This window comes from Hemiscyllium ocellatum, chromosome 36 (genome assembly GCF_020745735.1).
Source record: "Hemiscyllium ocellatum isolate sHemOce1 chromosome 36, sHemOce1.pat.X.cur, whole genome shotgun sequence".
NCBI classification, from domain to species: Eukaryota; Metazoa; Chordata; class Chondrichthyes; order Orectolobiformes; family Hemiscylliidae; genus Hemiscyllium; species Hemiscyllium ocellatum.
The window spans coordinates 5288508-5576865 of NC_083436.1; the positions used below are offsets into that span (position 1 = coordinate 5288508).

Below are 288358 nucleotides of genomic sequence, written 5' to 3' on the forward strand. Positions count from 1 at the left end.
ATCAGGATCAATATTTTAAGATGACGACCCTTTTGGCTGAATTGGAAGATGTTTGAAATGTAATGGCTTTTAAATAAGCTCCAGAGACAGGATATAAAAAGGATTTTGACATTTTCTCTCACTGGCTTCCTCATGGACAGAAGATCTCTGCAGACTTTTTTTAACACTGCTGACAATTGTAAGTAGTTTGTGGAAGAGAATATTTTGATGGGCCAAACCAACTGTTTTGTATCATTTAAAGTCAACTTTCTCTACCTGCATAGTCCAAAATAACTTCTCCTATGGAAAAATCTGAGAGCACAGGGGTGAATGTTGTGAAGTAGTGCTTCTATTGATAGTCTGAACCGGAAGCATTTAAGTCATTATTTTAAGAGACTAGAACGAAGAGCAATGGTTAAGAATGTCTTCCTTTTCAGACAGAGGTGAACTATTTTTTCTTACAGAAGATCATTCATCTGTACAATTCTCTTTCCCACAAATAGCGGAGACTGTATTTTTATACTTTGCAACAGCAAGATTGGTGGATTTTTGATAGGAGTCAGGGGTTATCTGTATAGACAGGGGGGTAGAGGCCACAACCAGATCAATCATGATCTTATTGAATGCCTGGGCAGGGTCAAAGAGCCAAATGGTCTCTTGTTCCTTCAATCTTGTACACAAAATGCTTTGTGCTGGTACCCCTCTCTCTTCGTTCAGTTTTAACACTCTCTCACAGTACAAGTTAACCTTCACACAAAGACCTTACAACAAATGCATTGACAGGCAAACGTCCAACCGAAAGGGGTCCCAACTGCACCAGAACTGCAGGAGTTCCTCAGGAAACTGTCCTAGGCCCAACCGTCTTCAACTACTTCATCAATGATCTTCCCTCCATCATTAGACCAGAAGTAGGAATTTCAGCACTGATTGCACAATATTCAGCACCATTCACAACTCCTCAGATACTGAAGCAGCCCATGTTCAAATGTTACAAGATCTGGACAACTTCCATGCTGTGGCTGATAAGTGGCAAGGAAAGTTTAGAGTCATAGAATATTGGACGTATACAGACCCTTTGATCCAACTCATCTGTGCTGACCAGATATCCAAAATGAAGCTAGTCCTATTTGCCAGCATTTGGCCCATATCCCTCTAAACCCTTCCTATTCAGATACCCATCTTTTTAAATGCTGTAATTGTATCAGTCTTCACCACTTCTACGAGCAGTTCATTCGATACGCACATCACCCTCTGAGTGAAAAAGTTGCCCCTTAGGTCTCTTTTATATCTTTCCCCTCTCACTCTAAACCTTTGCCCTCTAGTTCTGGATTCCCCCACCTCAGGGAAAAGATTTTGTCTATTTACCCTGTCCCTGCCCCTCATGATTTTATAAACATCAAGAAAGTCACTTACTCAGCCAACAATGCTCCAAGGGAAAACAGCCCCAGCCTGTTCAGCCTCTCCCTATAACCCAAATCCTCCAACCTTGCAACAACATCCTTGTAAATCTTTTCTGAACCCTTTCAAGTTTCATAACATCCTTTCAATAAGAAGGAGACCAGAATTGCACACAGTATTCCAAAAGTGGACTAACCAATGCCCTATACAGCTACAACATGACCTCCCAACTCCTGTACTCAATACTCTGACCAATAAAGGCAAGTATACCAAAAGCCTTCTTCTATCTACCTGCGACTCCTCTTTCTAGGAAATATGAACCTGCACTCCAAGGTCTCAGTTCAGCAACATTCCCCAGGACTCTACCGCGAAGTGTATAAGTCCTGTCCTGATTTGCCTTTCCAAAATGAAGCACCTCACATTTATCTAAATTAAACTCCATCTGCCAATTCTTTGCCCATTAGCCCATCTGATCATGGTCCCATTGTACTCTGAAGTAACCTTCTTCGCTGTTCATTACACCACCAATTTTTGTGTCATCTGTAAACTTACTAACGATACCTCGTATGCTCACATCCAAATCATTTACATAAATGATGAAAAACAGAGGACCCAGCACTGATCCTTGTGGCACTCCACTAGTCATAGACCTCCAGTCTGAAAAACAACCCTCCACCACCACCTTCTATCTCCTACCTTTGAGCCAGTTCTGTATTCCACGTGAGCTGAAAATGTGTTGCTGGAAAAGCGCAGCAGGTCAGGCAGCATCCAAGGAACAGGAAATTCGACGTTTCGGGCATAAGCCCTTCATCATTCCTGATGAAGGGCTTATGCCCGAAACGTCAAATTTCCTGTTCCTTGGATGCTGCCTGACCGGCTGCGCTTTTCCAGCAACACATTTTTAGCTCTGATCTCCAGCATCTGCAGACCTCACTTTCTCCTGTATTCCATGTGATCCAACCTTGCTAACCAGTCTACTGTGGAGAACTTCGACGAATGCCTTACTGAAATCTATATAGTTCATGTCCATCACTCTTGCCCTTTTCAATCCTCTTTGTTGCTTATTCAGAAAAACTCAATCAAGTTAGTGACACATGATTTCTCATGCACAAAGCCATGTTGACTATCCCTAATCAGACCTTGCCTTTCCAAATATATGTTAATCCTGTCCGTCAGGATTTCCTCTAATAACGGTCGATTAGCTCAGATGTTTAGAGAGTGGTGCTAATAATGCCAAGGTCATGGGTACCATCCCTGTACTGACCAAGTCTGTAGTCACAATTTGAAAGTTGCAAATTCACACTTGCAGTGTGTGCAACTGTCTTTGCTTTGGGCGGCACGGTGGCTCAGTGGTTAGCACTGCTACCTCATAGCACCAGGGACCTGGGTTTGATCCCAGCCTTGGGTGACTGTCTGTGTGGAGTTTACACATTCTCCCTGTGTCTATGTGGGTTTTCTTCATGTGCTCCAGTTTCCTCCTACAATCCAAAGGTGGGCAGGTTAGGCGAATTGGCCATGCTTGATTCCCCATAGTGTTCAGGGATGTGTAGGTTAAGTGTATTAGTCAGGGGTAAATATAGGGTAGGGGAATGGGTCTGGGTGGGATACTCTTTGGAGAATCAATGTAGACTTATTGGATCAAATGGCCTGTTTCCATACTGTACGGATTTGCCCACCACTGTTGTCAGGCTCACTAGTCTATAGTTCCTTACCACTTTTCTTAAATAATGGCACCATGTTAGACAACGCCCGGCACTTCACCTCTGGCTATCAATGTTGCAAGTGTCTCAACAAGTTGCCTAGCAATCACTTCCCTAGTTTCCCACAGATTTTAGCTTACACCTATTCAGGTTCCAGGGATATATCCACCTTTATGTATTTTAAGATGCCCAGCACCTCATCCTCTGTAATACGGACATTTATCAAGATATTGCTATTTATTTCCCCACATTCTATATGTTCCATGTCCTTCTCCACAGTAAACACTGATGCAAAATACTTGTGAGTATCTCCCCCATCTCCTGCAGTTCCAGGAGTCACACAAATACAAGGCAATGACCACCTCCAATAATCTAACCACTATCCTTTGACAATCAATGGTGTTACCATCACTGAATCCCCAACTATCAACATCCTGGTGGTTTCCATTGACCAGAAACTCTCTCTTGTAGGGGATGGACTTGCCATATCAATACTGTGGCTGTAAGAGCAGATCAGAAGCTAGGATGGCCTGGATGAGTTCAACACTCAAGAAGCTTGACACCATCCTGGACAAAGCAACCCACTTAACTGGTATGACTCCCTCCACTACCAATACTCAGCCGCAGCTATGTGTACTATCTACAAGATGCATTGCAGAAATTCACCAAAGATACTTAGACAGCACTTTACAAACCACATCTACTTCCATCTAAAAAGACATGGCAGAGGATACTGGAGAACACCACCAATGGATGGAGGTTCCTTCTGCATTTAATTGCCATTACTGATGCAATGAGACCATCAAAGTAATGCAGTAAAATCTAGACATGACGTCTTAGAAATTAATTGTACTTGTGGTTCTGTTCGCCGAGCTGGGAATTTGTATTGCAGACGTGTCGTCCCCTGACTAGGTGACATCCTCAGTGCTTGGGAGCCTCCTGTGAAGCGCTTCTGTGATCTTTCCTCCGGCAGAACCACAACAATAAGCACCCGAGCTACAAATCTTCTCACAAACTTTGAATTAATTGTACTATTCACGCTTTATGAATGCAAAATGTACACTGCTACAACTTATAAAGGTTATAGCCATTAAAATCGGACTGACTCAAACTCATTGATATTGATTCTCCTCCTTGTAAGGGATAGACAGTCCCTTGAGTAATTGTGGCATTAATGGATAAGATTATTTATCTCATTAAGAACTGACTGATGGTAGTTCTGATGCCAAAGGACCTTATGAGAATTTACTTCACATAATGTTCTGTCAGGTGATCATCCCATTCAGCACAGATCAGCCCTGGTTCCATGGCTTTGCCTCCCAGCTACCCTGCCACTGGTGACCTGCTTGTCCTGTTCTGTTTTACAATGATCAGACTGAATACAGACTTCCTCCTCAGCACCATCTTCCCCATCTCTATCCTCCTCACAGGTTGGAGCTCTGTCCATGGCCTCATGGTCATTGAGTTGTAGGCCTCTCTGCTGCACAATGTAGTGCGGCACACAGCAGAACACAACTGCTCTTAATACCCTTGTGAGGCAATAATACACAGTTCTACCAGAGATATCGAGGCACCTGAAGCACTTTTATAAAATTGCAATGTCTGCTGAACAGTATCCCAACAATGACATAGTCGCTGTTATTTTACACTGTGCTTCAGTTTGTAATCACCAAATCGCCAACTTCTTCAGGGATGGCCCTTAATTTTTTTGACAGTTATGAAATTGTTGAAACATCACAAATACTAGTTGTGGTCACAAACTACCTGGATATTTTATGAATGGAAGGATGTCCTTTTGTTTATTCATTGTGGGTAATGTATGCATTGCTGGAAGAGCCTGCATTTTGAGTTGGGACCTTTATCGCAAGGTGGATGCAGTGAAAAACACCCCACACTAGAAGGACACCTGAAAATTTGGCAAAATCTGTAGTTCTCTGCCCCTCTGGTACCAAATCTGCAGGAGAATGAACATGCTCCCACATGAGAGAAAGCAGGAAATAACTTCCCTAATGAAGTATTATGCTACTGACAGGATGTTTTTCTATAATCACTCATGCGAAGTGGTTATTGTGGCTGGACCAACACTTATTACCAATTCCTAGTTGACAATGAGAAGGTGGTTGTGAGCTGTCTTCTTGAAACTTTGTTGCTCTCGTGCTGTCGTGAGGGAATTCCAGCATTTTAACCCAGTGACACTGAAGGAACAGTGATATGTTCTCAAGTCTGGATGCTGAGTGGCTTGGCAGGTACTTGATGCTGATGGTATTCCCATGTATCTGCTGGACCTGTTCTTCTGGAAGGAAGTGGTTTTGGAAGATGTCGTCTAAAGAGCCTTGGTGAATTTCTGCACTGTATCTTGTAGTTGTAAATTGCTTTTTCTGAGTATTGCTGGTGGAGAGAATGAATATTTGCAGCTATGGTGCCAACCAAGTGGGCTGATTTTTCCTGGATGGTGTGAAGCTTCTTGAGTGCTGACTCCTGAGCTGTGCCTTGTAGATGATGGACAGACTTTGAAGAATCAGGAAATGAGTTACTTGGTGCAATATTCCTAGCCTCTGACATTGTTTTGTAGCCACAATAATTATATGGTGAGTCCAGTTCGGCTTCTGGTCAATGGTAACGCTCTGGCTGTTCACAGTAAGAGATTCAGTAACAGCAATACCATTGAATAAGAGGGGTAATGGTTTGGTTCTCTCTAGTTGGAGATGAGCGTTGCATGGCACTTGTGTGGTGTGAATATCACTGACCACTCATCAAGCAAAATCTGGATATTGTCCAGATCTAGTTGCATTTAGAAATGGACTGCTTCAGTGTCTGAGCTGTTGTGGATGATGCTAAACATTGCACAGTGAACATACCCACTTCTGACCTTGCAATGGAGGGAAGGTCATTGATGAACAGGGTGAAGATAGCTGGACCTAGTACATTCTTCTGAGGAACTCCTGCAGTGATGTCCTAGGGCTGAGATGGCTGAGCTCCAATAACCACGGACCATCTTCCTATTTGCCAATTATGACTCCAACCCAGTGGAGAATTTGCCCCTGATACACATTGATTCCAGTCTTGCTACAGTCTTTCATGCCACACTTGGTCAAATGCAGCCTTGATGTCATGGACTCTCAGCTTTTGCATCCATGTTTGAACTAGGGAGGTTAGAAGTTGAATGGCCCTGGTGGAACCCAAACTGGGCATTAGTGAGCTGCTTGATAGCACTGTTGATGACACATTCCATCATTTTGCTCATGATTGAAAGTAGACTGATGGGTCAGATTGGATTTGTCCTGTGTTTTGTGTACAGGACATGCCGGGACAATTTTCCACATTATCAGGTATGAAATTATAGAGTAGCTACAGTGTGAAGTAGGCTATTCAGCCCATCAAGTTCATACCAACACTTGAAGCACATCCCACCCAGATCCATTTCCCTTCCCAATACCTGTAACCATTCCTTTCCCATGACTAACCTGCCCAGCCTGCACATCGTTGGACTATGGGAGGAAACAAGACCACCTAGAACAAGCACATGCAACATTGGAAGAACATGTAAACTCCACACAGATGGTCGCCAAGGCTGGAATCAAACCAGGACCCTAGCGCCATGAGGCAGCTCAGAAAACGTGCCGCCTTGCTGATTGGTGCCAGTTTTGCAACTGTACTTACAGCTTGGCTTAGGGGAAATTAAGAAATGGAGCATAAGTCTTCAGGGTCACTGCTGGAATGTTGTCAGGACTCATAACATTTACAGTTTGCAGTACCCACTCATTTCTTGATGTTACATGCAGCAAATCACATTGGCTGATGCTGGTGAATACTGGACAAGAACGAGATGGACCGTCCACCCGGCACTTCTGGGTGAAGATTGTTGCAAATGCTTCAGCCTTAAATTTTGCAGTGATGTGCTGGGTTCTTCCATCAATGGGAATGGGGATATTTGTGGTGACTCCAGTGAGTTGTTTAATTGTTCACCATCATTCATGACTGGATATGGCAGGACTGCAGAGCTTACATTTGATCCATTGGTTGTGGGATTGCTGTCTATCACTGGCTGCTTATGCTGTTTGGTATGTAAGTAGCCCTGTTTGGTGACTTAACCTAATCGACACCTCATTCTTAGACAAGCCTGGTGCTGCTCTAGGCATCTCTTCTTCAAAAATATAATGGAATTGTGAGTAGGCTGGTTGGAGATCCTGAGGTAAAATATTTTCTTCCTGTTTTTTGGTTTCCTTAACACATTCTGCAGATTATCACAACTCCTATATCCAGGAGTATTCTCCTGTAACTTATGCATTTGAGAGTGCAGGTGTCACATAAGGCTGGTTACTGAGGACAAGGGTTACCCATGACTCATGATACCATTGTACAAGTCTCTTACTGATGTGAAGCGCAGGTTCAAAGCTGCTCATACTTTAACTGGGGCCATAGTGGAGCAGACAATAGGGCTGCTGAAGATGTGGTTTCACTGCTTGGACCAGTCTGAGGAAGGCCTTCCCTCGGAACAGAGTGCGCCATATCCTCCTGGTATGCTGAATCGTGCATGTAACAGGGCAATGTCCTGGAGGCAGAAGAATTGATGGAGTGGGAGCAGTCTTCAGAGGACACTGGGGTAGAGGAAGCTATCCTTGTCTTTGACAGAGCTTAGCTGCATCAGGCACTACAGGCCAGACAGCATCTCACTGATACCCGGTTTCCAACAGAAGACAGCTGAATGCAGCAGACAGTCATTAAGTGTTGAATATTTATTGGTCACAATGCTGAAATTAGGTTTGCATTGTTGAGACAAAGGTCACGTTCTATTGGTTTTGTTTGTCTTCCAATTTGCTGTATGTAAATGAAAGCTCGTGTTTCGATTTATCTGATTACTTCCCAGCTGTGATATCCCTTCTATAGCTGCTGTGGTATAGCTGCTGGGCTGTACTGAGCACTGGAGACAGGGAGAGCACTGACTTAGACACCGTAGTCATGCTGTATGTAGGTGCTGACATATAAAGCATGTGCCCTGGTTGTTAAACAGCAATAAGAATGTGCGAATGGGCTTGGATGTTTGAGGGAGTGTCAGACACGCTAGCTTTGTGCCATGGACAATGTGATTTCATGGCTGCTGATCCATATTATTACTAGTGAGGGGAAACACTGGAATGTCCTGGTGCAGAGCAGCCTTTCAAAGATGGTGCAAGCACATGGAGTGCCAGTCATTTAGTGGGCATCTACTCAGCGGCATGTTTTTGTGGGAATGGATGAGGTAAGCTGGGGGTGGAATCAGAGATGGCAGATGCCGTAGGGGTCTGGTCGGCAATCAATGCAGCATGTTTGGTAAAATACAGTGAGAAACCTGGCACAGCTTTCACGGCAGAAGACCCTCCAAAAATCTCAAGACAACTGGGGCTGAGCCAAAACAAAAAAAATCAACACAAAGATGTTTATGATTCTGGCATTTTAACAATCGAACTTAGCATCAACAGTAAAAAGTTTAACCTGTTGTCTCAGGCAGGTGACAATGGTTGCATAGACAGCTGCAACACTAACACGGAGATTTCTCCAGCATGCCTTTCTTTCTGTGTTATCTTTTTAAGTGCCTGTTCACAGGTTAACTGTGGGATTTCAACTTTACTCTCTTCGGTATTATTTTGAAACAATGTGTCACCAACAAAACATTGATAAGACTGAAGAGTCTGGACGTAGTGTGTTTAACCTCAACTTCTCTGTACAAGATTAATGTATAAGCTTCAAGGTCAGATAACTGAATGTCGTGAGAATGTCTGTGAACTGCTGTGACCACTATCAACACACTAACATGTATATTTTTAAACAGTGAAGCTTTTTTTTAAAATTGTTTTATAAAGAAAATAATGACATTAGTGAAATTAAATGAAACGTGGCAGGTTTGAGTAAGTGTCCATCAAAATACAGCAGTCAGTAGTGGAACAGACTGTTAATAATGAGAAGGGCAGCTATATATGGAATCTAACATAGCTATATAAGCTATAAAAGTAGAAGTTGAAATAGATCTACATGTGTTTTGTTTAGTTCTGGAGATAGAACAGCTTTAAGATATTTTGAGTCATGGGAAACATTCACAGTTCCTCCACTACCTTAGTCCAGTCTATAAAAATAAAACATCATTATAAGATGCTTGAAGAAGTAAACCTGCATACTGTAGATTATTGCATTAATACTAAAACAAATGAGGTCACAATACATCACACTTAGTTGACACCCCCTCTGTTAGAGGCCTTTTATTTGGTTTGAATCCTGTACATTTACCACCCCCTCATTCTGTCCCGCTTCCCCCCCCCCCCCCACCAGCCCCAACATACACACAACTAATGCTTACCCCAGGAAAGATATGACTCTAGTACTTGACAAAGTGGAGTAAAATTTCCATTAGGTCAATCGGGTATTTCCAGTTCAATTCACCCAAAATTGCCAAATGAGTGTGAATGATTGAGGAACTAGTTTTAAAAGATATTGCTCATAACACTGGCCACACCTCGGTCAAATAAGTCCCCATGGGGGTTATTTCCACTGACTGCATTTTGAGGCCTTTGAAGTGGCTTCCAAACTTAGGCTGATGTTTGTAGACAAAAGGGAGCTAATCGTTACACTTAAAAAATAAAAAGTTGTTTAAAAGTGTTTTTATGTTTGTGATAAAACCATTGTCAGATGTATGTTATAAAAAGCACTTGAAATTAAATAAATTAGATAAAATAATTATTTTAAATTAATTTAAATACAAAGTAGAAATTAATACAGGCACATACAGTTCTAAACTTTTGGCTTAATGACATCAATCCACGGAAGATTATATTCTTGATATGAAAATGAGTTTGAGTGAGAAATTACACAAAAACTTTCATACCACACAAAAGTCAATCAATGGCCATCACCAACAAGAGGGAATTTAAGCATTGCCCTTTAACATTCTACGGCATTACCATCACTGAAACTCCAATATCGACATCCTGGGGAAGAATATTATTAAATTGGAAAGTTGCAGAAAAGATTTACAAGGATATTGCTAGGACTGGACGGTTTGCATTATAGGGAGAGGTTGAATAGGCTGAGGGTTTATTCCCTGGTATGTCGGAGGCTGAGGAGTGATCTTATAAAATCACAGGAGGCCTGGATAGAGTGAATAGCCAAGGTCTTTTCCTAGAATGGGAGAGTCCAAAACTAGAGGGCATAAGTTTAAGGTGAAAGGGGTAAGATTTCAATGGGACCCGAGAGTTAACTTTTTAAACACAGAAGGTAATGCGTTTATGGAACAAGCTGCCAGAAGAAGTGGTTGAGGCTGGTAAACTATAACATTTAAAAGGCATCTGGATGGGTATATGAATAGGAAGGTTTTAGAGGGAAATGAACCAAATGCTGGCAAATAGGGTGGCACCATGGCTCAGTGGTTAGCAATGCTGCCTCACAACACCAGGGTCCCAGGTTCGATTCCGGCTTCGGGAGACAGTCTGTGTGGAGTTTGCACATTCTCCCCGTGTCTGCGTGGGTTTCCTCCCACAGTCCAAAGATGTGCAGGCCAGGTGAATTGGCCATGCTAAATTGCCCATAGTGTTAGGTGCATTAGTCAAAGGGAAATGGGTCTGTGTGGGTTACTCTTCAGAGGGCCAGTGTAGACTGGTTGTGCTGAAGGGCCTGTTTCCGCACTGTAGGGAATCTACTCTAATCTAAATGGGACCAAGTCAGATTGGGATGTATAGTCGGTGTGGGTGAGATGGACTGAAGGGTCCGTTTCCATGCTGTATGACTATGTAAATCCTATGCCTAGGATTCTACGATGAGTAGCACATCGTCTGTCTCACAAGTAGCTATCTGCCATCTACAAGGAATATATATATATTCCTTTGTGTGTGTGTATATATATATATATATATATATATATATATACACACAATGGAATACTCTCCACTCAAGTGGATGAGCTCAGCTCCAAAAGAACTCATCCAGTTGTGTGATACCATCCAGAAAGAAACGCAACCGAATCCGCTACCTTTAACATTCACCACTTCACCATGAAGCACAGCCGGTAGCAATGTATACCGCATACAATGTGCACTGCAATAACTTGCAAAGGCTTCTCCAACCTCACCTTCCAAACTTGAAACCTCCATCATTCAGAAGGACAAAAGCAGCAGATGCTTGAAAACATGTTCCCCTTCAAGCCACACATCACCCTGATTTGGACTGATCGGAAATCAGTTGTAAATCCATTTAATTTTTCTATCTGCTGTTTCCCAACTTGAACCAATAGATTATAGAATGTCTGTAGGTGGCACGGTGGCACAGTGGTTAGCGCTGCTGCCTCACAGCGCCAGAGACCCGGGTTCAATTCCCGACTCAGGCGACTGACTGGAGTTTGCACATTCTCCCCGTGTCTGCGTGGGTTTCCTCCGGGTGCTCCGGTTTCCTCCCACAGTCCAAAGATGTGCAGGTCAGGTGAATTGGCCATGCTAAATTGCCCAAAGTGTTAAGTAAAGGGGTAAATGTAGTGGTATGGGTGGGTTGTGCTCCAACGGATCGGTGTGGACTTTTTGGGGCTAAGGGCCTGTTTCCACACTGTAAATAATCTAATCTAATAACCAAACAATGTGGATCTGAGAGTTATGTAAGTGGAATGTATATCTTAGTGCACCCAAACGTCACTAAATAACATAAAACGACTTTTTTTAAAAAATAAATGTTTTGTTGCAAGGTTTGTGAAGGTTTGTAGCTCAGGTTGAGGTTTAGGGTGTATGTTTGCTCGCTGAGCTGTAGGTTTGATATCCAGACGTTTCATTACCTGGCTAGGTAACATCATCAGTGGCGACCTCCAAGTGAAGCAAAGCTGTTGTCTCTTGCTTTCTATTTATATGTTTGTCCTGGATGGGGTTCCAGGATTTGTGGTGATGTCATTTCCTGTTTGTTTTCTGAGGGGTTGATAGATAGTATGTAGATCTATGTGTTTGTTTATGGTGTTGTGGATGGAGTGCCAGGCCTCTAGGAATTCTCTGACATGTCTTTGCTTAGCCTGTCCCAGGATAGATGTGTTGTCCCAGTCAAAATGGTGGGTTTTCTTTCCTCCATGTGTAGGGCTACGAGGGAGAGAGGGTCGTGTCTTTTTGTGGCTAGCTGGTGTTCGTGTATCCTGGTGGCTACCTTTCTTCCTGTTTGTCCTACATAGTGTTTCTGGCAGTTCTTGCATAGAATTTTGTAGACGACGTTGGTTTTGTCTATGGGATGTACTGGGTCTTTTAAGTCTGTTAGTTCTTGTTTGAGAGTGTTGGTGGGTTTGTGTGCTACTCGGATTCCAAGGGGTCGTAGTAGTCTAGCTGTCATTTCTGAAGCTTCTTTGATATATGGTAAGGTGGTTAGGGTTTCTGGCTGTGCTTTGTCTGCTTGTCTTGGTTTGTTCTTGAGGAATCTGCGGACTGTATTTTTGAGTATCCGTTCTTCTCGAATACGTTGTATAGGTGGTTCTCCTGTTTTCCAAAGTTCGTCTGTGCTGCAATGTGTGGTGGCTCGTTGGAATAGTGTTCTGATAGAGCTTCGTTTGTGTGTTCGGGTGGTTGCTGGTGTAGTTAAGTATTTGCTCAGAAAACGAATAGGAAATGACATCACCACAAACCCTAGGAACCCCATCCAGGACAAACATATAAATAAAAAGCAGGAGACAACAGCTTTGCTTCACTTGGAGGTCGCCACTGATGATGTTACCCAGCCAGGTAATGAAACGTCTGGATATCAAACCTACAGCTCAGCGAGCAAACATACACCATAAATGTTTTGTTTAAGATGTCTATGTACTTACATCTATGGCAGTGGATTTGCATTTCTTTGCTTTGGATAGAATGTCCTCTGTACCAGATATACAAACTCTTGAGTGCAGATGGTAGCTTTGTGTCAGCCACTGTCGCTACAGAATTTCTCTGTCCTGTTAAGAATAGCAGGAACCTCATACTTGCTGACATTGCTGATATCTGGAAAGTCTGGGTCAGTCAGGAAAGCAGCAGGTCATCCTCTACTGACAGAAAATTTACTTTTGACCTTTTGCTACAATTGCTAACCGATGCTCCAAGTGTGAAAAAAGATACATCAAAAATGAGAAAAGTGGTGATATATTTCTAAGTCTGGATGGTGGCTTAGAGGGGAACTTGCAGATGCTAGTGTTCTCACATATCTGCTGCCCTTGTCCTTTTTAGGTGGAAGTGTTTGTGAGTTTCAAAGGTGCTATCTCAGGATCTTTGGCGGATTAGCTCAAAGTAAACTCCCACTGTCAATGTGATGATTATTGGATCATCTTTCTTTGGGGTGTTGATTGAAGGATAAATGCATTGTGCATCTGCACATGAACTGTATTGGTTCAACTAGGCAACCCATTAGCACCTTCGTAAGAGCAACTAGGGATGGGCAATAAATGTTTGCCAGCCAGTGACACCAATTTCCTATGAGTGAGCTTAAAAAATGGCCAGGATTCCCTTGCATTTACTCAAAATAGTATCATGGAATCTTTTACATCGACCCAAGGTAGCAAATGGGACCAGAGTATAAAGTCACATCAGAAGACAGGCACCTCCTTCAGCATTTCACTGCAATGTCAGCTTAAGAAGCCTATGAGGTTTCAACCCAGAACATTCTGATTCAGAGAAAGCCACAGCTCACACAAGTCCATGGCATCCCTTGTGTCCTACTTTTGTCCTTCCAGCTATCAGAGGCTGCTGGTTTGGAAGGTGCTACCAAAATGAGTCATACTGAATTGCTGCCTTACTACTTTTAATGGTCCTCTTTGTTGTCTCCATTATTTGCGAGTAGGGGAGGGAGAGATTTTGCAGGTGTTAGAAGGGATGCTGACCAAGCAGACTGCTTTGACCTGGATGGTGTTGATCTTCATCAGCTTACTTAGAACTGCATTCATCCAGACAAGTGAGAGTTATTCTATCAAGCCCCTGACTTGTACCATGTCGATGATGGCTTTGGAGAGACAGATTCCCAACCTCTGATCTACTCTTGCAGACACAGTTTATATGGCTGATTTACTCAGTTCATGGTTATTGTTGACCTCAGTGATGATAATGCCTGTAAATAGCTAGCAATTTTGGTTAGATCCTCTCTTGTTGGAAATGATCATTGACTAACATTTGTGTGATGTGATTGATACTTGCCACTAGTTAGCTCCAGCCTGAATGTTGCCCAAATCTTGCTGCATTGAAGTATAGACTGCTGCAGTATCTGAAGACTGAGAAATGGTCTGAATAGTGTGCATCAGTTATTCATCAATTCATTCTCCTCTGCCTTGAGGGAGGAATGATGAATAATATAACTGTAGGACCAACAGAGACAGGATGAAGTGATTGTTTAGCTGAGAGTGACATTATTGATGTGTAGGGGTGAACAAAAAGCACAGCAGATGTATAATAAATGTGGGGATATAGGAAAATGTAAAATGAACATATGTGGGAAATTGGAGTGGGGAATGGTTTCAATGGCAGATGTTGATGATAGTGAACTTGTGAGATAGTTGGAAGATCTGTGTGATGAGTGACAAAGAAGCAGTCAGTCTTGTTCACGGGTTACCTATGGCAGCCATGAAAAGAGATCAAGAGGATCCCAACTGACATGATTCCCCAGACATGGTGGAATAGATGAAATGCTCCAAATTTATTTATACATGTAAGGCATTACCCACAGCAGCCTGAGGAATACCTGCAGTGAAATATTATACTGCTGCCTTGTCTGAACAAGATGCTCACTGGTCAGGATACTGCAACAATTTCCTTTCTCGCTTAAATATTTTAAGAGGTAACACACAAAAAAAATTGTGTAACCTCCAACTGACAGGAAACACTGCACTGAAACATTTCAGCTTGATCTGGAAAGCTGTCTCAAAGTGTAAAAAAAGGATAGGCAAAACAAAGATTTTTGATTACTACCTTAGAATATAGAACATAAAAAAGTAGAATAGGCTCTTCGGTCCTCAATGTGCCAACCTTTTATCCTACTCTAAGACTAAACTAATCCAAATGCTATTAATTTTGCTATCATCCATGTGTCTATCTAAGCGTCACTTCAATGTCCTTAATGTATCTGACTACTACCACCGCTGGCAGTGCATTCCATGCACCCACCCTCTCTGTGTATCTATAGAACATAGCTGTATGGATTTTAATTGGGAACTCACCATTGGCTAATGAGAATCTTACTATGCCGCTAACTACGTGTCTTGTTTCTCTGTGCTCTGCCTCACTTGATTACTAACCCTCTCCCTTGCTATAGACTTACCTTGCCTCAGTTCTTGAACTGGCCTTGAGGTGGGGGAGTAGCAGGAGGAGCAGGTAGTATGTTCCAACATTTACAGGAGTGCAACATTGTGGTTCCTGTGATTCTGGATATTTCTAAACAACCTGTTCAAATGTGCTTTGATACTCATCTGGAGAAGGTAGGACTTAAACCTGGACCTCCTGTCTCTCATGCTTCTACTTTTTTCAAAGGTAAAACAGCCTACTAGACAGTCAGCACTTTTCAATATAAATAGAAAATAGAACAATGGTACAGGGGGCCAGATTAGTTTAAAAGGGTCATTGTTTTCATGATAAAGTGCTCGGCAAATCCTGTTTTATTTGGAGAGGAATTAGACAAGTTTATTTTTTTATTTTATTGTTACATGGAAGTTGTGTAATGAAGTGTTTTAACATGAATGAATCACTAAAGAACATCTATAAACTTTTTCCATGTGAAAACCACAAAGACAAATACAAAAGAGGAAAGCCCTTCATTTGATTCTGTTCAGCCTTCTGTCGAAACGGACATGAATTAATAATTACTGAAATTCCAAGGCAATATTTACTTTTGACACCAGTTTAAGGTGGTTACTCACTTATACCTAAACTATAATTGATTGTATTTGTCAATGCTTGTTGGTTGGCAAACAAATAAACCAGACTCTTCCGGAACAATTTTTTGCCAACCTTATTGTTCACGTTGAATATCAGGGTGACCGGTAAACACACCTAAGTTTTGAAAGTCTCCTGCCTAGTGACACTCTTTTTAGAACAGGCCTTGAGATGTGCAGCTCCAAGCCAATTATAGGATATACAGTACCATGATTTTGATGACAGGAGTAGGTATCCAGAATATCCTGTCCGTTGGTTAGATTAGATTAGATTAGATTACTTACAATGTGGAAACAGGCCCTTCGGCCCAACAAGTCCACACCAACCGTCCGAAGAGCAACCCACCCAGACCCATTCCCCTACATTTACCCCTTCACCTAACACTACGGGCAATTTAGCATGGCCAATTCACCTAATCTGCACAATTTTGGACTGTGGGAGGAAACCAGAGCACCCGGAGGAAACCCACGCAGACACGGTGAGAATGCGCAAACTCCAAACAGACAGTCGCCTGAGGCAGGAAGTGAACCCGGGTCTCTGGCGCTGTGAGGCAGTTGGTATTAGATAAAAGCCAAAGATACCTAAAGGAATTGCTGCAGGTTTTTTTTAAAAGAAATTATCAGCAGAATCTTACTAGACTCTGAATAGCATGGGTTAGAATCTCTACAGTGTGAAAACAGGCCCTTCAGCCAAGAACCCTCTGAAGAGTAACCCACCCAGACTCATTCCCCTACCCTATATTTACCCCTGACTAATGCACCTAACCTACACATCCCTGAACACAATGGGCAATTTAGCAAGGCCAATTCACCTAACCTGCACATTGTTGGACTGTGGGAGGAAACCAGAGTACCTGGAGGAAATCCACGCAGACACAGGGAGAATGTGCAAACTCAACACAGTCGCCCGAGGCAGGAATCGAACCCGGGTCCCCGGATTGTGGTGCAATGAGTGGTAGAATCAGGTGAGATGCTTGTTGAGGCCCATCTCGACATCGAGATCATCTCACCATACCTTGTTCAATTCTCTCAAGCAACCTAGTAAGATTCTCACTAGCCAGTCGTGAGTTCCCAATTAAAACCCTTACAGCTTATTAAACGAGTTGCAATCTTATAAAATAGACTTGCCATACAAACTAGCCATTGGGAAAATTCAGCATGGAAACTGGAGCAGGTTCTAGTGAGTTTGACTTGCCCAGGAGATGCACGTTGTCCATAGACAAACTGGATGGCAGGGCTCTATCCACTAGTACCAGCTGCATATTCCATCAGCACCCACTCATTGTTAAGGCAATAATGTCTGCATTCACTCACTGACATTAATTGGACAAATAAAACTAAAAGAACTGTGGATGCTGGAAATCAGAAACAAAAGCAGAAGAACAAAGAAAATTTACAGCCCAGGAACAGGCCCTTCGGCCCTCCTAGCCTGAGCTGATCCAAATGTGGAGAAATTGCTGGATAAGCTCAAAAGCATCTCAGAAATCCACATAGTATTTTAGAACATAGATTGCTGGACTGCTGTGAGATTATCTAAAGTCTGGTATCTGTAGCCATGATGGCAGCATTCGGAGTCTGCATTGCACTAAGCTGGGTTTTCATGGCAAGATCCCATATAATTGATCTCAGGACCTCAGTATGATCTTTCACTGCAGTTTACAGATATGGAGTGGCTTCTGCCTGTGTTGCAATGGAAGCCAAGAAATAAGTCATCTAATTCCCTGGGCAGAATCCTCCAGGTCTGGAAGGGGGCAAGGAAACTTAATTATGAATTGGAGTAAACAAGAATCCCTTCCTATTCCTGGTTCTACCCAAATATTGTTCAGGGTGGGAAAACACATGCTCCATCTTCATTCTTCCAAATGAGGCCCTGACCAATTAAAGACAATTTAAGGTGAGTCATTCCGCCAGTGCTTCAGTTCATTGTATGAGAGATGAGAGAAAGAGTCGACCTGCCTGCTGAGATGGGGAAGCTCCCTCAGGCTGTATAAATCTGCACACAATTGAGGGAATGGACCAAATGGAAAGGGATTGACCATTGAGGACCTATTTATTGGCTTGCAAACCCCTCAGCATTCATTCTAAATTGCTCCATTATCTGTACTCTCTGCTGCCAACTCATCTGTAGGGAGTAACCACATGAACTATCTTATCCCACTAACTTTGTTTTAGCCAAGTCATGTCTGTGAATTCTCTAAGATACGCATACTATCTATATCTGAACAAGTGACTTTGAGTGTCTGATCAAGGAAAAACACTTCCTCATGAGGTCTGGTTTTGTTTTTAACTTTTTTGCTGAGGCCGCAACATCAGACAGCAGTTCTTCAGCAAGTGAAAGTAGAAACGCAGAGAGAAATCTTATGGTGTGGAAGGAAGGTGAAATGGAATCCAAGGTATCTCTGGCCATACCATATGAACCTTGTACTTCATGCCACAAAGCCAGACATGAATGAGATGGGATTTTAACAGGGCCTTGGTGCCAGGAGGTATCATCGTCCTCAATGGTCTCAGTGATGCTGCGTGGATAATCCTCAGACAGTCATCCCCAGGAGGCAAAGGACCATCTGTTCTTGTGGACTCAGTTAGATACTGGCAGGCCCTATCTCAAACCAACTCTCTGCTGCCCTTCTGGTCGTGTGCTCTCATGTCAATGTTATGCCACTTGAATATGTTGAAAATGTGTTGCTGGTTAAAGCACAGCAGGTCAGGCAGCATCCAAGGAACAGGAAATTCGACGTTTCGGGCCAGAGCCCTTCATCAGGAATGAGGAGAGGGTGCCAGGCAGGCTAAGATAAAAGGTAGGGAGGAGGGACTTGGGGGAGGGGCGATGGAGATGTGATAGGTGGAAGGAGGTCAAGGTGAGGGTGATAGGCCGGAGTGGGGTGGGGGCGGAGAGGTCAGGAAGAGGATTGCAGGTTAGGAGGGCGGTGCTGAGTTCAAGGGAATCGACTGAGACAAGGTGGGGGGAGGGGAAATGAGGAAACTGGAGAAATCTGAGTTCATCCCTTGTGGTTGGAGGGTTCCCAGGAGGAAGATGAGGTGCTCTTCCTCCAATCATTGTGTTGTTATGTTCTGGCGATGGAGGAGTCCCAGGACCTGCATGTCTTCGGTGGAGTGGGAGGGAGAGTTAAAGTGTTGAGCCACGGGGTGGTTGGGTTGGTTGGTCCGGGCGTCCCAGAGGTGTTCCCTGAAGCAAGTAGGCAGCCCGTCTCCCCAATATAGAGGAGGCCACATCGGGTGCAGTGGATGCAATAGATGATGTGTGTGGAGGTGCAGGTGAATTTGTGGCGGATATGGAAGGATCCCTTGGGGCCTTGGAGAGAAGTAAGGGAGGAGGTGTGGGCGCAAGTTTTACATTTCCTGCGGTTGCAGGGGAAGGGGCCGGGAGTGGAGGTGGGGTTGGTGGGGGGTGTGGACCTGACGAGGGAGTCACGAAGGGAGTGGTCTTTGCGGAACGCTGATAGGGGAGGGGAGGGAAATATATCCCTGGTGGTGGGGTCCATTTGGAGGTGGCGGAAATGACGGCGGATGATACGCCTCTTACCCGCCCTCGATCTATTTATAGCAGTCTCTTACCCGCCCTCGATCTATTTATAGCAGCCTCTTACCCGCCCTCGATCTATTTATAGCGGCCTCTTACCCGCCCTCGATCGATTGATAGCACGCAACGCCTCAGGTGTCTCCGCCCCCACGCCGACTTTTGTCATCACGCGTAACCCCGCCCCCACGCCGAATTCCATCACCATGTGTAACCCCGCCCCCACGCTCACTTCCGTCACCACGCGTAACCCCGCCCCCACGCTTAACCCCGCCCCCACACAAAGCTTCGTCACCATGTCTAACCCCGCCCCTACGCCGATCTCTGCCCCCGCCCCCACTCCCAGCTCCAGTCCCACACCAGGTCCTAGCTCCCAACCTTGCCGGATCTTCACCATCCCTCCAGACCTCCCCCCTCTGAGGATGAAAGATCAGTCCTCAGCAGAGGCCTCACCTTCATTCTCCTCCGCCCTCGGATTAATGAGTTCAACACGCGGCGAGATATTGAACAATTCTTCCGCCGCCTTCGCCTCCGTGCCTACTTTTACAACCAAGACTCCCGCCCACCCTCTGACGACCCCTTTCTCCCGCCTCCAACACACCCCATCCACCTGGACACCCCGTGCTGGCCTCTTACCCGCCCTCGATCTATTTATAGCCAACTGCCGCCGCGACATTAACCGACTCGACCTGTCCACCCCTCTCACCCACTCCAACCTCTCACCCTCAGAACGTGCAGCCCTCCACTCCCTCCGCTCCAACCCCAACCTCACCATCAAACTGGCAGACAAGGGAGGCGCAGTAGTAGTTTGGCGCACCGACCTTTATAACGCTGAGGCCAAACGCCAGCTCGCGGACGCCTCCTCCTATTGCCCCCTTGACCATGACCCCACCTCCCACCACCAAACCATCATCTCCCAGACCATCCATAACCTCATCACCTCAGGGGATCTCCCATCCACCACCTCCAACCTCATAGTCCCACAACTCTGCACCGCCCGTTTCTACCTCCTGCCCAAAATCCACAAACCTGACTGTCCCGGCCGACCCATTGTCTCAGCCTGCTCCTGCCCCACCGAACTCATCTCCGCATACCTCGACACGGTTCTGTCCCCTTTAGTCCAAGAACTCCCCACCTACGTTCGGGACACCACCCACGCCCTCCATCTCCTCCAGGATTTTCGCTTCCCCGGTCCCCAACGCCTTATCTTCACCATGGACATCCAGTCCCTGTACACCTCCATCCCCCATCACGAAGGACTCAAAGCCCTCCGCTTCTTCCTTTCCTGCCACACCAACCAGTACCCTTCCACTGACACCCTCCTTCGACTGACTGAACTGGTCCTCACCCTGAATAACTTCTCTTTCCAATCCTCCCACTTCCTCCAAACTAAAGGAGTTGCCATGGGCACCCGCATGGGCCCCAGCTATGCCTGTCTCTTTGTAGGATGTGTGGAACAGTCCATCTTCCGCAACTACACTGGCACCACACCCCCACCTTTTCCTCCGCTACATCAATGACTGTATCGGCACTGCCTCGTGCTCCCACGAGGAGGTTGAACAGTTCATCAACTTTACCAACACATTCCATCCCGATCTCAAATTCACCTGGACTGTCTCAGACTCCTCCTTCCCCTTCCTAGACCTTTCCATTTCTATCTCGGGCGACCGACTCAACACAGACATCTACTATAAACCGACTGACTCCCACAGCTACCTGGACTACACCTCCTCCCACCCTGCCCCCTGTAAAAACTCCATCCCATATTCCCAATTCCTTCGTCTTCGCCGCATCTGCTCCCAGGAGGACCAGTTCCAATACCGTACAGCCCAGATGGCCTCCTTCTTCAAGGACCGCAGATTCCCCCCAGACGTGATCGACGATGCCCTCCACCGCATCTCCTCCACTTCCCGCTCCTCTGCCCTTGAGCCCCGCCCCTCCAACCGCCACCAAGACAGAACCCCACTGGTTCTCACCTACCATTCCACCAACCTCCGTATACAGCGTATCATCCGCTGTCATTTCCGCCAACTCCAAACGGACCCCACCACCAGGGATATATTTCCCTTCCCTCCCCTATCAGCGTTCCGCAAAGACCCATCCCTTCGTGACTCCCTCGTCAGGTCCACACCAACCCCACCTTCACTCCCGGCACCTTCCCCTGCAACCGCACGAAATGCAAAACTTGCGCCCACACCTCCTCCCTTACTTCCCTCCAAGGCCCCAAGGGATCCTTCCATATCCGCCACAAATTCACCTGCACCTCCACACACATCATCTATTGCATCCACTGCACCCGATGTGGCCTCCTCTATATTGGGGAGACGGGCCGCCTACTTGCAGAATGCTTCAGGGAATACCTCTGGGACACCCGGACCAACCAACCCAACCACCCCGTGGCTCAACACTTTAACTCTCCCTCCCACTCCACCGAAGACATGCAGGTCCTTGGACTCCTCCATCGCAAGAACATAACAACACGACGGTTGGAGGAAGAGCACCTCATCTTCCGCCTGGGAACCCTCCAACCACAAGGGATGAACTCAGATTTCTCCAGTTTCCTCATTTCCCCTCCCCCCACCTTGTCTCAGTTGATTCCCTTGAACTCAGCACCGCCCTCCTAACCTGCAATCCTCTTCCTGACCTCTCCGCCCCCACCCCAAAATGGCCTATCACCCTCACCTTGACCTCCTTCCACCTATCACATCTCCATCGCCCCTCCCCCAGGTCTCTCCTCCCTACCTTTTATCTTAGCCTGCTTGGCACCCTCTCCTCATTCCTGATGAAGGGCTCTGGCCCGAAACGTCAAATTTCCTGTTCCTTGGATGCTGCCTGACCTGCTGTGCTTTAACCAGCAACACATTTTCAGCTCTGATCTCCAGCATCTGCAGACCTCACTTTTCACTTGAATATGTTGACTTGCATTCAACACCCACCATCACTTCTGACAGGAATCAGTAGCAGGCTGCAAAGTGTAATCGAGTCAATTCCAAGTCAGAATTTTCTGTCCATCTGACATTTGAAAGCAAATGGTATTGGTGAGAAAAACTACCCTCATTGATTTTGCACTAATGCTATTTCAGAGTTTGCAAGTTTGTTACATATTCTTGGTGAACCTACACTGGTGCATTCTGTTGGGAACAGGATTGAAAGCTGAATTCCTGGTTAAAAGGCAAGTAGCTAATCACTGGAGTGTATGACTCATCAGTAACAGATTTGGCCTGCAAAAAACCTGAGGAAAATTTAGAAATCAAGAGGTAGATTTACGTTTCTGCAAAACAGATTAATTAATTTTTGCATTTTTTTCTGAAACCAACATTTATAACAACAGAAACTCAGCGTACTCTGACCAGTAAATAAGAATAAAAGAACTAGGAGCAGCATTAGGTAATGAGCCTGCTCTACTGTTTAATATTGAAAAGGTGAGTTCAGCGCTTTATTTTCTCTTAGACTATTTGGAACTCAGGTTTCTTTGTTGAAGTACTTATTCATGCATGCAAGGCAAATGTATACTTCAGAAAATAGTGTAAAGCTCAAAGTTTACGGCAAGAAGAAAGGCTTTATACTATTTTTCCAGATAACAAGCTTCCAATCACAGGCTACACATTTACTTGCCTCTATCTCCACCTAATCATGTTGCACAGCTCACATTCCAAGTTAGTACACCTGACCATATCATCCAATCACATTGAAATGAATACATGTGACTATATTATCCAATCATATTCAAACTAATATATATGACTATATCGTCAAATCATATCATACCATGTTCACATCTCAAAATACCTGAAGAAGGGCTCATGCCCGAAACGTCGACTCTCCTGCTCCTTGGATGCTGCCTGATGCGCTTGGATGCGCTTTCCCAGCAACACATTTTCAGCTTTTTAATTACCAGTAGACCTACACTGTTTACCCCCTACAGTCCCTCCTGTTGCCTGTATCATCTATTTTCCATTTCAATGAAATCATGACTGATCTCATCTCAGCCTCAATTCCACTTTCCTGTCCACTCCCCATTGCCCTTTGGCCTATCAGTAGTTAAAAATCTGATGATCTCCTCCTTAAATTTACTCAATGTCTGGCATCCACTGCTCCCTGAGGTAGTGACATTGACAGATTTACAAACCTTTGAAAGATGTAATGCCTCCTCATTTTGTTTCAAATCTGCTGTCCCTTGGCCTAAAATTATGGTCGCTGGCTTGCTCCAGGCTTGCTGGCTTGTGATTGCTCCACAAGGGGAAATATCTGATCTACTTTCATATTCAGGTGAACAAAGTTCAAACAAAGGTGTATTTTGCATTCTCCACTTTTTTTGTGCCTGTTGCCATGATTTCCTTTTGGCACATGTTCTGGTGCGGCCCTGCCCCACACCTCAAATGAGAGTGCAACATGGATGCTCTACACTAGGCTATTACCATTGCTGCAATTAGTTTTATAGTTCTCTCAGCACAAATGCTACAAGATTGTTGAGTATTCCCAGCATATTTTGTTTTTATTTCAGATTTGCATTATCTACAGTACTCTTTGTTATATGATTTGATGTTCACTCTAATGTAATATGGCATGATAGCTGATGATCTTCAACTATCATGATGTAATACTTAGCTCCTGTAAGATGCAAATGAGATGTGGGTTACATAGAACTGAAGAAATCAAGTAAGTTTTATTATAGCACCTGGCATCTGCATATGTACACTCACGAGTACTTTAGTGCCTGATTTGAGGAGGAGCAATTTGGATGTACTATAGCACACTTCACTCAGCATGTTATGCTCCAAGAGAACTCATCGCCACATGGAACTATGGTGGCAGCTTGTGTAAATTTAAGGCTGAGATAGATAGATTCTTGATCAGTAGGAGAATCAAGAGTGATGGAAAAGGGCAGGAAAATAGATGTGAGGAACTTCGAATAAGCTATGATCTTACTAAATGGTGGGCCACGCTCAAGAGACTAAATAAGCTATTCCTGTTCTAATGCTTATGGTCTTATTAGGTTACATGCCATTATACAATGATGACAATATTAGCATGTACTTTAAAGTTATATTGTCGAAGAGTGTGGTGCTGGAAAAGCGCAACTGGTCAGGCAACATCCGAGGACCAGGTGAATTGATGTTTTGGGCATAAGCCCGTCATTTGGGCTTCTCCTGCCCCTCGGATGCTGCCTGACCGGCTGTGCTTTTCCAGCACCACACTCTTTGACTCTGATCTCCAACATCCACAATTCGTACTTGCTCCTTTAAAGGTATATTGTATATTTCCTGCAGACACAAACAACACCCTCTTGCAGGGATGCAGTTGTAGTCTATTTGTCTTGCTGGAAGGTAGCTAAATTCGGAAACCCAACAGAGAAGGGGTCCGTCAAATTACTATCCTCCCCCTTGTGGTTCTCTTCTCTTGATTTTTCCACAGCCTGTGATTAAAAAAAAGCAAATTATTCAAATATTTTCCTTGACTTAGCTCTGTAACTGAGCGCAATACAAGTGAAAAGTGATGCTTGGCTTTCTTAACTCATGGTGTTGTCCTCAGTCTAAATTAGATTAATCCATGACCAATTTTCATTTGATGTACCAGGTTGAATTTCAGAATATTAAATTAATCTTGTGAACTTCAACAATCAATTATAGTTACAGGCCCACAGGTTAAGAACAGTCCGTTCTCTCAGAGCAAGGCAATTATAGTTTGGTCCTTCCACATTTTTTTATAGATTTATTTCTGTTCCATTATTGTAATGCCGTACTGCTAAAGATAAAATAAACTGATTAATCAGACTGCTCTGCACAACAATGCCAGAACTCAGTTTGAGTGTTCTACAGTTTAAAATAGCAACATGCTGGTGACTGGCAAACCAAAATAAAGTGAATCAATTTCTTTGGTCCTGAATTTAGACACATTGCCTCATTTTATCCTTTGAAAGCTGCAAAACTTTGCTGTCATCTAAAATTAGGCAGTACAAACACTCTCAAGATATGCAGGCCAATGCTGCCTGAAATACGTTCTTATAACGGTAAATGAGGAAGCCTGGTTGATGTAATCGTCAGTTTAAACTTGTACTCCCTTGCTCCAGATGATATTGTGCATGTGTTTAACTTTAGGTACATTTTGAAAAGTGATTATTTTATATGCAAAAGAGATTTTTTCATGGCATACCTGGTGGGCTAGGAACTGGTCTAGACACAATTTCAAATTGTTCAGATGAATTAAGTGTGAATCAGGAACCTGAGTGCAAGTTCACTAGAATAGGGCCTTCCAAAGGTACAAACAAGAGCAGAAGAAGGTCATTCAGACCTCGAGCCCGCTCTGTCATTCAATAGGATTATGGCTGATCTGGTTTGAACCTCAAGTCCACATTCTTGCAAATGCATGAGAGCCTCTCAAACCCTTTCTTATTGGGCATCTATCCATCTCATCGTCAAAAATAATCACGGACTGTGATTTCACCGGCTTTTCAAGAAGAGAGTTCCAAAGATTCATGAATCACTGAAAGAAAAATATTCACCTCATTTCTGTTTTAAATCAGTAATTCCTAATTTTTCAACTGCCTCCTAGTTCTTGATCCTCTTGTAGGAGCAAACAACCTTCCCAGACATATCAAGAACACCTTCTATATGATCTTCTATATTTCAAGAAAGTCACCTCTTTCTCTTCTAAAATGGCGTGGATTCTGTCCAACCTCTCTTCAGTTCAAAACTTGCTCATTCCAGCTGTTAGCCCAGTAAACCTTCTCTGAATTATTTCAAATGCATCCTTCTTTAAACAGAATTTTGAGCATGGTAAGCTAGGTGTGGTCTCGTCAGTTCCCTCTATAACTGAAGATTAACCTCACTATTTTTGCAATAAAAACAAAAATTGTGCTTGAGAAACTCAGCAGGTCTGGTAGCATCTTTGGAGAAAGAAATTATTACTATTAGCTTTCATAATTACTTACTGTACCATCATACTAACCTTTTATGATTCAGGCACTAGGTCACCCAAATCCCTCTGCAATTCAGAGCTCTGCAAAATCTCACCACTTAGATATGATAATGCTTTTTCCTTCTGACCAAAATGGACTATTTCACATTTTCGCACATAACATGCCATTTGTCGTATCTTTGCCAACTTGCCTAACCTTTCTATGTCGTTCTTTGGCATCTTTATGTCTTCTTTACAACTTACTTTCTTATTTATCTTTGTGTCATCAGCAAATTTGGCAACCATACTTTCTGAATAAAAGCAAATTACTGTGGATGCTGGAATCTGAAAGCTTTGACAAAGGGTCAGTTAGACTCGAAACGTCAGCTCTTTTCTCTCCTTACAGATGCTGCCAGACCTGCTGAGATTTTCCAGCATTTTCTCTTTTGGAACAATACTTTCTGCACCTTTATCCAAGTTATTCATATTAGTTGGAAACAGTTGTCCTTGAACCGATTCCTGTGGCACACAACTCATTATCTCTTGAATCTGAAAAACAAAACCATTAATTTATGTTTATTCCCTCCTTCCTGTTAGCCATCTAATGGTGTATCCATGCCAATATGCTACCTCCTATACAATGAGCTTTATCACATGTAATAACCTTTGATGTGACACCTTATCAGGCTTCTGTCAACCGAGGTACAGTACATCCACTGGTTTTCCTTTATTCCTGGTTAGAGGCAAAAAAAAACTGCAGATGCTGGAATCCGAGGTAGACAAGCAGGAGCCTGAAAGAACACAACAAGCCAGGCATCATCAGGAGGTGGAGAAGTCAACAGAACTGGCAGAAGGGTTACACCTGAAACATTGACTTCTCCACCTCCTGATGCTGCCTGGCTTGTTGTGTTCTTCCAGCCTCCTGCTTGTCTACCTTTCCTTTATCCATTGCATGGGACTGTAATAGCTTGATTTAACATGATTACTTTTTCATAAAACTTATCAAAGTTGCCTTCATTAATTTTAGCTTCTTTCATTTTCTCTGACAAATTTTAATCTAACTGACCTGTCATCTCCTGCTTCCTGTCTCCTTCTCTTAGCGAATAAAGCAATTACATTAACTACCTTCCAATCTAAAGATACCTTCTCCACATCAAAAGAGTTTCTTAAGTCTAAAATCAATGCATTATTTATCTCACTAGCTGTTTCTTCATGATCCTGGGTTGAAGCCCACCATGCGCTTGCCAACCCATTGCTCCAACAATTTATTCAGTACTACTTTTCTGGTGATTGTGATTTTCCTGAGTTCCTCTCTCCTTTCCATTTCCTGGTTCCTGCAACAGTAACACTCCATGAATGAATAAAAAAATTACAGGCTAGTTTTAAGTATTACTAACCAATCTTCCCCTGCTCTTGATGAGACCAGCTGAATAATACCACATGTCACACTGGCTGACATGCATTAATCCTGGATTATGACCTGTGTCTGTTTACAGGATCTGTCTATCTTAGCTCCCATAATATTTATTCTCATTTTGTTTGCTGCATTTCTTCTTTCTCTTTTGTTCTCAGTTTTGCTGAGGGGGGTACATTCAGAAAGATTTAAAGTTTAAACAATTGGTGGAAATTCTCTCGCCTGTGCTTATAACTCCTTCCCAGATGAGTCAGTCCTTTTGCAGTAAAGTAAACTGTACAGTGTTTACGTTATAGGCCCTGGTTAACAAAAACAAGCAGTGGCACCCGGTCTTACTAAAGCAGCCTGTGAACTTTTATCTTGGAGCTGAGACCGCAGTTAGTTTGGAAACATTAAAATCAGACCTCAACTCATTGTGGCATGACCTCAAATCAATTCAAATGAAACATTCTCAAGAACTGAGGAGTTAAATCCAAATAGCTCCATGTCAAACAATCTTGTTTAAACACGAGATGACAAGGTCTGATGGGTTCTGTTAGTTCCTGATAAATAGTTCTCATGAAATCACCCCCATGTGAATTCACCAGAGTGTGAACCTAACCAGCTCTAATTTGTTTTATCTGCTCCAGAGTTAAACTGGGTGATTAATTACTGTAACATTCAAAGGATCATTTATATAGTTTGTTTTAGAGAAGTTACTGGTACATTTCTACTGCATTTGGATTATTGTAAATGAAAGGCCAGAGCAGTATGATTAGAAAGTTCGACTTTGAGCCTTTGTAACCAACAAAAAATGGGAAATACTGATCACCAGACTAGGAGAACATATCATTAGTTCAAAAACCTTTCACAAAAGACACAGGCCAAAAGATGAATGACTGTAATTCTGTGAAGATCCAGGTAAGAAGCACACAGTCATTGTGAGACAGAAAGGTGCTATGGTCCAAACTGGCAGACCATTAGGCATTTAGGCGCTAGGCCTGAAAGACGCACTAGGGCTCATGAATATTCACATCAGCTATCTAGCACACCCATTTGGAAGTCTTTTCTGTAATACTACATTGGCCTAAACATAGCTGGCTTAAGTCCAGTTCAACATTTTGTAACGACTGTTATAATGGTAGGCCTCATCTGGAGAATTGTGTGCTGTTCAGGTCACCACACTACAGGAAGGATGTGATTGCACTCAAAAAGGTGCAGAAGAGATTCACCAGAATGTTGTCTGGGGCTGAAGCAGTTTTGCTATGAACCAAATAGGCTGCTGTTATTTTCCTTCGAGCAGAAAGGGTTTAGAGGGACATCTGACTGAGGTGCACAAGTTCTGAGGGAAATATGATAAGGAGGTATCGGTGTTGGACTGGGGTGGACAAAGTTAAAAATCACACAACTCCGGAGGGGGGCTCCATGATGGCGACAATCTAGGAAGGTCGGATTGCAGAGCTCTGCACCGCAGCATGAGCGGGGCAAACTTTTAACCCACACAACCCGGACCACCCCAATATCCTGGCACTCTGGAAATGTCATGGAGTCCCAGCAAACCGTTGAACATCAATTTACCTGCGTTTTCGCCAAAGAAGGGAGGAGGTGCGTCCGAGGCCTGGCCCACGGCCAGCCAGCAGGATCCTCAGACTCGATTTCTTACCAGGCCCTGATGAAGGAGCTCACAAGATCACACAAGATGTTGGGGAAGCAGATAGAGGAGAAGCTGGTCCTGATCTCTACCATGCTGCAGAAGCATGAACAGCAGCTGGGAGACCTGGGGAAAAGGATGGATGAGGTAGAACACAGAGTCTCAGTGGTGGAATCTTATACTGACTCTTCCAAGGAGAGGATCCAGGCTCTGGAGATGCAGGTCCACAATTTGCTTGGCCAGGTGGATGACCTTGAGAATAGGAGCAGGATAAAAAATATTCGGATTTTCGGTCTGCCGGAGGGTAAGGAAGGTGAGCGGCTGGTGGAATTTACTGAGGACTGGTTGCCAAAATTCCTTAATTTGGAGGCTGGAATGATAAGCTTGAAGATTAAGAGGGCTCACCAGGTCATGGCGCGGAGGTCAGGTCTGGGTCAATGTCCTCCTCCTATCTTGGTGCGGTTTCATCTTTATAGAGATAAGAATTATGGAAACTTCCAGAATCCAGTGGAAGGATCTGAAGGCTGTAGTTTACGAGGGCTCTAAGATCATGTTCTTCCAGGACTTCTCAGCGGCGGTGATCCAGAAAAGTAAATCCTTTGATGGCGTCAAGAGAAGACTGAGGGAGCTCGGGATCCAATATTCTCTGAGGTGTCCAGCGGTGCTTTGGATCATCTCAGATGGATCTGGACATCTCTTTGACACGTCAGAGAAGGCAAGAGACTTTGTGGACAAATTAACCTCATCTGAAAAATTGAGTATGAATAAGTAATAGTATTGCTTGGGTATGTCTTTGTTTTTTCTTTAAAAAACAAAGGAAGTCCAGTTGGGGCTTTCCTTTCCTGTTTTTGTTAGTAATAATCTGGTCTAAGTTATGCTCGGAGGTAGTTGAGATGTACTTTCAATTTCAAAATTAATTTACACCAAAGGATGGGTGGGGTCCGTACACTTTTTTTCAAAATTTCTTTATTCACATTGTTATTTCATGGTGTATTTTCTTTCTTTTCTGCTTGTGTTTGCATGCAGCTCTAGCTAGGAGGCAGCAAAATGGTTGGGATTGCGAGGTACCTACTTGTGGGCAGTTTATACTCTGTTCAGGTATTTAAATGCCCTGGCTGCAGTGTTGGCAGCGGGATGGGAAGTTGGGTTTTGGGATGGGTAGTTGCTCCCTTTGGACAACTATGTATTCGTACTGTTGGCACTTTATATGTTGGTTTGGTTTTTGTTGTATATAACCTTGAAAGCTCTGTAGGTTTGTTAACTGTAGTGGGTTTAGTTTCCGTTCAATGGATCTTGCGACACGAAGGCTCGACAATTTGCGGTTCAAGTGGAATCTAAACATTACTGCAGAAGGTTATGGCTAATGACATGATTAAATGGTGTACCTGGAACATCAACAGTCGTCACTCACCAATTAAGAGGTAGAGGTACTTTTGAGTCTTAGAAATGAAAAATATGTTTATTATTTTGTTACAGGAGACACACTTGGATATTAGGGAACTACAGCAGAATGGCTTTGATCGGGTATACTTTTCATCTTTTAATATCAGAAGTAGAGGAGTAGCTATATTGGTGAGGGTGAATGTCCCATTTAAATTACCAGAGTGTGTTAAAGAAACACACAGGGGGTTTGTAATTCTGATAAACAGGGAAGAATATGATGTTTTAATGTTTATTGCACTCCAGCCCATCCCCTCAAATTTCTGGTAGATGCGTTCTCTAAATTGATCAGTCTCGAGTCCCGGCATATCATTACAGGGGAAGATTTTAATTGTCTTATGAATCCCACAGTAGACAGGTTGCCCAAAGGCCTCCCGATACCCTCTGTACAAACTAAATAATTAGTGGATCTGTGTGTGGAGTTAGGGTTGGTGGATGTCTGCAGGCATCTCCACCCTACAGGCAGAGATTTTACGGTTTTTTACCAATCCACGCAGATGTCACACCAGGATTGATTTTTTTTTCTGACCCCTATGGTAACTCTGGACTTGGCGATATCTTGTACAATTGGTAATATTACCTTCTCCGATCAGGCTCCAGTTGGTTAAAATTCAGGAAGTTACAGTGGGTCCGAGGCACTGGCAAATGGTTCCCTTTATCCTTAAAGATAATAAGTTTGTAGAGAACTTCTCTAAGGAATTTAGGGTGTTCCTCAACATTAACTCAGGCTTGGTTGGTAACCCATCCATCCTTTGGGAAACTGCCAAAACCTATGCTGGGGTGTTCGTTATTTCCTACTCTGCCAATAGGTATGGAAAATAAAAGAACATGAAAGCGTGGGAAGGGTTAAAGCACGAAGACCACTGGCAATCTGTGGTCTGTGGAAGGCAGGATGGGATAAGAATAATGTGGCAGAGTAAGGTTAAGGCTGAAAGGTCACTATGGCGGGATGAGATAATACTAGTAATAAAGCAAGTTTCTCTGTTAAGTGTTATTATGACAGGATTGGGACCATAAATATTTGGGAAATGACATTAAATTATCTAATTAATAGTTAGTAGAGTCAGCTTGAGACAAGAGACTATTGTAATAGAGGGAGTAGCTAAATATCTATCATGACAGGTTAGTCTGGAATGGAAGATCACTGTAGCAGTGTTAACAATAAGTATCTAACTGTGACATTAGAATAACATTAAGTAGAATGTACAACTAAAGGACTAGCATCACTGGTTTACTGTGTAGCTAGAGTGAGGTACTTTGATTAATATAGTTGGACATGCTGATAAGCTAACAGAAACATGATTAAAAAAGATATAAAAATCCACGGACCCTGAGGTTCGGGGGCATCCGAAAATCTGCTTTCTCATTGTCACAGTTTTTTGTTTGCAAATAAAAGACCTACTTCATGAAGAACTCTCTGCGTCTCCTCGTGATTCTTTATATTTTCTCCACGATATAGGAAGTGGCAGAGGGTGAGCAGCAGTGTCTCTTTGAAGGATGGTTGAAGACAGTGAGAAGGCTTACTTTAACAGGGCCTTGTTGGCAAAGCTATGGAGGAATTTGGTGCTGCCGTCTGCATTGAATTCTGTGCTCATGCAAACCGCAAAGAAGGAGCTTACATTCACAAAACAAAGGTTATATGAGCACAGTGACAAGCCAGCCAAGTAGCTAGCAGATCTCGCTAGGAAAAGGAATGCCCCTCAAGCCATTACATCGATAGGGAAGGATCGAGGAACCTAACATGTGACTCCAAAAAGATTAATGTGGCGTTCCAGAGATTTTACTCTGAATTATACCAGTCTGAGGGTTATGAGGAGGGGCAGGCCAAGATGAAGTCCTTTTTCAAGGATCTGGTGCTCCCGGGTGTGACCCCCGAACAAGAGTCTTTTCCGAATGCCCCCTTATCAGAGCAAGAGGTGCAAGAGGCTGTGAAGCAGCTTCAGAGTGGAAAGGCACCCGGTCCTGATGGAATTCCCAGCGAATTTATAAGCAAATTGTCAGGCTCGATGCTCAACATATTCAATGACTCGTACAGTCATGATCGTCTCCCGCCATCCCTGAGAGGGGCCAATATTTCACTTATTCTTAAGAAAGGGAAGGTCCCGGAGGACTGTGCTTTGTACAGGCCCATCTTGCTCTTAAATGTGGACTTTAAAATCCCCACTAAGACTCTCGTGTTAAGGTTGGAGACTGTGTTACCTTTTATTATTAAAGAGGACCAGACAGGCTTCATAAAGGGCCACACACCCTCCAATAATATTAGGAGGCTGCTTAATTAATTCAGGCATGTCAACAAAAGTCAATACAGGGATTGATGATTTCTCTAGATGCAGAGAAGGCATTTGACCGAGTTGAATGGCCGTACCTCTTTTATACTCCGGAGCGGTTTGGCTGCAACCGCAAGAAATGCAAAACGTGCGGCCACACCTCCCCCCTTACTTCCCTCCAAGGTCCCAAGGGATCTTTCCATATCCACCACAAATTCGCCTGCACCTCCACACACACCATTTACTGCTTCCTCTATATTGGGTAGATAGGCTGCCTACTTGCGGAACGTTTCAGGGAACACCTCTGGACACCCGGACCAACCACCCCGTGGCTCAACACTTCAACTCTCCCTCCCACTCCACCAAGGACATGCAGGTCCTTGGACTCCTCCATCGCCAGACCATAGCAACACGACAGCTGGAGGGGGAGCACTTCATCTTCCGTCTAGGAACCCTCCAACTGCAAGGGATGATCTCAGACTTCTCCAGTTTCCTCATTTCCCCTCCCCCCACCTTGTCTCAGTCCCAACCCTCGAACTCAGCACCACCTTCCTAACCTGCAATCTTCTTCCTGACCTCTCCGGCCCCACCCCCACTCCGGCCTATCACCCTCACCTTAACCTCCTTCCACCTATCACATTTCCAACGCCCCTCCCCCAAGTCCCTCCTCCCTACCTTTTATCTTAGCCTGCTTGGCACACTTTCCTCATTCCTGAAGAAGGGCTCATGCCCAAAACGTCGATTCTCCTGCTCCTTGGATGCTGCCTGACCTGCTGCGCTTTTCCAGCAACACATTTTCAGCTCTGATCTCCAGCATCTGCAGTCCTCACTTGCCCCTTGCGCGTACTATACACATACCTGAAGGATCTTTCTCAATGGTCTCAAACCAGGTGGATTTTAATAGAATATAAATCTCTCCTGTCACTGACAGCTCCTAGCTGCTGTGTTGGAATCTTGATCACCACGTGTATAGTCAATGACATCCTGAATATGGGGAGCCAGCGACTACTGTTTGAAGCCAATTGACATCTCCATTTGACTGTCACAATCGATGACGTATTGCATTCAGTTGCTGATGCTCTTCAATGTAGCTTTCTCTACCTTCATGCTGCACTGAATGGTCTGCAGATTGGCAGATACCACATGTGTACCCATTGAGTGTCTGAAAGAGCCTGAGGTGTAGAAGTTGAGAGCCACAGTGACCTACGACACCACTGGGCATTTGGTGTCCACTAATTCCAATTCTCTTGCAACATCATGCTGAGGTCAGTGGCTACCTCACTGAACAGGTGCAACCTCTTCATTGACACTTGGGGGAAGTTCAGCCTCCTGAAGTACATTGTTTCTGGGGAAAGGTATTTCTGTACACGTCAGTATTAGGATGCCTTTTTCTACCTTTCTTTGGTGTGCTGACCCTGAGGCAGACCGTGAAGCTGGTCATACAGTTGATGATGATTCCCCACCAACCCCACCTAATCTCAGCCTGTGTCAGTATTTTTCTTCTGCTGAGATGTATCTCCTAAAGGAGCCAAAAGGCCTAGATGAATTGATCACATAGCAGGTGTCCCCTCTGTTTCCTAAGTTTACTATCAGGGTGCTCTTCATCCCATAAACCAGCTGCTGAGAGTTCCTCTTCCAGCCTCTTCCTTTCCTGTCCCTATGTGATTTTGGTTACATGCCCCCCATTTCTGACTCCTTCTATGCCTTACTGTCAACATTTAGCATTGTCCTTTGCACACCACTCATCCTGGCACTCCTGATGGCTTCATTGGAGACCCAGCAAGTTTCCTCTATTTTCTCAGCATTTCCTGCTCATTTCACTGGATACATTTCATGTAAATGATAGCACAATGTTTTCCTTATTCATTCATGGGATGAGGGCATTGGTGGCTAGGTCAGCATTTATTGCCTTTTCCTAATTTGACCAGAGAGCTATTAAGAGTCAACCACATTCCTGTGGGTCTAGAGTGTCATGTAGGCCAGATCAGGTAAGGATGGCAGTTTCCTCCCCTAAAGGACATTAGTGAACCAGATGGGTTTTCCAACCAAGCGGCAATAGATTCATGGTCAACATGAGACTCTTAATTCCAGATTTTTAAAGATTGAATTTAAATTTCACCATCTGCTGTGGCAGGATTTGATCCCAGATTATTTTCTAGGTTTCTAGATTAACAGTCCAGCAATAATACCACTAGACCATCACTACCCCATGGAATGAATGTAGTGTTTTTAGTATATGGAATTTAATGGTAATAGAGCTTTAGTAAAGCACAGTGAATCATGAAAAAAAGGATAAAATGTTAATATTAAAGATGCCTTATCTGAGTGCACATAACATTTATAACTAGGTAGATAAGTTAATAGCACCAACAGAGATAAATGGGTCTGATATAATAGCCAGTACTGATCCGTCCTCATGCAGGGAAGGTTGAAGAACAAGTGAACACCCGAGGTAAGGGTAAGAGAGAAAAGAACCAATGGCTTTGTGAAGAAAAGCTTTCTCCTGCAGTGAGTGATTCGGAACTGGAATGCTCTGCATGGGAAAAGGCAAGGTAACCAATAATTAGGGCCAAAACTGTATTTAAGTATTAATTTTAGAAATCAGCACACAAAGTTAGCAACTTTTTCATTCTTTGACTAAAATGAATTCATGTTTAACTTCATTGTGCTCGCCATTATCTTCTATTAATCATTAGAGTTTATCATAATAATAAAATATATTTTTTTATATCTGAGAATACATTTTCAAGAGCTTTGGTTTCCCTTTTATTTTGATGAAACAGTGGAGGCTTCAGCAAATTATAATATGTTTAATTATTTTTCTTTTATCTTATTACTGCATATCACCATAAGAATTCTTCAGGGTGGTATCCTAAGGCCATCCCTCTTCAGTTGCTCAGCAGATCAGGTTGAGAGGAGCAAAGTTAACTTTTCATCAGTACAATCTTCCATTTATAGCATCTCCAAAACGTATGATCTCCACTACCTGGATGAACAAGAGCAGCAGATGCCTGGGAATGCTACCATTGCAAGCCTCTCCAAACCACATGTCATCTTGATGTGAAAATATATCAATCTTTCTTCATTGTGGCTGGGTCAAAATCCTGGTACTTCCTCCCTAACAGCACCATGAGTCTACTGTTAGAACTCTCACTGATTTATCATTATTTTTATTCTATTCTTTTATCATTTTTTGTTTGAAGCTGGGAACTGTGAGCTAAAGATAACTCCAGCCTGTGTTTAAAGGAAACAGATGAAATAAGCTTTTGTTTATTCATGGTATTCCAGGCATGGAAATTAATTGCAAATTGGTTCCTGATCAAGGTTTTAATGATGCTCTTTCAACTTGAAAGAGGTTTATGTTTAAACAGATAACACAAGTTGACTATTAACAAAGTGCCCTGGCAGAGACCTTCTGCTCAAGCAGATGGCAGATGATGAATTGTAAGTGGAACTGCATGAAGGAGATGGTGAGTCTGTCAGGGAATGGTCAGAGTTTAAACTGGGGTTTAGACTCTGTTTCCTAGGGAAAAGGAATCTGGCTGTTGATGTTACAGCATGAAGATTTGAAAGTTCCCTGCCTAACCTCCCATAAGTAGCTCTTGGAAGCTCAATGGCACGGTGGTACAGTGGTTAGCATTGCTGCCTCACAGCACCAGAGACCCTGGTTTAATTCAGGCAACTGTCTGTGTGGAGTTTGCACATTCTCCCAGTGTCTGCAAGGGTTTCCTCCCACAGTCCAAAAACTGTGCAGGGTTAGCTAAATTGGCCATGCTAAATTGCCCCTAGTGTTAGGTGAAGGGGTAAACCTAGGGTAATGGGTCTGGGTGGGTTGCGGGTCAGTGTGGACTTGTTGGGCCAAAGGGCCTGTTTCCACACTGTAAGTAATCTAATCTAATCTACAGAATAGAAATCTAAATTATACATATCACTGCCTTTATCTGATTGAACAATAAAGATGATCTGGATCGATATCTTCAAAAGATTAACAAGAAACTATCTATGCCTGTGAAAAAACACGTCATGAAAATCAGTTCAGTAATCTAGCAAGTTTGTTTTTTTTAAATTTTATTTCTCCTTTAACTATGTTTGTTTATCTGTCTGTCTTTGAACAAGGCTGAAAACAAAAGCTTTCTGGGTTTCTAGCATAGGCCAATTAAGTTAACTTTGTTGTTTATTGTTACCGTAATAAAGTTACTAAATTGTTAATTAATTTGCTTTTTTTGTTTAAGATAGCATCTTGTGTCTGGACTTGATTATTCACAGAGTCTGGGATTGCAATTTCAAAAGTCTTGTTAGGAACCATTAGGGTCAATTTTGAGGGCCATTGAAGATTTTAATTTTACTGTGTCATGAAGACAGAGATAGAAAGGCTGATTTTGTTCAGCTGTCTGTCTCTGAATCTTAATATGACTGACAACACATGGATTGCAAGGGTTCAAGAAGGAAAGGCAATGAATATTTACCCAGCCAACGATACTCACACACAAAGGCAAAAATATATATATCAATATCAATGCTTATAATTTGCAAACTGTGGTATTTTGCTGTATCTTGTGTAAATGTTTCAGTGTATTTTAAAATATCTTGTAGTTCACCATTTAAAATTCATGAACAATCATTTCCAGGTTTTAAAACATGAGAACACTTCATTAAATTAAAATTTATTGTGGAAATTCTTACCAAGTTGCTTAGAAACAAGTCTTTCTTCTAAAAAAAATTACAAATAATTGCAAAGCTGTTTCCATGACTGTATTGACGATTGTAGAAGTTATTCAAATTGTAATGACCTACAGAGTATCGTAATTGATATTTAAACACAGACTAATGTGTTTAAGTATAGAACATATCTATTCTCGCAGTTTTCTGCTAATTTCAATGTGCATTCATTCAACATGACCTTTCATTACTGAGGTGAACTATGGAACTCAGCTACAATGTGGTATTTACAGAGATAATTCCTTATTTGTGGCAGCAGATACAAGAAGGGAAAATGAATTATGCAACATCTATTATAGACTCTGAAGTTAAAAGAACGTGGCCTGAAAATCTTGCTAAACTTACAATGCAGAAATATCAGCAGGGCAGGATCTTGTCAGATTGGAGAGTTGAGCTGCTAACCCTTCTAGAACTTATGGAGTCGGCCTCATACCAAACTGATTGGCAAACCAGTAACACAGTACCAGTGTAACACAGGATTAAATCTATGGGGAGGAAATCCTTTTGCTGAAGTTTATAAAAACTGACAAGGATTGTAACAGTTTTACAAGTGCGTAAAAAGCAGATTAATCAAAATTATTTTCTTCTAAATAAAATGAACCATTTTACTGAAGTATCTTTCTTGTTTGAGCACAGATGGAATTGAGTGGCTTTATATTGCAAAGATATGATTGCAAAGTGACCAAGGTTGGGAACAACACACTTCAGAGATAAACAAAATAGAAATGGAAATAAACCTGATAGTAAAAGTAAAAAGAAGAACTCTTATTTCAGAGTATTGGTAACTGGAGTCAGTTTGGATAGAGAGGACATATAAAAAAAAGGGGGCAAAGTTATTTTGGAACGGGTATTGTGCAGGTAACAAGGGATAGTTAATAACCTTATAGAAGGAACCCTTAGAATTTTACAGTGAGTTTGCATATGATTTAGTTAATTATGAACCAAGCACTTAAATATAAACAAGTTGAAGTTGAGGTGTAAATTGACTAAAGCAGATTGGAAAAGTGTAATCTGTATGTAAACCCTTGGAGAAAGTTCCACTTAGGACAACACAATAAAGGAGACAGAAGAAATAAATTGGTGAGAAGAGCTCTGGTGAAGCAAGCAGGAAGACCTCAATTCTAAATAATCTAGAGTCATCTCAGGTTGACCAGTTGAGTGGTAGTGGTAGGATTAAAATTAGACTAATTAAATGTGTCAATAAAGGTTTTGAATTTTGTAGTTCTGTGTCTCTAAACTTAATAAAAGAAGTAATATCATTGACAGTCACTGCAGTATAACAGTTAGGAGTAGTGCTGAGTTTGACAGGCACAGACAGAGCTATTTTGTTCCTTGAAGATGTAGATTATCATGAATATGGTGCTATATCTTTAATGCTTATATGCACATTATGTGGGTTGATGTTGTCCATCCTTCTTGCTGCTTTTCTTCCTTTGCTTTCATTGGTACTTCTCCTTTGTGATGAAATCATTCTGAAAGGACCAGTCCATTGGGAAATCTAAACATTTCTTTGGTGTCCTTCACCATGGATGAAGATCATAATTATATTGATCACCAGAGTCTCCTACATTGGCAGTTTTAAGTGCAGCTCAATACTTCTCAAGGCAGGTACAAGATAGACCTGCAAAATGGACAGTTTTATTCATGTTTAAATGGATCACTTTCATTTAACACACAGTCTCATGAGAAGGCTAGCTGCTTATTAGTTAAATTGATATCAGGGCTAAAGAGGGCATAACTGATGAATATTTTGATGTCTTGCACTGTGTAACTGATTAGGATGTGCATAGCAAAGTAGTAGCTGTAGAAAATGCCACTTTCATCCTGGTGCAAAGAGAAATGTGTGCAAAGTTGATGTTAAAATGCCCCTCAAAACATCGTTGCCTTAACTTTACTCTCATAATCTTAACAAAATCAGCATTCAGGTTTTAGGTTCTGGATTTCATTCCTTTTCCCCCTTATTCTCCTGAGGAATTAATGCTGGGGATTGACAAGCTTCCAGTGCCTGCCCCAAAGGGCTCATCTCAAAATACTACATCAAAGTGTTATGAGCATTTTTCAGCCTTGGAAAAGGTGTCATAGCTGAACTGTTTTCTCAACTGGTGCCTACATACAAATCATTTCTCAGTAATAATTTCACAAAATGACTGTAAAGAGGGAGAATTCTGGCTGAGTATTTCTTTTTCTTTAGCTTAGCAACACAAAAGCTAAGGGTAGCTACTATTCACCAACTAAATTGCAGTCAGTTGATTTCACACAGATTATGAATCAAATCTTCAATCTTCCTAGTCTGCTTTACTCTGACTATGTCAGGCAATGTGCTTATACCTGGTTACTGGGAAAATGATCTAATGTTCACTCAGAGAAAATCTAAAAGGCTGGCATTGTGATATTTTATATATTTTTTAACCTTTTTAAAGGTTAGCTGAGTTTTCAACTGTTCTTCATTGCAAATCCTGTTCCTAATTCCTGTTGCACTGATTAGAAGTTACAAATAGAGATTTTTATAATGAAGAGAATCATGCCTTGGCAAGCAAACAATGCAGATAAGAATAGTTACGTTACTATCTTGTGTTTAATTACCTGGCCTTGGGCTTTGTGTATACGGAAGGCTATTTAGCTTTTTACAGAATTTAATTCTGTTTGTTACTCATGAACTATTTGCTTATATCCACAACCAAGTATAGAGAAAAATATCTGGATATTTGGAGATTCTGAAGAGTGAACAATTTTGTCTGATAGTTCTTGCACTCAATATTATTAAACTTCTGTATCAATACCTGCTGAAAAAAATCGCAATATAATTTAAAACAAAATCCAACTTAACTGTGGTTGACCTGAAGAAAAAATAGTTGACATTTCAGGCAAAAGCCTTTCATCAGGAATTCTTGACTCTAATCTCCAACATCTGCAGTCCTCACTTTTGTCCTGAAGAACGAATACGCTGTTTTGCATGCTGAGAATAGGCACAGTTTCACATTTTAAGGTGCATCAAACTTCCATCTCCTAAATGTACCAAGACTGAAAACAACATCTTCCAAATGGAGTTAGTCGGTTATTCCTACCTTCACTTGTCTTCATTGAGGCAGAGACTTGATTATTAAAAAAAGACTTAATATCTTGTGTTGGTTTCCAGTGGTTAAGATCAGGGCCAATCGCTCATGTATAAATTGATTTAAAAAATGGAGAATGATAGGGGCCTGAATTTCCTTATTCCACATTGAAACAATGTAGGTTCTGCTAAATAACTCACAAAATCTTCTGACTTGCTATGTACAAGTAGCATTGTAATGCATAAAGGTATTGCATTGCTTTCTAGTTTAATATTTGATATAATCCAGTTGGTTCTTTTGACAGAAGGAAATTATTCATATGCTTATAATATTTTTGAAGAATTGCATGTACAGAATCCATCATAACAGTTGTTTAAAGATAATGAAATTTAACTTAACAAAATACCTTTCATGGTCTTTAATAATTCCTATTGAGCACAACGTGTGAAATAGATTACAGCACAAATGCTCAAATGTTTCACATCAATATTATTTTATTCATTAATAACTATTTAAGGGCATAATGGTTGAGAGCTCCCTTGTTAATGATACCCTTCACCCATTTTCCCCAAAATCTCTGCAAAATAAGATCAACACTCAAAGAAGTGGTTAGCACTGCTGCCTCACAGCGCCAGGGACCTGGGTTCAATTCCCACCTCAGGCGACTGACTGTGTGGAGTTTGCACAATCTCCCCGTGTCTGCGTGGGTTTCCTCCGGGTCCTCCGGTTTCCTCCCACAGTCCAAAGATGTGCGGGTCAGGTGAATTGGCTATGCTAAATTGCCCGTAGTGTTAGGCAAGGGGTATATGTAGGGGTATGGGTGGGTTACGCTTCGGCGGGTCGGTGTGGACTTGTTGGGCCGAAGGGCCTGTTTCCACACTGTAAGTAATCTAATCTAATCAATTACGATTGAAGTTCAACATCTGAATACACGATTTGGAATTCATGTCTTTCGGGCCAATGGAGTTCTCTGACCAATACATAAAAAGATGCTGTGACAAAGACCATCACTGTAAGTTCATGCTACCACAACTAGCTGACAGAATACCACTATCCCAATGAGAATACTCCAAAAAGCTTGGACCAACCTAAAGATTCCATCTGAAGCTACGAATACAAAGTGGATTCAAGGCAATGCATTTATCGTCCATCATTGACTCAACTACAGATATAGGCAAACCTAATAAGCAAAGGTTTGCTCTCATACATACATTTAGAAATTGCCCAGCCTTTAATTCGGTATGCAAGGCATATGGCACTAGAAGCACCAATGCAAAAAGCAAAAACCAAAAGAGAATTCATGAACTGAAAACTTACAAGTACAGAGTCCAACCCAACAAGACCTGCTATCGAACAGTGTCAAGAGAAGCTCCACAAAATGTCTAGGCAAGCTATACACTCAGGTAATGAGACCATGACCGTGACTACACAGGGCGAGCTGACATTTAGCAAGGTGAACATCAAAGCACTTTTGTGGTTTGATTGGCACCTGCTACAACGACAGTACGCAGCAGTAAAGTGATCTCCTGTCTGTCAGGTTTTCTTAAAGAGAGCTACCACTAGAAAGTCAATTCCATTTCTTTTCCTGTTTAAACTTCACAGCAGGTAGATGCATCCATATTAAGCTCTCCCAGATTAGAACTGTCTTACTTTGACATGGCATCTGCTAGTTGTATGTCCAATGTCCAATCATAATGGTAGGATGGGAGTAGGATTCCTATACCATACTAGAATCACAAACACATGGTATGGCTTGATAGTTATTTGACTTTCACACTAATTAATTTGTTACATGTGAATAACTGAGGCTATATATTAACATCATTGTCATCTTAATACCAACAGAATACTTTGCCACCATCCAGATTTTACACCATTGATAAATGACACACAAAACTGGATTTGGTGTAAATGTGAAATTCCTTGTAGTTTATACACGAGTGAAATAGCAAACAATGAATCAATCACCTACTACCAAACCCACCATATGCGATGATTTGGGAGATTTTATCAAGTGTTACTACAAAAACTCAGGTTGGTCATCCCAGATATTTTGTGTTGAAGGCACAGTGGCCACAGGCTTACTGGCATGCAAGAAAATGTGTTTGCTCACCATTCATAGAATAGCCAAGACAAAATAAAGGCCACAGTCCATAAGGAGCACCACTGGAAATCCTGTGCTCACAGTGCAATGAAATCACATAACTCAGCAAAGCAGGTTGCCAGCCAACAGGCTCAGGGGCACAATTGAAACCAAGAACGCAAGCTTATACATTTCATTGCATTATGGAAATCAATGCAAAATTGCTGTCCAGCAGACAACTGTGCACAATATTCCCTAGTCACCACATACTTCAAGAGTATGTAATGCATTACTCAATAAGGAGAAAATGGCACATGGGTAATTAATTAGTTAACCTGAACATTGGATAGAAAGTTCGAGTATAACACCCACAGTTGACACATGGAATTCAAAAGAAATCATCAACAGATGCCCAGAATCAAGATTGTATTAAGAGCACGACAGTGCAATGAAACAGACGTCAAATAATAACAACCACAGCCAGAAACATTGAGTAATCCTATTGTGAACAGATCTGTGACTCAGACAGGTGGTGGTGAGCTGACTTTCCAAACAATGCAGTACATTTGGTACATCTAAAGACCCTTAGAGAGGGAGTTCCAGCCTGGTGCATAAACAGTGACCAGGGTGAGAAAATGGCATTGTACATATGAAGAAGTGTCAACAGTAGAAGCTATTTGCATTGTGACTTCTAGTGCTTGTCTGGTGCATAGTGGTCTTTCAAAGATGGTGTGGTGCTTATCTTTTGGCAGCGTGGCAAGTTGTTCTGGGAATGGTTAATTGGGGCCAACATCAGATGTGATGGATGCCATTGCAGCAGGCAGGGAATTAATGAGGCAAGTTTCATAAGATACGAGAAACCTTGTTGGGCCTCACAACTGAAATTTCTTAAAAAAACCTAAATTAAACTTGGATTTAGATAGTAAAACATAAGATTCAGCCTATGCATCAAACTTATATTTCACCTTGGTTAGAGTACAGTGAATAGTTCTTATCTTTGTTATGGACCCAGCCAGACCTCCTCAAATCATTTCAAGAAAGTAGACTGGAGCCTAACTTTGCTAGTTGTTTTAAGCAGGTGTAGTGCTGATATTCCAGGAGGGATGCAGTTGGCCCAACCATTTAGTTTTAAATCAAACATTTAGATTTAAATCTTGTAAATCTTATTTACAAGATTACTGAATGAAACACAAACTAAAGAAAACAGAATACAGAAAAATTCAAGCTATCTGAAAACCCAACATATTATCTTAAATTAATGATGTTGTTCCAAATACTTGCAACAATCCCCATAAACACCGCTTTGGGTCTTACAGGAGAGATGTCAGAGAAAGAGAGGATCAGCATGGGCCTGCTTTTTTAGGTCCAGCAGCTTCACAACTGACTGCCAACTAAAGAAAAACCAAATCCAAACCAGAGAAAAGCTGAGCTGGGAGAACCGGCCACTCCCCTTTCATTGGGGTACAAGTGTGCTTTTTCATTTGAAAGCCTTTTGCCTGAGACAGTATCTGTTAGTTATAATCAAACTGGCCCTAAAACCTAGACCTCTCAGAGTCTCTGTGGTTATGACTGGTCTGAAAAAGAAATTAAGGACAACAGATTGGGACAGATTTTTCTGGAGAAGAGAAGCCTGATAAGAGATATTAAGATTATGAAAGGTTTGATAAAGTAGGCAAAAATGAAATGTTTCTTCATGGGGAATCCAAAGGTAGGATTAAAAGTACAAGATAGTGACTAAAATTGTAACAGGTAATTCAGGATAGTTAAAGGTGAAACTCATTGTTTCAAGGAGTGGGATAGTGGAAGTTAAATAAATATATTAGTGAGAAAAGAGCAAAAGCTTATCTCAAAAGGATCAGAGGGTAGAAAGTGTTTCATAAGCAGCATAAACACTAGCACGGACATGTTGGATTGAATGATCTGTTTCTACATTATACATATTGTGATGTTATAATTTTAACCTTTTAACTTGTATCACTTGTAGTTCTGCAATTAGTAGCTACAATGTGGTGACATAGTGGCCCAGTGATTAATACTGCTGCCTCACAGTGCCAGGGACCCAGGTTCGATTCCCATCTTGGGTGACTGTGTGGAGTTTGCACATCCTCCCCATGTCTGTGCAGGTTTCCTCCAGGTGCTCCAGTTTTTCCCAAAGTCCAAAAATGTGCAGGTCGGGTGAATTGGCCATGTTAAATTGCCCATAGTATTAGGTGCATTAGTCAGAGGGAAATGGGTCTGGGTGGGTTACTCTTCAGAGGGTAGGTGTGGGCGTGTTGGGCTACATGTTCTGCAGTGTAGAAAATCTAATCTAAATGTGATAGACTCCCACACACTTCCTTTGCATGTTGAGTTCAGAAATATTATTAATTGAATGAGTTTTTTGAGGATGTGACCAAAAATATGGATGAGGGCAGTGTGTTAGTTGTTGTCTACATCATCTTTTGTAAAGCCTTTGACAAAGTTTTGCATGGGAGACTGGTTAGTAAAGTTAGATCACTTGGGATTCAGGGAGAGTTTGCCAATTGGATACAAAATTGGCTCTTCCTACTGAGGAGACAAAGGGTAGTGGTGGAGGGTATTTTCTCAGACTGGAGGCCTGCAACCAGTGGTGTTGGGTCCACTTTTGTTTATCATTTATACTTGGATAAGAATTTGGGAGGCATGGTTAGTAAGTTTCAGGATGACGCCAAAGTCAGGATGGTGTTGTGAACAATGAAGAAGCTTACTGAAGATTACAAAGGGATCTTAAACAATTAGGTCAATGGGCTGAGGAGGTGTAGATGGAGTTTCATTTGGATAAATGTGAGGTATTGCATTTTGGTAAAACAAACAAGGGGCAGGACTTTACAATTAAAGGCAGGACCCTGGGGAGGGTTTTAGAACAGAGACCTAGGGCTTCAGGTATATGGTTCTTTGAAGGTTGCATCACAGGTAGATAGGGGGATTAAGAAGCCATTTTGCACGCTTGCCTTCATTGCTCAGACCATTAAGTATAAGGGTTGATATGACATGTTGAGGTTGTACAGGATGTTGGTGAGTCCCTTTTTGGAGTACTGTGCACAGTTCTGGTCGCTCTGCGACAGGAAGGATATTGTTAAATTGCAGAGATTGCAGAAAAGGTTTACAAGGTTGTTGCTGGGACTGGAAGGTTTGACTGGAAGGAGAGGATGGATAGGTTGGGACTTTTTTTCACTGGAGTGTAGGAGTTTGAGGGGTGACCTTAGATAATCATGAGGAGCATAGATAAGGTGAATAGCAAAGGCCTTTTCCCTAGGTTAGGGAAATTCAAAACTAGAAAGTATCAATTTAAGGTGAGAGGAAGAAAATGTCAAAGTAACCTAAGGGCCAACTTCACACAGAAGGTGGTTCACATGTGGAATGAACTGTGTGAGGAACTGTACCTGTGTGGATTCAGTACAGTTACAACATTTAAAGGATATTTGGACAGGCTAATGAATGCAACAAGTTTAAAAGTGTATGGGCCAAACACAGATAACTGGGACTAGTTTAGTTGGGAAATTTGCTTGGCATGGACAAGTTGGACCAAAGGGTCTGTTTTTGTGCTGTTTGACTCCAAGACTCAATGACTGTTGAAGAGATGTTTTAGCACTTTAGGTATTGCCCTTGGCTCTAGGCCAGAAATTCTGGGTTCAAATCTTTTTGTTTGCCATGGATAGAAAATTCCTGATACAGTTCAAACAGTTGGTCATCATTCTTCCAACAGTTCTCTGAAGGGAAAAGAAAGTGTAGATGCAAAATAATTGTGCACCATTTATGTCTCCATCTCACAGTTTTACTATAGATGTAAAAGTGTACAATACAACTCTGCAGAATGTTTAATTCTGATTGGAGCTTTAGTCCCAATTGTCTTTCCTGCTAGGTCTATCTGGTTTTCTTTTGAGCTACAAAATTTTAGCCTCTACATTTATAACAAGTTACATTAAAACATTATTAACTGCATACTCTATATAATTTTTATTTCTAGATATATATGCTTGACAATATTTAAATACATAGACACAACTGGCGCTGATTTTCATTGAATGGCTCCCATTGTTCTATATAATTCCAAGATATGTGGAATGAACCCCAGTGATTCATTTGCAGATTGTTTCTGAAAAGTACCCCATTTTGAGCTTTTAACATAATATGTGACCCATACACATCAACACTCAGTCATTTCAAATTGCACTCGCCTTGTACTAGCTTCATGGAGGTAACTTTCCAAGTTCACGCTGCTAGCAGAGAATCTTAGTTATAGAGTTATAGAGTCATACAGCTTGGTAACAGATCCTTTGGTCCTGCCAGTCCATGTCAAACATATTTACAAACTAAACTAGTCCTACCTGCCTACCTTGGCCCATACCCCTCCAAACATTTCTTATTCATGCACTTGTCTAGACATCTTTTAAATGTTATAACTGCATCGACATCCACCACTTCCTCTGAAAGTTCATTCCATACGCAGTTACCAGCATTCAGCTCATAATTATCTAATATCTGTCACAAGTGAGTAAGATCCTTTGATGAATATTACCCCTTTATATTCCAGTTATTTTTGGTACATTATCTTTGTTGTCCAGAGGAGATCTTCATGATCTCCCAGTAGTCTGCTGGGATATCTTATTGAATTTAAGGTGAGTGATCAGACAGTTCCAACAAAAATGCTGATACATTTCTTGAAGTACTTTCATATTTAGCTCTTCTTGGGAATTGGCCATCACTAGCATTGTGGGCCACTCAAACAAATGGATTCAGTGCAAGAATAAATTCGTTAGCCCCTCATGCCTGATCCAGCAATCAATGGGACCATGACCGATCTGAATGTGGTCTCAGGTCTACATTCCCAACTACTACCAACAATTGTCAAGAACCTATCTGTCTCTGCTGTAAAAATATTCAATGACACTGTTTCCATCACCTTCTGGGGAAGAAATTCCAAAGACTCAAACACTCGGATAAAGAAAAAGAAAATCTCATCTCCATCTTAAATGCAAGACCCATATCATGAAACTAGCCTTTTGACCTAAATCTTTCTCACAGAGGAAAACATTCTTTCAGTGTCAATGCAGTCAAGCTCCTCACCATCTTACATGATTCACTCAAACCATCTGTCATTCGTCTAAACTCCAGTGGATCCAAACCCAGTCTGTCGTTATAAAATAACATCATTATATTCTCTGTACATTCTCTGTATTGTCTTGGATGGTGTTAAGCTTCTTGATTGTTATTGGAGGACAATTACTTCATACTCCTGGCTTGTACCTTGCAAATTAGTGGATAGAATTTGGGGAGTCAGGTAGTGAGCTATTCGCCAACAGAATTCCTGGTTTCTTACCCACTTTTGTAGCCACAGTTTGTATGTACCTGTTCCAGTTAATTTTCTGGTCAATATTTACTCTCAGTATGTTGCTAGGAGGAATTCAGTGGTGGAATGTGACTGTAAATCAGTGGGTGATGGTAGATTCTCTCATATTGGAAATGGTCATTGTCTGAGCACAATATTAGTTGCCAATTGTCAGCCCAAGCCTGGATATTGTGCAGATCTTGCAGCATTTCAACATAGAATCATGGAGTCATAGAGCTGTACCATGTAGAAACAGACACTTCAGTCCAATTCGTCCATGTCAAGCTGATATCTTAAATCAATCTAGACCTATTTGCCAGCATTTAGCCCATATCCATCTAACCCCTTCATTACTCATTACCCAACCAGAAGTCTTTTAAATGTTGTAATTGTACTAGTCTCCACCACTTCCTTCGGCAGTTCATTCCATGCACGCACTACATTCTGTATGAAAACATTACCCCTTGGTTCCTTTTCATATCTTTCCCCAATCACCTTAAACCTATTCCCTCTAGTTTTGGATTCCCCTACCCTGAGAAAAAGACCTTGGCTGTTCAGCCTATCTTTGCACTTCATGATTTTATAAACCTCTATAAGGTCGCCTCTCAACCTCCGACATTCCATGGATAATAGCCCCACCCATTGAGCCTCTCCCGGGAGCTCAAGCCCTCGAACCCTCGCAACACCCCTGCAGATCTTTTTTACACATGAACTGCTTCAGTACCTGAGATGTTGTAAATGGTACTGACCATAATGAAAATGTCATCAAACATCTCCACTTCTAATCTTATGGTAGTGAGAAGGACATTGGTGAAGCAAACTGAAAATGGTTGGGCTTAGGACATTGTATTGAGAAATTCCTGCAATGATGACCTGGGTCTGAAACAATTGATCCCCAACAATTACCATCTTCATTTGTGCTGGGTATGACTTCAACCAATGGAGAGTTTTCAGTTTGATTGCCATTGACTCCAATTTTGCAAGTGCTCATTCATGTCACATTCAATTAAATAATATCAAGGACAGTCAATTTTATCACACCTCTTAGGTCTTCAATCTCATCATTTCAGCAGTATGCTGCTTTGGTATCCTGCAATTCTGCACTTTGTCACATCACAACACATTTGCCGTTTTCTTGCCTACTTACTGAAATCACCTATGTTCCTACCTGCCTTGCAAGCAGTCAAGGCTTAGAAGTCAATGGGAAGAGAACTCCAGAAGCAGAAGGCAATGGAAATGTCAGAAAGTAAGACTTTAAGGCTGTTGATGATGCGAGCTGAGATAGCAGTTGTATTGGGGAGATATCAATAACTTAAAATAATAATGATTGAATGCACAGAAATTTGCCAAAAGGAAAGTAGTTACATGTATCAGCTGAGCAAGAGACTTTAAAAGACAGAGATGATATCCCACTGAGGTTTGAATGTCTAGAAGGATATTGTTGAGGAGAAAATGAATATTTCTTGCTCACATTTCTACTGATCTGTGGTGAAGAATTGAACATTTCAAATAGAATGTTATTCTTCAGTTATATAGGGCATTGATGAAATCACTATACTGTGTATAGTGTAAGTTAAGAAGGGATGTGAATGCATTGGAGCCAGGTCAGAGGAGGTTTGCTGCATTGATATCTAGAATGAGCAAGTTTTCTTCTCAGAACCACTTGTCAGGTTGGCCTTGTTTCCCTCAGAGTTTAGAAGAGTGAGGAGACAATTAGTTGAAGTGTGTAAGATCCTTAATGGTCTTGGCATGATGAACATGGAAAGGAATTTTTCCTTTTGTAGGTCAGTCCAGAACTAGAGGGAGGTACTGTTTTAAATTTACAGTTATCTTTCAGCTCAGAGATGAGATTCTTTTTCATTCAGGGTTATGTGACTTTTGGAACTCTCTGTTTCAGAAGACAGTGGAGGCAGAATCATTGGATATTTTTAAGACAGAAGTGGATAGATTCGTGTTAAGCATGGGAATCAAGATGTGTCAAGGTACTTGGCAATGTGAAATTTGGAACACAAACAGATCCACCATGATTTTATTAAATAGCAGAGCAGGCTCAAGTGAACGAATGCTCTACTTCATTTCCTATTTCATATGCTTGTCTGTTTATCTGTCCTTGCCTTTCTTTTGTGTGAAAAACATTTTTTGTTAAAATTGCATAGGCAGCCTCTTGTGAATATATTCAAAGACTGTTCACCATGGTAAATAAAAGGAAAATGAATTTTATAGTTCATTCAAACACAATTCACTCAGGGTGTGACTTTCCAAGTATTACCATCAGGTGGAATCATAACAACAATCCTTAGCTAGACATGAATGGTATGGCTTTCCCTTAGAGTCTTTATTTCTGGATTATACTTTTTTGTTTATTCTGAAACCATAGAATCCTTCAGTATGGACACAGGCCACTCAGACCATCAAGTCCACACCAACCCTCCAAAGAGCATCCCATCCAGAATGTCCCTCCCGCTCTATCCATATAGCTCTGCATTTTCAGTGGCTAATCCACCTGGCCTGCACATCTTTCGACTGTGGGAAGAAACTGGAGCACTTGGAGGAAACCCACACAGACACAGGGAAAATTTGCAAAATTCACACAAACAGTCACTCAACGAAGCAATCGAACCTTGATCCCTGTCATTCTGAGACAGCAGTGCTAATCACTGAGCCAACGTGCCACCCTTCCATTCCACAATGTCCCCATAAATGTGCCACTGCATCTCTACTGCTCTGTCCCTTATCTAATTTCCCACTTCATTTTCAGCAGCTCCATCATCATGCCTTCATAATTGTCTTTATTTGTATTCACTCCCCTCTCCCTCAAACACGATGTGAGATTCAATCATGTTATCAAGCTTACAGAGCAATGCTACTCAAGGGTACCTCCATTGTGAAGTTTCATTGCACAATTATATGTTTACTATAACCTGTTATGTGGCTAGCTCTAGACCTGCTGCCCTGGGAAATTGTCTCAAAAATGCCCTACGAACTCATCATGCACTCAGATGCAGATCCTTTAGTTCTGTCTTTTTACTGTTTATGTCACATCTAGCCTTATCTACTGGTGTATTCTTAGTTTGTACTCTCTGCCTCTTATTTACAACCTCTGATTATCATTTCCCTTATTGTTAACTTACTCTCTTGCTGTGACGTCATTAATCCCTTAGCCCCTACTACTTAATTTAAAGCGATCTTAATTGCTCTAGTTGTGCAGTTCACTAGATCTCTGTTCCCAGTGTCGTTCGGGAGAAAACTTTCCTAATGGTACAGCTTCGACTTTCCCTAACAATGGGACAAGACCACATAAATCAAAACTCATTTGTCCCAACAATCTCTGAGCTCAGCATTTAACTCTCTGATCTTTTCTTACCCTGTGCCAGTTATTATTATTTCTTAGAGCCAAGCACTATTCCAGAGATTGTAACATTTGAGATTCTGCTTGTAATTTAGCCCCTTTGCTGCTTATTCTCTCTCAGCAAATCTTGTTCGCTAGTTTTACAATGTTCCTAACTTGTGGATGATTGACTCCTTCTGCTCCCACAGCACACTCCTCTCTAGCCCAGAGCAGAAGTCCCAGATCCTGACACCAGACAACCAAAGCAACCTTCAAGACTCTCATTCTGATTACACAGGAAAGATGATGATGGGCATCTGATGATTCTTTTGTATTAATTGTGAGAAAGTACAACTGAATAGTTTGCTACTTCATTTCAAAAGGTAACTGGACATCAACATGGTTGGAGGATTGAAGTCACATATGGGGCAAACCAGACAAAGGCAACAACAACTATTTCTTTGCCTAAAGAACAATTACTTCCAGGTTATTTTAAATTGAACTCGAATTTGTGAACTGCCATGTGGCAATTTGAACTGACATTGCCTGGATTGTAGTAATAAAACACTGTGCTTTTAGTCTAGGAAACTAAAATATTGAAACAGTGATTACATTTCAGAAGGACTTCATGAACTTTAGAACAGTGTAGGCAATCCCATTGTGAAAGGTGCTGGTTAAATGCAAAGTCCCATTTTTTTCTTCTTTTCAGCCGATAATTTGAAAGCAGTAAAGTTGCCTGATGAACTCAGAATGTGAGGCTAGACAATCTAACAACTGTTCAATCTTCATTGCTTTTAAATGGAACTGTTTGTCACAATAATCATTCGAACAGCTGACTTCCTATTCGTTCTTTTATAAGAATTAAAGAATGACAGGAACTCATGGGTGTTTCTTAGGATTTCACTAAAAGTGATTCACCAAGGAAATTGCCAGCAAATCATGTTTGGACTGAAACTTGGAGCTCTATCTTGTTCACTCCCTGTGGCTAGTTTAGTTGTTGGGGGAGGGGGAGTTTAGTTAACAATTGATATCAACATGACCATCCTCTCACTATCCTGAATAAATCCATTGCATCAGGCCCACCTTGCCACCCTGTTACCAATTAAGGGCCTCATTCCACCAGCACTAGTATTAACCCAGCAAGAACGTGGGATTCACAATGCAGGGAGTATGACAACCCAAAGGAACCCAATTTCAAAGGTACTCAATGCCTGCATAAGAGATTCAGCTTTGGAAAGAAAATTGCCCTTTGACAGGTGACCCCCTACCCTTGGTGTTGACCATCTCTCCTCATCCATAGTGAACCCTTCCCACCAACTCCGTCATGCCATCACTCACTTGTACCCCTAATTCTCTCCTCAATCCAAAGCCTCAGGTAGGTATGGTACCAGCAGCACTCATCACTTCCCCAGAGCTGCTGTTTAGTACTGAAAAGCTTCTGACATTTAATGGTCAGGTATTTACTGGCAGGCAGAATTTCTGCCTTAGAGTCCTCCACAGACATGTAAGGTTTCTGAATCCACAAGATATAGTTTATCATCGTGAAAACAGGCGACATTGGAGTTTGGCCTGCATCATGATTGTAGCCAAGATCCCTATTGTATTCACAAGATTCCACCTGAAATAGCTCCATAAAGGCCAATATCCTAACACCAAATCACCTTTTATTTGCATGTGCATAGAATATGACACTGAACCAGCTAGCACAGAGCTGGCTTCTAGAGTGAACTGAACACCTGACGTTCTTCTTTACATCCGTCAGCTAGAACTCCTTGAGTGGACCAGGTTAACAGCCCCAATCAGGAAACTCATATTCCATAAGATTCACCTGGCTGATATCATTGCAATCATTGCAACATCTTTCGTTATTTTGGCAGACTTTACAACAGTGCAATTCACTTGATCAAATTTTCTTAAATGTTGGCTATTCTGATACATTATGATGTAGTAGTTAACATACAAAGAATATTCAGAAATTGAAAAAAGACTTGAGGAAACAAGACCTGAAATCATTAATTGCCAGTCACATCCACTCTACATTGTCATGTTGAGCATGAAGTTATAATTGCATTGGTCGAATACTGTAAAGACAATACCACTCAGGTCTTAACCTCATTTCAGCCTTGGTCCAACATAGTCAAAAGAGCTGATCCCAAACTGTGAGGTAAAAGTGACTGTCTTTGATATCTCACTAGTATCCTTATAAACAGATGAGGAAGAAGACCACTTCGACTGGGACATCACATCCATACTAGGACACGCCAAACAGAAACACACACATGGCATTTCAACTGGAACTCTATCAACAAACACATTGTCATGGATTCCATTTACCATTTTGACTGGGACAACGCATCTATCCGAGGACAAGCCAAACGGAAACATACATGAGAATTCCTAGAAGCATGGCATTCCAACCGGAACGCTATCAACAAACACATTGAGATGGATCCCATCCGCCATGCCCTGAGGAAAAGAACAGGAAATGACATCACCAAAGGAAATGGCATCACACACTCAAGGGAACCTGAATACATAAATAGAAAGTACCATACCATCTGGAGGCTCACTGATGACGTTCCCTAATATAGTGACAAAACGTCTGAAAATGAACCTTCCAGCTCAGCGAGCAAACCTACATCCAGAATCTCAACCTGAGCTACAAATCTTCTCAAAACTCGCTAATGTTGACATCATATCATACTTAAAGAAAATGTATTAAATTCTGCAAGATAGAGGTAAATGAGAAGATTGGACAGAATATGGAAACAGCACATATGAATACAGGATCGACCTGCTCAACCCACTCTTCATAAAATAATCTCTTCATGACTGGGATCAACTTAGTAAACCTTCTCTGGACTGTATCCAATACCAATATATCTTTCCTTAGACTAGGAGACCAAACTGTTCACAGTATTCTAGGTGTAGTCTAAATAGTGCCTTGTACAGTGAGCAAGACTTTCCTGTTTTTATATTCCATTTCCTTTGAAATGAAGGCAAAAAATACATTTGCCTTACCCGCTATCTTCTGAACTTGCATGCTAGCTTATTGTAATTTATGCACAGGACTTTGCTTGATATTATGTATTCTAAATGTTCTGCTCTCATATCCTTTATAATAGACTCTCATATTTTCCCAATATCAGACATTAAGCTCACTGACCTCTATTACCTACGTTTTGTCTCCTTCCCTTTTTAAATTAAGGTGCTATATTGACAGTTTTTCAGAAACTGTGACTTTAACACGATGTAAGGATTCTTGGAAGATTGTTACCATTGTATCCACTATCTTTTGTCTCATCCTAGGATGTTTCCCATCATTGCCAGGAATACTTGATTCTGAGCTCCGTTAGTTTCCCTAGCACTTTTTGTCCAGTAATAGTTTTGCACTAATTTTTTTCTCCTCCTTTTGCCCCTTGATTATTTAGTAATTTTGGAATCCTGTTAATGTCTCCTACCATGAAGCTTGTGTAAAGTATGTATTAAACTCTTCTGCCCAAAATGCAATTCTAATAATATGAAGCTATAAAGTTTGTCAACCAAGAAATAAGGAATTATAGTCAGTTTATGTATTAGATCTCATCACAACCAGAACTGAAATCTTGGCAAGAAGGCAATGTGGGCACATGGCATGCCAACATTCTTTGTATAACCATCATTCTTCACCACAGAAATGATTAGACCTTATAGGAATGTTGGCAAGTGCTAGCAAAAAGATGTAGAGAACGTTAGAAACATCTCTTCAAAATAATTCAATTGGTATGAAGTTCTGTTTCATTGCAGCATAATACAATTGTTTTACTTTGTAATCTTTAGAATTTGGATTCATTATATATCATAAAAATGTAGCTTCTTTAAAAAAAAATTAATAATCCTTCTCGTCTCTGTAATGCTGTTACTAAAGTTGGTACTCCTCTGAACACTCCTCTTTTGTTATAACTAAATTCCAGTTATATATTGAAACCCTCTTCTTGCTCCTGCCAGGTGCAACGCATATTCTCCATACCTCACTATTCTTTATCTAGATCTGAAAATTATGGACCTCTTTACTTAAAGGTCTTCGACCTTCATATACTTTTCTCTAGACCTTCTTTAAGTTGAGAAACTGAGAACAAAGTCAAGGTTCCTAGTGTATGACACCAGCAAGGTTAAATAAAATAAAAGTTCAGACAAGGTAAAGGATGATGGATTGAATGGGGAAACGGAGGGAGTTTGCAAAGGAGGAAAGGGCAGAATATGAAAGATGGGGATCAACCAGGGGAGAGGGGTGACATCTGGGGAAGAGGTTTCAAACAGATGTACGAGACTGCAGGGGAGAGGCCAATGGGGTTGATTAGGGCTCATTTGGGAGTAGGTGGTTTTCATAAGGGATGGATTCCAATCAGATGTGGGATAGAACTGGGAGGAGTGGATTCAAATGGATGAAAGAGAATAATCTAAGGAAATAATGTGTGGAATAAGAAGGCGATTGATCAAAGGAGAGGGGATCAGTCAGTGTGCTGAGGATACTCATTCAGCGGCAGACTGGTGGTCTAATAGTGAAGTCAATCAGTGGAGGGTGGGGAGATTGGGAGGAGGAGTGTGGGGGCCTGAGGGGCGTAAAGGGCACAAAACACTTATAATTAGAATAAATTATCAACAGCTTAATCAAATAGGTTGATTTTAAGGTATATCTTAAAGGCGAAAAGCAAGGTACAGAGGTGGCGAGGTAAGAAATTTGAGAGCTTAGGCTACTGGACAAATAGTCTTCAATGAAGTAACTATTAAAGTTAGAAATGCTAAGAAGGCCAGAATTGCAGGAACAATAATATCTCAGTATGTTGTATGGCTGTAAGAGCTTCCTGAGATAGGAAAGGCCAAGGCTTAGAAGAGTTTTAAAGCAAGAATGAGAAGTTTGGATCTGGGGTGTTCTTTATCTGGAAATAAGTGTTGAATAACAAGTACAGTGGTGAAGGGTGAACAGGTTTGTCACAAGTTAGGGCGTAAGCAACAGTGTTATAGATGTTCTTGGATAGTATACAAAGGGTGGAATATAGACCTGAAGTGCGTTACAGTAATCAAGTTTGGAGGTAACAATGATTTTGACAGGGTTTCAGCAGAGCTGAGGCAGGGAAGAACATAGAACACTACAGCACAGTACAGGCCCTTCGGTCCACAATGTTGTGCCAAGCATTTATCTTCATTTACAATCCACCTAACCTACACACTCCTCAATTTACTTCTATCTGTTTGTCCAACGTTGCTTAAATGTCCCTAATGTCTCTGACTCTACTACCACTGCTAGCAGTGCATTCCATGCACCCACCATTCTCTGTGTAAAGAACCTCCCTCTGACATCTTCCCCATACCTTCCTCCAAGTACCTTAAAATTGTGACCCCTTGTGACAGCCATTTCTGCCCTGGGGAAAACTCTTTGGCTATCTACCCTATCTCATATGCATCTCATTACCTTGTACATCCTTATCAAGTCATCCCTCTTCCTTTTTCTGTCCCATGTGAAAAGCCCTAGCTTACTAGGTCTTCATAAGACATGCCCTCCAATCCAGGTAGCATCCTGGTAAGGAGAAAGTGAGGACTGCAGATGCTGGAGATCAGAGCTGAAAATGTGTTGCTGGAAAAGCACAGCAGTTCAGGCAGCATCCAAAGAAGAAGGGCTTATGCCCGAAACATCGACTCTCCTGCTGCCTGACCTACTACGCTTTTCCAGCAACACATTTTCAGCATCCTGGTAAATCTCCTTTACACCCTCTCTAAAGCAGCGACATTCTTCCTATAATGAGGCGCCTAAAACCGGACACAATATTCCAAGTATGGTCTAACCAGGCTTTTCGAGAGCTGCAGCAAAACCTTGCAGCTCTTAAACTCAATCTACACACATGGACCCCAAGATCCCACTGTTCCTCCACACTGCCAAGAATCCTATCTTTAATCCTGTATTCAGCATTCCAATTCGACCTTCCAAACTCAATCACTTTGCATTTATCCAGGTTGAACTCCAAGAAGATGGGCAATTTTCCAGAGAGTTTTTAAAAATTCATTCATTGACTGGGCCAGCCTTTCTTGCCCATTCTCAATTGCCCAGAGGTACTTAAGAGTCAACCAAATTTCTGGATTTGCATATAGTCCAGATCAGGTAAAGCAGATTTCCTTCCCCGAAGAGTATTAGTGAACCAGATGGGTTTTTTCCCACCAATCAACAATGGTCGTATGGTCATCATTAGACATTATCATCTTTCTATATATAGGGTTCAAATTCTATAATGCTGGGATTCAAACCCAGGTCCCCAGAATTTCTGAATTTATAGTCTCATGATAATGCCAGTAAATCAGTGATTCCCTAGAAATAGTGTGCCTCCTTGGAAATATTGATTTTAGTAGTGACATGGAAATGTGATTGAAAGCTCATATCAGGGTCAAATATGATTTGTGAACAATCTGGTTCAGCTTCAGACTGTTGTCAGGGAAAGGGATGAATTCAGTGGCTAGGCAGCAGAGTTTGTGGCAGAGATTGAAAGCAATTGCACTAGTCTGCCCAATATTTAGTTGAAGAAAAGTTCTCCTCATCCTCTACTGGATGAGACAAATAGTTTCACTATTTAGAAGCGCTGGAGAGATTGAGAGAGATAGCAGTGAGATAAATCTGGGTGATACTAACAGATAAGTACTTGGGGGATACCAAAGGAGCAAGAGGAGAAACCCATCCATAGTGATTCTCCAGCTAAGATTAAATATGTAAGTGAGAAGATTTGTAGCTCTGGTGCTCGTTGTCTAGGTGACATCCTCAGTGCTTGGGAGCCTCCTGTGAAGCACTCCTGTGATGTTTCCTCTGGCATTTATAGTGATTTGTATCTGCCGCTTCTGGTTGTCAGTTCCAGCTGTCCGCTGCAGTGGCCGGTAATGGGTCCAGGTTGATGTGCTTGTTGATTGAATCTGTGGATGAGTGCCATGCCTCTAGGAATTCCCTGGCTGTTCTTTGTTTGGCTTGCCCTATAAGAGTAGTGTTGTCCCAGTCGAACTCATGTTGCTTGTCATCTGCATGTGTGGCTAATAAGGATAGCTGGTCGTGTCGTTTCGTAGCTAGTTGGTGTTCATGGATACAGATCGTTAGCTGTCTTCCTGTTTGTCCAATGTAGTGTTTTGTGCAGTCCTTGCATGGGATTTTGTACACTATGTTGGTTTTGCTCATGCTGGGTATTGGGTCCTTTGTCCTGGTGAGATGTTGTCTGAGAGTGGCTGTGGTTTGTGTGCTGTTATGAGTCCTAGTGGTCACAGCAGTCTGGCTGTCAGTTCAGAAATGTTCTTGATGTATGGTAGTGTGGCTAGTCATCTGGGTTGTGGCATATTCTCATTCCGTTGTCTTTCCCTTAGGCATCTGTTGATGAAATTGCAGGGGTATCCGTTTTTAGTGAATATATTGTAGAGGTATTCTTCTTCCTCTTTTTGCAGTTCTGGTGTACTGCAGTGTGTTGTGGCCCTTTTGAACAGTGTCTTGATGCAACTTCTTTTGTGTGTGTTGGGGTGGTTGCTTTCATAGTGTAGGACCTGGTCTGTGTGTGTGGCTTTCCTGTGTACCCTTGTGGTGAATTCTCCGTTCGGTGTTCTCTGTACCATCACATCTAGGAATGGGAGTTGGTTGTCCTTTTCTTCTCTCGAGTGAATCGGATTCCTGTGAGTGTGGCGTTGATGATCCAGTGTGTGTTTTCTATTTCTGTGTTTTTAATGATTACAAAGGTGTCATCCACATAGCTGACCCAGAGTTTGGGTTGAATTTGTGGTAAGACTGTTTGTTCTAATCTTTACATTACCGCTTCTGCTATGAGTCCAGAGATGGGTGAGCCCATGGGTGTGCCGTTGATTTGTTCATATATTTGGTTGTTGAATGTGAAGTGTGTTGTGAGGCACAGGTTCAGTAGAACACCAACTAGCCACGAAACGACACGACCTTAGTAGCCACACAAGCAGATGACAAGCAACATGAGTTCAACTGGGACAACACTACTCTTATAGGGCAAGCCAAACAGAGAATAGCCAAGGAATTCCTAGAGGCATGGCACTCATCCTCAGATTCTATCAACAAACACATCGACCTGGACCCAATATACCGGCCACTGCAGCGGACAGCTGGAACTGACAACCGGAAGTGGCAGATACAAACCACTATAAATGCCAGAGGAAACATCACAGAAGCGCTTCACAGGAGGCTCCCAAGCACTGAGGATGTCACCTAGACAGGGGACGAAACATCTGCAATTCAAATTCCCAGCTCGGCGAACAGAACCAAAACATTAAATATGTAAGAATGAAACCAGACAAGTATAGTCCCATCCATTTGGATACTGGCATAGAGCCACTGAAGGGAGTTGGTATGATTACTTGGGTCATAACTGTAGACAGGAGAAAGTGAGGACTGCAGATGCTGGAGATCAGAGCTGAAAATGTGTTGCTGGAAAAGCGCAGCAGGTCAGGCAGCATCCAAGGAGCAGGAGAGTCGACGTTTTGGGCATGAGCAGTTTTTTTCGCCTCTCATACACATGACCCATATCACCTTGGACAGCAGCTAAATGCATGTGAACATAAACACTTCTAAGTTATCATCTAAGTTATGCAACTTTATGTCTTGGACATCTCACTGCTCCTTCATCACTCCCTATTGAACAGCACTGTTGCAATACCTTCAGAACATGTGGTGGTTCAAGCAGGCAGCTCATCATCAACTCTGAAGAAGGTCTCATGCCCAAAACATTGACTCTCCTGCTCCTTGGATGCTGCCTGACCTGCTGTGCTTTTCCAACAGCTCATAACTGTAGACAGGTTGACAAGGATAATGAGGGATAGTTCACTTTGGTAAGAGCCATTATGTTTCTGTGGTAGGCAGTCAATCTGATTGATGGAAATCAAATTTGGAGTTATGAAAATGATGGTCACAAATGTGAGAGGTGACAACATGTTCCAAGGAAAGTGGAAGTCACTGGTAAGGTCACAATTGTTACTTATTCTTGATTGGTTGGTTATTTCTGGATGAGTGGTGCTGGAAGAACACAGCAGTTCAGGCAGCATCCGAGGAGCAGTAAAATCGATGTTTCGGGCAAAAGCCCTTCATCAGGGTTGATGATGAGCTGCCTGCTTGAACCACCACACGTTCTGAAGGTATTGCAACAGTGCTGTTCAATAGGGAGTGATGAAGGAGCAGTGATATGTCCAAGACATAAAGTTGCGTAACTTAGATGGGAACTTAGAAGTGTTTATGTTCACATGCACTTAACTGCTGTCCAAGGTGATATGGGTCATGTGTATGAGAGGCGAAAAAAACTACAACAAATTCCTGCAGTGCAATGTACAACAATATTGAATTTATGGTTAAGGTGATGGATCGGGCAATGATCAGGTGACTTGATCAGATAAATGAAAAGCAAGTGGACACGCACACTAACATTGCAATGAAAATAGCATATAGACATGAAAAAATTATTTATAAAAAAGATTTTCTTTCAAAGAAATGTGATGTCAGACCCTTGATCAACCACCATTCCTGCATTACTGATTAAGATGGCATTGTCAATGACCAATCTACCACATTTTGATGTGCATTTGATGTAAGCATCAATATTCCTAGATTTGGTAATTACAGTAAAGAAGGACTATACTTCTCCGATATGGAGGTGGAGAATTGGAAGATAAGTTTGATGCAGCTAAGCTTATGCAAGATGAAATAAACCAGCAAAAACAAATGCTCCAAAAATCTATTTCATGCCCAATAAAAACAACAGATGAAACCATTTTTTTTTCTCTGATTGTTGAGACAACCATTAATGTTCTCATTATTTTGGTTTGAACTGTAAATTAAAGTTAAGAATTGAACCTGGGAAAGCAGCTTGTTTTAAAACAGAAGGAAAAAAGTCAGATCTTTGCTGTTGGAAACTGGCCTGGAAAATACCACAACTTAGTTACTGATCTAAGAACATTGTAGAAAAACCAGCAACAAGCTGTTGGTATGTTTAAGGCTTGCACTGATTGGATGTCAAATTGGTCAATTAAGGGAAGATCGTAGCTAATGAGCCAATGACAGAGAAGGTTGATTGAAAAGATAAAAGAAGATAAAAGAAGACCAGTTCTGACTGGTCTTCGTGGGACAACAGGAGAAGATATTAGTCTGTCTTTCTTTTGTTTTGCTCTCTCTAGTTTATCTCCAGTTATCAAATTGTTGGGAATGTTCTGAGAAACTAATCTGAGCCTGTAAGAAAGAAGTAAATATTTCTCCATGTCTGATGAAACTGTCTGAATTGCCAGTGATTTTGCAATTCAAATAAGATACGCAGTTCTACCTGCCTGTAAACAATCCATTATTCAAGGATGATGCTGTCAAAACAGAACAGTCAGGAAGATTTTACATATTTTGTAAATCTCCCTTACTCATCTCTTTTGACACCATCACCTTGTTGTGCTCGCTTTACTTTAATTAGTTTGTACACTTTTGGATTATGTGTTATTTTAGTATGACCCCTGTCATGCGACTCTTACACTTATTATGTTATTCCAGCCATTTGTTTTGTCTTTAGCACCATCTTATATTTAATATTCTGTAATTATCTCTCTGCCTCAATTAATCGGCTCATAGGTCAACCCTTCGCTTGCTATTCAGCTTTTGACACTTTACTCACACCGTTTGATGCTTTTGATCACTTGTAAAGACTTGTTATTTAGCCTGTTGACACTCCACTCACACCATTTATATTATCTTTTGACATTCTTAATTGTCTGGAATTATCTTGCAATGATCTCTCCACCCACAAATTCTGTGCCTGTGCATTTCCTTCCACTTCATCCAATGGAGCAGCGCCCTAACGTCTTGCGATTTCAAATAAACCTGTTGGAACTGTAAACTGATTTTGTGTGACTTCTGACTTTGTCCATCCCAGTCCAACACCAGTACCTCTACATATTTTGGGTCATACTGCCTAAATCTGGTTGACATTCTGGGGACAATGTTCAGCCTCTGTTGGCTTGGTTTCTGTTCCCTTCTATGTTCTCTTCCATAACAGCTTGTTCTGTTCATTGCTTTCTCTTCAAACAGCAATTACAAACTAGGGTGTAGGTTTGCTCGCTGAGCTGTAGGTTTGATATCCAGACGTTTCATTACCTGGCTAGGTAACATCATCAGTGGCGACCTCCAAGTCAAGCGAAAGGTCTTTGGGCAGCTATCCACTGAATGACTAATTGTTCAGGGAATAAGGGGTAAGGTGGGGTGGAAACTGAGACACACCATAGGAGCATGGTAGGTGATAAATGAAGTAAATTTGATAAAAATAGGGCGAGAAAACTTGCTGGGCCTAATGGTGAAAATCTCTTAGAAAAAGACTTGACTTAATTCAGACTTCAATGAAAATGTAAAGTTCAGGCCAACATTTATTCTGTATGAGAGGTTATTGCTGACTGGTTGGCATGTGAAATCTGATTAATGTAGACTGGATTGGAGAATGCACCATTTAGATGATGACTTGGCAGATAACTGACAAATTTTGTTTAAATTTTAAACCAAGAATTTTGATTCTGATTGATCAAGATATTGTCATGAGTAATGAACCATAAAATGGTTGTCATCAGTTTTGTTGAATTGAAACAGAGGTGTAGTGTGTACATGTTGTCTCTGTCTGTGAAGAACGGGGTCTATGTAAAATATGTAGCTTCCAGTATATCACACTGTGGGAATAACTGACAATCCTAAATTTGTTCAAAAAGAATGGTGCTGGAAAAGCACAGCCAGTCAGGTAGCATCTGACGAGCAGCAGAGTTGATGTTTCGAGCATAAGTTCTTCATCACATTCCTGATGAAGAGCTTATGCTTGAAACAACAACTCTCCTGCTCCTTAGATGCTGCCTGACCGGCTGTGCTTTTCCCGTGCCACACTTTTTGACTCTGATCTCCAGCACTTGTTGTCTTCACTTTCTCCTAGTTGATGAATTCTAAATTTGTTGTCATCATAACTCTTTGTGCAGTTGGGATTATTAAACAAACGCTGTCCAACACAGATTCACATCCAATGCTGAATTTTGGCATGAATAGGCATGATTGGTACCTTGATTGTTCAAAAAAGACAAAGAGGCACGTTGTTTGATACATCCATCGGTCTTTGGGAAGCCCCAGGCTAACATACTTAGCATCACACCAACATAAAAATTCATATGGGTCTAAGGTTGACACTTCTGGTCTTGAAAAATGCCCACTGACAAAAAGGTATCTCAAAACTGAGAAACAGATGACATTCACTGTATCTCGCTGCACAAAAGATATTCACCACCAACAGGGTGCAGCTATTGAGGCAATAAGATGTTCTGCTTCTCATACAAAAGAAAAATGTAGGCCTGATCAGTGTAAAACAAAATGCTTCTTTTTCAACAAAATTCAAGTTCTGTACTACCTGAACACCAAACGACATATTATTTGGTGAAAGCCAAAAATAAATATGCCAAAATACTGTGTATAAATTACTTTAATTTTTTGTGGCAGCATATAGTTTAACCGTGAAAAGACATGTAACACGTTATAATCAAATCCTGAAATCTAAAATGTCAATGTAAGTTCTTAAATATAACCTACACATTCATTATACACGTGTATTAATTCAAAATAACAATATTTTATCATATCGTTGGTCAGTGCCTATCCCCAAGTAAGTTTATCCATATGTATTCGGACCTACATTTGCTGTCCCTGCAGACAAAGGTTTGTGTACAATGTTCATGGTTCGTCTTAATGCATCATATCAGTTGACAGCAAATGTTTCTCTACAGATTGACATGGGCCAAATCAGTCTGAGTTGGAATTGTCCTGCTACCATGCTGCATAATCTAAAAGTTGGCAAAGTCTTGCCCAGTGACAGAATAGATTATTTATGTCACATTACAAAATACCATCCTTTTAAAATATCTGGTGAATCACATGAAGTTTGTGGGCTGTTTGAAATGATAAATAAAGGTTTATGATCTTCAATATCCTCAAATAGGCTTCTTCTAATGTCCAATCCAAAGGTTTCTCCCGTTGTGATGAGACCTTTATTGGTCAGACCATTGAGTATCAGGGTTGGGAGGTCATGTTGCGGCTGTACAGGACGGTGGTGAGGCCACTTTTGGAATATTGCTGTAATTCTGGCCTCCTTCCTATCGGAAGGATGTTATGAAACTTGAAAGGGTTCAGCAAAGATTTTGCCAGGGTTGGAGGATTTGAGCTATAGACAGAGGCTGAATAGGTTGTGCCAGTTTTCCCTGGAGCGTCGGAGGTTATAGAGGTTTACAAAATCATGAGGGGCATGCACAGGGAAAACTGACAAGGTATTTTCCTGGGATGGGGGAGTCCAAAACTAGAGGGCATAGGTTTAGGGTGAGAGGGGAAAGATATAAAAGAGACCGAAGAGGCAACTTTTTCACGGAGAGGGTGGTGCCTGTATGAAATCAGCTGCCTGAGGAAGTGGTGGAGACTAGTAAATTTAAAAGGCAGCTGGATGGGTGAATGAATAGGAAGGGTTTAGAAGGATATGGACAAAGTGCTGGCAAATGGGACTAGATTAGGTACGGATATCTGGGCGGCATGGACGAGTTGGACCGAAGGGTCTGTTTCCATGCTATATATATCGATGATTCTATGGCATTCTTTCATAATGGCTGGTATCTTTGTTGTTTGGGTCGAGTGGTATATTGACATGCAATCATTGCAGTATTGTTATTTTTGGGAGGAACTTAATTACTCATTAATACATTGTGATACCATTGCTTCATACATTGGTTCCCAAATGTCTATCATTTCTCAATTTTTCAACCACGGTAATATATACATTTACTTTGAAAGAATTGTATAATTTGCAGGTATTATTGAGGTTTATGTGCATGTTAGAAAGAAGTCCAATTTAAATTAATGTGTATTTTTGTTACGTCTTTGAGCTGATGCCAGAATTGGGGTTTACAACATACTTTTCAAACTGTAACTTCCATGAATTGTTAGTACACTTTATTGACATAGGATGGAATGTTTTATTAAAATTCAGTGAATTGATAACGGTTTCCTGGTGTTTTAATTGTGCTGATTTTGTTCTGTATTTAATGACAAAATAATATGTTAAATTTGGGAAATCTCAAAAGTGATCCTATAATTCTTACCTTAAGCAGTAAAAGATTAAATTGTTCAAATATGCTACCAAGTCCAGGAGGGCATACTTGAGAGTATTTCCAATATCTGTGATGGAGAAAAGTAGACTAATCTTTGAAGAATGTAAGAACTAGGAGAAGGTGTAGGTAATTCAGCCCCTTGAGCCTATTCCATCATTTGATATAATCATGGCTAATTTCATCTCAGCTTCAACTCCACTTTCCTTCCCACTGCCCATTACACTTAAAGCCGTGAGTAATTAAAAAAATCTATCTCCTCCTTCGATTTACCCAAAAGAAACAAACATCAGTTTGAGTTAAAAATGCTGGGAACATGCTGCAGGTGGTTGATAAAAAGATTTACGTTTATACAGTGCCTATTGCATACAATTTATTGTTCTCTCCTCGGATACTGACTGATCTACTGTGGTGCTAGCATTTTCTGCTCTTATTTCAGTTAGGCAGTATTTGTATGTTCTTGATTCTTTACCTATATCCAAATTCTAAATCTAATGGTAGTGCAAGAGCTCAGGTCTGCTTGTCTACCATAGGTGACTAATGAGGAGTATCTGTGCATTCTTTAAAGGAGGTGTAATCTCAGAGCCCCCTGCAAGCAATCACTAGTCATATACCTCACTGGGAAACTAACTGATTGAGACGTTGTTGTGGAAAAACCCAATTAATTCAGGCCTGAACATCACATCACCTCATCAGGCAAAAAAACCAACTTCATAAAAATTAAGCAGAATTTGATAAATTTATTTCTTCAGTATTTAGTGTTTGAAAACACTTTCCTAGAATTACTTTCCTCCTTAGGCAGTTTTGCTGGCAAATAATTTATGAGTTGCCTCAACTCATGTTGTCTCTTAAACATCAGTCATACCATTTGATGACTGTAAGTACTTCTATAATATAAAGTTTATGTTTGATGAAATTAAGAGAAAATTCATAACAGCAATAAAGCACAAGGTTGAGGAGTGAACCTATATTGTAACTGATATTAATCAATAGTGCAAACAATTACTCATTCATCGGGAGCACCTTGAATCCATGTGCATTAATATAAGTAAGAAAAATCATTGCTCTCCTTTCAATCACATCAATCAGTTTCTCAATTCCTCTGCGACCTCCTTGACTTTCCCAATAAAGTTTGTCAAGGAACAAGGACTGAAGAAGCCTTTCTCGAAGATGTCCATTCTTTAGGACGGATACAGCAGATTCTGGAAATCTATGGAAAAAAACAAAATTTATTTTATAAGCTGTTCATTATTGTTTTATTTAGTGTACATAATCGAAATATAAGCAGTATTATGTATCCATTGCAGGATGAGCTAAGCTGACTGGAAGTCACCTATATGAGCACTGCTGCCTCACAGCGCCAGAGACCCGGGTTCAATTCCCGCCTCAGGCGACTGACTATGTGGAGTTTGCACGTTCTCCCCGTGTCTGCATGGGTTTCATTCGGGTGCTCCGGTTTCCTCCCACAGTCCAAAGATGAGCAGGTCAGGTGAATTGGCCATGCTAAATTACCCGCAGTGTTAGGTAAAAGGGTAATATAGGGGAATGGGTGTGTTGCGCTTCGGCGGGTCGGTGTGGACTTATTGGGCCGAAGGGCCAGTTTCCACACAGTAAGTAATCTAAAAAAAAAATGATGTGAAATTCCATGATCGCATTTTCATTTTGTCTCAAAAGTATTGGACTAGCCTGAAATATTTTTCAAAGTATAGCTGTGATTGTTTGAGTAAATTAACCAACCAAAAATTTATCAAAGCTACACCTCATAGATAGGAATGAGGTAAACGATTAAGATTCTGTAATTGATAACGTGGGTGGCACGGTGGCTCAGTGATCAGCACTGCTGCCTCACAGCACCAGCGATCCAGGTTCAATTCCCGCCTCGGGCGACTGTCTGTGTGGAGTTTGCACATTCTCCCCGTTTCTGAGTGGGTTTCCTCCCATAATCCAAAGATCTGCAGGCCAGGTGAATTGGCTGTGCAAAACTGCCCATAGTGTTAGATGCATTAGTCAGGGGTAAATATAGGGTAGGGGAATGGGTAGGTTACTCTTCAGAGGGTCGATGTGGACTTGTTGGGCCAAAGGGTCTTTTTCCATACAGTAGGGAATCTAATCTGATCTGATCTAATTTCTCAAGTAATAAACAGCCTGAGTATTCTTAAATAAGCTGAAAATGTGTTGCTGGAAAGGTGCAGCAGGTCAGGCAGCATCCAAGGAGCAGGAGAATCGACGTTTCGGGCATGAGCCCTTCTTCAGGAATGAGGAGAGTGTGCCAAGCAGGTTAAGATAAAAGGTAGGGAGGAGGGGCTTGTGGGAGGGGCTTATTCTTGAATAAGTATGTCGGTAATTCCCCTATATCTCGCCTCTACCTCCACTCTGACCTCAGAGCCTGATACCTGTACATATGTCTGTACTTTAAAACTTCCACAGGGTCCAACATGCATACCACATCCAATGACCCAAGGATTTGGGGCCAGTGTTGGACCGTTTTTCAGTAAGTATGCATCTCGATTATGGGCTCAAATCTTGGAATAGGAATATGGACCCTCAATTTCCTGAGTACTAGTAGCTGACCCAAAGTAACTTGTACTCAAAATATGATGAAGATAGTACACTTACCAAACATTATGCAGGAGTACATATACTTATATAACTTCCAATTTTCAGCAAAACCACAGATTTATTATTAATGTTGACGGAATTAATGTTCATGTTACATTGAGCTCCAGCCAATCTATTGATGTCATACACAACCTGTGGGTGAATATAGTGAGTTCTACACTTGTCACAGTAGGGAGCTGATGAATTTGTCCATGCTTTTGAGAGTCCTAGTAATTATGCCTGACCAGCAATATAACTGTTCTTGTTGCTGTCATACCATGAACCATATTGAAAAGTGCTATTTTGTAAGGACATCTCTACAATTGATCATTAGGTAGGTTCTAGGCAAAGTATAGTGAAAGGAGGATTGGTGGCAGTGAATATTTCAAACAATCCTTTCTCTGAACCATATTCTGGCAGAGGTGGCAGATACCATGAGGGGCCAGTAGCAGCAATCAGGGTTTCACAAAAGCTAAATTGTGGTTATATTGTGCACTAGGTTTCAGTTAAGGATTGAGAATGGCTTCTCTTGCTTCTATTTATTAATGTATTTCATGCATTCTCCATAAATCTGTCCTTGTAGTAAACTCAGTACATGCCTTGAAAAACCTTCCAAAATATTTAGTAAAATATTTAACATTGCATATTTTAATTGTCTATAAAAGCATCTGTAACATTTTAGTTTTAGAGCTTTCATCTGATCATGAAATGGCCCAACTTTAGGAAGGAAAACTTAATTAGCTTTTCCAAAAGAGATACCATCACAATCTGAGAAGCTATTTCCAGTGTTTCTTTGTTTTCAGTTGCTGGCTTCCTACATATTCAGGATGTGCCGTTGCTGCTCAGAAGACCAGATGTTTGGTCACCTTTAACCTAGATTACGTGACATCAGACACGGGAAGTATGTTAAAGCACACTAAAATCTGGATGCTACAGCACCCATTTTTTGAGGATAGGGGGGAGACAGTAGAGACAGGTGAATCAGTATGGCTTTCCACACACAAGAATGCTTTATTTGAAACTATTCTTCTAGGCTTCACAGTGAAAACACAGACCAGTACTTGGCACTTCACAATCAGACTGACTGTTGGCCCAGTGCAGTGTCCTCACCTGGCTATCTTTATCCTCTAAGGACAAAGAACTTGTCAGTTTTACACTGCACAGGAAACGTACAATGTGTCGTACATCTGGACCCTCCACAGCAGCCAGCATTGACCTTTCCAAATCGACAATTTCAGTTGTTGATCTCAGCAACCAGCCCACTCAGCTTAGTTCCTAAGTAACACTCAAGCATTCCCATTTTCCCAAACCACCTCCTCCAGCTTCAATCCCAAGTTTCACTGATGAGTCACCAACCATTATTTTGCTCCCAGCATATTCACCCCCTCTTTATTCCACAATGTGTCATGAATTATCACTTAATTTTTTGGTATGCAAGAGATCTTGGCTTTTGGATTATTGTTCGAAGACTTCCCTACATACTAAATACTCGGCATAGTCTGAACATTCACAGGTATCCAGTATAGACTTCTGTGAAGGCAATATAGCTCTCAGCACCAAGTTGACTTTGCCCTCTCCCTACTCTTCAAACCATTCTGAGACCACTATTATTGATATGAAAATCTTTGCTCCCTTCTTACATTTCTGTTATGATCTACCTTGTTCTATCAATCATCATCGGCAGTCCCGCGGAGACAAGGATGCCTCTCTTCCACTCTCAGGATGCGTCTGTAAGTGGCTATACAGATCAATACAGCTTCTGCAGGCTCTGTTACCCTTGGGGCATGTGATGGTCATGGGAAGGGGTGAGTGGGATATTGGTGTAGCAGCATGCTCCTTTCACTGTTTTCGCCTGGCTTCCATTTTTTTCCCGATGGTGCTCGATGCCTTCCCGATGTTACTCCTCCAGTTTGGACAGTCTTGAACCAGTGATTCCCAGGTGTTTGTGAGAATGTCGTACTTTGCCAGTGAGGCCTTCCTGAATGTTCAGCTGTGTCTTTGTTGTTCAGAAAACCAGATGGCTGGTCATCTTTAACCTAGATTACGCGTCATCAGATCACTACAACAGAAATTTCACTGGAAATATTTTAAAACACATTAAAATCGAGATGCAACAGCGCTCATTTTATAGGGTAGAGAGGGAGACAGTAGGGATAGGGGATTCAGTGTGGCTTTCTACACCTAAAATCACTGAAGTGCTTCCTCTTACACTTGGGACTCATCTGCCATTTCGAAGCTGGGAGTACAGCATTTCCATCCTTATTCTTCTTCCCTCGGAAAGATGTCCCATATGAACATTTGATATAGGAGCAAAAGTAAACCTTTCAACCCCCTCATGTCTGCTCCACTGTTCAATAAGCTCATAGCTGATCTGCCTGTGTTTCAAATCCCAGATTTCTGTTTACCCCAATAACACTCTACCCCTCTACCTAACAAGAACAATCTACCCCCGCCTAAAAATATTTGATGATTCATCGCTACTACCTTCAGAGGAAGAAAGTTATAGATTCACACAACCTCAAGGAAAAATATACTCTCATCTCTGTCCTCAAATGGCAACCTCTGATTTTAGAACAGTGCCCTCGAGTTCTGGACTGACTCACAAGAGAAAATATCCTTTCCATGTCCACCTTGCCAATGCCATTTTGGACCTTATACATTTCAGTCAATTATCCATCACCCCTCACTCTTCCAAACTCCAATGGAAATTAGCCCAACTTGTCCAAAATACGCACAAAAGACAACCCACTCACTCTGGGTATCAACTTATTAAACCTCCTCTGAAATGCCTTCAATGCATTTATAAGCTTCCCAAAATAGGGACACTAAACTTGCACAAAGTGGTCTTTCAAATGTCCTGTCCAACTGAAGCATGACATGTTTACTTTAATGTTAAATTTATCTTGTACTAAAAAATAGAATCCCCTTTTAGTCTTCCTGAACATGCGTTGTACCTGCACAGATACTAACTTTTTGTGACGCATACAACAGAACATCCATCTTCAAAACAGAAGACAGAAGGGTCATATGCAAAACTACAGAAGGGTCCTGCTGTTCACCTCAGGGAAGGTCATTGCAAAAATCTTCCTTACTAACCCCCCTCCCAATGGATGAAGAGCTCTTCCCAAAGTCTCATGAAGATTCCATCCATCAGCAGGCATGATCTTCATGGCAAGTGGAGCCCAAGAAAGGTGAACATAGTAACCTCTATATGTGGCATTCTTCAACTCTGTCAACCAGAAAGGACCTTGAAGCATTCTCTACAAATTTGGCTGCCCACAGAAGTTCATCACTAAACTCTACCTGTTGCATGGCAACATGCAAACCGTCATCCTCACCAACACATCCACTACAAACTCAGTAAGTGCAAACTAGTGTCAAGAAAGACTGTATCGTTGCATCAATACCTTTCACCATTTGCTCACTGCAACCCACATCCATGAAGCTTCTGGCTGGAGTGGAACAAACCTGCAGGACAAGCAGGAAATTGTTCGATCTCCAGTCACTGCCAGTCCAGGATCAAAGCCACTCCAGACTCTCTCATCAAACTGCAATATGCAGACATTTACATGCACAGACATTTACATTCAGCTCCATACTGACAATGATGCATTCACAAAGGAAATGCATAGAAATGTACCATTGGCAATAATCAATGGACCAGCTCCTCTGCCAGCCTGTGCTCCAAATGGAGCACTGCCCCCATACTATCAAGGCCTACAAGGAGCCACCGGACAATGTGAGTGACTTCTTATTATTTGGGAGTCTCCTTCCATGGAGAGCAGATGAGGAAAGATTAAATTCAACATCACTTCCATGTGCAACTGCAGCCTTCCATTGTCTGAGAAAAATAGTGCTCAATCACAAGATCTCAAACTAGACATCAAATTCAAGGTCTACAGGACTGCAGTATTACCCATCTTTCTGCATGTGTAGTTTGGAAATGTACAAGCAGACAACTTAAATCCAGAGAGAAATATACGAGCAATGCTTCTACATACTCTTACGAATACACTGGTAAAATCAGTGTTCTCGCTCAAAGTTACTGTCAATCAGCTGGATTGGGATTTTTTTTTAGATTTTATTCTCTACAGTATGGAAACAGGCCCTTCAGCCCAACAAGTCCACACTGCCCCTCCGAAGAGAAACTCACCCAAACCCATTCTCCTACCCTATATTTGCACCTGACTAATGCACCTAATACTGTGGCCAATTTAGCATGGCCAATTCACCTGACCTGTACATCTTTGGATTGTGGGAAGAAACCGGAGCAAACCTATGCAGACACAGAGAGAATGTGCAAACTCCACACAGACTGGCGGGAATCAAATCCATGACCCCGGTACTGTGAGGCAGCAGTGCTAACCAGAGTCACCGTGCCACCCAATCATCATTTGCATTCAAGATCACATCATTTGTATTCCTGACACAGATCTTTAAAAATGAACTCTCCACTCTGAGCTTTGTCATGACAAGTTGAGGCCAAGTGCAAACAGTTGAAGCAGCTAATGAAAACTCAACTCAAGTATCAAACAGCTCCCTTCCCCCAGCCTTGGAATGCTATGTCCAATGCCCAACTTTGAACTGTTTAGTCACCTCAAAACTAAAATTCCTGGGTGAAAGAAAGTCATCCTTGATCCTGAAGGTTATTCTGAGGCGGGTAAGAAAACTGTCAGCACCTCCCCAGTTGTGAGGAGTGACAGCGAGGGAGCCTAAAATTTCACAACACCACAAGAGAACAAAAGCAGCCCTATTAAAGACTCCAACTTGGCACTTTGCGGTTCCTATACCAGCCTTCAGTCACTGTCTCGAGAGCGACTCTAACCCACTTCCACCCCAGAGAGAACAAGAACTACTCAGGATGCATATTCCCAAGTTATGGGCGACAGGCCAGGAAATTCAGGAATTAAGCTATCTGATGCGGGAACAGAAAGCTGGTCCTTCCACTTAGATTTTCTTCCACCTTCACTGTCACAGATGATTGTCTCCAGATTCCCCCTTTACCCTCACTGTTACTGATTATTCCACTCAGATTCCCTCTTCACTCACTGTGTCTGATTATTCTGCTCTGTTTCCCAACCAAGGACCAAATCTTTTAACGTCACATCTTGTGTAATTCATTTATGTTAGTCAACAGGAATTTAAGGTATTCATTCATATTGGAATTATAACAAGTTGAGCAAGTACATCAGTGAGACAGAAGTTATTCTTCAGATGTTGTGTTATTGCAAGGAACTGATATGATGGGTGCTGTACAGCAAGCTTACTAAATTAAAAAGACATTGAACTGGAATCTCTATTTTTTGGCATTAAAATATTTTAAGGAGCATATTGAAATATGTACAGTATATCACATATTCCTTTACTTACAGTTTATCAATTGATGTATTTCTATTCATTAACAACTTTTATGCTGAAATATTCTGTTCATTTACTCCATATGTTAAACAACATACCAACCAAATATTTTATTCATTGACATATTTACATTCAGTAGAAGAGGCTGCAAGTACTGAGCTGGAATTTAAAAAGCCTAATTGCTTTAAGTGATGTTACAACAATGACACAGTTATTTGTCAGTGTTAAATTAACAGTCTTGTTCAGTGTCAAAGCTTGTCGCCAATATAGCCAGTTGGAAACATCATTGGAATGTCCAACCTTTGATGTTGAATTTCCAGAAGAATATGAGAATCATTTCTCTTAATAGAAACAATTAGAACGTGTAAAATAACTTGTATTTGAATACTTAACTGGATGGTGATCAGAAAGAAAGGGATGGAAAGGACTTCTATTTTGTATATTTTCGCTACTATAATAAATATTATGTTCCAACAGGCAATGTGATTTTGGAAATTCCAGTTTTTGAATATATTGGGTAGTATACCAAGTTAGAACAGCATTGCTGATCCTTGTGAAAACAACCTGGATGATCAGAATCTAGCTGCCTGGACTGCGAATGAACATTGACAGTTAATGGTTCTTGCTGCATCTCCATGCCAGTTGTGGAGCAACTAATCAGTAGCCTCTTCTCATTCTGCACAAAATAGTGCACCTCTTTCCCAAGTCTGTTTCTTGCATTATAGTTCTGATGATTCAACTTCTAGTCTCTTTTCAGCAATATTTAAAGAATGACAATGTTCCCTGGCGATGGTAAATGAACTGGAATAAAATCCTAAGTTCTTGAATTCAACCATTTGAATAAAAGTATTATATCCTAAAAAAAACCGTTCACGATTTAATTTTCTCATATTTTGGTTGTGTCATTTTCATTGAGTTTTATGATGGATTTCTCTCCATGAGGCCTAGCAAGTTTTCTCAAGCAACTGTCTTATTAACTACCATGCCTCTGTGGTGTTCTGATGGTTATCTGCTTCTTCCACTCACTGCTGCCAGGATATTCCGGGATTCCTGGTGCCAGGACCACCTATAAATAGTCATTGCCAAATATTAGGCGTTGACTGACAAAGTTCACAATATTTGTCCCAGACATACAAATAAAAGGAAATTGGAGCCAAACAATTGCAAACAGGTATCTGGAGGTCTCAGTGGATGAAGTGGTACAAAAGAGGATCATTGTCCTCTGCCAGAACCAGCAGAGGACACCATGATCCAGACCATGCCAACCTGATTCAAGGTTGCCAGCTGGATCTCAACTATCTAGAGGAATGTGTAGCAATGAAGTCGAATGTCACTGGCTTTCTCTGGTCTGCCAGGGTGGATGGCACTGTTTCTCTCTGCTATCTCATACTGTTTCTCTGCATACCACCTCTTACCAAGGCTCATTGCTCTACTCTCATTATTGCATCAATACCTTCCCTCCCTCACTCACTTACCAAATCCCCCATTTTGTTAACCCTTCATGGCCTTTGTGCCTTCTGCTCACTCACCAGGACACTTTACCATCTTCAGCTATCATTTCCCCAGCAACCTACATCTCACTGAATCCCTCCTTTTGTATCATTGCAGGAGCAAGTGGCCCACAGTGGGTCAGAAAGAGGCTGAGATGGGTGGTGGCATACCCACTGCCATGAAGTGTGCCCTGGGGATTGACAGGAGCTAGTGGCAAGCTGGAGTTGTCAGATACCTCTGAGAATTCTCAGTGTTCGGCTTCTATCCAGCTCATAGAAGGATTGCAGCCTGCAAATGAATGAGGTATGATTAGGTAGCAGTGAGGGTCACGTTAAACAATATTGTAAATGTCATCTTCACATTTAGGATTTAGTTAGAAAATGCAACTTTTGGGTCTTGACCATGAGTATGGCCTCATCTGACGTCTCACCACATCTCTCCTGACAATTTCCCAAAATTCTTTCCCATAGTCCACATTGTTCAGGGCCTGGGAAGATTCTGCCCTCAGAATATAGCAATAGTACTGATTTAAAATAATTTAAAATGGTTCCAAAAATTATTGATGAGGGATTTTGATGAGAAAAATTGCTTTTAGCAAATGAAAATACTTTGTTTCTCTTTTCCCTATGTCAATATTAACATTTCATATTATTCACTGTGTCAAAGTAGGTTCCAGAAGAGCTTCGCTGCATTTATCAATGTTGAGATTTCACTTTTGGCAATAGTTCATATGACAGGAAAACTCATATGTTCTGACATATCCAGAACAAGGGACCTATTCTCAGCCAGCTCAGTACAAGGCACAATTGCATTCAGCAACCTGTGCTTGTAAGGATATGAAAGTCAGGCATTTGTCAGACCCATTTGTCTGCTATCATGTGATTTCTGTTGAAATCCAAGTGTGAGGATATTCATCAGGCAATCATGGCAGCAAGGTCTCCTATGAATCTGCTTTCCATCATCTATATAAGTGATTTGGATGTGAACATCCAAGATATAGGTAGTAAGTTTGCAGATGGCATCAAAATTGGAGGTGTAGTGGACAGCGAAGAAGGTTACCTCAGAATATAACTGGATCTTGATCAGATGGGGCCAATGGGCTGTGGAGTGGCAGATGAAGTATAATTTTGATAAGTGTGAGGTGCTGTATTTTGGAAAAGCAAATCAGGGCAAGACTTATACGCTTAATGTATAAAAACACTTTGGAGTCATAGTTCCTTGAAAGTGGAGTCGCAGAGAGACAGAATAGTGAAGAAGGCATTTGGTATGCTTTCCTTTGTTGGTCAGTGTATTGAGTTATAGGAGTTGGGAGGTCATGCAGCAGCTGTGCAGGACATTGCTTAGACCACTTTTGGAATACTGTGTTCAGTTCTGGTCTCCCTACTATAGGAAGGATGTTGTGAAACTTGAAAGTGTTCAGAAAAGATTTATAAGGATGTTGCTAGGGTTGGAGGATTTGAGCTACAGGGAGATGCTGAATAGGCTGGGGCCATTGTCCCTGAGGGGTGACCTTAGAGATTTAAAAGAGACCTAAGGGGCAACTTTTTCACACAGAGGGTGGTGTATGTATAGAATGAGCTGCCAAAGGAAGCAGTCGGGGCGAGTACAATTGCAACATTTAAAAAGCATCTAGATGGGAATATGAATAGGCAAGGTTTAGAGGGATATGTGCCATATGCTGGCAAATGGGACTAGATTAATTTAGGATATCAGGTTGGCAGGGACGAGTTGGACCGAAGGATCTGTTTCCAAGCTGTACAGCTCAATGACTCTATGAATGAAAAGCCTGTATCAATCTCAGTCAAGGTTAACGCATGATGAAGAAGAACCAATGAACTCACTCCACCACTGACGTTCAGTAGCAGCACTAATGCATTATCTACGAGATGCACAGCAGACATTAGACACCACCAGGCTGATTATTCTCATCACAAATATCATACTCACTCAGTTATTCCTTCTAAAACTTTAAAATTTAAATTATCTTCATTTCTGTCAAAGTAGCCTTTATTTTTTATGAATACTAAATGCCGATGATCATCTTCTCTGGATATGATATGGACTAAATTGATGTTGTCCTGATTGTCACAGTTCACGTTCCAGCCATTTCGAACACAAGTATCCTCTTTTCTGGGTCTGAATCCACAGCAATTTCTGTCAAGGCGATTATAAACCTGAAAGAACAAAGTCTCTATAATGATATTGAAACTACAATCAATTCATTATTTAGATTTCAATATCAATTGACAAACACAGAACGAGGTACAGAATATTATAAGTCTATACATAATTAGGCCACACAGTAATCATTCCAAATAAATAAATTGTCTTTAATTTTGAAATTGTACTTGAGAAGAAATTGGACTGTTTTATGATTACCTCAATACTGTGCATACTCAACAGTATTCATTCCATATTTGACAAATAAAATATCTAACTGAGTGCCACAAACATCGAAAATATTGGAGAAACTCAACAAAACTGGCAGAATCTTTGGAGAGAGAATGGTATAATTTTTTTAAAAATTGACCTTGAAACATTAACACTGTTTCTTTCTCCACAGATGCTGCCAGACCTGTTGAATTTCTCCATCGTTTTCTGTGTTTGTTTCAAATTCCCAGAATCTGCAGTATTTTGCTTTTGCTAATCTTCTCTTTATGCTAAGTCAAAGATTCTTAAACATGGTTTTGGTTTTGTGGGTTTACAAACCAGCGAGCAGACCAAAAATAATGTATTCTTTATTGTTAATAGTCTGAATTCTGGTGCTTCTTCTTCCAACTTATTACCTGCTTATTTGTCTACAGTTCCTATCAGTAAAACTACATTTGAAATTATTGATTTCAGAGCTTGAAAATTTGATTCAGGTGCTTTTTTAAGATTTAAATAGACTTTGGGTAGTTAATTTTGCATGTGCTTCTGTTTTAATGAAAATGCCATTCATAGGATTAAGAAGTTGACCTAATCTTTCTTTAATTCATTTTGTAATACCAAATTTGAGACATTTTCAAAAACATCCAAATTAAATTTTCTGCTGAAAACTAGAATGTTATTTCTCTTACAATCAAAATTTCTTTGCAATTTACAAACATTCAATTGATGCCAAATGCACTGTCAGAGATTGGCACTCTGCCTTATTTTTGACATAGAAGGAAACATTATAGGTACTTTGATGTGCAATACTTATTGTACCAACACTATTGAGTAGATTGTGCACATTGAAATAGGCTTTCCTGTTTATACATTAGGTCAAATTCTCCAAGGAATTGCAATCTCATGCATATTGCTATTCATCTTTTTTTGAATGAAAGATGGGGCTTTTCTGAGAGTGGATTATGATCGGACCTCCCTCAGAAATGTGCAGCCAGTCTGACAGTTCTTTCATTACATAGAACTGTTGGAGGAAGGCAACTCATGTCTCCTTACCACAGCAGTTAGTAGCCATATTCTGAAATTAACAAATCCTGACACCCACTTTGACAGATATTATCAAATGATAAGGATATAAAGTAAGTGTGATATTGGGGTGCTGGGAGGGTAGGGTCCCAGATGGATAAGGGGGCAGCGTGCCAGGTAAGCAGGTTGCCAGATATAGCAAGCCAGATGAGTAGGGTCTTGGGATAAATAGGGTACTAGCTGGACAGAATGCTAAGTGAGAAGGGATTAGGATGTCAAATGGGTAGGGGACCAGGGTGCAGGGAGGTGAGGGAAGTGATACAATGTTTTGGTAGGTTGGCAGTTAGGGATGGGGGGGTGGGGGGGGGGGCGAGTTATTTTTGGATCAGGTTTGGCAGTTAGGTTTTGGGTCAGAGTATGATGAGGTTGTCAAGTCAGGTCTGCCCAGGGAAAGGTGGTGTCAGTCGACTCCAGTGGAGAGATAGTGGAGTCGGGCAGGGGTGAAAGAGGGCTCGAGTCCCAGGAAGAGTGATGCCAGTTCAGTGTCTGGGGCCTGTAAAGGATCAAAGGGAGGTTTTGTTGTGGATATGCGAGATAACAATAATGTCTGTTCAATAGTTGCTCAATAGTTGCACTTAATAGTCTTGTTTTTCCTGGGAAACTAATTTACTTAATTTCATTATCATCAAAGTCTCTAGTGTAAATGGACACTTTGGAAGGTTTCAGACATCAAGAACTTGCCTAACTTCCTAGGCAATTCCTGTGGAGTATGGTATCACAAGGTCCTCATCTATGCTGGAGGAATTAGCCTTAAATCCAGACCATAATAAATGTATGAGTGGAACTGGTGCCAAAACCTACACTTTCAGGGTTTGGTGTGAAATGATCTTCATGTGGTTATGAGGGAGCTCAGGAACTCATTTAACCTTAGTTTGAATTTTTATACTTTAAGTAAATGTCTCAATTATTCAGTCTTAGTATGACTGAAAATAAAATAGGAGAGGATCTTACCAAATTTTGGAAATCATAGATGATCAGAGTGATCTCTAATAATAATTTATAAAATTGATAAGAGATTTGTAGGTGTCTGTACTTGGTTAAAACCTTTGTATTTCTTGACTTCTTTTTGTTCTGATGAAAAATCAATGGCCTAAAATACTAAATCTACTTGTCCCTGCAGGGATGCTGCAACTCCTGATGAGGTGCGAACATTATGAAGGTTATTGTCACCTGATGACTACCTTGGTAGTCAATGCCATAGTCTCAAACCAGAAACTACTGCACAAGTACCACCACCAGAGGCCCGTCTTAGAACAGAATCCCTACAGTGTGGAAGCAGGTCATCGATTCATCGAGCCCACACCGATCCTCCAAAGAGCATTCCAGTCAGACCCAACCCCTACCTGATCCCTGTAAACCTGCATTTCCCATGGCTAATCCATCTAGCTTGCACATCATGGACACTATGGGACAATTTAGCGTGACCAATTCACCTGACCTGCACATCTTTGGACTGTGGGAGGAAATCGGAACACCCGGAGGAGACCCACACAAACACGGGGAGAATGCCACAGACAGTTGAACAAGGATGGAATTGAATGTTGCTCCCTGCTGCTGTGAGGCAGAGATGGTAATCACTGAGCCACCATACTGCTCCCCATGCCATCGACTGGCAAAAGGGGTAACTCTTAAACCAACAGTTTCCAGAAGCATTAGTTAGTGCTTACATGTAAAAAAAAACATGCTCTTTTCAATGGTATAGAGGGTGTGCATCTGTTGTGGAGCTTCCAGATCTCTAACAGGTCAAAACACATGAGCTGAATGCATTTTTCAGTAGCTCATGTTGAAGAGTTAAACATTTTAATGGTTTTCTGGGTTTGTTAGGCATCTACATGAACTAAAATAATTGTTTGGGACACTTAGCCTTCTGATTTCAGTTGCTTTTATGTACTCTTCTTCCTGTCATTCCCATTGTCACATTCCCAATCCGGGAATATTTTTTCCACTGTTGCAACTCCTCTGTTAATCTTCCAGAAATGTATATGTAAGAAACTGACTGGCATACCAGCATTGAATGAAATCTTGTGGCAGTGCCAGCAATGTGAGATTTACTTGAACCTTGGGAATTACATAATTTCTATTCCAAAAAAAATGTTGAAAGCTAGTTGTTTCAGACATTCATTACGCAGGAAAGAACTGGGAAAGGAAATGACTAACTAACTGTTATCTATCCAAGAAATCATTGACATTTAATTTCAGATTCTGTCTCCTCAGAAAATAGTTTTGTAACAGCTCAGAGAAAAGACTTTAAAGCAAATACAAAAAGACTGTTTAGATTCTTGGCTTTGAAAAGAAAAAATGCGGAGCCCTTGAAATGTTGGAAGTGCCGGTTAACTACGTCTTTTCCGCAGACATTTCAGTCTGGATATCTTTGAAACAGCCATGAAACCATTGTTGCTTAAGTACAACATGTCAAATAACTGACATTCCTCTGTTACAGGGAAATACTAGTTAACCCAGAAAGGGGCGAGGAGTGCAGATGAATGCAAGTTAAATACAACATGTTGCATCTTGGTAACCTAAACAAGGGCAGGGCTTATATAGCTAGTGGGTCGGGCCCTGGGACTCTTGTTGAACAGAGAGACCTCTGGGCTCAGGTGCAGACTTCTTTCAAAGTCACAGGTATACAAATGGTGAAGAAAGCATTTGGCACATTGGTCAGAACACTGAGTATAGGAATTGGGACATCATGTACAGGACATTGGTAAGATCATACTTGGAGTACTGTGTTCATTTCTGGTCACCCTGCTATAGGAAGGATATTATTAAATTAGAGAGATGCAGAACAAATTTACAAGAATGTTGCTGGGACTGGAGGGTTTGAGTTATAACGAGAGGCCGGAGTGTAGGAGGTTGAGGGGTGACCTTATTGGGATTTATAAAATCATGAAGGGCATGGATAAGGTGAATAGTCAAGTTCTTTTCCCCACAGTAGAGTAGTTGGAAACTAGAGGGCATAATTTTAAGGTGAGACGGGAAAGATTTAAAACTTACATGAGGGGTAACATTTTCACACAGAGGATGGCTTATATGTGGAATGAATTGCCAGAGGAAGTGATAGATGCAGGATACAGTTACATGATTTAAAAGACATTTGGACAGGTACATGAATAGGAAAGGTTGAGAGGGATATGTGCCAAAGCAGGCAAATAGGATTAGTTTAGTTTGGGAAAACCAGGTCAGCATGGATGAGTTGGGCCAAAGGGTCTGTTTCCATGCTGCATGACTCGAAATGGTTTATTTAAAGAATTCAATCCACAGTTTTAATAATTTTTTGTCCTATTTTCCAACACCCTGTAATCATACTATGCCATCTGCCAATACAGGGTCCAGACGTTTCAATCGGTATCTATCACATTAACCTATGGGACTTTAAATCTTCTATTTTTGTTTTTATTCTTTTATAAGATTTCAAGAGGCATCTCTGGAAAGTTCAACATTTGTTGCTCATCCCTAATTGCTCTTGAACTAAATGGCTTGCTTTTCAATTTGGATTTCATGTTCAGTTAATAGTTAATTGCATTGCTGTGGGTTTGGAGTCACACACAGACCTGACCAGGCAAGGACACAAGATTTCTTTCCCAAATGGACACTGGTTATTGTATAAATCCATTTGCTTCACCAATCATAGTTGTCACAGTCACCATTATTGAGGCAGGTTTCATATTTCAGATTTATTAATTGAATTTAAATTCCAACAGCTGCCACGGTGGGATTTGAACTCTTGTCCGCAGAACAGAACAGCTTAGAACTTTGAAATAAAACTTGACATCCAGGTAATTCTTATAGACTCTATAACAATGCCTATTAGATAAATATTCCCTGTAACTAGTCGCTGTAATAAAATTCTTGTTCAATAGAGGAACCAATTTCTTGTTAGACCAGCAAATTCACCAGAGTATTAGTCTGCATTGTAGGTGCAGATAAACCAAGTTTGCGCCTAACCATGGGGAGGATTTAATGGCACCATCTCCAACTGTATAAGGATTTACAGGGTGTGCTGGGTCTAGTGTGATAGAGGGAAAAAAAACACATTGATATAGAGTTATTGATAATTACTTGGATGTGAAGTTTTACTTCAAGGTCCTAAGCTGTTCTGTTGATAGGTCCTTTCATAAAGAATGATACTTAAAACACTCCTCAAATTTCACCCTTTCAGACCCTGACACCTTTGGCTTCTGGATTACTCATCCAGTGATATTACATGTCTCTGGATGATTTTAACCGATCTGTTCCAGCAGGTGGTCAGTTAAAATGAGCCAGATAACTTACCTGTCCTGAATAACCTGTAATATTTTAACCAGTTCCATGAAGCCAGGACAATGACAAATGATTAAAGCTAGCTGGGGGCTCTTTAACATTAAGATGTCGAGATCCAATTAGGACTGAACTGCAATTGTTACAAGGAGTTCGAGTAGAAAGTGAAGTGGACCTGCTGCCAAGCTAATGCAGTGAAGCGGGAGATCAAAGTCAGCAAAAGATCAAAGAAAATATTATTTTTATATTCTTCAAGAGGCCAAAAGAAAAAGATGTTTCCTCTAAGCCACACAGGAACACAAATGAAATCTCAGGAAATTTCAAGTCTCTTCCTGTCAGGATCTGCTATGCACTGCCACTCAATCACATGGACCCACACAAGACACCCCAGTAACTGATAAAACCACTTAACTGGTGTGAGGAAATAGCCCCTTGGCTATGTGAATGTTACTGCTGACCCAAATGGGTAGGAAGTGAGTGGGCAGCATTTAATTGAAGCTCAGGAGTTAAAATATCCCAGTCCTCTTCATTGTTGAAATGGATGAGTTTTGAACTGATGTAATAACTCACCTCTGACATACTGAGCTGTAGTTATAATTGAGATTTCAGTCTAAAAGACGCAAGATTAATTTACTAACTCAATGGTTCTCTTTTTGTGTTGCTGAGCCAACAATTACGTGTTCAGATTTACCTGGTCTTTGATCCTTTCTCAATCGTAATACTGAGAGAGTTCACTGCTATCATGTGGAATAATATTATGTAAATTGAACAATATATAATGGCTAACCAAATTAATCTCTCCTGATTTTACTTCAGATCTGAAATCTATATAAGTAGAAATTAGGTACAGTATGTAATGGAGGACTGAACATACATATAGGAGGAGAAAGTGAGGTCTGCAGATGCTAGAGATCAGAGCTGAAAATGTGTTGCTGGAAAAGCGCAGCAGGTCAGGCAGCATCCAAGGAACAGGAAATTCGACGTTTCGGGCATAAGCCCTTCAATTGGAACGAGGAAAGTGTGTCCAGCAGGCTAAGATAAAAGGTAGGGAGGAGGGACTTGGAGGAGGGGCGTTGGAAATGCAATAGGTGGAAGGAGGTCAAGGTGAGGGTGATAGGCCGGAGTGGGGTGGGGGCGGAGAGGTCAGGAAGAAGATTGCAGGTTAGGAAGGTGGTGCTGAGTTCGAGGGATTCGACTGAGACAAGGTGGGGGTGGGGGGTGGGGGGGCGGAATGAGGAAACTGGAGAAATATTGGGGAGACAGGCCGCCTACTTGCGGAACGTTTCAGAGAACACCTCTGGGACACCCGGACCAACCAATCCAACCACCCCATGGCTCAACACTTTAACTCCCCCTCCCATTCTAAATTGCCCATAGTGTTAGGTAAGGGGTAAATGTAGGGGTATGGGTGGGTTGCACTTCGGCGGGTCGGTGTGGACTTGTTGGGCCGAAGGGCCTGTTTCCACACTAAGTAATCTAATCGAATCACTCCACCAAGGACATGCAGGTCCTTGGACTCCTCCATCGCCAGACCATAACAACACGACGGTTGGAGGAAGAGCGCCTCATCTTCCGCCTGGGAACCCTCCAATCACAAGGGATGAACTCAGATTTCTCCAGTTTCCTCATTTCCCCTCCCCCCACCTTGTCTCAGTCGAATCCCTCAAACTCAGCACCGCCTTCCTAACCTGCAATCTTCTTCCTGACCTCTCTACCCTCACCCCACTCCACCCTATCACCCTCACCTTGACCTCCTTCCACCTATCACATCTCCATCGCCCCTCCCCCCTACCTTTTATCTTAGCCTGCTGGACACACTTTCCTCATTCCTGATGAAGGGCTTATGCCCGAAACGTCGAATTTCCTAAATATACATATAGTCTATTTTATGTTATCACCTGATGTCCAGACTAACCCCATGGCTTTCCCATATGGGAATGCACAAAACAGAAACTCAACCTGTAGGAAACCTTGAGCCCAACAACCTTAAATATTTTTAATCAACCTGTTATGACACAACTTTGTGGCAGGAGGGACTTGAATTCAGATCTTCTGACCTAGACATAAGGATAGCACCACAGCATCACAAGAGCTCTCAAAACCAAACTCTTACTTTGCTGTTTTTGTGATAGCATTTTGTATGCTAGTGGTAAGGGTAATCATTCACATATAATGAAGATATATACGAAATCAGGGTGGAATGGATGGATTTGAAAAAGTTATGCTTGTACAAAAAAAATATAGTTGGCAGATCAGAAGTAATTGAAATCGACAATAGAGAAGTCTGAAATGACACATTTTGTTGGGAAGGAAGAACAGAACAATATAAAACAAGCAGCACAATTCTAAAGTGTTTGCAGGATCGGAGATCTGGGGATGTATGCATACAAATTTGCAAAGTTGGTAGAGATGATTGAGAACGTACAAATAAGGAACAAGAATGGACCACTCGGTCCTTTCAGCCTGGTCCACCATTCAATCAGAGCTGAACAGTGCGGTGCTGGAAAAGCACAGCCAGTCAGGCAGCATCCATGGTGCAGCAGAATCGATGTTTCAGGTGTAAGCCCTTTGTCAGGATGAAGGACTTATGCCTGAAATGTCGATTCTCCTGCTCCTCGAATGCTGCCTGGCCGGCTGTGCTTTTCCAGCACCACACTCTCGACACCACTCTGGAAATACCTGATGTTGGTCATTTATGTATTTCATTCTTCACAGTGGATGCTCCAAAGAGTTTCTGCTAGTTCTCCTGCTGGTGACTAAAATTGTCTTTGAAAACAACACTTTTTGTTATATTTGGTGAGCCAATAAGTCAATCCACAGTCTTTTATGCCAACAGGATCAAATTTTGTATCCATCTAAGCTAATGGATTTAAGTTCTTCCCCTTCATTGCAAAGATACAAAATATTCTTGGAAACACTGATCCCTATTCCTGGTGAATGTGGCTTACAATGGCTAAATGTTTGCCATTTTATTCATGGAAATTGGAAAAAAGAAATATTTAACTAAGAATTAATTTGCATTGAGAGGGCATTTTCATTAACGCTGCCATAAATGTGTAGAACTTTCCCCACAGGTTCCCCAATCACCTGCTCTTTCTTTGGCAAAACACTAGAAAATTGGTCAATGCCTATTTCTCTGAGTTTTATTTGCTTTCCAATTGAAGTTATAATGAATTGTTGTTGAAGCTGATAAGAGAACTCCTGCAGATTTTATGATTTGTTATATTTAATGCAGAGGGAAATCTTCACTCCATTGTGTTGGTCCAAAACACCCTACTAAACTCCCAGAAAAGCATCATATCCGTTTAAAAATAACTTCTCTTAGAGACCAACTGGTGTTCCATCACAGTTACAACACAAGACAGGAAGAACCGACTGCAAAATCTAAGGTCCCAAGAAACCAACCTCTTCAATTCTGTCATTGATATTCCTCATTTTATACAATAAAATGTTTACAAAATATATATTTAACAAAGTATTAACCCAACTGTAGGAAGGAATTGATATAGTGGATGAAGTATCACCAACAGGTGTGAAATATTTTTAAATTATTTTTTGTCTATTTTGGAAGAGGCCTGCTTGAAATTACAAATATACAGTTCTGTCAAATTGTTCCTTACCTGCAGTAGAAAATCAAAAAGAGCTAGTTTGCACCATTCATAGTGATGGATATCAGTACAATTCCAGTCTGGTTTAGGTACTTTGCCATGAACCCAACACTTCCGTTTTAGTGATTGTTGATAAGACATCCAATTCAATTTGACCGTCGACTGGATATCATTACTGACGATTGACAAGGAATCATGCCAAAGGATAACAGGACGAGGTAGACCATCTTTGAAAAAGGAAAAAGATATTAGGTGTGTCTGATCTAGTTTACCAAATATGCACCATCAATCACAGATAAATCATTATATCACCTCTGATATGGAATAACACAAAGCCTATTTGATATGAACGTGTGAGCCTTACATCTGTTACAGGAAAAGTTTTGGAAAGGATGATAAGACATAGGATTTATAATCATCTAGCAAGCAACAATTTGATTGCAGATAGTCGACATGGTTTCGTCAAGGGCAGATCATGTCTCACAAACCTCATTGAGTTTTTTGAGAAGGTGACCAAGCATGTGGACGAGGGTAGAGCAGTTGATAAGGTTCCACATGGTAGGCTATTGAAGAAAATGCAGAGGTCAGGGATTGAGGGTGATTTAACAGTTTGGATTAGAAACTAGCTTTCTGTAAGAAGACAACGAGTGGTCATTGACGGAAAATGTTCAGCCTGGAGTCTGGTTACTAGTGGTGTGCCACAAGGATCTGTTTTGGGACCACTGTTGTTTGTCATTTTTATAAAAGACTTACATGCAGGTGGATGGGTTAGTAAGTTTGTAGATGACACTAAAGTTGGTGGAGTAGTCGACAATGTGGAAGAATGTTGCAGGTTGCAGGGAGACTTGGATAAGCTGCAGAATTGGGCTGAGGGGTGGCAAATGGAGTTCAATGCAACTAAATGTGAAATGATGCACTTTGGGAAGAATAACAGGAAGGCAGAGTACTGGTTCAATGGAAAGATTCTTGATAGTGTGGATGTGCAGAGGGATCTTGGAGTCCATGTACATAGATCCCTGAAAGTCGCCACCCAGTTTGATACTGCTGTTAAGAAGGATTGTTGCAAGCATTGGAACAGCTTCATTAAGTTAGGGTAATCTGTTTGGGTTGTTCTACATTCTGTTCTCTTTTCATGAGGTACTTTGGAACCTTGAGCCTCAAAGGCGCTATATAAATGAGGATCTTTCTTCATGAAACTTTCACAAACTTAGAACATAGAACAAAGAACAATACAGCGCAGAACAGGCCCTTCAGCCCTCGATGTTGCGCCGACCCATGAACTAATCATGGGTGTGTTAGATTTTATTGATAGAGGGATTGCGTTCCAGAGCCGCAATATTATGCTGCAACTATAAAAAACGCTAGTGCGGCCACACTTGGAATATTGTGTACAGTTCTGGTCGACCCATCACAAGAAGGATGTGGAAGCATTGGAAAAGGTACAGAGGAGATTTACCAAGATGTTGCCTGCTCTGGAGGGAAGGTCTTATGGGGAAATGCTGACATACTTGGGCCTGTTCTCATTGAAAAGAAGAAGGCTAAGAGGGGATTTGGTAGAGACATACAAGATGATCAGAGGATTAGACAGGGTAGACAGTGGAAGTCTTTTCCTCAGATGACGATGTCAGGTTATATGAGGGGGCATAGCTACAAATTGAGGGATGATAGATTTAAGACAGATGTCAAAGGCAGGTTCTTTACTTAGAGAATGGTAAGGATGTGGAATGCCCTGCCTGCCACTGTAGTTATCTCAGCCACATTAGGGAGATTTTAAACAATCCTTGGATAAGTACATGGAAGATGATGGATAGTGTAGGGGATGGGCTTTGATTAGTTGACGGGTCAACGCAACATCGAGGGCTGAAGGGCCTGTTCTGCGCTGTATTGTTCTTTGTTCTATGTTCTAAGCTTGTGAAAGTTTCATGAAGAAAGATCCTCATTTATATAGCGCCTTTGAGGCTCAAGGTCCCTAAGTACCTCATGAAAAGAGAACAGAATGTAGAACAACCCAAACAGATTATCCTAACTTAATGAAGCTGTTCCAATGCTTACAACAATCCCCATAAATACCCCTTTGCAAAAAAAGGAAAAATCCAATACAGTTTCTAACAGGAGAGATATCAGAGAGAGGGAGGATCAGCATGGACCTGCTTGTTTGGGTCCAGCAGTTTCACAACAGAGTGCAGGCTAAAATGAAACCAATCAGAGAAAAGCTGAGCTGGGAGAACTGGCCACTCCCCTTTCATTGTACAAGTGTTTTTTAAAACTTTAAAGCATTCTCAAGTAGTTAAACCCAGGCTTTCAGAATCACTGCCTTTATAACCTCTCTGAAAAAAATGTGTACGAACTTAGAGTAAAAGGAAGACATTGTAGAATACAGATAAGAAGAAACATCTTCAACCAGAGAGTGTTGAATCTATGGAATTCACTGCCATAGAAGGCTTGAAGGCCTGTTTATTGAGTATATTTAAGACTGAAAAAGATAGATTCTTGAGTATCAAGGAGATCAAGGGTTATGGGGAGAAAGCGGGAGAATGGGGTTGAGAAACTTATTAGCCATGATTGAATAGTAGACTAGACTTCATGGGCTGAATGGCCTAATTTCTGCTCCTTTGTCTTATGGTCTTAAACATTTTAGTTTTCAGATCTGATTTCTCACTTGTGAGGAAGGTCTGAACTTTTTATCCACTGTGATTGTTTCTTCATGTTTTGTTGAAGTATAGTAATTTTACTACATTCTTCAGAAATCACACAACTTGGCTATATGCTTTGCATAAAAATAAAAATCTTTGCTGCATAAGTATAGAGTACATGCGAAAAGTTTAGAGTGAAATTTGGGAAGTCACTGTGTAACCTCCTGCTTAATAAGAGAGTACACTCTTCAGGCAAGCACATAGAATTCCTCTGGGTGAGGGAGTCCAGAGCTATAAGGCATAGGTTTAAGGTGAGGGGGGGAAGATATAAAAGAGACCTAAGGGGCAACATTTTCACACAGAGGGTGATACGGGTATGGAATGCGCTGCCAGAGCAAGTCATGAAAGCAAGTACAATTGCAACATTCAAAAGGCATCTGGATGGGCATAAGAATAGGAAGGGTTTGGAGGGATATGGGTCGGGTGCTGGCAGGTGGGACTAGATTGGGTTGGGGTATCTGGTCGGCATGAACGAATTGGACTGAAGGATCTGTTTCCATGCTGTACATCTCTATGACCACTTAATTATCTCTTTATTTAAGGGTATTTTTGTTATTCTATTCTGGTTACTGTAATATTCCACATACAGGAGTGCTATGAATGGTCAATTAATCATTGGCAGCACTAGTTGTAAGTTGAGCATTGGCCAGGACACTCGAAGATCTCCCTTCTCTTTCAAAAGTGCCAAGGGATGTTGCACATGCATGATATCCCATAGACTGAAAGATAATGCTTCTGACAAAGTAACATTCTCAGTGCCCTACTGAAGTATCAGCCTAGATTATATACAAAATTCTGCAAATGGATTTGGGGCCCGATATTTCCTGGGAGATGTGCAATGTGTAAGGGAGCACAGGAACAGGATGCCACAGCCATGGACACATGGAGAAATCCTCAGTAATTGGGAGGAAGGAAACAACAGATCAAACCGTTATGAGATGATTATATTAGATTACTTACAGTGTGGAAACAGGGCCTTCGGCCCAACAAGTCCACCCCAACCTGCCGAAACGCAACCCACCCAGATCCATTCCCCTATACTTATCCCTTCACCTAACACTGCGAGCAATTTAGTATGGCCAATTCACCTAACCCGCACATTTTTGGCCTGTGGGAGGAAACCGGAGCACCCGGAGGAAACCCGCGCAGACACGGGGAGAATGTGCAAATTCCACACAGTCATTCGCCTGAGGTGGGAATTGAACCCGGGTCTCAGGCGCTGTGAGGCAGCAGTGCTAACCACTGTCCACCGTGCCGCCCAAAATGGAAGGACACAATCAACAGAGGTGGTCTTGGAATGTTCCTACTCCCCCTAACCCACAAAGGGAGCCAGAGTAAAACTTACCATCTAAAACTGGCATCTCCCACCTCTATTTCACTTCCAGGTTTCCCAGCCCTTAGAACTTCCATCTGCAATTCTAAGAGTTAAACATAAAACCCAATTCAAACTCTGTGAGTCTAATTTAAAATGATTTATGGAGTGAAGCTGAGCAGGCAGGGCACTGGCATAAGAAAATGGTAATGTGCATGTATACCAGTAGGGGAGGTGTGGTTGGGGATACATTCTGAACTGACCCTCTCCTGCCTCTTGTGGGGAGTGATGAATGTCAATACCTTGAACTCATTGCTTCCTGCCTCAGACACAATAGCAGCACTCAAGAAGCACCTGAATGAATACATGAATAGGAAGGGATAGAGGGTAATGTATCCTGTAAGTGAAGACAGTTTTGAATGGAAGGACAAAATGTGTCAGCGCAGGCTTGGCAGTCCAAAGGCCCAATTCATGTGCTGTATTATTCTTCGTTCTAAAGGAGAAAGTGTTGTCAAATGACTGGAAATGGTAGTCAGAAGGATGTTATCTCAGGGAAATTGTAGTCGTTGAGTGCTATGCTACAATAACACGGATTAAACTTGCTCAGAATAATATCAACATATTTGTAGTTCCAATAATATTGCAATGGAAATCTGTTCTGTGTGAGAATATCCATGAAGGTAAAGAGCCTTTCATAAACTACACAATAATCAGTATTAATTGGGAAAAAAAAGTAAAATTGCAGGTTAGGAGTGTACAGGTAGAGAGTGAATGAGTGATCAGCAAGCAGTTCAAGTGAACCAAGCAAGCAGTGCAGAAATCCCCCAAGTCTGTCTTGCTAATTGGTTTTCCATTTTGAATGTTGATGAAGGCAATGGGAGTGCAGTTACACCCAATGGGAGTGCAGTTACACCCAATGGGAGTGCAGTCACACCCAATGGGAGTGCAGTCACACCCAAGTCAATAGCATCACAGAAGACTCAGTTATACAGGGGGATGGGGAGGGAGAGTAAAAGCATCAATTCTAAGATGGTTGCAAAACAAAAGAGACATAGTATGTTTGTGCGCAAGTCATTGAAATGTCAGGAAAGATAAATGGTTTGATAAAACAAATGGCAACTTGGCACAGAGCACACAAACAAGGAAGGCACATTAAAACTCTAGCCTGGCCTCTTTGCATCCAGTTCTCTGGACCACATTTTAGCAAGGACACAAAAATAATTCACAAGATTCCAGGCATGTGGAATTTCAGTACCATAAATAATTTGGGGAAGTTGTGATGATGTTCCTTGAAAAGAAGAACAAGAGGAGATTTGCAAAAGGTATTCAAAAACATCAAAGGGCTAAACATAGCACTTTGGGAGAACCGGTTTCCATTGGTGAAAGGATTGAGACAAGAGGACATAGATTAAAGGTAACTGGCAAAAGAAGCTAAGGTGACGTAAGGGAAACTCTCTTCTGCAGGGAATAGTTAAAATAGTTGGAATGCGCTGCCGAACATGTGGTGGAGGCAGAGTCAATTGAGGCTTTCAAAAGAGATTATTATTTGAAATGGAAAAATTTGCAGGATTTTGGTGACAGGCAGGGAAGTGACACTTAATGAATTATTCTTTCAAAGGGCCAGCACAGATACAGGAGACCAAAAAGCCTCCTTTTGTGCTGTAACCAGTCTATTATTCATTTGACTTGATTTAACAAATGCATGATATTTCTAAACTCTTGATTGAATAAACACAGTAAAGATGGAAGAGTAGATACAACAGGAGCTTGTGGGAGCTTGGTGATACTAATGACCCATGGTAACCACCAACGATGGTAAGAACTTTTGGCTTGAGGTACTTTGGCTCACAATTAAACAGCTGAAACCTAAGCTTTGCATCAGGGAAGGGGAATGTTAACTAAACATTTTGTTTCAAAAGGCAGTCACAGCTTTTTGAGTAGTTATTTCAGATTTTGTTTGTGATATAGAACAGGACAATGTGATAGTAAATAAGGCAGGTATGGGTATCATAAGATAACAATAGTCCTCATACTGTTGATACCAATTAGCTCTTACTTGAACCTTAAGCAGCAAATAACATTAACATTGTCAATAACTGACCATCTCCAACAAGACAGAATCCAATCCTTTGAGTTTAATTGACATTATCATCACTGAATCCCTCACCAATCTCTTGTGGGTTACCATCAACCAGAAACTGAAGTGGACCAATTATATAAACAATGTGGCTATAAACGCCAGTCAGAGTTGGGAGTTCTGTAGCATGTAACTCACCATCTGACTCCCCAAAGTCTGTTCATCATCTACAAAGCACAAGTCAAGAATGTAACAGAATACTCTCAAATTTGCCTGGAAGTGCAACTTGATCAACTCTTAAGAAGCTTGACACCACCCAGGTTCAAAGCAGCTCATTTGATTGGCACCACATCCAGCACCTTCTACATTCATTGATTCTACCATCGCCACACACAAGCAGCAGTGTGTACCATCTATCAAATGCATTGCAATAACTCACCAAAGCTCCATAAACAAAAACGTCTAAACCCATCACCTCTATATTCTTGAAGACTAAGGGCAGCAGACACATGGGAATACCACCACCTTCAAGTTCTCTTCCAAATCATTCACTATCCTGACTTGGAAAGATAATTTTGTTCCTTTACAGTCCCTGTGTCAAAATCCTGAAAGTTCCTTCCTGACAATTCTGCGTGTGTGCATGTATATCACATAGGCAAAGGCAGTTCATGAAAATGTCTCCACATGACCTTCTGTCGGAGACAGGCAATAAATGCTGGCCCAGTCAGTGTTACCTGCATCCCAAGAACAAGTAACACAAAAATGTAATATATATCAGCAGTCCAGACTTGCCAGAATCTCCCGAGGAGTTCAACTTGCTGTGGTTACAGGTACTTTTATAAGCAAAATATTGTCCAGAGCTATGGGTAGTTATGGTAGATAGAGTTATGCATTACAGAAACAGAGCCTTTGGTCCAATTCACCCATGCCAACCAGATATTCTAAACTGATCTAGTCCCATTTTCCAGCATTAGGCCCATATCCCTCTAAATGCTTCCTGTTCATGTACCCATCCAGATGTCTTTTAAATGTCTTAATTATACCTGTCCCCATCACTTCTGCTAGCAGTTCGTCCCATGTAATCACCACCCTCTGCATGGGAAAGTTGCCCCTCAGGTCACTTTTAAATCTTTCCCGTTTCAACGTAAACCTAGGCCCTCTAGTTTTGGATTTCAATACCCTGGGGAAAAGATCTTCGTTATTCACTGTATTAATGCTGCTCATGATTTTAAAAACGTCTAATAAGATCACCCATCAACTTCCGCCGCTCCAAGGAAAATAGCCCCAGCCTATTCAGCTTCTCCCTATAGCTCAAAATCTCCATTCCCAGCAACATTCCTGTAATTTTTTTCTGAACCATTTGAGTTTAACAATATCTTTCCTATGGCTTGAGGCCAGAATTGAATGCATTAATCTAAAAATAGCCTCACCAATGTCCTATGCAGCCACACCATGACATCAAGACTCCTATACTCAATGCACTGACCAATGAGGGCAAGTGTGCCAAATGCCATCTTCACCACCCTGTCTATCTACAACTCCACTTCAAGGAGCTTTGCACCAGCACCCCTAGATCTCTTTGTTCAGCAACATCCCCCAGGGTTGTACCATTAACTTTATATGTCTTTCCTTGATTTACCTGACCAAAATGTAACACCTCACATTTATCGAAATTAAACTCCATCTGGCATTCCTTGGCCCATTGACTCATCTGATCAATATCTTGTTGAACTTTGAGATAACCTTCATCACTGTCCACTACACCATCAAATTTTGGTCTCATCTGCAAACTTACTAACAATTCCTCCTATATTCACATCCAAATCATTTATATAAATGACAGAAAGTAATGGATCCTGCACGAATGTTCCATTTCTTTCAATAGGATGGATCTCAACAGGAATCTCACCTGCTCCTACCATCTGCCATTTGTATTTGTTCTAAAGACTTGCAGACAGATAGTCAATCTATTTGAAATGTACCTCTCTTGACCATCAGATCTTAGAGTGGGACTTGAAGAGCTTCTTGTCTAGAAGCAAGGTTGCTAAGTTCTATACTTCAAAACCTTTCAGCATTCATCATAAATAATTAATTTTTTATTCTAGTTTGATTCCTACTTTTGACATGCTTACCCCAAGATCTCAATATTGTGGTGAGGTGAAACTTTGGCACAATGTATAACCATAAACTGACAAAAGTACAAATCAAGCCAATTAAAAAGGCATAACTGATTTAAATAACCTAAAGTTTAATTCTGCACTTTTTTTGTGTGTGTTAAGTATTTGCTCAACAGGAAAACATTTAAATTGACTATTACAAGCTACATAACTAGTGCTGGTTTATTTTTATCATTATTAAAAATTGATTTATCAAATTCTGGTCTTTTTTATTGGAAGGATTTATCTGACCTGTCAGGGAGAATTTCTGTGGGGCCTCTTTAACTCCCACAATAACTAGAATGGACGACAAGCGAAATTGTATTAACAGTGATTCCAAATGAAGGTTCTCCAAAATGATAGCAAAGGTTATATTAGACCAGAAGAACTCCTGTAGACAATACATGTGCATTACACTTAATAATGAACTAAAAAGATTGGAATGACTGAAGTTTTATATTTTTATATAAAATAATTGGATTGATTGATTAATTGCCTAAACATTTTACTGTTGAAATTATTCATTTAAATGGATTTGATTTGATTTATTATTGTCACGTGTACCTTGATACAGTTTTGCGTGCTGTACAGGCAGATCATGCCATTCAAAAGCATAGGGTAATAGAACAGAGCAAAGAGTACAATGTTATGGCTGCAGAAAAGGTTCACAGAGAGCGAGACCAACATTAAATTTGAAATGTGAGTGATCCATTCAGAAGTCTAAGTCTAAATAACAACGGGCAAATATTTTTATTACTTATTTGCACAAAATAGATTGAGCATTTTGTGGTATTATCCTGATTCCCACTATTAGCATCTCCCAATTCTCCCGTGTCTCTACACTGTTTAGGACCCGTCCAATATCAGTAGATATTAGCATAGTCTTTACATATACTATCCTTAATTAACAAGTTGGTTTATTTCATGACAGCAATAAGCACAACTGCACTCCAAGCCAGGCATGATTACTCAAACCCTGAAACATTTTTCAAAAGGCAATGAATTAGTAGTTAATAGCTGGCCCTGGGCTATGCAACTTAAGACATGCACTGATCGCTCTGAAAGGGTGCAGCCTGCCAAAGGGAAGTCTAGTGAAACTGTTGACAGGGAAACAATGATTAGAAAAATCTACCTGTAACAAAAACATTCTACCTCCACTCTAACCAAAATGTTCTGCCTTACACATTTCTTGAATTAACATTGCTTGGGATATATTGTCAAAGAAATGTTAAGATCCACAACAGAACAGTTTCACAAACTAACTTTGATGAATATTTTATATAATTTATTTACGGGGATAGGAACTCATTTAATATAAAGAGATGTGACACTGCATTGATCTGTGTCAATCAATTACCTGATACAAGGTAAGTGACTCCATAGATGGATTAGAAAAAAAACTAAGATGAAAGAAAATGAAGGTTCACACTGTCACCAAACCATGCATAAAAATAATATGTAGAAAACCAACATGCGAACTAGAGGTTAAAATACAGCAGTTTAAAAATTGTGTTCTGTAATGCTGTGATCACACAGATCAGAATGTTAATTTTTTTTCTCTCAGATCAATATTTCACAAGTTTAACAGACAAGTTTGAACCAATCTTGGCTGAATAATGATCACAATTTATACTCTTAATGGAAAATGAGCTCTCAAATGTTTTCAAAACATATTTTTTAAAACAGTTGATGTGCTAAGCAGGGATTTTGTTGACAGTCCCAGAAATAGATTAGAAAGGTGCATTATACTCATGAAATTCTCAGTGCAGTTGTCCTGAGTACAGTAATTTTTGACTCTGGTACAAAGAAAATCCACAAAGAAAAAAAATAAGTCTGGGGAAATGTCACAAGTTTGCACAAGTCCACATAAGGCAGCAATTGGTTAAGAAATGAATAATTTACACAAAGAGGTAAGCCAAAGAAAAGCTAACTTTCAATGAGGTATCCAAAATACCAATTCTCGAGAAATAGAGAATTGAATAGGGAAAGAAAGTATAAAGGGCACCTCTCATGGATAAGCGCATGGGGAGAAACAGCACGTGGCCAAGATACAAACAGAAGAAATAGTAACAGAAGCTACCCATTCAGCCCTGAGCTTTCTCCACCATTCAATAATAACATGGTTGATATGATCCTGAAGTCCACTACACTTTCCTGCCTTTCCCCTATAATCCTTACCTACCTTCTGGATGAAAAATGTATCTGACACATCCTTGAATGTATTCATCGTCTCCACTGCTTGGTGTAGTCATCAATCATGAAGATTAATGTGCGAGAGGAAATTCCTCCTCCTTTTGATCTTAAGTGCAAAGATTCTTATTCTGAAACTATGCCCCTAGTTCTAGATTTCCCTGAGATAGGAAATATCCTCTCAGCATCTCCCCTGACAAAAACTCTCAGATTCTTATAAATTTCCATCGGATCATCTCTAGTTCTTCTCAACTTACATGCATTTGGATCCAACCTGATTTTCCCTCATAATACAACTCCTTCTTTCCAAGAAACAACCCAGGCCTTCCCTAACCTATCTCAGATATAAGTATATTCTTCCTTTAAAAAAGGCTATATCAAGTCGTTTGTTAAAGGAAAATCCAAGTATTCTACAACTACTGATTTCCTCTTACCTGCCCTACCAGTAACATTCAAAAAAAGTTATTATAAATTTGTAATATGCTTCTGCCTTGACTTTTCAGCTTCAATTTCTAAATTTTCCATCCCCTGAAACCTTTCCTTGTTATTTTAGACTAAAGCCCTGTCCAGAACCCTAATACTGTAATAAGATTTCCCAGGTCAGTGATCCCAGTCTAGATTAACTGGAGTCCATCCCAATGCAACAACTCCCTTTTGAAAAACCATGCTGAGTTTAAACTTGATTTGGAGATGCCGGTGTTGGACTGGGGTGTACAAAGTTAAAAATCACATAATACCAGGTTATAGTCCAACAGGTTTAATTGGAAGCACACTAGCTTTCGGAGCGACGCTCCTCAAATTCTGCGTTACGATCGAGCCCTCCGCAGTCACTTGATGAAGGAGCGTCGCTCCGAAAGCTAGTGTGCTTCCAATTAAACCAGTTGGACTATAACCTGGTGTTGTGTGATTTTTAACTTTGAGTTTATACTTGATTTTCTAAGTACATTGTTAAGACTGTCTTAATAATAGATTCCAGCAATTTAATGATGAAACTAACTGGCCTGTTAGTTCTATGTTTACTTTCCTCTTCCTTTCTGGAATATCACAGTTACAAATTACTAACTACCAATTTGCTGAGACCATTCTGGAACATTTTAATTTTTTTTAGAAGATCATAATCAATGCTTCTCATCTCTGTATAGCTACTTACATGAGAATTCCCAGCTTGGAAACCATCAGGTCCTGAGGATTTGAGATCCTTAAGTTTCTCCAGTGCTCTTTCTCTGCTCATATTCATTAGCTAACTTCCTCATTTTTTGTGCCCCTTGGCTACCCTTTATTGCTGGTAACGTAACTTGCTTCTTCCACTGTGATTGGATGGACACAATATTTGTTAAATGCCTGCCATTTTCTCACTCCTCATAATTTTTCCTCTATCTGCCTCTAAGGCACCACAGTTACTTCAGCTATTTCACTATTTTTATAAGTTTGTAAAATACTTTAATGTTGTTATTCTATAACTACTATTTCATCAAAATCATTCACTGATGCATTATTATTGTTAAACTTCTGTTCCTTCCTGTCCCACATTGCTATTCTTTTCACTTTCTGCCTTGACTTTTCAGATTCAATTTCTAACTTTTCCATCCTCTGAATCCTCTCCTTGTTATTTTACTTTAAAGCCCTGTCCAGAACTCTAATACTGTAATAAGATTCTCCAGGTCAGTGATCCCAGTCTAGTTTAACTGGAGTCCATCCCAATGCAACAACTCCCTTTTTCCCCAGAACTGCTACGAGCACTGCACAAATTAAAAGCCCTTCTTCCAAATCACTTTTAAGACATGCATTGAATTCCATGTTCTGCTTGACCAGGTGTTAACTGGCCCAGGGTTCAGGTGACAACGCAGACATTATTACCTTTGAGGTTCAGCACGTTAATTTGGATACAGCTCCTTGAACTCTCTCAGCAGAATATCAATTTTCCATGTCTGCCATTGCTTCCTTCATGGACCATGACAATGGAATCTTACTCCTCCTAGTAACGTTTGTCTCTTTGCACTAAGCAAGCATCTATCTACATCCCCACTGTTCTGTTTACTGCGACTAACACATTGCTTTTCACCAGCTGACTTGAAATGGAATGGTGCTTTGGTCAATTTGTTCATCCAAACTTCATTATTTGTTTTCATCCATCCAGGCAGTAAATACCTTGTATCCTTTCGTCAAACCCAAAGACTGAGACGCCTCCATTGCTACATACTGGATCTATGCTCATTCCGAGCTTAAGTCAGTTCCTCCTGTCCCTAACCATTCCCCAGCTCCAAAGTTATCTTTAACTTAAGGAATATGACTGTCTACTGCAGCAAAATATCCAGGGTACTCGTGCCCTTCCTGATACCCTGTAATGTCTGCCTTGCACTAGCACTTAAATTCATATACCACATCACTTATTCTACAATATGTAGGTAAAACTTTGCCACTGCATACCACAAGTTCACCTTCACTGGTCAATATGTGCTTTTGAATTCCAACAATTCCACCTGCTATAAAATTGGCCTTGTTGCAAAGGCATACAAAGTTACGGGCCAAGTGCTGTTAAATGGGATTAGAATAGTTAGGTGCTTGTCTAACTGATGCAGACTTGATGGACTGAAGGGCCTTTTTTCTGAGCTGTAGACCTTTATGACTCTATTGGCAATATCACCATGCAAACTTGATACAAAGATAAAGTGAATCAAAGCTATCTGGAAGGATAACAGTTATTCCAATTTGGACATTGCTCACTGTGAATATTCAAGAATGAACCCAAGACTACTACTTTCAGGCCTAAGAGGTTCCTAGTGTACTTTAAATTGCCCTGCAAGGGTAAGGTTCCTCAAACGTTTGAGGAATAAGTGAAGATATCATTACTCACTAGCAACAGGAGCAATAGGTTCCACAGAGGATTCTGTCTTTAAGCCAAAACATCTCTGCCTATCACATATATGTCAGCATTTATTGCATGTTCCTAGTTTCTCTTGAGAAGTGGTGGTGAGCTACCTTCTTGAACTGGGCAATCTATGTGCTGTTGGTTGGCCCACAATGGCCTTAGGCACGGAATTCCAAGACCTTGGCCAGTGACAGTGAAGGACATGCAAGTGGTGGGGTTCCCAGGTCTCTGTTGTCCTTGTCCTTCTAGATGTCAGTCTTCTTGGATTTGGAAGTTGTTGTCTAAGGATCTTAGGTGCAGTTGTGTAATGCATCTTGTAGATTGTGCACAATGCTGCTACTGAGCATTAGTGCTGGAGGGTGTGAATACTTGTGGTTGTGGTGCTAGTCAAGCATGCTGCTTTGTCCTGGATGGTGTCAAGCTTTCTTAGTGTTGTTGGGGCTCATCCATCCATGACACTTCTGATTTGTGCCTTGTAGGTGGCCGACAGGTTTTGGGGAGTCAGGAGGTGAGTTAGTTGCTGCAGTATTCCTGGCTTCTGACCTGTTTTTGCAGCCACTGTGTTTATGTGGCAAGTCCAGTTGAGTTTCTGATAAAGGGTAACCCTAGGATGTCAATAGCATGAGATTCAGTGATGTTAATACCAATTTGCAAGGGGTGATGGTTAGATTGGGGATTATTGGAGATGGTCATTGCCTGGCATTTGTATGGCATAAGTCTTAATTGCCACTTGTCATCCCAAGTCTGAATATTATTCAGGTCATTGATGACACAGCTGGGCCTCGAACACTACCCTCAGGAACTCCGGCAGAGATATCCTTGTACTGAGATGACTAACCACCTCAACTATCTTCCTTTCTGCCAGGTATGACTCCAACCAATTTAAGCTTGCTAAAAAACTCCACTATTTTTGAGTCAATAAGTGTGGCATTGGAAAAGCACAGCTGGTCAGGCAGCATCTGAGGAGCAGAAGAGCCAACATTTTGAATATTAGGAATGGGTGGGGGTGGCTCAGAGATAACTTGGAGGGGGTTGGGGATGGGGGAAGGTAGCTAGGAATGTGATAGGTGGATGAAGGTGGGGAGTGATTGTGATAGGTCGGAGTGGGGGGGGTGGAGTGGATAGTTGGGAAGAAAGATGGACATGTCAGACAAGAGGGTGGTGCCGAGTTGGAGGGGTGGATCTGGAAGAAGGGAGGAGGAGAGATGAGGAAGCTGGTGAAATCAACATTGATGCGATGCGGTTGGAGAGTCCCAATCCGGAAGATGAGACATTCTTCCTCCAGTCGTCCAGTGGCTAGGATTTGGCAGTGAAGGAGGCCCAGAACTTGCATGTCCTTGGCGGAGTGGGAGGGAAAGTTGACGTGATCGGCCACAGGGCAGTGGGGTTGTTTACTGCATGTGTCCCAGCAATATTTTATGAAATGTTCTGCAAGTAGGTGTCCTTGAGAATAACGAACACAGTAGTTGAGGTGTTTGGAGGTGCAGGAAAATCTCTGCCAGATGTGGAAGGATCCTTTGGGGCCTTGGATGGAGGTGAGGGGGAGGTGAGGGCACAGGTGTTACACCTCTTGCAGTGGCAAAGGAAGGTGTCAGGAGTGGACCAGATACAACTTATCATTCTCCACCATTTCTGCCACCTACAGTCAGACCCCACCACCAGGTCCTTCCCCAACCTTTTCAGCATTCTACAGAGCTCCAGCACATCTCCTCCACTTGGTTGCAGCCGTGGACCTAACAAGGATGTCGCGGAGGGAATGGTCTCTGTGAAATGCAGGTAGGGGTATGGAGGGAAATATATCTCTGATGGTGGGGTCTGACTGTAGGTGGTAGAAATGGCAGTGGATGATGTGTTGTACCCAAAGATTGGCGGAGTGGAAGGTGAGGACCAGGGGGTCCTGTCCTTGTTGCGGTTGGAGGGGTGCTGTTCAAGAGCGGAGGTGCAGGAGGAGATGCGCTGGAGCTCCACAGAATGCTGAAAGGGATGGGGAGGGAAATATATCTGTGCTGATGGGGTCTGAGTTTAGATAGCGGAAATGACAGAGGATGATGAGTTGTCTCCGGTCCACTCCTGGCACTATCCCTTACCACCACAAACGATGTACCACCTGTGCCGACACCTCCCCCCTCCCCTCCATCCACGGCTCCAAAGAGTCCTTCTACATCCAGCAGAGGTGTTCCTGCACCTCCAAATACCTCATCTACTGTGTCCATTCCTTTCGGTGTGGTCTCCTCTACAAGTCCTGGGCCTCCTCCACCGCCAAAATCCTAGCCACCCAATGACTGGAGGAAGAACACCTCATCTTCCATCTTGGGATCCTCCAACCACATGGAATCGATGTCAATTTAATCAGTTTCCTCATCTCCCCTCCCCCCACCTTATCCCAGATCCAACCTTCCAACTCGACACCACCCTCCTGACCTATCCAACCTGTCCACCTTCCTTCATTCCTGTCCGCTCCGCCTTCCTCTCTGACCTTTCACCTTCACCTCCATGTGGGAGAAAGATCTGCTCCGCTGCCCACCCACAGCATGATCACATAAGAAACACAGAGTCAGGTCTGCAAAACACAGAGATCAAGCCTGCCAACACACACAGAACACACCCATAATGCCCCACTCTTGGCCAAATAGGCTAACAGAGAAACCAGACATGGCCAAGCTACTCCCAGACCAGAGAATATCCTTCCCAAACAGCCTTCTCAGCAAAGCTCTCATCCTCAATTAGCACTGCTGTCCCAATACCTAAGGGCAGGTTCACTTCCCATTGAAACCGATACCACATAAACAAAGAGGTAGACCAAGAGGTCCCGGAAGACTTTGCTCGCAAGAGGAACACAATGGACACGCCTGGATGCCAGGAGAAGGGACATTTCCACATATTCACGCAGACAGGAAATACAATGAGAATCCTCTAGAAGACATTCTCACCCACTCAAGGAGATAGATTGCTGCTGCCGCCGGATGCTTGATTAATTTCCATTGAGTTTATCCTTGTTTTAATAGCTTTACAATTTTCACCATTGTACTGTAACTGTTCTACAAATATCACCTTTATGTTGTACTCCTATAAAACCTACCAGCACCTTCCGCTCGGGGAAGAGCATTCTGGCCACCTGTGCAGAGAATCAGTTCTGTGTCAGCCTGGTCAATTTCTCTTCCGTGATATTGCTTTGTTTTAATAAACCGTTTGTCAATTTCATCGTGATCTTCGTTTGTGGTCTCTGATTCATTGGGCTGAATTTCTCCGTCACCTCACCTTCATCCACCTATCGCATTCCTAGCTACCTTCCCCCAGTCCCATCACCACTCCCCTCCCATTTATCTCTCAGCCCTCTTGGAACTTCCCCAAACATTCCTGATGAAGAGCTTATGATCGAAATGTTGACTCTCCTGCTCCTCAGATGCTGCCTGACCGGCTGTGCTTTTCCAGCGCCACACTTTTTGACTCTCATCTCCAGCATCTGCAGTCCTCACGTTCTCCATTATTTTTGAAGACTTACATTTTGAAAGATTATGGAAAAAAGTTGATTTATTTCAACTTTTATAGAGAAACCTGTATTTTTTGCAAAGGTATTAAGGAGAGGATGCATTTGACTTTTTAAAAATCTTTTGGGAAATCAAATTATTTCACCTAATTGCTTGGATTCACTTCTTTGGACCACCTGCTGGAATTTATAGATATCTTGTTTTATGGGTGTATATTGGTGTACCTATGCTTTGGATTATTTAAAGGCATAAAAATTTATATTTCATATTATAAATAATGTGTTAAGTAATTTTTTATCTTTGTTGAGGAAGTGTTATTTTATAATAACTTTACATCAATTAAAGAAATATTCTTGCTGAATCTCTATTTGAAGTCTAATATAAAGAAAACATACAATTGGCTACATCAGGAACTGGGTAAAACAGTTATGTGCTGTTCTGACCTGTGAAGTAGAGAGAGAGAGAGAGTGCATTCATCCCCTGCCCGATATTAGAGCACAACACATCCTGTTCTGTCTCTTTCATCTCAACTCACTTCACCTGACCAAGGAGCAGCACTTCAAAAGCTTGTGATTTCAAATAAACCTGTTGGACTAAAACCTGGTGTTGTGTGCCTGCTGACTTTGCCCGCCCCAGTCTAACACTGGCAACATCATTCTCTGTCACTGACATCGTATTGTTCCTCTTGGCCACAATCCAAATAAAAGCTGCTACAAAATAATCATTCCATCCAACTTTACAAATTGAATCATTTCATTTAAATAATAAGCCTTGTGCTATCCCTTAGTGCAATGCTTCCCAAACATCATCACCCCATTTTGAGGTTTACCTGTGAGAATTTTGAAGTTGAGAATGGGGAGCAGAAACAGATCTGTGAGAGCCTGTGCTTGTACGAGCAGACATAAAGTTGCCATAACTCGGTCAGAAACCCACAGCAAGCCATTTCTGCCTTGACACCAAAATTTCAGCTTGTGACCCTCAACACCCACTTTGGGAAACCCTGCCTTTCTCATGCTCCTGTGTCATGCTTTACTATTTGGGTGCTGTGTTTGCCTCAGTGGAATAGCTTCCAGTGTATGCCAGCTGTGAAACGTGAATGTGATATTTACAAAAATGCTATGCACATGAGGGTGCAGTGAAACACATATTTAACATATGAATCGAGTTGGTTGGTAGGTTTATAAATAGGCTTATGAAATTATAAATGCATGAGGGGTATAGATAAGATGAATAGCAGATATCTTTTCCCTAGGGTGGGGGATTTCAAGACAAGGGTGCATATTTTTAAGGTGAGTGGAGAAAAAAGTTTTAAAAAGACTTGAGGGGTAATCTTTTTACACAGAGAGCAGTTCATGTGTAGAATGAACTTGCAGAAGAAATGGTAGGTGCAAGTACAGTTACTACACTTAAATGACATTTGGATAAGTACACAAATAAGAAATGTTTGGAGGGATATGGGCCAAGTACATATAGTCATAGAGTCACAGAGATGTACAGCATAGCTCTTCAGCCTCTCCCTATAGCTCAAATCCTCCAACCCTGGCAACTTCCTTGTAAATCTTTTCTGAACCCTTTCAAGTTTCACAACATCTTTGCAATAGGTTGAGTGGGACTATTTTAGTTTGGGATTATGGTTGGCATGGACTCTTGGACCTTTCCATGCTGTATGACTCTCTGACTCCTGGTGAGTGCTGGGCATGTGTGGTCTGAACAGAAGCCAGTTGGACAGCTATTGGGATAAGGCCCTTAAAGGTACATTCCTTCGGCACATGTGAAATCACTAAACTTCCAGTGTCAGTGCTATCATGGCTATCTGCTTCCATTGCCAATTCACTATATCACCGCAAGAACTTCCTCAGCAGCTGTGAATACAGACTTTCTCCTCCTTTCTACCACCTCCAGCAATGCACCAAAGCAGCACAACGAAACCAGTGTTTGCAGCATATGTTCCCCTGTGACGTCTGCAATTTGAGAAGCTCTGGACCAAATGACATCATGATACAAAGATAAAGACTCTATTGTCTTCAGTCAAAATTTGCAGCCTGCCCCCAATCGCACTTTTACTCTCAATTTCTAATCCAGTGTCTACTTCAATCTCACTGTCAACCCATGTCTTAATCTCAAATCCACTGCACATCTTGCATTGATACAAACTAATATTTAAGTTGGCAAATGGAAGATGGTTCATGTGTCTGTCTTTGAAGTTCACCCAAATGATTTAAATCACAGGTAAGTTGCACTTACTGCTCTAAAACCAGTTAATCTTCAATTCACAAAGTTTGCATAGCCTGAACAGATTCTGCTTCTCACATTTCTCAAATTGCTCAAGGATAAGTATACCTCAGGGTAGGATCATAATCTGAACAGCAGTTTGATGATAAGGGCATGTTCTTACACACACCATATGAATAGGAAGCACCAGAAGTAAAATCTTAAGGCAAGTTTTCTTAAATGAATGAGCTACAGAAAAGATATCAATAATGTCTTCGTGATGTGTACTGAACTGTAATCAAGCACAGCAAGGCAATCAGAACCACTGATCCAGCAAAAGGATATAGAACATAGAACATAGAACGATACAGCACAGATCAGGCCCTTTGGCCCACGATGTTGTGCCGAACATTTGTCCTAGCTTAAGCACCTATCTATGTATCTATCCAATTGCCGCTTAAAGGTCACCAATGATTCTGACTCTGCCACACGCCCAGACAGCACATTTCATGCCCCCACCACTCTCTGGGTAAAGAACCTACCCCTGACATCCCCCCTATACATTCCACCCTTCACCTTAAATTTATGTCCCCTTGTAACACTCTGTTGTACCCGGGAAAAAAGTCTCTGACTGTTCTACTCTATCTATTCCCCTAATCATCTCTATCAAGTCACCCCTCATCCTCTTCGCCGTTCCAATGAGAAAAGGCCTAGCACTCTCAACCTATCCCCGTACGACCTATTCTCCATTCCAGGCAACATCCTGGTAAATCTCCTCTGTATCCTCTCCAAAGCTTCCACATCTTTCCTAAAGTGAGGTGACCAGAACTGTACACAGTCTCCAAATGTGGACATCCTGAAAAACAGATAACCTACTTGCTGGACTACAAGTCCAGATCCCATCCCCCTGCCAAATTAGTTCAAACCCCACCCCGAGGTTTATCTGTGCAATAGCACTAAATGATTCCTTAGCATTATATATTCTTCTCGCTGTCAAGTGTAACTAGGGATGGGCAATAAATTCTGGGCCAGTCGTCAATGCCCGTGTCCTACAAGATTTTTTTTTAAATCCTCTGCTCCTTCTCCACAGATGCTGGTGATCCAGTATTTCCAGACTCTATTTTAGTTCCTATTTCCAGTGTCAAGTGATATTTTGTTTTAATTAATTCACTTATACTTTTTGAAGTTCAGTAAGTGCATCAATCCAGTGTGTGTAAAAGGTCAACCAGGGAGAAATGATAAGATCTGCAATCTTTAACAAAAAGGGTTACTGAATGCACATAATATACATTATAATGTCTTAGCTGTGGCACTATTGGTAAGACTGTTGGCACTGATTAATTAGGTGTTGGATACATTATTGTTATTTGTGGAATCTTGCTGGCCACAAGTTAGCCACTGTATTTATTAAGTTAGAACAGTGATCACTGTTCATTGGCTATAAACTGCTTGGGAAACCCGTAAGGTTTTGAAAGATATTACATAATTTTTTTAGCATTTTTGAATTCTGGTATCATCCTCATTAATTTATTCCATCCAGTTTATTAGTTCCGATACTCAAGGGGAGGCAGGAATGGTCTGGGAGTGACTTGTTTTAAGAGTTGTTTCCTGCCAACTGCTAGCCAAATCGACAGCCTGTCTAGCAGCTGGGATGAAAACCCCATGATAACAATCTGCAGCTAAAGCCTAATTTCCCAGCAAATGGAAAGTCAGTGATTGAGGCTCGTAGGGCAAAGGTCATGATTAAGACAGTGAGAATGTGGTGAGTGCACATCATTACATGGTGCAGAAGTGAGAAAGAGTCAATTAGCAAAGAGTGAACACCATATGGATTACAAAGACTTCTGGAAAAGTCACTTGCCTGGTAGAGTTGCCAGGTGAAAGTGAGGACTGCAGATGCTGGAGATCAGAATGAAGATTAGAGTGGTGGTGGAAAAGCATAGCAGGTCAGGCAGCATCCAAGGAGCAGAAAACTTGATGTTTCGGGGAAAAGCCCTTCATTAGGAATAAGCCTTGGTGGGTGGAGAGATAAATGGGAGCGGTGGGGCTGAGGGGAAGGTAGCTGAGAGTGCAATAGGTGGATGGAGGTGGGGGTGAAGGTGATAGGTCAGGGAGGAGGGTGGAATCGATAGGTGGGAAAGAAGATTGACAGATGGGACAGGTCATAAGGATGGTGCTGAGCTGGAAGGTTGGAACTGGGGTAAGGTTGGGGCATGCAGGGAAAGGTCCACATTGATTCCATGAGGTTGAAGGGTCCCTAGACTGAAGATGAGGCATTCATCCTCCAAGCATCGGGTGTAACAGAGTGGAATTGGAGGTAGAATTGCCACCTCTCTCTTCCCATTTATTCTAGTGTTTCCCAAGGGATAGTGGGAATACTGCAATGCTAAAGGGCTATAATAGAGGATATGGAGACTTATAAAGTTCTTTAATAAAAAATGATCACACAATAAGTTGAATCTCATGGAATAGAAAGGTTATGGGAGTATGGATGTCAAGTTCTGTCATGATTCATTGAATAATGGGAAGAAGTCCAAAGGTCAAAATGATCTGCTCCTCTTTCCATGTTGGTACTAAAATAAATGTAAAATAATGTTTACATAACAATTACCGTTAGTTTAAAGTAGATTCCACAGCTAAATATGTTGTGTGAGCCGGATAAGGGGTCAAATTCAAAACGTGGACTCAAGACGTGCGAGGGTCAGTTAGCCTCACAATATTTTAGGGGGGTATCATTGTTGGGGTGGACACCATAGGGAAAATTTTGTAAACCTACTGGAGTTCATGAAAGCGCTGGGGCAATGGAGTCAAGCGTTGAAAATGGAATAGCTGACGGGACCCTGGGAAGTGTGCCATGGAAGGGATGGTGTGGATAGTGAAGCTACCTGGTTGATAGCCATGTGGGTGGGTGATGGGGGATAGTTGCTGTCTTTAAAAAGACAGTTTCAAACAACCCACCTTGAATCCTTCGAACCACGGCGGGAAGACTCCTGTTGAGACCCAGAATCCGATCGAGGTGGAAGGCGAAGACTTCGCTGCTGTCCGCCGGGGTCTTCAGGAGACCGCACGGCGCCCGGCAGCTCGGCGTTCGGCCCGCTTGGCCTGTGCTCGCCCTTGGGGAGCGCTGCTGGTGGTCACCCGCCCCTTGGAAGAGGAGGACGGTCCGACGGCCCGGGAGGACGAGCCTCTGCAGGCGGTCGATGCGGGAATCGGCCAGGAAGCGCATGGCGGTGATATCCCCCGGGCTGAACCAAAACGGGGTCCTGTCGCTGTAAATGCGGATGTTGCTGCTTCTCTCCCTCCCAGCTGCTGCCCCTCGGGAGGGTGGGGATGGCTTACCCCTCGGTTTGCCCCCAGCTGGGACCACACTGTCCCTGCTCTCCAGCACAGCGGCAGCATTCTCCTGCACAGCCGAGAGCTTCTTCCTGGTCTTTGGCCTCACGGTGCCCCTGATTTTTAGCGGTTTCCTCCTTTTCGAGCGGAGAGTGATGTACACCACTTTGGGGTTGGAGGTGAAGTTGTCCGGTCCGCTGCCTCCTGTTGGTGGAGTCTGCACCAGCAGCCGGCTGGGCTCCCTGGGAGATTCGCCTGCGGCTCGCTGCAGCCTCTCTCGGGGTAAGACATCCCCCTGCAGCACCACAAAGCAGGCGTACAGCAGAACCCCCGTGGCGATCAGCAAGTTCCTCCTGCTCCTGGGGCGCCTCCCGCTCGCCACCCAGCCACACAGGGCGAGCAGACACAACCGCACCTTGCCAACTCTCCGGCCGGTCATCCTCGTGGTGATCCAACATGATGGAGTGAGGGGTAGGTGCCAGGCTGGCTCTCCAGAGCCCAGAGGTAGAGCATCACTCCCAAATCCTCTCCCATCCGCCCTGCACCTACCTGCCTCACACTGACCAATACCTGCACACACACCTCTCCCTCTCTCTCTAACCACTGTCATCCAGTTGCAGGGAATGAATGGAGAATCACTGTGAGAACTGCCCTCACTCAGCTATGTGTGTGTATGTGTGGGAGAGAGAGAGAGACATGCACTGGAGGCAGGCAGCTATTGCACAACCCTGGATTAAAGATAGCTGTCATCCTTCACATTGGAGGGCGGGAGCGCTGGGCGAAACTGTCAACTTACTCTTCCATGTAACAGCTTGCTCTCTGAGTTGTAGGAAGGAATCCCCTCCACTCCCTTTCTGAATGAATTGGGCATCTTTCTAGAGAGAAAAAAAAACTGCAGACGCGGGAATCCAAAGTAGACTAGCAGGAGGCTGGAAGAACACAGCGAGCCAGGCAGCTTCAAGAAATGAAGTAGTCAACGTTTCGGATATTAACCCTTCTTCACCACTAGATATGGGGGTAGGGGGAGATAAAGAAAGTGGGGCTGAGGAGAGTAGTGGAATGTTAAGCTACTGAGAGGTGGACACACATAGTGGGTATGACGTGGTTGGCAATGGGAGGGATGAATCCGGTTGGTGGCTGGAAGGAAGAGGGTCAGGAGTGTGGTGCTGGGTCAGGCAACATCCAAACAGCAGGAGAATCCTCACTTTCTCCTAGCTGGAAGGAAGTGGAATGGAAGGGAGGAGGAGGAGCTGGAAAGGGAGCCTGGGGATGAGCGAGAAGGTTATTTGAAATTAGAGAACTCAATGTTAACTCCTCCAGGCTGTAGGCTGCTCAGGTGTAAGATAAGGTGGTGTTACTCCAATTTGCAGTCTGATTCACTGCAGAAATGGAGGAGGCCTAGGATGGACATGTCACAGGGAGAGTGGGAGGGGAATTGAAATGGGCAGTGACTGGGAGGTCAGGCTGGCCGTTACAAGCCAGGTGAAGATGCTCAGTGAAACAGTCACCTAGTCTACGTTTGGTCTCACCGATGTGAGCTCCAGATGTAGTAGACGAGGTTGGAGGAGAGGCAGGTCTCACCTGGAATGACTGTGTGAGGCCCTGGATGGAGGTGATGATCCAGGCTCCCAAATGGTTTCCAGTGCTTGTTTATATATTGATCATTTGCTTCACTGCGAGTTGAGACTATTGTCACTTTTCTTCAAATTATTCACCCTGACCTATACTAGAGATCATTCTTTCCATCAGACTATGAAACTTGGGCAATTGCAGTGTTTGTATCTGAAAACAGCAAACAAGCCCACCATGATGAACAGTTCACTGAGATTAAATGGTAAATCATGCAAGACCAATTGATGTACTGTCATTGCAATTTTCAGGGACTGCCCATTTTAAATTCTCTGTCAGTTCGCAGCCATTTAGCAACTTGGCTCTTGTTGCAACATCAGCTGAAGGGAGAAGCGTACTAGTCAGCTAGTGAAATGACAGTAAGATCATTGACTCACATCGAGTTGTTGACATGACACACTGTAGTTGGGCAACATCACCCAGGCCGCTTGATATCACATCCCTTGCAGATTGCTGGAAAATCACTATCATAATCATAATCCATGAGCAATTGACAAAGGATTTTTTAAAATATAATATTTAAGCCACCATTTACACAGATCTTAATGTATGCCTTGCTGTAATGTATCAGAAAAAAAAAGGCCTATCACAGTCCATCTCAAACAGATGCGTTTTGATGACCATTTGAAAATGAATAGATCAATCTCAGAACCAAACTAGTTTAGTCACAAGAGGTACTGTATCTACCTACACCAATTTTTAATAAATCAAGCAAGAAAACCTCAACTACTTTAAAAAAGTCAAAAATAAACTCTATAATTATATTCGTTGCTAAATATGATTGCATGAAAAAGAAATCTGAGTTTGTACTTACATTTGCTCGGTACAAGGACAATATGCACATTCCCCTTTCTGTTTATCATTTCAAAAGTGGTTTACAATTTCACAAGTCAATATATCCCAGCGTATAGGTTTAATCTTCGGAAGAAGGGTCACTTGCTTTGAAACATTAACTCTGTTTCTCTCTCTACAAAGGCTGCCAGACCAATTGAGTTTCTCCAGCAATTCCTGTTTTTGTTTGTTTGAAATCCATAGCGCTGGTAGTTGGTTGTTGTAATTTAATTTAGTATTCTGTTCTTCTTCAACAATAACCTTCCCTCTATCATAAGGTCAGAAGTAGGCATATTCATTCATGATTGCAGAATGTTAAGCACCGTACCACTTCTCAGATATTGAAGCAGTCCCTATCCAAACACAGTAAGACCTGGACACCATTCAGGCTCAGAATAGGAAGTGTCAAGCAGCCTTTCTGCCATCCAAGTACAAGGCAATAACCATTTAGCCCTAGAGTCATAGAGATGTGCAGCAGAGAGACAGACCCTTCTGTCCAACTTGTCCATGCCAAGGTATCCTAAATTAATCGAGTCCCATTTGCCAGCACCTAGCCCAAATCCTTCTAAACCTTTCCTATTCATAGACCCCTCCAGATGTTTTTTAAGTGTTGTAATTGTTCCAACCTCCACCATTTCTTCTGGCAACTCATTCCATCCATGCACCATCCGTTGCTTGAAAAAGTTGCCCCTTAGGTCCCTTAGAAATCTTTCACCTCTCACCCTAAACTGACCTTATAAATTCTATACCTGATGCTCTGACCAATAAAGGAAAGCATACTAAATGCTTTCTTCACTGTCGTATCTACCTGTGACTCTACTTTCAAGGAACTTTGAAACTGCACTCAAGGTCTCTTTGTTCAGCAACACTACCCATGACCTTGCCGTTAAGTGTATAAGTCCTGCACTATTTGCCTTTCCAAAATGCAGCACCTCACATTTATCTTAATTAAACACCATCTGCCACTCCTCAGCACATTGGCACATCTGATCAAGATCCATCATACTCTGAGGTAACCCTCTTTGCTGTCCACTACACCTCCAATTTTGGCATCATCTGCAAACTTATTAACTATACCTCTTATGTTCACATACAAATTGTTTATATAAATGAGGAAAAGCAGTGAACCCAGCATCATTGTGGCAAACCACTGGTCATAGGCCTCCATTCTGAAAAGAAAACTCTCCACCACCACCCTCTGTCTTCTAGCTTCAAGTCAGTTCTGTATCCAAATGGTTAGTTCTCCCTGTATTCCATGAGATCTAACCTTGCTAATCAGTCTCCCATGAGGAACCTTGTTGAACACCTTATTGAAGTCCATATAGATCACATTCACCCCTCTGCCCTCATTAATCCTCTTTATTGCTTCTTTAAAAACTCAATCAAGTTTGTGAGACATGATTTCCCATGTACAAAACCATGTTGACTATCACTAATCATTCCTTGCCTTTCCAAATACATTGTTAATCCTGTCCCTCAGGATTCCCTCCAACACCTTGCCCACTACTGATGTCAGGCTGACCAGGCTATAGTTCCCTGGCTTTTCCTTACCACCTTTCTTAAATAGTAGCACCACATTAGCCAACTTCCAGTCTTCTGGCACCTCACCTGTAACTAACAATGATCCAAACATCTCAGCAAGGGGCCCAGCAATCACTTTTCTAACTTCCCACAGAGTCCCACGGTACACCTGATTAGATCCTGGGGATTTATCCACCTTAATGTATTTTAAGATATCCAGCACCTACTTCTCTGTAATTTGGATATTTTTCAAGATGTTACCATTTATTTCCCCACATTCTGTATCTTCCATGTCCTTCTCCACAGTAAACACTCATGCTTTCTTATAAGATCTCTTACAAGATCCCCTTGACATTCAATGGTATTACCATAGTTGAATCCTCAACTATCAACAGCTGGGGGGGGGAGGTTACAGAAGCTAAACTAGACCTGCTGAATTAATACTGGGACTACAACAGCAAGTCAATGGCTGAGAGGTTTATGGTAAAACTCACATCTGTATTCATCAAAGCTTACCTATAAGGCACAAGTCAAGAGTGTGATGGAATACTCTACATTTACTTGGAATGAGTGCAATTCCAAAAATGCTCAAGTTGTTTGGCATCGTCCACGACAAAGTGTCACTTTATTGACACCCTCTGTCATACCTTTGATATTCAACCCCTCATCACCCGACATTTCCCAACTACAAGAAGTATTGCTACATCTCACCACGGATCCTCCTGCAGCATCTTCTCAAACCTGTGACCTCTACCGCCGAGAAGCAGAATGACAGCAGACGAAAGGGAACGCCACCACTCCTCAACCCCCACGCCATTCTGACCGGGAAATATATCCCCACTTCTTGGGATTCGCACCCTCACAACATGAGGTGTACTTCCCTACGCGGACTATAAGGACTCACCACCACTTTCTCCAGGACCATTATTGATAGGCAATAAATGCTGGTCAGTAATGCCCAATAAACTAAAATCAGTACGAATTTTTAGGACAAGTCGTCTAGCTTAATATTTCGTCCTCACATTTCCTGTATAGTTAAAAAAAATCTGATATAGTTTCAGTAATCCAAATGCACACACAGAATTATTCTATCGGCAGCGGGTATATGGAGATAAACTGAGGAAGGAGAGTATGAAAAATTATAGCATTGCTTTAAATTATTTTAAAAGAAAGAGATAAATATTGGAAAATAATTCCTAGCATGTTTTAATTTGAAGGACAGAGTGGCTTCAACCTCTCGTCAAGGTTCTGTGTAATTATCTATTAAGGGCTTTTCTCTTGGTCTTCAGCCGCATTCCCGTGCTTCAGGTTAATTCATTTCCTCCGAATGTTGAACTCAGCTGTCCGTTTTCTCACCTTCCTAAGACCTTTGCCTTTTACACTGCTCAGAAGGACCGGGATTGTTGTACAGGACAGTTTTAGAAAGATTCTGCAGCGATTGAGAAAGTCTGGATACCTGGATACATGAACAGCTGTTTGTCTCACAGCTCCGCCCCTTCCAAGACACGCTCACCCCGACAGGAGTAAAAAAAAAGCTCGTTTCAAGGCCCTGTTTTGTTGTGAAGAACAAATTTATTTGAGGCAATATATTTCCTACATTAAAGAAACGTCGTTGTGTTAATGAATTTTGCAAAATAAAGACTAAAAACAGTGAATATAGCCTTCAGTGTTTGGAATTAAAAACGAATCCTCCCCGGCGGGGAATTGAACCCCGGTCTCCCGCGTGACAGGCGGGGATACTAACCACTATACTACCGAGGACCTGTCTGTAACCAGCCTGCAGATACTCTTTTCAGACTTTCTACAACCTACGTCATTGCCATTCTTCTATGATTTTCTGGGAAGTATCACATCATCTCAGACTTCCAGCATCCAAAGTATTTTGCCATTATATCACACTCTCTTTTCACTCTACTACCAAGTATAGTCTATTGAACGTGTCTTTCTCAAATAGCTCCTTACAAAGACATCCATTCATCAGACAGACAGCACAGGTTGAGTTTAAGGCAAGAAATCAGCACCATATGGACATTATTGTGAGTTCAGCCAATTCAGACAGAAACAGGCATTTTCTACATTTTACATGCATTTTTAAATTTCACATATATTTAGCATATAGCTCCATTCAGATTGTGGCTAAACTGTATCTCGCCCATGTATACTCTTTGGCCATATCCTTTACTTAACATCCCACTTTTATAATATTCCAATTAATTTAGCCTCAACAATCTCTTGAGGTAATTAGATCCAAATTTCCATTTTCCTTTCTACCACAACCTGCTTCGTGACCACCTCTGAATGGCCTGTAATTTCACCTTTAAAGTTGTCCTGTTTCTATGTGTATTCCCCCCAACTGAAGAAATCGTTTCTCTAATCTTTTATCATTCAACACACTTCAATTAGATCACTGCTAATATTCAATACACAAGGGATTAAAAGCCTTGTGTATGCCTATAATTAAGCCATTTAGACCAGTATCATTCTGGAATATCTGCATTACAATCTCAAAATAGATATATTCTATCTGGTGTGAGGCATTGAATTAAACATGGTCTCGATTAGAGTGGTGCAGGTCAGGCAGCATCCGAGGAGCAAGAAAATCTACATTTCGGGCAAAAGCCTTTATCAGGATTCCTTCATCAGGATTAAACATGCTCCATAGACAGTGTACAGTACAACAGGTATACGCAAGATAGATTCTGGATCAGTGGTGCTGGAAGAGCACAGCAGTTCAGGCAGCATCCAACGAGCAGCGAAATTGACGTTTTGGGCAAAAGCCCTTCATCAGGAATAAATGCAGTGAGCCTGAAGCGTGGAGAGATAAGCTAGGGGAGGGTGGGGGTGGGAAGAGAGTAGCATAGAGTACAATGGGTGAGTGGGGGAGAGGATGAATGATATAGGTCAGGGAGGAGAGGGTGGAGTGGATAGGTGGAAAAGGAGCTAGGCAGGTCGGACAAATCTGGACAAGTCATGGGGACAGTGCTGAGCTGGAAGTTTGGAACTCGGGTGAGGTGGGGGAAAGGGGAAATGAGGAAGCTGTTGAAGTCCACATTGATGCCCTGGGGTTGAAGTGTTCCGAAGCTGAAGATGAGGCGTTCTTCCTCCAGGCATCTGGTGGTGAGGGAGTGGCGGTGAAGGAGGCCCAGGACCTCCATGTCCTCGGCAGAGTGGGAGGGGGAGTTGAAATGTTGGGCCACGGGGCGGTGTGGTTGATTGGTGCAGGTGTCTCGGAGATGTTCTCTAAAGTGCTCTGCTAGGAGGCGCCCAGTCTCCCCAATGTAGAGGAGACCACATCGCGAGCAACAGATACAATAAATGATGTTAGTGGATGTGCAGGTAAAACTTTGATGGATGTGGAAGGCTCCTTTAGGACCTTGGATAGAGGTGAGGGAGGAGGTGTGGGCACAGGTTTTACAGTACCTGCGGTGGCAGGGGAAAGTGCCAGGATGGGAGGGTGGGTTGTAGGGGGGGCGTGGACCTGACCAGGTAGTCACGGAGGGAACGGTCTTTGCAGAAGGCAGAAAGGGTGGGGAAGGAAATATATCCCTGGTGGTGGGGTCTTTTTGGAGGTGGCAGAAATGTCGGGGGATGATTTGGTTTATGCGAAGGTTTGTAGGGTGGAAGAAGAGCACCAGGGGCATTCTGTCCATGTTACAGTTGGAGGGGTGGGGTCTGAGGGCGGAGGTGCGGGATATGGACGAGATGCGTTGGAGGGCATCTTTAACCACGTGGGAAGGGAAATTGTGGTCTCTAAAGAAGGAGGCCATCTGGTGTGTTCTATGGTGAAACTGGTCCTCCTGGGATGTTTGATCTATTGGATGTTTGAGCAATAATTTCAACATGTTAAAAGCATCAATGGAAACAGAAAAAAAGGTGCTGAAGTAAAAGATCATCTCAAGTGATCAGTTCGAAGAGCTGAATGTCTTACTCCTGCACCCATTAGCTAAGTTCTAATATACGTATGTTTTAAGACAATTACTGTGTATGTGGATGGCGCAGGAAGGTTGAATTGAGGTGGAGGATCAAATGACTAATGTCAACAAAACCTTTCAAAGTGTCTTCCTGAGGTCTCCAGCATTACGAATAACAGTCTTCAGCCAATTTGTTTCAGCAAAATAGTTACAGCACAAAAGAATGCCATTCAACCCAAAAAATCTGCATTGGCCCTACTAAGGAACAATTTACATACTGCCACATCCATAGCCTGCCTCCCCACATCCTGGCATATTCCTTCTCTTCAGATATTTGGAATATTTTGAAATTGTAGAAAAACATATGGTATAGAAGGAGGTCACTCTGCCTGTCAAAGAACTTAATCAAATTTTCCAGCATTTGTTTTGTATTCCTGGAGATTACAAGACTTCAGGTGCACATCCAGACACCTTTTAAATGAGTTGAGATTTTCTGCCTTTATTGCAGTTTCAGGCAACTTAATCCAGATCCCTATCACTATTTGGGTGGAAATTTATTTTCTCATCTTCCTGTAATTCTTATACTACTCACTTTAAATCCATACCCTCCAATCACTAGCACTCCTGGTAAGGGAAATAGGTTTTTTTTTAGATTAGATTAGACTTACAGTGTGGAAACAGGCCCTTCGGCCCAACAAGTCCACACCGACCTGCCGAAGCGCAACCCACCCATACCCCTACATTTACCCCTTACCTAACACTACGGGCAATTTAGCTTGGCCAATTCACCTGACCCGCACATCTTTGGACTGTGGGAGGAAACCGGAGCACCCGGAGGAAACCCACGCAGACACAGGGAGAACGTGCAAACTCCACACAGTCAGTCGCCTGAGTCGGGAATTGAACCCGGGTCTACAGGCACTGTGAGGCAGCAGTGCTAACCACTGTGCCACCATGCCTTCCCATCCATTCTATCCAGACCCCCCACAAAGCTGTACATCTCAACTAAATCTCCCATTAGTCTCTTTGCCCCAAGAAAAATAGCATAACTTATTCAATTTTTTCCTCATAGTTTAATATTCCAGACTTGGTGACATCCTAGTAAATCTCCTTTGTGCCCTTTCTAGTGCAATTACATCATTTCCACAATGGATTGATCATAGTGCTATAGAGTCATAGCACAGAAACAGACTATTTTGTCTAAACAGTCCATGTTGACTATAATCCCAAATTAAACTAGTCCCACCTGCCTTTGCTTGGCTCATATCCCTCCAAGCATTTCTGAATTGTGTACTTATCCAAGGACATATGTACTTATGTACTTTTAAACATTATAACTGTACCTTTATCTACCACTTCCTCTGGAAGCACCTGGCCCATAGTTCATATGCTGTGGTGTTTTAGTAACTCATCTAAACTCATTAAATGTCTTTGAATGGTCCTGCCTCTACCATGCTTTTAGGCAGTGAACTCCAGATACCCACAATGGGTGAAGCAAAAAAATCCTCAAATCCCCTCTGGTTCTTTAACTCAAAAATACATTACCTGGTTATTGACCCCTCTACTTTCTCCCTATCTGCACTATTAATGCCTCTCACAAATTTGTTCAACTCTATCAAGTCTCCATCAGCCTCTCTGCTCGAAGTACAATAACCCCAGCCTACCTCATCTCTCTTCACAGCTGGATCATTCCAGCCTAGGCAACACTCTGGTGAATCTCTTCTTCACCCTCGCGTGCAATCACGTCATTTATGTAATGTGGTGACCAGAACTGCACATAATAGTGCAGCTGTGACCTAACTAACATTATTTCCTGCACCATCATAACCTCCATGCTCTTGCATTCAATGCCTTGACGAATTGCCTTCATAAACATTTTATCTACCCATCCTGCTGCCTTTAAAGATGTATGAAAATGCACGCTAAGATCTCTCAGGTCCTCCGTACCTCCTCAGCCCTTAATATTCAATGTGTGTTCCTTTGCCTTGTTAGTCCTCCTAAAATGCATCAGCTCACACTTTTCAGAATCAAATTCTATTTGTCATTGATCATCTGATCAGCCGTTCTATATTGTCTTGTAGTTGGGGGATTTCCTTCTCATTATTTATTACATCATGAGTTTTCATCTGTAACTTATTGCTCTTGCCACCTATATCCATTTGCTGACAATTAATGTAAACTATAAACAGTGAGGGACCCAGCTCCAAACCCTGTATTACGGAACTGGATTCAATCCTCCAGCCATAAAAGCCCATTGACCAGCAACATTTAAAAGACATCTGGATAGATATATGAATAGGAAGAGTTTAGAGGGACATGGTTCAAATGCTGGCAAATGAGACTAGATTGTCTTGGGATATCTGGTCAACATGGATGAGTTGGGCTGAAAGGTCTGTTTCTATGGTGCACAGCTCTACGATTCTATGACTTGGGAGACCCAGTCCAGGATTCATTTTGAGGTAAACTTGCAGGTTGAGTCGGTAGTTAGGAAGGCAAATACACTGTTGGCATTCATACAGTCATAGAGTCATAGGGATGTACAGCACAGAAACAGACCTTTCAGTTCAACTCATACATGCTGACCAGATATCCCAATCTAATCTAGTCCCATTTGCCAGCACTTGGCTGATATCCCTCTAAACCCTTCCTATTCATGTACCCATCCAGACGCCTTTTAAATGTTGCAATTGTACCAACCTCCATCAATTCCTCTGGCAGCTCATTCCATACACACAACACCCTCTGTGTGAAAAATTTAGCCCTTAAGGTCCCTATTATATTTTTCCCCTCTTACCCTAAACCTATGCCTTCTAGTCTGGACTCCCCACCATAGGAAAAAGACTTTGTCTATTTATCCTATCCAAGCCCCTCGCGATTTTATAAACCTCTATAAGGTCACCCCTCCAACGCTCCAGGGAAAACAACCCAAGCTTATTCAACCTCTCCCTATAGCTCAAATCCTCCAACCCTGACAACATTCTTCTCAACCTTTTCTCAACGTTTCACAACATCTTTGCGATAGGTCTTGAGAGGACTAGAATATAACAGCAGGGATGTACTTCTGAGGCTGTAAAAGGCTTTGGCCATTCCACCTTTACAACATTGTGAGCAATTTGGGCCTCATACCTCAGGAAAGATGCATTGGTCCTTTCGGGTCTAAAGGAGGTTCACAAGAATGATTCCAAGAATGAATGGTTTAACATATGAGGAATGTTTGAGCACTCTGGGACTATACTCAATGGAGTTTAAAAGGGTGAGGGGGATCTGATTGAAAGTTACAGAATACTGAACGGCCTGGATAGAGTGGACGTTGGAAAGATATTCCCAATGGCAAAATCCTTCCATCTAAACCCTTATCCATTAACATATGCTTGTGAAGAATACAATAAGCAGTGCCCGTATACCATTTACTATTTGTCACAGGAAATCAGCAATCACCGGGCATTGTAAAATTGTAATTACCTATCTTAAACAATGTAGCAGCAATCAGTCATGTGACCTGTATTATTCCTCTAAAATATACTGCTTTCGTGTGTGAGACAGAGATTCGTCGAGGGGTGCCACCATAAGAAGGCTATGAGACTCCTTTGTTGTCACCTAGAATCTCTCGCTGGCTATCGAGAAATAAAGAATCTACTTTTGAACTGAAATTTGTGTCGTCCAGAGCTGAGAGCCAAACTTCTACAGGAGAAACAAAGACCCAAGGGCACAGCCTTAGAGTAAAGGGAAGACCTTTTCAAACAGAGATAAGGAAAAACCTCTTCAGCCAGAGACTGGTGAATCCGTGGAATTCATTGCCACAGAAATCTGTGGAGGCCAACTAATTGAGTATATTTAAAACAGAGATAGATCCGTTCTTGATTGCCAAGGGATCAAAGGTTATGTGGAGAAAGTGAGAAAATGGGGTTGAAAAACCTATCAGCCATTCCTCCCATTGACCAACCAGGTCATACCCTCTACCTGTCTTCCCCTATTCCCACTTCACCACCCTGCCCCAGCCAGCTCCCCCTGTACCCACCCCTAGTCCTGAAGAAGGGTTACACCTGAAATGTTGACTTCTCCACTTCCTGATGCTGCCTGGCTTGCTGTATTCTTTCAGCCTTCTACCTGTCTGTGATTGAATAATAAAGCAGACTTGATGGGCTGAATGGCCTAATTTCTGCTCCTATGTCTTATGGCCTTATGGACTCTATTACTCATTGGTTCCTGCCACTGAGCCAATTTGGGTTGAATTTGCCGAATTGCCTTGGATTCCAAGGACTCTTAGCTTCTAATCAGTGTGCTGAACAATACTTTGTCAAAAGTCTTACTGATGACCATCGTGTCTGATTATAGATGTAGACCATTGTTGAGACAAGTCGCTGTGTAGTAGAAAATGAGGACTGCACATGCTGGAACGCTACATTCTTGACACAAGTCTCTGTGTAGAAGTAACACAGATGGAACACTGCGTATAGAAATAATCCAATGGTACTCAAGTTTCTTAGTCAAAAAGTGTAGCGCTGGAAAAGCACAGCAGCTCAGGCAGCATCCGAGGAGGAGGAGAATTGACGTTTCGGGCATAAACCCTACATCAGGAATGTGGAGAGAGGGAGAGGGGTCTGAGACCTAAATAGGAGGGTGTGCCTGGGGTGGGGTGGGGGGTGGAAGGCAGCTGGGAAGGTAGATGCAGGTGAGTGGTGATGGTGATTGGTCGGAGGGGAGGGTGAAGCGGATAGGTGGGAAGGAAGATGGACAGGTCGGGCAGTTCATGATGGTGGTGCCAAGTTGGAGGGTTGGATCTGGGATGCGGTGGGGGGAGGGGAATTGAAGAAACTGGTGAAGCCGATGTTAATGTCATTTGTTTGGAGGGTCCTAAGGCAGAAAATGAGGCATTCTTCCTCCGGGCAGTGGAGGAGGCCCAGGACTTGCATGCCCTTGGCAGTGGGGGAGTTGACTGGTCAGCCATAGGGCACTATTAAACCTGCGCCCACACCTCCCTCCTCACCTCCATCGAAGGCCCCAAAGAATCCATCCACATCTAGCAGAGATTTTCCAGCACATCCAAACACCTCATCTACTGTGTCCATTGCCCTCGATGTGGTCTCCACTAGATTGGGCAGACAGGATGCCAACTCGTGGAATGTTTCAGGAAACATCTCTGGAACACGCACCAAACAACCTCACCACCCTGTCACCAATCACTTCAACTCTCCCTCCAACTCTGCCAAGGACATGAAAGTTATGGGCCTCCTCCACTCCTAAATTCAAGCCACCTGACACTTTGAGGAAGAACACCTCATTTTCTGCCATGGGACCCTTCAACCACACAGCATCAACATCAACGTGACCAGTTTCGTCAAAGAGTCATAGAAATGTACAGCACAGAAACAGATCCTATGGTCCAACTTGTCCATGCCAACCAGATATCCTAACCTAATCTAGTCCTATTTGCCAGCACTGGGCCCATATCTCTGAAACCCTTGTTATTTGTATACCCATCCAGATGCTTTCTAATGAGGTCATTTGGTCTATTGTTTCTGTGCTAGCCTCCCATTCATCATGATAGTAAAAGAAATAGGTTTTAATTTTGTTTCTATATATTGAAATGAGTTTTATAATTGGAGTGTTTTATACTCTTCTACAGCAAAATGTCCGTTCAATTCGGCTGTCGAATTAAAACGTTGCATTGGCCGGGAATCGAACCCGGGCCTCCCGCGTGGCAGGCGAGAATTCTACCACTGAACCACCAATGCACAGAAAATACACGTCGATTACACATAGTGAATGCTGGGAAAGGGTGAGTTACACTGATTTCTACAGAGTGTCGTTGCTGTGACGTGTAGTGATATCCGAGATCGGAACGGACCGCGTCCTCGCGCTACTGAACGTCACTCTCACGCGGCTCCTTCCCCGTCACGTGAGCAGCCGGCAACTGAGCGAAGGACGAGAGTGAGTGTCAAAAGAGATGTCCGGCCTCGGGTGGAGGCAATGGCGAGGGGGAAGTGAGGAGGTAGAGGGCAAGGAGACTAATGGGAAAGGGGTCGAAAAATCTAGAGAGAGAGAAAGAAAGAATGAATGAATATGAGTGAGTGAGTGACGAGGGTTGGCACTGGACAGTAGGTGACGTGTTTCACTCGGGCCCCAGGTCACGGTGAGGTCACTAGCCTTTGGTCTGAAGCAGATCTACCAGGGAAGGCAGCTGCCTGTTTTCTAAACCATACTTGGACCCAATATTTCGGTTACAGCCTCCATCATATATCTCCCACATCCCATGGTCCTGCATCTGCGCAGAGTGAAAGTGACTTTCTTGATTCAGTTAAAAATCACACAACACCAGGTTATAGTCCAGTGTTACCTTTGTTTCTCTCTGATGCTGCCAGAGACCTGCAGAGTTTCACAAAGTGTTTGTTTCAGGTTTCCAGTATTTTCCTTTTATTGCCATCAAAATTCGTTGTTTTCAGTTTATGTATTTGTACCAGAGACATGAACAAATCTTGCCACAGTAAGGAAAATTGTGTCATTTAAAATCCGAGTACCTTGATAAAGTTGTGACAAGTGTTTGTTACTGCTAATCAACATATGCTATTGAAAATTAACGATAACAACTCTGAAGTCTCATTCACCTAATCAGAAGTAAGACTTCTAAAATGAAATTTAACATTTTAGTCTTATACATCTTTCACCCACTATAATGAATTTATTCTTCCTTACTTTTTGGACTATTTATTTCAGTCCTTCATCTGATTGTGAGGGGAATAACAGAATCTTGCCCCATTTGTGGACATCCCAGCTGCTACATTTCCCTCCTCCTTTCAGCAGCTTGCTTCAATAAAAACTGAAAACATAAATATGAAAGAGTAAGTCTGATTAATGACAGATTTTGTTTAAAGACCTTGTTACAGTTAATCTGTCACACTTAAAAAGTATCTTTCTTGCTCGTGTACAACCACAATTTTACAAACAGTGCCGTTTGTATCCTATCTCACATTTTTCCGACTCGTATCTACAGTTTAGATGTCTTCAATTTTAGTATCTCATCTTCATATGTAAGTTTTCTCATGACCACTTCTCTCCCTAGCTTTTTAACTTTCTCTAAACCTATGATTCTGTATTGCTGTGGCTTTTTCTGCAATCTTCCACTGTCTTCACCTGGCCTTTAGTGGTCTTGCCTTCAGCTGTCTCGGCATCAGAGTCTGGAACTCCCTAAACGTGATCCATTTCTCCACCTCTCTCTCCTTTTAAGCCCCCTGCCCTTACAACTCGCCATCTCGATGGGCAAATTTTCAGTTACCTGTTGTAAGAAACAACATATTGGAATTGCTGGAAATTTGAAATAAAAACCAAGTGCTGAGAAGAAAACCTCAGGTTGGCAGAATTTGTAGAGAGGAAGAGTTAAAGTTTCAAATCTAAAATAATTATTTGGAACTGAATACAAATAGAAATGTTTTTAGACATCTCCTCCTATCTCCCCAAGACCATGACCCTACCATTGAGCATCAAGCCATTGTATCCAAGACTGTCTTTAACCTCATCTGGGGATCTCTGTGCAGTAGCCTCCTTGCTCATAGGTTCCCCCAACCCTGTGCAGCCGCTTCTACATTTTCCCCAAAGTCCACAAACAGGACTGCTTCGAGAGATCCATTGTTTCTGCCTGTTCCTACCCCCACAGAACTTGGTTCTTCTTACCTCTAGTCTATTTTCTTCTTCCTATATTCAGACCCTGTCCACTTACCTCTACAATTCTTCTGACACTTTATGTTGGTTTCAGAATTTCCAGTTCATGGGCTACAGTCACCTCTTGTTCACCATGGTTAAGCCCCAGCAGGATGGTCTCACGGCCTTCCACTTTTTGGAAAGCAGGTTAAACTGTCTGCATTCATCAACACCCTCCTTCATCTGGCTGATCTCATACTCATTTTGAACAACTTCTCCTTTAACTCGTGTCACTTTCCTCAGGTCAGAGCTGTGGCAATAAATGCCTGCTCTGGCCCCAGTTATGTCTGTCTCTTTGTTGGGTACATGGAACATTCCTTGTTCTAATCTACTCAGGTCACTCATCACAACTCTTTCTACAGTACATCAATGACATCATTTCTATTGCTTCTGGAAAAATTTCACTTCCAATTTCCACCCTGCCCTCACCTTCCCCTGGTCTGTTTCTGACTCCTCCCTTCACTCCCTCAATATCTCTATTCATTTCTAGGAATAGGCTGGCTGCCCATTTGCACTATAAGCTCACCATATCCCACAGTTGCCTTGAATATACATCATTACACCCTGCTTCCTGTAAGGACTTCATTCCATTCTCCCAGTTTTCCCATCACATCTGTTCTGAAAATGCCACCTTCCATAGTGGGGTGTCTCAGAAATGTTCCCTTTTTCCTCAACCGTAGATTTCCCATAATCCTGGTCAACAGGAACCCTTAGTAGTGTTCAATCTATCTCCCCCAATTCTGCCCTCACCCCTTGCCTTCTTATCCACAACAATGCTAGGGTCCCCATAGTCCTCAGTTATCACCCAACCAGTCTTGGCATCCAAAGGATTGTAAGCCGCCATTTCTGTCGATCTTAATATGTCAAATATTCTCCTCTGCTCACTTGTCAACATTTCACAGGGACAGTTCCTGTCGGAAAACTCTGGTCCACTCCTTTTCTATTCCCAACACCAACACAGCACCTTCCCATTCAATCACAGAAGGTGTAACTCCTGCCCATTTACCTCCTTCCCCCCTCAACATTCAAGTCCCCTGACATAGCTTTCAGGTGAAGCAGTGATTGACCTGCATTTCATCAGAATTGAGGAAGGGTCACTCAACCCGACACATTAACTCTGATTTCTCTCCAAAGATGCAGCCTGACCTGCTGAGCTTTTCTAGCAATTTTTGTTATTGTTCAAGAGTAATTGGAAATGGGCAAAAAATGCTGAGCTTGCCATTGATGCTTGCATCCTACAAAAGAACACAGAAGGAAGCTCAGGAACTGTAAAGAGTTATGTGTTTTCCCAGTACAGTCGGTACTGATATAATGTGATAGTACTGTTCTCATGTGATCTCACATGATAAGAAAATCATGCAATAGCTATGCCATTTAAACTAATGGGGTCAAATCACGTTAGAGCCAATATAGATAAGGAAAGTTCATGCTCTACAAATACCAACCTAATTTCTTCAATCGTGTTGAAGCCATTTCGCGGTGAAGAAACATGTGTCATAGCAGAATTGTCTGTAGTGACCAAACTCTGAAACTGGAGTGTAATTGGTAGGTCAGTTGAATAGCGACACCAACAGGACTGTTGGGATATGTGAGAGAAAGTGATCAAGAGAATGATAATTGTGCCATGAAAGTGATTTTAGCCTGGGTCATCTCACGAATTCTATAGTAAGTCTGATGTGTCATTCCCTCCTCCTCCTGGGATATTTTTGAGTGATCTTGACACCATCTGTTATCATTTTTGATGTCATCCCCATGGGATTATTTTGTATTGTTATAATCATAGAATCTCTATAGTGTGGAAAGAGGCCATTCATCCATTGACCCTCCGAAGATCATCCAATGGAGACCAACCCCATATTTACCATGTTAATTCACCTAACCAACACATCTTTGGAACTGTGGGAGGAAACCAGAGCACCTGGTGGAAACCTAAGCAGACATGCAAACTACACCTCTTTTCTGAATATGTAATGACTGTGGAACAGAGGAATAAGAGTATGCTATTCAGCCATCGATCCTGTTCTACCATTCAGTTCGGCCTTGGCTGATCTGAACCTCAACCTCTGATGACATCCTTTGATGCCCTTGAGTAACCAAAAAGAAAGTCTGCTTTGTAGACTCTGCAAATGTTGTTAGCTGATAGGTGAGAAGTAATAACCTTGAATAATTCAAAATGCTGGATTTTTGTCTGTCCGTACTGTTCACAGTCAAAGTTATTGCTTATCAACAGTGATGATAGTTATAAAGTGCTTTAGGATACCTGAAAGCGAAAGGTGCTCTGCAAATACAAATCTTTTTAGCTCACTGGTGAGAGCAAATAGCACAATTAATTATCATCTGAAGAAGTTTTATTGTATCGTGAATATGCAAAGTACTTTGCATTTACCCAGCACTATTCAGAGATACATACAATGGCTCCTTTGGCTCCTCGAATCTGCACCAACATAACTGCCACTAAAAGTGTGTTAATCCCTATTTCCTTCTATAAATAAATTACAATCTAACTTCCAGTTCCAGGTCAGACTTCCAGTACAGGTTATTTACAAACTTCCTGAACTGCCCGGATTGGAAGTAATCACCCTAATTCTATAATTATTTGAAACAAATTATGTCATAATTGTCGATGATTATATGTTTTTCTTCCATAAAGACTTTTTACACGCACTGATTCTTTAAAATGTTCCTTTGGTTTCAGGGAATAATTTCTGTTTTGTACGGCACATCAACCGGACCAAATGAGCAGCTGGGCATTTTGGGGAGTGGTGTATTGGTTTAGTGTCATCTTTGGCGTGCCTGCCATCAGCTGTCATGAAGAGGCAGTTTTCCATTCAGGTAGGAGTACTGAACATAATTCGTTTCCCTGCTGTTGGGTGTGGTAATTATATTACAAATTTATGTCAATGGCAGCCCTGCTGTGAATTAAAGGCAGTGCTGTAGGCTCGGGCGGCACAGAGAAAATTCAGATGAATTTGTTTTCCTTTTCCATGATCCTGTTTGTGCTGGCACAGCCTTGTTTATGTTGATGGTCTGTTCAGACCAGTTCACTGCACCCTGCCCCTAATCACCCCCAGTGTCCCAGTATTGAAAAAATGATTCATGGAAAAAATAGAATGAGAAGTTTTATTCAGGTATTTATAATTATGACCTCTGAATTTGAGCCCAGGCTGAAAAACTGATTTGTGCGTCAGTCTCCTAATTATGCTCAGGTTTTTTGCAGAAAATAGAGGGAATTGGAAGGTCATCACTTTTACTTGGTTTAAATCTGAACTAAAATATTCAAGTTGAAAGTTCAGATTGCTGCATCAACCTGTCATCAAGTGTGTCTACTTAATTGTGTTTTTAATATTTGTTAGTTTTGACTATAAAAATTAATTGAGTAATAGGTAACATCAGGTACTTGCCAGAATAGTCTGTACATTACATCAAACCAGTGAAGACAGGGTATGTGTCAGAACAGTCTGTAGGAGTGACTCGGAAATGATGGGTGAGCACATTTAATTTCCTTGATGCTTCATTTCACTTCCGATAAATGGTTTTAGTTCCATTTCCTCCATTATATTGAGCTACACAGATTAGAACAAGCAACTTAGAAGAGCAGAAGGGCAGAGTGAAATAAAAAGTGAGAAATTATTTCCCTTTGTTGAGGAATCTGAGATTATAAAGATCCAGCATCAAAAAATGAAAATTGGGCTTTTCAGGAATAAAATTGGGAATTACTTTTTCAGACAAAGACTGTTAAAAGTTTCTCTTTGGCAAATGGCATTTGGTAGCATATTAAATGTTACTTTTAGATTTGAGTTTTTTTCTGAATTGACCAAGTATTAAGGGATATGTAGAGAGACAGCTATATAAAGTTATATCAGGGATTAGCCATGATCTTATGGAATATTGGAATCAGAGCTAAATGGCCTACTCTTGTTCCTATATTCTCAGCATGGTCCAAGTTACCATTTCTGGTCTGTTGCTAAACCCCACAGAAAAGACTGGGCCTAGATTCCAATCAGACCTGGTACAGAGCTATACAGTAGGCTGGGCCCTTCAGTATTGGTTTTGACCCACAGAGTGGAAGTGTTCAGTTCCAGTCTACAACCTGCACTGAAGCACATAGGAGCCTGTGTGTTTCGTGTCTGTGGTTTCCATACTCTCCCCTTTGCCTGGCCCTGGTTTGTATTTGATTAAGTAATCAAAATGTATGGTTTAACAAATTTTGAAGTTGCTGACTCTGCAAGTGGCAAATCCAGACTAGATTCTATCAACGAGTGAATTTGAGACCAAATCTTGGACTCTGGGGAAATAGAAGAAAGTGGAACCAAGTTGTTCCAGCTGCAACATTGGCAGCTGCCCAACAGTATGGAAAATTGGATGTAGGTTTGCTCGCTGAGCTGCAAGGTTCATTTTCAGAAAAAAAAATCGCTAAAGAGGAGGAAGACAACAACAAACTGCCATTCCTAGTTGTCGCAGTAGAGCAAACAGCCAATGGAGTGATTCAAACCAGCGTCAACAGGAAAACAACACATACAGACCAAATACTGAACTACAGAAGCAATCATCCCAACACCCACAAACGAAGCTGCATTAAGAACATTATTCCAATGAACCATCACACACTGCAGCACAGAGGAACTGCGAGGAGCAGAGGAAAATCACCTGTACAATGTGTTCAAAAAGAACAGGTACCCAATGAACACAGTCTGCTGATTTCTCAGCAACAAACCCCAACAAGTAAACAAAACACGTCCAGAAATCCTAGCCACTCTCCCCTACATCAAAGATATCTCAGAAATTACCGCTAGTTCTCTTGGCATCATGGTAGCCCATAAATCCACGAACACACTAAAATAACAACTATTGAACTTGAAAGACCCTGTACAGACAACAAACAAAACTGATGTAATTTACAAAATACCTTGCAAGAACTGTAACAAACACTACATTAGACAAACAGACAGAAAACGAACCACTAGAATACATGAACATTAACTAGCCACAAAAAGACCCATTCTCTCTACTGTCCTTACACACTGATGAGGAAGGGCACACTTTGACTGGGACAACACATCCATCCTTGGACAAGCCAAACACAGACACACACAATGAATTCCTAGAAGCATAGCATTCCAACTAGAACTTTATCAACATACACATTGAGTTGATTCCCATTTACCACCCCTGAGAAAAAGAATAGTAAATGACATCACCACAGGAAATGACATCACCAACCCAAGAAAACCTAAACAAATACAGAGGAACCGCAATTATCGGAATACCAATTATCCAAAAATCGGATTATCTGAAGGAGATCTTGAGGTCCCAATAGAGACATTGCATCAAAGACATGTTTCCAACAGTGATCGCGTCTTTTGTTTACAGTGATTAAACAGGCACTGTCTCCAAATGACTGATTGCCCGCGCTCTCTCTCCCCCTGCGCTTTCGCTGGAGTTCTACATAGGGGTGTTCCCTAAACCCTCCTTCCCTACATAATCTGTCCAACATTGTCCTGTACAGGGCAAAGGTAGAAACCATCAAAAAGTTGCAGTAAAAAGTTGTGTGCGTGGATGTGGCTGTGTGTGTGTGTGTGTGTGTGTATGCGCGCGCGCGCGCTATTTGGAGACTCACCCCAGTAAAGGCAGCTGCAGCAATCTTTCTGTTAGCGTCCAGTCCAGCTGCCCCAGAGAGAAGGCGGGTGTGTATGAGGTTGGAGAGCAAGGGGGAGTGTTGCACTGGGGCAGTGTTAGGGGCAGGGGTGTTGCATGGGGGCAGGAGGACGGTGCTAGACAAGGTTGGAGTGGGGGGGCGGTTTTGGGGGTGGGGGTGGTGTTGGACAGGGTGGGAGCGGGGCCTTACGTGCTGTGTGTTTCTGCAGTCTCTTGACTTTAAAAACTCTGAGCCCCAGAAGAAAGGCATTAAATCAACCGAATAATCGATTATCCGAATGAAATAGTGCCTGCCCATCTTGTTCGGATAATCGAAGTTCCCCTGTAATTAGAAAGCGGGCCATGCCACCAGTGCTTCATCTGGAGGCTCTCTGATGATGTTACCTGGTATAGTGATGAAATGTCTGAAAACAAACCTTCCAGCTCACCGAGCAAACCTACATCCAGAACCTCAACCTGCGCTACAACTCTTCTCAAAACTCACTAGTGTGGAAAATTGTACAGACTCATCCTGTACACAAAAGTCATGACAAATCCAAGCCTAGCCAATTAATACATCGGTCTGCACTTGCTCATTGGTAAAGTGACAGAAGGGACCATAAACAGTGTTATCAGGCAGCACTTGTTGCACATCTCTAGTTTCCTTTGTAACAACCTACTCATTGATGCTCAATTGGACTGTGTCAGTACCTCTTGGCTCCTGACCTCACTATAGTCTTGGTACAAACACTCCCACCTGCAAGTTGCCCTTCAAGCCATGCACATCCTGACTTCAAACTGTATCATTGTCCTTTTGTAGCTGTTTACTCAAAAATCTGGAAGTGCCTTCCTGGCGGCATTATAAGTCACCCTGCACTGTACTGCAACAGTTCAAGAAGGTAGCTCATGACCACTTTGTCAAAAGGAAGGAGGGATGTGCAAGAAGTGCTAGCTCAATCAGCAATGCCTACATGCCAGGAGTGAATGAAATAAAGAGCTAGAAAGATCTTTTGAAGAACTGTGTTGCCACAGATTACCCTATTTATTGAATATTACATTACATTTATTGAATATAAAATTCCCAAAACCATTTTGTCATAACTCTAATGAAATTGATAATTATGCTTTCTCCCATGTTTTACTCATGCTGACTTTTATGTAGATGATTGAATGAAGGAAATATGCCATATATTTGTCACTAAATCTATTATGCACACAGATTGTAAATGAAGGGAGGAGCTATCTACACTGATAGCTACTATAAATGTTATTCAATCAACCTGTGTGGAGGGGTTAGACATGAACCTTGGCCTCCTGGCTCAGGTAGCAACACACCATTCTCCCACAAGAGCCCTTTTATCCTATAAACTGACCTGAATTGAAAAGATAAAAAGACCGTAGCTAAAATGGTAGATCCTGAGGAATAGTTTCAGAATTATACAATTGAATGACGGTTAAAGGTGTTAAATGTCTCATTCTAATGGTTAAATGTAATAATCTCTTACAGGTAGTTCTCCTTTAATGTGATGGTTGTGTTCCTGTGCAACACCATGTTATAGAAAATCGAGCAATATAGGTAATGGGGCCTATGGGAAAAACAAGGTTGGGGCAAACAGCCAAAAATATCAGTAAAAATCAAAATAAAAATAACAGTTAGCCTAACACAAACCATAGCACTGTCTAAGTAAATCTTTAAATCATATATTTTAATGAAATAATACAGTAAACATAACACTTTAACACTAAAATCACTGACTACAACACTGTACCTTCCATGAAGCACTTCACCAGAAAGCATGTGAGCTGACTTAACCAAGTGATGCTGATGCAGAAGTTTAGTCCTCCTCAAGAATCTGCCCCTTACCCCCCCCAGCCCCGGTTTGAAATAAACTTCCTTCTAAATGTAGACTACAATTCCCAGTTTCAAGCTAAGTTTCAAGGCTCACAGAGCTCATTGCATTCCTGTTTTAGCTGAACACACTGAATTTGCATTTTACAGACAGAGTCCTGAGGCTGGGTTTTGCTGTTCAGATAGTAACGGGGATAGAATTGCGTAACAGCGAATGGGAGTTTGCTTTATTTAAAAGGTCTGCAATTCACTAATCGCATTACAGCCAAATTGTGTTTAATTAACATGCATTACAGGAGAACTACAACTGTATTTAAAATAGTCTACTACCCATTTGAAATCTTTTTCCACGTTCACATCCCTTTGATTTTAGGGCAATTTTGTACCTCTTAACCTGACTTAAACTCTTGACAGGTGAGAAAAAGGAGTATAATCCAAGAGCAAGGAACCTCCTCCTCTACTTCAATGCAGAAGCTATTTTAACTTTTGCAAGTTTAAGTCTTGAAATCCTATATGCATCTATTGAACTTGTTTTATTCTCTAAACTACATGTAAGGAGGTCAAGTAAATGTGGTTGTGCCGTTCCAAGAACATACATCTGTCACAAACCACTGAGCATCCCATCCTACGACAAACTTTGCTGCTTATTATAGTTAGTTTTCTCCATGTAGCAAACTGGCCAGCTACTAGGCAAGATGCTGAGGAAGAAATTGTTAAAGACCTCTTGCCTCAAAAGGAGGAGGACTTTCACAGCCTTGGGTTTTCTGGATTTTAGATGCGCTATACATTTCCCAACTATTGCTAACTTTTCTTGAATATTGGGAATATAGCATTCCCAAGTAAGAGAGGTAAGCTGTGTTTAGGTCTAGATGGAGTGTCATGTCCAGTTCTTGGCATAGCAATTTAGGAAGAATGTCAAAACCTGAGTGTGTGTGGGGCAGGTTTACTTGGAAGTCCAGGGGTGTTTAGATTCAGCTGCATGAAGAGACTAGGGAAACTGGTTTGTTCCCCTTTACAGCAGAGATGCTTAAACTCGGAATGATTTCAGTGACATCAATAAATAAAACTGTTTCCAGTAGCTGAAGGATAAAAACCAAAAGGCACTGATATAAGTTAATTCGCAAAAGAAGCAGGGGAAATATGCAATCTGTTTGAGCAATGAGTTATGATTAAGAATGCATTGCTTGAAAGATGGTGGAAATCGATTAATTATTAACTTTCAAAAGTAAATTGAATAAAGTGCTTTCAATTTGCAAATTCTAGCCTTGCCTACAGCCATACTTGTCTGAAAATGTCTGACCTCAGAAACTAAGCAGACTTCTGTCTGGTTTGTACTTGTGGCGTAGTGTTGATGTCCTATCTCTAGACCAGAAGGCTTAAGCTGAAGTCCTACCTGCTCCAGAGGTGTGTAACAACATCTCTGAAGATTGATTTTTAAATACAAAAGCTTCTAGCCTTTTATGGGAATAGTGGAAAATAATAGTGTTGAGGTCAATGGTCAGATATTATCTGTTTGAATTGTAGAGAAGACTTACTACACTCTACCAAATTGTCCATTTGACCTGCTGCCAGGCAAAAGGTACCTCTACAATTTGCTTGAGGCTGTGCTGTTACATATGGAAGGACCTCTTTAGCTCCTCAGTGGAGTATAGATTTCAAACAGAATGAATTTGGTGTATTGTTGAGTGTTTATATCTTTCGAAAAAGGTATTCTACAGCTAACGTTTAACTATATTTTGTTAAACTGTGATAAGAAGTCTGAAAATGAAGCAAGTTTCTTCCAGCCTTTGGTAGGATAAACAACATCTGCTGGAAAGTAGCTTAATTGTTAATTCAGTAAATTAATTTGGTCTGGTGTTCTTGCAATGTAGCTCCCAAGAATATTCGTACAGGTGTAGCTTGCAAGTGGAATACAGAATGAGTTTGGGAGAATGTTTCTTTTGCCCTTTTTATTTACTTCACTGTCCAGTGTTTAACTCATGCTTTGGTGTAGGGAATGGAGCTTGTTGGTGATTAATGGCTGAGCTATTCTGATTGTAATAGTACAAAATGACATTAGTAAAATATGACAGGACAGCTTGACCAAATGAAATGTATAGTTTGCGGAAAATGGGAAGTCATGGGCAGACCATGTGTCTGACTTGAACATATGAGCAGCAAGAAACCTCTAACTTTCAGAACTTGAGCAATGGCTTGACTCATAGTGCATCCGTGAAGCAGATGACTACATGAATAGAATGTTTAGAGAGATGGTCAGATCACAAATAGATAAGAAATGGGTCACCATCAGGCAATCCAAGAGAACCTTGCTCAAATTGGATTTCTGCTTTGAAAATTGGTGAAGGTGGTGGTTCCTGAATGGAGTCAAACAGAGTCAAGTCAGTGACTCCACATTTCTGCATCTGTAAACATTATTCCAGGATGATGTGTTGCTTCTCTGGTGCCAGGATCAAAAATGTCGCAATCCCTGCAGGATATTCTTCTCTGGAAAAATGAATGTCTAGAGGCTGTGGTCCATTTCTGTACCAATGACTTGGGTAGGAAGGGAAGTGGGAGCTGGTTTGAGGTCCTGAAAGCAGATTTCAGAGAGTTAGGAAGGAGATTGAAAAGCAGTATTCTCAGGATTTCTCATTGATCCGGTAATGTATTGCAGTCATTTCGGTAATTATTGCACGGTGGGACAGTGGTTAGCCCTGCTGCCTTACAGGGACCTAGTTTCAATTCCAGCTTCAGATGACTGTCTGTATGGAGTTTGCACATTCTCCTCGTGTCTGCATGGGTTTCCTCCGGGTACTCCGGTTTCCTCCCACAGTCCAAAGATGTATAGATCAGGTGAATTGGCCATGTTAAATTGCTCGTAGTGTTCAAGGAAGTGTGGGTTAGGTGCATTAGTTAGGGTTATATATAGAGTAATATGGTAGGGGAATGGGTTTAGGTGGGATACTCTTCAGAGAGTCAGTGTGGATTAGTTGGGCCAAAGGGCCTGTTCCAAACTCCAGGGATTCTACTCTATTCCAATATTTTCTATAATCGGAATTGCAGGTTTATGCTTTGAATGAATAGGACTCTGTGTCTATACCTGCAAAATCTACCAATTGGCACATATTCTATAAACATATCTGATGTTACTCAAAGTTGTCGTTCTATTGTGTTTAAAATTTGGTCATTCAAACTTACCAAAGCTTGGTATATTTATCAATAAATAATTTTGAATTTTCTTTTATTAAATAGTTTTTATTCTCTGAAATGGAGAATACAATTTTTCCAACAGTAGATTAGATTCCCTATTGTGTGGAAACATGCCCTTTGGCCCAACCAGTCCATACCAACTCTCCAAAGAGGAACCCACCCAGGCCCACTTTCCTCTGACTGATGCACCTAACACTATGGGCAATTTATCATGGCCAATTCACCTGACCTGCACATCTTTAGATCGTGAAAGGAAACAGGAGCACCCGGAGGAAATCCACGCAGACATAGGGAGAATGAGCAAACTTCACACAGACAGTCGCCCGAGGCTGGAGTAAGGTCCCTTTTATTTAGGTGATATTTAATTTTTCCAATCTGAGGATCATCTGGCAGTAAGTTCAATGTACCATATGTAGTTACAAAACTTGGAAGGATTGAAATTTTAAGTAGAGTTCTTTCAGAGTCTTTTTAAAGCAAAATCATCGTTAGAAAATTGATATTGTTCATAACAGGAAATATAATTGGAATGAAGCAAAGTTGTATTAGACGAGTGAAATACACCATGAGGCTTGTGGGATGAATTGTGTATGTTATCATTTTGTCACCTAACTACAGTCTTCAATCTTTTATTCACACCAGCCTGCTGGGGCTTTTCATTGATCCACTGCATGGTCACCCTACATTTAATAAGTTAGTTCTATGTGCATAGCCATCTGTCAACATTAACTGACCAGTTATTTCGAAACTGCATCCCAACTATTTACTTCTAACCAAACACCTGGAGTTTTCATCTTAAAAGCACTGTGGATTTACCTGCACCACATGGACTGCAGTAGTTCAAAATGGTGACTCACCGTCACCACCTCCGGGCAGTGGAGGATAGGTAATAAATGCTGACAGAGCCAGCAAATTCCACATACTCTGGAAAGGATAAAAGATTAGTACTTTCTAAAATGTTCTCAGTTGCTACTGAAAGACTAATAAAATTGAGAGCTTAATCCCTTTAAGTTGAAGAAAAACAAACTTGTTTTTCACAACCAATCCCAGAGAGTGCATTTCACAATCAATGAAGTACTTTTGAAATGTTGAGTAACTTTCTTAATGCCCATCCTGACTACTGTTTTGCTGAACAATCCAAATATTCCCCTTGCCACTACATAGCCATCATTCCCCACCTCCCCAGTTCCTACATCATCCTGCCACAGTTAAAAACTGTTTCCATGTTTTATATTTACACTTCTTCCCCATTTCTCTGAGAACACAGCCCTCACCAAATATTGAAGCTCTTCTCATTTTTGTGATAGAACATAGAACATAGAACAATACAGCACAGAACAGGCCCTTCAGCCCACGATGTTGTGCCGAACATTTGTCCTAGATTAAGCACCTATCCATGTACCTATCCAATTGCCGCTTAAAGGTCAACAATGATTCTGACTCTGCCACTCCCACAGGCAGCGCATGTCAGAATGTAGGAAACATGTCAGTCAATTTTTGCATGGTAAGACTTCACAATCAGGGTGTTAGCAGAACTCTCCAATTTTACTGCAAAAAGTGTAATGGAATTTTGAATATTCACGAGCTTGAGGTCTCACCTGTTAAGTGAAACAGTCCCTCAGTACTGTTCTGAATCTGTCTGATTTCCTGTATGGCATAACTTTAGGATATTAAGCTTCACCTGGTTGCAAGTAAGTGCTGACTATTGTTTGATATTCCCTGTTTCATGTTTGAAATTCCATTTAAAGTAATGTGACTCTTGAAATTACATGTTGAATTTGTTTAATTTTTTTCCCCAAGATAATCCTCCTCTTTATTTAAAAAGGAAAAGGAGCAGTGCTGGTATTGCAAAATAATTTTGATGGTATATGCAGCAGGAATTGCATCTTGAGACTAATTGGACAGAGGTAACTTTGTATTTGCTATCAGACCTGAAAGTCAGTTTTGAATACTGGCACAAAGTGGTTTGAACCCAGATTCCCTATTTTCTATTGTGAAAAAAATGTGATAATGCAATTTAAAGAAATAGCTTCTTTTAGATGTGTGAGGTGGCTAGGAAACATCAGGGTAAATCAGCAATTGACCTGGCATCATGGGCAAAGCTAGGTAGTAGGGTGGAGAAAGGCTCAGTGTAGACTAGCACTTTTTTAGAATGAAAGATATTTGCAGTTAAACTAGCGTTATAGTTTTGATTTTTTTTAACCTACCTCTAAAGTCTGGTTGCACTTTGAAATGTGCCAGTTACAATAATCACATAGCAAACATTAGATGTCCACTTCCCATTGCCTTGCAGAGTATAAAGTGAATGATGTATTGCATATGTTTCATCATCCTATAAAATTTACAATTTCTTTCAGATGATTGGAAAGCACCCAATATCACAGCTGTTCTTCCATGGGATCAATCCACAGTTGTCGTGGGAAAGGATTCCAGTGCAAGACAAGCATCTGGGAAGAATGAAAGTCATTTGGCACTTGGATTCATTGCCTGTGCTGTTGCAGTTGTGTTCTTTGGAAGTAATTTTGTTCCTGTGAAGAAATTTGATACCGGTGATGGTAACTATGCTGTTTTCATGAAAATTTTTATGAACTAAACAGGCATGCCACCTACACAATTTTGCTAAATGTTTGATCAATTAGGTGGAAAAGAAAATCTGAAAGCACAAAGCACCCACTCCTCCCAGTGGTAATATAGACATTTTGTAACTTGGTTTTAAATGCATTTTAAATAACTTATTAATTTTCCATTGCATTTGGTAATTCATAAAAGATGACTGTCTTCATCTTAGAGTCATAGAGATGTACAGCATGTCCTGTCTCTTATCTGTTTTTGCATTTGTTTTTTTTCCCTTTGGTGTATTACCATTGACAGGATTAAGGAAATCAAAACTAAGAGAAGTGTGTTGATTCTTCCATGCTTGCTTTGTGCTTTGCAGACAAATGGAGGGGAACTTACAGGTGGTGCTGCTCCCAAGTCATACACCAGTTCCATTGTCTAACAGCTCTATGGGTGACTGTAAACCACAAGGTTAACTGCTACAGGATGGTGATAGTTCACCGACAACTTATAAATCTTGACCTTGCCTGTTACATTCATGTCCCCAGAATGAATAAAAATGAGAAAGACCACATTTGCCACTCAAAGTTTCTATACAGAATCTAGAATCTGTGAACAGATTCAAGAACAGCTTCGACCTTGCTGTTATCAGATTTTGAATGGATTTCTTAAATGTTAATTTTGATCTCTCTTTGTGCCATCTCAGCAACTGTAACATTGAATCCTGCACTCTGTTCTGTTACAGTGATGCACTTGTATAGTAAACCATGTAAGACAACACTTTTCATTGTATCTTGGCACATATAACGGTGATAAATTAATTCAAATCAAATCAATCTTCCATCTTAAAATCAGTTGTCAGCTTCTCCATATTATGCTATACCATTCCATGCATTTGTTCTCATTGTTGCCATTAGACCAGTTTTTAATTCTAGATTTTATTAAATTGAAATTTCAGAATCTGCTAACATGAGATTCTGTTCCCAAGGGTTTGGGAATTAATTGAGGGTTCTGAATTACTGGTCGAGTGACATTGCCACTTCGCCAGAAATTTCTCTTGCAGTAGTTTTGTGGATCATCTGGTATTTTATTTTGTTGTGGAGTCAATAGCACTGAAACAAACTCTTGGGTTCAACTTCTCCATGCCGACCAAAGAAAGCTGGTCCCGCTTGCCTGCAATTAACTTATTTGCAGCTAAATCTTTCCTATTCATGTACTTGTCCAAATGCTTTTTATATGTTGTATCTGCACCTACTACTTCCTCTGGCAGTCCATTCCATATATGAACTGCCATCTGTATGAAAACATTGCCACTCAGGTCCCTTCTAAATTTTTCTCCTCTCACTTTAAAAATATGCCCACTAGTTTTCACATCCCCCAACCTAGGGAAAAGACCTTTGTATTCACCTCATCTATGACCCTCATGATTTTATAAATCTCCGTCTCCTACACTCCAGTGAAAAAAGCATCCCAGCCTCCACAGCCTTTCCTTATAACTCAGACCCTCTAACCCCGGCAACATAGAATATTACAGCGCAGTACAGGCCTTTCAGTCCTCGATGTTGCGCCAACCTGTAAAATTAATCTGAGGCCCATCTAACCTACACTGTTCCATTATTATCCATATGTATGTCCAGTGCCCATTTAAATGGCCTTAATGTGAGTCTACTACTGTTGCAGACAGGTCGTTCCTGCCTGTATCTCCGTATTCTTACTAACATTGCCCATTTCCAATGTGAATACTGACGAAAAGTTTTAATTAAGCGCTTCCCCTATGTCCTCAGATTCTACACACAACTTTTTATTGCTATCTTTGATTGGCCCTAATATTACTCTAATCATTCTTTTAATCCTAATATACCTATATAAGGCCTGAGGTTTTTTCCTTAATCCTATCCACAAACAACTTCTTATGTCCCCTCCTGGCTGTTTGCCCTCTCTTTACATCAACCTGGTAAATGTTTTCTGAGCCCTTTCCAGCTTAATAATATCCTCCCTCTAACAGGGCAATCAGAACTGCACACCATACTCCAGAAGAGGCCTCACCAATGTCCTGTACAACCTCAACATGATGTCACAACTCCCATACTCAACTGTCTGTGCAATGAAGTCAAGCTGTTAAACGCCTTCTTAACCACCCTGTCTGCGTGCAACACAACTTTCAAAGAACTATGTACCTGAGTCCCTAGGTCTCTCTGTTCGACAACACCCCCCAAGACCTTACCATTAACTGTGTAATTATTGTCCTTGTATTTTGCTAAAATGAACAATACCTTGAATTTATCCAAATTAAACTCCATCTACCACTCCTCAGCCCATTGGCCCAATTGATCAAGATCCCTTTGTAACCTTAGGTAACGTTCTTCACTGTCACCTATACCATCAATTTTGGTGTCATCCACAAATTTATTAACCATGCCTCCAAAATTCTTATCCAAGTGGTTTATATAAATGAGAAATAACAGTGGACCCAACTGCGATCTCTGCAGAATACTCCAATGCCAAAAACAATCCTCCACCACCACCCTCTGTTCCCTGATGCATATCTCGGTGGATAAAGGACAGTATCCCGTTTGTCATCTTGATCATTTTATTTACCTGGAAAATTGCGATGGAGTGTTTTTTCCACAAAAAGCGGGACTACCCTATCAGTCCATTTGCAAACATGAGCAAATTATCGGAAAGTGTCATTAATAGTGTCATCAGGCAAAAACTAATTTTGCTCAGCATTTCTTGGTTTGGATTTTGTCAGGACCATTTAACTTTGGATCTTAGTCCATCACTACTCCAAGCATGGCCAAAAGAGATAAGTAGACGATGTAACAGGAGAATAACTAATCTTGAAATCAAGGCAGCATTTGGTTAAGTATGTTGCCATTTTAAATTATTCTTTGTGTTTTTTAAATTTAGAGTACTCTTTTACACATCTGAACATTCTTATCCCATCAGCAAATCATTCACATTTTTAAAAAATTTATTAATCACTACCAGTAAATTACCCATGCATTCCATTTAATTAATTTGCATGCAATGCCCGTTAAGGACAATGCAGACTACCAAAAGTGAGGGAGACGTAGAGTTTACTTTGTTGAGTCCTAGACTTCGGAAGTTACTCTGGTCGTTATGTAGTTAACTTAGTATCGTAATACATGCCCGGGATCATATTACAGGGCTCCAGTAGCAGATAATGTTAGTGCACTGTGATAGGCTAGTTAAATCTCTGGTAGATGAGCTAATGGTGAAGATGATGGTGTTGTAATATAGGGAACCAGTGTGGCAGACGATGATTAGAAAGACAAAGCAAGCCAGTATGATTGGTTATGCTAATGTATCCGATAAGCGCGGGAACAATAACTGTATAAACTGCAGTGAGACAAAGGCTTGGTGGGCAATCAGGAAGCCATTAGCTGATTGCCACAGTTTTTGCAAATTAAAGTTTAGCTTCGTGAGGGATTTTCTACATCTCCTGGTAATTTTTACAGATTATTGAGTGATTCTCCAACAACAGACTCAGTTATTATCAGCTGATTCTTCAACAAACTTCCCTCCACCTTAACTCAGAAGTGGAGGTTTTCATAGGTTATTGCAGCGTTCAGTCTCATTCACAGTTTTTCAAATACTGAAACAGTCAATGCCCATATGCAGCAATTTCTGGGCAAAACTCAGACTTGGGATAAGGGGATTTGCATCATCCAAGTGCCCAACAATAACTACCTACCTCAAAAGAGAAGCTGGCCATCTCCCCATGATGTTCAAATGTATTGCCATCTCTGACTATCCCAAAATCGACGTCCTGTGGTTGGTTATCCAGAAATGCAATTGGAGCAGCTATATAAATATTCTGGCTGTAAGAGCAAAGTTTGGATATTCTGTGGTGAGTCATTCACCACCCGTGTCCCTAAAGTCTGTACAATGTATCAGAGACAAATCAGAAGTGTGATGGGATACTGAACAAGTACCTGAATGAAGGTTGCCACTACTTTAGATAAAGCACCCACTCGATCACCAGTGCAAGCCATCTGCAAGTGCATTGCAACAACCAAATCTCCTTCAAAAGCATCTTCTAAATTGATGACGTCTATCACCTAGAAGACCAAGAGCAACCTGTTCAAAGGAATGCGAGTGCCCTCCCAAGTCACACACCATCCAATGTTAGCTCTCCCTTTTATATTGCTGCTTCAAAATTCTGAAACAAACTCCTTAACACTGTGTGTCAGTACACCATATAGAATCCTTTAATCTTAACTATAAATAATGTGTTTTTCTTTGTTTTTTTCTTGGTCTTTATTCACATTCACCATAATTAGTTTGCTGCTTTTTGTCTTCCATTGGAAAGCACATCCCTTGAACTCTTTACACTTTTAGAGATTTCTCAGTATTTTTCTGGTTCTTTATCTGTCACATTTGCTCCCAGCTTATCTTCCTTAGTTCCACCAAAATCATAATGTGTTCCTTTCCATACTATTGCACCTCACTTTGCCTAATTGTACAATATTCTGTTCACTGCTACTCAGATGATCTCCTGCTTTTGCTTCTCCTATTTGTTGTAGAGTCATAGAGATGTACAACACAGAAACAGACCCTTTGGTCCAACTTGTCCATGCCGACCAGATATTCCAACCCAATCTAGTCCCAACTGCCGGCACCTGGCCCATATCCCTCTTAAACACTTCCTATTCATATAACCATCCAGATGCCTTTTAAAGCTTGCAACTGTACTAGCCTCCACCACTTCCTCTGGCAGCTCATTACATACACATTCCATCCTCTGTCTGAGGATCTTCCTTAAGTCTCTTTTATATCTTTCCCCTCTCACCCAAAACCTATACCCTCCCATTCTGAATTCACCCACCCCAGGCAAACGACTTTGTCTGTTTATCCTATCCATGCCCCTCATGATTTTATAAACCTCTATAAAAGCCTCAGACACTCTAAGGAATGTTCCAGAAGAAAATCTACATCTCAAGCAAGGTACAGCAAAGAATTTTTAACTATGGTATATCCAACTTTATAATTCGTACCTACCCACATTGCAAAACAGAGTAGTTAACGGAAAAGACAGGCAACAGGACCTGAAATCTTTGTGACTCCCTAAACTTTACTCCACTCTATGACACCATTGGGACGTTAAATTGTCATGACTTTTCAATAACAACTGCCTGTGTAGGCGGTGGTGGCAAGAGGAACAGAAGCCTGCTGAGTGAGACTGCAATTATTGTTACACAGTAAAAGTTCCACAGTGGTCATTGCTGCCTACGAACCTGCAAGTGAGAGGATTCTCTGCATAACTTGGCACCGTCCTGTCCCTCTTGATCCAGGAACTCCCCACCTATGTTCGGTACACCACCCATACCCTCCACCACCTCCAGGACTTTTGTTTCCCTGGCTCCCAATGCCTCACCTTCATCATGGATATCCAGTCCCTGTACACTTCCATCCATCATGACTAAGGCCTCCAAGTTCTCCGTCTCTTCCTCTCACATTGACCCAACCAGTACCCTTCCACTGACACACTCATTTCATTGGCTGAACTGGTTCTCACTCTCAACAATTTCTGGTTTAATATTGTTGCACAGTCCACTAGTCATCCTTCTTAGAATTCCGATGTACTGGGTGAACAGTCCTATATATGCAGTAAAACCTTAAATACTGTTTGTCCTTTCACCATTTCTTCCTGTCTCTTATGATTATTCTTATTATTTTCTATCTCCAGTTCCCTAGATGATTCCCTACAGGGTGACATGGTGGCTCAGTGGTTAGCACTGCTGCCTCATAGCGCCAGGGACCCGGGTTCAATTCCAACCTCGAGTGACTGTCTGTTTGCACATTCCCCGTGTCAGCATGGGTTTCCTCAGGGTGCTCAGATTTCGTCCCACAGTCCAAAGATATGCAGGTCAGGTGAATTGGCCGTACTAAATTGCCCATAATGTTGGGTGCATTAGTCAGTGGGAAATTAGAATTAGAAACCCTACAGTGTGGAAACAGGCCCTTCGGACCAACAAGTCCACACCAACCCTCTGAAGAGTAACCCACATAGACCCATTCCCCTACCTTATATTTTCCCCTGAGTAATAACCTACACCATGGGCAATTGAGTCAATTCACCTAACCTGCACATCTTTGGATTGTGCGAGGAAACCGGAGCACCCTCTTCGGAGGATCGGTATGGACTTGTTGGGCCAAATGGCCTGTTTCCACACTGTCTGGAATCTAATCTAATCATGTCTATTGTGTGCTCCTATTAGAGTGATGAAACTTTTTCTTAGCTTTTAAATGAATTTTCATGTCTTTCTATATCTGTTACATCTTATTTTGCCACCAGTCTGTCATCTTTAATGGATAAAGTTGCTTTGCCTCTACTTTGCCTTTCCCATCTTTTCTGTAAGTGTTATGCCCAGCAATTTTGTCTCTTTAGCCATCATCACCATGTCCAGACCTTCTGTACAAATTGTGTTGAGATCATTCATTTTTAAAAAGATGTTGCATTTATTATGCATCATTGATTTAATCTTTTTAATGATATTTCTCCCTCGCTGTCATTAGTAGTTATTATACCCTTGTGCTCTTAAGACTTTATCAGATTTATGACCATTACAATTTAATTTCCACAGCAATTCCTGTATTGTAAGCAATCTAAATAGTCATTATTGCAGCTGTGCAGGGAACATGGTGAAAGCACTCTTGAAACTGTTGTCACTCTCCCATTTACAGTGTAACTACCCCAGTCTGTATTTGGATAGTCAAAGTTTCCCCTTATGATTACTCATAATATGTGCATGTTTGTAATTTTCTTGTAATTCTGCATCTTTCCAATGAGTTATAGGGCTGTAGATTGTACCAAGCAATGTAGTTAACCTTTCTTTGCTCCATGGATTTCTTAAGGCAGTGTTGGTCCTTGACACCCCTGGGACATATCACTCACATACTCTTGCCAGCAACGCAATTAGTACTGTCACCCTTGCCACGTTTCCTCTTTTTCTATCTTTATGGAACAGCTTGTTTCCAGGGATACTTAGCACCCAGACCTTTCCTTCATTTAGGCACATCTTTGTTACAACCGCAATATTATATTTCCACATGGCAATCTATGCCTGTAGCTCACCAACCCTATTTAGCCACATTGTACGTTCATTCACAGGCTTACAGTAACATGTATTACTTCCAATGTACAGTGTGAACCTACCTAATAACTTACTATTTTTTCTTTATTACCTCTACCCAAAGCAGAAATATTCCCTTCCATCTCACTGCCTAGTATTCTAACTCTATACACCTTACTCTTCTCTTCTACTTGCATATGCTAGTCCCCCTGTGAATGTACTTTTAACAGTCCTCACCCACAATAGTGGACCTCCTTGCAAGGTGAGGTGCAACCTGTCCCTTTTGTGCTGCTGGGACTGATGAGTACAACACCTTCTGGCTTGTTCCCCTCCTCCTGCAGAATATTCTGCATCCTTTCTGTGACATCCTTTTATTCTGGCACCAAACAAAGCAATGCACAGTGTAGGACTCATTGTGACAGTTATGAAATTATCTATCTGCAATCTCCACAACAGTTCAATTTCTCAACTTTGCTGTTCTCATCTGTTCGGTCACTTTGCCAATAGTGTTATGGTCTGCACTGAATTCCTGCAAACCACTGTCACTCCTCGCAATATCCAAGGTTTAGCATCTGTTTCAGAGTGGTGCACACCCTGGAGATTGATAAACATCCTACCTCTTCCTGAAGGTCAAGCACTTACTAAGATGAACTTTCATTTCCTGAGGGTTGGCAACCAACTGGAGTGCACAATCTAGGTACGAAACTCTTATCCTCTCTGATGCTCCTGAGTGACTCCAGCTGCCCTCAAGCTTGGGGATCCTGAGCTTGAACTCAAGCAGCTCCAGACACTTAGTGCAAACATTGTCACCCAAGATAATTGAAATTTCATGAAGTTCCCATATTGTGCAGGAATTACAAACAATAAATCATGGATGTCCATCCGTGATGAAAACTATCTTTTTTAACATTCAACCCTGTTTGAAGTATTAATTTAAATGGTAACCTTTGTCGCTTTTGAGCTTGTTAATTTGCATGCTATTTGCAGTATTGTAATTTCATTTCCCATTCGTTTAAAAAAAAACTTGAGTTTTATTAGAAAGGAGAACAACAAGCAGCAACCAGTCACCTGCCCTGTTTTCCTTTCAATTTTCTGTGCAAGTTACTGCCTCACTCATTCTCTCCACTGCTGCAGTGATCACTGTCATACTCCCCCTTTCCTGTTAGCGTTTCCCATTTCTCCACTGCTCCTTTCATCTCCACAGTGCTTCCCCTCTCTCACTGTCTATACCACTGTTTTCATTCCACAGTGCTTACGCGCGCTCACTCTCTCTGTCTCTCTTGCTGTCTCTCTCCCTCTCGCTTGCTCTCCCTCCCTTTAACTCGCTCTCCCTCCCTTTCACTCGCTCTCCCACTCTTTCACTCGCTCTCCCTCCCTCTCGCACACTCCCTCTCGCTCACTCGCACTCTTTCACTCACGTTCTCTATCACACTCTCAAGCACTCTCCCTCTCGTTTGCTGTCCCTCCCTCGCGCACTCTCCCACCCTCGTGCACTCTCCCTCCCTCGTGCACTCTCCCTCCCTCGCGCTCTCTCCCTCCCTCGCGCTCTCGCCCTCCCTCGCGCTCCCCCCTCCCTCGCGCACTCTCTTGTGCTCTCTCTTTCCCTCGCGCACTCTCCCTCTCGTGCTCTCTCCCTGCCTCACGCGCGGTCTCCCTCCCCCGCGTACTGTCTTGTGCTCTGTCCCTCCCTCATGCACTCTCGCCCTCCCTCGCGCTCTCGCCCTCCCTCGCGCTCACCCCTCCCTCGCGCTCACCCCTCCCTCGCGCTCACCCCTCCCTCGCGCACTCTCTTGTGCTCTCTCTTTCCCTCGCGCACTCTCCCTCTCGTGCTCTCTCCCTGCCTCACGCGCGGTCTCCCTCCCCCGCGTATTGTCTTGTGCTCTGTCCCTCCCTCATGCACTCTCTCCCTCCCTCGCGCACCCTCCCTCCCTCGCGCACCCTCCCTCCCTCGCGCACACTCCCTCCCATGCGCACTCTCCCTGTTGTGCTCTCTCCCTCCCTCATGCACTCTCCTTCTCGCACTCTCTCCCTACCTCAAGCTCTCTCCCTCCCCCGCACAGTCTCCATCCCTCGCGCAGTCACATTCCCTCGCGCACTCTCCCTCTTGTTCTCTCTCCCTCCCTCGAGCACTCTCCCTCCTTCACGCCCACTCCCTCCTTGTCGCTCTCTCCCTCCCTCAAGCACTCTCCATCCTTCGCGCACTCTTCCTCCCTCGCGCACTCTCCTTGTGCTCTCTCCCTCCCTTGCGCGCTCTCCCTACCTCGCGCACTCTCCCTCCCTCGCCACTCCTCTTCCCTCACACTCTTTCCCTCCCTCGCGCTCTCTCTCCCTCTTCGAGCACTCTCCCTCCCTTGCACACTCTCCCTCTTTTGCTCTATCCCTCCCTCGCGCACTCTTACTCTCTCGCACACTCTCCCTCGCTCGCGCTCTCTCCCTTTTGTGCTCTCTCCCTCTCTCACGCAGTCTCCCTCTTGCGCTCCTTCCCTCGCGCTCTCTCTCCCTTCATCAAGCGCTCTCCCTCCCTCGCACTGTCTCCCTCCAACGCACGTCACCCTCCCTCGCAAAATCACCCTCCCTCGCACAATCACCCTCCCTCGCGCAGTCTCCCTCCCTCACGCAGTCTCCCCCTCCCTCGCGCGCTCTCCCCCTCCCTCACGCGCGTTCTCCCCCTCCCTTGCGCGCGCTCTCCGCCTCCCTTGCGCGCGCTCTCCGCCTCCCTCGCGCACTCTCCCCCTCCCTCACGCATTCACCCTCCCTCACACACACTCCAACCCTCGCGCTCTGTCCTTTCCTCGTGCTCTGTCTCCCTCCTTCGCGCACTCTCCCTCCTTCGCGCACTCTCCCTCCCTCACGCTCTGTCCCTCCATTGCGCGCAGTCTCCCCCCCTCGCGCATTCTCCCCCTCGCGCTCTCTACACATCTCGCGCACTCTACCCCCCTCGTGCACTGTCCCTTCCACGCACAGTCTCCCTCCATCCCGCAGTCTCCCTCCCTCATTCAGTCTCCCTCCCTCACTCAGTCTCTCTCCCTCGCTCAGTCTCTCTCCCTCGCTCAGTCTCCTTCCCTCGCTCAGTCTCCCTCCCTCGCTCAGTCTCCCTCCCTCGCTCAGTCTCCGTCCCTCGCGCAGTCTCCCTCCCTCGCGGAGTCTCCTTCCCTCATGCGCTCTTCTCCCTCCCTCGCTCACTCTTCTCCCTCCCTCATGCGCTCTTCTCCCTCCCTCGCGCAGTCTCCCTCCCTCACGCAGTCTCCCTCCCTCGCGCAGTCTCCTTCATCCATGCGCACTTCTCCCTCCCTCGCGCACTCTTCTCCCTCCCTCGCACGCTTTTCTCCCTCCCTCGCACGCTTTTCTCCCTCCCTCGCGCGTGCTCCCCCCTCCCTCGTGTGTGCTCCCTCCTCCCTCGCGCGCGCTCCTCCTCTCCCTCGCGCGCGCTCTCCCTCTCTGTCGCGCGCGATCTCCCCCTCCCTCGCCCGCGCTCTCCCCCTCCCTCGCCCGCGCTCTCCCCCTCCCTCGCGCGCGCTCTCCCCCTCCCTCGCGCGCACTCTCCCCCTCCCTCGCACGTTCTCCCCCCTCGCGCACTTCCCCCCCTCGCGCTCTCTCCTTCCCTCACGCAGTCTCCCTCCCTCATGCTCTCTCCCTCCCTCGTGCCCTCTTCCTCTTGAGCTCTCCCCCTCCCTCACGTGCTCTCCCCTCCCTCACGCGCTCTCCCCTCCCTCGCGCGCTCTCCCCCTCCCTCGCGCGCTCTCCCTCTTGTCCTCTCTCCTTCCCTCGCGCTCTCTCTCCCTCCAGCCCTCTCCCTCCCTCGAGCACTCTCCCTCCCTCGCGCACTTTCCCTCTGGTGCTCCCTCCCTCGTGCTCTCTCTCCCTCCCTTGAGCACTCTCCCTCCCTCGCGCACTCTCCCTCTTTTGCTCTATCCCTCCCTCGCGCACTCTCCCTCCCTCGCGCACTCTCCCTTTTGTGCGCTCTCCCTCTCTCACGCACTCTCCCTGCCTCACGCACTCTCCCTCTTGTGCTCCCTCCCTCGCGCGCTCCCCCTCCCTCGCGTGCTCTTTTCCTCTCCTTCGCGCTCTCCCCCTCCCTCGAACGCTCACCCTCCCTCGCGCACTCTCCCTCCCTTGTGCTCTCGTCCTTCCTCACGCTCTCCCACTCTCTCGTGCTCCCCCCCCGAGCACTCTCCCTCTTGTGCTCTCTCCCTCCCTTGCACAGTCACACTCCCTCGCGCTGTCACACTCCCTCGCGCTGTCACACTCCCTCGTGCTGTCACACTCCCTCGCGCTGTCACACTCCCTCGCGCTGTCACACTCCCTCGCGCAGTCACACTCCCTCGCGCAGTCACCCTCCCTGGCGCACTCTCCCTCTTGTCCTCTCTCCCTCCCTCGAGCACTCTCCCTCCTTCACGCCCTCCCCTCCTTGTCGCTCTCTCCCTCCCTCGAGCACTCTCCCTCCCTCGCGCACTGTCCCTCCCTCGCGCACTTTCCTTCTTGTGCTCTCTCCCTCCCTTGCGCACTCTTCCTACCTCATGCACTCTCCGTCCCTCGCGCACTCATCTTCCCTCACACTCTTTCCCTCCCTCGCGCACACTCCCTCTTATGCTCTCTCCCTTACGCTCTCTCTCCCTCCTCGAGCACTCTCCCTCCCTCGAGCACTCTCCCTCTTTTGCTCTATCCCTCCCTCATGCACTCTCCCTCTTTTGCTCTATCCCTCCCTCGTGCACTCTCACTCTCTCGCCCACTCTCCCTCCCTCGCACACACTCACTTTTGTGCTCTCTCTCCCTCTCTCACGCATTCTCCCTACCTCACGCACTCTCCCTCTTGTGCCCCCTCCCTCGCGCTCTCTCTCCCTCCATCGAGCACTCTCCCTCCCTTGCGCTCTCTCCCTCCCTTGCGCTCTCTCCCTCCCTTGCGCTCTCTGCCTCCCTTGCGCGTTCACCCTCCCTTGCGCGTTCACCCTCCCTTGCGCGTTCACCCTCCCTTGCGCGCTCACCCTCCCTCGCGCGCTCACCCTCCCCAACGCAGTCTCCCTCCCTCGCGCGCTCTCCCCCTCCCTCGCGCGCTCTCCAGCCACGCGTTTTCCCCCTCCCTCGCGCACGCTTTCCCCGTCCCTCGCGCGCTCTCTTTTCCTCTCCCTCGCGCGCTGTCCCTCCCTCGCGCATTCATCCTCCCTCACACATACACCCTCCCTCATGCAGTCTCCCTCCCTCGCGTGCTCTCCCCCTCCCTCGCGTGCTCTCCCCCTCCCTCGCGTGCTCTCCCCATCATTCGCGCGCGTGCTCTCCCCACTCCTTCGCGCGCACTCTCCCCCTTCCTCGCGCGCTCTCTTCCCCTCCCTCGTGCCCGCTCTTCCCCTCCCTCGCACGCGTTTTCTCCCTCCCTCGCGCATGCTCTCCCCCTCCCTCGGACGCGCTCTCCCCCTCCCTCGCGCGCTCTCCCCCTCCCTTGCGCATTCATCCTCCCTCACACGTACACCCTCCCTCGTGCTCTGTCCTTTCCTCGCGTTCTGCCTCTCCCTCTTGCAGTCTCCCACCCTCGCGCACTCTCCCTCCTTCGCGCACTCTCCCTCCTTCGTGCTCTGTCCCTCCCTCGCGCGCTCACACTCCCTCGCGCTCTCTCCCTCCCTCGCCTCTCTCCCCCTTGCGCGCGCTCTCACCCCTCGCGCTCTCTCCCCCCTCGCACATTCTACCCACCTTGCGTGCTCTCCCCCCCTTGCGCGCTCTCCCCCCCTTGCGCGCTCTCCCCCCCTTGCGCGCTCTCCCCCCCCCCTCGCGCGCTCTCCCCCCCTCGCGCGCTCTCCCTCCCACGCGCAGTCTACGTTCTTCGCGCAGTCTACATTCTTCGCGCAGTCTCCCTCCCTCACTCGGTCTCCCTCCCTCGCGCAGTCTCCTTCCCTCATGCGCTCTTCCTCCCTCGCACACTCTTATCCCTCCCTTGCGTGCGCTCTCCCCCTCCTTCGCGCGCGCGCCCCCTCCCTTGTGCGCGCTCTCCCCCTCCCTCGCGCAGACTCCCTCCCTCGCGCACGCTCTCCTCCCCTCGCGCTCTCTCCCTCCCTCGCACGCTCTCCCCTCCCTAGCACGCACTCACCCTCCCTCGCACTCTATCCCTCCCTCACGTTCTCCCTCCCTCGCGCACTCTCCCTCCCTTGCGCCCTCTTCCTCTTGAGCTCTCTCCCTCCCTCGCTCGCTCTCTTCCCCTCCCTCGTGCGCGCTCTCCCCCTCCCTCACAAGCACTCTCCCCCTCCCCCGCGCGCGCTCTCCCCTTCCGCCGCTTACTCTTCCCCTCCCTCACATGCTCTCACCCTCCCTCGCGCATTCACCCTCCCTCACACGTACTCCCTCCCTCGCGCTCTGTCCTTTCCTCGCGCTCTGTCTCTCCCTTTTGCAGTCTCCTTCCTTCGCGCACTCTCCCTCCTTTGCGTACTCTCCTTTCCTCGCTCTCTGTCCCTCCCTCGTGCAGTCACCCTCCCTTGCGCATTCACCCTCCCTTGCGCATTCTCCCTCCCTCGCGCTCTCTCCCTCCCTCGCGTGCTCTCCCCTCCTCCTCCCTCCCGCGCGCTGTCCCCCTCCCTCGCGCGCTCTCCCCCCTCGTGCACTCTCCCTCTTGAGCTCTCCCCCTCCCTTGCGCGCTCTCCCCTCCCTTGCGCGCTCTCCCCTCCCTTGCGCGCTCTCCCCTCCCTTGCGCGCTCTCCCCTCCCTTGCGCGCACTCCCCTCCCTTGCGCGCACTCCCCTCCCTTGCGCGCTCTCCCCCTTCCTTGCGCACGCTCTCCCCCTTCCTCCCGCGCACTCTCCCCCACCCTAGCGTGTGCTCTCCACCTCCCTCGCGCGCTCTCCCCCTCTCTCGCGCGCTCTCACCCTCCCTCACGCATTCACCCTCCCTCACACGCACTCCAACCCTCGCGCTCTGTCCTTTCCTCGTGCTCTGTCTCCCTCCTTCATGCACTCTCCCTCCTTCGCGCACTCTCCCTCCCTCGCGCTCTGTCCCTCCATTGCGCGCAGTCTCCCCCCCTCGCGCAGTCTTCCCCCGCGCTCTCTACACACCTCGCGCACTCTACCCCCCTCATGCACTCTCCCTTCCACGCACAGTCTCCCTCCATCGCGCAGTCTCTCTCCCTCGCTCAGTCTCCCTCCCTCGCTCAGTCTCCCTCCTCACGCAGTCTCCCCTCGCTCACTCTTCTCCCTCCCTCATGCGCTCTTCTCCCTCCCTCGCGCAGTCTCCTTCATCCATGCGCACTTCTCCCTCCCTCGCGCACTCTTCCCCCTCCCTCGCACGCTTTTCCCCCTCCCTCGCACGCTTTTCCCCCTCCCTTGCACACTTTTCCCCCTCCCTCACGCGTGCTCCCCCCTCCCTCGCGTGTGCTCCCCCCTCCCTCGCGTGTGCTCCCCCTCCCTCGCGCCTGCTTCCCCACTCCCTCGCGCGTGCTCCTCCTCTCCCTCGAACGCGCTCACCCTCTCCCTCGCGCGCGCTTTCCCTCTCCCTCGCGTGCGATCTCCTCCTCCCTCGCCAGCGCTCTCCCCCCTCGCCTGCGCTCCCCCCTCCCTCGTTTGCGCTCTCCCCCTCCCTCGCGTGCGCTCTCCCCCTCCCTCGCGCGCGCTCTCCCCTTCCCTCGCGCGCTCTCCCCTTCCCTCGCGCGCTCTCCCCTTCCCTCGTGCGCTCTCCCCTTCCCTCGCGCGCGCTCTTCCCTCCTCGCACCCTCTTCCCTCCTCGCACCCTCTTCCCCCCGCGCCCTCTTCCCCCCCTCGCGCTCTCTCCCTCCCTCGCGCACTCTCCCTCCCTCACTCACTATCCCACTTGTTCTCTCTCCCTCCCTCGCGTGCTCTCCCTCCCTCGCGCGCTCTCCCTCCCTCGCGTGCTCTCCCTCCCTCGTGCTCTCTCCCTCCCTCATGCATTGTCCCTCTTGTTCTCTCTCCCGCCCTCGCGTTCTCTCCCTCCCTCGGGCTCTCTCCCTCCCTTGTATCCTCTCCCTTCCTCGCGCACTGTCCCTCTTGTGCGCTCTCCCTCCCTCGCGCCGTCTCCCTCCCTCGCGCCGTCTCCCTCCCTCGCGCCGTCTCCCTCCCTCATGCTCTCTCTCCCTCTCGCGCGCTCTCCCTCCCTCTCGCGCGCTCTCCCTCCCTCTCGCGCACTCTCCCTCCCTCACTCACTATCCCTCTTGTTCTCTCTCCCTCCCTCGCGTGCGCTCCCTCCCTCGCGTGCGCTCCCTCCCTCACGCGCTCTCCCTCCCTCGCGTGCTCTCCCTCCCTCGTGCTCTCTCCCTCCCTCACGCATTGTCCCTCTTGTTCTCTCTCCCGCCCTCGCGTGCTCTCTCCCTCCCTTGTATCCTCTCCCTTCCTCGCGCACTGTCCCTCTTGTGCGCTCTCCCTCCCTCGCGCTGTCTCCCTCCCTTGCGCCGTCTCCCTCCCTCATGCTCTCTCTCCCTCTCGCGCGCTCTCCCTCCCCCTCGCGCGCTCTCCCTCCCCCTCGCGCGCTCTCCCTCCCCCTCGCGCGCTCTCCCTCCCCCTCGCGCGCTCTCCCTCCCCCTCGAGCTCTCTCCCTCCCTCGCGCACTCTCCCTCCCTCACTCACTATCCCTCTTGTTCTCTCTCCCTCCCTCGCGTGCGCTCCCTCCCTCGCGCGCTCTCCCTCCCTCGCGTGCTCTCCCTCCCTCGCGTGCTCTCCCTCCCTCGTGCTCTCTCCCTCCCTCACGCATTGTCCCTCTTGTTCTCTCTCCCGCCCTCGCGTGCTCTCTCCCTCCCTTGTATCCTCTCCCTCCCTCGCGCCGTCTCCCTCCCTCGCGCCGTCTCCCTCCCTCATGCTCTCTCTCCCTCTCGCGCGCTCTCCCTCCCTCTCGCGCGCTCTCCCTCCCCCTCGCGCGCTCTCCCTCCCCCTCGCGCGCTCTCCCTCCCCCTCACGTGCTCTCCCTCCCCCTCGCGCGCTCTCCCTCCCCCTCGCGCGCTCTCCCTCCCCTCGCGCGCTCTCCCTCCACCTCGCGCGCTCTCCCTCCCTCTCGCGCGCTGTCCCTCCCCCTCGCGCGCTGTCCCTCCCCCTCGCGTGCGCTTTCGCTCCCTCGCGTGCGCTTTCGCTCCCTCGCGTGCGCTCTCGCTCCCTCGCGTGCGCTCTCGCTCTCTTGCGTGTGCTCTTGCTCCCTCGCGCTCTCTTCCTCCCTAGCACACTCTCCCTCCCTCGCGCACTCTCCCTCCTTCACTTTGTGTCCCACCCTCACGTACTCTCCCTCTTGTGCTCTCTCCCACCTGCGCGCTCTCCGTCCCACACGCTCTCCGTCCCACACGCTCTCCGTCCCACACGCTCTCCGTCCCACACGCTCTCCCTCCCACACGCTCTCCCTCCCACACGCTCTCTCTCCCACACTCTCTCTCTCCCTCACGCTCTCTCTCCCTCACGCTCTCTCTCCCTCCTTCGCGTTCTCTCCCTCCTTCGCGTTCTCTCCCTCCCTCGCGCAGTCTCCCTCGTGCGCCCTCCCTCCCTCGTGCGCCCTCCCTCCCTCATGCGCTCTCCCTCCCTCATGCGCTCTCCCTCCCTCGCGCACTGTCCCTCTCTCGCGCACTTTCCCTCTCTCTCTTCCTCTCTGTCTCACTCCTCTCCCCTCCTCCACTCCTGCTCTCTTTCTGTCTCTAGTTTGTATCTCAGTCTCTCTCACTCTATTACCACTTTTTTTTTCCCGTAATGTCCTGTCAGTCTTTCTCTCTCCCTCTCTCTCTGTCTGTCTGTCTCTACTACTCCTTTCAACCCCACAATGCTCCCCTACTCCTACTGATTTCTGTTTCTCCTTCTCTCAATTGCTGCAAATGTGCCCACAGTCTTTCCCTTTCCTGCTAATGTCTAAAAGCCCTCTCATTGTCTCCACCATTCCTTTCATTCCCACAGTGTTCATTCTGTTCCAGTAGGGCTCTCGGTGCTTTTCTCACTCTGCTGTTCTTTTTATCTCTACGGTTCTCCCCATCTCCTGCTCGTCTCTCACTGTCCACTCTCCTTTTCACCCTATATTGATCTCACCTTAGTCTCTCAATCTGTCTCACTTTTCCTGCATTTCTTTTACCTCCACAGTATTGTTGCTTCAGTGCTGGTCTTGCCATGTGATAAAATTAGTAAAACACAATTTGGACATTTCACAAGATAAAGACACTAAGCATCAGAAGGCTTTACTAGGAGGACTGATTGGAACCTGAGACAAAGAAATGGGTCTTATACAGCTTTTTGGATGAAGAGATGGTAATGTAGTGGCAGACAGTTTTCAGGAGGTACTTCTAGGTCATGTGCCTACAGCGATGGTGTAAAGTGAGGTAGATACACATAGCTGGAGAAAGGTGCAAGTGGATCAACATGCGAAAGGGGTTAGATAGTCAAGGTTTTAATAATAGAGGGCAAGACTTTTGGATATGAGGGTGGGAATTTTGACATTTTTGGGGGCTAATGTAGATCAAAAAGATAGGTGAAATCTAATGTTGGTTTGTTATCTGGCAGAGCTTTTCATGACAAGTGTGCAAAGTAGAACATGGGAAGAGACAGGAAATAACTGCCGTCACTGTGATAAGTATATTAATACAAATCTCATTGCATTTTGTTTTAGGGATGTTTTTCCAGTGGATTCTTTGTGCAGCAATATGGATTGTATCTCTGGTTGTGAATTTAATATTGAAGTGCCCAGAGTTTTGGCCCCTTGCTATGATAGGTGGCTTTTTATGGGCTACTGGTAAGTGCATGATCCACATTGTATTCTACTCATTGTAAAAGCACGTGCAATTGCACTTGCTAGCTAATGCTGGTCTTTATAATTAGACCATTTTGCACTATTGAATTTGGATGTTCTATTATTAATCAATAAATGGTGCCAAAACTTCAGGTGTGCAGCCCATATATGATTTTATGCAGATATTACAGTCTGAATTACTTCCGACTTTGTGAAAATAGCACCTGTCTGCCTGGGTCAAATGGAAAAAGCAGCCTTTCCACCGTTGGTGAATTAAATTTGCCACAAAAGTGAAATCCTTAGAATCAGGAATTTTACAGCCCAAAGTATTCATCAACACAGTTGTTATTTGACAAATTTGTGCTGGCGTTTACTTATTAGCCCATATTTTTCTTAATGTATTCTTTCAACAATCATTGCTAAGCATTGTCCAGCAGCTTGTCTCCTTAAGCTTTGATCCTGAAACTACTGGTCTAGCTTTATTCGCTTGATCTATTTTTAGAGAGAAAATTCAGCACCTTCTGCTTGACCTTGTTTCTTTCTAAAACACATTCAGAGGACTAGCTAGAAGTCTGCAGGAACTTGATAGATGAAAATATCTCGAGTCTACTATAACTACTACAAAACTACAAGGAAGAGTCATTGCACACAAAGCATTAACCCTCCTTATCTCTCCAGCGATGAAGTACTGTGTTCTCCAGCACTTACTTGTTTTCACATCTTCAGCTGCAGTACTTAATTTTGATTTGTTTTAATAATTTGTTAAAATGCTTTCATGAGAAGATTTAACAAAGTAGCACAGCATCCAGATAAAGTCATAAATTATTTCATTAATGATCCACGCAGGCCTTTGGAGAGATAATACTATGGTGATTTAAAGTCAGAATTCTTAAAAAACTGGACTGCTGCAGGCAATTTTTCTTTTTAATTCATTCATACGATGTGAGCAATTATAGTTGGTTAACAGACCCTTAAAAAGGTGGTGATGAGGTGCCTTTTTAAACTTCCGCTGTTCTTGGTGGTACGTCCACAGTGCTATTAAGGAGAGAGTTCCTGGGTTTTGATTCAATGAGGGAATAGTGATATATTTGCAAGGTAGATGGTATGTGACTTGAACACAAATGTTGAGGTGATGGTTTTCCCATACATCTACTGCCCTTGTCCTTCCAGACAGTGGAGCTCCTGGGTTAGAAGTAGAAGTCTGAGAAGCTTTGCTGCAATGCCTGTTGTGATGGTACATATTGTTACTTTGGTTGTAAGAATTGAAGGGTGTGCATGTGGAAAGGGGTCTACTTTGTTTTAAGATTATGTCGAGCTTCTTGAGTGTTGTTGGAGCTGCATCCATCCAGGCAAATGCATGACATTACACTCCTCACTCATGTCTTGTAGGTATTGAACAGGCAGTGAGTACTGTTACATAATCCCCAGACTTTGACCTGCCCTTTTAGCCAGAATACTTACATAACTGATCTAGTTTAATTTCTGGTTGATGATACTATCCAGACATTCAGCAATAACAATGCCATTATCTATCAAGGGGCAATGGTTAGATTCCTTTTTGTTGGAGATGGTCATTGCTGGGCTCTTATGTGAAAAGTAACATTCATGTCACACTAAGGTCAAACCTGTATGTTGTCCAGATCTTGTTGCATATGAATTGCTTCAGTGTCTGAACATTATACAATCATAAACAAATATCCCCCAGTTCTGACCACATAAAGGAGCAAAGGTCCTTGATGAACCAACTGAAGTAAATCCAAGTGAGAGGGACTAAGATGATTGACTTCCAACAACCAAGACCATCATCTTTTGTGCTAAGTATGATTCCATTAATCAGGAAGTTTTCTCCCTGATTCTGGTTTTGCTTGGACTTTTGACATACCTTGCAAAATGTCACCTCTCTACTGTAGTTCACATATTTTAATCATGTTTGGATCAAGGCTGTAAAGGGGTCATTATATTGTCATTTGGTGAGTCTTGGTTGACAAAACACTGCTTACAGAAGTTTATCTGGTCTAAAGGGCATTGCACATAATGCTGAAAACATACAACAAGCAATATAGGGGACACCAAATATTAGAAAACCCGCATCTACTTCCCAGCCAAGAGTTTTAATTTCTGAGTAGAAAAGCATGTAGTGACTCAATCTCATTCAAAGCACGGAAGAGATTAAATAACAAAAGGCCCAAGGAACAAAACTGGCAGAAAGTTATGCTGGATTCCATAAACTCATGATGTGATCTAAATAAAAATCAGAATTTCCTGAGTTTAGTTGTATTGAAATGAAGAAAGGGCTTCATACCATAAATGAAATAGAAATTTGGCTGAAATGTATTCCACTGAACTTCCTTCAACTTTCAAAGCAATTCAATAGCAACAAAGTTAAGGAGAAATGCATGCAAAGCAGCAAAAATTGAATTGTCTACACCATGTAAGAGAATGTGCAGTAATAGACAATGAAAGCATCGACAATTAAATCGAAGCGGTTTGCCACACAGAACAGTGAACAGTTATCTCCTTCAAATTCAGGTTAGTATGTATGGACTGAAGTGATGCAGAAGGTATGGGTTTAAGCAAAATTTCCAACCTCCCTACTTTCTAAAAAATGAAGCCCAAATAACAATAAATGATATAACATCTGGCAAGAATGCACATCCCAGAGACATGATTGAGGAAATTCCATCAATAACTAAATTACTGAAAGGAAGGAGAATGCCTAAAATCTCAAGGGGTTGAAGTAATAGGTCCACCTACCTGACAGATCTACAGGTGGAATGAAAATCCAATTTCTTTTATATGAAGTGTAGATGTTTTGCACATAATATGACAGAAAATACTACAAAGAAGAGACAATGTGCAAAGATCCAAGATATTGCAAAGAAAAAAAAATCACCTGCTATAGTAGGGATGGCACAAACAGGTATAAACAATAGATGTATGTCATCAAGAACCTCTGCAAAACAAATACTGTAGATTAAAGACCTCCATTTCAAAACAGAACAGACCTTGGACTGTCAGGAAGATAATCCAAAGCAACTGACTTCAACCGAAGAAAATACCATTCTTTTGAAACCACAGGGAGAATTGTACCAAGTCCAGATCATCTGAAATCTGAATTCTGAACTTGGGATTCGGGGGTCAGGGATTTTGGAGGTGGGATTGGGGAGCAGGATGGTAAAGAGTGGAATAAATATATAAACAAATATATGACCCTCATAAAATGAAATGAGGGAGCAAAGATTTTGGGAGTCTATTTATGGAGGATGTATACAGTTCATTCTTGATTCTGCACATTAGACACCATTGTTATGTCATGGGGACTTTGAGCAGAGGAAAGAGGCAAAGACAGATCTGAGGCTATTGTGCTCTTAAAAGTCTCTAATAATGTAAGTCCTATTTGTGTAATCTGTAAGTAGTCTCAGTAATGCAATGGACCGCCTTTCATTTACTCAATGATGCTTTTCTAGTTAGACCAGAAAGCTGGCTTTCTTCCCCCACGCTATGTTAGTTGGGGATACACTCAACAGTGGGTAGACAGAAGCACATACACAAATATAGAATGTGCTGATCCGAGCATAGTCTATAAAAGCAAAATAAATAGTTACTCAAGGAATTATCCAATTTTCCTTTGGCTTTTGACAGTTAGTCTGATGAAGTCGGGAACAAATAGTTGTAATATTGTTTTGAATATATTAAGGCACATCATTTAATGTGATTCTATACAATGATCAAGTTGTAATTTTATGGCATGAAAAACTCATCAGGTCTGGCTGCATCTGTGGAGAGAGAAGAACAGTGATAACATTTTGAGCCCAGTATGACTTCACTGGACATGAAACATTACCTGTTTTTCTGTGTCCACAAATGGTGAGTTTGTTTCAGATTTACAGTATGAGAAGTATTGCTTTAGGTCTTGTGGCTAAACGGATTAAAGGATATGGGGAGAAAGTGGGAAGAGGGTACCAATTTGGATGATCAGCCATTATTATGTAGAATGATGGAGCAGGCTCAAAAGGCTGAATTGCCTACTCCATTTTTTTAGTTTTAAAGGAATAAAAGATTTGTCTGGAGAAGGGATGATGAGCCATTGTCAGAAAACAAAAATGAAAGTAAAACTGATACCTATGAAGAGAAACAGTGGGGACAGAGTACAGTCTGAAATTCTTCAACTCAACAATGTGTTGTCTCGATGGCTTTAAGTGTGTAATCAAAAGACAAAGTGCTGTGCCTATCCTTCAAATATCATTAAGCTTTATTGTCCTTGGCTTCCTATAGTGTTCCAGAGTGATCAGTATGAGGTGGAGAATTGAAATGATAAGCCTCTTGAAGATCTGAGTCACACGTGTGGACTGAAAAGGGCATTCTGCAAAGTGGGAAAGCAATCTGCACTTGATCTCTCCAAGGTAGAATAAACTGCAATGTGAACACTGACAACAGTATACTAAATTGAAAAAGTAGAGTAAATCTATGTCATCTGGAAGGAGTGTTAGACAGTGAGGAAGGAGATGGTCAAACGCAGGTGTTGCCCTGAGCTTGCATTGTTAAGGTGCCAAGGGAAGGAGTGTTGGTTGTGATTAAGGAGACTTCTAGGCTCTTAGGGAGGGAGTGTTCCCTACACAATGCTGAAAAGGGAAAAGGAGTGAAGATGTGTTTGGTGGCATTGTGCATGGTTAGCCAAAATGGCATTGATAATCTGTTGAATATGGAGTCTAGAGAGATGAAAGCTGATGATATTCTGAGGCAAGAACTAATCATTTTGGTTTCTCCTTTATTTTGCTTTCAGGAAATATTACTGTTGTTCCAATTGTAAAAACCATTGGCTTAGGCCTTGGTGTTCTGATCTGGGCTGCATTTAATCTCCTGATGGGATGGGCAAGTTCTAGGTAAGTCTTGATAGCTAACTGTGCACATCTGATGTTACCATTACTGGTCACTTTGATTTAAAGACTAGAACTCTAGCTGGACCATTTTCATTATGAGAGGATTGATATATTCCAATAGTGCAGGCCTCCTAGTCTGGTGGTCATGGTGTAGCTTTTAATAATGCTGTTTGTTGCTTCAATCTGAGTAGAAAAAACTTGCATGAAGTATCTGATTGCAATTTGTATTTTGTACAATGAATAGTCATAATTATCATTTAAGGGAAAGTATTGAGAAAACATTTGGTAACATCTATGATTGATTAGTACATGAAAATGATTGCTAAGGGTGTGTTGTTACAATCTAGTTGGGGACCATTAACCGTTTTGTTTAACGTAGACAAAGTTTGAAATCCCAGGTATTTGCTAAAAAAGTAAAGATTTCATAATTTGCATAAACAATACATTTACAATGCCTGGTTAGAAAAGTCAAATGAACTATATTGTATACACAACTTAGTCTTACACCCAGAATTAACACAAAGTGGGTTGACAGACTACCTGTGGTCAGTACCCCACAGAGAACATAAAACATCATATGCAATCAAGACTGATCCCATTGATTTCACAGCAACCTACCCAGACATTAGTGAGATTGCATTATGAAATCTTATTTAGAAGCTCCTGTCTCCTTCACAAGGATACGAAAACTTAACATTCAAAGATCTGCCCTCTTGAGTTCACTTAAACCTCGTAGCGCCCCAATGACTGCTCATGTTCTGCTAGATTAGATTACTTACAGTGTGGAAACAGGCCCTTCGGCCCAACAAGTCCACACCGACCCGCCGAAGCGCAACCCACCCATTCCCCTACATTTACCCTGCTGTGCTTTAACCAGCAACACATTTTCAGCTCTGATCTCCAGCATCTGCAGACCTCACTTTTTACCCCTACATTTACCCCTTTACCTAACACTACGGGCAATTTAGCATGGCCAATTCACCTGACCCGCACATCTTTGGCCTATGGGAGGAAACCGGAACAGCCGGAGGAAACCCACGCAGACACGGGGAGAATGTGCAAACTCCACACAGTCAGTCGCCCGAATCGGGAACTGAATCCGGGTCTCTGGCGCTGTGAGGCAGCAGTGCTAACCACTGTGCTAGTTCCATCTCTTTTCCCAAGACTGAATTTCCCCAGGATTCTAAGGACTGCTTGCATGCATGTAATTACAGGCACAATATCATTCTTTTTTCCAAAACAAAATACATTCATTAAGTTGCTCCTGCCTCTGAATTTCTGTCTTGCCTCTCCTAAGCATATACTGTAACATGCATGCAAGCACACACAAACATACACACACCAAGTAGAATTGCAAATGGACTCCCACTTTGCACTCTCTCAGGACCTTTGATCATTTTCTCGTGTCAGTCTCCACCACACAGATGGATTAGTATTAGAATGGCTGAATCATATTTGCATCACTATCCCGTCCGACTTGTGCATCGAAAATGATGGACAGGTTTTGAGAATCAGGAGATGAGTTAGCTGCAAGATTCATAGCCTCTGACCCCTCTTGTCGACACAATATTGATATAGAGTCATAGAGATGTACAGCACAGAAACAGACCCTTCAGTCCAACTCGTCCATGCTGACCAAGTTACCCAACCCAATCTAGTCACACTTGCCAGCACCTGGCCCATATCCCTCCAAATCCTTCCTATTCATATACGCATCCAGATGCCTTTTAAATGTTGCAATTATACTAGACTCATCCACTTCCTCTGGCAGCTCATTCCATACACGTACCACCGTCTGCATCAAAACGTTGGCCTTTAGGTCTCTTTTATGTCTTTCCTATCTCACCCTATGCCCTCTAGTTCTGGACTCCCACACCCCAGGGAAAAGACTTTTTCTGTTTACCTTTTCCATGCCCCTAATCATTTTATAAACCTCTATAAGGTCATCCCTCGCCTCCAACGCTCCAGGAAAAACAGCCTATTCAACCTCTTCCTATAGCTCAAATCCTCCAATCCTGACAACATCCTTGTAAATCCTTTCTTAACCTTTTGAAGTTTTACAACGTCCTTTTGATAGGAAGGAGACCAGAATTGTACGCATCATTCCAAAAGTGGCCTAACCAATGTCCTGTATGCCCGCAACATGACCTCCCAACACCTGTCCTCAATACTCTGACCAATAAAGGAAAGCATACCAAATGCCTTCTCCACTATCCTATCTACCTGCAACTCTACTTTCAAGGAGCTATGAACCTGCACTCCAAGGTCTCTTTGTTCAGCAACATTCCATAGGACCTTACCATTCAGTGTATAAGTCCTGCTAAGATTTGCTTTCCCAAAATGCAGCACCTTGCAGTTATCTAAATTAAACTCCATCTGCCACTCCTCAACCCATTGGTTCATCTGATCAAGATCCCATCGTAATCTGAGGTAACCCTCTTCGCTGTCCACTCCACCTCCAATTTTGGTGTCATCAGCAAACTTACTAACTATACCCCTTATGCTCACATTCAAATCATTTATATAAATAATGAAAAGTAGTGAACCTAGCACCAATCCTTGTGGCATTCCACTGGTCACAGGCCTCCATTCTGAAAAGCAACTCTCCACCACCACCCTCTGTCTTCTACCTTTGAGCCAGTTCTGAATCCAAATGGCTAGTTCTCCCTTTATTCCATGAGATCTAACCTTGCTAACCAGTCTCCCATGGGGAATCTTGTCGAATGTCTTACTGAAATCCATACAGCCAACCGCTCTGCCCTCATTTATCCTCTTTGTTTCTTCTTCAAAGCACTCAATCAAGTTTATGAGACATGATTTCCCACGCACAAAGCCACGTTGACTGTCCATAATCAGTCCTTGCCATTCCAAATGCATGTAAATCCTGTCCCTCAGGATTCCCTCCATCAAATTGCCCACCACAGACGTCAGGCTCAGCGGTTGATTAATCTGCTTTAGTTTCTAGTCAATGGTAAATTCCAGGATGTTGTTACTGGGAGATTTGGTAATAGCAATGCCATTGACTATCAAGGGGTAATATTAGGTTCTGCCTTGTTGGAGATTGTCATTGTTAGCACTTGTTGTCATCAGTGAACATCCTGATTTCTGAGTCTATGATGGAGGGAAGGTCATTAATAAAGCCGCTGGTGATGGTTGGACCTAGGACACTACCCTGAGGAACTCCTGCCGAAATATTTTGGAGCTGAGATGAAAGACTGCCAAGCACAACCACCTTCTGTCATGCCAGGTGTGACTTCAACAGAATTCAGCTTTGAGGAACATGGTATTCCAACCAGAACTCAATCAACAAACATATCGACTTTGACCCCATCTACCACCCTCTGAGAAAAAGTACAGGAAATCACATCACCACAGGAACTGACATCACCACCCAAAGAAACCTAAACACATAAATAGAAAGTGGTTCACTAACACCAGTGCTTCACCAGAGGCTCACTGATGATGTTGCCTAGTATGGTGACGAACATCTGAAATGAACCTTCCAGCTTCAGTGATTCCTGAAGAAGGGCTTATGCTGAAACGTCGATTCTCCTGCTCCTTGGATGCTGCCTGACCTGCTGCGCTTTTCCAGCACCACATTTTTCAGCTCTGATCTCTAGCATCTGTAGTCCTCACTTTCTCCTAGCTCAGTGAGCAAACTTACATCCACAACAATCTCTCCCTCAATGTTAGCAAAATGAAGGAGGTGGTCATCAACTTCAGGAAGCAGAGTGGAGGACATGCCCTGTCTGTATTAGTGATGCTAAAGTGGAGGTGGTTGAGAGCTTCAAGTTCCTAGGAGTAAATATTACCAAAGGTCTATCCCGGTCCATCCATGTCAACACTACTGTCAAGAAAGCACACCAACACTACTATTTCCTCAGAAGGTTAAGGAAATTTGGCTTGTCCACAATGTCAGTTAGCAATTTTTATAGATGCACCATAGAAAGCATCCTATCTGGATGCGTCACAGCTTGATATGGCAATTGTTCTGCCCAAGACCACAAGAAATTGGAGTTGTGAATGTAGCCCAGTCCAACATGAAAACCAGCCTTCCTTCTATTGACTCTATCTACACTTCTTGTTGCCTCAGAAAAGCAGCTAACATAATCAAAACCCCTACCACCCAACTATACTGTTTTCCATCAGGCAGAAGATGCAAACATTTGAAAACACATACCAACAGATATAAGAACAGCTATTCCCTGCTCTTATCAGATTTATGAATGGACCTCTTGTAAATTAGGGTTGATCTTTCTATGTAGTTCTTTGCAGATGTGACACTATATTCTGCATACTGTTCTATTACCCTGATGTACTTATGTAAGGTATAATTTATCTGGTTGGCACACAAGAGAATACTTTCCACTGTATCAATGTGACAATAAGAAATCAAATCTGCTTCTGCTCATATTCCTAATGGTCTTAATTATAAGATCATAGCTGATCGACTTGTCTTTTGAGGAAGAAAAGGTCCTTATCTCTGTCCTCAAAGGTGGCCCCTAATGTTTAAACAATTCTCCCAGTTCTGGAATAATGACAATAGGAATCATCCTTTTAATATCCACCTTGTCAAGACTGTTCAGAATTTAATATACTTAATCAAGTTAACCATCACTCTGCCAATCTCCAATTGTTGAGTTTCTCAAGCAATTTCTGTTTTCGTTTGTTTCAGATCTCCGAAATCTGCAGTTCATTGTTTTATGCAAGATCCCTTTTAGGTTTGGATGCTCAGTAATTATTGGGGGAGTTGCAGAAAGTGAGGAGGATTGTCAAAGGATACAGCTAGATATAGCTAGAATGCAGATTTGGGCAGAGAAATGGCAGATGGTGTTTAATCCAAATGGAAAATTAACAAAACAGGCCACTAGACTCACATTAATAACTCTGTTTTCTTTTCACAGATACTGCCAGACCTGCTGAGTTTCTCCAGCAATTTCTGTTCTTGTTTGTTTTAGATCTTCAGTATCCGCTGTTCATTGTTTTATATGAAAGCCATTTTAGCTTGAATGCTTAGTGAATGTCGGCAGAGTTGCAGTAATGAGGAGAATTGTCAAAAGATACAGTGGGCTATAGATAGATTGTAGATTTGGGCAGAGAAATGGCGGATGGAGTTTAATTGGGACAAATGCAAAGTGGGCTGCATTTTGGAAGATCAAATTCAGGTGTGAATTAGTCAATGAACGACAAAATTTTGGGGAACATTGACGTACAAAGAGATCTGGACATAGAGGTCCACAGATCCCTGAAAGTAGCAACATAATTGGATAAGGTGGTCAGGAAGGCATACAGCCTTCATTGGCCGAGGTATCAAATTTAAAAGTTGGCAAGTTACGTTACAGCTGAACAAAACTTTAGTTAGGCCACATTTAGAATATTGTGTGCAGTTCTGGTCACCAAACTACCAGAAGTACATGGATACTTTGGAGAGGGTGCTGAGAAGGTTCACCAGGATATTGCCAGGTCTGGAGGGTTTAAGTTATGACAAGAACTTGAATTGTTTTTGCTGGGAAGACGGAGGCTGAGAGCTGAGATGTCTACAAAATTGAGAAGCATTGATAGGGTAGATAGTCAGAGGCTTTTTCCCAGGGTGGAAAGATGAACTACAAGAGGGTACAAGTTCAAGATGAGAGAGGGAAAGTTTAGGGGAGAAGTGTGGGGAAAACTTTTCATACAGAAGATGGTGGGGGCCTAGAAAATACTGCCAGTGGAGGTGGTGGAAGCAGACACGTTAGCAATGTTATAAACACATGAACAGGAAGTGATCAAAGAGATAGAAACTACTCATGGACAATATGAGGAAACTAGCAGGTCTAAATGAGGATTAGAATCAGTACAGGCTTGGTGAGTTGAAAGGCCTGTTCCTGTGCTATATTCCATTGAATTGTATTTAGATAGCTGCACTGATACAGTGGGCCAATGGCTGTCTTCTGCACTGCAGCGATTGTATTAAATCATAGGAGCCAGTTATATTTTACATTTGACCATGGTGCTTAGAAAACTCATTGCAGGTGTAGTAATGTTGAAGCGACAAATCATTGGCCATGGCATCTCTGGGATCCAGAGTTAAGGAGCACAATCATCCAGGGTCATAATTCTGATTTGCTATTCAGTGAACCCAGATGTTCGCACATGTCAAATGAGGATATGGTTCTGGACCAAGGTTAACAATGAAAAATAATCTAGTGAGATGCTGAAACATACTAGTGCCTGTAGCATTCTTCCTGATAATTTCTGTAGAAGCAAAAGAAAATTGGATATTAGAGGATTGAATGTCTGCTTGTATAAGATGGCAACTGTTTCTCCTATCACTTTTGCTTATAAATAAAATTCATGGTACCTCCATAAATCGGGATATCCTTTTACTTATTTTCAGTTGGCCTGGTTCTTCAACCATTCCTGGCTCATGTAGTGAATATATTTATTCTTCTCCAAATTGTCTTTCATCCTAATAGTATGGTTGTTATTTGTGTTAATATTTTATGACTAGATTCTCTTCATAACCAATATTCCACGTTTCTGGAGCCAGTTTTACGAATCTCCTTCACATTTTTTCCAGAGCCTCCACATTCTTCCAAAAGTGCAGTGGCAAAACTGGATGCAGTACTCCAGCTGAAGCCAAACTAGCATCTTATATACATTCAACATAATCTCCTTACTCTTGGACTCCATTTATTCTTAGCTTAATGATGTTGACAATAAATTTCCTTCTTCTGCTGAATTCTGCTTCCTCATTGTAATGATCCTCTATTTTTATCAGCAATGGGTCTGTTGCAACTCCTGTTTCTTGGATACAATAGCATACTGATCTTGATACTAATCCTTATGGTATCAACTGATTCTGCTTGTGGCAAATGTTTCTTTGCTTGTTCATCTCAGTTACTTTTTTTCCTTCTATTTGAAAACATTATTGTGTTCATCCTGTCACTACCTGCTTCCAGCAGTTGTTTCTAGTATTGTCTTGTGTTTATCAGACAGTTTCTCATTCCTCCTGTGGTTCGGTGGTTGAATTTCTCTATCCCAATGCATGCGCATTTGTTAATTATTGTTGTTATCACCATAGCACTGTTGACTTTGAGTCAAGAATAAAAGCAGGCATGATTCTTACAGATATTATTAATTATCTGAGAACTGTTTCTCTTATGGTGATACAAAGGCTACAGAAGACTCTGGTTTGTAATTGTTGAGCCAGTTGTTGAGTACAGTTGTTCTTCAGAACTCCCTTAGCAATCTTTCCTTATAAACTTAGCTAAAACAACACTTGTATTACCTCTTCTTTGACCATTGCTCTTACTTTTATAATGAATTCCAATAACTCAGTATTCCACAAAGCCGCTATAGTAGTTACAACTTCTCAAATTTTAGACAAGAAATGCTGGCTGTGCCAGTGTCACACACATCCCACGAGTGAACAAAACTAAAGCTGCCCTAATTGGTACAGAAAAATTGAACAAATAGATGTATTTGTTAGAAGTTTCAAGCAATCATCTATGAAGACAATTATAGTCATTTACTGACTACGTAAATATCATTCCATGAAACTGACTTAACTATAAAATGGAATCTTGAGCATGGATTCTTTAATAAAATCTTTCCTTTAGCATCTAGATAAGAGGTAACAAGAGGAAGAGGTCTCGAGCAGGAATGATTTATGGGCCCTCCAGTGGTAGCCTCAGTGTGAGACAGATTATAAATAAAAAAAAGAGAGGTTTTAAGGATTTGAAAATAGCATATGCGAATTTAGTCTTCATGTTGATTGGATAAGTATGTTGGGCAAAGGAAACCAAGAATAATAATTCATAGTCTATTTTGAACAGTTTCTTAGAACAACATATTCTGGAATCACCTTTTTATTTTAGCCTTGATAATATGTAATGAAATAGGATTCATGAATATTCCTCTTGGTAAGAGTGGTCACAACATGATAAAATTTCATATTCAGTTGGTGACAGTGGACTGTACATTAAAAGGCAAGATGATAGATCTGACATATTTCATAGCTCTCATCAGAGATATTTTCCATTGTAAAAAGAAAGGACAATACAAGGAGGATGTGGTATTGTTAGGAAATTCAGATAGTAGCACAATTAAAGGATGAACACAGTGCAGCAAAGACTAATTGTGAGCCTGAATGTTGAGAAAATTTGAAAAGAAAACAAAGATGATGGAAATGAAGAGGCAGAAATCAGAATATGGCAGTAAGCTAGCAAAAAATATAAAAATAGTAAGATATTCCACAAATATATAAAAAGAAAGTAAGTAATCAAAGTAGATATTGGTTCCTGAGAGAATGAGACTTTGAAAAAGTATTTTTAAAATTGTCTATACAGTAGAAGAGATGGTGCATCCCAAGAATAGCTGAAAATCAAGCTGCAAAAGGGAGGGAAGAACTAACAATGGAGAAAAAGTGCTAGAAAAACGATGGGCTAAAGGCTGGCAAGATCCCTGGATCTGACAGCACACTTCCTAGTCCCTTAAGAGAGCTGGTTGCAGAATTCCTTACTTCTGGAAAGGTTCAAGCAGATTAGAAGATTACAAATATAACCCCTCTTTTCTCAAAAGGAGGGAGACAGAAACAAAGGAACTATTGACCGGGGTTAATTTAATATCCGTCACCAGAAATATACTGAAATCCATGATTAAGGAAAATCATAATACAGTCAAACAGAATCAACATGGTCTTGTGAAAGAGAAATCATGTTTGCCCTTCCTGTGTTTGACACTGCAATCCAGTTTAACATTAATTGTAAGATTCTGATTCTGGTCGAATCTGAAACCACTTCAGGTATGAGTATGTTTAGATTATGTTCATAAATTTATTGAATAGTCATAACGAGTACAACAAAACTAGTACTTAAGGCAGTGGACTCAATCGACCGGCAGTAGAATATGGTCCTTGGTTGGCTAGGGTGCTGGCTCCTGTCTTCTTCATACACATGGTACTACTGAGTAGCAGGCCTTTTTGCGTTAACCCTTTACCACAACCTGAGTAATGGTATGGCACAGGCAGTGCATAATTAAGTTTTGATTGGTGAGGGGAACATAAGTAGTGCATGATCACCTGATGTCCATTCTTCCAAGGTAAGAACCAAGATTAGCTCATTGACTGCAGTTTTGCTTATTTAGTGTGAATTTTTAATTAAATCGCCACTTGTCTTACTGCATCTGTGTGTATTTGATCAGATCAGTTACTTCTAAATGACTATCTGTTTTCTTGCGGCTGCCTGATGAGTTTTATTGAGGTGGTTGGATTGGCTATTTTACTTTTAAATACAGATTGCGTACTTAAAACTTTAACAACCCATATCTATTTAATATTTAATGATATCTAAACCATATCTATTTAAAAGGCTATCCAAAGTGTGTGTAAAATAAATGGATAGCAATCATCGGTATTCACAAGATGGACTATATAATATATTCTGACGCGTATTGTTGTTTTGTCATGAATGATAAAAGTTTAAAGGGATTGAACAGTTCCAAAACTAATTACCCACTGACATAAGTTAAATCTTGCATAAAAAGAATCTTTAGATACTTTAATTCTGTATTATAATGAAACAAAACTCCCTAACTCTTACACCTGCAAACTCTTGCTATACCTTTTTTATCCTATTTTTCTTCCTGTCTATCATCTTACATTTGAGTGTTTTTGTTGGTTTCTTCCATATATATAAGTTTTGTCCACCCCAGTTTTGTTTAGCCCTACATGTGGCATTCCAGATGCATCATTCTTTGACAACTTCCTTCATCCCTTTACCATCTCCAACTTGATGGGTGCAGAAATGCTTCATTTTATTAATTATTTTGAAAAATAATAAGGAATTTCCATTGGAGCATTATGGGATAATGATGCAAAGCTCAGTTTTGATTGTGTTGTGATTCATTTAATTAAAGTTTTGAACATGCAGATCAATGGAAAATGGTTATAATACTCAGCAGCTCGAGCAACATTTGTGAAGAGTGAAAAAAATAATATTTCGGGTTAAAAACAGTTCATCAGAATTGTATTACATCATTTATTTCAGATTTGGTTGGTTTGGCATCGACCCTGAAGAAGTGGCAAAACCTTGGTTAAACTACCTTGGAGCAGCTCTGTCTTTCTTAAGGTAAACCTGTCCAGCCAAGTTGAATTAAGAATAGTTGATACAGTTGCTTTTCACCAACTGCATTTATAACATTAATTGATCTGGAAACATATGTTGATTTATATTTAAGTTAATTTTATATAATAGCAATTTTTTAGCATTTTTTACGTGTTATTATTTTAGTCAATCAGTAATTCATACTCCAGACCTAACAAAATAGTGGTGAAAGGGATTTGTGGGGTAACAAAAATTTCCATTCATCTGAAACTTTAACTGTTCTAATGAAATACAATGTATTTATTCTAAAGCTTCATTGAATTTATAGTCTGAAATTTAATATGTTGATTTTAATACTTTTTGTTTTAGTGCCACCATATTTTTCTTTGTCAAGAGTGATGTAAATACTAGAAATCATTCTGAATCAACACTTCCATTACTAATTGACAGTGTAAGTAGCACCTCCCTGTGGAGTCTTGGAAAATTTCTTTCACTGGAGCAAACTCTTGAATAAATTCCTTGTTTTGTGTTGCCTTTAGATTTTGACTATGTATTCTGTGAATGTTGTATTCAAATAATGGATCACATAAAACTTGAACAGTAAGGTGCTTTTTGTTTTCTTCTATTGTGCCTCTGTTGGTCACTTTGTTATTACTTCAAATCAGAAAATTATGGCTGCTGTATTTAAATGTATTATCTAGGCTGAAAAAGTATTGAAGGAGTGTTGTAGTTTAGATTGTGTATTTCAGTTAAGATTTTACTGAGACCTTAACGACTTGCTTGGATAGAATGGAAAGACCCATATGGGACATTTCAAATACAAATAGAAAGTTCTGATGGACTGACCAACACTCTTCATGCAATAATTAAGTATTTTTCACTTACTTTTTGTAACACTTGCTGTTTGCAAGTTATGTCCTATTTTTGAAAATTATCTGTTATAATTGCACACCAAACGTAAAACCTAAAAATGCTAGAAATATTCAATAGGTCAGTGGTGAGAGAAAGAAAGTAATCGGTATCTCAGGTCTCCATAGCTATTGCCTGACTTGTTTGGTGGTTTTAGATTTTCAAAATCTGCAGTATTTCACTTCTGTTTGCTTCAAAATTCGGTTAACTCTGAAATGCCCTACAAATGTGAAAAGTGCAATTTACATACAAGTTACTTTTATTGTGGAAAAACATTTTTGTGCCTGTCAAGGTAGATGAAGAGGACTTATTCTGAAGAGCAAGACTTTTCTTTACCCTATTTGGCATGATACAGAGTAAGAATTACCCACAATGCATTTTACCATGGCCAGTGCTGAATTCAGGTGTGTTCAAGGTCTGGGCCTAGTTTTGGGGGGAAATAATGAAGGAAATAGGGACCCTACTTCAGGTTTGAGGGAATGTATTGCAGATTTCATATTTGTTGGCAATTGGCCCTTCTCACTGCAGTCTGATGGGATGAAATTTCATTGGGACAGTTTATAAAATTATGCAGTTAATTTTCTGGGGTATATTTCAACTTTTGACTGAACAGTAGGAATCACAGAAAATTTGTGGCAAAGGTTTGGGATTTTGAGTGGGGGCATGGTAATTTCTGCAATTCCAACATTAGCTCTTTGAAATGCCCATGACTGCACATCCATTTACAACCACAGTGAAGAAACCTGGGCATATAAGTCTAATTCCCTCGACCTTCCTCCCTGTTTTGGAGATACCTGGATACTATAAATGATTTGGAAATTATATCTTCTGTATCTTTTTAGAATTAATCGTCATAAGAGAAGCAATTGATCCCAAAAACTTTGTTGAAGTTGCATCACTAACTGCATGACTAATCTAAAACAGTGCAAAATCTTTTGTTATGCAGTTTAAACATGTAAAATATATCAAAATTCCAAAATACAGTGGTACTGTTTGATCAGCAATACATGGGGCAATTATATAATTAAGATCTGTTAAAGTCACAATAGAACTGTATTTTCCCTGGGGTTTTAATTTTTTATAGTTTGTCAATTTGAGAGTTGATCATAAGACATTTAACAACAGCTGCAAACGTTGCTGCATTTACCTTGGTTGAATCTATGTTGAGATGAATAACATTTATTATGCAGAGAAAGAGGATAAAATAATAGATACATTTAATGATAGGTAATGTTTGAATAAACAACTGCAACATCTATGAAAAGAGACAGAGACAACTGGTGGAATTTAACGTCTAAGATGGTTTGCAAATGGTGATCCTGCCACCTACCTGCCATTGCCCTGATTAAGTCAATGGTGAGAAGATCAATATGAGGGTACTCAATTAAGGAAGCCTGCATTAGGAAGGTGCTAGCCCATTAACAGCCAGTCACTTGCCATTGTTACTGACCGACTCAACTCTGTGATTCACCCCTCCTGCCACCACTCACCCAAGTCTGCATCCATGAACAATCTTAAGCCTCATGTGAGTTAGTACCAACAGCAACCATTGCCTCCACAGAGCAAGGAAAGCTACCAGCCTCTGATTGTCAACTCACATCAGTTGGCACTTCTGCCCTTGTGGTCAGGGAAAGCCAACCACTGCCCAGTCAAGTTCCTGATTGATGCCTCCATGACTGTCATTAAACATCTTCCAATATTTTTATTCAAAGATCTTTTATCAGAATGGTTCATCAGCTTTAAATGTTAAGTCTGTTTCCTCTTCACTGATGGTGCTGGACCTGCTGAGTATCTCTAGCATTTTCTGTTTTTAATTCAACAAAACATTGGTAACATAAGTACTTACATTTCTCCCTACAGTTTCAGTGACATTTTACTGAATACAGCAAACAATGTTCCCCCTAAGCTGTACAAGCAGAGCTGTACAATCTGCTGTCCACACTAGGCCATTATTACGATGAAGAAATACATCTGCACAGCCTTGTGTTGTCATCATTACCACAAGCTACCTTTAATTTGGTGATTCATTAAGAAATCCACTCAAATGCTGAAAACAATTGTTTAAACTTTATTGCATGTAGCAACCAAAATAGAACCCCTCAAGTAGGCAAGTTAAACCTCACAACCCTACTTAGCCAATTAACGGTAGAGTTTAGTTGTGAATCCAACCAACAGAATTCGTCTCTGGATATATCTTCCAGGGTTAGATTTTTGTGAAGTGTTGTTCAGCTGATGATGATTCCAGCAGTTTAATTCTTATAGGATTTTCTTAAGCTTGTGGTGTGACATAATTCATGACACTTGTGAAGTCACTAACTCTGCAACTGATTTTCTTATCAGGGGAGCTTCTCTGTTCTTTGTTTCATTCATGTTAGCTGTCTGTTCAAAATACAGCTTGCCCTGCCAATAACTCCTTAAAGTCTTCTCTAGGCAATCTTATTTGCCCATTTATCACAAGGCAACTAGTTACCAAGCAGTTGTTACCTCCTCTCTCTCTTAGGAAACAGCTTGTTTGTGTTGCTTTGATTCTGTTTTTCCCAAGCGATTGTTAATTGCTTTCAATTCCTTTATTACGGTTTGCCTTTCCTTTTATCTCAGGAAACAGTTTATTCCTGGACGAGTTATTGCTGATTGTTTCAGTCCTTGAACAGTTTTTCAAGTTCTGAAGTTTACATTGTGTGATGATGCTGCTCCTTTAACAACGTTATGGTGTCCTTGGAATTTATTTCAGAGAGGTCGTAATAAACATAAACTCCGAAAAGTCTAAGTTGAAGGACTTTAGGGCCAGTTTGATCATAGCTAATAAGTACTGCCTCAGACAACAGGTTTTCAGGTTTTTGGGGAAAAAAACACTTGTACAAGTGGCCAGTTCTCCCAGCTTAGCTCTTCTCTGGTTTGGTTTTTAGCAGTAGTTTTTTAAAGCTGCTGGATCCAAGAAAAGCACATCCAAGCCTCCTCTCTCTCTTTCTCTGATGTCCCTTCTGTAAGACCTTGTGTTTGATTTTTCCTTTTGTACCAAGGAGTGTTTATGGGATTGTTGCAAATATTGGGAACAGCACCATCAAGTTGGGATAATCTGTTGGCTTTTCGGATAAGTTCAGTTATTCTGTTCACTTTTATTTGTGTTTCATTTGGTAATCTTGTAGATAAATTCTGTACTGTTTAAAACTAAGTGGTTTGATCAGCAGCACCTCTCTTGGAATATCCTAGCAAAATTAGGGTCTGAGCTACTTTCTTGAAACGTTTTGAGGAGGTCTAGCCTGGTCCGTAACACATTGTCACACTTCGGACCACAGGACAATAAGCAAATGGCATGTTGTAAATCTATATTAAAGGGAATGTTCATTGGGCATCTGAACCCCATCCGTGTTATGTGAGACAATTTGAGTTCTGTCCCTTAACATTCTTTCCCCTCTAAAAGTATTAGTTTTTTTTTTCAAATCTCAACACAAACAACTGGCATCCACTGCTAATGGACAAGGACCAAATGACTGGGAGCAATGGGAAAGAAAACAAAAGAGACAGTAATTGAGGACAAATTAAGTCTTCAAAAGCAGGCTTGATTTATTAAGATTTAACTTTGGCAGATCATTCCATTAGAAAAATAATTAAATAAAGATGTAGAGAGTAAATGTGTTTGTACATTTAATGATTTAAGCAAGTGTCAAATTAATTCTGGGGGAATAAACAACAGAATTTTAGTCATGATACATAGCATCAATTGTGGTTCCATCCTGATTAGCATTTTCTGTTTCTTTTGAGCTAATTGTTTAATTAGTGCAAGGTTCTTTGAAATCAGTTTTCAAAATGCAATTCATCATTGTTAGATTTTGAATTGTGTTATTAGTTTTTTTGTAGCTTTCCAAATATAATATTCCTTTATTAGGTAGACTGTTATTGCATTAATATAGACATGCTTTGTTGCAGAGTGTTTTTGATGCATTTAGAGATTATTTGAATGATGTAGATTTTATGTGCAAGTTGCAACATGGATGGAATTATAGTGATGTGTTCTTGTTCATTATTATTTTGTGTTCTTATTCTTTTGGTATGAAAACGATATTGGGAAAGTTCTGCTGTCCACACTAGACCATTATTACGATGAAGAAATTCACCTGCACAGCCTTGTGTTGTCATCATTACCACAAGCTACCTTTAATTTGGTGATTCATTAAGAAATCCACTCAAATGCTGAAAACAATTGTTTAAACTTTACAGCATGTAGCAATCTGTTTAGTTATGAATCTCATGCAATCCAAACTCCATGCCATGAATTTTATTACATCATAATATCCTACAAGCAAGAATTGCTAAAGATACACGAGTTTCTTTTAAAAAAAAAAGTTTCTAGCTTTACTTTGATTTATGGATCTTTGAATTTTCTGAGACTATTTATTCCCCTTAAAGATGTAAGCTGTTATAACTGGAGTTTGATACTGTTTTGGAAGTGCCTAACAGCATTTATTTTTAAATACAGAATATAAATACTAGTGAAGAAATTATCTTGACAGATGAATCCTGGGTAGACAAGCTTAGTCCACTAAAGAAAAGATTTGTGTAAGTAGTGTGCATTTCATTGAAAATGATGTAAATGTCTTTTAAACCAATGATGAATGTTTGTGGTCTTCGAGATCAAAAAAGCTTTGTGTTATTGACGTTCAGGCTGTGCACCAACGCTGAGTATAATCCTGTGCTGAAGCACACTTGCCTCAATGAGAGCATGAACTTGTTCAAACTGCACACCTCACTGTGGCCCCAAATTTTATTCAGAGCAGAGGCCTCCCCAAAGTAGAGCTTGGAGTGTTTACATAACACTCCAGATGTACACTGTCAGTTTCAAAGGGAGACCTTGCCAAAAAAAAAATGCACCTCTTGGTAATAATCTTTTCAAAATAAAATAGTTTCATCATTCATCAAAACATTTCACTTAATTTAACCTTCAAACAGCCAAGTCCTCAAACCAGACCTCATGTTCACTGGGCATTTGTTTGTTAAAGATAATCTCCTGATATGTAACTTTGCATGAGTGCAACATGAACAATACACTGGACAGGCACTAAATACTGAATTGCATAAACCTTGTATGGACATGTGAACTCAGTTAATTTGCAAGTGAATTAAAAGTGGGATAAAGCTACACTGGCCTCTGAATGTACAATCTTTAATGACAATTGATTCAAACAGCATCCAAAATGATATAAGCAATAATGAGACAGTTATGTTATTTATTCATTTATTTAAAGTTTGGGAGAAGGTTTGTAGCTCGGGTGCTCATTGTTGTGGTTCTGTTCGCTGAGCTGGGACTTTGTGTTGCAACACAAACTCCCAGCTCGGCGAACAGAACCACAACATTCATTTATTTCTTGCTTAGGTAGCCTTCAACATTTTGTGCAGTCTGCTGGTGGGTCTTGGAGTGCTCAGATATTCCTTTTGTGTGTGGCTGTGATAAAGTTTGAGCCACAGATTTTTTTTTTAGTTTAGTTGCATTAGTTGCTCCAAAAGCAATTTGAATCCCTCACTCTTAAGAAATTTGATGTCCAATGAACTGTCTCTCCTTGTACGATAGTGTAATGTAACAGTAGGGCCCTCTTGCAATCTTAGATATTCATGTTTCTTTGTGTGTGCACCAATCATTATAAAAGCAGACCAAAACAAATGGTGGGGTAAATTAAGAAAAATATTCGAGTCAGTTATTGAGGATGTAATAGCGGCATATTTGGAAAGCTATAATCTGATCAAGCAGAATCAGTATGATTTCATGAAAGGGAAATTGTGTCTGACTAATTTATTAGAGTTTTTACAGAAATTCTCAACCAGAGTGAATAGAGGGGAAGCTGTACATATGTTGTATTTGGACTTTCAGAAGGCAACAGACCAAGAACCTCACAAAAGATTATAAGACAAGAGCCTATGGTGTTAGAGGCAGTATATTGGCATAAATAGAGAATTGTGTAAAAAGTGAGGTCTGCAGATGCTGGAGATCAGAGCTGAAAATGTGTTGCTGGTTAAAGCACAGCAGGTTAGGCAGCATCCAAGGAACAGGAAATTCGATGTTTCGGGCCAGAGCCCTTCATCAGGAATGAGGAGAGGGTGCCAGGAAGGCTAAGATAAAAGGTAGGGAGGAGGGACTTGGGGGAGGGGCAATGGAGGTGTGATAGGTGGAAGGAGGTCAAGGTGAGGGTGATAGGCCAGAGTGGGGTGGGGGCGGAGAGGTCAGGAAGAGGATTGCAGGTTAGGAGGGCGGTGCTGAGTTCAAGGGAATCGACTGAGACAAGGTGGGGGGAGGGGAAATGAGGAAACTGGAGAAATCTGAGTTCATCCCTTGTGGCTGGAGGGTTCCCAGGCGGAAGATGAGGCGCTCTTCCTCCAACCGTTGTGCTGTTATGTTCTGGCGATGGAGGAGTCCAAGGACCTGCATGTCTTCGGTGGAGTGGGAGGGAGAGTTAAAGTGTTGAGCCACGGGGTGGTTGGGTTGGTTGGTCCGGGCGTCCCAGAGGTGTTCCCTGAAGCATTCTGCAAGCAGGCGGCCTGTCTCCCCAATATAGAGGAGGCCACATCGGGTGCAGCGGATGCAACAGATGATGTGTGTGGAGGTGCAGGTGAATTTGTGGCGGATATGGAAGGATCTCTTGGGCCCTTGGAGAGAAGTAAGGGAGGAGGTGTGGGTGCAAGTTTTGCATTTCGTGCGGTTGCAGGGGAAGGTGCCGGGAGTGGAGGTTGGGTTGGTGGGGGGTGTGGACCTGACGAGGGAGTCACGAAGGGAGTGGTCTTTGCAGAACGCTGATAGGGGAGGGGAGGGAAATATATCCCTGGTGGTGGGGTCCGTTTGGAGTTGGCGGAAATGACGGCGGATGATACGCTGTATACGGAGGTTGATGGGGTGGTAGGTGAGAACCAGTGGGGTTCTGTCCTGGTGGCAGTTGGAGGGGCGGGGCTCAAGGGCGGAGGAGCGGGAAGTGGAGGAGATGCGGTGGAGGGCATCGTCGATCACGTCTGGGGGGAATCTGCGGTCCTTGAAGAAGGAGGACATCTGGGCTGTACGGTATTGGAACTGGTCCTCCTGGGAGCAGATGCGGCGGAGACGAAGGAATTGGGAATATGGGATGGAGTTTTTAACAGGGGGCAGGGTAGGAGGAGGTGTAGTCCAGGTAGCTGTGGGAGTCAGTCGGTTTATAGTAGATGTCTGTGTTGAGTTGGTCGCCTGAGATAAAAATGGAAAGGTCTAGGAAGGGGAGGGAGGAGTCTGAGACAGTCCAGGTGAATTTGAGGTCGGGATGGAAGGTGTTGGTAAAGTTGATGAACTGTTCAACCTCCTCGTGGGAGCACGAGGCAGCGCCGATACAGTCATCGATGTAGCGGAGGAAAAGGTGGGGGTGTGGTGCCAGTGTAGTTGCGGAAGATGGACTGTTCCACATATCCTACAAAGAGACAGGCATAGCTGGGGCCCATGCTGGTGCCCATGGCAACTCCTTTAGTTTGGAGGAAGTGGGAGGATTGGAAGGAGAAGTTATTCAGGGTGAGGACCAGTTCAGTCAGTCGAAGGAGGGTGTCAATGGAAGGGTACTGGTTGTTGCGGCGGGAAAGGAAGAAGCGGATGGCTTTGAGTCCTTTGTGATGGGGGGTGGAGGTGTACAGGGACTGGATGTCCATCGTGAAGATAAGGCGTTGGGGACCGGGGAAGCGAAAATCATGGAGGAGATGGAGGGCGTGGGTGGTGTCCCGAAAGTAGGTGGGGAGTTCTTGGACTAAAGGGGACAGAACCGTGCCGAGGTACGCGGAAATGAGTTCGGTGGGGCAGGAGCAGGCTGAGACAATGGGTCGGCCGGGGTGGTCAGGTTTGTGGATTTTGGGCAGGAGGTAGAAACGGGCGGTGTGGGGTTGTGGGACTATGAGGTTGGAGGCGGTGGATGGGAGATCCCCTGAGGTGATGAGGTTATGGATGGTCTGGGAGATGATGGTTTGGTGGTGGGAGGTGGGGTCATGGTCAAGGGGGCAATAGGAGGAGGCGTCCGCGAGCTGGCGTTTGGCCTCAGCGGTATAAAGGTCGGTGCGCCAAACTACTACCGCGCCTCCCTTGTCTGCCGGTTTGATGGTGAGGTTGAGGTTGGAGCGGAGGGAGTGGAGGGCTGCACGTTCTGAGGATGAGAGGTTGGAGTGGGTGAGAGGGGTGGACAGGTCGAGTCGATTAATGTCACGGCGGCAGTTGGCTATAAATAGATCGAGGGCGGGTAAGAGGCCAGCACGGGGTGTCCAGGTGGATGGGGTGTGTTGGAGGCGGGAGAAGGGGTCGTCAGAGGGTGGGCGGGAGTCTTGGTTGTAAAAGTAGGCACGGAGGCAAAGGTGGCGGAAGAATTGTTCAATATCTTGCCGCATGTTGAACTCATTAATCCGAGGGCGTAGGAGAATGAAGGTGAGGCCTCTGCTGAGGACTGATCTTTCATCCTCAGAGGGGGGAGGTCTGGAGGGATGGTGAAGATCCGTTTCTGGAGGGATGGTAAATAGAGAATTGGCTAATGGGTAGGAAACAGCGAGTGGGGATAAGGGTTTCTTTTTCAATTTTGCAACCTGTAATCAGCTGGGGTTCTACAGCGATCAGCACTGGTAATGCAACTGTTTACAATCTATATTAATGACTTGTTCAAAGGAAGTGAATGTACCATAGCCAAATCTGCAGACAATGCAAAAACAGACAAGTTGCAAAGAGAATACAAACAATTTACAGGGAGATATTGTTTAACTAAGTGGGCAAAAGGTTGGCAAATGGAATATAACGTGGGATAAAGTGAAGTTGTTCATTTAAGAACAGAGCACAAAAGGCCAGTATTATTTAAATGGAGAACAGCTGAACATAAAGAGACTTAGATGTACTTGTACATGAATCACAAAGCTCACACACAGATCCAGCAAGTAAACAGTGTCAAGAGGGTGTTGCTGGAAAAGTACAGCAGTCAGGCAGCAACTGAGGAGCAGAAGAATTGACATTTTGGGCATAAGCTCTTCCTGATGAAGGACTTATATCCGAAACTTCGATTCTATTGCTCCTCAGATGCTGCCTGACCTGTGCTTTTCCAGCAACACACTTTCGACTCTGATCTCCAGCACCTGCAGTCCTCACTTTCTCCGTGGTAGATAATCAGGAAGGCTTACGGAAGATGGGTTCTTATTTCAAGTCAGTTGAAGTATAAGAGTAAGGAAGTCTTACTGAAACTGTACAAGGTGCTGGTAAGGCTTTATCTGGAGTACTGAGAGAAGTTTTGGTCACCTTATTGAAGGAAAGATTTTTTTTATTGGAGGCAGTTCAGAGAAGGTTTACTAGTAACATCCCCATCATGGAGTGATCCTCTTATGAACAGAGGCTTAAACAGGTTGGAACTCTGCTTACTGAAGTTAAGAAAAATGCAAGTTGGTCCTATGGAAACATATGGGATTCTTAAGTGGCTTAACAAAGTAAATGCTGATGGGATAGTCTCAGAATAAAGCATTGCCAATTTAAGATGCAAATGAGGAGGTATTTCATCTCTTGCAAGATTGCCACAGAGAGCTGGGGAGCAGAATCCTTGTGTATATTTACAACTGATATTGATTCTTGATCAGTGGGGGAATCAAGGGTTATGGGGAAAGGCAGGCAAATAGATGTGAGGTATGTTGGATCAACCATGATCCTATTGAATGGTGGAACAGGCTGAATGGCCTACTCCTGTTCCTGTTTCTTATGATCATAATGCATGCGAGAATGAAAGAGTCACATTTGAGGTAATAATGTTACACTGCTAAAAGAAGATTGCTTCTGACAGAAGCACAACTATCTTCTGATACAATGTGAGGAAACAAACAATCAACAGCTACTCTGACACCAGAACATCCCCTGCAAAGGCCTCTGTAAAGAACATCACCACAATGTTACATTGAGCCTGGTGCAATGGTAGTGAGCTAGCCACCCAATCTATGTTAAGTGCCCCATGCCAAAAAAACACCCAGTGGCAGAATATGCCATCTAGCCAGCGCTATGACTAAGACTGAAGTTGCCAGGATCTGATAGCTTACATCCAAGGGTTTTAAAGGAATAACAGGGGAGGCAATGTTTGAAATATTCCAGAACTCAATTGGATTCTGGGAGGGCTCCAGCAGATTGGAAGTTGCTTTTTTGACATCTTGTGTAAGACGGAAGAAAACAGAAAGTAAGAATCTACAGCCAAGTTAAGCTGACACCTGTCAATAGGAAAAATGTCAAGAGTCCATTTTTAATGAAGAAACAGCAGGACATTTAGAAATGCTTAACACAATCCATTAGAGTCGATGTGGTTTTGTGAAAGGGAAATCATGCTTGACAAATTTGCTTTGAGGGTCCTTTGAGGATATAACAAACAGACTTGATAAGGAAGAATTTGAGAAGGCATACCACATAAAAGGTACACAAACTAAGAGCTTGAGGTATTGAAGGGAATGTATTAATATGGATTGAGGATTAGGTAACAGATAGAAGTTAGGATTTAATCTTTAATTATTATTTTTTAAAGTAGAAAATGTTTGGAATGCTTGGGTCAAATCAGGAAAAATGGGAAGAAAAATATAGCTGGAGATCTTTTGACTGAACATAACTTTACATTTAATGTCTTGCAAAACATCCAATATTTATTCCCAATTGGAAACTTCAGTCATCAAGTACATTGTACAGATCTGAGAATTTGCAGGTGCTGAGGAATTTTGTAACCATTGTATCCAACTATCCATTGTGTGCTCAAGATGGCCGAGGCTCCTTGTCAGAGATGCCATTTCAAAATGATTTCCCCCATTGAAACAAGATTCTATTAAAGGAACTCAGTCCCAAATATTGGAACAAACTTAACAAAATGTGGAACATGTAATATGTTGTATTCTTCTTGAACTGATTCTTGTTCCCTTCCTCTCACTTACTTTAGAGGTTCGTGCCTTGCAGTGACGGCAGGGTTATTGTATGGTTCTAGCTTTGTGCCTGTAATTTATATCAAGAACCAAGCTCTGAAGAACGAAACAGAATATAAAAATGCAAGCCAGTTCGGTAAGAATATTTGTAGATGCTTTTTTCCTGTCAATTCTCTGCTGAGGCAATGGCAGAAGAGCAGAGCAATTCTCACATAAGTTTGGCACTGTTACTTTTAATACAGACATTAATGATAGGGCACTTCCAGTTTACAAAACGGTTAAACTAAATGTGTACCATATCTTCGGAAGAAAGTACATGAGGGTTATTTTAAGGTCTTCAAAGAAATTGAGTCCAGATGAAGGGTTCTTACCCAAAACGTCAATTCTCCTGCTCATCAGATGCTGCCTGACTAGCTGTGCTTTTTCAGCACCACACTCTCGACTCTGATCTCCAGCATCTGCAGTTCTGACTTTCACTTTGATAGCAGTCAATCCATACAATACTTTTGGCCTTTCTTTGCAAGGTCATCTGATCTCCTTTGCTTGGTCTAAAATGGTTAGGATGTTAGGCTGAAAACTCCAAGATGGTGAAAGTGAAGACTGCAGATGCTGGAGATCAGAGTCAAGAGTATGGTGCTAGAAAAGCATAGCCGGTCAGGCAGCATCCGAAGGGCAGGAGAATCGAAGTTTTGGCTAAAAGCCCTTCATCAGGACTCAATTTCTTTTAAAACCTTAAAATAGCCCTTTTCCAGCACCACACTCTCAACTGAAATCTCCCAAGTGCCATTCTGTATCGTTTTCTCAAATAAATTTACATCTGCACTTTATCTAAATATCATCCGGAGAGCATGTACATTTTACTCCTTAAAAGCTTATGAACATTGAGAAATAGAAATAAAAAAGAATGGTCATTTAACACTGGAAATCTGTTCCCCTCTGTATTCAATATGATCTGGCTGATTTGCAACGTAACTTAACAAGTACTTTGCGTCAGTCTTCACAGTGGAAGACATGAGTAATATCCCAACAATTAAAGGGAGTCAGGGGGTTGAGTTGAGTATGGTTACCATTACAAAAGAGAAAGTGCTAGAAAAGCTAAAAGGTCTTAAAATTGACAAATCTCCTGGCCCCGATGGGATACATTCTAGAGTTCTGAGAGAGGTGGCTGCTGAGGAAATAGCGGAGGCACTGGTTGAGATCTTTCAAAAAGTCACTGGAGTCAGGGAAAGTCCTGGATGATTGCAAGATCGCTGTTGTAACCCCCTTGTTCAAGAAAGGATCAAGACAAAAGATTGAAGATTATAGGCCAATTAGCCTAGCCTCGGTTGTTGGTAAAATTCTAGAATCCATCATTAAGGATGAGGTTTCTAAATTCTTGGAAGAGCAGAGTCTGATTAGAGCAAGTCAACATGGATTTAGTAAGGGGAGGTCGTGTCTGACTAACCTGTTGGAATTCTTTGAAGAGGTGACAAGTAGGTTAGACCAGGGAAACCCAGTGAATGTGGTCTGTCTAGACTTCCAAAAGGCCTTTGATAAGGTGCCACATGGGAGGCTGCTGAGCAAGGTGAGGGCCCATGGTGTTCGAGGTGAGCTACTGGTATGGATTGAGGATTGGCCGTCTGACAGAAGGCAGAGAGTTGGGATAAAAGGTTCTTTTTCGGAATGGGAGCCGGTGACAAGCGGTGTCCCGCAAGGTTCAGTTTTGGGGCCGCAGCTGTTCACATTATATATTAATGATCTGGATGAAGGGACTGGGGGCATTCTAGCAAAGTTTGCCGATGATACAAAGTTAGGTGGACAGGCAGGTGGTACTGAGGAAGTGGGGAGGCTGCAGAAGGATCTAGACAGTTTGGGAGAATGGTCCAGGAAATGGCTGATAGAATTCAACATGAGCAAATGCGAGGTCTTGCACTTTGGAAAAAAGAATAAAAACGTAGACTACTTTCTAAACAGTGAGAAAATTCGTAAAGCCAAAGTACAAAGGGATCTGGGAGTGCTAGTCGAGGATTCTCTAAAAGTAAACAGTAAACTAAAAGGTTGAGTCCGTGATTAAGAAAGCGAATGCAATGTTGTCATTTATCTCAAGAGGGTTGGAATATAAAAGCAGCGATGTGCTACTGAGACATTATAAAACTCTGGTTAGGCCCCATTTGGAGTACTGTGTCCAGTTTTGGTCCCCACACCTCAGGAAGGACATACTGGCACTGGAGCGTGTCAAGCAGAGATTCACACGGATGATCCCTGGAATGGTAGGTCTAACATACGAGGAACGGCTGAGGATCCTGGGATTGTATTCATTGGAGTTTAGAAGATTAAGGGGAGATTTAATAGAAACGTGCAAGATAATTCATGGCTTGGAAAGGGTGGACGCTAGGAAATTGTTTCCGTTAGGCGAGGAGACTAGGACCCGTGGACACAGCCTTAGAATTAGAGGGGTTCAATTCAGAACAGAAATGCGGAGACATTTCTTCAGCCAGAGAGTGGTGGGCCTGTGGAATTCATTGCCGCAGAGTGCAGTGGAGGCCGGGACACTAAATGTCTTCAAGGCAGAGATTGATAAATTCTTGATGTCACAAGGAATTAAGGGCTATAGGGAGAATGCTGGTAAGTGGAGTTGAAATGCCCATCAGCCATGATTGAATGGCAGAGTGGACTTGATGGGCCGAATGGCCTTACTTCCACTCCTATGTCTTATGGTCTTATTACCTGATAAACGAATTGCACTCCGAAAGCTTGTGATTTCAAATAAACCACTTGGGCTATAACCTGGTGTGTGACTTCTGACTTTGTCCAACCCAGTTCAACACCGGCACGTCTACACTACGCAATGTTTTTAGGCCAATATTACCATTCCTAATGTGTAGTATCTAGAAATTAACACTGTAGTCCAAATCTGATCTAACCAGTGGTTTCTATAGCTGAGAAATTATCTTCTGCCCACTTTTATGGAAGGGTCAGTTAGCTCAGTTGGCTGGATGCTGGTTTGCGATACAGAGTGACACCAAAGCATAGATTGAGGTTAACACGAAGGTTGCATTTTCATAACATCATCCCTTGCCTGAGTTGTGATGATACATGTTTAGCTACAACCAGTCATTTCTCCAATGAAAGGTCATTCCATGATCCTCTGGGATTACGGTGACCTTTGGCTCAATTAGCTGAGTTAGTTAGGTACCTGGTTTCCAATACAGACCAATGCCAGCAGCAAGAGTTCAATTGCTGGACCAGCTGAGTTTAGCCCGTGGACTCTCCTTTTAAACCCCTTCCCATCACCTGACCCTGAAGTTAAACAACTCGTCTTTATCTACTGAGATTGTAACCTTGGGACTTTGGCACCCTAACCTGTTCTGTTTCAGCAGATATTATCAGAAATCCAATTAGCCTTTTTGATTATCATCTTTATCAGTTCATGATATTTTCATGATCTGTACAGATCTCCATATGTTTTTGGATCTTGACTGCATCTATTTTTTTTCACTTAGAAAATACTTGGTTTGTCCTTGTTTTAGATCTTTACATTTATATATGTTGATATCTATTTGCCACTGAGCTGACTCCTATCTCGACATCTTAAGTCACTAATAAACAGAGAATTGTTGAGCCCCCAACAAAGATGGCAGATTTTCTTCACTTTCTAAACCCCCTCATCAAGATAATAATTTGTCTTGAATTCCATGAATTTTAACTTTATTGAACAGTCTCATGGATTTTGCCAAATAACATTTGGAAGATCGCACAAATAAAAGATTGTATTTATTTTCTGTGTTACTTTAGTCACCTCTTCACAAACTCAATTGAATTCATTAATGGCCCACACTTTACAAATCAATTTATAAGCCAGCTCTGATTATATTTTTCCACTGTATGCTTACTTCTAGGTTTCATTAATTTCGAGTCAATAAGTGTGGCGCTTGAAAAGGCATAGCTAGTCAGGCAGCAGTCGAGCAGCAAAAGAGTTGACATTTCAGGCCTAATCCTTCATCAGGATTTCATTTATTTCCCCTGACACCATATTGGTAGGCTAACTGGTCTATAGTTTTTGGGCTTCCTCTCCCTTTCTTTAATAGTGGGATGACATGTTTGGTTGGATAGATGGAAGAGCAGCTTGTTCAAGTCTCTGCATTACTGCTTCCGCTACAAGATCTGATATTGGTGATCCCATGGGTGTTCTGTTGACCTGTTTGTAGATTTTGTTATTCATTGTATATAATTAGAAATATGCATCATAAATTAAGTGATTTATTCAGTAGCTTTCTGTGGAAATGTGCCAACATAACGTGAACACAACAAAGTTACAAACTAGTTTTTGCCATTGCAATTTGACACTGGTGAAGTAATGATAATAAAAAACAAAGAGTTAACACCTTTTCAATGATGGCAATGGTGAAAAAGACAAACATTGCTCCAGAATGCGGCCATTCAACCCATCGAGGCTGCTCTTCCATTCACTCATGGCTGATCTGCTTCTCTAACCCATTCTCCTGCCTTCACCCCATAACCCTTGATCTCTGTCTTAAATATAGTTAATGACTTGGCCTTCACAGCCCTCTTTGTCATTGAGTGCAGCTGAAGAAATTCCTCCTCATCTCCATTCCAACGGATTTAATTGGTAGCAATTTTTTCTCTGAAATCCCTTTTCAGTTGGAGATGGTGCTTGTCCTGGTTCCAATTTCCACAGTGTTCCTTTCACCTCAAATGAACAATTCAGTTATGTATTAAAAAGCTGTTTTTGAATTCTTATGACCAGTTGGTTTGCCTGGAGTCTACCGACAGTATCTATATGCATTCTTAGAGGGACCTGGTAAGTCTCACATCATTGGGTATACTGGTTCCATGGCAATACTGGTTCCACTTTCAAGTTTGACTAGGATCCCCTACCAAAAGAAGTTACTGCCCTTGATTCCACACTGCAACTTAAAAGGTGCTAAAGGTATCTCTTGGGAATTGAAAGAACTGCACCTCCACAGTTTACCATTGAGTTTTATTGGTCTCTCTTCTGAATCATGACAGGAGACTGGTAGACCCCCCCAAGAAATTTCAATCAGTCTTTAAATAATTATCTCTTCTTTGATTAAAGTTCCTTCTTTGAATCAAATTCTAGAGGTCAATTAAATGGCCCAATAGATTTTCTGATTTCTTTTCCTGCTGCAATGAAATTCAAACCTCATTTCATTAAAGGGTCACTTATTTTTCAGTCTAAAGACCAGTATTAATCAAATTTACTTTAAATCAGTGCATTTATGACAGAAAACCAAATGTGACCAATATTATGACTTAACGGAATATCTGAACAGACTTGAGGGTAATTGTAAAAATTTGCTTTACTCTCAGATCTAGACTATGTTTTTGCACACTTTAGTGGCATATTTCTCACGAGTACAGTCTACTTTCTGATCTATTGTGCAATAATGAAGAACAGGCCAAAGGTTTACCCAAAAGCAGTACTGCCAGGTAAGAAGTAGAATGTCATTGTACACTGTCTTTTATTTTTCTATTTGTCAATATTTTAACAAAATCTTTAATACGTTTTGTTACACAATGAAACAATTAGCTAAGGAGGTGAAATTATCAATACTAACATACTTGTTTATCAGGTATTCAAGAAGTTGGTCAAAGAGGTCAGTTTTAAGTAGCGACTTAAAGCAATTGGCAAAGAACCCGGTAAAGACAGGATATCAACAGGTTAAACAAGTGGATAAAACTTTCCACATGGAATACAATGTGGAAATATGTGACGTATTGCACTTTGGAAGAATAGAGGAACTGAATAAATGGAGGAAGACGTCAGAAAAATACGTAACAGAAGGATTTGGGACTCCTCACCCATGAATCACAAAGCGCTGTCTTCCATGTTCAGCAAATAGTCGAGAAGGCAAATGAAATGTTGGTCTGTAAGGAAATGAAGTCGAAGAGTATGGTGGTTTGTTAAAACCATAGAAAGACACTAGATAGACCACAGATGGAATACTGTGAACAGTTTTGAGCCCATTATATATCCAAAGATATGTTAGCATTGGAGGCAGCTCAGAGAAGGTTCCCTAGTTTTTTTTTTATTCACATCTGTTGTAAGCTAAGCCATGAATCTGAGTTATATTGATAAGTTATATGGTAAAGGAAGTACTTGTGGTGCAGTGGTGGCATCTCTACCCTGACCGAGAGGCCTGGTTTGAAGTCCCACCTGCTCTGAATAAAATCTCTGAACAGGATGATTAGATAAATAGATATGAGGTATTTTAATGCTGATGCTTGAGTGCTACCCAAACTTTTTAAACAAATTATTAGACATGAGATAGTATTCAATGTTTATTTAATATTTTTCATGTAAGATGGCCATCCCTGGCAAGAACAGCTTTTGTTACCCATCCTGGTTTCCCTTCAGTAGATGGTGGTGTGCTGCTGCCTTGAACAACAGCAATTAACTGGTTTAGCTACATCCACAATGCTGTTAGGAATGAATTCCAAATTTTTGATGCGGTGTCATTGAGGAAATGGCAATAAAGTTCCAAGTTAATAATGTGTGTAGCTTGGAGACATACTTATATGGGGTGGAATTACCATGGATTTGCAGTCTTTGTGCTTCTAATTGGTAACAGTTGTGGTTTTGGAAAATGTTCTCAAAGCAATTTGTAGTTACTACAATGCATCTTGTAAATGGTACATACTTCTGTGACTGTGTCAATGGTGGAGGTAGGGGTGAATGTTTAAGTTGGTGAAAGCAATGTTAATCAAACAGGCTACTTTGCTTTGGATAGTGTTGATCTTCTTGAGTTCACCCAAGTGGTTGGAATGTGTTCCATACTGATGTATTCCATATCTGGTTTGTGCTTTGTTGATGACAAACAGGCTTTGGGGAGTCAGGAGATGAGTTGCTATGCAATTCTCAGTCTGAATTACTGTTGTATCCATCTATACTTAGTCCAGTTAGAATCATAGAACCCCTATAGTGTGGAAACAGGCTCTTCAGCCCAACAAGTCCATACCGACCCTCCGAAAAGTAACCCACCCCTACCCTATAACTCTACATTTACCGCTGACTAATGCATCTACACACCCCTGAACACTGTGAGCAATTTAACATAGTCAATTCCCCTAATCCATCTTTGGATTGTGGGAGGAAACAGGAGCACCTGCAGGAAACTCACGCAGAGATTGGGAGAATGTGCAAACGCCACACAGTCGCCTGAGGCTGGAGTCAAACTTAGGTCCCTGGCATTGTGAGGCAGCAGTGCTCACTGTTTCTCGTCAGTGGTAACTCCCAAACGTTTATAATGAGAAATTCAACAGTGCTATTGCCATTGAATACCAAGGGCATGGTTAGAGGTGGCCTTGTTGGAGAGGGCTATTGCCTGGCAATGTGCTCTTATTTCCTGGATGTGCTTCCAACAAACAAGATTCCATATGTCATGTGCAACATAGACCCCAGATTACATATAATTCATGCTACCAAGATAAGCTAAATAGACATTAAAGATGCTTAACATGTGACATTCCCATTATCTTAAGCCTTATTAAACATTGGTAATTTTAACGTATCACTCCATGAATAACATATTTTGTCACAATTATATAGAATATAAAGCAGAGCAACAGACTATTTGATTTCACCAGGCCATGTGAGTTATGATTGAGCCTCCTCTTCTCACATGCAAATTTATCATTGCAGCTTTTGGTTTACTTCTTGCTCATACTTTTCTAGTTGTCCCTAAAATGCAGCTATACAATTTGCTTCAACTTCATGGTTGTAACTCCCATATTCTCACAAGCTAAAAACAAAGTACTATGGATGCTGGAGATCTGAAACAAATACAAAGTGCTGGAGCAGCTCCGTAGGTCTGATAACTGCAGAGAGAGAAAACAGTAAATTTAGAAGATGTATTCAAACAACGCTCATTTTGGACTCAATGTTAATTCTGTTTTTCTCTCTCCACTGATTCTGCCAGACCTATTGAGTTTCTGCAGCACTTTTATTCCACATTCTCTTTGGGTAAAGAAATGACCTCTGATTGGTTTGTGAACTTCTTGATGATTATCAAGAACGGTGGCTCAGTGGTTAGCACGGCTGCCTCACAGCGCCAGGGACCCAGGTTTGATCCCCCCCCCCCCCCCTCTAGTGACTGTGTAAAATACATAAGATTCCCTACAGTATGGAAACAGGCCCTTAGGCCCAACAAATCCACACCAGCCCTCCGAACAGTAACCCATCCAGACTCATTTCCCTACCCTATATTTACCCCTGACACCGCACCTATTATTATGGGCAATTTAGCATGACTAGTTCACCTTTCCTGCACACCTTTAGATTGAGGGAGAAACTGGAGCACCCAGAGGAAGCTCATGCAGACACTGGAAGAATGTGCAAACTCCACACAGACAGTCGCCTGAAGTGAGAATTGAACCCGTGTCATTTCTTTAGCCAAAGAGAATATGGAATAAAAGTGCTGGAGAAACTCAACAGGTCTCGCAGAATCGGGGGAAAGAGAATCAGAGTTTGCACATTTTCCCCATATCTGCGTGAATTTCCTCTGGGTGCTCCAGTTTCCTCCCACAATCCAAAGATGTGCAGGTCAGATGAATTAATCCTTTGTCTTGTTAAGAGTCTCTTGCTTGTTACATCAGAGCAATAAACTGCCACTTTGATTTTTAGTCGTTTCCTGGGATAGATTCCTCAATACTTCTTTTTATTAACACATACCTGTGACCTTATTCCCAGAATTTAAAATGACTCCAGCATCTACTGGATAGTAGTAGGAGTCCCAGTCCACATTGGAATAAGTCATTCTGTCACAACCCGAGATATTTTGTTGAATATTGAGCTGATAACTGAAGAGAAAGGAAATTAATTGCAAGAAATTGATTTTATTTCTGTTTGAACCTTTCTCGATTGCCCACCTAAATTAAAGAACTAAACTTCGAGTGAATGTTATGAACTGGCATTATTTATTAATTCTGTGAATGTCCCATTAAGAGCAGACTTCAATGAAATTACAATACTGGTTATCAAAATATGGATAAATGTTTTGTGACAAGATGCTGAAATATGTGACATCCTGAAAAGAAAATATACAATTTTAGCCCAGGCTCACTGTCAGAACGATATATGTTATTACTGTACATGATATTTATAAAAACTTAAGTAGAAGACAAAACTAATGTACTATTTTCTTTGTCAGGCTTTGTTTCAGGTGTGATGTGGGCTATTGCAAACTGCTGCTGGTTTCTGGCCAATGATTTCCTCAGTGCAGTCGTTAGTTTTCCAATAATCACCGCTGTAAGTTGATCAGGTCCTAACCTTATGCTCTAGATTGTGGGGATGTACTTTCTTTATTTTCCCAAAGACATTGCACCTTGTTTCACTAATATTTCTCAATCCATACAGCTTTGTGTCATCTGAAAAACATTATCAATTTCCCAGTTTTGTTTAAACAGTTATCATAACACACTATGCATTTATATTTAGGTGAAAGTTTTCAGAGCATTTGACAATTCAGCAATTTTAATTCAAAGCACAAACAAATTACAACGTTAACATTTTACCAAAAAAAGTACAAAAATAGCTAAAGGTAGCATGAGTGATTTTGTTTTTGTTATGAGCGATTATGGTCTGGAATGCACCACCTCAGCAGGTACTGCAGGCAATTTCAGTGATGGTTTTCAAAAGAGAATTGCAAACGCACTCCAAGAAAAGGCATTTGGTAAAAGGGTAACTGAATTGGCTTTCCAAAGAGCCAATATTAACTTGAAGAATTGAATGTGCTATAACAATTCTGTGATTCTGAGGGCAAAGTTTTAGGGGATCTGATGGCAAGTTGGAAGTGGGAGGGGGATGATAGCAGATCCCTGTGAGTTTCTTCCAACAGTTAACCTTATCAGCTGTCTGCAGAGAGTATGACTGAAATGGAGCGCTCCTATTTGAAAAGGTGTTGTGCTAGCTCACAGAAGCCATAGCAGGAATATTTCTTGAGAAATTCATCTCTGTGACAGGTTCAAGTGGCAACAGAAGCAGCATGGGAGCACACTGGTTAACATTGCTGCCTCACAGCACCAGGAACCTGGTTTCAATTCTGGTCTTGGGTGACTGTATGAAGTTTGCATGTTCTCCCTGTGTCTACATTGGTTTCCGCTGTGTCCCCCTGCTTCCTCCTAGAAGGCCTAGAATTTGTGATCGCATTGAAGGTGAAACTCTCAACTGACAGCACCCTGCACGGTCTGCAAGGGTGAAAATCTGGAGGTTGCTGATAGTGGATCGTATCACCTTCACAGGGTGCATGGCCATAGGCTTTAGAGATGAAAGAAAAACAGAATCAGTGAGATATTATAATTGCAAACAATTCTTATGGTGAAAGCTTTGAAAATGTGAAAATTAAACTTTGTTGAATGAGGTGCAAGTGTTTTTAATTATCTTAATTCCTGATGAATAACCTTTTGGGTCAATTTTATAAATGTAGAGTTCATTCCCTCAGACTAATGTTTGTAATTTGATGCTTTTTAGAATCAAAATTTATTTTTCTTCAGTTGTTAATCACATTTTTTTTGTTCCACTCATATTTCACATGACTGTCATTTCTTATATAATATAATTGTCACATTCCTGTGTGACCCTACTCTATACAAAAATCATTCAATACAAATAACACTTAAAGTGTTGGTCTTCTAATCATGTTAGAGCCAGCACACATTTTACAAGCTTAAGTTTTAGAAACAGTATTTCCTCTTCACCAATCGTGTTACAGCCAATTCGCATTAATGATAGACATGTTATAGCAGAACTGACTATGTAAAATAATTAAAGTAAGTTATATTCCATGTCCTTACTGTGCATGCTGTAGGACTTCCCTGTAAATTCAAAACCAGTGAATCCTTGTGGGCATTTTTTCCTGAAATCAGCAGTACATGTAATTTCTTTACAGCTAACTGCAAAATCTGAACCAAAATCTCTTAATGTTTGCAAATTTAAGTTTGACTGTTTAGCCCCCTCTCCCCACCATACAGTCAACCTCAAACTGACACCCCTGTCCCATTTCTGTCCATTGAAAAGGAGCTGGCACCTTACTACTTAGAAAGGACAGGAAAAAAAATGTATGCACTCAAGTTCTTATAGTATTAGAAGTTATTTTAGTATCGAGTTAGTCTGGAAGCTTCATAATCTTAGATTCTGGTCTAACCTCAGTCATTGACTCAACCAATGTACTTGGAGTCAGAGGGCTGTTGGAACAATCCTGATAGATGTTTATAGATGTTTACATGACAATGAATGACATCTTGAGCATTTGACATCAGAGGAATGAGTAGGCAGAATGATGTAGCACAATTCTTCAAGGCAGTTGCACCAGCTGCTTTCATATATGATTTCACAAGGTATATGACCTCAAGTCACCTTGAATAGGATTTGCCAAACTTGAGAAATTTTTTTAAAAACTTATTCAAATCTGCAATATCTTAAGAGGCATGATAAGATACTCAAAACGTTAGTAGTTATGATAAATAGAATAAAGACACATTCAGCAATATTTTCATTTTTTTTAAAGGAAGAGTTGTAAATTGAATGTTTTTTTAATGTGGGATATTAATAAAAGCTTAAAATACAAGAGTCCTGCCAATTAATTAGCATCAAAATGGGTTTGGGCGATCAAGGTTGAGAGCCACGAAACCACAAAAATCTTAGGCTTATGAGGAGGGTGTGAACCTTGGCTTCAGGCTCTAAGAGGGCTCCAGTTTGGTTGATGAGTAGACTCATTTGCCTTTGTTTCATTAAACTAACTGGCTGTCGATCTGAATGCTGAACAGGGGCAAAGAAGTTTGCATCCTGAAGCTTACCCATTTCCCAGCAATCCTCCTGTGAAGAAGCAGGATTCCTTAATATGACAGACAAAGTTTCTGATCCAAACATAGACAATGGAATCAAAAACTGACAACGATGGAGAATCTGGGTCCAACATCATCTGTGGAGGATTGAGAAGAGTCATACCACACTTAAAGCATTAATTCTGTTTCTCTCCACAAATGCTGCCACCTCTGATGAGTTTTGTTTGTTTCAGATTTCCATCATCTGCAGTATTTTCCTTTTATAAGAGCAATGAAATAACTGACAAAGGTTCTTGTGCATATTATGATTTATGACAAGGAGAATTTCAGAAGACTGTGGGTTTTAAGGCTGTTTGGTTGGAGAGCTGTCTAGAATGATAAGAAATTTGACTTAGGTATGGTCTAATGCTTAATCTTGTATAAACATTTGAATAATTTTCAAAACAAATTTGATTAATAATATTTAGGTAACTTAGTGGTTTCTGTGCATATTTTATGCATTTTGATTTGGAGATGCTGGTGTTGGACTGGGGTGTACAAAGTTAAATATCACACAACACCAGGTTATAGTCCAACTGGTTTGAAAGCTAGTGTACTTCCAAGTAAACCTGTTGGATTATAACCTGGTGTTGTGAGATTTTTAACTTTATACATTTTGTGTATTCATATTTGTAGATATTATAAGCTAATACTTCAAGAAGATTTTACAACAATGTAAAAATAGTTTAATACTGTACATTAAGGACCTTCAGACTGAGCCCAGCTGGAGCAAAGGTACTTTTTCCAGTCCTGGACATTTATTAGAACTGAAACTGAATACAATAATTCAATTAATTTGAATACTCATTGGAAGTTATCAAATGATTGTTTTGCTTTGCAGCGTCAAAACATGTGGTGCTGGAAAAACGCAGCTTTACAAATGTGTCCACTGAAGTAATTCTTTCAGCTCTGAGTTTAGTTGCCAACACTGAGAGGCAACTGATCTTTTGTTACATAACACTAAATTGCATACCGTATCTAAAGGAATTTAAATTATAATGTTGGGGAAAAGGAGTCTTGTGATTTACTAATGCCATTTTTAAGAGTTGTGTACTATTGCAAATGTAGCTTCATTTTCTTGACAAAAAGACTGCTTTTTCAATGAAAATCATATACCAGTGTATAAATACAGCTTTTTTCTTCAGGTACCTGGTTTCATTGCTGCTTTATGGGGAGTACTTGTATTCAAAGAAATAAAAGTAAGTGTTTATACTGTTTCTACATTTTTTATTTCTATAGTTTAATGAAATACAGCAACTTTGTAAGCTTTGGCTCAGTGATCATAGTCTTGTCTGATGAAGAAAATAGCTTCTGGTTTCAAACTAATTCATAAAATGCATTTATTTAGTTAAAAATCAGAAAGCACCAGGTTATAGTGCAACAAATTTACTTGAAAGTAGAAGCTTTCGGAGCACTGTTCCTTTGTCAGGAATGATAACGGATGGTGTGGTCAGTCTTGTCAAAATCTGTAGAAGAGCACATAGGGTAACTAATTTAACTTCACTATTTCAAAAAGGTGTTGAGAGTTAAAGCATAAGCAATTTAATTTCGGATGACCTCAAGTTTACTGTGCATAGTATGTGGGAGAACAGCCAAGATGTATTGGAATAGTCAGTTCTATAAATGAAGTCATGAAGGAGGATTTCGGCAGTAGATGAGATGGGTAAAGTTGTGCAATGTTACAGTACTGTAGTGTTTTCCAACTTCCCTCCTTGAAACAATGAAAGAGAAAGAGATGGTGTTAGAAAATTTGGTTGTGGCTTAGAAACAGCAGAGCATTAAAAGTTGAAATACGGCTAGTCAAAGTGCAGGCTTTGGTAAATATCAGGCTTCCCTGAGGAAGGCGAGCAGCGTTTTGGTATGTCAAAATAAGATCTTCCCTTTTAATCCAATAATAAATAGAGGAGTAATAATGGCAAGTTAATAACGTGCTATGTTCTTCCTGCGAGATGTGAGAGATCAGGGAAACATCAAATGTCCTTGATGACTATGTCTGCAGGAAGTGATCCTGTGGCGTGGCAGTTGGACTCACTGAGGAGCATACAGGAGGCAATGTTTTACAGGAAGGAGTTTCAGGGATGTGGTCTCACCAAAGATAGATGAGTGGATCGCCAAGATGAACAGGCAGATAGGCAGTACTGGATCCCCTGTGGCTTTTTCCCACTCAAAGAAGCATACTGTCTGAAGGAGGAGTGAGCCTCTTGGACGAAAGCAACAGCAGGGAAGTGTAGGCAAGTGGTTGTGTTTGGGGTCTGTATAGTAAGGAGCACAGATTGGCATTTCTGTGGCCATGTGTGAGACTCCAGGACGATGTGTTGCCTCCCTGGTGCCAGGAGCAAGGATGTCTCTGAATAGATGTGGGATATTCTGAAGGGGATGGTGAGAAGCCAGAGGTCATGGTCCATATTGACATAGGGAGAAAGATAAGATCCTGCAAAGGGATTTTAGGGAGTTGGGTAAGATGTTGATAAGCTACTGCAAGTGATTGTCTGGCTGCTGACTGATAAGAATAAATCCAAATGAGACTAGTCCCATGCAACTGAGTGACAATGCATGGTGTAGTCAGTCATGTTAAAATCTGTAGTCAGATCAAGAAGAGCATGTAGGGTAACTAATTTAAATTCATTATTTCAAAAGGGCTTTAGAAATAAAACCGAGGATTATAGATCATTCGCCTGACATCGTTAGCCTGGCTAACAATGACTCAGTTGTTAACACTGTTGCCTCACAGCGCCAGGGACCCGGGTTTGATTCCCACCTTGGCCGACCGTCTATGTGGAGTTTGCACATTCTCTCCGTGTCTGCATGGGTTTCTTCTGGGAGCTCTGGTTTCCTCCCACAATCCAAAGATGTGCAGGTTAGATGAATTGGCCATGCTAATTTCCCCATAGTGTTCAAGGATGTGTAGGTTAGCTGCATTAGTCTGGGGTAAATGTGGAGCAGAAAGTGAATGGACTTGGGTGGGTTACTCTTCAGAGGGTTGGTGTGGACTTGAATGGGCTGTTGCCACACTGTAGAGATTCTTTTCTATCGGTAGTAGGGCAAATGATAGAGTCTCATATAAAAGGATCATTAGCAGAATATTTAAAAACAAGTGACAGAATAAGACAGAGTCAACATGGACTTACAAAATGGAAATCATGCTGGGCAAATCTAGTGGAATTTTCTGAGGGTGTAACTCAGCGAGTTGATGAGGGGGAGCCAGTGGCTGTAGATTACTTAGATTTTCAGAAGTTTTGATTATGTTGGACCCAAGAGATTTGCATGTAAAATTAAAGCACATGGGATTGGGGGTAGTGTACTGACATGGGAATTGGGGATCATGCACTGACATGGGAATTGGGAGTCGTGCACTGACAATGGATTGGGGATCGTGTACTGACATGGGATTGGGGTTTGTGTACTGACATGGGAATTGGGGGTTGTGTACTGACATGGGATTGGGGGTCGTGTACGGACATGGGATTGGGGGTCGTGTACGGACATGGGATTGGGGGTTGTGTACTGACATGGGATTGGGGGTTCGTGTACTGACATGGGAATTGGGAGTCGTGTACTGACAATGGATTGGGGAACATGTACTGACATGGGAATTGGGGGTTGTGTACTGACATGGGAATTGGGAGTTCGTGTACTGACATGGGATTGGGAGTCGTGTACTGACATGGGAATTGGGGGTCGTGTACTGACATGGGATTGGGGGTTCGTGTACTGACATGGAATTGGAGGTCGTGTACTGACATGGGAATTGGGAGTCGTGTACTGACAATGGATTGGGGATCGTGTACTGACATGGGATTGGAGATCGTGTACTGACATGGGATTGGGGGGTTGTACTGACATGGGAATTGGGGGTTCGTGTACTGACATGGGAATTGGGAGTCGTGTACTGACAATGGATTGGGGGTTGTGTACTGACATGGGATTGGGGGTTGTGTACTGACATGGAAATTGGGGGTTCGTGTACTGACATGGGATTGGGAGTTGTGTACTGACATGGGATTGGGGGTCGTGTACTGACATGGGATTGGGGGTCGTGTACTGACATGGGAATTGGGGGTTCGTGTACTGACATGGGATTGGAGGTCGTGTACTGACATGGGAATTGGGGTCGTGTACTGACAATGGATTGGGGAACGTGTAATGACATGGGATTGGGGGTTGTTTGCTGACATGGGAATTGGGGGTCGTGTACTGACATGGGATTGGGGGTCGTGTGTGACATGGGGTTGGGGGTTGTGTACTGACATGGGAATTGGGAGTCGTGTACTGACATGGGAATTGGGAGTCGTGTACTAACATGGGAATTGGGGGTCGTGTACTAACATGGGAATTGGGAGTCGTGTACTGACATGGGAATTGGGAGTCGTGTACTAACATGGGAATTGGGGGTCGTGTACTAACATGGGAATTGGGGGTCGTGTACTGACATGGGATTGGGGGTTCGTGTACTGACATGGGATTGGGGGTCGTGTACTGACATGGGATTGGGGGTTTTGTACTGACATGGGATTGGGGGTTGTGTACTGACATGGGATTGGGGGTTGTGTACTGACATGCGATTGGGGGTTCGTGTACTGACATGGGATTGGGGGTCGTGTACTGACATGGGAATTGGGGGTCGTGTACTGACATGGGATTGGGGTTCGTGTACTGACACGGGAATTGGGGATCGTGTACTGACACGGGAATTGGGGTTCGTGTACTGACATGGGAATTGGGGATCGTGTACTGACACGGGAATTGGGGGTCGTGTATTGACACGGGAATTGGGGATCGTGTACTGACACGGGAATTGGGGGTCGTGTACTGACACGGGAATTGGGAGTCGTGTACTGACAATGGATTGGGGGTCGTGTACTGACATGGGAATTGAGGGTTCGTGTACTGACATGGAATTGGGGGTCGTGTGCTGACATGGGATTGGGGGTTTTGTACTGACATGGGGATTGGGGGTCGTGTACTGACATGGGATTGGGGGTCGTTTACTGACATGGGATTGGGGTTCGTGTACTGACATGGGAATTGGGGGTCGTGTAATGACATGGAATTGGGGGTCGTGTACTGACACGGGAATTGGGGTTCATGTACTGACACAGGAATTGGGGATCGTGTACTGACACGGGAATTGAGGGGCGTGTACTGACACGGGAATTGGGGATCGTGTACTGACACGGGAATTGGGGATCGTGTACTGACACGGGAATTGGGGGTCGTGTACTGACACGGGAATTGGGGATCGTGTACTGACACAGGAATTGGGGATCGTGTACTGACACGGGTATTGGGGTTCGTGTACTGACACGGGAATTGGGGATCGTGTACTGACACGGGTATTGGGGTTCGTGTACTGACACGGGAATTGGGGATCGTGTACTGACACGGGAATTGAGGGGCGTGTACTGACACGGGAATTGGGGATCGTGTACTGACACGGGAATTGGGGGTCGTGTACTGACACGGGAATTGGGAGTCGTGTACTGACAATGGATTGGGGGTCGTGTACTGACATGGGAATTGAGGGTTCGTGTACTGACATGGAATTGGGGGTCTTGTGCTGACATGGAATTGGGGGTCGTGTGCTGACATGGGATTGGGGGTTTTGTACTGACATGGGATTGGGGGTTCGTGTACTGACATGGGAATTGGGGGTCGTGTACTGACATGGGAATTGGGAGTTGTGTACTGACAATGGATTGGGGGTTCGTGTACTGACATGGGATTGGGGGTCGTGTACTGACATGGGAATTGGGGGTCGTGTACTGACATGGGATTGGGGGTCGTGTACTGACACGGGAATTGGGGTTCGTGTACTGACACAGGAATTGGGGATCGTGTACTGACACGGGAATTGAGGGGCGTGTACTGACACGGGAATTGGGGATCGTGTACTGACACGGGAATTGGGGATCGTGTACTGACACGGGAATTGGGGGTCGTGTACTGACACGGGAATTGGGGATCGTGTACTGACACGGGAATTGGGGGTCGTGTACTGACACGGGAATTGGGAGTCGTGTACTGACAATGGATTGGGGATCGTGTACTGACATGGGAATTGAGGGTTCGTGTACTGACATGGAATTGGGGGTCGTATACTGACATGGAATTGGGGGTCGTGTGCTAACATGGGATTGGGGGCTCGTGTACTGACATGGGAATTGGGGGTTGTGTACTGACAATGGATTGGGGATCGTGTACTGACATAGGATTGGGGGTCGTGTACTGACATGGGAATTGGGGGTCGTGTACTGACATGGGAATTGGGAGTTCGTGTACTGACATGGGATTGGGGGTCGTGTACTGACATGGGAATTGGGAGTCATGTACTGACAATGGATTGGGGAACGTGTACTGACATGGGATTGGGGGTCGTGTACTGACATGGAATTGGGGGTCGTGTACTGACATGGGATTGGGGGTCGTGTACTGACATGGGAATTGGGGGTTTGTGTACTGACATGGGATTGGGGGTCGTGTACTGACATGGGGTTGGGGGTTGTGTACTGACATGGGATTGGGGGTTTGTGTACTGACATGGGAATTGGGAGTCGTGTACTGACAATGGATTGGGGATCGTGTACTAACATGGGATTGGGGGTCGTGTACTGACATGGGAATTGTGGGTTCGTGTACTGACATGGGAATTAGGAGTTGTGTACTGACATGGGATTGGGGGTTCGTGTACTGACATGGGATTGGGGGTCGTGTACTGACATGGGAATTGGGGGTCGTGTACTGACAATAGATTAGATTAGACTTTTTTTTAGATTAGATTAGACTTACAGTGTGGAAACAGGCCCTTCGGCCCAACAAGTCCACACCGACACGCCGAAGCGCAACCCACCCATACCCCTACATTTACCCCTTACCTAACACTATGGGCAATTTAGCATGGCCAATTCACCTGACCCGCACATCTTTGTGACTGTGGGAGGAAACCGGAGCACCCGGAGGAAACCCACGCAGACACGGGGAGAACGTGCAAACTCCACACAGTCAGTCGCCTGAGTCGGGAATTGAACCCGGGTCTACAGGCGCTGTGAGGCAGCAGTGCTAACCACTGTGCCACCGTGCCGCCCACGGGATCGTGTACTGATATGGGATTGGAGTTCGTGTACTGACATGGGAATTGAGGGTTCATGTACTGACATGGGATTGGGGGTCGTGTACTGACATGAGAATTGGGGGTCTTGTACTGACATGGGAATTTGGGGTCATGTACTGACATGGGAATTGGGTTTGTGTACTGACATGGGAATGGGGGTTGTGTACTGACATGGGAATTGGGAGTCATGTACTGACAATGGATTGGGGGTCGTGTGCTGACAATGGATTGGGGGTCGTGTACTGACATGGGTTTGGGGGTCGTTTACTGACATGGAATTGGGGGTCGTGTACTGACACGGGAATTGGGGGTCGTGTACTGACACGGGAATTGGGAGTCGTGTACTGACAATTGATTGGGGGTCGTGTACTGACATGGGATTGGGGGTTGTGTACTGACATGGGAATTGGGGGTTCGTGTACTGACATAGGATTGGGGGTTGTGTACTGGCATGGGTAGACAACTGATAGTAAGGCAGGAAGTAAAGTCGGAATAATTGGGTGTTTTTCTGAATGTAAGCTGTGATTCGTGGGGTGCTGCAGGGATCAGTGCTTAGACACCATATATATTTAGATATTGAATTATCTTTAAGTTTGCAGAAGACACACACCTGGGTGGGAAGGTAAACTGCGAGGAGGATACAGTGCAATTTGAACAACTTAAGTGAGCGGGCAAATGCTTAGCAGATGAAGTATGATGTGGATATATATGAGGTTATCCATTTTTGGGAGCAAAAACAGGCAGATTATTGTTGAAATGTGATGGATTGGAGAAGGTGTAATGAGACCTGGGTATCTTTGTACACCAGTCACTGAAGGTAAGCATGCAGTTGCAGCAGGCAAATAGAAAGTTGACCTTCACAGTGAAAGGACTCATATAGGCAGTGATGTCTTGCTGTAATTGTAGAAGGCCTTGATCAGACCTGGAATATTGTGTGTAATTTTGACTCCTTATCTGAGGAAGGATGTTCTGGTTATGACAGGCATACAACAAAGTTTAACAGACTGGTTCATGGGATGGCAGGACTGATGAAAATATAGAAAATGGGAACAGGAGTAGGTCATTTGGCCTTTGAGCTTGCATATGATCGAAGCTGATCATTTATGTCAATAGCCTGTTCCCACATTTCCCCCAATACCTTTGATCTCTTTAGTCCCAAGTGCCATATACAACTCCTTTTGGAAATTATACGCTGTTTTGGCCTAGACTACTTTCTGTGGTCACAAATTCCACAGGCTCACTATTCTCTGAATGAAGAAATTTCTCCTCGTCTCAATCCTAAATATCCTTAGACTGTAATGTATGAAGAGATATTAGGTCAGTGAGGACTATTCACTGGAGTTTAGCAACGTGAGGGGGACTCTCATAGAAACCCGTAAAATTTGAACAAGACTAACAGGGTAAACAAAGGAAAGATGTTCCCATTCACGAAGGAGACTAGATCCAGCTTAAGGATGCAGGGTAAGCCATTTATGAATGAGACGAGAAGTTTCTTCACCCACAGAGTGGTGAGTCTGTGGAATTCTCTACCACAGAAAGTAGTTGAGTCCAAAACTTTGAATGGAATTAGATATAGTTCTTGCAGCTAATAGGATCAAAGGGTTTGAGGAGAAAGCAGAAACAGGGAACTGAGTTGGATGATCAGCTATGATCATATTGGAATGGTGGAACAGGCTCAAAAGGCTAAGTGATCTAATCCTTCACCCATTTTCTTTGTTTGAATGAACTTTTGCCACAGTGACCTAGGATGTTATTTGTGATTTGGAAAGAATTGTTTCATAACGGTTAGAGGTGACAGCCCAATCAGAATTCAAATATGAAATTCCAGGAACAGATTTGGGAGACAGTAACATGTTAAAGCCATAAAGGATGGTAATTGAGAATAATTATATTAAATATTCAACCAAGTATTGGGCCTTTTCTCTCTCTAGATTTTGTTCTCATTTTAAAGTAGATGTTGATTTATTGATTCACACCTCCAAAGAAGAACTAAGACCTCAAAGATGTGGTGCAAAACGGGTTCAATTCATTTGGCATGCTCAATACATTGCTTAAAGTGTTACCTTAAAGTCAATTAATTTTGAGATAACTAGCTCATTTGGTTCAAAGAAACATTTTTGTTATTAAGATAATAAATCTTTTTTCAGAACTTACTTTATAAATATTTGCTATGATCCATGAATTGTCCAGATGTGTTAACAATTAATTGTGTGTAATGCTTGCCAAGTGGCCATTAACATCATATCGTTTTGAAAGGAAAATATTTTGGTAGAGTTTGTTTTAAAAGAGTTTGTTTCAGAACAGCATACGAACTGGTGGCTCTGTATGTTATACACTAACTTATTGCACCTTTGAATTTTAGGATGTAATCTTTTAATCAAATGTCTTTGGTGATTATGTTAGTGAACACTAAGTAAATCAGTGCAGCTTTTGAATTTATAACAGCAATTACTTCAAGAAGCATTCCAGGAGATCCCTCGAAATATCTGGATGCTTGGGCAAGCTAAAAATAAATAAGTAAGTTGATTAGGAGATGAATTTGTAAAATAGGAGAAAAATGTAAAATACATAATACTTGCTGAAACAAAACAGGAATATTGCAATTAATGTTTTCTCAAGCTCAGACTTGTTATTGTTTGAGTCATCATATTTTTGAGAAACCCGAAATGAACAATAAAGAATTCTTACACAGCAAATTTTGTGATTAACTTATTTATTAGTGACTTATATTTTTATTTAGTGCCACAATAAGTGTTTTCACCAGTAGAAGTGCAACTAGTAAGAATTGATTTTCACAATTTTCTTTCCCCACAGGGATTGCGGAACTATATTATTCTTAGCATAGCATTCTGCACTGTATCAGCAGGAGCATTAACAACTGCATTTTCCAAGGTGTAGTTACAGAGAATGAACCAGAAGATGGCATCGTTGTGAAATTGGTTGCTCTTGGTGCTTTTAAATATTGAACTTTGGATCAAAGTTCTGCTTTTGATGTTACCACAGTCTCAGCTACTGTGCAGAGTCTTTCAACAGCTGTTTGTACAGCTTCCTAAAGAAGTAAGCCATGAAGTTGCAGAAAATTTGATTTAAATCCTTTTTATGAGTCTATAATTGTTTCTAATTGTGAACATTTGCTGACCTTCATGCTGTTGTTCTAATTCAGAAATATGTAACCATTGCCAAAGGTGTTTACTTGGAATCAGAATTAGTACAGATAAGAATTTCTAATGATTAAAACATTGTAGTATAGCTTGTAAATATTTAATTCAGTTACAGACCAAACAAGGACACCAGGAAGTGATTAATACTTAAGAGTCATAGAGATGTACAGCATGGAAACAGACCTTTCGGTCCAACTCATTCATGCTGACCAGATATCCCAACCTAATCTAGTCCCACCTGCCAGCACCTGGCCCAAATCCCTCCAAACCCTTCCTATTCATATACCCATCCAGATGCCTTTTAAATGTTGCAATTGTACCAGCCTCTGCCATTTCCACTGGCAGCTCATTCCTTATACGTACCACCCTCTATGTGAAAATGTTGCAGTTTAGATCTCTTTTATATCTTTCCCTTCTCACCCTAAAACTATACCCTCTAGTTCTGGACTCCTCGACCCCAGGGGAGAGACCTTGTCTCTTTATCCTGTCCATGCCCCTCATGATTTTATAAACCTCTATAAGAGCACCACTCAGTCTCCAATGCTCTGAAATCTTTTCTGAACCCTTTCAGGTTTCACAACATCCTTCCGATAGAAAGGAGACCAGATTTGCATGCAATATTCCAAAAGGGACCAATACTTGTGAAAAATTAATTTGTTTCTTCCTTTGTCCTTTGGCAGAATTCTCACTTCTGAGCTTGAGGTTATAGATTCAAGTCCCACTCAGATATTTGAGCACATAAGATTAGAATGGCACTTCAAAGCAGTGTTAAAGGTGTACAGGCGCTGCCTTGGGTTCCTCTTCTGTACTGACTAACATGTAGTGATCAATAAGACCACTGTAACACATTATCCATCATTATTGCATTTTGCACAATATGTACAAATATGTGGGTGAAGTCTCCATGGTTTTCAGACAGTAGGTCTGTAAGTTCATTCTGTTAATTAGCACAAAATAAAATTCTAAATTTCACTGTCTTTTGGTGACATTGGATAGTGCATTAACTATAGCATCAGCTCAACCACTCATTGAATGCCAAATATAGCTGAACTGCATTGACCTCTATTTTTTTTTTGTCACTGTCTTCAGTGGAAGTGGACCTTTTTCAGACTCAGACTTATAGTTCTCCCTGAACTGAATACCTGACCTTGTATCCTCAATTACCTTTACCTCAAACAACACTTTGCTTGCTTCATCCATGCTGTTACTGAAGCTGTTATTCATTTACTTCTCACATCCAAAGTCAACTAAAGGATGTTCTCACTTAAAGTTATTCTGAAAATAACAGCTTTATGTGAAATAATTTTAAAGTAAAATATTGATTCCTACTTGAATCAATGTTAAAATGGGAGTTAGGATCTATAGGCCTTTATTAGCAAAAAAAAAACTTATTCTACTTATACCCTTAAGTTGAAATACCACACCACTTGTATTTGAAGTGCTAAGTTCCTAAATTGGCAAATGAAATAGCTATTAACATAAAATTTAAATTATTAAAGAAAAATTTAACTTCCTACATGCAGTACTTAATGCAGTTGTCCCTCCAAAAGCGGAGCTTTGGCTTTGGTGCCTGGGAGTCTTTTGCTCATCAGTTCCGCAGACCTTGCTGAGGCCATCACTTGAATCATGGAGATCTGCAGCACATCGTGCCTGCACAGTCAAAAACAGCCATCCAATTATTCTAACCCCATTTTCAAACACTTGGCATGGCGCCTTGTATGCCTTGGCATGTTTTAAGGGGTTCTGCCTCTACCACCCTGACAGGCAGTGAGTTCCAGATTTCCATCACCCTCAGGGTGAAAATGTTTTTCCTCATATCTTCTCTAAATCTCTGCCCCCACCTTAAATCTGTGACCTTAAGCAGAAAAGTTTATTCCTGTCTATGCTATCCATGCTCCTCATAATTTTATAAATCTCAGTCATGTCCCCCTCAATCGCTTATGCTCTACAAAAAACAACCCAAGTCTGTGCAGTCTGTCTTCATAACTGAAAGTCTCCAGCCCAGGCAACATTCTGGTCCATCTCCTCTCCACTCTATCCCTCTTATGATAGAGATTCCAAAGCTGCATACAATACTTTAGCTGTGGCATAACAAACATTTTATGCAGTTCCCGCATAACCTTAAACTCTATGCCTCAATTAATAAAGGCTACATGCCTTCTTAATAACTGGCCTGATACATTAAGGGATTTGTGTAATGATATATAAGGCACCTCTGATCCTCACTGCTCCCCAGGACCCTACAGTTAATCAAATATCCACTTACCCTGTTTGTCCTGACCATGTCATGCTGTTGCCTGGTGTTTTTTTGGGACTGCAACATCCTCTCTATCTGATTGCCACAGTCTCTGTATTTCCCTCGGGCCTCTCTTTGGTGGAGATGATTGTCTTAACTAACTGTAGGGCCTTTTTCCTGCCCCTCCCTTCTTTGTGGAATGATAGTTAAAGTGGCAGGGCTGTGGTGAATTGTGCTCACATCCAGTAGGCAGCACAGGCTACTGCTAAGCTTTGACTAGGGTGGGGATAGTGCAGTGGCTCTCTATGATTCTAAGCTGGATGGGCTTCAGAAGTTCCCATGTATTTTTCCCAGATGGGGTCAATGGTCTGCCATGGGAGCCCTGCAGTTCCAACTGTTGCCTCAGTGTGGAGGGGTGCTGCTGATCTCAACCGTGTGTAGCATCCTCCTAGCTTGGTGTAGTGACTCCACAGTTCCTGAGGAGGGAGGGAAGTAGGGGTTGGTGATGGTGGAGTGGCCTTTTGGGAGGAGGGGTTAAACCACCAGTGCTGTTGGTTGCAATTATGGCATGGCTAGGGGAAAACAGGCTCTGACTGGTGGCCTGATGGATAGGGGCTCCTGATGTCGACTTTGGATGGCAGTACAGCATTGGAAGATATCAGATGGCTAAGCTGGAGGCTTCAAGTTAGACAGTGGGAGCAGTTGTATCCAAATAGGAGCAATCAGATCAGTTTCTATAGTAAACCATATTAAAACAAGCTTGTGATGGTGAACAAGATTTTAAGCCTCAGTAGCTCTGTGAAATGAAAACAATACAGTATTAAACAGGAAATTGTTAAACAAGAACTTCCTGTACTCCATTACTGTCTTGCCAAGCTTCCGGATTCCATAAACTTTATTGCCTAAATCTGATTCTGTTTCAAGTCTTTTTCATGAATCATTATGATCATTCGCTAACCTACATTGATTTCTAATTCACGATTACCTCAAATTTAATATTCTTTATGCTTCACTATTGGTTTCCATAAATTTTGGTTCCTTATATCCTTCCTAATCTCTGCTTGTCTCACTGAGCATCAATTCTTGGTGCAATTATATTTCTATAGAGTGCCTTTTCAATACAAAATATGTAAAGCTTTTTTATTAATGTGATAATGATTCTAAATGAGGGACAATTTAGGGTGATTTTGTAGTGAGTATTTTTTTAAAAAATATTTAAAATTGGTTTTAGAATAATGTGATTATTTTCTGCTTCAAAATATTATTTCTCTTGTTGTTGGCCTAAGCAAACGTACTTTATATAAATAGGAGGAATGGATTGATTGCAAATAATAGGATGTATTTGATCTTGGGGAAAACAGTTCATTCCCAAAAGGAAGAAAGTTCCTAGGAGGAGGCATGGGTGGCCGTGGCTGACAAGGGAAGTTAAGAAACATATAAAGTTAAAAGAGAAAAAGTATAACATAGCAAAGATAAGTGGGAAAACGTAGGGCTGGGAAGCTTTTAAAGAGCAACAGAGGATTACTAAGAAGGAAATACGCAGAGAAAAAATGAGTTACGAAGGTAAACTGGCCAATAATATAAAGAGGATAGTAAAAGCTTTTTTAGGTATGTGAATGGCAAAAAAATGGTTAAGACCAAATTTGGGCCCTTGAAGACAGAAATTGGGCCCGGGGAACAAAGAAATGGCAGAAGAATTGAATTGGTACTTCAGATCTGTGTACACTGGGGAAGTCACAAGCAATCTCCCTGAGGTAACAGTGGCTGAAGGACCTAAACTGAAGGGAATTTATATTTGCCAGGAATTGGTGTTGGAGAGACTGTTCGGCCTGAAGGTTGATAAATCCCCGGGGTCTGATGGTCTACATCCCAGGGTACTGAAGGAGGTGGCTCGAGAAATCGTGGATGCGTTGGTAATTATTTTCCAGAGTTCGATAGATTCGGGATTAGTTCCTGCAGATTGGAGGGTGGCTAATGTTATACCATGTTTTAAGAAAGGTGGGAAAGAGAAAGCAGGAAATTATAGACCAGTTAGTCTGACCTCAGTGGTGGGAAAGATGCAGGAGTCTATTATAAAGGATGAAATTCTGACACATCTGGATAGTAGTAACAGGATAGGTCAGAGTCATCATGGATTTATGAAGGGGAAATCATGCTTGACTAATCTTCTGGAATTTTTTGAGGATGTAACTCTGAAGATGGACGAGGGAGATCCAGTAGATGTAGTGTACCTGGACTTTCAGAAAGCTTTTGATAAAGTCCCACATAGGAGGTTGGTGAGCAAAATTAGGGCGCATGGTATTGGGGGCAAAGTACTAACTTGGATTGAAAGTTAGTTGGCTGATAGGAAACAAAGAGTAGTGATAAATGGCTCCATTTCGGAATGACAGGCAGTGACCAGTGGGGTACCACAGGGATCAGTACTGGGACCGCAGCTTTTTACAATATATGTTAATGATATAGAAGATGGTATTAGTAGTAACATTAGCAAATTTGCTGATGATCCTAAGCTGGGTGGCAGGGTGAAATGTGAGGAGGATATTAGGAGATTACAGGGTGACCTGGACAGGATATGTGAGTAGTCAGATGCATGGCAGATGCAGTTTAATGTGGATAAATGTATGGTTATCCACTTTGATAGCAAGAACAGGAAGGCAGATTACTACCTCAATGGAATCAATTTTGGTAAAGGGGCAGTACAGAGAGATCTGGGTGTTCTTGTACACCAGTCAATGAAGGTAAGCATGCAGGTGCAGCAGGTAGTGAAGAAGGCTAATAGCATGCTGGCCTTCATAACAAGAGGGAGTGAGTATAGAAGCAAAGAGGTTCTTCTGCAGCTGTACAGGGCCCTGGTGAGACCACGCCTGGAGTACTGTGTGCAGTTCTGGTCTCCATATTTGAGGAAAGACATTCTAGCTATTGAGGGAGTGCAGCGTAGGTTCACGAGGTCAATTCCTGGAATGGCGGGATTACCTTACACTGAAAGACTGGAATGACTGGGCTTGTATACCCTTGAGTTTAGAAGACTGAGAGGGGATCTGATTGAGACATATAAGATTATTAAAGGATTGGACACGCTGGAGGCAGGAAACATGTTTCTGCTGATGGGTGAATGCCGAACCAGAGGACACAGCTTAAAAATACGGGGTAGACCATTTAGAACAGAGATGAGGAGAAATTTCTTCACCCAGAGAGTGGTGGCTGTGAGGAATGCTCTGCCCCAGAGGGCAGCGGAGGCCCAGTCTCTGGATTCATTGAAGAAAGAGTTGGATAGAGCTCTCAAGGATTGTGGAATCAAGGGTTATGGAGATAAGGCAGGAACAGGATACTGATTATGGATGATCAGCCATGATTATCTTGAATGGTGGTGCAGGCTCGAAGGGCAGAATGGCCTACTCCTGTATCTATTGTCTATTATCTTCTCTCTAGATTTTGAGCCACCTGCTTAGAATGTTTTCTCAATCAACAAAGTCCAATTAAAAATGTGATGACTTGAGCCCCTGCTGCTGGTAGGAGCTTCATTCCCTACCAGACCAAATCAGAAATTCATGTATTGCCTAGAGATTACTAATTTTTAATTTTGTTGGTTGTAAGCAACATTAATCTATTTGATATCTGCTATATGACAGTATATTGAATATGTTTCATGTTTTGCTGTATGTAATGGTTAAAGGCAAACTTTCTTCTAATTCTTCTACTTCAGCTGCAACCAATGTTAGCACTTCGATTGAGCGTGGTTTTGAAAATTTCACAACTTACCAATTAATTTACGGCAGTGCAGATGTGACCCATTTAATGGGTCATGTTGACCTAAACCATTTTGAAGCATACAGGCATAGGAGTTGCCTGAAACTATAAAGTAGGTTTAAGTCCATCATTAAAAGTCTAGATTCTGTAATGGAAGTTAGCCAGATAGAGCTTATGATTGTGATCTATTGTGGTGCATTATAGATACTAAATTTGTGAAGTAAAGATTAAAAAATTAAAGTAAGGTGCAAGAAGTGCACAGCACGACGAGTGGTAGAAGAGATGAATTCTTTCAGAGTTCAAATTAAGTGTTTTCTACGTTCCAGTTTTGACTTTTTATTGCCAGCAAAAGAAATGGTAGTGTTTGTATAATTGAGTGTTCACAGAAAAAGTCTATATTACTACAGAATGTTGAAATTATCTAATTTGCATTCCTTTTCTAATAAAAACTGACTTGTTTTACACCAAAAGGATATTGTAATTTTCTTTGTTTTCTTGTTTTTCAGTATTTTTATATTCCTTCTTCAACTATTTTGTAATTCTTTGCTGATTGGTAAACACTCCCAGTTTTCAGGCCCACTACTTCTACCTGCAACTTGACAAAACTCCTCTTTTAATTTCATCCTGTCTATAGCTTCCCTTGTAAGTCTGAAATGCACCATTCTTGCTGTGGTTTTGTTTATAGTGGAATATATTTTGGCTGAAAATTTTGAGTTGTTTGCACATTTTCATAATTTATTTAATGACAAACTTTTACTCAATTTGCCAATGAGCTTTAATCAATTGTATTGTTCAAGCTGATTTGTGTTTCAGACTGGAGTATTTCATTTAATGTGGAATTCAATTGAATTATGATCATATTTTCCTCACAGACCCTTTACTAAACACTACTGATAAAACGTACCTTGTTGCATAATACTAGGTCTGAACAACTTCACAGATAAACAGAAATGTTACATCCCAGAAGGAAGCCATTCCACCCATCATACCTGCACAAGTTCAAATACCTAGTACCCATCCCCTGTGTTTTCCTCATACACTTACACATTATTTTGTATCCAAATAACCATCTAATGCCCCCTTGAAAGCCTGAATTGAACCTGCTTCCATTAAACTTCCAGGCAGTGCATTCTGTAACAACTTCACTTGAATTTTTTTCCTCAATTTATGCTTGCTTCTTTTGCAGATCACTTTAAATCTATGCCTTCTGTTTCTTCTTCCTTTTATGAATGGAAACCATTTCCCTCCATAAACTCTATTCATTATATTCATGATTTTGAAAACCTCTATCAATCTTCACTTGGCCTTCCTCTCCCCAAGCAGAACAGCCTCCATTTCTTCAATCTATTCCTCATGACTGGAACCAATCTTGTAAACACCTTCTGCACTCTGTCCACGTTGTTCACATCTTTCCTATCACGTGCTGCACACATCTCTACACAATACTCTAACAAGTGTATTATACAAATTTAAAAGTCACAGAACACCTGGTTATAGTCCAACAAGATTTTTAACTTTGTCCACTCAAGTCCAACACCGGCACCTCCACTTCATTACACAAATTTAACACACCCTCTTAGAATCCCTATTTTAAAAATTGGTTTTCAATGCTGTTCCTACTAAGATGCGCCACCTTGCATTACTCTGCACTGAAACCCATTTACCTAACACCTTTGTGCAAACTTTCGCAGCAGAGAGTGGCGGGAGCTGGTCGGATGTGAAGGCAGAGCGCAAAGCCAGTCGGGAAGGTAAGTGATTGTTATTTGAGTGGGTGTGTTCTAGACCCCAGGTCCTACAAAGTAGGGCCTCCCTCCCTCCTCCTCTAACCTAAATTAAAAGTCCACAGACTTGCCCCAAAAAGAGGGTCCAAGGAAGTTGCTGTGGATTGAAGAATGAGGCTTCAGCTCAGGAGTCTGACAAGGAGGTTGAGTGAAGCGATGACGCTACAGTTGAAGAGGGTGAAGACATGACTGCTCAGCTGATTCAGTGTGCTACATGCTTGATATGGGAGGTCAACGACTCTGGTGTGTCTGGCTCGTATAAGTGTGGAAAGTGTGTGCACGTTCAGCTATTGACAGAGCATATTGCAGCACTGCTGAAAGAACTCGAGGACCTTAGGCTCATCCGAGAGAACGAGATCTTTCTGGACAAGACCTTCTGTGAGATTATTACGCCAAACGTACCAGAAGAGAGCAGACGATGAGGAAGGCAGAGAGGAGACAAGTGCAAGAGACCCCGGAGGAAATACCTGTCAGGAGCAAGTTGAATCTTTTGGAAACAGTAGAGACAGATGATACTGCCAGTCCGTGAGGCGGCCAGGTCTGTCAATCAAAAGTTGGACATCGCACAGAGCCGTGGTAATAGGGGACTCCATAGTGAGAGGAACTGACTGGGATTTTTGTGGCAGCAGACGGGACTTAAGGATGGTGCGTTACCTTCCTGGTGCCAGGGTGAAAGACATCACAGACAAAGTGCAGGAAATCCTCAAGGACGAAGGTGAAGAGCCGGAGGTGGTGGTCCATGTCGGCACAAATGATGTCGGGAAGAAGAGGAGGAACATACTACAGCGGGACTTCGGAGAACTAGGAAGAAGGCTGAAAAGCAAGATGTCCAAGGTGGTTATCTCCGGTTTGCTTCCAGTTCCTTGGGCTGGTGAGGCCAGAAACAGGGAGATAATGGACTTGAACGTGTTGCTGGGGAACTGGTGCAAGAAGCCAGGATTTAAATTCTTGGATCACTGAGGTATGTCTTGTGGTAAGCATAAATTCTACAAGAGAGACGGTTTGCACCTTAATAGGTTAGGGGCCAGCATTCTGGCAGGCAGGTTTACAAATGCAACACAGCTACGTTTAAACTAAGTAGCGGAAGGGAGGGGACAAACTGGATGTTTAATAATGAAATTGGAGGGAAAGTTAGAACAAGGGAAGTCAAGAAAGACAACTGTATCAATGAGACAGAAAACTCAGAAAGGGATCGTGCTGTAAGGTTGAGTGAAATAGGAGTTGATAGGAAGGGTGAGGGCAGTAACAAATTAAAAATACTATACATGAATGCATGAAGCATTAGACATAAGATGGATGTGCTTGAGGCTCTTTTGGAAATTGGCAGATATGATATTGTGGAGATAAGTGAGACGTGGCTGGGAAATGAATATTCAAGGTTACACGTGCTATCGTAAGGACAGACTGACAGGCAGAGGGGGTGGGGTGGCCATGTTGGTAAGGGATGACATTCAGTCCCTTGCGCGGGGGGACCTAGAATCAGGGAATGTAGAATCAGTGTGAATAGTGCTGAGAAATACTAAGGGAAAAAAGACCCTCTTGGAAGTTATGTACAGGCCCCCAAACAGTAGTCTGGAAGTCGGATGTAGGTTAAATCAGGAGCTGAAATTGGCCTGTCGCAAAGATGTTACAACAGTTGTTATGGGGGATTTCAACATGCAGGTAGACTGGGAGAATCAGGATGGTATTGGACCTCAAGAAAGAGACTTTGTGGAGTGCCTCAGAGATGGATTCTTAGAACACCTGGTGCTGGAGCCGACCAGGGAGAAGGCAATTCTGGATCTGGTATTGTGCAACGAACCAGAATTGGTCAGGGACCTCGAAGTGAAGGAGCCATTAGGAAGTAGTGACTATAATACAATAAGCTTCAATCTGCAATTTGAGAGGGAGAGGGTACAATTGGAAGTGACAATTTTTCAGCTGACTAAAGGGAACTATGGAGCTATGAGGGAGGAGCTGGCCAAAGTTCAATGGTGCAATACCTGAGCAGGGATGACAGTGGAGGAACAATGGCGGATATTTCTGTGTATAATGCAGAAGTTGCAGGATCAGTTCATTCCAAAAAGGAAGAAAGATCCTAGGAGGAGGCATGGATGGCCGTGGCTGACGAGGGAAGTTAAGAAACATAAAGTTAAAAGAGAAAAAGTATAACATAGCAAAGGTAAGTGGGAAAACAGAGGACTGGGAACCTTTTAAAAAACAACAGAGGATTACTAAGAAGGAAATACGCAGAGAAAAAATGAGTTACGAAGGTAAACTGGCCAATAATATAAAGGAGGATAGTAAAAGTTTTTTTAGGTACGTGAAAGGCAAAAAAATGGTTAAGACTAAAATTGGGCCCTTGAAGACTGAAACGGGAATATATTACAGGGAACAAAGAAATGATAGAAGAATTGAATTGGTACTTCAGATCTGTGTTAACTGGGGAATACACAAGCAAGCTCCCTGAGGTAACAGTAGCTGAAGTACCTAAACTGAAGGGAATTTATATTTGCCAGGAATTGGTGTTGGAGAGACTGTTAGGTCTGAAGGTTGATAAGTCCCCGGGCCTGATGGTCTACATCCCAGGGTACTGAAGGAGGTGGCTCGAGAAATCGTGGATGTGTTGGTGATTATTTTCCAGAGTTCGATTCAGGATCGGTTCCTGCGGATTGGAGGGTGGCTAATGTTGTACCACTTTTCATGGAAGGTGGGAGAGAGAAAGCAGGAAATTATAGACCAGTTAGTCTGACCTCAGTGGTGGGAAAGATGTTGGAGTCTATTATAAAGGATGAACTTCCGACACATCTGGATAGTAGTAACAGGATAGGTCAGAGTCAGCATGGATTTATGAAGGGGAAATCATGCTTGACTAATCTTCTGGAATTCTTTGAGGATGTAACTCTGAAGATGGACGAGGGAGATCCAGTAGATGTAGTGTACCTGGACTTTCAGAAAGCTTTTGATAAAGTCCCACTTAGGAGGTTAGTGAGCAAAATTAGGGCGCATGGTATTGGGGGCAAAGTACTAAGTTGGATTGAAAGTTGGTTGGCTGATAGGAAACAAAGAGTAGTGATAAACAGCTCCATTTTGGAATGGCAGGCAGTTACCAGTGGGGTACTGCAGGGATCAGTACTGGGACCGCAGCTTTTTACAATATATGTTAATGATCTAGAAAATGGTATTAGTAATAACATTAGCAAATTTGCTGATGATACTAAGCTGGGTGGCAGGGTGAAATGTGATGAGGATGTCAGGAGATTACAGGGTGACCTGGACAAGTTAGGTGAGTGGTCAGATGCATGGCAGATGCAGTTTAATGTGGATAAATGTATGGTTATCCACTTTGATGGCAAGAACAGGAAGGCAGATTACCTAAATTGATTCCATTTAGGTAGTAAAGGGGCAGTACAGAGAGATCTGGGTGTTCTTGTACAGCAGTCAATGAAGGTAAGCATGCAGGTGCAGCAGGTAGTGAAGAAGGCTAATAGCATGCTGGCCTTCATAACAAGAGGGATTGAGTATAGAAGCAAAGAGGTTCTTCTGCAGCTGTACAGGGCCCTGGTGAGACCACGCCTGGAGTACTGTGTGCAGTTCTGGTATCCATATTTGAGGAAAGACATTCTGGCTATTGAGGGAGTATAGCGTAGGTTCACGAGGTCAATTCCTGGAATGGCGGGATTACCTTACACTGAAAGACTGAAATGACTGGGCTTGTATACCCTTGAGTTTAGAAGACTGAGAGGGGATCTGATTGAGGCATATAAGATTATTAAAGGATTGGACACTCTGGAAGCAGGAAACATGTTTCCGCTGATGGGTGAGTGCCGAACCAGAGGACACAGCTTAAAAATACGGGGTAGACCATTTAGGACAGAGATGAGGAGAAATGTCTTCACCCAGAGAGTGGTGGCTGTGTGGAATGCTCTGCCTCAGAGGGCAATGGAGGCCCAATCTCTGGATTCATTTAAGAAAGAGTTGGATAGAGCTCTCAAGGATTGTGGAATCAAGAATTATGGAGATAAGGCAGGAACAGGATACTGATTAAGGATGAATGGTGGTGCAGGCTCGAAGGGCAGAATGGCCTACTCCTGCACATATTGTCTATTGTCTAATTTTCAATTTTTTTCCTTGCTGAAAATACCAGGAAATTAATGAGGCTAATAAGTTCCTGGACCTGATGTGCTGCATTCTCGGATGTTCCAACAATTATCCACAGAGATGGTGGATGCACTGGAAGTAATCTTCCAAGAATGTTTAGATTTTGGCAAAGTCCCATACAACTGGAAAACTACAAATGTAACAGTGTTATTAGAAAGGGAAGGAGACAAACATGGGCTAGTTACTTAACATCTGTTAGTGGGAAACTGTTTGGGTATTATAAAGGATTTAGAAATACATAATATAATTAAGTAGGGGCAGCATGGCGACCATAAGTGCAAGTCACACCTACGAAATCTATGACAGTTATTTGGAGAAATGCCAAGCTGACAGACAAAGGAGAACCAGTAGATGTTATATTTGTCATTTGCAAAATGTGTTTAATAACATATTAGGCTACTTAGTAAGAAAAGAGCCCATGGTGTTGGGAGCTATATATTAGCATGGTTTGAAGATGTGGTAACAATACAAGATAGCTGGAATAAGGAGCATTTTCAAGATCACAATTTTTAGTGGAATACCTCAGGAATCCGTGCTGGGTCACATTTGTTTACAATATGCAGAAGTGATTTGCCAAGTTTGCAGATGACTGAGTCTACAGAAGATACAAATGGGTCACGTGAGTAGGCAAAAACTTTGCAGATAGAATATAATGTAGGAAAATGCAATTTGCAGACTCCAGAAAGCTGCAGCACAGAGGGATTTGGGGTACGTTGTGCATAAATCCCAATAATCTAGTATACAAGTTTGGCGGATTTATAGGGAAAACAAATGGAGTGTTGACCTTTCATTAAAATGAATGGAATATAAAAATAATCATGTCTTACTGAATCGATAATATGAGCAGGTTGGACCACATCTAGAGTATTGAGAGTAAAGTTTGACTCCATCAAAGAGAAGATGCATTGCATTTTGAGACAATCCTGAGAATGATCACGAGGTTGATTCTGGATATGGAGGGATTTTCTTAGGAGAGTTTGAGTAAGTTGGGGTTATACTTGTTGGATATGAGAAGAGGAGAGGCATCCTTATTGAAATATACAAGATTCTTTGGGACTTGACAGGCTAGAAACTGGGGGGTTGTTTCCCCTTGTAGGAGAGTCTAGAACCAGAGGGCATAATATCAGAGTAATCTGTCACATAGTTAGGATAGATATGAGGAGACATTTATTCCCTCAGATTGCAGTGAATCTGGAATTCTTATCATGGAAGGTTGTAGAGGCTGAGTTGTCACTTATACTGAAGGCTGAGAAAAGTTTTCAAACTTTTAGGAAATCAAAGGTCATGGGTTTAAAAAAGCATGAAAGTGGAGCTGAGAATGATCGGATTATAGCCATAATCTTATTAAGTGGCAGAGCAAACTCAATAGACTGAATGGCCTACTTTTGCTTCTATCATCGTGGTTTCTATCAGATGTTTTTTGAGGATTATGAGATAAAGTATTCAAATCTCATCATCCAGATTATTTTTGCCAATTTTAAAAGTCTGTTGAAATCATAGGTGATATAGTGAAAGTTTAATTTTATTTGCATGTATATTTTGAGAACCAAACTTCCACATTTTGAGGATTGAATTCCCATCATTGGATCAGATTGCACAGGACCTAGTGAATTTGATTTTTTTAATTCCTATCTCTTGCAAACCATAACAAATCTGATGACTGAGGAGTTAACGTGGTAAAAGAAATTCTCTCAAAAAAATTACAACTGACAGTTACATAGAACATAGAACATAGAAAGATACAGCGCAGTACAGGCCCTTCGGCCCTCGATGTTGCGCCGACCGAATCCTACCTAACCTATACTAGCCCAATAACTTCCAAATGCCTATCCAATGCCCGCTTAAATGACCATAAAGGAGAGTTCACCACTGATACGGGCAGGGCATTCCATGAACTCACAACCCGCTGTGTGAAGAATCTACCCCTAACATCTGCCCTATACCTACCACCCCTTAATTTAAAGCTATGTCCCCTAGTAACACCTGACTCCATTAGCGGTAAAAGGTTCTTAGTATCTACCCTATCTAAACCCCTAATCATCTTATACACTTCTATCAGATCTCCCCTAAACCTTCTCTTCTCCAATGAGAACAGCCCCAAGTGCCTCAGCCTTTCCTCATAAGATTTTCCTACCATTCCAGGCAACATCCTGGTAAACCTCCTCTGCACTCGTTCTAAAGCTTCCACATCCTTCCTATAGTATGGCGACCAAAACTGCACACAATACTCCAGATGAGGCCGCACCAGAGTCTTATACAACTGCAACATGACCTCAGGACTCCGGAACTCAATTCCTCTGCCAATAAAGCCCAGTACACCATATGCCTTCCTCACAGCACTATTTACCTGGGTGGCAACTTTCAGAGATCTGTGTACATGGACACCAAGATCCCTCTGCTCATCCATCCCTCTGCTCATCCTCTGTTCTTCCTGGACAGTCTATCATTTTTAAGCCTTTTAAATTAATGATTGGCAAACAGTATTCAATATTCTGAATGTGCTTCTGGTCAAGAAGATCAAGATCATATGGACCATAAAATTTTTGATCAAGGGTAGTGTTCTTAAGGGTTAGGTTTTCATTTTCAGGAGCTACCGTTTTTTTTTTGGAATGATGTTTTCAATCTCACGTATTCACTTATTAGGTGATGTTGTGTAATATTATTAGCTTTTGTGCTTAGACCATATCACTATAAGGGATAGGAGCAGAATTCTGTCATTCAGCCCAAGTCTGCTCCGCCATTTGCTCATGTTTCTTCACCCTATTCTCCTACCTTCTCCCATAACCCTTTATCCCATTACTACTCAAGAAACTTTTTATCTTTGTCTTAAATACATTCAATGACATTTCTGCAATAATAATAGGGTGGTTATGGTAGGGGAGTTTAACTTCCAAAACATAGACTTGGTCTGCCATAGTGTTAAGAGTTTAGTTGGAGAAGAATTTGTTCAGTGTGTACAAGAAAGTTTCTGATTCAGTATGTGGATGTACCGACTAGAGAAGGTGCAAAACTTGACCTACTCTTGGCCCAAGGCAGGACAGGTGACTGAGCTGTCAGTGGGGGAACACTTTGGGGCGAATGACCACAATTCTATTAGTTTTAAAATAGTAAAAGAAAAGGATAGACCAGATCTAAAAGTTGAAGTTCCAAATTGGAGGAAGGCTAATTTTGACGGTATTAGACAACAACTTTCAAAAGCAGATTGGGGGCAGATGTTCACAAGTAAAGGGATGGCTGGAAAATGGGAATCCTTCAGAAATGAGATAACGAGAGTCCAGAGAAAGTTTATTCATATTTGGGTGAAAGACAAGGCTGGTAGAATAGGGAATACTGGATGATAGGAGAAATTGAGGTTTTGGTTAGAAAAAGAAGGAAGCTTATGTCAGGCATAAATAGGAGATATTGAGTGAATCCTTAGAAGAGTATAAAGGAATATACTAAAGTGGGAAATCAGGAGGGCAAAAAGGGGACATGAGATAGCTTTGGCAAATAGGGTTAAGGAGAATCCAAAGGTTTTTACAAATATATTAAAGACAAAAAGGTAACTAAGGAGAGAATAGGGCTCCTCAAAGACCAGCAAAGCGGCTTTTGTGTGGAAGTGCAGGAAATGGAGAAGGTACTGGACTAGTATTTTGCATCAGTGTTTACTGTGGAAAAGGACATGGAAGATATAGACTGTAGAGAACTAGATGGTGGCATCTTGACAAATGTCCATATTAGAGTAGAGGAGGGGCTGGAAGTGTTGAAATGCATAAATCCCCAGGACCTGATCAGATGTACCCAAGAACTCTGTGGGAAGCTAGGGAAATGAATGCTAGGCCCTGTGCTTAGATATTTGTGTCATTAATAGTCACAGGTGAGGTGCCAGTAGACCGGAGGTTGGCTAACATGCTACTATTTAAGAAAGGTGGTAAGAAAAAGCCAGGGAACTATAGACCAGTGAGCCTGACAGAGGTGATGGGCACGTTGTTGGAGGGAATCCTGAGGGACAGGATGTACATGTATTTGGAAAGGCAAGGACTGATTAGGGATAGTCAACATGGCTTTGTGCATGGGAAATCATGTCTCACAAACTTGATTGAGTTTTTTGAAGAAGTAACAAAGAACTGATCAAGGTAGAGCAGTAGATGTGATCTACATGGACTTCAGTAAGGCATTCAACAAGATTCCCCATGGCAGACTGATTAGTAAGGAATACAAGGAGAACTAGCCATTTGGAAGCAGACCTGACTCGAAGATAGAAGACAGAGGGTGGTGATGAAGTGTTGCTTTTCAGACTGAAGGCCTGTGGACTGCCACAAGGATCGGTGCTGGAGGGTCCACTGCTTTTTGTCATTTATATAAATGATTTGTATGTGAACATAGGAGGTATAGTTAGTAAGTTTGCAGAAGACACCAATATTGGAGGTGTAGTGGACAGCGAAGAGGGTTACCTCAGTAAAATGGGATCTTTATCAGATAGGTCAGTGGGCTGAGAAGTGGGAGATGGAGTTTTATTTAGATAAATGCGAGATGCTGCATTTTGGAAAAGGGAAATCAGAGCAGGACTTATACACTTAATGGTAAGGTCCTGAGGAGTGTTGCTGAACAGAGATACCTTGGAGTGCAGCTTCATGGCTCCTTTTAAGTAGAGTCACAAATAACTAGTTTAGTGAAGAAGCCGTTTGGTATGGTTTCCTTTATTGGTCAGAACATTGAGTACAAGAGTTGGGAGGTCATGTTGCGGGCATACAGGACATTGGTTAGGCCACTGTTAGAATGTTGCATACAATTCTGATCTCCCTCCGATTGGAACGATGTTGTGAAACTTGACAGGGTTCAGAAAAGATTTACAAGGATGTTGTCAGGGTTGGAGGATTTGAGCTGTGGGGAGAGGCTGAACAGGCTGGGGCTGTTTTCCCTGGATTCGGAGGCTGAGGGGTGACCTTACAGATGTTTATAAAATCATGAGGGGCATGGATCGGGTAAATAGACAAAGTCTTTTCTTTGGAGTGAGGGAGTCCAGAACTAGAGGGCATTTAGGGTGAGAGGGGAAAGATATAAAACAGACCTAAGGGGCAACTTTTTCTCACAGAGGGTGGTATGAGTTTGGAATGAGCTGCCAGAGGAAGTGCTGGAGGCTGTTACAATGCAACCCTTAAAAGGCATCTGGATGGGTATATGAATAGGAAGGGTTTAGAGGGATATGGGCTAAGTGCTGGCAGGTGGGACTAGATTGGGTTGGGATATCTGGTTGGTGTGGATGGGTTGGACCGATGGGTTTCTTTCCGTGCTGTACATCTCTATGACTCGGTCTCCACAGCCCTCAAAAAGCTAAACAATATCCAGGACAAAGTCACCCATTTATTAATATCACATTCACAAATATCCACTCCCTCTTTCGCCAATGGTCAGCAGCAAAAAGTGTGCACTATCTACAGGATACACTACAGAAATTCACTAACAATGCTAAGACAGCACCCTCTAAACCTACAATCATCACTATTTTGAAGGACAGAGGGCAAAAGGTACATTGGAAAGTGCAATCTGGGTACTATGGGAAGAAACTCAAACAGGAATTTATTGAAACAATAAGAGGCAGCTACGTTGTGAGACACAAGAAAGAGAGATGAAGCAGTAACTGTTGTGTACAGGAGCAAAGCTGATACTCTTTGAAGAACAGGAATAGACTTTTAGAGTTTGCCACCACCATGCAGGATGCTTGTCGGAGCTGGTTATAAGTTTGAAAAGAAGGGGACAAGACTTATGGAAGTTTTGGAAATACAAGGAACAAGGAGTTACTGAGGTGGTCGTCAACTCTGGAATACTCAGGCTGGGTAGAAAGGGTTTGGAAGGAAAGTTGAAATCTGGAAGTCATTTGGAACATGCTCTTATAATGCTATACATCTGCCAGAAGTGAGCAGCACTGCAAAAGAGGTGATCATGAGTATCTCAGCTATGTTAATTAATTAATATAATAGTACCTTTTCTTTAGTCTGGTGTATTTGTTGACTCTGGAAGAGTTTGCATTTGCAAATTGATGTTCTTCACACAAGTCTGTTTCAGTTTCTATTTGTATGGGTAAAAAATGAGGTCTGCAGATGCTGGAGATCACAGCTGCAAATGTGTTGCTGGTCAAAGCACAGCAGGCCAGGCAGCATCTCAGGAATAGAGAATTCGACGTTTCGAGCATAAGCCCTTCATCAGGAATGTTGGGGGAAAAATATCTTTTTCCAAACAATTGACTTTGATGGTTGTTCTAATTTGTTCAGTTTGACAGAGCTGAACTTGGTTCATGTCATAAATAATTGCTGATGTTGATTCATCTGCCTCTTTTGATACTCCCTTCCATACAGAATAGTCTGATTTGACTTTTCTTCTTTTAGTGGGGGAAAAATATCTTTTTCCAAACAATTGACTTTGATGGTTGTTCTAATTTGTTCAGTTTGACAGAGCTGAACTTGGTTCATGTCATAAATAATTGCTGATGTTGATTCATCTGCCTCTTTTGATACTCCCTTCCATACAGAATAGTCTGATTTTACACAATTTGAATTAAGATCCTTGTGGATTAAACTACTACTCAAGCTTTGTATCCATCACACTCTTCCATGACACTTCAGAAAGAATCATAAAACATGTATTTTGTTAGAAAGCTTTCACTATACCTTGAGATGATTCACTGCACAGAGGACATTTGGTTCTGATCTCTGTAGTTCATACAGTTAAGCAGAATCAGACTTGGCAGATTTAGTGCAATCTGATTGGATTGCAACCTGAAAGTCATGTTTCTTTGATCTATAGTTCTCTCAGTTATTTTCTTTTGGTGTGCAAAACATTTGCTTGTGCAGTGATGCTCTGATATTCATGTTTTTACTGTCTGATTTGTTTAAAGTAATAGAGAACATAAGTGGTCAGAAAGGTTACAGTGATGAAATGCTATTTGGTTAATTGTATTTCCTCTGTGGATAAATTACAATGTTTTCTATCTTAGACTTTGTTGACAACTCATTTTAACTTTCAGGGAAATGTTCTGCACGGATTCTCAATGATTTCCAAATAAATTCCAAAGGTAAATCAACCAAAAGTCCTGAATATTTAACTAACCCGAAAATGCTGCATTGTTGGTCAGTTGACTTCTTTGACATCACACTTTCACCTCAGTGAACTCTATCATATCTGATGTTTTTCCCCATAGATTGTCAATTCCTTATTCAAATATTCATGCATACTTATAAAATGATAAATAATATTAATTGCCATCTAACATTGATTTGAAAAGTCAGTGGCACTGATGATTGACATTGTTTCTCCAAACCTATCAGCGTGAGAATTCATGAAACTTTACAAGGCAGAAACAGTCCATTAAGCCCTTCATATCTGTGACATTTTCATCCCTATAAAAAAAGTAAAATCAAGATGTCCTGCTTGCTCCCAGTAGGTTTTCAATTAACCATCCCAGCGTTCTCATATGACATAGGATGTACATTCCACAGGATTGAAGTGCTTTGCCATATGTCAAACTGATTCCTGGCAAGCTTTGCTACTTGTTTAATAAGTAAGTATAATTACTTGATTAAATTTAAATTATAGATATATTATTTCAATATTTACTTATTAAAATATCCCCATCTTTCATAATTGTGATGTAAAGGCTTCCTATTTCCAGTTATTGCAGTGGAACTTCTTGAATTTCTTAGGTGATCAAAAGTCTTGAGAGAAGATTGAAGTCCTGGGAGGGAGAATTAGAGGGCTGTAGATTAGAGGGGAGGAATAGGAAACAGGAGAGACATTGGAGGCGGGAAGAGGCACGTCAAGGAATGCCATTAGCTTTATGGGGAAAGTCAAGAGACCTGTCTCTGATTGGTTGTGTAGGATTTCCTGAGGAGAGATGCTGGATCCAGCTGGGTAAGTGCAAAGATTGGAGTTGCAGCTCTTGCCTGTGTTTGGGTGTAAATCTGGTTGTACTTGGTTAAACTTCAAACCTTAAATAACAATAAGGCATTGTATTGGATACTTTCTGGAACATAAACCTCATCAACATCTGTGGCTCAGTGGTTAGCACTGCTACCTCACAGCACCAGGGTCCCAGGTTCAATTCCAGCCTTGGGCAACTGTCTGTGTGGAGTTTGCGCATTCTCCCTGTGACTGCGTGCGTTTCCTCCGCGTGCTCCAGTTTCCTCCCACAGTCCAAAGATGTGCAGGTCAGGTGAATTGGCCAGGCTAAATTGCCCATAGTGTTAGGTGCATTGGTCAGAGGTAATGGGTCTGGGTGGGTTACTCTTTGGAGGGTTAGTGTGGACTTGTTGGGCCGAAGGGCCTGTTTCCACACTGTGAGGAATCTAATCTACTCTAAAAAAAAATTACCCTCATCGACTCTTTCTGTTAGCACTTCAAAAAACTCAGCATGTTAGTCAAATATGATTTCCTTTTTGGGAATCCATGCTCATTCTTCCCAGTTACCTCTCACTTTTGCCATGTGATTACTAATTCTATCCTAACTAATTGTTTCTAGAGGCTTCCTCACCAGAGTTAAACTCTGTGTCTGTAATTGCTGGACTTACCCTTACAAGCTTTCTTAAACAAGAGCAGAATGTTTGTAAGTTTCCAGTCTTGTGGCACCAGCCCTGAGTCTAAAGAAGAATGAAAAACTATGGGCAGTGCCCCTGCAACATCCTTCAAAATCCTTGGATACATCACATCCTGTCTTCGGGCCTTTTTAACTAAAGTACCAATAATCTAACATTATTTCCTGCACAATTCTGGACTCCTTTGGCGACCGGGTTTCCTCCTCTGTCACCATGGTATGCATGTCATCTTTCTCCTTACAAAAGACAGATACAAAGTATTCATTTAAGATCTCGGTCATGCCCTATATCCATGTGTAAATACCCTTTTTGGTTCCTTATCAGCCCTACTCCTTCCTCCTTTTACCACACTTTTGCTATTTATATGACCATGGAAGAAATTGGCATGAGAGGGGGGAGAATCCAGTTGGGGTGATCTATATGTTTTCAAAAACAATGGCAGCACAAAAAGGAGGCTCTTCATAGTCAGGATCAGGCACTATGCACCAAATTATGATGCGGAACTTCAGGGATCTCTGAGTTATCACCTGAGCCACATATCATATACTGATTACAGAGGCATGACTCAGGGATGGACAGGACTAACAGCTCAATGTTCCAGGGTTTCGAAGTTATAGGAAGGAAAGAGAGGCCGGTGCGGCTTTTGATAAAAGATAATGTTATGGCTGTACTTCGAATAGAATAGAATAGAATACCTACACTGTGGAAACAAGCCCTTCGGCCCAACAGGTCCACACCGACCCTCCAAACTGAGGGAATCATGATTTGGAGATGCTGGTGTCGGACTGGGTGTATAAAGTTAAAAATCACACACACCAGGTTATAGTCCAACAGGTTTAATTAGAAGCACTAGCTTTCAGAGTGCTCTACTCCTTCATCAGGTGGTAGTGGAATACACAATTGTAAGACACAGAATTTATAGCAGAAGTTTACAGTCTGATGTAACTGAAATTATTCATTGAAAAATACTTTGATATTTTGTTAAGACTCTCATCTGTTAGAGTCACCCTGATAGTTTCACTCCTTTCATATGTAAATCACAAAACTCTTTTTAAAATATAAACTTTTGCAATAAATTCTGTGTCTTACAGTTGTGTCCTCCACAACTACCTGATGTAGTCAGAGTGGGGCTCTGAAAGCTAGTGCTTCCTATTAAACCTGTTGGACTATAACCTGGTGTTGTGCGATTTTAAACTTAGGGAGAATATTCCTGGAAATACGTCTAGGGAAGTTATTTCAGTGAAACTGAGAAATAAGAAAGGGATGATCACGTTATTGGGATTGTAGTATAGAGCCCACAGTAGACAGCAGGAAATTGAGAAACAAATTTGTAAGGAGATCTCATTCGTCATTAAGAATAATAGTGATTATAGTAGGGGATTTTACCTTTTCGAACATAAACTAGGACTGCCTTAGGGTTAAGGGCTAGGAAGGAGAGGAATATGTTAAGTGTGTACAAGAAAATTTTCGGACTCAGTATGTGGATGCACTGGAGAAGATGCAAAAGGCCCTGCTGACTCTCCAACACTTGCTGGACATCGCTGCATTTGCACTTTCTTTCTCTCCCTATCTGTCTGTCTGTCTCTCTCCCTTCCTGCTCCTCAAACCATACCACCACCACCACCCCCCCCCACCCCCACACCACCCCACCAACTCTGTGCATATTCCAATGTTCGCTTTCCCTCAGAGCAGTGGGAGTTGATCTGGGATGGGCTTCTTTCTCAAGTTGGTGGAGAGTGGTGTGGTATAACCCCTGAAACAATTCAACTGTTAGCCCTGGGAGGAATTTCAAGGCTCTCATTTTATTTATCTCACTGATGGAAGCAAATAAAACTACCTCACTTCCAGATAGAAGCAAAAAAAAACACACACAGACAGCAAACTGCTCCGATATATGCACCAGTGGAATAAATCAAGGCCAGCTGGTAATACAGGGGATGGAATCACAATAACCAACAGGAGTTCACTTCATAAAAAGAAGTCTGCAAATCACAAATCACAGTACAACCAGATCACATTGATGAAATGCGCTTTATAGGAGAAATACCTGTATTCTTGGGAAATCAGGCAGGGCAGGTGACTGAGGTGTTGGTGGGGAGAGCACTTTGGGGCCAGTGACCATAATTTTTTTTCTTAGTGACTGAAAAGGAAAGACCAGACCAAAACGATAACATTCTAAATTGGAACAAAGCCAATCTTAACACTATTAAACAAAAACTTTCAAAAGTTGACTGGGGGCGAATGTTTGCAAGTAAAGAGATAGCTGGAAAATGTGAAGCCTTCATGAATGAGATAATGAGAGTCCAAAGATAGTATATTTCTGTTAGGGTGAAGAGCAAGACTGGTGGGTGTAAGGAGTGCTGAATGCTAGAGAAATTGTGGTTTTGGTCCAGGAAAGAAAGATGCATATGTCAAGTAGCGACAGCAGAGATTGTGTGAATCCTTAGAAGAGTATGAAGACAGTAGGTATAATCTTAAGAAGGAAATCAGGAGGGCAAAAAGGAGACATCAGATAGCTCTGGCAAATAGGGTTAAGGAGAATCCAAAGAGTTTTTACAAGTGCATTAAGGACAAAAGGGTAACTAGGGCGAGAATAGGGCCTCTCAAAAATCAGCAAGACAGCCATTGTGTGGAGCTGCAGAAAATGGGAGAGATACTAAACAAGTATTTTGCATCAATATTTTTTGTGGAGAAGGATATGGAAGATGGAGAACATGAAATAATATTGACATCTTGAAAAGTATCCATATTCCAGTGGACATCTTAAAACGCATAAAGGTGGATAAATCCCCAGAACCTGATCAGATATACCCTAGAACTCTGTGGGAAGTTAGGGAAGTGATTGCTGGGCGTCTTGCTGAGATATTTGGATCATTGATAACCACCGGTGAGGTGTTCGAGGACTGGAGGTTGGCAAACGTGGTGCCACTGTTTAAGAAAAGTGGTAAGGATAGAACTGTAGACCAGTGAGCCTGACATTGGTGGTGGATAAATTGTTGGAGGCAATCCTGAGGGACAGGGCTTACATGTATTTGGAAAGGCAAGGACTCATTAGGGACCGTCAACATGGCTCTGTGCCTGGGCAGTCGTGTCACACTGATTTGACTGAGTTTTTTGAAGAAGTCACAATGAGGATTGATGAGGGCAGAGTGTTGGATGTGATCTATATGGACTTTAGTAAGGTGTTCGACACGGTTCCTCATGTAGACTGGATAGCAAAGTTAGATCACATGGAATATAGGAAGAACTATCCAATTGGAAACAGAACTAGTTCGAAGGTTGACAATAAAGGGTGGTGGTGGAGGGTTGCTTTTCAGATTGGTGGCCTGTGATCAATGATGTGTCATAAGAATCGGCACTGGGTCCACTGCTTTTTGTCATTTGTATAAATGATCTAGATATGAACTTGGGAGGTCTGATTAGTTTGTTTGCAGATGATAGCAAAATTAGAGGTAAACTGGACAATGAAGGAGGTTACCTACAAGTACAACTGGACCCTGATCAGGTGAGCCAATGGGCTGAGGAGTGGCAGATGAAGTTTCGATAGATGTGAGGTGCTGCATTTTGGAAAGGCAAATCAAGACAGGACTTATACACATAATGGTAAGGTCAAAGGAGCGTTGCTGAACAAAGAGACCTTGCAGTGCAGGTTCATGGTACCTTGAAAGTGGAGTCCCGGGAAGACAGGATAGTGAAGAAGGCATTTGGTATGCTTGCCTTTATTGGTCAGTGCATTGAGGAGAGAAGTTGAGAGGTCATGTTGCAGCTGTACAGTGCACTGGTTAGGCCACTTTTGGAATGCTGTGATCAATTCTGGTCTCCCTGCTATAGGAAATATGTTATGAAACTTGTAAGGGTTCAGAAAGTATTTACAAGGATGTTGCCAGGGTTGGAGGGTTTGAGCGACCGGGAGAGGGTGAACAGGCTGGGGCTGTTTTCCCTGGAGCATCGGAGGCTGAGGGGTGACCTTTACAAAGGTTTTTTAAATCATGAGGGGCATGGATAGGGTGAATAGATAAAATCTTTTCCCTGGGTGGAGGAGTTCAGAACTAGAGGGCATAGTTTTGCGGTGAGAGGAGAAAGATTTAAAAGGCATCTGGATGGATATATGAATAGGAAGGGTTTAGAGGGATATGGGCCAAATGCTGGCAAATGGGATTAGATTAATTTAGGATATCTGGTCAGCATGGATCAGTTGGACCAAAGGGTCTGTTTCCATGCTACACAGCTTTATGACTGAGAGAGAAAAAGTCTTTATTCTTCATATTACTGCAAGTTCCTGATGATGCTTCATGCCTCTTGATGTCTCTTTTCAGCAACAGTTCACTGCTGTGAGTTAACTGCTCACAGGAAGATGGTTTTAGTGTATAAAAACTTGGTCCCTAATGGGGACAATCCACTTTTCCATAGTTTTGATGAGAGATTGTCAGAGTTTCCCTGTTTTCATTTGGTATAGATTTGGAGGGTTGAGGTGTTGGGAGATATTCAATCTTCTTTGCGTGACAACTTTTCAATTTCAGACTTCAAATTTTTGTGGCCCAGACATACGTGAAGAGCTCATTACAGATTCCAGATGATGAATTATAATAGCCCCCTTGATTGGCATTTTGGAATGTGGCAGTCACAGACATTAGATCCTCCTTTGTCATTTCTTGAGAGTTTCAGATCAAGTGAATTAGGTAACCATTGAATGTGTTCCAATTTATTTTGAATTGTTTTTCTTTCAATCGCAAAGCTTTTAAAGTAGCGAATGTGATTCTAAAGATTAATAGTTTGTATTTTCTATCATTGTGACCATCTGCAGAATGCACTGCAGCGAATCAGTAAGCCTCCTTCAGCAATACCAACCCACCAATCTCTCCCACCTAGAAGGACAAGGGCAGCTGATGCATGTTTCTCTCTGAGCTACATATTATTTTGCCTTGGAGCTATATTGCCACTCAATTTCTGCAACTGTATCAAACCACCTGGATCCTCCTGTCTAACAGAATTGTGAATTTGCCTCCACCACATGGACTGCAGCAGTCCAAGAAGGCAATACATCATCTTTCTCCAGTCCAGGACAATTAAGTTAAGGGCAATAAATGCTGGTCTTGCCATTTATGAATAATTTTCATGTAAATAGATAATTAATGCATTATGTGTGGTTTTCTTTTCCAGTGCTTTCATATATTAACATTTTAATTTATACAACAGTTACTATTGTCTTTCATACACCCTTTCAAAGTATGCTCGAGCAAGTCAGAAATCACCTTAGGCTTCCACTCAATTCAAGATTACCGAATAAGAAAATGACACTACTGCATTTTGATTCCAACCACTACCTCCTTTCACTTTATAATTCCTCAATGTTTAGGAATATTTAGTTCTGCCCGATTTTGAGTCAGATCTTCATTACTTGTGAAAACCATCGACAATATCTTGGCGCTTGCACGGAGCTTCACATGATCAGGAAGGCAAGATTATATCCAGAAAGAGACACAGCCTGAGTGAGTATATAATTCAGGGGTTTTGGAAGCCTGAAGACCCTAACACCATAAGCTACAGATCACAATTAGGCCATTCAGCCCATCAAGTCTGCTCCACCATTCAATCATGGTTATCATGTTTCTCAACCCCACTCTCCTGCCTTCTTCTCATAAGCCATGATCCCATTATGGATCCCATTACTAATCAAGAGCTTATCTGTCTCTGTCTAGGAATCCCAAGTCTATTTGCACTTCAGAATTACCAAGACTTGCCCCATTACTTGCCTCATTACACATTACCAAATCCAGAATGTCTGCTTCCTAGTGGGCTATACCACAAGCTGATCCATGAGGGGGATGTAATTGAAAGTTTCAGAACACTGAATAGCCTGGAAAGAGTGAACGTTGGGAAGATGTTTCCATTGGCAGAGAGATGAGGACCCGAGGGCACAGCCTTAGAGTAAAGGGAAGACCCTTTAGAATAGAGATAAGAAGAAACTTCTTTAGCCAGAGAACAGGGAATCTGTGGGATTCATTGCCACAGAAGGCTGTGGAAGCCAGGGCATTGAGTATATTTACAATAGAGATATGTAAGTTCTTGATTGCCAAGGAGACCAAAGATTATGGGGAGAAAGTGGGAAAATGGGGTTGAAAAACGTATCAACCATGTTTGAATGGAAGAGCAGAGTCAATGGGCCAAATGGCCTAATTTCTGCTCCTATGTCATTTGGTCTTACGGTATTAAGGATCACATAGATTTTTCCCATGGCCAGAGGCCTGATCCATACCTCCTGGGCACTCAGCAAGAGCTGTCAGTCTGATGGATGTTCTGGGGTGTTGGGGAGGAGTGATCACCCTATGTCCAGATGAAGCTCTCAAATATTGATTCCCCAGCTGCCCTACATTCACTCCCTTTGACTTGTCATCTTTGCCTCGCACCTCCTTCAACATCCCGTCCAGGCCTGACAGCCTGACACTCTAGTGAATCCCTCAACTATCCTTGCAGTCTGGGTTCCAACTCTAAATGCCTTGACCACAGACAACTACAGTCTCAGCTGTGACCACCCCCCTGGTTACATTGCTGAAACAAGATGGCTGTGGCCATTTCATTGGCGAGAGATTCTCTGAGGTAGGAATTCTGTTTGAGAGAGGATAAAAACACCACTTCAGGCAGATTGAACTCACAAGGCTGATCAATGATTTTAGGGTGAGCCCTGATTTACATCAGAGGAAAGGGACCCTGTCATCAGCCCCACATTTACAAGCAATAATCCTTGACACGCAAGTAAACCTAAAAATTGGTCAATCAATAAGTTATAAAAAAGTTTTTTTTTCCCAAAATGTTACATCAGCCTCCTCTTCACTGATGACAAGACTTCTGTCCAGTCTGTGAGTGTGATTCTGAACCTCTGGTCTCCTATCATTTCAATTCATTGCCCCACTCTGAGCTCTCTGTCCTCAGCATCCTACACTGTTCCAATAAACCCATCCTTAGACGCTTGACAACCTTTCAGATTCAATATTAAATTTAACGGATTCACATTATGACTAAACTGGCCTCCTTTCACTTTTTGGGTAATGGATGATGATAATAATTCTGCTTTTCTCACTTCTACCTTCTCCACAACCTTCTTTCATTCTTTTGCTTGTTCTATTATTTTACATCCTTTAATTTGTATATAAACTCTCCAATCTGCCACAGATCTTCCCTTTTGCTCCATCACCTTTACACACCTCTGCTTAAAAATCTGTTGCATCTCTCATTCTTTCCAAATTGGCTGAAAGGCCATTGACCTGAAATAGTGGGCTAATCTTTTACCTTCATTGTTCTAATGGGGCATTTCTATGGGGCATGCGACTGACCTAGTTCCCACTGGATAGTGAATGTCCTCCTTAGGTGAGAATGTTCCAGGCGGCCATGCCATTATAGTTTCTCATAATTCCTATAGTCCCCACCTCATTTCCAACTTCATGGAGCCAGGAAAATTTACCCTATTAACTTTTGCTCTCTTCCTACTGATACATGACCTGCTGCATATTTCCAGCATTTTGTTCCTGTTACAATGACTGTCCCGTGTTCAAACTAAGGGGAGGCAACTAATTTATTGAGCTTTCAGTCTCTAAGCTTATTAAGTAATAATTTTCATTGACATAAACTCATAGAAGGGATCCACACCAACTTACCTTTTTCTGAAGAAACTTGATGTTAAACAGTTGTGAAACCACTTAAATTCATTTGTGGTGTATCCTCGATTGTCCAAACGAGTCGGGCAGGGAGTGTTTTGTTTGAAGGATTGATCGTTCACCTGGTCGGGAGCAAGCAGTAATGAGTGCTGGTTGTTCAAGCATTTACCAATTATCTGGCAATGCACACCATAATGTCAGTTAACCAAGAATTGCCAGTTATCGAACATCTCTCGGTTATCCGTGCTGTAATGTCGTTTAACTGATAACCGAAAGCTGGGTTGCCTGGTGTCAATTTTGCAGGGCCTTGAGATCTTGTTCAGATGATCCGGGATTCAGATAGTTGTTAATCGGCCAGTCGAGGTTCTGCTGTAAATTCTTTTTGAGTGATTGAGGCTGAGAGAAGGAAAGCATACAGCCAAGCTCAACACACTGGACCCTCACCGAAGGCATCGAGCGTGCTCACTACTGGGACTGCAGATGCAGCTGCCGATCCTTCAGGAGCCAAGAACGAGGTACCTGCACAGCAGAACGTTGATGAAGAACCTGTAGCAATCCGAGGGATCATTAAGGAGTTGATGAAAGACAGTCGTACTGGGGCTGGAGCTGACTTTGTTCATCCTACAAAATTGTGAGGAGTTGGAAGGGCTCGTGAAATAAGTTGAAGAGGTTGAGTGGCGGACTGTAGGATCGGAGACTGAGGTACAGTCCTCTGTGGGGTGGATCCAGGTTCTTGATAAACAGGTCTAGGCCTTGACTGAACAGATTGATGATCTGGAAAATCGAGGTAGGAGGAAAAATATCCAGGTCATTGGGCTGCCGTTGGGAATGGAAGTTGGGCAGCTACCAAGCTGTTTTGAAGACTGGCTGTCACAGTTTCTTGGCTGGGACGCTGAGGTGGACTGTGCGAAGGTTGACAGAGCTCACTGGGCTGCGGTGCGCAGGTCTGGTCTTGGATCGGTGCCCTCACAGTCCTGGTACAGTTTCAAAGCTACAGGGACAAGCAGTGTATCCTGACATTTTCTAGAAGGATGGGGAAGGATCCGCAGGCCCTGACTAATCGGAGAACTAAGATAATGTTTTTCCAGGACTTTTCTGCGGTAGTGATCTGTAAAAGGACACCGTTTGATGAGGTCAACAGAAATATTAAGGGACCTTCGAATTCAATATTCAACGAGATACCCAACAGTACTTCCTATTACTCACAAGGAGACTCCTCGGAACAATTGAAAAGTTTCTTGGACACTTTAAAATAATTTGAATGGATCTATGGACATTGACAATAATGTTTGGTTTTTTTCTCTTTTTTTTTGTAATGTTACCCTTTTGTTGAAGTAGCTGCTGTTGATGTGTTTAATCTCTGATTAGGATTGGTGTTGATATATAGTTGGGGTGGGTGGAGTGCTCACTATTTTGTTTATTCCCTTCTATTGCTCGGGTCTGGAGTGTGGCTCGAGCTGGACGGGGGAAATGGAGATGTGTGTCGGAGGTGCAAGTGTCGTCTATGGGCAGGGGGTAGAGTCCCCCATTAAATGCATTTTGGGTTTTGTAGTTAGTTTAGTTTTCTGGTTTTTCGTAAACAGACCCCACGAGTCGTCGTTTGTATGTGCTCAGCGTAATGTAGATCAAATTCTTCCTCTCGGCAGGACAAAGGTGGTTGTAAAGAATCATGGTTAACAGTGTTTTTGTGCTTTTCCAGCACTACTCTAATCCAGACTTGGGTTTCCAGCATCTGCAGTCCTCATTTTTACCTAGTTGATTTTAACCCAACTGCGAATCCTCTTGCAAGGATGCCTGCCTTGAAGAAGTTCTCCTCCTCTCTCTACAAGAATCTCAGTGAGTCTCTCTCTCTCTCTCTCTCTCTCTCTCTCTCTCACTGCAACCCCAGGTCATCTCCTCTGCCCTGAAGCTCTTCAACCATGTCCTGAAACAAACTCACCTTATTTCCCCTTCCCCCACCTCACCCCAGCTCCAACCTTCCAGCTCAGCACGGCCCTCATGACCTGTCCTACCTGCCTATCTTCCTTTCTATCGATCCACTCCACCCTCCTCTCTGACCTATCACCTTCATACCCACCCCCATTCACCCATTGTACTCTTTGCTACCTTCCCCCACCCTCCTCTCTGACCTATCACCTCCATCCCAACTCCCTCTCATTTATCTCTCCACTCTGCAGGCTCCCTGCCTCTATTCCTGATGAAGGGCTTTTGCCCAAAATGTCGATTTTCCTGCTCCTCTGATGCTGCCTGATCTGATGTGCTTTTCCAGCACCACTCTAATCTAGACTCTGTTTTCCGTCAGGGTTGTTAAGAAGGCATACAGTGTTTTGGCCTTTATTAACAGAGGGATTGAGTTCCGGAACCAGGAGTTTATGCTGCAGCTGTACAAAGCTCTGGTACGGCCATACTTGGAGTATTGTGTACAGTTCTGGTCACCGCATTATAAGAAGGATGTAGAAGCTTTGGAAAGGATGCAGAGGAGATTTACTAGGATGTTGCCTGGTATGGAAGAAATGTCTTATGAAGAAAGACTGTTTGAGGCTGTTCTCCTTAGAGAGAAGAAGGTTGAGAGGTGACTTAATAGAGACATACAAGATAATCAGAGGGTTAGATAGGGTAGATAGGGAGAGCCTTTTTCCAAGTATGGGGACACCAAACACGAGGGGACACAACTTTAAAGTGAGGGGGGATAGGTATAAGACAGATGTCAGAGGTAGTTTCTTTACTCAGAGAGTAGTTAGGGTATGGAATGCTTTGCCTTTAACGGTAGTAGGTTCGCCAAGTTTAAGTGCATTTAAGTCGTCATTCCAGCGTTCTCATATGACATAGGATGTACATTCCCCAGGATTGAAGTGCTTTGCCATATGTCAAGCTGATTTCTGGCAAGCTTCGCTACTTGTCTAATAAGTAAAGATTTAATTACTTGATTAAATTTAATTTATAGATACATTATTTTAATATTTACTTACAAAATATCCCCTTCGTTCATCCTTGTGATGTAATGTCTTCCTATTTCCAGTTATTGCAGTGGAACGTCTTGAATTTCTTGAGTGATCAGTTTTTGCACGTCTGCCAAATATATGGTTTCCCCACTCAAAATCTCGAGTCATTCCTATGGTGCTGGGTATTTGCTGTGGATTAATACGGGAGGAGGAATGAGGAGATAAAGGTTCAGATTCACAAGTATTGCATTTAAATAAGAAGCACTGAAGCCTCATTTACAGAGTAATAAGTCTTAATGCTGGCTGCCTTAACCCACGAAGCTGTTTGGAGGAGGATGGTTTTGGTAGGGGATGGAGAGTTCTAAAGTTGGGCGTTCCCACGTGCTGTTTAGTAGTAACTCAAAAGCATGTGTATAGTGGCATTTATGTGAAACAGTCTGCTTGGTAACTTAGTCCTTCTGTCAGCAGAGAGTGCCTCAGTGTGGGAGGCCACAGACTATGTTAGTCTATGTTGTGGAATGGGATGCAGGGTAGGGGGTAGATACCAACTGGAGGCAGAAAGAGTGAACATTTCTGTGGTTTGGGAGGACTGGGGGCGGGGAAGGGCACAATGTTGGAAAGCTAACTCAAGAGGGTGGAATGCATGATATGGCCAATTCCTGGGTCCCTATGGGGATGCCAGTAAAAGGTATGACTATGGGTTGTCAGGTGCATTAGTGTAAATGATAGAGAGGCTATGGGTCAGAAGATTGGTTGGAAGCTTGAGAACAGATTTGTGGAGGAAATTCAAAGCCTCAAGGTAGCCTTTAGAGACCTTTTGGAGATCAAAGGTCTTGAGGGAAAGTTGAAGTCCTGGGAGAGAGAATTAGAGGGCTGTAGATTAGAGGGGAGGAATGGGAAACAGGAGAGACATTGGAGGCGGGAAGAGGCAGGTCAAGGAGATGCCTTTGACTTTATGGGGAAAGTCGAGAGACTTGGCTCTGATTGGTTGTGTAGGATTTCCTGAGGAGAGATGCTGGATCCAGCTGGGTAAGTACAAAGGTTGGAGTTGCAGCTCTTGCCTGTGTTTGGGTGTAAATCTGGTTGTACTTGGTTAAACTTCAAACCTTAAATAACAATAAGGCATTGTATTGGATACTTTCTGGAACATAAACCTCATCAACATCTGTGTGGCTCAGTGGTTACCGGGTGCACCGGGAAACCGGGTGCTCTGGTTTCCTCCCACAGTCCAAAGATGTGCATGACAGGTGAATTGGCCAGACTAAATTGCCCATAGTGTTAGGTGCATTGGTCAGAGGGAAATGGGCCTGGGTGGTTTACTCTTCAGAGGGTCAGTGAGCACTGGTTGGGCCGAAGGGCCTGTTTCCACACTGTAGGGAATCTAATCTAATCTAAGAAAAAACAGTATTACTCTCATCGACCCTTTCTGTTAGAACTTCAAAAAACTCAGCATGTTAGTTAAATATAATTTCCTTTTTGGGAATCCATGCTGATTCTTCCCAGTTACCCCTCATTTTTGCCATGTGATTATTAATTCTATCCCAACTAATTGTTTCTAGAGGCTTCCTCACCAGAGTTAAACTCAGTGTCTGTAATTGCTGGACTTACCCTTACAAGCTTTCTTAAACAAGAGCAGAATGTTTGTAAGTTTCCAGTCTTGTGGCACCAGCCCTGAGTCTAAAGGGGAATGAAAAACTATGGGCAGTGCCCCTGCAACATCCTTCAAAATCCTTGGATGCATCACATCCTGTCTTCGGGCCTTGTTAACGTTAAAGTACCAATAATCTAACATTACTTCCTGCACAGTTCTGAACTCCTTTGGCGACCGGGTTTCCTCCTCTGTCACCATGGTATGCATGTCATCTTTCTCCTTACAAAAGACAGATACAAAGTATTCATTTAAGATCTCGGTCATGCCCTATATCCATGTGTAAATACCCTTTTTGGTTCCTTATCAGCCTTACTCCTTCCTCCTTTTACCACACTTTTGCTATTTATATGGCCATGGAAGAAATTGGCATGAGAGGGGAGAGAATCCAGGCAGTACAAAGAGGAGGCTTTGCATAGTCAGAATCAGACACTATGCACCAAATTATGATGCGGAACTTCAGGGATCTCTGAGTTATCACCTGAGCCACATATCATATCGATTACAGAGGCGTGACTCAGGGATGGACAGGACTAACAGCTCAATGTTCCAGGGTTTAGAAGCTATAGGAAGGAAAGAGAGGACGGCGCAAGAGAGGACGGGCAGTGTGATTTTTGATAAAGGATAATGTTATGGCTGTGCTTCGAATAGAATAGAATAGAATACCTACACTGTGGAAACAAGCCCTTCGGCCCAACAAGTCCACACCGACCCTCCAAACTGAGGGAATCATGATTTGGAGATGCTGGTGTTGGACTGGGGTGTTAAAAGTTAAAATTCACACACACCAGGTTATAGTCCAACAGGTTTAATTGAAAGCACGAGCTTTCAGAGTGCTGCTCCTTCATAAGGTGGTAGTGGAGTACACAATTGTAAGACACAATTTATAGCAAAGGTTTACGGTGTGATTTAACTGAAATTATTCATTGAAAAATATCTTGATTTTTTGTTGAGACTTTCATCTGTTAGAATACAATGATAGTTTCACTCCTTTCATATGTAAATCACAAAACGTTTTTTAAAATGTAAACTTTTGCGATAAATTCTGTGTCTTACAATTGTGTCCTCCACAACCACCTGATGAAGGAGCAGCGCTCCGAATGCTAGTGCTTCCTATTAAACCTGTTGGACTATAACCTGGTGTTATGTGATTTTAAAGTTAAGGAAGATATTCCTGGAAATATGATGAGGGAAGTTATTTCGGTGGAACTGAGAAATAAGGAAGGGATGATCCCATTATTGGGATTGTAGTATAAAGCCCCCAGTAGACAGGAAATTGAGAAACAAACTTGTCAGGAGATTTCAGTCAACTGTAAGAATAATTGTGATTATAGTAGGGGATTTTAACTTGCTGAACATAAACTAGAACTGCCATTGGGTTAAGGGCTTGGAAGGAGAGGAATTTGTTAAGTGTGTAGAAGAAAATTTTCTGATTCAGTATGCGGATGCACTGGAAAAGATGCAAAAGGCCCTGCTGACTCTCCAACACTCGCTGGATGTTGCTGCATTTGCACTTTCTTTCGCTCCTGTCTGTCTCTCTCTCTCTCGCTCTCTCTCCATTTCTGGTCCACAAACATCCCTGTCCCCCAACTATGTGCATAATCCCAGTAAGCATTCTAGCAACATATTCCAATATTCGCTTTCCCTCAGAGCAGTGGGAGTTAATCTGGGATGGGCTTCTTTCTCAAGTCGATGGAGACTGGTGTGGAATAACCCCCGAAACAATTAAACTGTTAGCCCTGGGAGGAATTTCAAGGCTCTCACTTTATTTATCTCACTGATGGAACAAATAAAACAACCTCCCTTCCAGATAGAAGCAAAAAAAAAACCACTCACACAGACAGCAAGCACCAGCGGACTAAATCAAGGCCAGCTGGTAATACAGGGGTTGGAATCACACAATAATCAACAGGAGTTCATTTCATGAAAGGAAGTCTGCAAATCACAAATCACAGTACAACCAGATCACATTGATGAAACGCGCGTTATAGGAGAAATACCTGTATTCTTGGGAAATCAGGCAGGGCAGGTGACTGAGGTGTTGGTGGGGAGAGCACTTTGGGGCCAGTGACCATAATTCTTTTTGTCTTAGTGACTGAAAAGGAAAGACCAGACCAAAATGTTAATGTTCTAAATTGGAACAAATCTTAACACTATTGAACAAAAACTTTCAAAAGTTGACTGGGAGCAAATGTTTGCAAGTAAAGAGATAGCTGGAAAATATGAAGCCTTCAAGAATGTCCAGAGACAGTATGTTCCTGTTAGGGTGAAGGGCAAGGCTAGTAGGTGTAGGGAATGCTGAATGCTAGAGAAATTGTGCTTTTAGTCCAGGAAAGAAAGAAGCACATGTCAGGTAGCGACAGCAGAGATCGCGTGAATCCTTAGAAGAGTATAAAGGCAGTAGGTGTATGCTTAAGAAGGAACTCAGGAGGGCAAAAAGGAGACATGAGATAGCTTTGGCAAATAGGGTTAAGGAGAATCCAAAGAGTGTTTACAAGTGCATTAAGGACAAAAGGGTAACTAGGGAGAGAATAGGGCCCCTCAAAGATCAGCAAGACAGCCATTGTGTGGAGCTGCAGAAAATGGGGGAGATACTAAACGAGTATTTTGCATCAATTTTTTTTGTGGAGAAGGATATGGAAGATGGAGAACATGAAGAAATAATATTGACATCTTGAAAAGTGTTCATATTCCAGTGGACATCTTAAAATGCATAAAAATGGATAAATCCCCAGAATCTGATCAGGTGTACCCTAGAACACTGTGGGAAGCTAGGGAAGTGATTGCTGGGCGTCTTGCTGAGATATTTGGATCATCAATAACCACAGGTGAGGTGCCAGAAGACTGGAGGTTGGCAAATGTGGTACCACTGCTTAAGAAAGGTGGTAAGGACAGAACTATAGACCAGTGAGCCTGACATTGATGGTGGATAAATTGTTGGAGGCAATCCTGAGGGACAGGGCTTACATGTATTTGGAAAGGCAAGGACTCATTAGGGACCGTCAACATGGCTCTGTGCCTGGGCACTCGTGTCACACTGATTTGACTGAGTTTTTTGAAGAAGTAACAATGAGGATTGATGAGGGCTGAGTGTTGGATGTGACCTATATGGACTTCAGTAAGGCATTCAACATGATTCTTCATGGTAGACTGGTTAGCAAAGTTAGATCACATGGAACATAGGGAGAACTACCAAATGGAAACAGAATGGTTTGAAGGTTGACGATAAAGGGTGATGATGGAGGGTTGCTTTTCAGATTGGTGTCCTGTGACCAATGATGTGTCACGAGAATCTGCGCTGGGTCCACTGTTTTTTGTCATTTGTGTAAACGATTTAGATATGAACTTAGGAGGTCTGGTTAGTTAGTTTACAGATGACAGCAAAATTGGAGGTAGACTGGACAATGAAGGAGGTTACTTAAGAGTACAAATGGACCCTGATCAGGTGAGCCAATGGGCTAAAGATTGGCAGATGGAGTTTCGATAGATGTGAGGTGCTGCATTTTGGAAAGGCAAATCAAGACAGGACTTATACACATAATGGTAAGGTCAAAGGAACGTTGCTAAAAAAAAGAGCTTGGAGTGCAGGTTCATGGTACCTTGAAAGTGGAGTCTCGGGAAGACAGGGTAGTGAAGAAGGCATTTGGTATGCTTGCCTTTGTTGGTCAGTGCATTGAGGAGAGAAGTTGGGAGGTCATGTTGCAGCTGTACAGTGCACTGGTTAGGCCACTTTTGGAATGCTGTGATCAATTCTGGTCTCCCTGCTATAGGAAATATGTTATGAAACTTGTAAGGGTTCAGAAAGTATTTACAAGGATGTTGCCAGGGTTGGAGGGTTTGAGCGACCAGGAGAGGCTGAACAGGCTGGGGCTGTTTTCCCTGGAGCATTGGAGGCTGAGGGGTGACCTTTACAAAGATTTTTTAAATCATGAGGGTCATGGATAGGGTGAATAGATAAAATCTTTTCCCTGAGTGGAGGAGTTCAGAACTAGAGGGCATAGTTTTACGGTCAGAGGGGAAAGATTTAAAAGGGACCTAAGGGTCAAGGGTTTCACACAGGAGGTGATGCGTGTATGGAATGAGCTGCCAGAGGAAGTGTTAGAGGCTGGTACAATTGCAACATTTAAAAGGCATCTGGACGGATATATAAATAGGAAGAGTTTAGAGGAATCTGGCCAAATACTGGCAAATGGGACTAGATTAATTTAGGATATCTCATAGACATTCCACAAATTTATTTCCTTGAGATTTGCTACCAACCTGATTTTCCCAGTTCATCTGTATTTTGAAGTGCCTTTCTGACATGCCTTTTCTATCTCCTGATTTATTTTCTTCACAACATCCTGCTTATTGCCAGGATACTGTACACAACTCCTGTCATGGTGTTTCTTGCCTTTATGGTTCCTCATCTCTACCCACACTGTAAAAAGAATGGACTGTTTTCAAAATGGGAATAAGGCTTTTGGAAATCTGAAGCACAAAGGAGCTTGGGAGACCTAGTTCAGGCTTCCTTTAAGGTTAACATGCAAGTTCAGTTGGCAGTTAGGAAGGCAAATGCAATGTTGGCATTCACTTCAAGAGGAGAAAGTGAGGACTGCAGATGCTGGAGATCAGAGCTGAAAATGTGTTGCCGGAAAAGCGCAGCAGGTCAGGTAGCATCCAAGGAGCAGGAGAATCGATGTTTCGGGTATGAGCCCTTCAGGAATGAGGAAAGTGTGCCAAGCAGGCTAAGATATAAGGTAGGGAGGATAGACTTGGGGGAGGGGCGTTGGAAATGCGATAGGTGGAAGGAGGTTAAGGTGAGGGTGATAGGCCGGAGTGGGGGTGGGGGCGGAGAGGTCAGGAAGAAGATTGCAGGTTAGGAAGGTGGTGCTGAGTTCGAGGGTTGGACTGAGACAAGGTGGGGGGGAGGGGAAATGAGGAGACTGGAGAAATCTAAGTTCAACCTTTGCGGTTGGAGGGTTCCTAGGCAGAAGATGAGGCACTCTTCCTCCAGCCGTCGTGTTGCTAAGGTCTGGCGATGGAGGAGTCCAAGGACCTACATGTCCTTGGTGGAGTGGGAGGGGGAGTTGAAGTGTTGAGCCACGGGGTGGGTGGGTTGGTTGATCCGGGTGTCCCAGAGGTGTTCTCTGAAACGTTCCGCAAATAGGCGGCCTGTCACCCCAATATAGAGGAGGCCACATCCGGTGCAGCGGATGCAGTAAATGATGTGTGTGGAGGTGCATGTGAATTTGTGGTGGATATGGAAGGATCCTTTGGGGCCTTGGAGGGAAGTGAGGGGTGAGGTGTGGGCGCAAGTTTTGCATTTCTTGCGGTTGCAGGGGAAGGTGCCGGGAGTGGAGGTTGGGTTGGTGGGGGGTGTGGACCTGATGAGGGAGTCACGGAGGGAGTGGTCTTTTCGGAACACTGATAGGGGAGGGGAGGGAAATATATCATTTCAAGAGGGCTAGGAAACTGGAGCAGGGTCACAGAATCATACAGCTCTTAATTTTTATTCTTCAGTTGTCTAGAGTTAATGACTTTGTTCAATAATGTAAAAAAGACCCTTCAGAATGGAGATGAGAAGAAACTTCTTTAGCCAGAGAATGAGGAATCTGTGGGATTCATTGCCACAGAAGGCTGTGGAGGTCAGGTCACTGAGTATGTTTATAATAGAGATGGATAAGTTCTTGATTGCCAAGGAGACCAAAGATTACGGGGAGAAAGTGGGAAAATGGGGTTGAAAAACGTATCAACCATGTTTGAATGGAAGAGCAGAGTCAATGGGCCAAATGGCCTAATTTCTGCTCCTATGTCATTTGGTCTTACAGTATTAAGGATCACATAGATTTTTCTCATGGCCAGAGGCCTGATCCATACCTCCTGGGCACTCAGCAAGAGCTGTCAGCCTGATGGATGTTCTGGGGTGTTGGGGAGGAGTGATCACCCTATGTCCAGATGAAGCTCCCAAATATTGATTCCCCAGCTGCCCTACATTCACTCCCTTTGACTTGTCATCTTTGCCTCGCACCTCCTTCAACATCCCGTCCAGGCCTGACAGCCTGACACTCTAGTGAGTCCCTCAACTATCCTTGTAGTCTGGGTTCCTACTCTAAATGCCTTGACCACAGACAACTACAATCTCTGCTGTGGCCACCCCCCTGGTTACATTGCTGAAACAAATGGCTGTTATAAAATGGAGTCTTTTTTTTAGGAAGGTGGATCTTTCTGGGGTGTCTGGTGAGCAGGCGTCTCTCCTTAGTGCTCCATTAACAGCACAAGAGATAGAGGAGGCAGTGAGGTAACTTCAGAGTGGAAAGGCACCTGGCCCTGATGGTCTTCCCAGTGAGTTTTATATAGATTTTGTAAACATAGTGTCAGGGCCAATGCTAGACATGTATAAATAGTCAGATAGTAGTGATTGCCTCCCGCCATCCTTGAGAGAGGCTAATATCTCCCTTATCCTCAAGAAAGGGAAGGTCCCGGAGGACTGTAATTTTTATAGACCTATCTCACTCTTAGACAAAATTTTAAAATCAGAATTTAAGACTTTGGCATTGAGGTTGGAAGGGGCGTTGCCCTCTATTCTTAAAGAAGATCAGGCGGGCTTGAAAAGAGTCATAGATCCCCTAATAATGTTAGATGGATGCTTAACGTGATTCAAGTGTGCCAGCAGCAATCAGTTCAAGGGTTGGTGGTCTCTCTGGACACTGAGAAGGCATTTGTTCGGGTGGAATGGCCATATCTTTTTAATCAGCAGTTTGGCCTGGGTGAAGTGTTTACTAGATGGGTAAGGGTTTTTTACAATGATCCTCTGGCAGCGATTCTCACAAGTGATATAAGGTTTGACCATTTTAACAAAGGTAGGGGCAGTCGGCAAGGCCTTTCACCTTTGCTTTTCACATTGGTGATTGAGCTGTTGACGGAGGCCATTCATGGTGACCCTAGTATAGCTGCCTTAAAGGTGGGGGTCGAAGGTGCATAAGATTACACTATATGTGGATGATGCCCTTATTTTTTCTCTCGAACCCGGCAGTCTCGGTGCCCTGTTTGATACAGTGTATTAATTCATTTGGTTCTCTCTCCAGTCACAAGATCAATTTTTCAAAGTCGGAGGCTGTGCCTATGGGGGTCTTAGAGGAATACCTGGCGTGGAAGGTGGGGTCCCCTTTAAGTGGGCACAGGGAGGTTTTCTTCACTTGGGCCTCTCTGTTACCCCGAGCTTTGATCAGTTATTCAAGACTGATTTTGTTCATTTGTTTGACAAGATTAAACAAGACCTTCAAAGTTGTTGAGGGCCCTTCCAATATCATTCACTCTTATCAAAATGAATGTTCTTCCTCGTTTATTGTACCCTTTGCAGATGCTCCCTTTGCTCTTTCTGAGGCAAACGTTTCAGAAATTGAATGGCTGGTTTAATTCTTTTATTTGGTGTAATAAGCTGCTTATGCTTGCAAAACTGCAATTACCAGGGATTGGGGGGAGTGGACCTCCTGGACGTTAGGCGATATCAACTGAGCTCCTTCCTATCTTTTGTAAGTGACTGGGCCAGTGGCGACTCTGTGTTGATATGGTTGGACATTGAAGCCTCCCAAATGAAGTGTCCTCTTATCAACCTGTTGTTTGTAGACAAAATGAGGACAGTTGCGGAAGATTGCCGCAATCCATTAGTTACTAACACTGTCAAAGTATTGAGGGCAATGAGGCAGATGGAGGGTAATATGTCTAAAATATAATTTCTTACTCCCGTAATTGGCCTGCCGTGTTTCCGGCCAGGGCAATGGATCCTGGGTTTAAACTTTGGGCAGATAAGGGAGTGTCTCTTGTTTGGGTGATCTGTTTGAGGGTGAAACGTTGATGTTATTTGATCAAATAACTCAGGAATATGTATTGTCGAGTAGGGACCTTGTCTATTTCCTTCAGGTTAGAGATTGTATCCGAAAGGAGACCATGCTTTTGACTGAGTGTTACAGATTTGATATGGAAAAGTGGGTGCTTCAGGCTAAGAGCACTCTTTCAGTGAGTAATCTCTATCATTTTTTGGGTGGTGGTTCCTCCGGTGACATCTAGCATCTTTAGGGGTCTGGGGGAGAGAGTTAGGAGTTGAGATCACTTCAGAAACATGGGAGGACATTTGTGAGAACACAAAGAGGATTTGGATGTATAATAGGACCCATGTTATGCAGTTAAAGGTTCTTCATAGGGCTCATCTGGCCCCAGATCCTCTTGCGAAATTTAAGCAGGGAGCATCTTCAATGTGCCCCAAATGTAAAATAAATACGGGTACTCTCACTCATTGTTTGTGATCCTGCCCCAGGCTCCGGCCAATTGGAACACTGTGGCAGGAGCCATAGAGAGGGTTTTGGGGACTGAAGTCAAGGTGGACCTGATTTCTTTGCTGCGGGGTCTGCTGAATTTACATGGATGTACACGGGAAAGAGCTTTTTAACATTGTCACTTTCTGTGCGAGGAAGAACATTCTAATGTGTTGGGTGTCTGCGAACCCCCTGGGTTTGTTGAGGTTGCATAAGTTAATTGTAGAACACATTCCTTTAGACATTCTTACAAATATGGTGCACCAGAAAACTGACAACTTTGACAAGATATGGCAGCCCTTTTTGAACTACTTGAAAGCAAATCTGTCCGCCATTTTGATTAGAGCTTTTGTCTAGCCATGATGGTTTGGTCTGATAAACCTAAGGCCATGAGAGGAAGAATTTCAAACAAATGAGGGTTTAATAATTGATGCTGTCGAAGGTTGAGAGATATGGTCTTGTTGCGTTGAGCAGTGTTATTTATTTACTTATGGATTTGTAATATGTGTAGTTTTGATTTCTTTTGTAGAGTGGTGTCACAGTGGGTTTATTGTTTGTTGTTTGTGATGTTATGATTCTATATTTTCAGGTTTCTGTAAAGTTCTAATTTTGTAAAGAAAAACGTTTTCAATAAAAATATTTTTAGAAAACAGAATCATAGAATCGATACAGCGCAGATACAGGTCATTTGGCCCATAGAGTCCACACCGACCCTCTGAACAGCATCTGACCCAGGCCCACCCTATAATCCTGCATTTCCCATGGCCAAACCACCTAGCCTGCACATTCATGGACCCGACAAGCAGTTTAGCATAGCCAGTCCACCTAGCCCCCACATCTTTGGACTGCAGGAGGAAACCGGAACACCAAGAGGAATCCCGCGCTGATGCAGCGGGAATGTCTGTGTGGAGTCTGCATAATCACCCAAGGAATCAAACCTGGGTCCCCAACACTAACCACTGAGTCACCACGCCGCTAAGAAAATGTTATACATTGGAGTTTTTCATTGCATGTTCCTGGATTGATCAATTTACCTATTTCAGCAAATGTTTATGCATGACTAAAGATGTAAACAATGCCTAAACTGTAAAGGTGCATCCAGCTGTGGTCAGCACACTATAAGAAGGGCCCTTAAGAGGCTGCAGAGAAGATTAATCAGAATTGTTTCTGGGATGAGAAATGTTCACAAGATTTGATTGGAGAAGATAGGGTTTGTTCTCCCTGGAGCGAAGACTCTAAGGTGAGACTCGATAGAGTTATACAAAGTAATGATTGATTTAAATAAAGCTAACAATGAAAACCTGTTTCCATTAGCTTATGGTACAAGGATTTGCAGACACAGATTTAAAGTTTTGAGCATGAGATGCTGGGGATGTCAGCAAGAATGTTCTCACATAGCGAGCAGGAATGATCTACAATTTGCTGCTTATATATGTGATGGAGGCACAGATAATCAATGGTTTCAACATGTAATTGGATGGGTACTTGAAAGAAAGAAATTTGCAGAGCTTCAGGGATAGAACAGGGGAATGGGATTGACTGTGTTGCTGCATAGAAAGCAAACAAGCCTTCAGATAAATACAACGAGACAAATATTGATGAAAAAATAAAGTGCAAGATTGGTATGATAAAGAGATCCTCAGAGATTTAACATTAAAGAATCAAAATACAAAACATTTGTTGCTGATTGAAAAATATGCGACACACATTATATTAGAATGATCGCTTGACCCCAGCTACCAAGGCAGGCAGAGAGAGATAAAAAAGATTGCTCTTGAATTGATGTAAGATTTGGTCAAATCTCCTGTTGTACTTTAGGTGGGAGATCCATGAAACCCCCATAGAAATGGTACCAATGAATAAAAAGTGCCACTAATACTACTTTTTTTGTGAGGATATCCGGCTGAACTTAGAACAGGACACTCAAAGGTAGAGTGAAATGAGTCAAATTTGTTAAAAGGGAAGCTCAGAATTTTGCTAAGACACAGATTAGAAAGATCTGAAAGTTAGTTAAAAATTATCTTGTTTTAAATTAGATATTGACTCAGATGCCCTCCTGATCAAGTACCGCAGTATGTTCTTTAATTTGTAGTTATTTGAAGTTCAATTGTAACAATTAAATTATGTGATTGTAGTCATAACAACTGTTCAGCAAATTCACATTCCTGTGCAATAAACCTCTTAATGATTGATAGCTGGCTACAGTTGGTTCACTTATAGAGAGATTGAATCACACAAGTAGAAACAGAAATATCCAGTTCAGAGCAGAAGTACTTTCATCATCTCCAGTGACTGTGTTACAATATTGTTAGAAATGGAGTCAATTCCCATGAATTATAAACTAAAAGTTGAAAGCCATTAGGCTTTCGGAACTCTTACATCAATAATAATAGCTTTCAGAGTGCTGCTCCTTCATGAGGTAGCTGTGGATCAGGATCATAAGACATAAAGGATTACAGTGTCATGCAACCGAAATAATATATTGAACAGACTGTTAAGTCTTTCATCTTTTGAATTAGATTACCCACACTGTGGAATCAGGCCCTTTGGCCCAATAGGTCCACACCAACCCTTCAAAGGGTAACCCACCAGACCCATTCCCCTACCCTGACTAATGCACCTAACCTGCACATCTTTGGATTGTGGGAGGAATCCCACACAGACATGGAGAGAATGTGCAAACTCCACACAAACAGTCACCCAAGGCAGGGATTGAACCCAGGCCCCTGGCACTGTTGCCTCACAGAATAGGTCGCAGATTTTGATACATTAATATGTAAATCCCAGGACTTTTTTTTTATTAGATTCCCTACAGTGTGGGAATAGGCCCTTCGGCCCAACCAGTCCACACTGACCCTCCGAAGAGTGACCCACCCAGATCCCTTTCCCTCTGACTAATGTACCTAACACAATGGGCAACTTAACATGGCTAATTCACCTAACCTGCACATCATTGTGACTGTGGGAGGAAACCAGAGCACCCAGAGGAAACCCACACAGACATGAGGAGAATGTGCAAACTCCGCACAGTTAGTCACCCGAGACTGGAATTGAACCTGAGACCCTGGTGCTGTGAGGCAGAAGTGCTAACCACTGTACTGTCGTGCCACTCCATATTTTGAGTCACATTCTCAAGATAACTTAAGATTTTATTAAAAAAGGTGATATCTCACCCCAAAATTCACCCCATAGACTTATATGTATGTATGCTTCCATGGGAGAGAGAGAGTGTGAGTGCATGTGAGAGAGTGTGTGTTTGTATCTGTGCATGCTTGGTAAAGTGTGTGTGTGAGTATGTTGGTGTATAAGCTTGTGAGAGGGTGTGTGCATGGGTGTTAGTGTGAGGAGTCTATGTGTGGTGTGTATGAGAGACAGCATGTGTATGCGAGAGCATCTGCGTGAATGTATAGGTATGTAAGCATGTGAGTGTATGTGTGTGTGTGTGAATGTAAAAAGAGTGTATAGTGTAGTGGGGTCACCTGTAATGTGACATGAACCCAAGGTCCCAGTTGAGGCCATTCCCCATGGGTACCAAACCTGGCTATCAGCCTTTGCCTGGCCACTCTATGTTGTTGCACATCCCAAAGTCCGCCTTGGAGGATGGTCACCCGAAGATCGAATGCCCTGGACCACTGAGGTGTTCCCCAACTGAGAGGGAACATCCCTGTCTGGCGATTGTTGCACGGTGTCCACTCATCCGGTGTCATAGCATCTGCTTGGTCTTGCCCATGTACCAGGCCTCAGGGCATCCTTGCCTGCAGCAAAATAAACCTGTTGGACTATAACCTGCTGTTGTGTGATTTTTTTATGTTGTCCACCTCATTCCAACACTGGCATCTCCACATCATAACAATAATAATAACAAGGCAGCTGATGACCAAGTATATATACGATCACTATACTATTAATCCAGGGACCCAGAAAATGTTGCAAGGATGGCAGATGGTGAAAATTGAATTCAATTATATTCTGGAAATAAGTCTAATGATGACCATGAAACAGTTACTGATTGTTGCTGGAAACCACCATCTAACTCAGCAATGCCCTTTTGAGAAGGAAATCTGCAATCCTTACCTGGTCCAACCTATATGTTCAGAAGTCACACAACGCTGGGTTATGTGCAACCGCTCCAAAAGCTTGTGATTTCAAATAAACCTGTTGGATTATAACGAGGTGTTGTGTGACCTCTGACCCTGTCCAAACCAGTCCAACACTGGCACCTCCATTTTTTGGCCTACATGTGACTCCAGGCCAACAGTAATATTGTAGACTCTTAACTGTCTTCTGTGTCATTAGGAATGGGCCATAAATGCTGATCCAACTAACATACATAAATGAATTTTAAAAAACAAATCTGCGTTAGTCTAACATAACAGTTATATTCCTAAAGTGACAATATTTGATTCTTATTACCAAAACAAAATTCTATAGATGGTAGAATTCTGAAATAAAAATAGAAAATTCTGAAAGTATGCAGCAAATACAGCAAAACTAGTGGTACAGAGGATGAATTTTTCAGATTGTGACCTTTTTGATAGCCTTCCTAGAACTAAAGGGTGTGGTCTGAAAATTATGGCCAGACCTGTTCAGAGGGAAATTATGAAACCCTGCTGTTTACAAAGGGTGGTAGATGTTTGGAATTCTATATTGAAGAGAAAAATTGATGTGGGATCAATTGTAAATTTTAAATCTGTTTGGATAGAGTTTTGCAGTAAGAGGTAGGGGAGAAACAAGATAAATCTAGTGTGTGTAGAAGTATCACTTAATTTCACTCCTGAGAGGTTTACCTATAATTTTAAGATTATTTTTACACCAAGCTTATCCTAAGCCTAGTCCTAGTCTCCACAATTAACAGAAATGTTTCCGCTGATGGGTGAGTGTCGAACCAGAGGACACAGCTTAAAAATACAGGGTAGACCATTTAGGACAGAGATGAGGAGAAACTTCTTCACCCAGAGAGTGGTGGCTGTGTGGAATGCTCTGCCCCAGAGGGCAGTGGAGGCCCAGTCTCTGGATTCGTTTAAGAAAGAGTTGGATAGAGCTCTCAAGGATAGTGGAATCAAGGGTTATGGAGATAAGGCAGGAAGAGGATTAGGAATGATCGGCCATGATCATATTGAATGGCGGTGCAGGCTCAAAGGGCTGAATGGCCTACTCCTACACCTATTGTCTATTGTCTATAAATAGACTTTCCCAATCTACCCTATCAATTCCTATTAATTAATGAGTTTTGAGAAGATTTGTAGCTCAGGTTAAGGTTCTGGATATACATTTGCTCGCTGAGCTGGAAGGTTTGTTTTCAGATGTTTTGTCACCAAACTAGGTAACATCATCAGTTAAGCCTCTGGTAAGCACTGGTGCTATGACACACTTTCTATTTATGTGTCTAGATTTCTTTGGGTTGATGATGTCATTTCCTGTGGTTTCTACAGGAAATATTATCAGCACAGGAAATGACATCACCAGCTCAAAGAAATCTAAACATAAATAGAAAGCGGATCATAACACCATTGCTTCACTGGAGGCTCGATGATGATTTACCTAGTATGGTGGCAAGACATCTGAAAATGAACCTTCCAGCTCAGCAAGCAAACACACATCAATGTTTATTAATATTAGTCCAGACATGGAAGGGAGAAAGTGAACCCCAATTGTGTCACCTCCTCTCTATAATCAATACAGTTTAATTTTGATAATGTTGAAGTGTCTTCAAATGTCACTTGTTCATGCATAGTCAGTTTTATAATGTCATCACCAACAGCAGAGTTTCATGGATTTTTAAGCATGATGTGGAGGAGCCTGTGTTGGACTGGGGTGGTGAAAAATGTGTTGCTGGAAAAGCGCAGCAGGTCAGGCAACATCCAAAGAGCAGGAGAATCGACGTTTCAGGCATGAGCCCTTCTTCAGGACTGGGGTGGACAAAGTTAAAAATCACACAATACCAGGTTATAGTTCAACAGATTTATTTGGAAGCACTAGTTTTCAGAGTGCTGCTCCTTCATCAGGTAACTGTGGAGCAGGATCATACGACACAGAATTTATAGCAAAAGATCAGTGTCATGCAACTGAAATGATATATTGCTATTAAGCTTTTTAAGCAAGCAGTTATTTATTCGCATAACATTTCTCCAAAAAATGTTTTGGATCTACAAGGACAATACATTAAAAAAAGAGTTTCTCTTCAACAAAATATAAAGATCATATAGAATAGTTAATATTTCATGTAATTCTTAGAATCCATTAGGAATGAAGAGTTTTGCACCCTGCAATTGAAATTCAGGTGAGTCCAGACAGCTGATAACAGGATATCTGGGGAGATTCAACAGAACAGGAGATGTGCAGTGGGTTGTATAAATAGTCTTAATAAATTCTTGTGAATGAAAGACCAGTTTGCATTCTTTTGGAATAGGTTTCAAAATGGCTTTAAACTTTAAATGGTATGACTTGACAAAAGGCTGGAATTTACAGCTTGATTTCAGCCATAGTGTTCAGTCCTGATGAAGGGTTTCAGCCCAAAATGTTGACGTTTCTGCTCCTTGGATGCTGTCTGACCCTGCTGTGCTCTTCTAGCTTTTGCTTCCAGCATCTGCAGTCCTTACTGTCTCCACATTCCTTTTGATACTACTTCTGAATGCTACAGTGCTGGTCTGCTTATAATAAAAGACTTACAGAAATCAAAGAATTTTTCTCATGATTGTTGGTACACAATGAAAAGCAATCGATAGTTTATTCAAGTTAACATCTCATGGTCAGACACCATCAACATATAGTGGGGCATGTTCATTGTAATCCACTTTCAGAAGCATCCAGAAGCTTGGCTTGTTTGCAGTTCCAACAGTCAGGTAATCTATGGCAGCCATCTTAAAGATCAGTAGTGTCCTTTTTTATAAAACAAGCATGCACATTTGTAAACAATGTAATCTCCTCATGCCTGCTTCGAATGACAATCCTTCAACACTTGTGGAAAAATGAAGTTCCATTTCATGTTTTTCATTGTTTATTTATGAGGTTAAAAGTAAAAGTATACAGTAGATACTCTTTCTTCCATTCACACTGTGATTTTCATACACTCCATTGGCTGATGCAATAGTTTATTGTTTATCAATTCTATCCTAATATTTCACAGTTTCTTTATCTGGTGAATATTTTCATCCAACTGCTTCTGAGTTTTTACAACAATTTGTGCTGATTTCAGCCTGAAAACCTAACTGGCTTCTGGTCTGCATTTCTTACCTAAGGTAAAACAACACCTTGGAAAGTGTCTAGCTGATGGAGACTGAAGAGTGTCAGCATGGTGGCTCAGTGGTTAGCACTGCTGCCTCATAGTGCCAGAGACCCAGGTTCAATTCCTACCTCAGGCTGTCAGTGTGGAGTTGCACATTCTCTCTGTGTTTGTGTGGGTTTCCTCCCACAGTCCAAAAATGTGCTGGTTAGGTGAATTGGCCATGCTAAATTGCCCGTAGTGTTAGGTGTAGGGGAATGGGTCTGAGTGGGTTGCTCTTCGGAAGGTCTGTGCAGACTTGTTGGGCCAAACTGTACGTAATCTAATCCACAGGTTTGTGCTATTAAAGTATCAGCAGTCAAAATTAAAAATGTCTTGCGCTTTTGAGGCTTATATACCTTGAACAGGTCTCACCAAAAACACAAATAGCAAAGATAAACTGGACTTCAACAAGCCTGTTGCATATTTTATTCTTCTTTAGCAGTAATATATCCATGATGATTTTTCTGAATGGTCACCATTTAAAGAAATGAAACTAGACCACGACAGAAGTGAGGATGGCAAACACAACCCTGCAGGCTCCTCATTACCAATATCTGGGAGCTTGTGCCAAAATGAGAAGAGTTGTCCCATAGATGAGTCAAGTGATAGCCTGATGATGTCTTATTCATGTAATCATACTTTCAGACATTGTCCCAGAAAGCCACATCACCAACCCTGGGTGCATTCAGTCCAACTGGAAAGTTGGTTTATGTAGCCACAGTGGTATACAGTTGAGAAAGAGTTGCTTGGGAGTGCGCACTCTGGATCTATGATGATGATAGGTTAACTATGGCCAGGAAATCTCTAACTGATTGCCACTTACCACCAAGACCTCTCTTCCCACCGGATGAGTCCGTCATGTCCATGTTGAGGAGCACTTGGAAGAAGCAGATCACAGAATGTACTTTGGGTGGGGAACCCAAGCCACACATTATCATGACCTGCAAATAAATCACCTATAGTATCACTGGGTCAAAATCCTAGAACTTCCTCTCTAACAGCACTGCGTTTTTTTTTAAGATTCCCTACAGTGTGGAAACAGGCCCTTTGGCCCAACAAGTCCACACTGACCCTCTGAAGAGTAACCCACCCAGACCCATTTCCCTCTGACTAATGCACCAAACATTATTAGTCAGAGGCAAATGGGTCAGTGTGGACTTGTTGGGCCAAAGGGCCTGTTTCCACACTGTAGAGAATCTAAAAAAAAACTCAGTGCTGTCAGAGAGGGAGTTCTAGGATTTTGACCCAGTGATACTGTTGTATTACAGTTTGCAGTGAATTTGACTGAATACATCATATAATTTTGTCTGGAGGGTTGCAACACTTGAAGGAATAAAGTAGTGAGTCCCCACAGATGGACAAGCATGGTCAGTTAACCTGTAGTTTTAATAGAACAATTGAACCACTGAAGTGATGAAGGCAATCTTCAAGTCTACCCAAGGTAGTTTATGCAGGGGATAGAGTGTAGAGCTCAACCACAAACAGGAAACAGTGTCACCATAGTCCAAACCTGATTTGCGCAATAATATTTCCTAGCATTTTTTTATACCCGATAGACCTGTGTGCATTTGAGAATTTGTGATCATTTAGTCATAAAAGCACTGAAATTATGCCTGGGATACAAATAAGAAGGAATTGTGGAATACGTAGAAAGATTTGGTTATGACATTCCCCCACCTCCAAAACATCTAATTGAGCTGTGAGAAGAGATTGATAAATTTTTTGATCATGGTATCTCCCCTGCCAGGTAAGTATCTCAGAACATATTTTATCACTTGGAACAAGTGAATCATAAGATTAAATAATTGTCTTGGTTGGACATTGCATTTTTTTGTTCACTCATTGGACATGGGCTTCATTGACTGGCGATCATCTATTGCCCTATCCTAATTGCCCGAGAGGGAGATGAGCTGAGAGAGGCACAAACTAAGTAGGATATGCAACACCAATTTCCGGATTTTGTTATAATGAAACTACATAAGGACATAAGCACTGGGAACACTAGGAGAAAATTCAGTCCTTCAAGCCTGCTCTACCATTTAATATAATGATGACTGAACTCACTTCGGCCTCAACTGGATTTTATTGCCTACTCTCTATCGCCCTTCAATCCATTACACCATCATGTAATGACATCCCTACCAACTGTCACAGACCTTCAGAAAGTTTTTGTAATGCAATTCAATTGTACCGAAAATATTTGGATTATCATGAAGCATCCTCAAATTCATCATCTGAATGCTTAATGGCATGACCTTATCACTTCAGTCTCATCATAGTTCATCACAGTTGCATCATAGTTCACCTTCAATATTCAATCTTCCAGCTGCATGTAGGTAATGATTCACCCAATATTATTTCTCAACTAAACCATCAAAATCCATTTGGCTTAGTATATTTGAGCTGGTGAATGTAGTTGAGAGTACAGATGACTGAGTGAGTCACTCAGAACCCTCTGGTAATGGTTTGGGATTACTGCTTCCTCTCCTTCTCTGGCTGGCATCTTCCTCCTGTCCATCCTCTGTGGAATTAGTGGACCCAGTGTTGCTGAATAAAAATCCTGGAATCCTTTATTTAACAGTGTTGTGGTTCTACCTATTGAGAACATGGTCTGCAGCAGTTTAAGAAGGCCGTTCAAGTTCCAGGGGGTATAGGTTTAAAGTAAGATGGTAAACATTTAAAGGAGATATGTGAGGCAAGTGCCTGGATTGCACTTAGAGGGGAGGTGGTAGAAGCAGATACGATAGTGACACTTAAGAGGCATTTAGACATACACATGAACAGGCCGGAAATGGAAGGATACAGGCCATGTGCAAGCAGATGGCCTGTTTCTGTGCCATCCTCTTCTATGTTCAATGAATAATGAATACTTTCCCTGATCATTCTGCAAAGGATGACATCGATTTGTAACAACATCCTTACCAACTATACACAGTGGCCTCAAAAACATCCTGTACAATTGCAACATGATGTCCCGACCCCAATACTCAATGGTCTGAGCAAGAAGGGAAGCATGTGAAACATAATCTTAAACATCCTGTCTACTTTTACAAAACTTTCAAGAAACTATGCACCTGATCCCCAGGTCTCTGTGTTCAGCAACAATTCCCAGGATCCCACAATTAACTGGATAAGTCCTGCTCTTGCTCATCTTATCAAAATGCAACACTTCATATTTATCTAAATTAAATTCAATATCTCGCTCCTCAGCCCATTGGACCAGTTGATTACGATTCCTTTCTGAATAACCATTTTCACTGTCCACTATACCATCAATCTTGGTGTCTGCAAAATAACTAACCTGCTAAACTCTTATCCAAATCATTTGTATAAATGACAAACAACCAGCCCCAGTGGAACATTGCTGGTTACAGCCTCAGTCCAGAAAAACCACCCTCCACTCCAGGTGCACATATAAAGTCAGCAGTGTGTTTGCAATGTGTCAAGCCTCATGTCAGACTGTGGCAGGTCCATACTTGCCATATATTTGCATGACTCTCGTTTTGACAACTTGGTTGTCTTGCTGCTGGCTGCTGTCACTCAACATCACCACACACTCATCATTGCAGTGTTCTTCTTCATTCTCAGCATGATTGATTTGTGTGGCATACATTGATGTGTGGTCTGTTCCACCACAATGGATGTAGTTTGAATCTCATCAATTGTGACTATACTGAAATCTGTACATACTGGTAGACTTGCCTCTGCTGGTATCGGCCAGCGAGAAGACATCAGGAAGCCAAGATGACCTTATGTGTGATTCTGCCAATGTAAGGAATTGGTGATTTGTTATGTGCTTTGGGACTGTATCTTGTAGGGTGTACAATGGAGCTCTGCTTGTTGTGTTATATGTCTTGCGGGATGCATTATGGCATTAGCTGAAACTAGCTCTTGTATCAGTTAGAGCTTTTAGTGTGTTATCATGCCTAATCTTGTTCCTGATTCATATATTCTTATGAAAGCTGTGTCAGTGTTCTTCAAGCTTACAGTGAGTTTCACTGAATCATTGTAGCTTCACTAGAACAATGACTATGGTCAGAAAGGTCAGAAATGAAAGTGAAAATTAAAATTAGAAACATTGGCAGCAGCCTGTGTTCTAGCAGTGGATAGACTATGCATCTTCAAAGTCTAAGAAACGTTCTTCAAAGAAAAGTAGTTATAAGCAACAATATACAATAGTTCAACACACATTGCAGGTGGAAGTTTGTGCTCAGAATGGAGAGTCTGATTTCAAGAAGAGTTCAAATGAAGCTCATACTCGAGAAAGAATTTCTGGGATATTGACACTGTGATGCGTAGTTGAGATTAAATTTTCTCCGATTTGAGTAAACAAACAACAGAAGCTTGTCTTGTCTTACCTTATGTTCTAAGTTATCACTCAGGAAGTAAGAAATACCTTGGGCTCGTTCTGGCAGATTTGAATGTTTGCATAAAGAACAATGTAAAGAATATCTGTGAAACATCAGTTCCACTGTGTTAAAATATGGGAATATTCTGTTTTGTGCATTAAAGTACAAAACTTACAAAAATAACATTGATTATACAGATCTTTTCACCCTTTATTACATTAAGAGGCTTCAAATGCAAAATCTTATCATCCTTTTAGACATTTATTGGAAGCTCAAATTTATTATTAAAGGCTACAGGGAGATTGTAACAAACCATATTTTTAAAATATAATGTAAAATTACCTTGAGCAGTCGCTCAATCATTTTGACTTGAGCTTCACATTCAAGTAAAATGTAATAACCAGTGGATTAAATTTTATCAGGAAAAGAGACTCTAATGTATTTTTATTCATGTTGTTAATCAGCAGTGTATGGTATTAATAATTATGAAGCTCAAAGATCAAGAAATATACTGGAGAACTTTTACTTGTGCTTAATAGCATCAAGTACATATCTGTGCTAAAGGAGTTTTGAATAGGCATTGAATGAAATACATCACTGACTCTGATGCTGAAGGGGGGGAGGGGAGGGAATTGGATAGTATAGTTGGGTGGGGGGAATCCAGAAAAGTCTGGGTACACAGATGACCTGCTATAATTAGCTTCAGAATTTCACTATTAAATCTTCTTCCATTACTCATCGGCAGCTGACCAGATTGACAAGCTAGTCAGTTGGTTATTGTTAGCTGGAGACTGCTGTCAGGGGACCTGAAAGTCAGGAGAGGCTAGAACTTGCATTAATTTGCTTAGTTCAGTTGGCTAGTCAGGGTTGCAATTTCCGAACCTGGCAGTTGGCAGGGGAAAGATTGGGGTTACAGATTATTTTTTGTTAGAGATTGTTCAGCAATGTCAGTGGCAAGTTGAGGCTGCAATTACAAAATGGAAGTCTGATTAAAAAGCGACAAAAGCTATAACAATTGGCACTTAAATAATTTCATTGCAACATGGTAATAAGGTTTCCACTATCTCCAGAACAGGATGCGTTCCCTCCATGTAATATATGAAATTAGCAGCAGGCATGTGCGAGTATCAAATAGCCAAATTTCCTATTTTTATCTCATCCTCAGTCTTCTCCCATCTGTCATTGATGAGTTAAGATTATTATCAAGGTCACTGTGTCTCAATGGTCTAGCCTGCTGGACTTGACCCTCAAAATTGTAATTGAGTTCCTACAGGTGCAATGAAACCCACGTTTGTATGTTAAGATGGCCCAGTGCTATAGCAGGCAGGGATTCTGAAGCTTGTCTCCCAAGATGGCAGGAGCTGAAGTATCAGTGTAGATAAGGCAGCAAGTGTTCTGACACCATTTCTGTGTGATCGCCTGGTTTATGAGGTTAAGTATCTTATATTTGGAACTATTTTGACAGTAATAAAAGCTATAATTAATACTCCATGAGGTAGCAGGATTAATTTTTGGTAAAATGTATTTCCAGGCATGACACTTGAGCAACATGAGCACATTGAAGATTGAAGAGTGGACAGTTCTTCAGTTCTGAAGAAGAGTCACTGGACCTGAAACATTAACTCTGCTTTCTCTTCACAACTTCTGCCAGACCTGCTGTGTTTTTCTGGCAATTTCTGATTCTGGCCATTTCATGGTAGTTCTGATATTCTAATGATCTATTATTAGGGACACAGTGTGGAATATTCCTAGCCCAGTAAAGGCAAGTTAGGAGTCAGAACCAGGAGGAAATTTGAGAGTTAATGACTGTTTGTCTTCCAGATGTGTTCCTACCTCCAAGACATCTTGTTAGATATGGTGTGGCAAATAAATTTCATTAAGAGATTTATTAGAGTCATGGTTCTAGTGATATTCTGATTGGCCATACAAATTTGCTGAAAATGTTGTTATGAAGTTATATTGAGGTAATTTAGAGAGAGATGAGTCAGTCATCAGGAGCTTTTTATTAACTGTATGACAGTTAGGCAGAAGAAAACATTGCTAGAGCCATGTTGGCTTGGTCCTAGTTCAAAGACTGACTGGTTATTATCAGGCACCACTGATGATATATCCTATTAAATACTGGCACTTAACGATTATCCTACTATCCCTATAAGTGATTATAAATTACTGTTAATATTTCCTTTAGCATTTCAAAAGGTGTCCAAAAAGGAAAAGGGTCTGTACGGTAAGCATTGTCCTTTGGAAGTTTAGAATAGGTAGTTAATAGCAGACATAAAGAAATAGTAGATGTAATGGATAAAAGTTTTGCTTCTTTCTTTCACACTGAAGGATGTAAAAATATTATCCTGTTAATGCCAGTCATTCAGAAAATCAAAAGAAAAGATGAATTTGGTGCAAGTATAGACTTTAGGGAAGTGGTACTGAGCATACTGATGGATCTGCGAGTGGATAAGTTTCCTAGTCCAGTTGGACTTCATCGTGGGCTTTAAAAGAGGTGGCTAATGAGGGAATAGATGCATTGGTAGGAGAAAGTGAGGACTGCAGATGCTGGAGATCAGAGTTGAAGAGTGTGGTGCTGGAAAAGCACAGCCCAGAGGGAACAGTCCCTGTGGAATGCTGACAAGGAAGCAAGGGAAATATATGTCAGGTGTAGCCTTCTGCTGGAGGTGACAGGAATGATGACATTCAATCCTGTGGAGTGGATGCTGTTGGTGTTGCGACTGAGGATCAGGAGACTCTGTGGTTGTTGGAAAGGATTAGAGTGGTGCTGGAAAAGCACAGCAGGTCAGGCAGCATCCAAGGAGCAGGAAAATTGGACCACCTGGTCAGGTCCACGCCCCCCAACAACCCACCCTCCCATCCTGGCACCCTGCCCTGCCACCGCAGGAATTGCAAAACCTGCGCCCACACCTCCTCCCTCACCATCATTCAATGCCCCAAAGGAGCCTTCCACATCCATCAGAGTTTTACCTGCACATCCACCAATATCATTTATTGTATCCGTTGCTCCCGATGCGGTCTCCTCTACATTGGGGAGACTGGGCGCCTCCTAGCAGAGTGCTTTAGGGAACATCTCTGGAACACCCACACCAATCAACCACACCGCCCTGTGGCCCAACATTTCAACTCCCCCTCCCACTCTGCCGAGGACATGGAAGTCCTGGGCGTCCTCCACTGCCGCTCCCTCACCACCCTGGAGGAAGAACGCCTTATTTTCCGCCTCGGAACACTTCAACCCCAGGGCATCAATGTGGACTTCAACAGTTTCCTCATTTCTCCTTCCCCCACCTCACCCCAGTTCCAGCCTTCCAGCTCAGCACCATCCCCTCATGACCTGTCCTACCTGCCTATCTTCCTTTCCACCTATCCACTCCACCCTCCTCTCTGACCTATCACCTCCATGCCCACCCCCATTCACCTATTGTACTCTATGCTACTTTCTCCTTACCCCCACCCATCTCTCATTTATCTCTCCACTCTGCAGGAACCCTGTCTCTATTTCTGATGAAGGCCTTTTGTCCGAAATGTCAATTTTCCTGCCTCCTTGGATGTTGCCTGACCTGCTGTTCCTTTCCAGCACCCCTCTGGTCTAGACTCTGGTTTCCAGCAGCTGCAGTCCTTGTTTTTACCCAGTTGTTGGTAAAGGTAGAAATGTGGGAGATAGGTTGAAAATGGCTAAGGGCACTGTTAACCACATTAATGCGGAATCCTTGGTTGAGGAAAAAGGCATTTTTTGAGGCCTCTGCAACTGAAGGTGGCTTCATTGGAACAGATGTGTCAGAGACTGAGAATCTGGGTGAATGGAATGAAGTCTTCACAGGAAGCAAGGTGTGAGGATGGATAGTCGAGGTAACTGTGGGGGTCAATAAGTTTGTAGTGGACATTGGTAGCCAGTCTATGCTCAGACCTGGAAGCAGAGATGCAGTGCTGTGGGTCATGTTTCTGCTTTTGGATTAGGGACTCTGGATTTGAGTCCATCTCCAGAGTTGATGTTTTGATAGTGGTAAAAATGTGCAATAATATTTCAGCTTCTGTCATCTGATTTCTGCACCTGAGAACTTCCATATATCATTTTTTTCTAAATTGTCAAATACCTGGAAGCCTCACATTCTCTCTCTCTATCTCTCTCACTCTTTCGTTTGTCACTTTGGTTCTTCCTCATCATATTGGAAGATAACATCCAGAGAAAAGCAAATTGGGAAGAATGCCATTCACTGAAATGCAAAGATGTTTATATATTTCTATACTGTAGACTGTACAAGTCAACCATTAAACAATTGTGATCTCAAGAACAATACTTCTAAAAAATTATTATCAGTACCTGTGTGTATGTTCTTGATGCCATTTTTAATTATCTTTTTCTTCGGGATAGTTGTCATAAAATTCTTCCTTCTTTCACTCAAGCAACCTAATAATTGGCTCCTTCATTTTAATCTAGTTAATTACATCTTAACTGAATTGTATAAGTTGCATTCTAAAAACAAAGGGGTTTGCAGGGTTTGAGAGGTAGCTTTAGGGATTTCTAGGCAACAGCTATGGAGAGTGACTGGTTGGAAGGAGGACACTTTGGGGAGGGAGAGATGAGGGATGGCAAGAGGAAATTGCAGAGATGTGAGGGAGCTATGACTGGTGATTTGAGAGGTGGAGTGTTGTGGGGAGAGGCAGCTGATAGGAGGCACTACTTCTGCCAGAGGATGCAATTGCAGTGGCTGAATGTCCTTCATATATCTGCACAGCAATGTTTCAGGAGGCTCAGGTTATCATATCAGGTGCTGACAGATTCCTGCAGGTCTCTGGAAAAAGGCCTGCTGCATCTGATAGTTACGAAATATTAATGGCTATCAAAATCACCATTTCCCTCAATGTCATTGCCTCGAGGTCCTTCCAAAGCTTTCCTGAAGATGTTCTAATAGTGATCTAAAAATTATACTTGACTTGTACCAGGGCAAGTAACTGGAGAAAACTTGGCTCTCGATCAGAATGGGCAAACTGCCTAACCATTCCCAGGAGCAGGGCATCAGATGGAAATCCAGGAACATGTGGATATACCAAGAGTTTCCACTCTGCAATGTGTCAATGGTGTACAAGCACAAACAGCTCCTTCTGCAAGTATGTGTCAGATTCCTGAGATAGTGCCATGGTTTTTTTGGTCCTGACATGTTTGGATGTGCAGGCAGACTTGATGGGTACTTACTATGAGACAAGGGATGCCCATTTCAAATTGACTGATGGGACTTGTCAAAAATATGACCCATTATGTCCAATAGCACTGCAGTCATGCTATTTGGCCACAAGATCCATCAGCAAAGATGCTGATTGTATATTGATGATGCTTTTCAGGTGCCCTTGAAGATTTGGAGGTATTCTTTATTACACAACAGTCAATGAGTGTGGTGTAATGTCTTCTGCTGCCCAATGGATTTGGACATGAGTGACAAACAAAATGGATAGCTCAGATCCTCCATAGTCAATTTTGAGGTGAAGAATTTCATCTAGAAAGACAACAACTAAATTATAAGACTTCATCAGAAATATATAGAAGCAAAATTGAGAGAGTGCACAAACCTTCAAACACTATAAACCCCACACGTGGCACAGTCTGTAGATCACATATTGATTTACCTCAGAACCCATTGAAATGAATGGAAAAGAAGTCATCCTTAACCCAAGAAGAAGACAAGATGAAGAAGAGTTTATGATTATTTATCAGTGTAATCTCAGCCAGATTGATGGCACTTTGGGCAAATGCATCCAAAATAATTATTTCCATATAAGCAATCTAATTATGATGTTGGGCAGACTGAATCACAGATTGCTCAAGTTTCATTCAAAGGCATTTTCTTGGCAGTCCTCAATGCACTGAAAGCACAGAATGTCCAGATAGTGCAACATATTTGTATCGTAAAATGTACTTCTCTAGTTGGATAGAAATGCTACCAAGGATCAAAAGGCATAAATTCAGAAATGGATTGGCAGTTGGTCAACAGATGCTAATGACAAGATTTTTAAAAGTATACTGAAGGCTTATGTTTTAATAGAGAAGTCAAAGGAGACAGGAGAGGGGATATGTTGGTAATGTCACTGAACTAATAATACAGAGACCCAGACTATTATGAGTTCAAATGTTATCATGGCAGCAGGTGGTATTAAAATCCAAAAAACAAATCTAAAGTTGAAATAGCATAGTATGGAATGCTCACATCCTGTAAATCAATAAAAAATAATGAAATTATTGTAAAAGGTCAACTTCATAGGGAGGTGAGGGTCTACTGATATTATTGCTGGACTGTTAATCCAGAGATCCTGGTAATGTTCAGGGGACCTGGGTTTGAACCCCATCTTGGCAGATGATGGAATGTGAATTCAATAAAAATTTGGAGTTAAGAACCTACTCACAACCGTGAAACCACTGTGAATTGTTGGGAGGAGATAACCCCATCTGGTCCACTGGTGTTATTTAGGGAAGGCAATCTGTCGTCCTTACCTAGTCTGGCCTACATATGATTCCAGATCCACAGCAATGTGGTTGACTTTTACCTGCCCTCTGGGCAATTAGGGATGAGCAATAAATGTTGGCTTATTCAGTCACGATCACATCCTTTGGAAGAATATTTTTAAAAATCACTGATCCGCTATTGTCTCCTTAGGAAGGAAATCCGTTGTCCTTATCTCATCTGGCCTATAGGTGACTCCAAATGATAACAAAGCAATTGGTTTTTAACTGTCTTCAGAAATTGCCTGGTAAGCCATTCAGTTGTATCAAAATATAGATAAACTGCAGCAGTTCCAGGAGTTTATGCATCATAATCTTTTCGAAGGCAATTGGTGATGGGCAAGTGATGTTATCTTTCAAGAGCTTTCATACCATGTGAATGAATAAAAGAAAAAACTAGATGGATTTCAAAACACCCTCACCATTACATACATTTTTCTTTGTATAATTTGATTGACTAATGAGAACATAAATGCAATACCTCACACCTTGATAATCCAACTCTCTCAGGAATTCCATAATTTTTCATTATCAGTTCCAGATGAAAAATTTAATATAACTTGGTGAGAGAAATGCAATTCTGGAAAACTAATTAAACAATGACAAAGGTGAAAACCATTACAGGCTCAAAAAATCTAGTCAGACAGAAAGAAAAACATAAATCATTAGATAAGAATTGATTTTGATTCTAGGTACTTAGTTTTCTAAATCAACAGCTTTTTCTGTCCAAACAGTAATTATTTACTGTGTCTTTATACAGATATTACAGTTAAACATTCCCTGAAAAACTGAACAGGAGGAGAGAAAGAGGCAAACAATACAGAATTAGAATTGATGTCACATTTAGTGAAGTAGGAAAAGCAAAAGGAGAGCACTATAAAGATAACAATTTATGTCCTGTCAATCAATCATCACAAGTAGAACATCACCTCGGACCTAAGCTTGCACTTAAAGTCAAGGACTTTAGACAATTAACTGATGCAACATTTATGCCTTACACTATTACAATAATGACTATTAATGACTACCTACTTCAGTACCTACTCACTAATGAGAATAATTTACATATATTTAATTTTGATAGACTCCCAGAAACTTTGACAAACTGAAACTTGACATTTATAATCTTCAGTGCTTATTCCAACCCATAATGCTATTTTATAATAGTCAGAGTTGCACAACACAGAAACACATCCTTCAGTCCAACTCATCCATGCCGATCAGATATCCCAACCCAATTTAGTCCCATTTGCCAGCTCTTTCTTAAAACTAAGCACTTCAACTTCTGTCAGTTTGCTTCCCGCAGTTCACATTCACACAATGTCATTAATATCATGAACATTAGTCTTAAATCATACTTGTGAACACGAAAATTGGTTACCGTCTCAGTCACATATAACTTGAGTACAATAAGGTGGAAATTTTCTTTTGTTTTAATTCATTCTTGGCATCACTGACATCTCCGCTTCTTCCTCTCCCGCCATACCTCGGGACACCACCCACGCCCTCCACCTCCTCCATGATTTTCGCTTCCCCGGTCCCCAACGCCTTATTTTCCCGATGGACATCCAGTCCCTGTACACCTCCATCCCCCATCACGAAGGAGTCAAAGTCCTCAGCTTCTTCCTTTCCCGCCGTACCAACCAGTATCCTTCCACTGACACCCTCCTTCGACTGACTGAACTGGTCCTCACCCTGAACAACTACTCTTTCCAATCCTCCCACTTCCTCCAAACCAAAGGAGTAGCCATGGGCACCCGCATGGGCCTCAGCTATGCCTGCCTCTTCGTAGGATATGTGGAACAGTCCATCTTCCGCAACTACACTGGCACCACCCCCTACCTTTTCCTCCGCTACATCGATGACTGTATCGGCGCTGCCTCGTGCTCCCACGAGGAGGTTGAACAGTTCATCCACTTTACCAACACTTTCCACACCGACCTCAAATTCACCTGGAATGTCTCAGACTCCTCCCTCCCCTTCCTAGACCTTTCCATTTCTATCTCGGGCGACCGAATCAACACAGACATTTACTATAAACCGACTGACTCCCACAGCTACCTAGACTACACCTCCTCCCACCCTGCCCCCTGTAAAAATGCCATCCCATATTCCCAATTCCTTCGACTCCACCGCATCTGCTCCCAGGAGGACCAGTTCCAATACCATACAACTCAGATGGCCTCCTTCTTCAAGGACCGCAGATTCCCCCCAGACGTGATCGATGATGCCCTCCACTGCATCTCCTCCACTTCTCGCTTCTACGCCCTTGAGCCCCGCCCCTCCAACTGCCACCAGGACAGAACCCCACTGGTTCTCACCTACCACCCCACCAACCTCCATATACAGCGTATCATCCGCCGTCATTTCCGCCACCTCCAAACGGACCCCACCACCAGGGATATCCTCCCCTATCAGCGTTCCGAAAAGACCACTCCCTCCGTGACTCCCTCGTCAGGTCCACACCCCCCACCAACCCAACCTCCACTCCCGGCACCTTCCCCTGCAACCGCAGGAAATGCAAAACTTGCGCCCTCACCTCCCCCCTTACTTCCCTCCAAGGCCCCAAGGGATACTTCCATATCCGCCACAAATTCACCTGCACCTCCACACCCATCATTTATTGCATCCGCTGCACCCGATGTGGCCTCCTCTATATTGGGGAGACAGGCCACCTACTTGCGGAACGTTTCAGAGAACACCTCTGGGACATCCGGACCAACCAACCCAACCACCCCGTGGCTCAACACTTCAACTCCCCCTCCCACTCCACCAAGGACATGCAGGTCCTTGGACTCCTCCACCACCAGACCATAGCAACATGACAGTTGGAGGAAGAGCGCCTCATCTTCCGCCTAGGAACTCTCCAACCACAAGGGATGAACTCAGATTTCTCCAGTTTCCTCATTTCCCCTCCCCCCTACCTTGTCTCAGTCAAATCCCTCGAACTCAGCACCGCCCTCCTAACCTGCAATCTTCTTCCTGACCTCTCCTCCCCCACCCCCACTCCAGCCTATCACCCTCACCTTGACCACCTTCCACCTATCGCATTTCCAACGCTCCTCTCCCAAGTCCCTCCTGCCTACCTTTTATCTTAGCCTGCTGGACACACTTTCCTCATTCCTGAAGAAGGGCTCATGCCCGAAACGCCGATTCTCCTGCTCCTTAGATGCTGCCTGACCTGCTGCGCTTTTCCAGCAATACATTTTCATCACTGACAAAGGCAACATTTATTACCTAACCCTAAAGTTTTTGAGATGACGCTGATAATGAGCCTCTTGAACTGCTGATGTCTATGTAGTATCAGTACATACATAGGAAGGGGGCACAAAATCTTTTACCCAGTGATTCTGAAGGAACAATGAATAAATAATCCAATGAGTGCACATTCTTTGAGGAATAAAATCTTAGTCCTCTCATGGCCTATGGAGAGAAAAAAGAGTGTAGAAAGATGCATGGGGCCAATTAGAGACCAAAAATGCAACTTACAACTGGAGGCAAAAGGCTTCGCTGAGGAGTTACTTTACATCTGCTTTTATGGAGAAAAAGGATTGTACAGGAAGTCCCCACGTTATGAACAAGTTCCATTTTTTCCGCTGTTTGTGAGCTGAATTTGTGTGTAAGTTGGAACAGATACGGGTAAATTAGACTCCCCTTTCATTAGGATGAAACATTGTAGGTAAATTGGGTTTTTAAAAATAATTTCTAAAAATGAGAAGCTAGAGGTCACTTCGTGTAAGTCAGGTGTTGATAACCCAGGGATATTCTGTATACAGGATGAAAAAAGAGGTGCCTCTCTTCTGCAGCCACAAAAGAGGCTCCAGGTTGGTATGTTGTCTCTCAGGTACCAGAATCAGGGATAACACAAAATGGCTGCAGGGCTTTCTGGAAGGGGAAGTTAAACAGACAGACATTGTGGTACATATTGGTACTAACACATGGGATGAGGTCCTGTGAGTAGAGTTTAGAGAACTAGAAAGTAGCTTAAAACATGACCGAAAAGATAGTAACATAATAAAGATAGCAAAAGAAAAGTACAGGACATTGGAAAGGCCACATTTGGAGTACTGCATACAATTCTGGTCATTCTGCTAAAGGAAGGATGCTATTAAACTGGAAAGAGTGAAAAAGTGATTTACAAAGATGTCACAGAGACTGGAGGGTTTGAGTTATTCAGAGTGGCTGGATGGGCTAAGGCTTTTTTTCCCTGGAACATGGGAGGCTGAGGGATGACTTAAAGAGGTTTATAAAATCATTAGAGGCATGGGTAGGATAAATAGACAAGGTCTTTGCCCAGGGTAGAAGAGTCCAAAATTAGAGGGCATAGGTTTAAGGTGAGGGGGACAGATTTAAAAGGGACCTGAGGGGTAACATTTCCACACAGAGGGTGGTACAAATATGGAATGACCTACCAGAGGAAGTAGTAGAGGCGAGTACAATTACAACATTTAAAAGGTATTTGGACAGGTATATAAATAGGAAAGGTTTAGAAGGATACAGGGCAAACACAGGCAATTGGGACTAGTTCAGTTTAGGAAAATTGGTCGGCATGGATGGGTTGGGCAAAAAGGTTTGTTTCCATGCCATTTGACTCAATGATTCTAATCCTTGGATTACTTCCAGTGTAATGGCTAGATAGATGGTGCAGGAGCGAGGGTGTTAGATTTCTGGGAGATTGGGACAGTGTTTAGGTATGGTGAGACCTGTACAAGGCACCTGAACTGGAATGGTACCAGCGTCCTTGGTGCTGTTGGGAAGGATTTAAACTATTTGGGCAAAGAGTGTGGGATCCTGAGGTAAGGTTCAGCAGGGGTGATGATGGCTAAAATGATAAGAGACAGCAGGTGAGTTAAGGCAGAAGGAAGCTTGGTAAGGTTGAATAATATTTGTTTTAAAGCAAGGTGTCTGACAAACAAGGCAGATGAGTTAACGGGACAAGTAAAACATGGGAGTAAGATGTCTTTGCAGTCACTCAAACAGTTGAGACAGGTGTTATGAACCAGATCAAACCCCCATCAAATATCTCACAGAGATAGCCTGGACCCTATCTTTTCTTATTTAAAACCAAGTGTTAAATGCCGGGTTCCAGATATAATTTGATTGGTTACACGATTTGGCTGTAAACAAAAGACGCTTTATTCTTACTCTACAGTTAAAACCTAAACAAAAGAAAGAAGAACTGAAATAACTTTAACTCTATTGGAAAACTTAACAGAATAATGGATCTTTAAACTACTAATCAGCAACTATTCCAATATAGTAACATCCTATGAACACACACCCTTGGCAAAGGCAAGGTCAGATGTGATTCTGGCAGCAGGAAGAGAACACCAGCTTTTAACTGTAACAGAGAGAAAGATGTAGCAGCTTTAATAACCAGCTTTAAAACTCCAACAACTATTGAAAGCTAAACTAAAACCCTGATTCTGAGGGCACCCTACTCCACAGATTCATGCTACTTCTTCTGTTCCAACATTTTTTAAAACTCCCAGCCTCCTCACAAGCTGTTTACTTCATTAGGTTGGAGGAGACAATTCTGTGCCTGTGGTGTAAAACCTCTCTTCATAGAAAAACCAGGGCTAGGTACAACTCTTAAAATCTCAGTGTTGTCACAAAAGGGCAGGACTGGCAGCTGAAAATTCCAGGCTGTAGGGTCTTCCAGTGAGACAGAGAAGGAGGTAAAACGGGCGGGGGTATTGCACTATTGATCAGGAAATCAGCTTACCAGGAAGGAGGAATGACATTGTAGAAAGCTCCTCAATAAAGACATAATGGTTGACAAGCTGAAAAGAGCAACCTTTCCTATTTATATACCTGTCCAAATACCTTTTTTAAATGTTGTAATTGTACTCACCTCTACTACTTCCTCTGGCAGGTCATTCCATATATGTACCACCCTGTGTGTGAAAATGTTACCCCTCAGGTCCCTTTTAAATCTGTCCCCCTCACTTTAAACCTATGCCCTCTAATTTTGGACTCTTCTACCCTGGGCAAAGACCTTGTCTATTTATCCTACCCATGCCTCTAATGATTTTATAAACCTCTTTAAGTCATCCCTCAGCCTCCCATGTTCCAGGGAAAAAAAGCCTCAGCCCATCCAGCCACTCTGAATAACTCAAACCCTCCAGTCTCTGTGACATCTTTGTAAATCACTTTTTTCCACCCTTTCCAGTTTAATAGCATCCTTCCTTTAGCAGAATGACCAGAATTATATGCAGTACTCCAAATGTGGCCTTTCCAATGCCCTGTACATTTTTTTGCTATCTTTATTATGTTACTATCTTTTCGGTCATGTTTTTTAAGCTACTTTCTAGTTCTCTGCTCACAGGATTTCATCCCATGTGTTAGTACCAATATGTACCATAATGTCTGTGATTGCTGGAATACACTGTAGGCCCTTTAATAGTCAGAGAGAAATAACAGAGCAGGTATGTCAGTAGATTTCAGAGAAGTGCATAAGCAATTGGGTAATGATAGCGGGGGAATTCAACTACCCAATCGCGTGAAAGGTTTAGAGGGAGCACTATTCTTAACGTGCATCCAGGAGAGCTTTTTAAGCCAGTATGTGAAAGGTCCTACAAGAGAGATGGGGTGGTTCTGGACTTAATTTTAGGTAACAAAGGTGGACAAGTGTTTAAAGTATCAGCGGGAGAGCATTTCACAGCCAACGATCATGTCTTTAGATTCACAATTGTTATGGAAAAGAAAAAGTGAGACCTGAAATCAATGTTCAAAATTGGGGAATGACCAATTTTAATAAGATCAGATATGATACGGAATGGACTGGGCGCAGACATGTTTAAGCAAATCTGTATCAGAGCAATGGTGTACATTCATTAAGGAAACAGAGAGAGTACAGGGCCAACATGTTCCAAAAAGCGATGGGAACAATAAAATCAGTGAACTACAGATATCAAGGATTATACAGGGTTGGATCAAGGTAAAAAGGGAGACTCATGACAAATACCAATATTCAAAACTGCAGTAGCCCTAGAGGAATATAGAATGTGCAAAGGAAAATTTAAAAAAGAAGTTAGGAGACAAAAAGAAAACATGAAAGGATAGTGTCAGGCACAATAAAGGTGAGTCCTAACTTATTTAACAAACATATTAAGTGTAAAAGGATAACTAGAGAAGTTTGGGTCAAAATTCATGTGAGTTAATTAAGGAAAACTTTAAAGGAAAATCATGGTTAACTAACTTACTGGGGTTTTTGAGATGTGAACAAAGAGGGTTTATCAAGGACATGTTATTGATGTGGTGTACATGGACTTCTCGAAGGCATTAGATCGGGTGCTTAACAATAGATTTGAGAACAAAGTCAGAGCTCATGGCACAACATTGATAGAAGCCGCATGGAGAGAACTGGCCACCCGACAGAAAACTGAGAATAATAGTAAGTGGGTATTTTTCAAGCTGTGGCAGAGTTTAGAGTGTAATTCTCCAAGAAACAGTGTTTGGACCCTTGTTTTTCCTGATATGTATTAATGATTTAGACCTTGATGCAGAGAGAAAATTATTCGAAACTTGGACGCATTTTAAACTATGAGGAGGAGAGGATAGTGTAGACCTTCAAAGGGACATTGATTAGTTGGAGAAATGGGTGTCAGGTGAAGTACAATGCTGAAGGTATAAAGTAATATGTTTTGTAAGAAGGACACGGAAAAACTAGTTAAAAGATAAAGACTAAATGGGGTGCAGGAGTAGACAGACGTGGGTGTAGTTCTTCATAAGTCACTAATGGTGGCAGGATAGGTGGAGAGAACAATTAACAAAGCATACCATATTCTGGGTTTTATTAACAGCACCATAGAATACAAAAGCAAGGAAGCTATGTTGAACTTGTATAGGACAGTAGTTGGGCCTCAGCTGGGTGACTGCATCCAATTCTGAGTGCTGCAAGGCATTGCAGAGAAAGCAAAAGAGATTTATGACACTGGCTCCAGTTTTGAGAAATTTCAGTTCTGAAACAAATAATGAAAACAGACTGTTCTTCTTAGACAGGAATAGGATGAAAGAAAATCAGATCAGCATATTCAAAGTCATGAAAGATCTGGAGAGAATGAATGGGTAGAAAGTGTTCCTAACTGTGAAAAGTTCAAGAATAAGAGGGCAAAACTTTAAAATCATTCATAAATGAAACAAAAACAAAATAGGGTAAAGTCTTTCCACACAGTAATTGACTAGGGTCTGGAATGCTCCATCTGAGTACAGTGGGGGCAGCTTCAAAAGGGAATAGCTATTTGAAAAGGAACAAGGTGTAGGGTTATGATGAGAAGACAGGAGAATAGCAATAGGTGAGTTGCTCGTGCAGAGAGCTGATGCAGATACATTGGGCTGAATAGCCTCCTTCTGTGCTGAAAGGTTTCTGTGATTCAGTCAGAAAAGTTGTCCATCCATCATGAACGAGAGAAATTAAGATTAAGATTAAGTTAAAAGAAGAACATTTTGACATTGTAGGATTAGTACACCTGAGGACTGGAAAATGTTAAAATTCGCCAAAGGCTGAGCAAAAAAAATTACTAAAGCAAGGTAAAATAGAATATTGAAGAAATCTATCAAGAACCAAGGAGCTGATTAGTAAACCTAAATCTGAGTCCTTTGAAGGAAGAAGCAAGAGTAATTATAATTGTTAATAAGCAAATAGAACTGTTTTGACCACAAGATTTGGTTCTTTAGCCTTATGTTTTTGTTGCACTTTTGGCTCTATAGGAAACATGCACATAGAATTCACCAGGTAATTCATATCAGCTAGGAGAACGTTACTGTGCAGAGATTTATAGGTGGAGTAATTAGATCATGATATCAATTAGTCTGTAATGCTGGCACCGCCATTTAGAAGCTCAATCCTCCAGCTAACATTATCTATTAACACAGAAGACTGAACATGCATTCAGCAGCAGAGTGGGCTGAATCATCCGCGATTTCTGGCTAAGGTTCTGATTAATTTCTATTGGATCATGCATCCACATCGTCTGGGTCCACACACAAATTGCCTCTGTGGTCCTTAAAGAATCTTACTCTTTCTCTAGTTATTCCTCTTCTGTTCATATATTGTTGAAAAACCTCTTTGCTTTTCCTTTATTCCAGCAATGAGTGCTTTTGAATGAACTCTTTTTGTTTTCCTAGTTTCCTTTTTAGGTTGTTTTATTCTATGGACTCCGCCATATCGAACCCCGGTTTCTGCTTTAAGTTTGTCTTTTTCTTTTAACCTTAACCTACATGTCCCTTGATTTCAGAGTTCTCTGATCCTGGTCCCATTGTTTATCTTTATGGGAACATAGTTGCACTGGTGTATAGTTATTTCCTCTTTGAATGCTTCACATCGGTCTAACACAGTTTTAACTGAAGATCACTGCTCCCAGACCGTTTCGGTTAAATTTTATCCTACCTTAGTAAAATCAATCTTTCTCCAGTTTAGAACTTTTATTTCCAGGCCATCGTTTTCTTTTTCCATAACTATCTAACTGAGTTAAAATCACTATCTCCAAAATGCTCCCCTACTGAAAGGCCTTCCACCTGCCCTGTCACATTTCCAATTATTAGGTCTAGAACTCCCCCTCTCTTGTTTGGTTTAGCACGTACTGGCTAAAAAACTGGCTGGATGCAATTTAAGAATATTGGTCATGACCTACCTCGTTCATTAAAACCGTCCCAGTTAATAGTGTGTCTTTAAAATTCCCTAATATTACTGCTTGATTATACTTTCATTTCAGAGAAGTGAAATGGTAGCACATATCTGGATCACTTTGCAGGCGCTACATGTAAATTCAGAGAAGCACTGTGGGAGAAATTCAGCTCAATGAATCAGAGACCACAAATGAAGATCGCAATGAAATTGACAAGCGGCTTATTAAACAAAGCAATATCGCAGAAGAGAAATTGACCAGGCTGACACAGAAATGATTCTCTGCACAGATGGCCAGAATGCTCTTCCCTGAGCGGAAGGTGCTGGTAGGTTTTATAGGGGTACAACACAAAGGTAATATTTGTAAAGTAGTTACAGTACTTGGTGAAAATTGTAAATCAATTAAAACAAGAATAAACTCAATGGAAATTAATTAAACGTCCGGGGTTGGGAGCTTACTGTGAAGGCTGTTTAGGAAACGTATTCTCTGATCTGTGAGTAGTTTGGCCATGTCTGGTTTCTTTGTTAGCCTGTTTGGCCAAGACTGAGTCTTTGTGGGTGTGTTCTGTGTGTGTTGGCAGGCTTGATCTCTGTGTTTCGCAGACCTGCCTCCGTTTTTTTATGTGGTCATGCTGTGGGTGGGCAGTATAGCAGATCCTTCTCCTACAGACTGCAACCTCAAAGTGTTTGGCTCTCCACTTTCATACTGTTGTGCAGCCAGATTCACTACATCATAGCCAGCTAAGTCCAATACACTGACAATAGCCATGACACCTTTATTCTGCAGTAGAACATTTTAGTATTCGCATTTCAGACTACCCTCTTGCAAAAGGATAGCTTCTGAGAAGCAAGAATTATCTGCTGACTACCATTTCATCTGTCAGTGCCCTACTCACAGAAATCAAATGGAGGTGCCGGTGTTGGACTGTGGTGTACAAAGTTAAAAATCACACAACACCAAGTTATAGTCCTACAGGTTTATTTGGAAGCACTAGCTTTCAGAGCGCTGCTCCTTCATCAGGTGGTTGTGGAGTATGAAGGCTCTGAAGGAAATGAAGGCACTGTGCAAAATCTTGTCAGCGGTGTGAAGCTATTGAGCAGAACATTGGGATGTTTAAGCACCATGTCCATTGTCTGAACTATTCTGCAAGAGCCTTGCATTGATCTCCAATGCAGTTTGTTGCCATAATGTGTTGTCTCCTAGAACTGACCACAGCATTTTAAAAGTGGCCTCACCAATGTCCTGTATAGCCACAACATGACATCCCAATTCCTAATGCAATGCACTGACCAATAAAGACAAACATGGCAAACACCACCCTGTCTACCTGTGACTCCTTTTCATGGACCTATGCACTTGCACCCTTCGATCTCTTTGTTCGACAGCACTCCCCAGGGCCCAGCCATTAATAGTGTAAGTCCTGCCCTGATTTGCCTTACCAAAATGCAACATTTCATACTTATCTAATTTAAACTCCCTCTGTCACTGCTTGGAACATTGGTCTATCTGATCAACCGAAGTAACCACTGGAGTAATGCTGTGTAGGAACCTGAGGGGAGACAATAATGGGTTACATGAAGAAGAATTATTCATTTTTGTTTCTACAATTCAATGTGCTTGTGACTGTGTAATTCAATGTACTTGTGTGACAGTGTATGCCATCTATAAGATGCACTGCTGAAATTCATTAAGGTTCCAAAGAAAGCATCATGTCCACTTCCATCTAGAAGGACAAAGGCAGCAGGTAGAGGGGTGAACCACCACCTGCAAGTTCACCTCTAAGCCACTCATCATCCTGACTTGGAAATTTAGCACTGTTCCTTCAGTATCGCAGAGTCAAAATTCTGGAATTCCTTCCGAAATGGCATTATGGCTCTTCCTAAGCTAAATGGTTTTTGAAGGTAGCTCCCCATCCTCTTCTCAAGGACAACTAGGGTTGTACAATAAATACTGGCCCAATCAATGAAGCCCATATCCCATTAATAAATAAAAAAAACTATTTCCTACGAGTGAGAAACCAGGAATAAGGGGCTAGGACATTAACATAGAAGTTAAGAAGTTTTTTTGAAAATATTTCTTTACACAATGGGTAGAAAAGCTTTAGAATTCTTTCCTCTAAGAAGCTGTTGAGATGGGCTAGTTTGAAATTTGAATAATAAGTCTGATAAAATTTTGTTCATCAAGGTTATTAGCATTATGGCAGCTAAGTAAGCATTAAGATCAGCTGTGATCAAATAAACTGGCAGAAGGGGTTGAGGGGTTGAACAACATGCTTCTAATATTTCATTGGTGCAGAATCATAGAATGGCTACAGCACCTATTATTGGCCATTTTGCCTATTATGCCTCTCTGCAAGATCAACTCTGCAAGTTGCACTCTTTCGCTTGCAACCCTGCCATTTCTTTCCCCTTCAGATATTATTATATTTTGAAAGCCAGAATTTAGTCAGCCTTCACCACACTCTCTCAAAGTTCATTTCTTTCCTTTTTATTTATTATGCTGCCTCTGGTGCTATTGCCAATCATTTTAAAGCATTGTCCTTTGGTTTTCCAAGCTTACACAATGCAAAGTTTCTTAATGTTGAATCCACCCAAACTCCTCAAGATTTCAGACACTTTCATTAAATATCTTCATAGTCTCCTCCTCTCTGAGGAGAACAGTCCTACATTCTCTCATCTCTCCACATAACTGAAGTCTCATGTCTCCAAAGGCCTGTCAATCTTGTCTGTACTGCCTCTAATGCTTTCACATCCTTCCTGAAGTGGTATCCAAACTTGGACAGAAGTGGTTGTTGTGTTTAAATCATTGCTTTTGAACTCAAAACCATAATTTTAAAAACCTCAGATCCTATAGTAACTGTTGACTCAATCAGCAGTGCCACCTTCAATGATTTCAAAACATATACCTCCACATCCTGCAGGTCCTGCATTCTTTATTTTGTATTTACTTTTCTTGGTTTCCCTGACAAAACTTAACACTTCACACCTTTCGGCTATCTCTGCCTTCTGAATTGAGAAATTCGAGAATATTTTCTCAGAATGAAATGATATACTGGAATCACTTAGTTTTCAAAATTTAATGGAATTGTCTAATAGCTTGTCAATGCGTTGTACATCATAAAGTTTTCAGAATTTAAAAATATTTCCTTTCCTGTGAAAGAAATTCATAATGGCATTGCATAACGTGTAATGATTTCACTGAATGTGCAAACTGTTAATTTATTATTTCTGTCACCATTTTCTGACTTATCTTTCAGAGTTGGTTGGGCCACAACTGACAATGTGACCTGTTTAATAAAATTACTCTTTAATGGTGAATCTATTATAAATGTTGTAATGAATCCCAGCATGAGAAAAAGTACGTCAAACCAAAATTAATCTGAATCCAGTTTGAACCCGAAACTGGAATATTTGTGCATTAATGAATAAGATTGCTTTATTCACATTCAAATCAATTTTGTATCAAAATGATAGTTCCAAGAAATATAAAGCACCATGCAGTCATCTTGACTAGGCAATTAAGAAATTGGCATGCCTTTAGATAAACTATTGTTGACCTTGACTAGAAATTGGAGATCAAATGCAGATTAGTTGTATGTTTTGAAGATTATGAGCTTGCACACTCCTAATGTTTTAATCCTCCCTTATTTGATGCTGTCCTCAGTCTTCTGCAGTCTTTCAATGAAGGTCAAAAATAATCTCATCTTTCGATTAGGCACTTTACACCCTTCCAGACTTAACATTAAGATCAACAATCAAATGTTTTAACCTCTATACTCATTTTGTTTCCCTTTTCTTTGAAGGCTTTGATTTTAAGCTCATTATATTTTTCTTTTAGTTCCTGCTTTCATATAGTAGCTATTCTTAATTTTGGCATTTACATTTCCCCTAAACTTTAGAAGACCAAAGCTTTCTGTATTCATCTCAGGTTGTGAGAGAAGACTTGGGAAACAAGAAACCCTGTCAGAGGAGGGGCTGAATTGAATAAAAATGTTCGTGTACATAAATGTTACAGATTAGAACCATAACTCTGAAGTTGTTGCTCCTTCTCCAACATATCTCAGTGGTCCAGGACCCAAACTGAAGCTAAATTGTTCAGAAAGATCTGTAACAACTAAAGGTTAGGCCTTCAGTGGACATACTATCTAGTTATGTACACAAAGTCTGGATTAAAATTAGTCAATGAAGATAGTTTCAAGGAACACTTGGTACATTCTGACAGGCAGATTTAAAATGCTGATTACTGATCATATATGGAGCATGACTGACATATGCATGTAATTACCACTGACAAAATTGCATAAAACAGACTGGAAACTGCAGATTAACCAAACTATCTAGTCGATGAGAGATCAGATTTCATTTCTCTGTTTGGTAAGAGGAATTAATCTCAGACCAAACTTTCAAGGTAAGTACGTTCTCCCCATCGTTACATATTTTAGGTACTCTCCTGAAAGTGTGAGATCTTGTATCAGGCTTTCAATTTTGAGACAGTTTAGTGATATAACATGTCAGATTCCCACAGACAAAACAAAAATTGGTCAAAAATGTTTGTTGTTCACTTTCTGTAAAGATGAGTAGGCTATATATTAAATCCCATATATTATCCGCTGATACTTTAGCTAATAATTATCTAATGATCACAATATTGAAAACTTCAATTAATCCAACCTTCATGGCGTTTTAGGGGAATAGAGGTTTGGAATTTTCTTGCCCTTTCTAGCTGCTTCTCTCTCACTAGTTCCATTCGACATCTTTTCACACCAGGCAATTTGCTTATCCCGCACTGCTCTCAATCCAGCTCTGTTCTTCCTAGTCCAGTTCTACCTGCCTTCACACATGCCGCACCTGGAGTGTTTGCTGCTCTTTCTCAAAACAAATGCACACTTTTGGGGGGAGTACATGAAACATGAAAGGATGGAAAGGATATATCACATCATGAAAGTTTAATCTCAGATCTGCTCTCCAGCCAATTGAATCCTTTTGTCATTTTAAGTACACTGGTTAGATTACCTCGCAATTATACACATTCAAGGGAATATAAACCAAGTCTTTGAAATTTGTCTTTATAATTTACTCCTTTAAGGCCTGTTGTAAGTCTGATAAACCAGTCTGGCTTTCCTGATGACCAGATGAAAACATGTTTCTCCACAAGGGGGCCTCACAATGGCTCTATATAATAATTTCTCCCCTTTGTAATTCAAATGAGTGAAAGGCTCATATTTTATTTGCATATTTAACTTTTTAAATTTTTTTGTTCTGCAGGCAAAGTCAGCATTTGTTACCCACCTCTAGTTGTCCTTGAGAAGATGATGGTGAGCTGACTTGTCGAACTGTTGCAGTCTATCTTTGCAGCTATCTACCAGGTGATTTGCATATTTGGAGATCCAAATCTTTTGGCTTCCCCCTTTTTTAGTTTTGCATGATCAAGTGGACAATCCGAATTCTCTTTTCTTGATTTCATAGTACATTCCCTCACATTTTTCCACATTAAACTCCATTTGTTCCAGCAGTTTCATCTATCAATATCATATTGTTTTTTTGCTCCCATCCACGCTACCCATTATGTTAGAAAATCAGGATTAGGAGTTTCAGTATTCACGCTGATCACAGTGTCAGTATTAGGAGTTTCAGTATTCACTCTGATCACAGTGTCAGTGTTAGGAGTTTCAGTATCCACTCTGATCGCAGTATCAGAATTAGGAGTTTCAGTATTCACTCGAGTCACAGCATTAAGATTAGGAGTTTCAGTATTCACTCTGGTCACAGTATTAGGATTAGGAGTTTCAGTATTCCCTCTAGTCACAGTATCAGGATTAGGACTTTTGGTATTCATTCTGGTCACAGTATCAGGGTTAGGGGTTTCACTATTTGTTCTCATTACAGTACCAAGATTAGGTGTTTCACTATTCACTCTGACCACCGTATCAAAATTAGAAGTTTCCATATTCACTCGGATCACAGCATCCAGATTAGGAGTTTCAGTATTCACTCTGGTCACAGTTTCAGGATTCGGAGTTTCAGTATTCTCTCTGGTCACAGCATCAGGATTAAGAGTTTCAGTATTCATTCTGGTCACAGTATCAGGGTTAGGGGTTTCAGTATTCGCTTTCATCACAATACCAGGATTAGCAGTTTCAGTATTCACTCTGATCACACTATCAGGATTAGGAGTTTCAGTATCCACTCTGATCACAGTATCAGGATTAGGAGTTTCCGTATGCACTCTGGTCACAGTACCAGGATTAGAAGTTTTAGTATTCACTCAGGTCACAGTATTTGAATTTGGAGTTTCATTATTCACTGTGGTCACAGGACCCAAATAAGAGTTCCAGTATTCATTCTGGTCACAGTACCAGGATTAGGAGTTTCAGTATTCACTCTGGTCACATTATCAGGATTAGCAGTTTCAGTATTCACTCGGATCACAGTTTCAGTGTTAGGAGTTTCAGTATCCAGTCTGATCACAATATCATGATTAGGATTTTCAGTATTCACTCTGGTCACAGTATTAGGATTAGGAGTTTCAGTATTCCCTCTAGACACAGTATCAGGATTAGGACTTTCGGTATTCATTCTAGTCACAGTATCAGGGTTAGGGGTTTCAGTATTTGTTCTCATTACAGTCCCAGGATTAGGTGTTTCAGTATTCACTCTGATCACAGTATCAAAATTAGAAGTTTCCGTATTCACTCGGGTTACAGCATCCAGATGAAGAGTTTCAATATTCACACTGGTCACAGTTTCAGGATTCGGAGTTTCAGTATCCACTCTGATCAAAGTATCAGGATTAGGAATTTTAGTATTCACTCTGGTCTCAGTATCAGGATTAGGACTTTCAGTATTCTCTCTGATCACAGTGTCAGGTTGCGGAGCTTCAGTATTCACTCTGATCACAGAATCATGATTAAGAGTTACAGTATTCTCTCTGGTCACAGTATCAGGATTCGGAGTTTCAGTCTTCACTCTGGTCACTGTATCAGTGTAAAGAGTTTCAGTATTCACTTTCATCACAGTACCAGGATTAAGAGTTTCAGTATTCACTCTGGTCACAGTATCAGGATTAGGACTTTCAGTATTCTCTCTGATCACAGTGTCAGGATTCGGAGTTTCAGTATTCACTCTGGCCGCTGTATCAGTGTAAAGAGTTTCAGTATTCACTTTCATCACAGTACCAGGATTAAGAGTTTCAGTATTCACTCTGGTCACAGTATCAGGATTCGGAGTTTCAGTATTCACTCTAGTCACAGTATCAGAATTAGCAGTTTGAGTATTCATTCTGGCCACAGTATTTGGAGTAGGAGTTTCAGTATTCTCTAGAATCACATTATCTGGATTTGGAGTTTCAGTATTCACTCTGATCATAGTATCAGTATTAGAAGTTTCAGTATTCACTCTGATCACATTATCTGGAGTTGGAGTTTCAGTGTTCACTCTGATCACAGTATCAGAGTTAGGACTTTTAGAATTCACTCTGATCACAGTACCAGGATTAAGTGTTTCAATATTCACTCTGGTAACAGGACCAGAATAAGAGTTTCAGTATTCACTCTGGTCACAGTATCAGGATAAGGTGTTTCAGTATTCACTCTGATACAGTATCAAAATTAGAAGTTTCCGTATTCATTCGGGTCACAGCATCCAGATTAGGAGTTTCAGTATTCAATCTGGCCACAGTATCTGGATTAAGAGTTTCAGTATTTACTCTAATCACAGTATCTGGATTAGGAGTTTCAGTATTCACTATGGTTACTTTATCAGGATTTGCAGGTTCACTATTCACTCTGGCCACAGTACCAGGATTAGGAGTTTCAGTATTCACTCTGATCACATTATCTGGATTAGGAGTTTCAGTATTCACTCTGATCAAAGTATCTGGATTTGGAGGTTCAGTATTCACTCTGATCATAATATCAGTATTAGGAGTTTCAGTATTCACTCTGATCACACTATCAAGATTTGGATTTTCTGTATTCATGCTGATCCCAGTGTCAGTGTTAGGAGTTTCAGTATCCACTCTGATCACAGTATCAGGATGAGGAGTTTCAGTATTCACTCTGGTCACAGCATCAGGATTAAGAGTTTCAGTATTCACTCTGGTCACAGTATCAGGATTCGGAGTTTCAATATTCTCTCTGGTCACAGCATCAGGATTAGGAGTTTCAATATTCATTCTGGTCACAGTATCAGGGTTAGGGGTTTCAGTATTCACTCTAGTCAGGGCATATGGATTAGTAGTTTCAGTATTCACTCTGATCACAGTATCAGGATTAGGAGTTTCAGTATCCACTCTAGTCACAATATTTGAATTTGGAGTTTCATTATTCACTGTGGAAACAGGACCCGAATAAGAGTTTCAGTATACATTCAGGTCACATTATCAGGATTAGCAGTTTCAGTATTCACTCTGATCACATTATCAAGATTCGGAGTTTCTGTATTCATGCTGATCCCAGTGTCTGTGTTAGGAGTTTCAGTATTTACTCTGGTCACAGTATTAGGATTTGGAGTTTCAGTATTCCCTCTAGTCACGGTATCAGGATTAGGACTTTCGGTATTCATTCTGGCCACAGTATCAGGGTTAGGGGTTTCAGTATTTGTTCTCATTACAGTACCAGGATTAGGTGTTTCAGTATTCACTCTGATCACAGCATCAGGATTAGGAGTTTCAGTATTCACTCTGGCCACATTATCAGGATTAGGAGTTTCATTATTCACTCTGATCACAGTATCAGGTTTAGGAGTTTCAGTATTTACTCTGGTCACACTATCAGAGATAAGAATTTCAGAATTCTCCATGGTCACAGTATCAGGATTAGGATTTTCAGTATTCACTCTGGTCACAGTACCAGGATTAGAAGTTTTAGTATTCACTGAGGTCACAGTATTTGAATTTGGAGTTTCATTATTCACTGTGGTCACAGGACCCGAATAAGAGTTTCAGTATTCACTCTGGTCACAGTGTCAGGGTTAGGGGTTTCAGTATTCGCTTTCATCACAGTACCAGGATTAGCAGTTTCAGTATTCACTCTTGTCACAGTACCAGGATTAGGAGTTTCAGTATCCATCTGATCACAGTATCAGGATTAGGAGTATCAGTATTCACTCTGGTCACAATATCTGGATTCCGAGTTTCAGTATTCACACTGGTCATAGCATCAGGGTTAGGAGTTTCAGTATTCACTCTGGTCACAGTACCAGAATTAGGAGTTTCAGTATTCACTCTGGTCACAGTATCAAGGTTAGGTGTTTCAGTATTCAATCTGCTCACTATATTAGGATTAGGAGTTTCAGTATTCACTTTGATCACAGTGTCCGGATTAGGCATTTCTGTGTTCACTCTGATCACAGTATCAGAGTTAGGAGTTTCAGTATTCACTCTGGCCACATTATCAGGATTATGAGTTTCATTATTCACTCTGATCACAGTATCAGGTTTAGGAGTTTCAGTATTCACTCTGGTCACAGTATTTGGAGTAGGAGTTTCAGTATTCACTCTGATCACATTATCTGGATTAGGAGTTTCAGTATTCACTCTGGGCACAGTATCAGGGTTAGGAGTTTCAGTATTCACTCTGATCACAATATCAGGATTCAGAGTTTCAGTGTTCACTCTGGTCACAATACCAGGATTAGGAGTTTCATTATTCACTCTGATCACAGTATCAGGTTTAGGAATTTCAGTCTCACTCTAGTCACAGTATTAGGATTAGGAGTTTTAGTCTACACTCTGATCACATTATCTGTATTTGGACTTTCAGTATTCACTATGATCATAGTATCAGTATTTGGAGTTTCAGTATTCATTCTGATCACATTATCAAGATTAGGATTTTCAGTATTCATGCTGATCACAGTGTCAGTGTTAGGAGTTTCAGTATTCACTATGATCACAGTATCAGGATTAGGAATTTCATTATTCACTCTGATCACAGTGTCTTGTTTAGGAGTTTCAGTATTCACTCTGGTCACAGTATCTGGAATAGGAGTTTCAGTGTTCTCTCTGATCACAGTATCATAGTTAGGAGTTTTAGAATTCACTCGGGTCACAGTAGCAGGATTAGGAGTTTCAGTATTCACTCTGATCACAGTACCTGGATTAAGTGTTTCAGTACTCATTCTGGTAACACAACCAGAATAAGAGTTTCAGTATTCACTCTGGTCACAGTATCAGGATAAGGTGTTTCAGTATTCACTCTGATCACAGTATCAAAATTAGAAGTTTCCGTATTCACTTGGGTCACAGCATCCAGATTAGGAGTTTCAGTATTCACTCTGGTCACAGTTTCAGGATTCGGAGTTTCAGTATTCACTGTGGTCACAGTATTAGGATTAGGAGTTTCAGTATTCCCTCTAGTCACAGTATCAGGATTAGGACTTTCGGTATTCGTTCTGGTCACAGTATCAGGGTTGGGGGGTTCAGTATATGTTCTCATTACAGTACCAGGATTAGGTGTTTCAGTATTCACTCTGAACACAGTATCAAAATTAGAAGTTTCCGTATTCACTCGGATCACAGCATCCAGATTAGGAGTTTCAGTATTCACTCTGATCACAGTATCAGGATTAGGAGTTTCAGTATTCATTCTGGTCACAGTATCAGGGTTAGGGGTTTCAGTATTCGCTTTCATCACAATACCAGGATTAGCAGTTTCAGTATTCACTCTGATCACAGTATCAGGATTAGGAGTTTCAGTATCCACTCTGATCACAGTACCAGGATTAGGAGTTTCAGTATCCACACTGGTCACTGTATTTGAATTTGGAGTTTCATTATTCACTGTGTCCACAGGACCCGAATAAGAGTTTCAGTATTCATTCTGCTCACAGTACCAGGATTCGTAATTTCGGTTTTCACTCTAGTCAGGGCATTAGGATCAGTAGTTTCAGTATTCACTCTGGTCACATTATCAGGATTAGCAGTTTCAGTATTCACTCTGATCACAGTTTCAATGTTAGGAGTTTCAGTATCCACTCTGATCACAGTATCAGGATTAGGAATTTTAGTATTCACTCTGGTCTCAGTATCAGGATTAGGATTTTCAGTATTCTCTCTGATCACAGTGTCAGGTTTCGGAGTTTCAGTATTCACTCTGATCACAGAATCATGATTAAGAGTTAGAGTATTCTCTCTGGTCACAGTATCAGGATTTGGAGTTTCAGTATTCACTCTGATCACATTATCAAGATTAGGATTTTCAGTATTCATGCTGATCACAGTGTCAGGTTTAGGTGTTTCAGTATTCACTCTGATCGCAGTATCTGGAATAGGAGTTTCAGTGTTCACTCTGATCACAATATCAAAGTTAGGAGTTTTAGAATTCACTCGGGTCACAGTATCAGGATTAGGAGTTTGAGTATTCATTCTGATCACAGTACCTGGATTAAGTGTTTCAGTATTCACTCTGGTTACAGCATGAGGATTAAGAGTTTCAGTATTCTCTCTGGTCACAGCATCAGGATTAGGAGTTTCAGTATTCATTCTGGTCACAGTATCAGGGTTAGGGGTTTCAGTATTCGCTTTCATCACAATACCAGGATTAGCAGTTTCAGTATTCACTCTGATCACAGTATCAGGATTAGGAGTTTCAGTATCCACTCGGATCACAGTATCAGGATTAGGAGTTTCCGTATTCACTCTGGTCACATTACCAAGGTTAGGTGTTTCAGTATTCAATCTGCTCACTATATCAAGATTAGGAGTTTCAGTATTCACTCTGATCACAGTGTCCGGATTAGGCGTTTCTGTGTTCACTCTGGTCACAGTATCAGGATAAGGTGTTTCAGTATTCACTCTGATCACAGTATCAAAATTAGAAGTTTCCGTATTCACTCGGGTCACAGCAGCCAGATTAGGAGTTTCAGTATTCATTCTGGTCACAGTTTCAGGATTCGGAGTTTCAGTATTCATTCTGGTCACAGTATCAGGGTTGGGGGTTTCAGTATTTGTTCTCATTATAGTACCAGGATTAGGTGTTTCAGTATTCACTCTGAACACAGTATCAAAATTAGAAGTTTCCGTATTCACTCGGATCACAGCATCCAGATTAGAAGTTTCAGTATTCACTCTGGTCACAGTTTCAGGATTAGGAGTTTCAGTATTCATTCTGGTCACAGTATCAGGGTTAGGGGTTTCAGTATTCGCTTTCATCACAATACCAGGATTAGCAGTTTCAGTATTCACTCTGATCACAGTATCAGGATTAGGAGTTTCAGTATTCATTCTGGTCACAGTATCAGGGTTAGGGTTTTCAGTATTCGCTTTCATCACAATACCAGGATTAGCAGTTTCAGTATTCACTCTGATCACACTATCAGGATTAGGAGTTTCAGTATCCACTCGGATCACAGTATCAGGATTAGGAGTTTCCGTATTCACTCTGGTCACAGTACCAGGATTAGAAGTTTTAGTATTCACTCAGGTCACAGTATTTGAATTTGGAGTTTCATTATTCACTGTAGTCATAGGACCCAAATAAGAGTTTCAGTATTCATTCTGGTCACAGTACCAGGATTCGGAATTTCAGTATTCACTCTAGTCAGGGCATTAGGATCAGTAGTTTCAGTATTCACTCTGGTCACATTATCAGGATTAGCAGTTTCAGTATTCACTCGCATCACAGTTTCAGTGTTAGGAGTTTCAGTATCCAGTCTGATCACAATATCATGATTAGGAGTTTCAGTATTCCCTCTAGACACAGTATCAGGATTAGGACTTTCGGTATTCATTCTAGTCCCAGTATCAGGGTTAGGGGTTTCAGTATTTGTTCTCATTACAGTACCAGGATTAGGTTTTTCAGTATTCACTCTGATCACAGTATCAAAATTAGAAGTTTCCGTATTCACTCGGGTCACAGCATCCAGATGAAGAGTTTCAGTATTCACACTGGTCACAGTTTCAGGATTCGGAGTTTCAGTATCCACTCTGATCATAGTATCCGTTTTAGGAGTTTCAGTATTCACTCTGACCACATTATCAAGATTAGGATTTTCTGTATTCATGCTGATCCTAGTGTTAGTGTTAGGAGTTTCAGTATTCACTCTGATCACAGTATCAGGATGAGGAATTTCATTATTCACTCTGATCACAGTGTCAGGTTTAGGAGTTTCAGTATTCACTCTGATCACATTAACTGGAGTAGGAGTTTCAGTATTCACTCTGATCACAATATCTGGAGTTGGAGTTTCAGTGTTCACTCTGATCACAGTATCAGAGTTTGCAGTTTTAGAATTCACTCGGGTCACAGTAGCAGGATTAGGAGTTTGAGTATTCACTCTGATCACAGTACCAGGATTAAGTGTTTCAATATTCACTCTGGTAACAGGACCAGAATAAGAGTTTCAGTATTCACTCTGGTCACAGTATCAGGATAAGGTGTTTCAGTATCCACTCTGATACAGTATCAAAATTAGAAGTTTCAGTATTCACTCGGGTCACAGCATCCAGATTAAGAGTTTCAGTATTCACTCTGGTCACAGTTTCTGGATTCGGAGTTACAGTATTCACTCTGGTCACAGCATTAGGATTAGGAGTTTCAGTATTCCCTCTAGTCACAGTATCAGGATTAGGACTTTCGGTATTTATTCTGGTCACAGTATCAGGGTTGGGGGTTTCAGTATTTGGTCTCATTACAGTACCAGGATTAGGTGTTTCAGTATTCGCTCTGATCACAGTATCAAAATTAGAAGTTTCCATATTCACTCGGATCACAGCATCCAGATTAGGAGTTTCAGTATTCACTCTGGTCACAGTTTCAGGATTCGGAGTTTCAGTATTCTCTCTGGTCACAGTATCAGGATTAAGAGTTTCAGTATTCATTCTGGTCACAGTATCAGGGTTAGGGGTTTTCAGTATTCGCTTTCATCACAATACCAGGATTAGCAGTTTCAGTATTCACTCTGATCACACTATCAGGATTAGGAGTTTCAGTATCCACTCGGATCACAGTATCAGGATTAGGAGTTTCCGTATGCACTCTGGTCACAGTACCAGGATTAGAAGTTTTAGTATTCACTCAGGTCACAGTATTTGAATTTGGAGTTTCATTATTCACTGTAGTCATAGGACCCAAATAAGAGTTTCAGTATTCATTCTGGTCACAGTACCAGGATTCGGAATTTCAGTATTCACTCTAGTCAGGGCATTAGGATCAGTAGTTTCAGTATTCACTCTGGTCACATTATCAGGATTAGCAGTTTCAGTATTCACTCGCATCACAGTTTCAGTGTTAGGAGTTTCAGTAACCAGTCTGATCACAATATCATGATTAGGAGTTTCAGTATTCCCTCTAGACACAGTATCAGGATTAGGACTTTCGGTATTCATTCTAGTCCCAGTATCAGGGTTAGGGGTTTCAGTATTTGTTCTCATTACAGTACCAGGATTAGGTTTTTCAGTATTCACTCTGATCACAGTATCAAAATTAGAAGTTTCCGTATTCACTCGGGTTACAGCATCCAGATGAAGAGTTTCAGTATTCACACTGGTCACAGTTTCAGGATTCGGAGTTTCAGTATCCACTCTGATCAAAGTATCAGGATTAGGAATTTTAGTATTCACTCTGGTCTCAGTATCAGGATTAGGACTTTCAGTATTCTCTCTGATCACAGTGTCAGGTTTCGGAGTTTCAGTATTCACTCTGGCCGCTGTATCAGTGTAAAGAGTTTCAGTATTCACTTTCATCACAGTACCAGGATTAAGAGTTTCAGTATTCACTCTGGTCACAGTATCAGGATTCGGAGTTTCAGTATTCACTCTAGTCACAGTATCAGAATTAGCAGTTTGAGTATTCATTCTGGCCACAGTATTTGGAGTAGGAGTTTCAGTATTCTCTAGAATCACATTATCTGGATTTGGAGTTTCAGTATTCACTCTGATCATAGTATCCGTTTTAGGAGTTTCAGTATTCACTCTGACCACATTATCAAGATTAGGATTTTCTGTATTCATGCTGATCCTAGTGTCAGTGTTAGGAGTTTCAGTATCCACTCTGATCACAGTATCAGGATGAGGAATTTCATTATTCACTCTGATCACAGTGTCAGGTTTAGGAGTTTCAGTATTCACTCTGATCACATTATCTGGAGTAGGAGTTTCAGTATTCACTCTGATCACAATATCTGGAGTTGGAGTTTCAGTGTTCACTCTGATCACAGTATCAGAGTTAGCAGTTTTAGGATTCACTCGGGTCACAGTAGCAGGATTAGGAGTTTGAGTATTCACTCTGA

The 288358-nt window shown here is 42.1% G+C and overlaps 2 protein-coding genes and 2 non-coding genes across 6 annotated transcripts; 1 reads left to right on the forward strand and 3 right to left on the reverse strand.

The window, feature by feature from the left end:
• Window positions 1-64137: 64137 nt before the first annotated feature.
• On the reverse strand, window positions 64138-109647 carry gask1b (golgi associated kinase 1B). The gene is made up of 4 exons (XM_060851531.1): window positions 108541-109647; window positions 86599-86813; window positions 77216-77442; window positions 64138-67031 (listed from the first exon to the last, which is right to left on the reverse strand). The coding sequence occupies exons 1-4, from the start codon at window positions 109523-109525 to the stop codon at window positions 66824-66826; spliced, it is 1635 nt and encodes a 544-aa protein (XP_060707514.1). The 5' UTR covers window positions 109526-109647; the 3' UTR covers window positions 64138-66823.
• Window positions 109648-114585: 4938 nt separating this feature from the next.
• Window positions 114586-114657, reverse strand: trnad-guc (transfer RNA aspartic acid (anticodon GUC)). The gene has a single exon. It is a non-coding gene; the product is annotated as a tRNA-Asp (tRNA).
• Window positions 114658-122471: 7814 nt separating this feature from the next.
• trnag-gcc (transfer RNA glycine (anticodon GCC)) lies at window positions 122472-122542 on the reverse strand. Its single transcript has one exon. It is a non-coding gene; the product is annotated as a tRNA-Gly (tRNA).
• Window positions 122543-122700: 158 nt separating this feature from the next.
• LOC132833349 (transmembrane protein 144-like) lies at window positions 122701-205583 on the forward strand. 3 transcript variants are annotated; one of them, XM_060851539.1, is made up of 13 exons: window positions 122701-122738; window positions 127198-127334; window positions 137529-137726; window positions 155381-155503; window positions 160284-160383; window positions 170409-170489; window positions 170835-170916; window positions 175852-175931; window positions 182294-182412; window positions 187608-187727; window positions 191447-191544; window positions 195263-195316; window positions 204040-205583. In XM_060851539.1, the coding sequence occupies exons 2-13, from the start codon at window positions 127238-127240 to the stop codon at window positions 204121-204123; spliced, it is 1236 nt and encodes a 411-aa protein (XP_060707522.1). In that variant the 5' UTR covers window positions 122701-122738; window positions 127198-127237; the 3' UTR covers window positions 204124-205583. The 3 variants fall into 3 exon arrangements, with proteins under 3 accessions (XP_060707522.1, XP_060707524.1, XP_060707523.1); XM_060851540.1 differs by lacking the exon at window positions 122701-122738 and adding an exon at window positions 127045-127073; XM_060851541.1 differs by lacking the exon at window positions 187608-187727.
• Window positions 205584-288358: the final 82775 nt, after the last annotated feature.

Bases quoted from the DNA above. Each gene is read 5' to 3' on its own strand.
- gask1b (XM_060851531.1), bottom strand. From the start codon at position 109,525: ATGACAGTGGTTAGAGAGAGAGGGAGAGGTGTGTGTGCAGGTATTGGT. The intron at 77,443-86,598 runs GTAAGGAACAAT...TTGTTCTTTCAG, and splicing joins TTTTTGATTTTCTACTGCAG to GTTTATAATCGCCTTGACAG. The intron at 67,032-77,215 runs GTGAGTATGATA...TTTTTTCCATAG, and splicing joins GTTTTAGAAGGAATAACTGA to ATTTCCAGAATCTGCTGTAT.
- LOC132833349 (XM_060851539.1), top strand. From the start codon at position 127,238: ATGAGCAGCTGGGCATTTTGGGGAGTGGTGTATTGGTTTAGTGTCATC. The intron at 170,917-175,851 runs GTAAGTAGCACC...TTTTAAATACAG, and splicing joins TTCCATTACTAATTGACAGT to AATATAAATACTAGTGAAGA. The intron at 187,728-191,446 runs GTAAGAAGTAGA...TTTCTTTGTCAG, and splicing joins CCCAAAAGCAGTACTGCCAG to GCTTTGTTTCAGGTGTGATG.